At 38.4% G+C, this 275,617-nt stretch overlaps 2 protein-coding genes across 2 annotated transcripts; one reads left to right on the top strand and one right to left on the bottom strand.

The window, feature by feature from the left end:
* Positions 1–115,295: 115,295 nt before the first annotated feature.
* EIF3M (eukaryotic translation initiation factor 3 subunit M) lies at positions 115,296–132,561 on the top strand. The gene is made up of 11 exons (XM_052652754.1): positions 115,296–115,394; positions 117,896–118,028; positions 118,755–118,893; positions 119,184–119,307; positions 119,405–119,499; positions 125,100–125,183; positions 126,156–126,255; positions 126,827–126,908; positions 130,327–130,470; positions 131,640–131,700; positions 132,371–132,561. Exons 1-11 carry the CDS (start codon positions 115,353–115,355, stop codon positions 132,489–132,491), a joined length of 1,125 nt encoding a protein of 374 aa, XP_052508714.1. The 5' UTR covers positions 115,296–115,352; the 3' UTR covers positions 132,492–132,561.
* A 420-nt stretch (positions 132,562–132,981) lies between these two features.
* On the bottom strand, positions 132,982–243,560 carry CCDC73 (coiled-coil domain containing 73). The gene is made up of 17 exons (XM_052653054.1): positions 243,423–243,560; positions 229,929–230,000; positions 215,320–215,391; positions 213,268–213,303; positions 212,328–212,402; positions 195,500–195,538; positions 188,007–188,142; positions 187,689–187,768; positions 172,680–172,808; positions 171,685–171,744; positions 170,132–170,233; positions 159,548–159,661; positions 154,691–154,825; positions 143,423–143,600; positions 140,852–142,354; positions 137,855–137,988; positions 132,982–133,194 (listed from the first exon to the last, which is right to left on the bottom strand). Exons 1-17 carry the CDS (start codon positions 243,558–243,560, stop codon positions 132,982–132,984), a joined length of 3,216 nt encoding a protein of 1,071 aa, XP_052509014.1.
* Between the last annotated feature and the right edge of the window lie 32,057 nt (positions 243,561–275,617).

Raw genomic sequence — 275,617 nt, forward strand, 5'->3', positions numbered from 1 at the left:
CCTCTCAGATAGGCTACATGCATGGAGAACTCCGTAGAGACTTCAGTTACCTTGTAGAGTCTATCAACAGAACCGTTTTCAAAAGATGAGAATATTTGAGACAGCTGGACTTTTTCATGTTGCACGTGCTTTAAGTAATCGTTTGGGGCAAGAGGAATCTAAATATCACCTACTAAGGAGTTTTTCACCATGTCCTTTTCCTAACTCAATATGGTGCCTTACCAGGTACCACTCATTGCATACAGGATATGGAAGATAAATTCTCTCTGTGGTAAAGCAGCAGTTTGCGGCAGGTTCCAGCTGTGAGGAACTTTAAAAAGCTTCTAGCCCTACCCCTTATTTTTCAGATAAGACATTACATAATTAACCCAAGATTACACAGCTAGGTAGTGATAGAGCTGTCCCCAAGGCCAAGCTGGTGGTAGATGAGAACCATCTTTGTATAATAGCATCCACTCATCCAGGGCTTCCCAGGTGTTGCAGTGGTAAAGAATCTGTCTGCCAATGCAGGAGACACAAGAGACGGGTTCAATCCCTGGGTCGGGAAGATCCCTCACAGTAGGAAATGACAATCCACTCCAGCATGCTTGCCTGGAAAATTCCATGGACAGACGGGACTGGCAGGCTACAGTCCATAGGGTCACAAGGAGTTGGCTGCAAGTGAGCAACTAACATGTATTATTTATTATTCACTCATCCACACTTACTGTGTCCCTCTTATGGGCCCAGCAGCTGGACTGGCGAGACACAGTTCTTGCTCTCAACTTGCTCACTGTCTGGCTATGCTGTAGGACTCAATTACAGTGGAAGGAGGATGTGGAATCGGTACTATAAGAAGTCTCCTTGTAACAGGTCTCACTTAGATCAAGTCCAAGAATTCTCTTAAACTCCTCAGTATGGTGATCAGGGAGACTAAAGGGCACTTCGTTAGGTTTTAGAGAGAGGGCCTCTAGTAGCCTGTGACATAATTAGCTAACCACAATATTATTAAAATTAGGAAAGCATCATTGTACTTTAAGGAGGACTTGACAAGATATCTAATATGCTGACAGCATCTTTTCACTTAAAAGTAGTCAATGATGCCTCATACAGGTTTAGCAACAAAGATACCCCAAGGGGGAGCTCTTCTGGTTTGGAACTGAATTGAAGTGAGTGGCTGATCAAACGCCAAAGCACAACAAGCCTGTTTCAGAGTTGCATTTGGTAGCATAGTCAAAGGAAGATAACCAGGAAGCCACGAAGAAACCATTAATTCTCTCCACCGTGTATTTTGATATTGTTGCCTATTCAAAACTGATGAAATCCTGATAGCATTTGGAAGCAAGGAGTGGCAGTGGGAAGGTTGATTGTTACACAATATGCAAACATCACAGACATTTACCGATGATCAAGTTCCAAGATACACAACAAAATAAAACAAACAAGATTTTCTTCTAATTTGATTCCCAAAGGACCTGAAAAGCATTGCAAACGTGTTTAGTAAGGCATTAAAAATAATTATCCTGAAGAGTAATCACTCCCTTGGTTGTTTTAATGTATTTTTGTCCACAAGCAAGAGTTTTCTAAATTGTTGCATTGGCTTACTTTGCAAGGTCTCTGGAACAAAAGTACTTTGGGTGACCCCAGGATACCTGGCAACAGTCACTAAGGATGTGGATGAGGCTGAGAAAGATAAAAACAGATGATGCACTTTTTGATGTCAGACCTGAAATATTGTATAATTACGACAGAATAAAATGCTGAAGCTTAGAAACAAAGAAATAGCCCCATCAGGGAAATTAGCAAGCTTATTTAAGAGAATGTGGAACACGATTTCTTTAAAGGGTACTATAAAATGACTCTTATGCTCCCCAGATGGCCCTCTGGGTGATTTTTTTATTTAATTACTTCCCCCCCTTCTTCCCCTCTCCATCCCTCCTCCTTCCCTCCTCCTCTCCTTTGCGTAATAGTTATTATCTGCCATCATTTATGAAGTGCATAGGCTCTCATGCATTCTCTGTATTTTCTCATAACAACGATTTTAATTAGCAGTTATTATCACCATGCCCAAGATGAGGAAAAAGACACCAGGAGGTTTGGGTTGTCCACTGTTGCCCGTCTAGAAGGTTGTATAACCAGAGCAACGGTCATCATTCTGTACAGTCTAACTTCTGAATACTGGAAGGAAGTAAAGTGGTTAAACCTCAGGGATCCACTTCAGCACCAGCCCTTGGCACAGAGTTTATCCTCAGAATCAGACTTAATGTCCTAACCAATCATGACAAGCAAGATCCATGGGCCAATGTAAAAATAAATATTTTTGCCACAGAATCTGTTTCCACTACGCAGTGTCAACTAAAGTCTGACCCACCCACTTCCTGTTTATGTCAGATTCTGGCATACCCTGCTTCATACAATGGCTGTGTCCCTGAAATTAATTTTTTTGTTAAATACGTGAATTAGTGTCCGTGTACTGTGAGGGCTGTGCTATTTCAAGGAGCCTCAAGCTGATTTTTTTTTCTCTCCTGAATCACTCCTCTCTTCCTCTTTGTCTCTCCTCCCTCTCTCCAGACTTGACTTTTCGTATGCCAGGATGGATGGGGAGCAGAGGCGAAATGTGGGCGCACACCAATACTGTGTCTAAATAACGCAGGCGACAGCTCTACTGAAGAATCTACCTAGGTTTTTAGCAAGAAGACTTTCAACAGATCTCAGAGCGAGGCTATTTCTGGTGATCACAGGAAGAAGAAAATACACCTATGTAAACCCAGAACCTCATATGTACGTTTAGCTATTCACATGAGCATGCATACACACAGGCACACAAACATATGCACGTTTCTGACATTTACAGACCTGGGCTTTCTCATTTTTACCTCCCCTGAAAAAGCAACTTCTGTTTATACCTCATCTCCATTCCACGCTCCCCTTCACACAAACAATCCTCAAGTCTTGAACTAAAGGAATATTGCAAATTTAAAAAAGGAAGATGGCTTCATAGGGGCAAATTGGGAACTTTCAATTACACTAAAAGATAGAACTCCATCAAAGCTGACTTTCTGGAGGTTATCATACGTTGGTAGAAGAGAGGGGTTAAGTATCCCAGGGAGGGAGTCAAGCCCTCAAAAGGAAGATAACAAGAACCCTCATCCAGGTATTCGGGATCACAGTTCTGCTGAGAAATACATCGTGATTTCAGTTTCCCCTTTCCCTCTGGCAAAGAACACTGTGATCATGAACTGGGGACAGTGGGCAGAACTTGGAACCGGTTGCCAGAGGATGCCCCACCCTGCCCGTCAGAGTTCACCCCCCACCAAAAGCAAGAGCAGCCCCCTCAACCCAAACCACACTTGAGGGTTGGGTATGTGGGTCCCTGTGTGGTTCCATTTTCTTGGGCGTCCCTTCAGGATTCACAAGGGAAGTTTTGAGGCTTATGAGGGTGGCATCTCTGCCCTTTGGGTCACTTGGCCCTTCAAAGTATGGGCAACTCTTGGCAGGCTAGACATGGCACATGGCCAATAATAATAATAACTACCTTCTACTGTGCCTGCATGCGTGCCAAGTCACTTCCGTTGTCTCTGACTCTGCGACCCCATGGGCTGTAGCCCACTAGGCTCCTCTGTCCACAGCATTCTCCAGGCAAGCATCCTGGAGTGGGGGGCCATACCCTCCTCTGGACAATCTTCCCATCCCAGGGATCAAACCCACTTCTCTTATGTCTCCTGCATTGGCAGGTGGGTTCCTTACACTAGTGCCACCTGGGAAATCCTCACTAAATGACTGGCACTTCAATGCATTTTTCCTAGGTTGTTTCATTCGATCCTCATAGAAACTGGGAGGAAAGTCACATAAACATCCCCATTTTATCTAGGAGGCGTGGAGAGATTGTCATGTGTCCAAAGTCCCACAGGTACAAGATGGCAGAGCTGGAATATCCAGGTTGACATAATGCTGAAGCCTTTCATTGTAAATATACTGCCTTCAAGCAGTGAGGGAAACCATCTACTGTCATCCAGGCAACTGCATAAGTTGGGGTCCTTCAGGAAACAGGGCACACACCCATGGGGTAATTGAGGAATGTCTAATGAAGAGTCTATTTAAGAAGGTATGGGCAGGGTTAAAGGCAAACCAACAGGGGCAGTGAAATATCCTAACCATAGTCACTGCAGGGATCCTGTCCCCACCCCCACCCCCCACCCCCGGGGCTGAGGATGGGGGCAAGCAAAGAGAGTGGTTCCTGGAACCCAGAGAAACTGAAGTTGTTGGAAAGAGTGGAGAGGCCCACCTTTCATGAACCCTGGCCTTGGGTAAGGAGCCAACCTGAGCTGACTTGGCAGGGAAGGAGCTGGGGACAAATAACCTGATCTCATCTTTCTCCCTCCAAGCTCTGCCAGGACTTTCCATTGACCAAATCCTATGAGAAATGGAAGGTAAGAGAGCCTGTTCAGTTCAGTCGCTCAGTCGTGTCTGACTCTTTGCGACCCCATGAATCAGAGCACGCCAGGCCTCCCTGTCCATCACCAACTCCTGGAGTTCACTCAAACTCATGTCCATCAAGTCGGTGATGCCATCCAACCATCTCATCCTCTGTCATCCCCTTCTCCTCCTGCCCTCAATCCCTCCCAGCATCAGGGTCTTTTCCAATGAGTCATCTCTTCACATGAGGTGTACAAAGTACTGGAGCTTCAGCTTTAGCATCATTCCTTCCAAAGAACACCCAGGACTGATCTCCTTTAGGATGGACTGGTTGGATCTCCTTGCAGTCCAAGGGACTCTCAAGAGTTTTATCCAACACCACAGTTCAAAAGCATCAATTCTTCAGCGCTCAGCTTTCTTCACAGTCCAACTCTCACATCCATACATGACCACCGGAAAAACCATAGCCTTGACTAGACGGACCTTTGTTGACAAAGTAATGTCTCTGCTTTTGAATATGCTATCTAGGTTGGTCATAATTTGCCTTCCAAGGAGTAAGAATCTTTTAATGTCATGGCTGCAGTCAACACCTGCAGTGATTTTGGAGTCCAGAAAAATAGTCTGACACTGTTTCCACTGTTTCCCCATCTATTTCCCATGAAGTGATGGGACCAGATGCCATAATCTTCGTTTTCTGAATGTTGAGCTTTAAGCCAACTTTTTCACTCTCCTCTTTCACTTTCATCAAGAGGCTTTTTAGTTCCTCTTCACTTTCTGCCCTAAGGGTGGTGTCATCTGCATATCTGAGGTTATTGATATTTCTCCTGGCAATCTTGATTCCAGCTTGTGCTTCTCCTAGCCCAGTGTTTCTCATGATGTACTCTGCATAGAAGTTAAATAAGCAGGGTGACAATATACAGCCTTTACGTACTCCTTTTCCTATTTGGAACCAGTCTGTTGTTCCATGTCCAGTTCTAACTGTTGCTTCCTGACCTGCATATAGGTTTCTCAAGAGTCAGGTGAGGTGGTCTGGTATTCCCATCTCTTTCAGAACTTTCCCCCCGTGGATGCAGTCAATTCAGGTTAGCCTCCAAGGGCCCAGGGTAGGGGGAAGAAAGGTGGAGATGGACTGAAGGGGGCTTGAATTTCTGCAAATAATTTAATCTTGCTTTTTCTTGACTGATATTTGGCTAGGTAAATAATGATAGGTTGGAAATCATTTTCCCTTGGGATTTTGAAGGCATTGCTCTTTGCTTTTTAGCTTCTAGAAGTTGTCTTTGGGGAATGCAAAGTCATCTGATTCTTGAGCCCATGCATGAAATACTCTTTTTCTCTCTGGTGGTTGGTAGGATCTTCTCTTCAGAAATCCCCCAAACTGCCTGGTTCAATTCCTAATAATCTTTGTTTAAAAGAATCTCTTAAATAAATTGTCCCAACAATTATTTTAGAATGACAATTTACAGAGAATTTATAAAGACAGAAGAACTGTCTTACCCATTTTCATAGAAGTCCCTTTCCCCTTAAGTAGCATCTAAAACCCAGTCTAACATAGATGATGAATTATAAATTCTGTTTTAAAATACATATTCTGGGCAAATAATGATCAGAGAGGAGGAGAAAAAAATCATGGTGGTGGGAACATCCAAAATCATGGTATTTCTATTCAGCATCTAAAAAGGCCTCAGTCTCCCTAGCTTCACATGAGAACTGCTGTTGAATAAGACAGGCTGAGGCTAGCACTGAATTGTGTGTGTTTCTTCAGTAATAACCTGAGGCCACCTACTCTCCAAAATGCAGATTTATCAGGCATTTCTCTTAGAAAAATGATCTGTTTTATTCTTAAGGATCTTATTGCTTCACATGAGGATATTATAGCTGGAAAAAGAGATTGCCCTGTTGTAGAAAGCACCACCTAATAAATCGTGACCCCCCCCCAGCACAGAACAGTTGGTGGCAGAAATTCTTTTGTGGGTTGTAGTCTCCTGATGGAGCCAGAGTTGGTTAGCCTGAGATGGTTTCCACGGTCAGTTGAGCACCAAAGATGAGACTGGCTCCTGGCCACAAATCAGACTGCACAGCCAACAAGACCTGTGTCTGTCAACCCAAGGCTGCTCTGACTTCTGATATTTTCTTAACAATAGAAATGAAACTGCCACAGGGAGGAGAAAGAACAATGGTGTTTTGACAAATGGAACAAAGATAGGGCTTGGCTGACCATTCAGGTCAGAAAGAAAATGAAGGCACAGGAAGACTGATGTTGGTTGGCCTCCTTGCCAAGAAGCAAACATGCTGGGGGAGGTTTCCACCAACTTGACGAACAGGCTCAGCGGTGGCCATTTGGATTTGGCGATTTTGTTGGCTATTTTCTGGCAAAAGAGCACTTTTTTAGGACTTCAAACAGAATGAGAGTAAGAAGTGCACAGTTAACACAATAGATGTAGCATCCATGAGACTTAAGGAAGGGGGATATGGCGAGAGCTTAGAATCACTGGAAAATGTTGTCCTGTTTCCTTAGAGAGCCTCTAGAATGGTTCGGATGGAATTCTGGCCTGTGGAAGGGTGAAGCTAAGAAACCTCTAGTTGTCCTTGAAAGATTTGTAGTCCTCAAAAAAATGGAAATTAGGAAGCATTCATTCATGACCTTGAAAACTTGTTTATAAAAGCATATTATAATGTATCAGTAAAATGAGCTGAGAAGAGGGTTTATGAGAAAGTTCACGTGAGAAATGCAGCTATTAGCACGCATGCCATTCCCCACCTTGACCCCTGCAGGAATGTGTAAATGGTGACATATGGAATGTAAGCGTCGGTTGAGATGTTTCATAAATCTGCCCAGCAATGGGCATCACAAGGCCCTGGGTGAGAGCAGGCCCCAGAAAGGGAGAGACAGTAAATGTTTCATCTAACTTTAGGCTACTAATCAGCCTGGAATCTGACAATCAAAAATTTCCAGATAATGCTCTTTAATTATATTGATTACTTTCTGACAAAGTGATACTTTTTCATGGGACCTACTCCAGAAATAGGTAATATGTTCATCCATCCATCCATCTACCCATCCATCCATCTACCCATCCATGCATCTACCCATTCATCCAGGAAATACCTGTTGAGAGCCTTCAGCATGGAAGACAGCATGCTAGATACTGCCAGTACAGTGGAGGACAAGAAAGACGCTACCTTGCCACTGCAGAACCTGCTACATGTTGGAAAGTAGATATAAAACAAATAATAACAAGAAATTTTAAAATTACAATTTGGATAACTGCTATAAAGGAAGACAATAGCTTATAGTACACTCTTCCAAACTTTCTACATGGATTATCTCATTTAATCCTCATGGTGATATGCTGCAGTAGAAGCTGTCAGAGGTATGGAGGTCTGCATATGCTGCCCAAGCTAATGAGAGATGGGCCTAGGATAGCAGGTCAAGCAGTTAAGTCCAGGCCCCGAGTTTCTGACACTACCCCATGTTTTAGGACCTGAGTGGGGGAGGGGTGCTGATTTATATTTGTGGGTTAAAGAAAGTTTCTTCCAGGATATAATTTTAGGCTGAGCCTAAGGATATGTAGGAATTAATTGGACACAAGGAGGTAACAAGAGTATTCCAGAATTGGGGAATGGCACGTCAAAAGGCCTTGAAGCAGAAGGAGTTGGACTTGGAGGCTGGATTGCTGGTAGGGGAAGTGGGAAAGAGGCAAGACTGGAGAAGAGGGCAGGGCTTAGAGCACAGGGCACCTTTGCTGAGAATCTAGAGCTATATCCCGAGCAGAGTGAGAGCTCCTGAAAGACCTGACTTTATCTGGGACTCAGACTGGTGTTGTTCTAATCCCAGCTGCTACAGCTGGGAAAGGAGAGGTATTCTCCCCGTGGAAGAAAGAAGCTGTTGCAAGGCTAGCAGCTCACCCCTCCTTCCCACTGTCTTCTGTAGGAGTAAACGGATGCAACACACTTGTGTTCTTATCAGACCTCTGTCCCCTGGTGCAGTTAAAAGATAGCGATGTCAAGAAAAGACTCACGCTATGGACTTAATGTTTGTGCTTCCACCCCGACTCCCAAACTTCCTTTGTTGAAATCTTAATCCCCAATGTGATGGTATTCAGAGGTGGACCCTTTGGGAGGTAAGTAGGTCATGAGGGCAGAGCCCTCACAGATGTGATTAGTGAGAGGCCAGAGAGCTAGCTTGCTGTCTTTTCATTATGTGAGGACACAATGAGAAGTCAGCATCCTGGAAGAAGGCTCTCACCAGAACCGGGCCCTGATCTCACTCTTCCAGCCTCCAACACTGTGAGCCGTGCGTTTCTGTTGTTTGTAAGCCGCAGTCCCTGGTAACTTGTTATAGCAGCCCAAACTGGAGAAGACTCTTGCGAGTCCCTTGGACTGCAAGGAGGTCAAACCAGTCAATCCTAAAGGAAATCAGCCCTGAGTATTCTTTGGAAGGACTGATGCTGAAGTTGAAGCTCTAATACTTTGGCCACCTAATGCGTAGAGCTGACTCATTGGAATAGACTCTGGTTCTGGGAAAGACCGAAGGCAAAAGAAGAAGGGGGAGGCAGAGGATGAGATGATTGGATGTTATCATCGACTCAATGGACATGAGTTTGAGCAAACTCTGGGAGAAAAGTGAAGGACAGGGATGCATGGTATGCTGCAGTCCATGGAGTCTCAAAGAGTCGGGACATGATTTAGTGACTGAACAACAACAAGCCCAACTAGTTAAGACAACTGGTAAATCCAAAAATTCATTCAGCACTGAGGTCTGCTTCATATTAACCTCAGTTTACCACCATTAATTTTGGCATTGCCCAAAGTGTGGGACCCCACTAAAAGTTTTTTAAAGGTTCCCTCCAAATTTCCATGTTAACAACAGAATTTCCTTACACACTTAAGACAGATACTCTATTATTCTATGTATTTTTTTAATCAGCTCATTCATCTATTCATCAAAGATTTGCATATTTGTGACAGAAGTGAAAGATATAAAAGCAAATAAGACTGAAGTTCCTGTGCCCACTCTGCTAGAGTTTGGTTTCAGGGGAGCATTCACACCACAAGATGCCATCATTCCCCATGGCAGGCAAAATAATGGCATCCCAAAGAGGGCCACTGCTTAATGCCTGGCACCTGTGACTATTACCTTATATGGCAAGAGAGACTTGGAGAATGATGAAATTAAAGATCTTAATATGAGGAGATTATCTTGGATCATCCAGATCAGCCCTATGTAATCACGGTTCAGTTCAGTCGCTCAGTTGTGTCCGACTCTCTGCGACCCCATGAATCGCAGCACGCCAGGCCTCCCTGTTCATCACCAACTCCCGGAGTTCACTCAGACTCACGTCCATCGAGTCCGTGATGCCATCCAGCCATCTCATCCTCTGTTGTCCCCTTCTCCTCCTGCCTCCAATCCCTCCCAGCATCAGAGTCTTTTCCAATGAGTCAACTCTTTGCATGAGGTGGGCAAAGTACTGGAGTTTCAGCTTTAGCATCAGTCCTTCCAAAGAAATCCCAGGGCTGATCTCCTTTAGAATGGACTGGTTGGATCTCCTTGCAGTCCAAGGGACTCTCAAGAGTCTTCTCCAACACCACAGTTCAAAAGCATCAATTCTTCGGCACTCAGCCTTCTTCACAGTCCAACTCTCACATCCATACATGACCACTGGAAAAACCATAGCCTTGACTAGACAGACCTTAGTCGGCAAAGTAATGTCTCTGCTTTTGAATATGCTGTCTAGGTTGGTCATAACTTTTCTTCCAAGGAGTAAGCGTCTTTTAATTTCATGGCTGCAGTCACCATCTGCAGTGATTTTGGAGCCCCAAAAAATAAAGTCTGACACTGTTTCCACTGTTTCCCCATCTATTTCCCATGAAGTGATGGGACAAGGGTAATCACAAGGGTCCTTTTAAAAGGGAAAGAAGGGGACTTCCCTAGTGGTCCAGTGGCTAAGAATCCATGCTCTCAATTCAGGGGGCCTGGGTTTGATCCCAGGTCAGGGAACTAGATCCTCTTTGCCACAAGGAAGATTGAACATCCCGATGTGTTAGAACCAAGACTTCACGCAGCCAAATAAATTAATTAAAAAAAATTTTTTAAGCGACAGAGGCAGGCGAGAGGAGCAGAGTCACAGAGAAGTAAGGATAGAAGCAGAGTGAGAATGATGCAATTCTTGGATTTGGACCACAAACCAGGAAATGTAGGCAGCCTCTGGAAGCTGAAAAAGGCAAGGAACAGATTCTCGATTAGGAAGAACCCCCAGAAGGGAGTGCAGCCCAGCCCATGCCTTGAGTTTAGCCTAAGGAAACACACTTGGGATTTCTGATCTCTGTGACTATTAGATAATAAATTTGTGTTGTTTTAGGGGACTAAATTTGTCGTAATTTCTTGCACAAGGAAACAAACGCACTCCCCACTCCAGCCACGACTTGGCCCAGGACAGACATCTCTAATCCCTCATAGTTTCCCACTGGGTCCAGATGTAGCCCTGTGATCTTTCTCAACCCAGCGGCCCAGGCAGTTCCTCCCAATCAATCAGTGAGATGCAACTCACTTGCTATCCTGTGGGGTCTGTATGAAAATTTACACCTGTCTGGGACCCTTCTGTCATTGACACATATGTAAATATTAATCACTCAGGTATTTCTTTTTGGGGGGGGAAATATATATATATATATTTTTTAATTTAATTATTTTAATTGGAGGCTAATTACTTTACAATATTGTAGTGGTTTTGCCATACATTGACATGAATCAGCCATTGGTGTACATGTGTTCCCCATCCTGAATGCCCCTCCCACCTCCCTCCCTCTCCCCTCCCTCTGGGTCATCCCAGTGCACCAGCCCCGAGCACCCTGTCTCATGCATCGAACCTGGACTGGCGATCTATTTCACATATGATAATATACATGTTTCAATGCTATTCTCTCAAATCATCCCTCCCTTGCCTTCTCCCACAGAGTCCAAAAGACTGTTCTATACATCTGCGTCTCTTTTTCAGGTATTTCTTGATAATTCTTTCAGATTGGATTCCTAAACTAGTTCCACCACTTAACTGTTTTGTTCTTGGGCAAATTACATACGTCTCTGTGCTTCAATTTCTTTATCTGTAAAATGAGAATAATCATATTTACCTCTAAGGTTATGAAGATTAAATGACTCAGATATTTAAGCATAAAAAAAAAAGTACCTGAAATAGATAACTAATAAGGAACTTCTGGATAGCAGAGAACTCTATTCTGTAATGACCTATATGGGAAAAGAATCTAAAATAGAGAGTGTGTGTGTATGTGTGTGTGTGTGTATGTGTAAATAGATTGATTTGCTGTATACCTGAAACACAACATCGTAAACCAACTATACCCCAATAAAATTTTTTTTTAAATTGTGCCTGGCACAAAGGAAGTGTTCAACAAATTTTAACAATGCTGCTCATGATTGTTATCGTTATTCCCTACAGGGGTTAACATGAGGCTTAAAAGTCCTTTGCGGTCATTCTGCCTTACAGTGTGAGACATAACACTTAACAGCCCAGAGTGGGTACAATATCATAGGAGCTAACTGAGGGAAGGCTGAATTAGAGTGAAGATGGTCAAAAGGAATAGAAATGTGTAGACTTGGAGATATTGCAGGGGTCAGGATATCATAGCAGCAAGGTCTGTGGATGAACTGCATTTAGGGGCTAAGGCTATGCCAACCATGACAAGGTTAGAAGCCTTACAATGGCCTGCTAAAACAGCACGAGATAAATCCTTATTTTGCTTTCTGCTCTCCCCACCCTCCATCTTTTCCTACTGTGATGCCTCTTTCCTTTCTTCCAATAAAGAAACATCAGAAAAAGAAAAACTAGGACCAAAAGGCATCTCCAAGTTTAGCAGGAGTATGAACTATTTGGTCCGTATATAATAAAAGTAGGAGCATTCAATCTGGATTTTGGCTCTTTGGTGCCCATATGTCCAAAAAGCATCATATTTGGGTAGGAAGTGGGGGTGTAAGACAGGAAAGAAAGAAAAATTAAGTAGAATTAAGATGTCTGAGTTGATTTTTAAATAAATGAGTTAGCATACGCAAATAGGTTTTTTATTTTTAATGTCTGTAATGAAGTTGAGCTGAGGGTGTAGGCAACAGACAGAGGAGAGAGGGGGCCTGGTGGCTGAGCAGGGTGTAGGATGGGGCTGGGGGCTGAATGATGAGGAAGAGGGAGGTGTCCTGGAGATGGAGTCAAGAGAGATCGTTTCTAGCCCTTTGCCACCAATGCACATTCGAGCATGGAGCCTACTCTGCAAGAATTCTATGGGCCAGCACTTGTGTAAAGTTGTAGGGAACTGTAGGGTAGGGGTCCCCGGCAGAAGCCCATCTTACTGACATGTAAGATGCCTCAGGCATCTCAAGGGCCCCACCAGCTTAAGGGTGGCTAGAGGGAAACACCTTCCCCTGCAAAAGACCTTCACACCCTTCTGCCTTGGCCTCTCAAAGTGATTCCTATTAAAGACAGTGTTTCTGAGCTGGCCAGCCAGGAACTGCTGACCAGTGGAGTTTATTTCTGCATGAAACGAAACACGCCCCACCCCCACCCCCACCCCCACCCATCACTTTCTTTCCTTCTGCCTGAGTCCATTACTTGGCTGTGCTTAGCAGAAGGGAGGCAGGAAAGGCACACTTGAAACTGTAGCGAGCATTTGAGCAGACTGAATTCAATTTTGGATACAAATGTCAAGGAAAGGCTCCTTTGACTCCTGCTCCTTGTTTACTGAGGCGGGATGCGATTCTCCACTGAAAGGCCTGCTGAGCTAGCTGGCCAGGGTGGGTTTGATGATGATACAGCACTGGGAGCCGGAGAAAGATGACCTTCCTGAGGGTGCCTAGAAAGGTGCTGTCGGGCTTCTCCGTGCTCCCCGGGACCAGGACAGAAAGCAAGAACCCGGGAGCTTCTCAGGTCCCAGCCTGGCCACAAATAAGCTACATGGCCTCTTCCCGTAGCTTTGGCTTGATCTTCTTGGTACATAAAATAAGGGGACTGGAATAGATGATCCCTAAGATCTTTTTCATGTTTTATGATTCTGGCATTTCAAGTATTTACAGGTGCTGGCAAGAAATGGCAGCCGAAAGTGTAGGATAAAATTTGGCGTAACCATTTGGGAGGATAATTTGGCTTTAGCGTTCAGATTTTTTGATGTATATACCCTTTGGCTCAGAAGAGTCAACTCTTGGGATGTATCCTATGGAAATACTAGCATAATAGGCAAGCACAGATATTTATAAATGTAAAAAACATCAGAAACAACTTATGTGCCCATTAGTAGGGAAGTGATTCAATAAACCTACTACACAAGCATTATTTAAAAAATACAGATCCTCATGTAATGAAAAGGGAAAATATCCAAAATACAACTTTAATTGAAAAAATAGATTGAATAAAATATATAGCACAATTTTCTGAAATTAAATACAGATATGTGTAACATACATATATTTGTTAAATTATACATTTGTGTATATGTGAATGGAGAAAAAGTGAAGAAGGTTCCACACCAAACTCACAACAATGTTTCCTGCTGGACTATGTGCTACAATATGGTAGTTACAAACACAAATGGCTACTGAGTACTTGAAATGTGGCTAGTGAAATAGAGGGATCACATTTTTAAAATTTATTTCATTTTAATTACTTCAGATTTAACTTAAAAACTGGTACTTCAGTTATTGGAAAACTTTGTAGTGTTTGCAATAACTTGGATATGTGAATCTTTTTCAACTGTATGTTTTAAGACATCTCAATCATAGGTCAAGTTTTTCAATGAAAATTTAGTATCCAAATTGAGTCATGTTATAAGTATAAAACACATACCAGATTTGTACCAAGAAAACTTGGTACAAAAAAATAACAGAAAATATCTCAATCATTTTTAGCTCATGAATAATTTGATATTGCTGATTACATGTTGAAGCAATAATATTTGGATACATTAGGTTAAATAAAATATATAAAACTAATTTCACCTGTTCCTTTTTACTTTTTCAATGTGACTGCTACAAAATTTTAAATTACGTATGTGGCTCACATTACATTTCTATGGGACAGGGCTGCTTTGAGTAGTGGGAGAGAGGGGAGGGCTAGACTTTAACTTTTTACTTGATATACTTTTGAATTGTTTGATTTTGCTATATTAAGCCTGGGTAACTTTCATGATTTACAAAGAACGATAGTTTTAAAGTATTAAAGTAAAAAGATAATTTCGAGGATCTATTTTGATATGTAAAGAACATTCTTGAGAAAATACTCTTAATTTGTTTCTTTGGGGATGGAGTGTCAAGGTCTCAAATAAATATTTTGCCATCAAGTTATTAGAAAATGGAACTTTCACTTCAGTGTCTCCGTGATTTACCAGCATCTTCTAATTTTTGGATGACTGCTCTCCTCAGCCAGGATACCTCTGCCTGACAACCATCCCAGCTGTGCTGGCAAAGGATTGTTTCTTGAGAGTAGGAGTTAAGCCCAGGAGGGTTAGAAAAAAAGAGAAATAACCCTTGAAATAATCTCCCTTCTTCTCTCCTGCTCCCTCCTCCCGTATCAAGATTTCCCAAGGCTTTGGGGATCTCGAGTTCTAGGCTGAACTTCCTACCTCTCTAAATGACAAGGCCAGGATGTTAATGTTCCCCGCGCAGACACGTCTGCATTATATATAAAGATGTCTGTGTTACACATAAACACGTTATGGCTGTAGCAATATCACTTTCAAAGGAGCGTTAATCCGCTGAAGTCATTGAGTCAGAAAACATTTGCTTCTCCATGTCTTGTGTCTGAACTGTGTGTGAGAGAGAAGGTAGGAGGGAGCGAGGAAAGGACGGAGGAAAGAGAGAGAATGCATTTTATAGAGCCCTACTTTGCAGAGGTCGTTTTTAAAACTATTTGGCTGCTTTCTCACTCGTGTGCTATGGTGTCACTCTCTTACACTATTTAGTCTCTGTTAAAAAAATTGATTATCTTTTCTGTACAAACTTACAGATACACAAATAACCCCAATCAACGTTTTGGGTATGAAGTTGTTGAGTTTAAATGGATGCCACAGGGTGACTTGGGTGAAGAAAAAAATCAGCTGTGGTTCTCATAAAGCTCAGGCGATTGCTAACTCAGTGCTTCCCTAAAACCTGTATTACAGCTCGAGTCTCCCTAGAACGTACTTGCCTGTTTTGATTTGTCTTCCTTGCTGGGCACCTCTATCTCCAGCACCTGGCACAAGGCCTGGCAAATACCAGGCTCTTAACAGAAATCTGTTGGTTGACTGAAGGAAGAAATGAATGGACCTACCATTTAAGGGTCAGCCATTATCTAAAACATTTATAAAATTAGAATATCAGCTCGAAAATGGACTTGTAAAAATTTTCCATCTTTTTGACATTGTTTTGTTAGCTGACTAAACAAAGTCAGCTATTAAACACACATAAACACACACACAGGGTCCCTGCTTTTGTGACGTTTACAACCTGGGGAGAGGGGAGAGTTAGGGGTCAAGCATAAGTACATAAAGTCAAAAAGTACAAATGGTGACAGGTGTTCCCAAGGATACTATCAGGAATGGTGAGAGGATAAACGGTATAGGGGGAGTTACACCAGTTTAGCCAAGTCCATTTGTCTCTTCTCTGAGGAAGTGACATTTAAGCTAAAGCATGAGGAATGAGAGTGGGGCTTCCCAGGTGGTAAAAAATCTGTCTGCCAAGTGCAGGAGACTTGAGTTTAGTCCCTGAATCTAAAGATGTTCTGGAGGAGGAAATGGCAACCCACGGTAAAGCATCTGTCTGTAATGCAGGAGACCAAGGTTCGATCCCTGGGTTGGGAAGATCCCCTGGAGAAGGAAATGGCACCCCACTCCAGTACTTTTGCCTGGAAAATCCCATGGATGGAGGAGCCTGGTAGGCTACAGCCCATGGGGTCGAAAAGAGCTGGACACGACTGAGTGACTTCACTTTCACTTTTCAGTATTGCCAGGATAATCCCATGGACAGAATACCCTGGTCAGCTACAGTCCACGGGGTGGCAAAGAGTTGGACACGACTGAGCACACACACACACACGGGGATGAGAAAGTGTCAAATATTAAGCTAGTCAATAAGCACGTTTGGGCAAGGCGGGGGATGGGGTGGGTGGTGGGTATGGGAGAGAAGGAAGAGCCTTCCCCACACCCAGGGGCAGGGTCTGCTGTTTCTGTGACTCTCTACCCAATGTGCTAAAAGTTCAAACTTGATTTGATTCATTTGGAATTTAGAGTCCATGCTAATTTGCATGCTTGGCTAGGTATCAGTGTCTATAGGTACCCATGCGTTCAAAGTGTAAAGAGGGTGATTTCCTTTATGTGAAGTGGCATATGATTATGAAGGAATGTCCTGAGGGTGGGCTAGGTGGTGGATGGTGAGTTTTATTCACTTCTCTTCAAGATTTGTCTGGGGCCTCTTCACATTAGCTTCCATATTTCAGATCTGCTCTGTCTATTCAATTTCTCCTTTAAACATATATTTTTGCTGACAGTAGTTACATGTGGAGGGAGGTCTGAGGATTTGCAAGGAGAAGAGTCTCATTTTTCATCTTATTCTCCCCTTTGAATATTTTAACTACGAATTTTTTATAACTTACAAAACTATTAAAATTGTAAACTACAGATACAGTTCTGTTTAACATGCCACCTTATGACCATTGCTGGGAATTTGTTTTCTTTCTTGTTTCCTGATTATTAAGGCAGTACAAGCTCAATGCAATTCGTTTGGGAAAACTCAGAAGAAAATAAAAAATTTTCATAACTGAATGACCCAGAGATTACTACTAATATTCTCTTGGTATACAGAAGTCCCCCCTTAGTCAAGATTTCACTTCCCACAATTTATGTTACTCATAGTCAACCACATCCCAAAAATATTAGTGGAAAATTCCAGAAATAAACAATTTATAAGTCTTAAACTCTGTGTAGCCTGATAAAATTGGGCCCAGATCTCAGACACGCCCTGGATGTGAATTATCTCTTTGTCCGTGAAGTCTTGCTCTTTAGTCACATAGTAGCCGTCTTGGTTATCAGTCCAACAGTCAGGTATCACAGTGCTTGTGTTCAAGGAACTCTTACTTTAGTTAATAATGACCCCAAAGCTCATTAGTGTCGTGATGCTGGCAATCTGGACATGCCAGAGGAAAGTGATAAAGTGCTTCCTTCAAAGTGAAAAGGTGCAAGTTCTCGATTTAATAAGTAATGAGAAAAATCTTTACTGTGCCGAAGCTGCTAAGATCTATGGTAAGAACAAGTTTTCTATCCATGGAATTGTGATGAAGGAAAAAGAAATTTGTGTTAGTTTTGCTGTTGCACCTCTAACTGAAAAACTTAGGGCCATAGTGAGTGAGAGTGCTAGGATTGAAAAAGCATTAAGTTTGTACACTATGATATTTTGAGAAAGAGAGAGACCATTGACGTATTTTGTTTTTTACAGTATGTTCTTATAATTGGGGCTTCCCAGATGGCTCTAGTGGTAAAGAACCCTCTTGTCAATGCAGGAGATGTAACAGACATGAGCTCGATCCCTGGGTTGGGAAGGGATCCCTCCTGAAGGAGGGCACGGCTATCCACTCCAGTATTCCTGCCTGGAGAATCCCATGGACAGAGAAAACTGGCGGGTTATGGTCCATAGTGTGGCAAAGAGTTGGACACGATTGAAGTGACTTAGCATGCACGCATTGTTATAATTATTGTATTTTATTATTGTCCTTAATGTATTACTGTACCTTACATATTTATAAATTGAACTTTACCACTGGTTTGTATGTACAGGAAAAAAAAACAGTATATCTGGGATCGAGGACTATCCACAGTTTCAGGCATCCAATTGGGAGTTCTGAACTGTAACCACCTTGGATAAAGGGAGACAACTGTATGTCTTTCCCAATGCCTCTTTAAAAATAGGATCCAATTCTACTTGTACATTTATAACCAATTTTTTAAAACTTGGAATATGTAGGCACCTTTCTATGGCAATAAATGTCAAGCTTCTGAATGGATATATAATAATTTATAATTATATATATTTGGATGAGCATTTAGATTTCAATTTTCAGCATATAATTAACTTTTAATCTGAGTTTTCAAGAAATTTTTTGTTATCAGTCACCATCCTAGGATTATACTTGATTCCTCAAAATTCAACCAACAACAGTGATACTTACTTGGTAATCTAGAAACAGAATTTTCTTTGCAGGTATATAGTTAAGTACTTCACGCGATGTTCCACTGGGTGCAAACTTAATACATGAAAGTCTAAACTTCAAAATTATTCCTTAACTTCACTAGACAATTTAAATAGCAAATCTCACCTCTTTCACTCAAAATGCCCTTTCGAAATGTATCAGCTTTTCAAAAGGTTGGCAGTGAAGGTAGGGAGGGATGTCTCTTGAAATGTCTAATGGTGTATTTTAAGACCACCTCAGGTATTCTGTGCAGAGGTGGGATGGGAGGGGGAGGGGGTGAAAGTGTACTAATAAAGGCCAGTGCTCTGATCACAGGTGTTACCAACTGACTCGACAAGTCAGACAGGTGATGGGGGTGGGACAAGAGGCAAAATTCCGGGTATCAGAATCAGACGTGGGTAAGCTGGAGGGATTCTAGCTGTGGAAGCCCTCACATACCTGGACTTGAAAAAAGGATCCTCAGCTGACTATGTGTATGTGCGTGTGTCTGCTCAGTCATATCTTCTGGGACTCTATGGACTGTAGCCTGCCAGGCTCCTCTGTCCACGGGATCTCCCAAGTAAGAATACTAGAGTGGGTAGCCATTTCTTTCGCCAGGGGATCTTGCCGTCCCAGGGATCGAACCTGCATCAAATGCACAGGCAGGCGAATTCTTGACCGCTGAGCCATCAGGGAAGCCTTCCTCAATCTATTACTCTCCAGCAAAACAGAACAGCAGCCAGGGCTGGACCGTCTTCATGCCAGATCAGCCTGTCCGTCTCCAAGTCAGCAAATACACAAAGATCCATTCCACCCTCAAACCTGACATTCCCCTTAGTTACAATCCTGTGATTTCCAAAAAGATTATTTTCTGTTTCTTTTCAGCTATAGCAACCTGCTCTCTTAAATAGCTTCTTTATCTGGTGGGGCAATTACAGCTTGTGACTAACAGCTGCGGTTCATAAACATGAGTTTCACTGTTTGGGTCAGTAGTTCTTAGTGTTTTCTGAATGGCAACTCCCCCAGCTGATCTTGGCATTAAGAGAAGTACCTACCATCAGCACTCCGGTTGGTACTCAATAATGCAGTTTACTGTTGGAGGATTCTGTTTCCCCATTATAAAAGACGTGACATTTTTATTAAAGTTGCAAGACCTTAAATCTAATACCAAATGTATTTCTGTATGTTGGTTTTACTGGTGATTTTAGCTTTCCTCATTGAGTTTTTCTTTATATTCCAAATGGTCTACAATAGGCATGTCTTCCTTTTTTATTTTGGAAAAAAATGCCCTTTCAAAAAGTCATTCACAACTATAAAAATTTTAAGAGAAAATCTGCAGGACCTAGGACTTGATAAAGAGTTCTTAGATATGACACCAAAGGCACAATTGATAAAAGGAAAGAAATCTATAAATTAGACTTCACCAAAATTAAAAGCTTTTGCTCTGTGAAAGATATTGTTAAGAGGATGAAAAGACAGGCTCCAAACTGGGAGAAACTATTATTTGCAACAACTGCACGTTAGCGTCTCAGAGGATGGGAAGCCCATTTATTGAACCCTTATGATGCGGCAGGCCCTGGACAAAACCCTTTACATTTATCAACCCATTTCAATCTTGCAGCATTTCTATCAGGCAGGAGCTGTTACTATTCCTGTGTTAAAATTCAGAGGCAGAGGCTGGAAGAGTTTCAGGGTCTTCTCTAAGACCTTATCCCCAGGGCCAGGATTCAGTCCAAACCTGTTCATCACCCAAGTGTGCTAAGAGCCTGGATTCTGGAGCCAGACTTCCTGGGTTCAAATCCTACATACCTTCTTGGTAGCTATTTGACTTTGCCTCCATTTCCCCAACTGTATAATGGGATTAATAATACCTACCTTATAAGGTTGTTGTAAAAATTTAAAACATGAATCTCTCTGTGGCTAAGAGCTATGTGCTTGGCACATAGCAAGGGCCATGTGAGTGATCACTATTGTTATGATGGTGTTATTATTTTACTGACTCTTATAAAAGTAAATGACCCAAAGAGACATAATTTCATGTTGCCTCAAGAGATTTCTCCTGGCCAAGCAACATAAGACAGGCTACCTCCAGGCTGCTGCTCCCAGCCCCAGGGCTTTCAGCAAAGTGAAACTGGCCATTTCCAAAGTCAAATTCTTCAGGGCAGCATTAAGTCTTTGTCTTATCGGGAAAGGGGTGAGGGTAGGAGAGGACAACCCTTTCATGTAAGAGCCAGCAATGGATTTCCTTTGAAGAACCTTGCCTTTTACAAGTATTTGTTTCGGAGTATTCAGTGATCTTATTTTGTATATCTCTGTTGCTGCAGCATACCATGGACTGTCAGTATCCTCTTTGCTGCTGCTAGTGCTGCTAAGTAGCTTCAGTCGTGTCCGACTCTGTGCGACCCCATAGACGGCAGCCCATCAGGCTCCCCCGTCCCTGGGATTCTCCAGGCAAGAATAGTGGAGTGGGTTGCCATTCCCAATGCATGAAAGTGAAAAGTGAAAGTGAAGTCGCTCGGTTGTGTTCAACTTTTCGTGACTCCATGGACTGCAGTCCACCAGGCTCCTCCGTCCATGGGATTTTCCACCCCACTGGAGTGGGGTACTATTGCCTTCTCCGAGTATCATCTTTACTACAGAAAATAGGGTCCGTAGTGCCTTTAAATCTAATCAGATTAGAGAAACAATTCAGAAAACTCACCTTTATGATTCTCTTCTTCTAGAACAACTCTAGGTACCTAAAATTACCCAAAGATAACAAGAGGCATCACCTGCCTGACAGTGGTTACAGGAGTAAAGAGCCCCAGAGCTGAGGCTTTCTTAACTCCTCCAAATGGATCACAATTATGAGACAAATGATGTCTTCAGTCAGGGCCAGGGGGTTCAGTTTCAACCCCAATCAACAGTCCTATGAAAGGCTTCTCTTTGAGAGACGCTGAGGTTTCCTTTTGCGATGGGAGCTGAGGGAAGATGGAGCCCAGCTTAAATGCCCTGGCTGGGTCTCATAGAGCTCAGGAGGATACCAGTAGAGACCTTCCTGGGCAGAACACTGGAAATGGAACTGCTGGCATAGCACCCTATGCCAGATATATACCTTAATGCAAACTCCAGGTTATCTTGGCCTTCAGGAAGAACAGGGCTTACAGCTGATCTAGTTCAGGAAGGAGCCCTCTCACCAGGATCCCTGAGTACAAAGAACACCTGATTTGGGGTGAAAAACCCACCCCAGGGCTGGTGTCCTTGAAGAGTCCCCTTAGAATCTCTAGAGTTTTGTTTTCATTTCTATAAAGACTCTTAAGTCTTTAGGATTTGGAAACTTGCCTTGATATGATTTTACCAGCATCCTTTATCCTATCGGTGGTGGTACCGTGGTAAAGAATCTGCCTGCCGATGCAGGAGATACAAGAAACATGGATTTGATTGGAGATATGGATTGGGAAGATTCCCCTGGAGAAGGAAATGGCAACCCACTCCAATATTCTTGCCTGGAAAATTCCACAGACAGAAGAGCCTGCTGGGCTACAGTCCCTGGGTTTGGAAAGAGTCAGACATGACTTCGCGACTGAAAAACAACAGTATACTAATAGAAGGCACTAAACTGCATGCCCCAGTCACCTTGTTGAACTCTTCATTTTATGAGGAAGAAACTGAAGCCCAGCATCACACAGCGCTATAATAATAAGAGCCTGGAACCCAAGACTTCTGACCCCAGCCTAGTTCTCTACCCTCAGAGCCACCCCGCCAAAATGACAATTTTAAGGATAACTTCCTAAACTGATCACTCCTTCTCTCTTTTACAAGGCCGTTGGGTCACCACACTGCAGATAATTCGCTCCATAAACCAACTCAGAGCTGTAGGGAAAGAGCAAATTAGCCAAGATGGCAGTAGTCAGGCTCTCCCCCACGGCCTCTCACTCTTGCCCCATGTTTTTCAAATAATGATTATGTAAGAGCTGAGATCATTTGTATAGCACTGCGCAGTCTCATAACCTATATAAGCACCACCTGAAATGCTCTTGTAGTCAAGTTGTGTTGAGTCAAGTCTCACAGTGGTTGTTGCTGCTGTTGTGTCAGCCATTAGAGAGTAAAGCATCTCTGCTTTGCCAAGGCGACTAAAGAATGTCTGCAGCTCCTACGACTCCTCACATCCTCTTCCAGCTCCGCCCTGCCTGCCCTGCCAGCAAGACAAGAGCACTCTGAAACATGTCTCATCATGAACCAGGACTTTGGCTCAAATGGAGAAAGGATTCAGCGAGTTTTGGGGGTGAGGGGTTGAGGGGGTACTGAACTCATTAAAAGACTCTGCAGAACAATCCTGCTGATTCAGAATGACTAAAGAATTGTCTTTCTGATTATCTAGTGGTTTTGCTCATATTTATGGAATGAATGAATATATGGAGCTTTGAAATGTAATACCAGCGATTCTACTGAATTTAATTCAATCTTTCTTCCCCCGGTATGTCAAGGTCATAATAAGTATGGATTACCACTCTGGAGAATTCAACTGATAAAGAACAGGGGTTGGCAATCTTCCCTTTGGTGTATTTTTGGTAAATTGCTGACTCTGATGCAGAAGGTGAGGATGATCAAGCTGACTCTTCTCTCTCTCTGTCCTTTAAAAGTAAATCCCTCACATCAGTTTGCTTATCTTTCACTTATCCTTTTCTTATAAAAATATCTTCAGGAATGTACACACACACCCAAGTCATCTGATCTCTGGTTGACTGGAACATAGTTACCTAATCAATAGGACCATCACACACAGGATTATGTCTTAAACTTTTCTCTTGAATTCCTGGTTACAAGACTGAAGACGTGCCATGGGGCACTTGATTCTTTTTACTTCATTTAGGAGCATGGATGCTGAACCCAAGAAGCAGAAATCAGCCAACTGACAGAAGTGGCAACTAGACACAAAACAACTTAGTGATGGGTTCAAGAATATGGGGTCAATTTAAAATTTTTTTAATTTATTGTCCAGTTACAGTTTAATATATTTTTGAGCAGGCAATGAATTAAAACACAAAGAACAGTAAGCAGAGAAACATGTCAGGTAAATTACAAACAGGCTTTTTAGTGAAACTATTTTTTAACTTACTCCATTTCAACTCAAGATAATATTTTTATATTTTCAAGTTAGTTTTTACATCACAAATCAAGATTTATCTACATTCAGATAGGTTCTGCTGGCTTATGTCCAAAAGGCTTTGCTCTCTGGAGAGAAGTATTCCTTGCTTTTAAAGTACTTATTAACACCTTTTACTTGTCAGGAATTATGCCCAGTATCAAGGCTATGAAGGACTAAGACACAGCCCCTATCCTGGTGGGGGTGGGGAGGGATTGGCATGGAGACTATGCTCAAACATTATCTCACCTCGCCATCATTTTCCATCTTACAATGCCACCAATCTGAGCTTTATAGATAGTTGCTCTGTAGTTTCTGTACACGTGATAATAATCCTTAATTCAATTCACCTGACCTCTCAAAAATCTTGCCATGCTTTTTTTTCCTTTCTTTAACTTCTTTTTTTTTTCCCCTGGGTTCTTTCTTCCATGCCAGCTGTCACTGTGACACAATGAAGAGCTAAACTGAGAAGGTTCTGCTCACCTCTGATTTCCCACACTGGGCTCAAACAGTAACAGTTTTGTTATGAACTATCTTCCCAAATTTGCCCTAGCCCATTTATCCCTAGATTGTTTTCTTTTATGTTAATAAACCATCATTTTATGTGTGCATGCCAAGTTGCTTCAGTTGTGTCTGACTCTTTGTGACCTGACTGTAATCTGCCAGGCTCCTCTGTCCATGGGATTCTCCATGCAGGAATATTGGAATAAGTTGCCATGCCCTCCTCCAGGGGATCTTCCTGACCCAGTGATCAAACCCCTGGCTCCTGCGGCTCCTGCATTGCAGGCAGATCCTTTACCCCTGAGCCACCGGGAAACCCCTCATTATTACATGCTGAAGCATTATTTGTAATAGTTAAGGGGAAAAAAACACAGCAGTTACCTATATCTCCATCCATGGAAAGGGGGTTAAGTAAACTATGGTATAGCCATACGATGGAACCCTCTCCATGCTTTAAAAAGAATAGAGGGAGGCCTCTAAAAAAGCTGAACTCGTACAAGCAGAAATTTTAAAGTGGTGGTTGCCTAAGGTTGGAGTTTGAAGGAAATGGGGAGATATTCATCAAAATGTACAAAGATTCAGTCCCACATGAAGCATAAGTTCTGGAGAGCTAACAGACAGCATGGTGACTCCAGTTACGGTACTGTATTCTTGAAGTTTGCTGAGAGAGCAGAGCTTTCCACCACATAGAAACATATCCTAACTATGTAAGGTAATGGACATGTTAACTAGCTCAGTTATAACCATTTCGCAATGTATATATAAACACCAAATCATCGTATGGAGCACCACAGATATATACCACTCTGATTTGTCAAGTGTATTCCAGTAAAGCTGGGGGGAGGGAATGAGAGGTCTGTTTGACCAAGCATCTGTGATACATTGTAAAGTTAGAAAAAGGCAAGTTGCAAAACTAGGTGCTGTGAGACCTCATTTGAAAACATATACGTGAATCTGTATAACATGCACCTGAATACACACACACAGTATTAAATGGAAAAACTATAGGAGACACAGAGTACGTGATTGGGAGCTAGTGAAGTTTAGTAGGTGAGTTAGGGGAGGAGCAGATGATGTCACTTTCTCATGCTACACTTCTCTATCAATTATGTTGACAATAAATATACTTTTGAAAGAACTGAATAAATAGAAATATCTTATTTTCCTAGACATTTTAAAACCGTACATTCTTCTAGGATAGCATAGCTGTTGAGTTTCCACTCCTTTTGATAATACACTTATCTCTTTTATGGCTTCAGGGAATTAAGGCCCCAGAGGAACAAGTATGTGTCCTCACTTTCCTATTTGCCCCTTCTGCGGGTTCTCCAGCCCCTGGGATCATGAGCGATTCACAATTACTCACAGCTTCCAGGTCCCCTACCAGTTTTGTAACCATTCTGTGCTTGTCCTTTGCAACCAATGTCATTTTAAAGGTTCAGAGTATATCTTCTGCAGAGCTCTGGACCATTCCTGGGGTAACAGGGTGTTAGCAATATTTCTCTGGGCTCAGCAGTCTGCCCTTCATGTCTGTGAATGGGAAACCTCTCAATACCTCCGGCTGAGTCTTTACCGTCATACACTGTTTTATATAAGGGGTTTGAGCATCCGCTGATTTTGGCTTCTGCAGAGACTCCTGGCACCAGATCCCCACGGACAATGAAGGCCAATTGTATTTCATTCAGGTGTATCATTCACTGTTTCTTGGTCACATCATAGGTAGACTTGGCCCTGGAAAATCTATCCACCAGTCCCTGAAAGCAAGCTAAAGAGGTATTCTCATCTCACAGACCAGGAAACTGAGGCATCCAAGGTTGACTGGGGCTGCCTAGGCCACATGGCAGGGTGCTGGAAAAAATACTGGGATTAAAACCTAGAGTCCCAAGTTCAAGTTCTCGGCATACTATTAATATATTGGGTTGGCCAAAAAATTCATTCGGATTCTGTAACAACTTAGGAAAAACCTGAATGAACTTACTGGCCAACCCAATATTTTTTTTAAGCAAAATCTGAACTCCCTGAGCCCCAGTTTCCTTGTCAATAAAATAAAAATTGTAAAACCTGCCTCCTATAGCACTGCTATTACATGAGTGTGTATACAATGTTCTGCATTTTGTAAAGTATATATCATTTATTATATAATTACATAAGAGGACCAACAACCAGGAAATTCTATATGAATAGTTATATCTTCATGGGTGCATATCCAGCTAGGTTTCTGTTGGATTTTCTTTTGCCCAAAATAGAAATTTAAAATTTTCTTTGAAGCATCTTAGAAGCCATTCCTTTACCTTGAATAGTCTTGTTCTTTAAATTCAAGTGTTTTTTTATACCCTAAATATGTCTCCAAATGGGTTTTAAAAGGGGCACAAAAGTATCAGTTCCAGGAAGAACGCAACAACACTCTCCCAGAATGCCATGCCAAATTGCATAGCACTCTGAAAGCAGATTAAAGTTGTTTCAAATGCTTCAAAGTGAAGGAAAAAATCTAATCCCCCAAGGTTCCCTTTAAATCCATATTCCTTAATTTCAGTAAATTTCCCAAGTCTTTTAAAAGACCCAAATATCATTTTACAGTTTGGAAGTAGTAATGGAGAACAGTTCCTAATTTTTTAGAATGTTCTTCCCCCCCACCCCGTTTAAAAAGGGCTCAGTAAAGCTGGTCTTTCTCATAAAGGAGCCGGCCCAAGTTGAAGACAGCCCGCCTGGCTTGGGGGGAGTGGGCGCAGCCATCTCCAGGGCCCTGAGCCTAGAGTTTATGGCTAATGGCTACCTGGAGAATTCCTTCAAGAAGCAGAGTCAGGCATTTTCCCTGTTATTTCTGGGCGAGATTTGCACGTCTGTCATTGTGGGAAGAACGCCCAGTCTCCTCACTGTGTAACACTGAAGGAAAGAAAGTTTCCAAATGAGAAGAAAAACAAGCCCGGCTGCAACAGAGGCTAGCAGGACCATTTTCACTGCTTTGGAAAAACTGCTCTTCTTAAGCCATCTTCACCTGCCAGAAGAGGCAAACTGTTTTCCTGAAACAGTTTTTGTAATTCTTCCCTTTCTGACCTATGAAAACAGTCATAAAAGCCCCAATTACCACGATGAGTATTCATTGAGATTAACACATACCAAGCACTGTGCCAAAGGTCCCACATGCTGTATTTCATGAGATCTGCTCAGCAGCCTTGAGGCCGATACTATTATTAGCCCCATTATACAGATGAGAAAGTTGAAGTCTAAAGAGATAACTAAGCACTCAAGTGACACACAGCTACTTAAGAGGTTGAGCAAGGACAGCAAACCAGATCTTCCTGACTCCAAAGTCCAGGTTTAACCAAAATAACGCACTGCCTAAATACAGTCCCAAGCCAGTGCAGCCCCAAGTCCGTGTTGAACACATCTGTTCTACCTCAAATCTGAAATGTTATTTTAATTAACAATAGCTGCCTGTGTCCAGCTAAGTGGTTTACATGCCTGGTCTCATTTAAGGCTTCCCAGCAGATTCAAATGGTATTAACTACCCTGGAAATACTTTCTGCCTCTTCTGTCACTCTCTTCTTTTTCTCCTGTTTCTTTCTCTCTCCCTCTTCATCTCAGAGACGGCGAGTGCCTTGGGTTGTATTTTCACCTTGCCTTCAGCCTGGCTTAAAATGCAGACACTGTGCAGTGAAGGAGATAGGTGCATCTTTTCAGGTGCCTTACGCTTTTGTTTGAGGGGAAGTTACAAGTACCGGTTGCTGCTCTCCGACTTCAGGACACCTCCCCGTGTATGGTGCCAGAGTGGTGACCTCAGACCATAGCTTGAATGCCCGATTACAAGTAATCCAGCTCCAGAGGTGATAGCATGACCTCTCTTTAAAAAGGAGATAAAAATAGCCAAGAAACAACACTTTGCTCAGTTCTCTGAAAGGTTGGCATCCTTCCAGGATAGACTTATGTACTTTTTGTACTTGGAGGAAAAAAAGAGATGGGATTTGATCCAAGAATGGGCCTACAAACGAGAGAAATATGGAGCAAGCAGCTGGAGCAGAGCAGCCAAGTGGTACCACCAGCTGCAGGCCCATTAATTAACATTCCCTGGTATGTAGCAGCTCCAGTGACCTTGATTCTTGTTGAATTCACCGAGATAACTTTCACAGAGTCTCTGCTTTTCTCACTGTGGTGTATTTATCCAAGGAGTACCTTGCATATTTCCCCCCATCTCTACAAGCAGTAAATTTATTCTAATTGCAGAGAGATACAGTAAAAGCCTGATTGAACGCTTGGCAGTTTATAGAGATTTATTTCTGGGGCTTAAGGGGGTTTTTAGAGTGTGTGACTAGAGCAGGGTTGAGGGGAGCTGAGGAAAGAAGCCCAAGAGAAAATGTAGATTTAATGGATCTATAAAATGACCCCGCAGTAGATAAATGCTTGTTCCAAAGAAGCTTAAACAGCCTGACCCAAACCAGGGTCTGTGACAGCCAGTCCGACACGAGGTGTCTGAAGCATTGCATATTTCTCTTCGGGTTTTCAGGTTTCCATATGAAATTTGTTATTCCCCAGGCAGAGGTGAGAGAGAGGGGAAATCTGTTTTCCAGAGGGAAGAAAGCATATTTAACTGCAAATTTCTAAGTACTCAAAGCTATGAAGAAAGTAAACCTCCAGCACCTGCCCTTAAAATCACTTTGCCTTTTCTCTAACTTTCTATAAGCTCAACTCTGAATTTTTAGCCTAGGATCCTAGAAGGCGGATCATGAGAACCTGTCCTTTGTAGCAGAATTTCTGCATAGGAACCAGCAGTTTTCCAAAGGCCAGTTATCCCAGGCACTTTCAGCTCATAGTGAGACAGAGGGTCACTATCCTTTGACAGAGCCTTCAGCTTAGAATAGGCCGTGCATGCACATATTGCTGAACTTTTCCACGAAATCCTTCTAGGCTTTTGATCCCATGAGTGACATTCATCTTTTTTGCAGCTGCTTTGCAAGTTTCACTGAGGATGAATTTTAGGACTTTCAACTGTTGAATTTGTTATATTGTAAATCTAATCACTACTAAAATGGAGACATTTGTTCTGGGGAAAGAAGCAAAACAGAAAAAGCTCCAAAGTAGACACCAGTGGGGAAATAGTTTGGAGAGTAAATGCCCTGGTCTCTTTGGGCAGGGGCTAAACAGGGATTGGGTCAGCTTCTTGGGTCCCTGTGTCCCCTTTAATAATATAATACCACCAATTATTTTGGGCTTCCCTGGTGGCTCAGCTGGTAGAGAATCCTCCTGCAATGCGGAAGACCTGGGTTCGATCCCTGGGTTGAGAAGATACCCTGGAGAAGGGAAAGGCTACCCACTCCAGTATTCTGGCCTGGAGAATTCCAAGGACTGTATAGTCCATGGGTCACAAAGAGTCGGACATGACTGAGCGACTTTCACTTTTCACCAGTGATTTTATCAGCAAAAGTGAGTTTTTTCGGTAATAGCCAGAGGAATTGCAACTCAGAGTATCAAATTATGGAAGACCATAGGCAAGCCCAAGGAACAAAGAAGGGAAACTAGCTTTTAAAGGGGAAAGCGGAGACTTGGGAGGGAGGAAGCTGGGAGTCAAAGTATGGAAGCTTCTCATTGGTTGAACTGCTCCAGTCTGGGATTGGCTGCACAATCCTTCAGGGAGTGAAGTTTTTTCCCTCCAGTTGGACGGTGAAGTAGGCAACACTTGCCTGTGAGAGATGCAGGAGAGCTATAAGGGTAGTCTCTTCCCGTTTGAGGTAATTGAGGATGCCTGGAGGGCATGAGAGCGCCCCCTATAGGCCTGAATTGCCGCTTATTGTAGCTGAGTTTTCTTTTAATTCTACACCAGCCTGTTTCTTTCTTCCTTTTTTTTAGGAATTGGCATAAGGGAACCCTTGGGGGGAAATTAAACTTTTTGATTGTTTAACACTCATACAAAAAAGCATTTTAACATGTTGTTTTAAAGTTAAAACCCAAATCAAGAAGTGTAATATTGTGAATTCTCCCCTCATAGCATCTCTCATGCTCCTAGAGATAACCACTATCAGACATTTTATGGGAATCATAGCTTTGTTTTTTTAAACAATTATTTAGCACCTAAGTCGGAGAAGGCAATGGCACCCCGCTCCAGTACTCTTACCTGGCAAATCCCATGGACAGAGGAGCCTGGTAGGCTGCAGTCCATGGGGTCGCTAAGAGTCGGACAGGACTGAGCGACTTCACTTTCACTTTTCACTTTCATGCATTGGAGAAGGAAATGGCAACCCACTCCAGTGTTCTTGCCTGGAGAATCTCAGGGACCGGGGAGCCTGGTGGGCTGCCGTCTCTGGGGTCGCACAGAGTCGGACACGACTTAAGCGATTTAGCAGCAGCAGCAGCACCGAAGTATGCATCTACATAGAACAGAGTTTAATTTTATGTGTTGGAACTTGATAAATGGAGTTAATGCCTTGTTCTTTTTGTTCCTTTGCTCAACCTCATGTTTGTAAGAGTCATCCAGGTTGTATGTAGTTATAGTTCGTATTTATTATAGCACAATATTTTTTCATTTACCCATTGATGAACATTCCAGGTTATATCTAGTTTGGAGATGTTGATAATGAAGCTGCTGGGAGCATTCTTGTGCATATACACAGGGAGCATGAGAATTTGGTCAGCTTGCCTGATTGATGTCAAGCAATTCAATTTGAACACATCTTGAATCAAGGCTTGTCCAAGGTTGAATGGCAAAATGGACAAGATTTGTCACTTGCTCATTCAGTAAATACAAACCAAACTTCTATTGTAGGAATAGGAAATATATGACCCAGGCTGCCACTCTTCCCTTCTGTGCTCAGAGCAGACATCACTAGTTTATAAGAGTGTGCTTTCCTGTTAAGCCTGGATGTGGCTTCAGTCATAGGCAATGTGGTCCTCGGGGTACATTGCTAACGATTGAATATGAGGGGGTGTGATGGTTAATTTTCTGTGTCAACATGGTTAGGCCACAGTACCTAGATAGTTGATCAACATCATTCTAGATGTTTCTGTGAAAATATTGTTTTCATTGAGATTAATATTTAAATCTTTGCATAAAGCAGCTAATCCTTTATAATGTGGGTGGGTCTCAAAAAAGATAACATGGGTCTCTACCACTGAGTTGAAGGTCTCAATAGATAAAAGACTGACCTTGCCCAAAGAAGATGGATTTCTGCTACCAGACTGCCTCTGGACTCAAACTACACTTCTTGCCTGGGTCTCCATCCTATGGCCTACCACCCCTGCAGACTTTGGACTTGGACGGAGGAACTTGGTGGGCTGCAGTCCATGGGGTCGCTAAGAGTCGGACACGACTGAGCAACTTCACCTTCACTTCTCACTTTCATGCATTGGAGAAGGAAACGACAACCCACTCCAGTGTTCTTGCCTGGAGAATCCCAGGGATGGGGGAGCCTGGTGGGCTACCGTCTGTGGGGTCGCACAGAGTCGGACACGACTGAAGTCACTTAGCAGCAGAAGTCTCCATAATCATGTGAGCTTATTCATTACAATCTCTTTCTGTGTATACACAGACATCTTTTTGGTCCTCTCTAGAGAACACCAATACAGGTGGCATACTGTTTGCACAGGACTGCCTGGTGGCACAGGAACAGAAAGCCTGTCAAGGTAATTTAAATAAAGGAGATTTACTGTTGACAGATATAGAACCTCTGAGAATCAAATACCAGGAAATAATTTTAATATTCAGTAGTACCCTCTTCAAAACCAATTCATTATAACACTACTTATATCTGAGACATTTTCCAAAATAAAATTGCAGTGGGTGTCCCAGTTTTTGAGGGTCATCTGTTGCTGTCAGCCAATGAAATCTAGAGCAAAGGAGCTATTCTGAGTGTTCTTAACACAGTACTGCGGCTGCTTCCAGCTGGTGAGCTGAGTTGAATGGGTCCTGCAATGTATGTTGTTTATTCTGTTCTGGGCTCCCTTTCTGCCATTGCTTTTGTGTTCTGGCAATGCTATGATCCAGACTGGCTGACAAAAGGAGCATTGGTGATAAGACTGTATCTACTGTAAAGAAATCAAAGGGAGAGTGTCATGCTAGATATTAGAACACAGATTTTCACATGTACCCCAATGTTCATTACAGCACTCTTTATAATAGCCAGGACATGAAAACAAACTAGATGTCCATCGACAGATGAATGGATAGAGAAGTTGTGCTACATGTATAGAACAGAATATTATTCAATCATAAAAAGGAACAAATATAAGTGAGCTGAACTTAGGTGGATGAACCTGGAGCCTGTTATACAGAATGAAGTCAGAAAGAGAAAAGTAAATACTGCATATTAATGCACATATATGGAATCTAGAAAAATGGTACCAGTGAACCTATCTGCAGGGCAGGAATAAAGATGCAGATGTAGAGAACGAACTTGTGAACACAGAGGGGGAAGGAGAGGGTGGGACAAATTGAGAGAGCAGCGTTGACATATATACACCGCCATGTGTGAAACAGAGAGCAGGAGCTTCCCTGGGGGCTCAGCGGGAAAGAACCTGCTTGCCGACGCAGGAGACTCGGGTTTCATCACTGATCTAGGAAGACCTCACCTGCTGCTGAGCACTAGGCCTGAGCACCACAACTATTGAGCCTGTGTGCTAGAGCCCGGGAGCCACAGGTACCGAGGCCACATGCTGCAACTGAAGCTCGCATACCCTAGAGCCCATGCTCCACAGCAAGAGCGGTCACCTCAATGAGAAGACCACGCACTGCAGCTAGAGAGTAACTCTCACCATGGCTACAGAAAGGCCCATGCAGCAGTGAGGACCCAGCACAGCCAAAAATATATACAATAAGGAAATTTAAAAAAATAGATAGCTGCTATACAACACAGGGAGCCCAGCCCAGAGCTCTGTGAAGAAGAGAGGGGTTGGGCAGGGGGGTGGAGGCTCAAGAGGGAGGAGATATATAGAGAGAGATAGATAGATAGAGATACACACACACACATATATTTATGGCTGATTCACAGTTTTGTATGGCAGAAAGCAACAAAATTTGTAAAGTAATTATCCTCCAATTGAAAAAGAAAAAGAAAATTGAACACAGGTTTTCCAGACAGTGTAGATTCTCCAAGTCGGGAAGTTGATTTACAAATAGTACTTACACTACAGAGTGCTAAGTTCTGTAACAGCAAGGTGTGCAGATGTTATGGAAATAAAATAATCATAGACTGAGGACATTGAGGAGTGGATAGAAACTTACCCGAAGAAAGTGCAGAGAGGACTTTTCAGGTAGAGGAAACAATACTGGCAAAGGTGCAGGGAAATGAAAGAATACAAACTACTCTTTGGCTGTCTGGCTACAGCAGCACCTCCTTTTTGTGTTTTGATTTCTCCCAAGGAGCAACAGTGAGGCTCCATGAGAGAACCTCAGATGCTCTGGGCTCAAGCCTCCCATTATTTCCACAACTATGGGGAAGGTGTCCACATGTTTTGAAGCCAAGGAAAATATTACTTTACAGTAAAAGGAGAAAGAAAAAAATTTAGAGGAGGTTAGAAAATGGAAAATTGAAGCACAGAGTCAGTGATAAGAAGTCAGTTTTATATGACATGTAGCAATTGCTCCTGGAATCATCAGGAGTAATATTTATAATCAGGATAAGCTAACGATTTGGATGGGTTCCTGTGATTCTTCTGTTTCTGAGAAGCCAGGTTACCTCTGTCTGCTACAAACCTGCAAGAAACTTGTCCTCACATAGCAAAGACTTGAGAGTAGGGATGATATTCAAAACATTTAAGCAGTGGATAGTAGATATCTGAACCAGTTGGGGATGATTGGAATGGCCAGACCCAGTGTCTTATGGACCATTGAACCCAACGCTTGTTTTACAGAAGAGATTGAAGGGTTTACCTGAGACAGTATAGTGTCAGGGCTAAAAGCAGAACCCAAGTCTGCTGTATTCATCCCCTAATCCTCTCTACTGTGACCTGAGGCCTCAGAGCCTGGGTAAGACCAGTGGGGCGCCTGTTGGTTTACCGCAGACTAGACTCACACCCCAGGCTGCCTGTGGGGAGCATGTCTGAAGCTTTGTACCTGCATTTTGAGAATTACAGCTCTTACCCTGTTCATGAGTGGGGCTTCCCTGGTGGCTCAACTGGTACAGAATCCACCTGCAATGTGAGAGACCTGGGTTCGATTCCTAGGTTGGGAATATTCCCTGGAGAAGGGAATGGCTACCCACTCCGGTATTCTGGCCTGGAGAATTCCATGGACTGTATAGTCCATGGGGTCGCAAAGAGTCGGACATGACTGAGAGACTTTCACTTCACTTCAATTCACTTCACCTTGTTCATGAGTAATGTGCTGAAAATTCTTTATCCACTAGTCAATAAATATCTATTGTTTATTTGCAAATAAGTTACATTTACAAATATGATATATTATATAACACATTACAAAGGATGCAGGGAAATAGTTTTAAAAATGCCTAACAAGTGTGCAAGATGTTGCTATTATTTTCCTTCATGCTTGTGGTCAGTCTTTCAGTCGTGTCCAACTCTTTGCAACCCCATGGACTGTAGCCCTCCAGGCTCTGCTGTCCATGGAACTTTTCAGGCAAGAATACTGGAGTAGGTTGCTATTTCCTCCTCCAGGGGATCTTCCCAACCCAGGGATCAAACCCACATCTGCTACATCTCCTGCATTGCAGGCAGATTCTTTAGGGCTAACCCATTGGGGAAGCCAAATCACCCTAATTCTGACTCTAAGTCCCCATCCTGCCTAGCATATGAGAAAAGTTGCCACCTCCCTCTCTGCAATCCACAGGCTCATGAAGAAGTCCAGGTTCTTATGCAACACCAAGGCCTGACCTTATCATCATCATTCACTTACTTAACAAATATTTATTGAACACCTAACCACATGCTAAGTCCTGCTCTAATTGCTGATAAGTCAAATCCCTGCTCTCTGATCCAGGCTGACCAGGTACTTCTGTACCTCCCCTGGGGCTCAGGAGGGACTCCAGGGAGACTGGGATCCAGCCTCCCTGGGAACATGTGCAGCCCCTCCCCACCAGATGCTGGCCTTCCAGACCCTGCCAGGAGGCAGAGGATGAATCCCCTCTAGATGATTCTGCACTTTTTCCTGACAGGGAATTTCTTCTCGCAGACTCATCAGTTCTCAAAGACATCCTCCCTCTGCCCTCTCTCTCCAGAACATCCTTCATCATCTCTTTAAAAGAAAATAAATGTTATGTTTGGGGCTTCACCTGTGGGTCAGTGGTAAAGAATCTGCCTGCCAATGCAGAAGACGTGGGTTCGATCTTTGGGTCGGGAAGATGCCCTGGAAGAGGGCATGGCAACCCGCTTCAGTATTCTTGCCTGGGAAATCCCATGGACAGAGTAGCCTGGCGGGCTACAATCCATGGGGCTGCAAAGAATTGGACAGGACTGAGTGACTGAGCACACACACATTATAACACATTATAATATTTTTACATTCTTTATATTGGAGAGCTTCATAATAATATTTTTAAAGACTAGTTACCAGATCCATATAAGAACTCTTGTTGTTGGTCGCTCAGTTGTGTCCTGACTCTTTTGTGACCCTATGCACTGTAGCCCCCCAGGCTTCTCTTCCACAGGATTTTCCAGGCAAGAATACTGGAGTGGGTTGCCATTTCCTTCTCCAAGGGATCTTCCTGACCCAGGGATCGAACCAACATCTCCTGCGTTGCAGGTGGATTCTTTACTGCTAAGCCACCAGGGCAACCCGTATTAGAACATAAGGATGTTTATAGTATTAGGTGTCAAAAGCGTGTAGTAATTGTGAGTGATGTTCACTGATATTTCCAGTTCTCCTTCCTAAGCACCTCCGTGGAGTTCAGTGTGGCCCGGGCACTTGCCTTGACTAATTAAAAGTGAATGATCTAGGTCACTTCCAGATGGAATTAACAACCAGAGTATGAGTCACCATATTTTCTCACTCCCATTATAGGATTGATGTTCTTCCAGAGAATCAGAGCCCCGTCAGCCTGAATCCCTGAGTACGGATCACATGGAGCAGAGACCCGACTGACTTGGGATGGATGTGTAGTATAAAAGGAAACAAACCTTTGTTTTTCTAAGCCACTGGAGATTGTTTTTTGCTGCAGTGTATTCAAAAGCAGAGACATTACTTTGCCGACTAAGGTCCGTCTAGTCAAGGCTATGGTTTTTCCTGTGGTCATGTATGGATGTGAGAGTTGGACTGTGAAGAAGGCTGAGCGCCAAAGAATTGATGCTTTTGAACTGTGGTGTTGGAGAAGACTCTTGAGAGTCCCTTGGACTGCAAGGAGATCCAACCAGTCCATTCTGAAGGAGATCAGCCCTGGGATTTCTTTGGAAGAAATGATGCTGAAGCTGAAACTCCAGTACTTTGGCCACCGCATGCAAAGAGTTGACTCATTGGAAAAGACTCTGATGCTGGGAGGGACTGGGGGCAGGAGGAGAAGGGGACGACAGAGGATGAGATGGCTGGATGGCATCACTGACTCGATGGACGTGAGTCTGAGTGAAGTCCGGGAGTTGGTGATGGACAGGGAAGCCTGGCGTGGTGCGATTCATGGGGTCGCAAAGAGTCAGACACGACTGAGGGACTGAACTGAACTGAAGGTAACCCATGCTGACTGATTCGAAGCAGGAGGTAACTTCTGGCAGTATAGATAACTAGATACTCAGAAGCCCTTCCAAATGCAAAAGAACTGGATTTTTTGTTTGTTTCTTTGTTGTTCTTGTTGTTCTTTGCTGCATGGCTTGCAGGATCTGTTTCCCAACCAGAGACTGAACTCAGGCCACAGCAGTGAAAGTGCAGTGCTAATTATTGGGCCACCAGGGAATTTCCTGGATCACTTTTTAAATGGACTGTTGGGCTTGTAAGTAGTAAAGTCATTGTCCAGGGACAGTTCTTATCCTCAAATATGAGCTGAAACCAGAACTGGGAACCAAGAGTGCTAAGAAAATAAGAATACTGGGTTGTCCTAAGGGCCAGAACCATTGTAGCACAGCATGAACCCTAAAGCATCAGAAGACGGGGAAGCCAAGAGTCTGACACTTCCTCCTTAGGCCAGGACCCTCCAAAAAGGGTGAAGTATGTTCTCAGGTTGGCATTTTCCTTCTGTTCCCAACAGAATCAAATACTCAGTAGGAAAGCCAAGAGTCACCAAGTATGAGTTTGAATCCAAGATCACCAAGCACAGAAGGAGGCAGACCACCAAGAGTGAGTGAGTCACTGGAAAAACAAGCATCCAGTTTAGACTCCAAGAAATCTGGATGTATATTTTCATTTATGAACGTATTTAGGGCAATTATTAGGTGCTGGCTTCCCTGGTGGCTCAGACGGTAAAAGCGTCTGCCTACAATGCAGGAGACCTGGGTTCAATCCCTGGGTTGGGAAGATCCCTGGAGAAGGAAATGGCAACCCACTCCAGTATTCTTGCCTGGAAAATCCCGTAGACAGAGGAGCCTGATAGGCTTACTGTCCATGGGGCCACAAAGTCAGACACGACTGAGCAACTTCACTTCACTTCTTCACTTAAGTGCTAGCTCTGTTGTAAAGTTTTTTTTTCCAATTTTAACTTATTTAATTCCCATAACAACACTATGAAGCAAGGACTACTGTTATGAAATTTATTCCAGGGCAACATTTCTTAAGTGGTGTGTTTATGCTAAGTTGCGACCCCATAGACTGCGGCCCACCCATCTGTCCATGGGATTCTCTAGGCAAGAATATTGAAGTGGGTTGCCATGCCCTGCTCCAGGTGATCGTTCTGACCCAGAGATTGAACTCTCGTCTCATGTCTCCTGCACTGGCAGGCAGGTTCTTTACCACTAGCACCACCTGGGTAGCTTTAGTGGTAGAGCTACTATCTGGATTCAGACAGTTGGTTCTAGAGTCTGCACTCTTCATCACTACATTCTGTTGACTATCTAACATAGAATGTCTACATTTGACAAATTTAAAGAAATAAGGACTGGAAAACCAAAGATAAGAAAACAAAAAAAGATGATTTGGAAAAGAATAAAAAAGAGACAAAAATAAAACGGTTGAAAGTAAAACATTTAATGAACATGTTAAATATCTGAAGAGATAATTAGTGGATTCAAGAAATATTTGAAGAAAACATTCAAAATGTAGCACAGGAAGAAAGGAAATGGAAAATAAAAAGAGAAATTTAAAGATATGGAAGATAGAATGAGATGTTCTAATAATTTAATAACCTAATAATTAAAATTTTAATTGCAGGTTTGAAAGTAGAGCGTAGAGAGAATGGATAATATAATAATATCTGAAGCAAAGATAACTGAGAATTTTTTAGAACCAGTAGAAAGCCATAGGCTTTAGGAAATACACTACATCCCTAGAAAGAGAAATTAAAAAGGAAATTTATGTCTTAGATGTGTTATAGGGCAACTGGGGAACTCCAAAGACACTGAGAAAATCTTAAAAGCAACCTGCAGAGAAAAGGACTATAAAGGACTAACAATTAGACTGTCAGGCTTATCAAGAGTTATAGCAGACGAAGGGAGTCTGTGGAATAATTATTCAAAGTGTTGAAGAGAAATAACTATCCATTGCACATCCAGAAAACCCACATTTCATAAATGAGAGTAAAACATAATTTAGTTTCAGATAAACAAAAACTAGCAGACATTTACTGAAGAAATTCACATCCATCTTTCAAGATTCATCTCAAATGCTGTTCCTTCCACGGAACACTCAACTTTGAATCCCTGTAACATTTTTGTTTGATCCTTTCTCATGATTGTTCCCAAATTCAGACATAGACTGAAATTATACATGCCTTTTCATAATTCTCTCTTGCCCTTGCCACTTCACTTACCCTGCTCCACTCCCAGAAATGCCCCAGGACCTCGTTGGTGTCTAACTCACCTTAACTTTCTGTATAGTTTCTATCATGATGCATGTAGTCAGGGCGTGGTTAGTATTTATTGAAAGCGACTGGTCAGTCTTCTCCCATGTGTTTCATGGACCATCAATTCCAAAAGATCCTCATTTCTAAAGGGGTTTTATAGCCAAACCTTCTCCAGAATGCTGAAATTCACAATTTAATTAATTTAACCCCAAATTTCCCCAAAGTTTTGCCCATAGAACAACTCCTTCCACTCTTGACTCCATGATTATCCCAAGAGACTGGTGTTTCTAGGAATACATTTAGCAAAAATCTGCAGAAGGCAATCACTTGTTTGACTGTCCAAGGCCTGGAGTCAACATCTTGGATCGTGCTTCTACACAGTTAATCGTTTAATTAGTTCTAAGTCATTTATCCTCAGGTTCCTTATTTATGACACCATTAGCAGGTTATCCCCTCTAACTCTAAAACTCTATGAATTAAAGGGCATTGCCTTTTACAGTCAATTGGTCAGTCATTCTACACATACTAAATTCATACTAATGCCAGTATGTAAAAGGCTGGGCACGCACTGGTGAACAAGGTTGGCATAGTCACTGCTTTCATGGAGTTACATTGAGAATGATTTTAAGAGCTCACTATTAGAACATGATTTTTGGATTCCAGAATCAACTGTCTTATAGTTAAAAGCTGGGAATTTACTGCTTCATATATTATGTACATCAGGCCGTGGAATAAATCTTTAGAATCTGAACTTACGGCCTAACGAGGCTTATGATTGTTTCACCTAAGAGCTCCACTGTAAGCATCAAAAACTGAATAGGATCACTTAGATGTATCTAGTCTTCAAATCTGCATTTTTAACTGTCCTTGTAAAAGGCTTAATCCTCTATAGTTTAAAAAGAAAATTCTAAATGACAGAGCATCAACTAAGCACTGTTGTGTATAGGCACCATTCTAGGCCCTTTACATGTATTATCTCATATAATCCTTACAAGAAACAAAAAAAAACAAGTATAAATATTATTCCCATTTTATAGAGGTTAAATAACCTGCCCAAAGTTACCAGCTGGTAGAACTAGGCTTTGACCTCAGGCAGTATGGGTTGTCAGTCTGTGCTCTGAACCTCAACTCTAAACTCTTACTATTCCTAGTCATCAAATACTGTTCAGTAGGTTTTCTGCTGAAAATTTAAGGGTTAACATTGCTTAAGAGCTGAACAATCATATGGGATTTTTAAACGTCTAACTCCAACCAGGCAGTGTACTGAGGAGGTAATGAAAACTTAATTTTTTTTTTTTTGCTAAGCACTAATCTTTGTGATTATAAGTGTATCCATGTGCCAGAGAATATTGAGATAATAAGTTAACATAAAATTGGTGGTACAGATTTAAACCTGACAGCTCTGTGTGTCTCATATGTTTTCTGAAAGTAATTTTAAGATAAGACTCCACTCTCAAACTTAAAATCCATTCTTCAAAAATTGCTAATACCACACAGTATTTATGGTATTGTATCAATTACATAGAGAAAAACTATAGTGCTAGGAATAGAGGATGGTTTTAATTGTAAAATAGTAAAATAACAAAATATAATCAACAAAATGTGAACCAAACAGTGTCAGTGAGAATTCTTGGCATTTAGTTTTAGAAGCCATTTTGCATGGAAATGAGTAAAATATAAACACAGTGCTTTATCTAGGATATGACAAGAAACTTCAAGATTGTAATGTGCATTAAGATAACATTCCAAACCTATCCTTTCAAGTTTTCAGCCAAGAATTTGTTTTATAATTTCTTTGGCAAACAGCTAACCTCTACTTGAGAATATCAATTTTCATGCTTATGGTCCCAATCCCATTGTGTGTAACTGTTAACTTGCTGTGTGACCTTGACTAAATCACTCCCTGCCAACCCAACCCAAACTGGGGAATGGGATCTCTCAGGCCCCTTCTGGTTTTAAAATTCTCTAGTTCTAGCCTATGGATCATGACATAAACACCATAAAAAGTGTGTGCTCGAAGATTGGATTTTTTAAAATTTGTTCTATTTAAGCATTTTTAAATGAGCAGTCCTATAGCCAGCTGTAAGAAGACTATAAACTTGGGCAGCCAGGGCCTATGGGTGATTTATTTACTCAGGTCTGATGCTGGTTGGCAGCAGCTGTGCTATCTCAAGTCACCAAGCACCTTGTGTAGTTCACAGAAACAGTCCATCCACATGCTTCCTAGACTCCCCCAACACGAATAGGGTCTGAGAGATTCTGGGCCAAAGAACCGCCATGGGCCATGGGACGACCTTGGGCACCCTCCAAAGACGGAAGAGGTGTGGCCCTCCTGACCCCCTGCTCAGATCCCCGCCCTGGAGACCGAAGTGCTTACGCCCCCAGCTGCTGCAAGTGTTGGCTGCTGCTTGCCCCTTCAACTGAGACCCTCTCTGGAGATAGCCCGTGGCTGAAGAGAGCTGCTCTGCCCAAACCCACACCCCTCTTCGGGGCAGCCTCAAGGACGGCAGATTCCGCCGAACAGCCAACCTCTTGCCCCACTGAGGTTTAACACTGGAGGGCCAGGCCTGTGCTGGAGCTCCTGTAGGGTGGCCTTGGCTGCGGCCACAGGTGCTGCATAATCGTGCAACTGCTCCCTCGGCCAACAGATGTCGCCCCCGAGCACGCCCCTTATACTTCCGGTTACTAAGACCTCTGTCTCAGAATCGGCTCCAGAAATCAGAACCTGCCACAGGGACTTAAAGACGTGAGTTTGAATTGGATGTGCTTTAAAATCCCATGGACGGAGGAGCCTGGTGGTCTGCGGTCCATGGGGTTGCGAAGAGTCGGACACGACTGAGTGACTTTACTTTCACTTTTCACTTTCATGCATTGGAGAAGGAAATGGCAACCCACTCCAGTGTTCTTGCCTGGAGAATCCCAGGGACCGGGGAGCCTGGTGGGCTGCCGTCTATGGGGTCGCACAGAGTCAGACATGACTGAAGTGACTTAGCAGCAGCAGCAGCAACTGTGGGTCCAGAAGGAAATGTCTTTTCCAGTAAAACGTAATAATAACTACCTCATAGAATTGCTTATTGTATGAATATGAAGAAATGAATCCAAAGCACGATAGTGAATGACTAATAGCAGCAATTTAGCATTTATTAAATGTGAGGTGCTGTTTTATGTGCTTTACTACATAAGAACTCTATGAGAAAGATAATATCCCTAATTTACAGATTAGGCAACGGAGACATAGAGAAGTTAAATAATTTCTCCAGTGTCACGTCTAATAAAGTGAAGAATTCAGACTCAGGCTACTGCAGAAACCACATTCTTATCTAAAAACTCTGCTGCTTCCTACTGAAAAAGGAAAATTGTTTAAATATTTGAATGATGGGAAACAAAAGCCCAGTAATACCACCTGATTCAAGATGTAACTTGAAAACAAAGCAATAATAAAAGGAAAATTTTACAAAGAATTTCTGTACTCCCATTGTTTATTATTACTATATTGTTTAGTATTATATTATTAATTGTAATTATTTATTATTGTATTGTTTATATTTCTGTGTTGCTGTAGATAATTTATTTTTGCTTCAGATCAATCATTTTTCATCAAGAGAATGCATAAAACAGGGTCTTGGACCTATCTGATGTGACAAGGAATGCTCTATAAGATAATATCTTTGTGCTATCTGTTTCTATTTTAATGAAACATGTACTGAGTTTCTAATTTAATGAAATGTGCTAGGTGCAAAGTCAAAGAATAAATTAAACAACAGTATGTTTCACTGTTAGATTGTAATTTTGTATACTAATAGGGTTTAAGTTATATCATATTTCCAACAATTTAAAATATCCCCCTCCCTTGGGTCCTTATAATGGATATACATTATCACAGAGGAGATGGGCACTGTGACAAAGGACCCTGCTGTGCCCCTCCTGATCCCTCCTTGGCAGTTTACACTTAAATTCACTTCAGACTGGTTGTCTGTTAGCATCTGATGGAAGGCATTTGTTTCACATTTCACTTCTAATCCAGAGGAATTTATACCATAATTTTTATCTTAGAGGATAATGTGTTAACAATGCTTTTTGGATCCCTGTTACACTTCTCAGGTCAGGAAAGTCTCTGTTAGTCTTTAAGACACAAGTCTGTTAAAGCTTTTATGATTTGCAAACAAAGTGTTTTTTCATCTGCTATTAGATAACTAAGGTATAAGAGAGTTCCTTCTACACCAAATAAATTAAACATCTAAATAATTTATAGCTCCAGGTATGTTTGCCAGACTAGCATAACTGAATAAAGCCAACAGATTAAATGTTCCCTTGGCAATCGGCAAGGGTATGAGATACAGCACCTGGGCTGCCCCATTGGGTCTCATTATTAAATCACAGGCAAGAGCTCAGGATCCCAGGGTCCCGAGTGACGGGTAGGAGCAGACTGAAGGACAGAGCTTTTGCTCCCCCCAGGTATCATAGCAGTCATTACTTCTGATCCTTGGAAGTGAAACACTCTTAATACAATGGAGATAAAGGAAGGGTAGGGCAGAAGGAGGGAGGAAGACAGAGAGACAGACTGACTTCATGTTTCAACGAAGAAAGACTAGTTACTTACATAACGCCAAGTTGTAAACTCATCAACTTAACAGCATTTATTTGCACCATCTCAGAGCAAAAGTTAAAAAGCGGGAATATTTTGTATACAGGACCACTGTATATCACTCTCAAGGGTCAGAACAAGAAGTACTTTCAAAAATAGACTGTATATCCCTTATTCTTCTTTCCAGGTTTTGACCAGCACCCGCCTTTGTATAGAGAAGGAAGGTTTGGTTTCCAGAACTGATGGCAACAGCAGAGAAACATTAGAGCTCAGGATTTAGGAAGTTATGTGTAATATCCAGTCTACTTCTTGGGAAAGTTTTATATGCCAGAAACCAGTCATCTCATCTTTAACAAAGGGAATTTATTAATCAGAATATGGTTTTAAATTTGTACATTGAATGATGGGAGGGTTCAGATGATCGGTGGAAAGATTAGGTGGGAGGCAGTAAATGTATATTTAGTGAAAATCCCACTTCTAGATCCCGTTTATTGCACCTGGTAGACAAACAGGGTTCCATTAAAAATAAATAAATACATCACTTTTCTCTTGAAAGGTCTCGTGGAAATCTAAATGCTTTAAGAAAAATATAGAAGGTAGAACTATGCTGATACTTCTTAAATATTGTTTGCACAGCTTCTCTGAAGATGAATGAGATAGAGAAAAAGAAAAGACCAAAACATTCCAGATATATTGTATACTGACACCTCTAGTTATTGCTTGACTTCTGGTCCTGTGATAGTCCCTTTGTGAGGGGTGAGAATCAGAGGGAGGGAGGATAAAGATGGTGCGTGCGATGATTTAGAGTGCCTGGCTTCCCTAGTGGCTCAGACGGTAAAGAATCTGCTTGCAATGCAGGAGACATGGGTCCAACCCTTGGGTCAGGAAGATCCCCTGGAGAAGGAAATGACAACCCACTCCAGTATTCTTGCCTAGAGAATCCCACGAACAGAGGAACCTGGCAGGCTACAGTCCATGGGGTCACAGAGAGTCAGACATGACATAGCAACTAAACAGCTACAACAACCTCCAAAGTATCTAAATTTAAGGTAAAACTATTCTGTTGTGTTCATTGCTGAATTCTCACGGAGTACACTAACCTTTTCCTTTCCATTTAGGAAGAAAGGGTGGGAAAGCAGCTTTGCCTAGTGCATGAATATGGCCTTGAAAATGTCCTATTGTTGAACTATTGTTGTCTTGTTGAGTCTGCAGCCAGGAAGGCAGAAATCACTGCGGCAAAGCAGGTGTGAACGTCCCCCCACTTCAGAGGCAGCGCTCTTTGAAGCTGGAAAATCAAGGACACTGGTACCTTCAAGGAAACAAGGATATAATTATCACAACACCCAATTGGCCAGTGGCCTTCCATTCCTCAGGCCTGCCCTACTCCCTTCGCTGGCATCCGCCCAGGTCCTCACAGACTGAGCTCTGTGTCCCAGATCGCTCAGCCGGAGGAGCAGCCCACTCCCGCACCCTTTGAAAGTGTTCTTAATCTCTTTCTACTGCGCTGCGCTTGCTGACATAAATCCGCCAGCCCAGGGCGCCTCCGAGCCCCCCACAGAGGGAGGCCCTTCAGGCCAAGTGGAGTCTGAGCAGCAAAGGCGCAGAATTTATGCTTCCTCTCACCTGTGCGGTCTGTCTGCGGCCCCGACTCCAGGCGGTTTTTGAAGGTTTGATTAGAACCTTCCAGCTCCTCGCCAAGCCTGCCATCATCACCTTAGTCACAGAAGCAGACTTCTCAAGGCCGTTGGAAGTGAATAACAGGGACTGTCAGCTTCATTATTATATTTGAAATGTTGAAAGCAGAAGCCTAATAAAATAAGTTCAGAAAAACAGAAAGACCAATAAATTATCATTTGAATGGAGTGGCTAAAGAACTCCTTTACTCAAAATACCTGGGGGCTATTTCTCAGTTATAGCAATAATCCAGTATTTGGTTTCCTTCCCTTCACTGTGCAAGAGCCTTTTCTTAGCGCTGATTATTTTCTGCTTTTGTGATCAAGTGTCTAGAATCAAGAGTTACACAACAAACACTCCCTATCCAACTCCTTCACACACACACACACACACACACACACACTCATACACTCATACTCCCCACCCAGCCTTGGTCCTAAAATGTGAAGTTGCTCAGTTGTGTCCAACTCTTTGCAATCCCATGGACTATAGCCCACCAGTCTCCTCTGTCCATGGAATTCTCCAGGCAAGAATACTGGAGTGAGCAGTCATTCCCTTCTCCAGAGGCTCTTTCCGAACCAGGGATTGAACCCAGGTTTCCTGCATTGCAGGCAGATTCTTTACCATCTGAGCTGACAGGATCCTTAGGGGTCTACTGAAGTGTACTAAATCTTTTTGATTGCAAGGAATTTATCCTACATTATTAACAATCAATACTCATTGCAAATTTACATTTTATTTAAGAGTAAAATTTTATTTCCTTCACAAAGACTACCTATGTTAAACTGATATATTTAGTGGAAAAACATTATAATGGAAGCATTATTTTCTGTAAAATCAGAAGCAAACTAGGGATGCCCATATCACTGTTATCTTTACAAAATGTTTTGGATATTCTAGACCAGTGGGTCTCCACTGGTGGTAATTTTGCTTCCCAGGGGACATTTGACAATGTCTGGAGTCATTTTTGGTTGTCACAACTTTGGGGAAACTATTGGTGTCTAGTGGGTAGAGGCCAGGGATGCTGGTAAACATTCTACAATGCACAGGGCAGCCCCCACAACAGGGAACTACCCAGCCTAAAATATCAATAGTGCTGAGGTTGCAAACCCTTGTTCTGTACAATGCAGCAAAACATGAAACACAAATAAGAGAAATAAAGTTTAGAAAACAACTAATTTTTATTAATTGCAAATTATGTGTATCACCTAGAAAAGCAATTAAAATCAATAAGCACACAGTATTAAAATTCATAAAATAATAACATAGCTGGATAAAATATTTTCCATTATGTGAGAGACTAAGAGTCTTTAAGTTTTCCTATGAGTCTATTTATCTATTCTATAAACATTTCCCAAGAACAAAAGGATTAGTTTATAAAAGAATACTCATAAGGTATAAGAAGACTTTTGCATTTCAAAACTATGGAAACAACTAAGAAATTTTAAATAATCTAGCCTATAATACTGCAATACAAAACATTATAGGAAACCCAAGTTGACATATCTTCCCAAACCTTAAGTTGGACTTCAGGACTTTTTTAAAAGGTTCTTTAGAACACAAAAAAATGATTTGAGGGCAGTGAATACACACACGCACACATGCTCCTTTGGTAGATAAAAAGTTTCCCAGTGTTCTTAAATGAGGACAGTATTCAAATACATCACAAAAATCAAGATAATCTATAACAATAGATTATGATGATTCAGCAGATCATATTGTAGGTAGATGAACGTTTCTTGAGGGGTGGGCCTATATTTTATTGATTTTTCCATCTCCATAATTGACACATATCAAGAACCCAATAAATGTTTGTGAATTAATGAAATAAAAAAATAAAAGCAGTGAGAGATGATCTTTGAACTTGCTAGTAAAAAGTCAACTTACAACTCTAGCAGTTGTAATTCAGCATCTAAGAACCCACATCTGAAAGGCTGAATGAATAGTCAGCATTTTAATAGAAGGTTTTGTCTCATGTTCCAACTGTAATATATATATGTATATATATATGTATATATGTATATGGTGAGCCAACAGGAATCAGCTAGGGATGTTTTACTAATAAGAGTAAACTCAAGTTTTAAATGTTGAAGACTTGAAAGAATCTGTAAACACTACATGATATATCTAAGTCTATCAAATATTTTCCTTGATCTTTCAGCTCATTTTCATAGGCCTTCAAATTTTGAGGAGTAGGGAAGGGAGGACACAAACAAAGGAAGGCCAGATGAAAAGTAACAATCGGGAAATAATCAGAACCCTTCACTTTATCCCTTCCATTCAATCTCATAGCCTCTCCCTAGAATCCTTGGTCCTGAATATATTTAATAATGTGTATTCCATAGTTCCAAGAGGACAAAAGTCTCATAATCCAGCTTCATATAAATCTCACAATCCAGCTTCATTTGACATGATGTAGTGGGACAGGTTCATGGTCCAGGAAGTCCCAGACAAACTCATAAGGGAACATATTTCAAAAGGTCATTGTCCTTTTTGATATAAATTTCCAAGCTTAGGGACAAGAAAAATAATAGTTACTGTTCACTGAAAACTTTCTCTGTGCTAGACATCTTCTTAAAGATGTTTTAAATTTTTCTGGGCTAACCCTTTTTACAGCCCTCATCTTCTGATGAGGAGACAGATGTTGTGGAGGGAACATGGGCAGGCCAGCCATGCCTGAACTGGCAGAGCCAGGATGGGAATCCACACCTAAATCAAGTCTAAGTTCTCTCCAGAGGGTGGAGGTGGGCTCAGTAGTTGCTGCACTGAGGCTTAGTTGCCCCAAGACATGTGTGATCTTTGTCCTCCAACCAGTCCCTCAGAACCAGATCCCTGCATCACATGACAGATTCCTAACCACTGGACCACTAGGGAAGTCCCCTGGAGGTTTCTGACATTTTCTGACTTGGACAGGTAAACAGGTTCATCTTCCTGATGTGTGGAAAATAGACTGAAATAATCAGGATGAAACAAGGGCGAACAATGATGGGAATACTGTAATAATCAGGAAACAGATGGTTATAGCCAAGGGGTAGCAATGAGAATAATTCATTTAAAAGGGTCTTATTGGCTTGGATATATTTTCACGGTATAGCAAATAGGATTTCCAAGCAGACTGAGCAGGGATATAAGAAAAACAATATAAGACAAAAAGCCAGGAGACAAGAGGAACCCTGAAGTTTTCTGCTCCAGCAAGTACAAGAATGGAATTGTCACTAATAGAGTTGGAGAGAGAGGTTCAAAATGATTGTTACACTTCAAGAAAAGGTAGGGCAATCTGGGCTGCAGGTATAAATTGGTCTCAAAGCCCATGCGCTAGCCAATAGTTTAAGAACTTGGAATTTGAGAATTTCTACCTGTTTATGGGTGTTGGGGGGGAGAGCTTTCTAGAAGTTACAAGAATGAAAAACCTAATTAGAAAAATCTCCGAAAAAAGTCATAGTTTGAGTTATGATTTTTAAAGTCCTGATCCAAGCTTTTTCTTATATTCTCTTTCCTAGCCTGCCACCTCAAATTAACTCTGTATGTGCCCAAGTTGGTTCTAGCCATCACTCCCAGTTGGAATGGAGGTTTCCACAGTAAACTTTAGAGAAACAGTGGTTCTTTGTTGACACTCTTTCAGGACCACCATGAACTCAGGCACTCTTTCCACTCTCCATTTCACTGGGCTACTGGCTGCCTTGGACCTCTTGGCCATTTCAGAGTTTTTCTATGTTGACAAAAGAGGAAGATGGCAGGTCAACCCAATCATTCAAATAACTCTGCAGTGTGTCAGGAGATTCATCAGTGTCCTTATCACTTGTGTTTTCTTATCTTGGTTATAAGTCAGGCTATGAAAAGGAAGAAGCAATTGATCATCGTAGGAATAAAAGACTGAGCTAGACTCAAGAGCAGATGTCTTTTCTCATGAATATAGGAAGTTTCCCCTAACATCTTCACTATTTGTTGCTTGGGAGCTAAATATGAGATTTGGATTCAACATTTATTGATCTCATACACAGCATAGATTAGGAGGCCTTTTTAGTGTTACTCTGATTTAGTCCTCATAATGCTGAGAGGTGGCATTACCTATATTACAGTGGGAAGAAATGAGGCTCAGAGAGGGTGAGCAACCAGCCCAAGGCCACGCTTGGGCCTGGAAGTGACAAGAACTAGCCTTCCCACCCAGGTCTTTAGAGGCTTTTAACTCTGTGCCACATATTTTGCCTTATAACGTGAGCAAAATAGTGAAAGGTTCAAACGCAAAACAGATAGTCTCTAAGCACAGTGGTAGGCAAAGATGATTTGCCTTCTCTTTAGAAAGGAAACATCCATGTGGGAGAAATTTCACCTTTGAATATGGAAATTACACTCTTGTTTGCAAGAGAAAGTAGAAAAACCCTTTATTCATGCCTAATAACATGTCATCCCATGTTATTCATGGGATAACAAAGACTGGAATTGCCTTTTTACTATTTGCTCAAAAGAGTATCCAAATTCACAACATAACATAAGATTGTGTGTGTGTGTGTGTGTGTGAGAAAGAGAGAGAGGGAGGGAGAAAGGAAGGGAGAGATTAATAAATGCTTACTCTGGGTAGGTACTTTGTTAAGCATTTTCCGAACTTGATTTCTCTTAAACTTTGCATCAATCCTATGAAGCAAATACTATTATCTCCCCTGTTTTACTGATGAAGAAAATGTCTTTCAGGGTAAGGTTTGTATACCTACCTGTACTACACGAAGCTTATGAGACCCAAGATTCCAACCCCAGTGAACATGAGTAACTCCTCATTTTCTCTACAGCCCAATACACACCGTTTGAACACTGTTGAAATGGCTACTCTCAAGTTTCTCTCATGAGCATGGAAATTGGTATTTTTCAGGCTGGCGCTTTTGATTCAATCATAAAAGTAAACATATTCTTTTGGCCCAAAAATTTCATTCCTAGGAATTTTCCCCAAGAAAATAATCAGGTGTCTGTGTGCCAATATTAATGTGTAAGTTCTGTATGTTTTTATATATTTACCATTAAATTATTCATATTGTTACTATGTTATTTGATTCAAATGTCTAATAGGAACCAGGCCAGATCCATTATGGCACATCCAAATTAAAATAATATGAAGTCATTAAAAATCAAGATACATTGTGAACACAAGCGAGTACTATCTAAATTGTGTAATATATATATATGGTATATAATAGGCATCAAACACATACCAAAAGAGATACAGTAAACTTTCTGAAAAGACATGACCTCATTTAATTTGGCTCAAGGCTGGCAAGAGGCCTATTTTAGCCAGAAATTCAATGCAGTGTCTTTGTGAGGTTCTGTAAGGATGACTATATCTTCCCACTGCTCAGGGAACAAAGTCCAGACTTCTTAACTTTTAGGCTGTATAGCCCTTAAGTGACTGGTCTTCTGATCGTTCGTCATCCATCTTTCTGCATTTCTCACTATGCTCCATGCACACAGGTCCTTTTTAGTTCTTTGGTTGTACCTGCTCAGTCCTACTCTGAGGCAGGGCCTTCGCACATGCTGTCCCTTCTGCTTGGAATGATTTTCCCCTTCTCACGGCTGGCTTTTTTCTTCAGGTCTCAGCTTAAACGTCACCTCTTCAGGGAGTCTTTCTTTGACTATGAAAGGTAGAGTCAGCATCTTCTGCTCTCTCTTGTTCCCCACAGCCTCCTGCTCTTTTTCTTTTTTAGCATGTGTAATAATCTGTCATGATGTGTTTCTGTGTTTCCCTTGTTCCATGTCTGCCTTCCCAAAGAAGCTATGCCCCGTGAAGTTAAGAGCCACCTCTGTTTTGTTCATCACTGTATACTAGATGCCTGCTCAGAGGTTGTTCGTGGTAGGCACTCAAAGACTTGCTGAATGAATGAATAAATGAACAAAGTTAACAGTAAGTTATTAGACACTGATTCTGTATCTAGCAAAGTGCTGGGAACATTTAGAAACTTGTTGGCTAAAGAAGATAGGGACAAGGTAACAGGTGGCTGATAATCAATGTGAATCAGTGTAATACACAGGCTATAGGAATTCATGTAAGGAAATGCTTTACTTATTTCTAAACCATTTTCTAAGAATGGCTCGTTGGATCTGAACTGTGTCCTGCATCCTAGAAGGAATGTGAACTGGAGATCAATATCACTGAACACAGATCTCCTGTTTTCTAAAAGGATCTAGGGCACATAGATTGATGCAGAATCATTGCACCACTTTGCATGGACTCAGCCTCTTTTGCCTCACACAGTCCCTCAAAATCTGACTTCCTCCTCTATACAAAGAAAGAGGACTTGCTGTCCTGCAGTCTGAAGGACCATGTCTAAATCTGTCCAAATCCTGAGAGAGTGATTCACAAGTAGAAGTCACGTCTCCTAAAGAACCACACGAAATATACTAAAAATGGGGGGGGGGGGGGGGCGGCGGAGAGCAATCACTTTGTGTCGAAAGAGAAACTTTTATATGTAAAATTGTGTGAGGAGGCTTAAAAACAGCTATAGGAAAAGCAAAACAGATAATTCTACATATTAACTGAATATTTTCCTCCCTACAGATTCGAAAATAGCAACACGTATCTGATTTTATAAACAGAACACAAAGGGCTAGCTTAGGGTCCATCAGTTTCCTAGGGAGTGCTGTCTTCAGATATGAAAGTGGGTGTTTGTGGTGGGGGCTGAGATGGCATAAATATTTTCCAAGCCCTATTCAAATAGCAACTTCTGTCTGTTACCAAGCTATCAATTTTTCCAACAGTTGATTGCAAATTCACCTCATAAATCAGTCTGTACAAGAGGTCAGAAGCCAACCACAGCCAATTAAAACCTCTCAGCAATAATTCATCCAAGATCTGAGTAAGGATTTTTTTACAAGTCCTAGGAGGCTCCTGTTTATTCTAATCAGATCAGTAGAGGAAGAACTAAATTGGGTAGGACCCACATTTTTCTCTTATCCTGGGACACAAACTCAGATGTTTTTATAAGGAAAGGAAGAGGAAGAGGAGAATGATATGAGGAAAGAGTGGGCTGAAGAATTTAGAACACTTTCTCCACATAAAGTAGCGTTCCCAGGGCTCTCCCCAAGGCTTGATCTGCTTCTGGTTTCCCCTATTTGACCTGGGGAGCTTCTATTGCAACCTCTTTGGGGTCTGAGTCCTGTCAGTAACATGTCCGACAAATAAATACAGCTAACTACATTTAGTGAGAGGCTGTGATACATCAGACCCTGTGGAGGACTGAAGGAAATGCAGTATGCTTGCTGGTTTTTAGGAAACTTCAGACCAAAGAGGATTAACCAGGTGTGAGAAAGTGCTGGAAAAACCAGGAGGCTATATGTGCTTGTGCGTGTGTGCTAAGTCGCTTCCGCTGTCTCTGACTCTGCGACCCCATGGACTGTAGCCCACAAGGCTCCTCTGTCCATGGGTTCTCCAGGCAAGAATACTGGAGTGGGTAGCCATTCCCTTCTTCAGGGCATCTTCCCCACCCAGGGATCAAACACAGGTCTCCTGCATTGCAGGCAGATTCTTTACCATCTGACCCGACAAGGAAACCCAGATGAAAGGAGAGCTTTGCCAAGCAGTAGCATGCTCTCTGGCCCCTGATGCCTGCTCAGTGTTGGCTATAACTAAGAACAATATTGGACTCTAGGCCCTGCCAAAGTGCTCCCTGCTTATCAGCTCACTTTGGTTTCAAGATGCTCCCTCCAGTTCCAGGTCTAACCAGACTCTTGATTGATCACCTGGGCGGTCTGCAATGACATCTACTGGAGGTTAGGCCGGAGGAAGTGCAGGCTCCCACAGTCCTGTTGCTCACAGCCTTCTTGGCCTCCTCCCCGGGGTAGCACAGCCCATGGGGCAGCCCCTGCTCTGTCCGAGGGGCTCAGTGAGGCTCCAAACTCTCCCGCCTGATTGGCAAGCCTCTCATTTAATCCCCACCTCAGCCAGCCTCAGATGCACAAGCAAACCTTCCAGCTCCTTTTTATAATAGAATGCTTTATTTTCTAATTCATAAAAGCTTATTATAACAATTTGAACAGATGTGAAGGGTATAAGAGAAAAATTAATAGTCTCCCTACCTCCACCCCCTTATCTCTCTCCTTGCTACCCGCATCCTAAGGTAACAAGTGGAAATTATTCTATGAATATCCTCCCATGACTTGTAACTATCATAAAAATACTTTTGAAGTGTTTATACAAACACATGCAATCATATAGATGTATGATTAAGTATTACATCTGCAATATCGCTTTCTTTTCCCATACTGTCCAAAATATGTTGGACATCTTTACTACCCTGGTAGCTCAAACGGTAAAGAATCTGCCTGCAACGCAGGATCCCTGGGTCTGGAAGATCCCCTGGAGGAAGGCATGGCTACCCACTCCAATATTCTTGCCTAGAGAATTCCATGGACAGAGGAGCCTGGCAGGCCACAATCCATGGGGTCACAAAGAGTCGGACATGACTGAGTGACTAATACCTAGAAACTCTAGACAGTGCTGTCAGTTCTTTACCCACAAGTTCTGTAGGACATTCAAAAAGTAAATAGAAATATCAGCTTTGTCTTCCTGGTGACTACCTTTTAGGTTTCAACCTCTTCGGTCCAAGGCTTTAGGTTCCAAAAACCTGTGAGATAGGGGAAGTAAATCAAAGAGTCATAACTTTTATTTCTCTGTAAAACCAGAGTATTTGTGGCTATTTATGGTCTGTTTCCCTGTCCTCGATTTTCCCTTGTGGCTCAGCTGGTAAAGAACCTGCCTGCAATGTGGGAGACCTGGGTTCAGTCCCTGGGTTGGGAAGATCCCTTGGAGAAGGGAAAGGCTACCCACTCCAGTATTCTGTCCTGGAGGATTCCATGGACTATCTCTAAAAGTCACTCTAGCAGCAAGTTTCAAAGTCATTTCTGGACTTCCCTGGTGGCTCAGACAGTAAAGTATCTGTCTACAATGCCGGAGACCCAGGTTCAATCCCTGGGTTGGGAAGATCCCCTGGAGAAGGAAATGGCAACCCACTCTAGTATTCTGGCCTGGAGAATCCCATGGACAGAGGAGCCTGGTAGGCTACCGTCCATGGGGTTGCAAAGAGTCAGACACGACTGAGCGACTTCACTATATCCCTGTCCTCAGAAATTCCCTTTGTCTTCAACTTTTTTGTAGATTTGGAGACATGTGCAAAGAAAAGCTAGCAGCAAAAGACACTATCGCCCTCTCAGAGATCTCTGCATCTACCAGCTACCAACACATGGTCCTACCTGAGAATGAGGAAACAAGTGTGCAGACAAGTTTTGCCCACTCTGTGGTTACCCTGATCCAGACCTCAGGCTCATCAGCCAGGAGCACAGGGCCCTTCAGAAAAACACATCACAACAAACAGGGTGTAACCGAGACATTTAGCTGTTGAAACAGCTGGCATTTTAATGAAACTGGCTGGGGCAAGTCCAAGAGTAGTTAGGAGTCACCTTTCTCATCAAGTCCTAGGCAGTTTCTGAGAAAATGAACATGAAGCCAATTCCCTCCCTATACCCAGGACTTCAGAGAGACACAGAAGGGAAGAATAGATGTTCACGGTGGTCCTCTTCCCTTCCTCTGAATTCATCCCCAGCAATCCTTGCAGGAAAAAAACCATCTAAAGGGATGAGACTGCTCTTAGGATGACTGACTCAAGTTCTCTCTCTCAGCTCTTAAGGACAAGAGACCAACACGTGTCATATCCACCCTGCGTTGGGGCAAGAGCATAGTTAAAGAGACAGTTGAGTGAATCAAGATAAGAGCTGAGAAAAAAGTAATGTATCTTGGGAGTGAAAAAGGTGCTCTGACACCAAGCTTAAGCCCCTAAATCCTGCCCAGCACTAACAAGGATAAGGAAGCTTCCTCTAGCTAGAAAGAGAGTAGCCCTCGAAGAGTTACTTATCACTGGCTCACCGCATTTATTATTGTCTGAGAGATAAAGTGACCATGTTTATGGCAGGTTAAAGGAAACTTGGAACATGGGGTTTGTGAGACTCCTGGAGCTGATGGAGACTAGAAAGTAAACATCACACAGCATGGGCCCACTCGGGTAGACATACATACACACTCCCCAAGCATGCTCTGAATATGTTTACCACTGGACTGTGAGCTTCCTGAAAATAGGGCTGATGGTTTATTCCATGTTCATCTTCTCCCATGTACCCTTTCATAGGAAACGAGCCTCATGAAGCAGGAGCTCAATAAATATTTGTGAAATGAACTCTATCAGAGAATGGAATCTTCTCTGATTGTCAGTGAAAACAACCTAATCTTCAGCTAACACTGTTCAGAGTCTGAATGACACTATTCAGGGACAAGACCAGCCAGGACACAAGAAAGAATAAAGCAGAAGTTAAAGAAGATGCTGTTTCCAACCTTGACAATAGATTGAGTAGATCAGTTTTCGCACACACACACGCACACACACTATATATATATATATTTTTAATATATATATATTTTTTTACTTTCCCACTTACACTCTTTTAACGTGATGATCAAATCCCTACTCTTTTTTCATTTTTGACATGAGGCTTAAGATATAAGTAAATATACCCCAGCACAGTGCCTGGTATATAAAAATACCCCCACCCATCCCCCACCCCCAGGGCTGGTTTCCTTCTTCTTTTCCCTACCCTGTGGACTTTAATTCATGGAAGCTGGAGTAAACTGATGCAGATTCTTTTCCTGAGAGCTCAATTTCGCAGGAGGAGGAGGGATGAGGGCCCAGGAAGAGCATTAGGGAGGAGCTGGGGAAATGGTTCTGTTTTGGTGAATTTCCCTGCAAAAAAGTACACATATGAATGGCTGCAACTTCAAAGCCACTTGATGCTTTTAAGCCAGGATGAACATATTCAAGAAAAGTCTAGCTGATAGTGATCTAATTTGACTATCCTCAGAAAACCCTTTCTACCGTATGTATTGTAATTTATTATATCTAGTTCCTCATCTCCCCACTCTAAAAAAAGAAAACACACTTATAGACTTTATGAAGAACCCTATGTTGATTTTCTTTGAACATGACCTAGAAAAACAAATGACAATAGAAAATGTCCCACAAATGCTGATAACAAAAAGAAATAAAACCTTTGCCCAGTCCTCCAACCCCCCACTTTTTGAATAATGAAATTTAAATTATTTGGTAATTTAAATTATTTGTGGCCTGTTATGACATTTACTTAGAGGAAGCATGCAGATTCATAATGTTAAATAATTAAATGTGTTCTTTTGTTTGAAAGATTTTTACATTCTGCAATGAGACAAAAAAACAGAAAGAAGACATCTGAGATTCTGTAGAAATTTAATCTATCTATATATATGGATTAAAAAATGGTATTGTAGGTAACTCTGCTTTCTGGCTAACTTAAACTCTGATGTGAGATTTACTCAGTTTTTGAGACGTCTTTGACAAATTTGGCACTTCTCAAATTTGTGCATGACTCCTTAGAAGTGTTTGATTGAAAAGCTACAGAATTAAATCAGAAAAGCCAAAGTGAGACTCTTAAGCCATTTTCCCCTCTGATTTAGCTTGATTCTGTTAATATTTTTTTCTTCTAAATTTTTCTTTCCCAGCCATGTTTTTCCAATACCATCATTTTAGTTTCAAATACTATCATAACTGTGCTTTCAGAACATCAACATTTTGCACTGACATTATAAATTAATTCTTTTATTCAGCAAATATTGATTGAACTGCCAATATGGTAACAAGAAATGAGTTTTAAAAGATGAATAGCATCTTTGAGTCTACCTTTTCCTATAGCCGTGTTTTTAAAATCATAGTAATATTTCAGATATCTTTTTTTATATGCCCTAAAAAATAAAACAAAAACTAACCAGGATATAGAGGGAAAAGTAGATTGCAAATACTACAGATGAGTTGTGTAACTACACTATAGGAAGGAGGATGGAAAGAGCTGAGTTAAGGTGCTCTCTGCCTACATGGAAAACAGTATCTTGACTGAATATTGTCAGGCCAAAGACAAAGAGAACTACCTGTAAATATTGTTTACTATTTAGTAAAGATGCTTATTAAAAGTTTACTGAGACAAATAAATAAATAGGTTAAGATAATCACAGCCTGATTTCTCACTGTTAGTGAAAGCCATTGCAAACAGAAAAAAGGAAAAGGTTAACATGAACCCCATGGTGTTGAACTGAAATCCAAGCTACCAGTATAAACTGATAATTTTATATCAATGTTGGTGGCTCAGTCGGTCAAGAATCTCCCTGCAGTGCAAGAGACTGGGGTTTGATCCCTGGGTGGGAAAGATCTCCTGGAGAAGGGAATGGCTACTAACTCCAGTATTCTTGTCTGGAGAATTCCATGGACAGAAGAGTCTAGCAGGCTACAGTCCATGGGGTAACAAAGAGTCAGACACCACTGAGCTACTAACATTTACTTTTTTTCATATATGTATATGTATATACACAACACATACACCAATCAAAACATGATGAAAGATACATACAGAAATATAGGTGGGTATAAATGGTACTGATGAGTGTATATGAATGGTTTATAGTTACATAATTTCCTAGTTGTCTGTGAGAGGACCAAGAGACAATGGTACCCAGTCTCAACATTCACATCCAGTACCTAGATCTTGGTTTCTAAACATCATCCTCCAGTAAAAGGAACCAAGGCTCCTTGAAGAAGTGGCCGGGCAAGGGCAGGGAAAATACTAATGGAAAAAAAATGCAAAGTCCCAAAACATGTCCCTCAAGATATTCATTAACTTCAAAGGGAAAGGCAGTAACTCTTCAGTGGAGAAACTCTTCAGATATTACCTTAACCAAATGATCAAAGTTAAAATCACCAGTTATAAAAATATACTGACATCATGGTCCCCATGATTTGAGAAGGACATCACATAATTTCTAGTGTTCTGGTCAAAAATTCATAACCTTGCTCTCATCATGAGAAAACATCAGACATCCAAATTTAGAGATATTCTAAAAAACTATGGTTATCCTTCAAAAGTGTTAAGGTCATAAAAGATTTAGAAAGTTTATCATACTCTCTTACAGACTTAAGGAAGCTAAGAATTAACAACCAGGTGCAATGTAATGCTGGAAGAGATGCTGAAACTGAAAAAGAACACTGGGGCGGGAAACTGGTGAAATTCAAATTATATCAATGTTAATTTCCTGGGTTTGATGATTCTGCTGTGGGTCTGTAAGATGTTAACATTTGAGGAAACTGGGTATAGGGTATCTAGGCACACACTGCACTCTGCATGCAACTTGTTGGATAAGCTTAAAACTAGTCAAAAACAGAAGATTTAAAAAGATGTAAGAATATTTTTGCCCTCAAAGAGAACTTAGTGGAAAATAATAGTGGAGAAGACTAGGGGTTAGGACTCTGCCTACATAGTGCAAAGCTGCTTCTGACAGCTCCAAGCTCTGTTTACCCATATACTTACCATCTTCTAACATATTATGCAGCTTACTTATTTGTTACATTTTGTGTTTATTGTATGCTCCCTTTCTAGAAGACAGATTCTCTGAGGGAGGGTCTTTGTTTACTGGTTTATCTTGAGATCCCAGAAGAGTGTCTGGCACAATGGAAGCAATCGACATATATGTGTTTGATAAATAAATGATACATATTTGCAAAAAATAAATGCAAGACAGCCTAATGTATAAAACATGTAGCAAACTCAGATGCTTCAAGGCTTGGCCCAGTAACTTAAATACATGAAGGGGTAACTTTTGTTTACTGGTGTATCTCATATGACCCACATAGTTCCTGGAACACTGCTGCTGCTAAGTCGCTTCAGTCGTGTCTGACTCTGTGCGACCCCATGGACTGCAGCCCACCAGGCTCCCCCGTCCCTGGGATTCTCCAGGCAAGAACACTGGAGTGGGTTGCCATTTCCTTCTCCAATGCATGAAAGTGAAAAGTGAAAGTGAAGTCGCTCAGTCGTGCCCGACTCTTAGTGATCCCATGGACTGCAGCCCACCAGGCTCCTCTGTCCATGGATTTTCCAGGCAAGAGTCCTGGAACACAGAAGACAATAAATATTTGCTAAAAGAATTAATATGAGACATTTTTTATTAGTTGGATGCAAACTATACATCTGAAATTTTAGTAGTATTTTGATTATGTGCTGTGCTTAGTCGCTTAGTTATGTACGACTCTGCGACCCCATGGACTGTATCCCACCAGGCACCTCTGTACATGGGGATTATCCAGGCAAGAATACTAGAGTGGGTTGCTATGTCCTCCAGGGAATCTTCCCAACCCAGGGATGGAACCTAGGTCTCCCCCACTGCAGGTGAATTTTTTACCAGCTGAGCCACCAGGGAAGCCCAGGAATACTAGAGTGGGTAACCTATCCTTTCTCCAGGGGATCTTTCTGACCCAGGAATCAAACTGGGGTCTTCTGAATTGCAGGCGGATTCTTTACCAGCTGAGTTACCAGGAAGCCCTTTGATTATGTAAACATCGCTATAATGACTTATACAAAATTTAAGGAAGATAAAACTAAATTTACTGGTCAATGCAAAGATATTCTGAATAATACTTTTTTATCTGCTCCATGCTAAGAATTTCACTTCCTCTATGATCTAAAAAAGAAAAGTTTGTTGAAGGGAAAAGATATTTCTCAAAAATGCTGTAGTGATAGCATCATATGTTGTTGGTGGCAATGTTAATGGCTGTAACTTTTCTAGAAAGCATTCAGAACTATAAATCAGGAGTCTTAAAAAATGTGCTTAAGTTTTCACATAGCAGTTCCTCTTCTGGAACCCCTCTTCCAAATTGAACCATGTAGACATAGTCATCACAGAGTTGATTATACAATTGAAAGAGTAACCAAAAAAAGAGTAACCAAAAGGTCAAGGGTGGTGGCCGAGAGGAGCTACCCCATGTCCGAGGTAAGGAGCAGTGGCTGTGCTTTGCTGGAGCAGCTGTGAAGAGATACCCCACATCCAAGGTAAGAGAAACCCAAGTAAGACGGTAGGCACTGAGAGAGGAGATCAGAGGGCAGACACACTGAAACCACAATCACAGACAACAGGCCAATCTGATCACACGGACCACAGCCTTGTCTAACTCAGTGAAACTAAGCCATGCCGTGTGGGGCCACCCAAGATGGACGGGTCATGATGGAGAGGTCTGACAGAATGTGGTCCACTGAAGAAGTGAATGGCAAACCACTTCAGTATTCTTGCCTTGAGAGCCCCGTGAACAGTATGAAAAGGCAAAAAGATAGGATACTGAAAGGGGAACTCTCCAGGTAGGTAGGTGCCCAATATGCTGTTGGAGATCAGTGGAGAAATAACACCAGAAAGAATGAAGGGATGGAACCAAAGCAAAAACAACATTCAATTGTGGATGGGACTGGTTATAGAAGCAAGGTTCGATGCTATAAAGAGCAATATTGCATAGGAACCTGGAATGTTAGGTCCATGAATCAAGGCAAATTGGAAGTGGTTAAACAAGAGATGACAAGAGTGACCACTGACATTCTAGGAATCAGCAAACTAAAATGGACTGGAATGGGTGAATGTAACTCAGATGACCATTATATCTACTACTGCGGGCAGGAATCCCTTAGAAGAAATGGGGTAGCCATCGTAGTCAACAAAAGAGTCCGAAATGCAGTCCTTGGATGCAATCTCAAAAACGACATAATAATCTCTGTTTGTTTCCAAGGCAAACCATTCAATATCATGGTAATCCAAGTCTATGCCCCAACCAGTAACTCTGAAGAAGCTGAAGTTGAACAGTTCTGTGAAGACCTACAAGACCTTCTAAAACTAAACACCCAAAAAAGATGTGCTTTTCATTACTGGGGACTGGAATGCAAAAGTAGGAAGTCAAGAAACACCTGGGGTAACAGGCAGATTTGGCCTTCAAGTACAGAATGAAGCAGGGCAAAAGCTAATAGAGTTCTGCCAAGAGAATGCACTGGTCACAGCAAACACCCTTTTCCAACAACACAAGAGAAAACTCTACACATGGACATCACCAGATGGTCAACACCAAAATCAGATTGATTATATTCTTTTCAGCCAAAGATGGAGAAGCTCTATACATTCAGCAAAAACAAGACTGGGAGCTGACTGTGGCTCAGATCATGAACTCCTTATTGCCAAATTCAGAATGAAACTGAAGAAAGTGGAGAAAACCACTAGACCATTCAGGTATGACCTAAATCAAATCCCTTATGACTATACAGTGGAAGTGAGAAACAGATTTAAGGGACTAGATCTGATAGACAGAGTGCCTGATGAACTATGGACAGAGGTTCATGACATTGTACAGGAGACAAGAATCAAGACCATCCCCCAAAATAAGAAATGCAAGAAAGCAAAATGGCCATCTGAGGAGGCCTTACAAATAGCTGTGAAAAGAAGGGAAGTAAAAAGCAAAGGAGAAAAGGAAAGATATATCCAATTAAATGCAGAGTTCCGAAGAACAGCAAGGAGAGATTAGAAAGCCTTCCTCAGCAATCAATGCAAAGAAATAGAGGAAAACAATAGAATGGGAAAGACTAGAGGTCTCTTCAAGAAAATCAGAGATATCAAGGGAACATTCATGCAAAGATGGGCTCAATAAAGGACAGAAATGGTAGGAACCTAACAAAAGAAGAAGATATTAAGAAGATGTGGCAAGAATACACAGAAGAACTGTACAAAAAAGATCTTCATGACCCAGATAATCGTGATGGTGTGATCACTCACCTAGAGCTAGACATCCTGGAATGTGAAGTCAAGTGGGCCATAGGAAGCATCACTATGAACAAAGCTAGTGGCGGTGATGGAATTCCAGTTGAGCCATTTCAAATCCTGAAAGATGCTGCTGTGAAAGGGCTGCACTCAATATGCCAGCAAATTTGGAAAACAGCAGTGGCCACAGGACTGGAAAAGGTCAGTTTTCCATGTACACCCGTAGCAGATTCATGTTGATGTATGGCAAAACCAATACAATATTGTAAAGTAATTAGCCTCCAATTAAAATAAATAAATTTATATTTTTTTAAAAGAAAAAAAGGTCAGTTTTCATCCCAATCCCAAAGAAAGGCAATGCCAGAGAATGCTCAAACTACTGCACGATTGCACTCATCTCACACGCTAGTAAAGTGATGCTTAAAATTCTCCAAGCCAGTCTTCACCAATACGTGAACCGTGAACTTCCTGATGTTCAAGCTGGTTTTAGAAAAGGCAGAGGAACCAGAGATCAAATTGCCAACATCTGCTGGATCATAGAAAAAGCAAGAGAGTTCCAGAAAAACATCTACTTCTGCTTTATTGACTATGCCAAGGCCTTTGACTGTGTGGATCACAATAAACTGTGGAAAATTCTGAAAGAGATGCGGATACCATACCACCTGACCTGCCTCTTGAGAAACCTGTATGCAGGTCAGGAAGCAACAGTTAGAACTGGACATGGAACAACAGACTTGTTCCAAATAGGAAAAGGTCATTCTGACCACAGTTAATGCATACTAAAGACAAAACCTTTTGGCAACCAGAAATTTGGACAGCCCTTGCTGCTACTGCCCCTATTACTTTAACCCGGCCAAAAAGTAATTCTACTTACTCTGTTTTGGCTTGTCTACCCTCCGTCTATGTTTTTCTTTTCACTAATGATTCTGAAAAGCTTACTATACAAATGAACTATTCAGGTGGACCTAATGTAGTGTCTTGTGAACAAGGTATGCTCTCATCTTGTTTGACCCCTCAATATAAAATTTGTTCCTTTGTGGTGTTGCAACGACCACCCTATCTTATGGTGCCTGTAACTATAACTACTTATTGGTATGATAATCATGGTCTTGCTGTGCTACAACAGCTACAAGATTTAATGCAATCATGATGACTTGTGGGCTTACTTATTTTGGGAATATCAGCCTTAATAACCGCAATTGCTTCTGTTACTGTGGCGGCAAATATCATTGACTCAACAAGTGCATACTGCTCAATATGCTAATACTATGTCCAAGAATGTCTCTTTAATGCTGGCAACACAGGAAGTTATAGACAGGAAACTAGAAATGAGGGTAGATGCTTTAGAAGAAGCAATAGTACATATTGGGACTGAATTAGAGGCTTTAAAAGTGAAATTGACACTGTTCTGCCATGCCGACTACCGGTGGATATGTGTAACACCTCTGAAAGTGAATGAGACAGATTATAGTTGGGAAAAGGTTAAAAACCATATCTCAGGTATCTGGAACAGCTCCAACATCAGTTTAGATTTAGGAAAACTTCATAATCAGATAAAGACCATGGAGCACTCCCAATTAGATTTTACTGCCATAGGAATAGCAAGTGACCTTTTCCATACATTCTCTAACTTTATTTCAGGAAAAAACATTCTGTCTACTATTCTTAGCTATGCTGCTGTGGCCGCTCTAATTCTGCTTCTCATAATTATTCTTCCTTGTATTGTTAGAATTCTTCCACAGAGCACTCAGAAGCTTGCGACTGAATTACATCTGGCTGTCTTAAAAAATAAAAAAGGGGGAGATGCCAGGAGCCAGCATGGGAGATCCCACCCATGACAAGGTCATGCAGGACTTGAGGGAATCCCTGGGCCATCCGACCCATGACAAGGTCATGCAGAAGAGTCCTGATGAGCAAGGCCTCAGGACTCGATGGACCCCCTGGACCTGCTCGAGCATCTACCCCCCGAACCAGAATGTGTCTAACTATTTTATGTCTTTCACCAGCTCTTCTGACATTAGCAGGGGGCTGTCTCTGACTAAAAGAGTTAACTTAGGGCTCTAGTTGATAAATCTCCTGGGCATGAAAGGAGTGTTTCAAACCCTCTGTTAGCATTCTAGCTTACTTGGCAGATTTATCCAGACTCTTGCAACATTGTTGGGCTTATGGTTGCTGCCAAGTTCTCACATCCCTTATCCATTGTGTTCCTGGGAGTGCATATAGTTAAGATATAGAAATAGCAAGCAGTTGCTTTAACATTAGCAACATTAGACGCTGAGTTGGTAAGTTCTTTCTTTGCTGTAACCCACTGAATCTTTGCTCCATAAAAAAGTAACTCTGTACTTTAAGGCTGACGCAGGCTAAGAATTTAGGAAGAAACACTTTAAAGGAAGATTATTGTTCTGGCTGACCAACATTTATCAAAAAGAGTACATGGAATATCAACAGGCCTCCGCGACAGAAGATGATGTACAAAAAATAAGACTTTTGCAGAAAAGAACCTGGTATTGATAAAAGTTAATACTGATGGAATGTTGAGTTGACTCTGTATTTTTCACCTTGCTGTATGTACAACTCAGGGTATAAAAGCCCCAAGGAAAATAAAATAAAAAGGGGCCTCGCTCACCAAAGAAGCTTGGTCACCCCGTGTCGTTCTTTATCTCTATCTCTATCTTTCTTCATTCGCCGAAGTCATCCATCCTGAGGATATCCCTGGACTTTGCTGAGGCTGGACCCTGGCAGATGCCAATGATAAAATATAAAAACATTTGATTGATTACTCTTAAAAATGCTATGAAATAGAGAAAAAATCAAATGCCAAAATGAAATTTGTATAAAAACTTACAGTGTTACCAGAATAAATGCTAAATGGACCCAAGATCTACATGTATCAATGAAAAATAAAGCCAGAGCATTACCAAAAAGAGATTCCTTTATAATCCACAGTGAAGAAAGCCTAACTATGACTCACAGGCTGAAAGTAATAAAAGGAAAAATAATAAATTTAAATGCATTAAAAACTTTTTATTGAGTAACAAAATAACACCGTAGGCAAACTACATCAGTAATAACAACAAAAGACAAAGATGGCAGTGAGGATATTTGCAACTTTCATTTATATCAAGGACTAATTCTCTAATATATAAAGGGCTCTTAAGAAAAAGAGAAAAACTTAATTAAAAAAATGGGCATAAAACATGACCATACTATTTATAGGAAAAGATATACAGATAAGTCTTTAAGTACACAATAAAATGCTCAACTTCTTTCATAATAAGAGAACTGTGAACTAACACTGCCCTGAGACACCATTTCTTACCTATTAGCTGGCAGAAACCCTAAAGCTTGATAACACTGTGAGGCTGTGTGGGAACAGGTTTCTCACACAGGTTTGGTAGGATGCAAAATGCTATGTTCCTGTGGAGGAGAATTTGGCCATATCCATTAAAATTATATATGCATTTACCCTTGGCAAGCAATACTGTAAGGGTCTGCTCTGAAAAAAAGCCTCCACAAATCTGAAACAACATATGCGTGAAAGAATATAGTTATTCACTGTAGCATTATCTCATGGCAAAAGATCGAAGCTGGCCCACATGTCCATTAAAAGGGAGCTGTCGGGATCATCCACATAATGGAAAGTTTTGCAGCCATAAAAGAGAATAATGAACCAATACAGAGATCTCTCCAGGAGATATTGTTAAATGAAACACAATGAAGATGCAGAACTGCATTATAGTAATAGTAATTTCTACCTTTTATGTAAGAAAGAAGGAAGACTATTAAGAGATATGTATTTGCTTATTTTTCTAAAATGGAACTACAGGAAGGACAAACTGCAGTAGGATTAAAATATTTATTTATGAAGGACAGGGGCTGGGGAGGGGAGTGAGGCTTCTATAAGGATATAAAATGGAAAGGACATTTTTTATATCACTTGGACTTTTGAACACTGTAAATGCTTATATTCTAAAAAATTCTTATATCAAATGGAAAGAAACAAGCCCTCAAATGTAATCAAAATAGGAATAAATGATCTTAACTGTGCCTCAAATTGATATCATAGCCATACAGAGAAAAGAATTTGTAAGGTAACTTTTGAGTACAGTATTCTTTGATGGGCTTCCCTGGTGGCTCAGCAGTAGAGAATCCACCTGCAGTGAGGAGACCACCTACAATACAGGAAACGCAGGTTCCATCCCTGGGTCAGGAAGATCCCCTGGAGAAGGAAATGGGAACCCACTCCAGTATTCTTGCCTGGAGAATCCCACGGACAGAGGAGCCTGGTGGGCTACAGTCCATGGGGTCGCAAGAGTTGGACATGACCTAGCAACTAAACCACCATCCACCATTCTTTAATGGGATATATTGTAAGGACAAAAAGAATTGTATGTAAGTCTTACACTTTACTCAGGTGTACAGACAGAAATTTGTTGAATGTATACGGAGTGTGTATTGTTCATTGTACTACTTTTTTCTGCTTTCCTATGTTTAAAACTTTTTGAAATGAAAGGTGTATAGCATTTGTTAACGCTGGCATGACTATTAGAAGATCTGGGCTTCTGGACTTAACCAGTGCCACTTATTTGCTTTGTGAACTAAAGGAGTCATTTCACTTTCTTTTTTTTATTGAAATATAATTGACTTACAATATTGTATTAGCTTCAGGAGTACCACATCGAGATTAGATATTTTTATACATTATGAAATGATCACCATAATAAGTCTATTTACCATCTGTCACTATACAAAGTTATTGCAATACTGTTGACTATATTCCCTCTGCTGCATTTTATATTCCTGTGACTTATTTATAACTACAAGTTTGGACCTCTTAATTCCCTTACAGATTTCACTCATCTCCCTATTCTGCCTCCCCTTTGACAATCACCAGTTTGTTCTCTATGAGTCTGCTTCTGTTTTGTGTTCATTCAGTTGTTTTGTTTTTTAGATTCCATATTTCACTTTCTTTTTCAGGAAAGTGAAGCTTTGGAACTCAGTGCTGCCTTGAGTCTCTTTCAGCTCTCTAGGTGTGACTGTATTACCCACAAGTCAATATCTTACAACACTGAAAAACCTAGCCCCAGCATGATATGAAGGGACAACAGAAAGAAGTTACCGGTTTCTAAGAATGTTTCTTCAAAAATTGTTCTACTGAGCACTTCACCAAATGCCTGGTAATTTAAGATCTTTGGTCTATTTCTTGTAATAGGTCCTCTCCTGCCAAACACAGCCTGGAGTTGAAAATTTGGGGACTGTTTTATATCCACCATTAATGTAGGAAGAAAAACCTCCCAGAAATGTGTTCTTTGTAGGAATTGCTCCCAAATTTTCATAAGCAAATGAAAACCAAAAAATATTAGAGTTAAAAGTTATCTCATTAGAATGAAAATGTTTAGTAGAAAGATATTCCTTAATATCCTAATTAAATATAATCTTTTTATTACTTGAACTTTTATTCTCTGGTAAGTTAGCTCACACACATGCACGTGTGTTTATGTGTGTATGTGTACACATATAAAATATATAAAATTTAAAGCAAATGACTATAACCTTTAAAATTTTCAATAGAGACAGTATAAGCCCCAAAGCAACACCACATCTATAGAAATAATCTGCCTAATTGTCCTTTTACTGGGATATAATTACATTTTATTGCAATCATTCATGGGTTCAAGCTGTGTGTGTGTGCGCGCACACACGTGCAAATGCACACACACAGGCAGTAGGAAGAATGTTCTCGTTGGGAGCAGCTATGTTGTTCCCAGAATGCTCCTTCCTCCTTTCTTGCTTCCTTCAATGCACATAGACCTAGGTCCTACCACATGCCAGGCACTGAACCAGGTCCTGGGAAAACAGCAGAGAGCAGCGCTTGAGTGGAAAGCCCAGTTCAGGTTAGCCTGAGAGCTGCTCTTAGGAAAGTTCTGCCTCCAGTTGCTCCTGAGAACATCGGACATATGGGCTGTGGACAGTGGCAGAGGCTGCAGTGATGGGGGAAAGGTGAGACTCACTGCAAATGTTTGAGGGCAGACATCTAGGGTCTCAAAAAGTGTCAGGCCAGGCCTTGTGCTTTCGGGAGGCATCACAAAGTCCAGCTAGAGGTGGTGGTTCTCCTCCTCCACTCTCATCATTGGACTCATTGCACTCTCATCACTCCGAGACTCGTTTCCTATTTAATAAAATAGAAGGAGGATTTAATAACATAAGATGGAGTAATGTGTCTGAGACTGGCATGCAACTTACGCCAAAATGAGGGAGAGAATCAGTGCTTTTCTGGAAATGTTTAGACTAACCTCAATAAGCCTTTATTTCGTTTATTCTTTATCACCCTCTATGAGATAGCTGTTATCAAATCATCCCCATTTTACAAATAAGGAAAGTAAGATTCAGAGAGTTGGGAGGCTTGTTCAGGATCATATAGATAGCTGGTGGGTGTGGATCAGGAATTCAAACCCAAGACTATCAAGCCCAAATTTTATGTTCTTGATTCTTAATGCCATGATGCTTGTGGGAATGGGAAAGTCTGGAAAAGGTGCTTTGTTCCTTGACCCAAAGGAATGAGTTGATCTGTAAAGCTCTTACTTTTGATCCATTACTGTTTCATATTTCTTAACATGATTTCTACAAACCAGGAGTTGAAAACTAATCCTATGGTAAATTTTTGGAGTCCCCACCACCCCTTTTGGCTTATACTTACCCTGCCTTCCTTATCTACATCACCCACCTCACCCCTTTGACAACTGAACTTATGGGCTCTACACAAACCTTTTATATGTCTTACATTTATTCTTGCAAAAAGACTTGATGTGTCCACACAAAGACTTATACACAGATGTTCATATTAAAATAGAAAAAAACTGGGGAAAAAAACAAATTTTGGTACATGCATACAATAAAATACTGTTCAGCAATAAAAAGAGCAAGCTATGGACATACATAGAAATATGGACAGATTTTTTTTTTAATGTTTTGATGAATGAAAGAAGCTAGGCACAAAAGAGTACATACTCTATGATTCCATTTATATGAGATCCTAATCTATCGTGGCAGAAAATAAATCAGTGGCTGCCTGGGCCTGAAAAGTGGAATGGATGAGGGGTATGGGCTATGAGGGACACAGGGAGATTTGGAGGGTGATGGAAACGTGCTTTATCTTGATTGCACTGGTGGTTACACAGCTGTGTACATTTGTCAAAACTCATTAAGTTACACACTTAAAATAGACCTACTTAATAATATGTAAATTATACTTTTAAAAGTTGAATTTTTTTAAAGCACCCTTGTGTCTATTTTTAAAAAAATTCTCCTTGCTCCATAACTCTGTCTGCAATTTGTGGCTGTGGTGCTGTAAAGATGTCCTAAGGAGCCTGAGTCTTTGACTTGCCACTTCCTACAAACAGATCTTTCTGGGAAAGATCAGTTGGGTCTGTTTGGAAGTCAGCACTGTTTTTTCATCACCAAGGGGATTGCTGCGGAACGCTGCCCCCAAAGTTCATTATCTCAGCATTTAATGTTTTGTTTTTGTTTTTTCAAAATACAGAAAAGTAATTAGAAGACATGATGGGCAATAACCTCTGTGCCAAATTACCTTGTTTTAATTTGATGATGCTTTTGAATTGTTCAAGCTCAAACAATTAATTTAAAAACTGCCAGTCTTGTGATAGAATTTTTTTTTTTTTTTTGGAATGTGCATGCCAAGTATTATAAGGAATGTTTTTCAGGGTAAAATCTTAACCCTCTAAGACACACAGTGATCACCGGACCACTGATCTGCTTCAAATATTCGAAAGCTAATAAGCCCCAAGTTCACAGGGGGGATTATTGCCTCGCCAACCACTAGCAGTCTAGGTTTGACTGTTTCTTTAGTGACATTTATAAAACCCCATTCCTTTCATCAGATCATAAGAAGATGGAATCAGGTTTCAGATTCACTCGGGGTTGATAATTGAGCTCATTCCTGAAAGGCCTGAGAGCACCAACGCACTGAGGTGAAACCATGGAAATTGGTGATTTGAATAGGAGAATCGTGCACTTCAGTAAAGAAAACATTCCCCATCAGGGCGTTCAGGGAACAAGCTTTGCCGACGCCTAGTAAGATTAATGAAGGCAAAATGAGGGGAAACACTGTGAATCTTGTTTTCTATGGGAGATAAGAAGGGGAAGGGGAAGAGAACAGAAAACCATCCACCTCATTTGCACCCTGAGCTCTGTCATGAGGGGCCCACATGGAGGGGCCTTCTCGCTGAGGAAAAGTTGGCCCGCAGCCTTGGGAACAGTTGGCCTCCCTAAATGACACCGGAGCAGAATTCCAGGCCATCTTTTGTAAATGTTTGTTCTCCACAAGGGCAAAGCGAACTTCCTAAGTGGGTAAGCTGGCTGAAGATCTGAGCAAGCTTAGAAAAGAAAGCCAGGCCTGCCCTTGAACTCCGGGAGCCTCGCACAGCAGCTCACATATGCTCCACCCTGGCGTGGGGCCCGGAAGTAGAGCTCCAGAGCTCCAGAGAGTTCGGGGGCATCCAAAGCGAGGCCTCGCATCTCCTTCCAAGGAGGCGTTGCATTGAGGGCAAGTAGGGAGTGATCTTGTTTAAATCGGTTTTTTGCTGATACGCCTTATACCATGGCCTCCCGGCCCCCTGAAAGGGTGGCTTGAGTTTTAGTTGTATCTATAAGATGGTTGACAACCATCTTATATTTAGTGGAAGATGGATCTGTGAGCCACACAGAACCCGTTAGACATCCAGAGTAGTCATTTATCTTTTACACCTGGCACCTGCAGGCTGTGGAGTAAATGTGGGATATGCACACTGTTGCTCAGTCCTGTCTGACTCTTTGTGACATCATGGTGTGTAGGCTTCTCTGTCCATGGGAATTTTCAGGCAAGAATCTTGGTGTGCATTGCCATTTCCTCCTCCAGGGGATCTTCCCGACCCCGGGATCAAACCCACATCTCTTGTGTCTCTTGCACTGGCAGGCGGGTTCCTTACCACTAGTGCCACCTGGGAAGCCCATGAATCTGTAGATTTGACTTGAGATCTAGCCTATGAGCAAAGCCTGTCATCTAATTTTAGCTTTTACTTTTCTCCCACCATCACGTTTTCCTCTAGAAGGTGTTCCCTGAACCTTCAGTTTTACCGTTCCTGCTCTTCAGTTGACTTTGTCTCTTCCTACTCTCCCCTCGTTCACATCACCTGGGCCACCCTGGCCTTCAGGGAGTCCATAAACCCAGTAGGCACACCCTGCCTGAGGAACAGCCTTCTGCCAGATATGGGTGCATTCTCTTGACAAAACTCTGTTAACCTTTGCCCTGCTTCGTTTTGTACTCCAAGGCCAAATTCGCCTGTTACTCCAAGTATTTCTTAACTTCCTCCTTCTGCATTCCAGTCCCCAGTAATGAAAAGGATATCTTTTGGGGGTGTTAGTTCTAGAAGGTCTTGTAGGTCTTCATAGAACTGTTCAACTTCAGCTTCTTCAGCATTACTGGTTGGGGCATAGACTTGGATTACCATGATATTGAATGGTTTGTCTTGGAAACGAACAGAGATCATTCTGTCATTTTTGAGACTGCATCCAAGTACTGCATTTCAGACTCTTTTGTTGACTATGATGGCTACTCCATTTCTTCTAAGGGATTCTTGCCCACAGTAGCAGATACGATGGTCATCTGAGTTAAATTCACCCATTCCAGTCCATTTTAGTTCACTGATTCCTAAAATCACTCTTGCCATTTCCTGTCTGACCACTTCCAATTTGCCTTGATTCATGGACCTAACATTCCAGGTTTCTATAAAATATCGTTCTTTACAGCATCAGACTTTACTTCCATCACTGGTCACAGCCACAATTGGATGTTGTTTTTGCTTTGACTCTATCTCTTCATTCTTTCTGGAGTTATTTCTCCACTCTTCTCCAGAAGCATAGTGGGCACCTACCGACCTGGGGAGTTCATCTTTCAGTGCCCTATCTTTCTGCCATTTCATACTGTTAATGGGGTTCTCAAGGCAAGAATACTGAAGTGGTTTGCCATTCCCTTCTCCAGTGGACCACGTTTTGTCAGAACTCTCCACCATGACCCATCCGTTTTGGGTGGCCCTACATGGCATGGCTCATAGTTTCATGAACAAAGCTAGTGGAGGTGATGGAATTCCAGCTGAGCTATTTCAAATCCTAAAAGATGATGCTGTGAAAGTGCTGCACTCAATATGCCAACAAATTGGAAAACTCAGCAGCGGCCACAGGACCGGAAAAGGTCCGTTTTCATTCCAGTCCCAAAGAAAGACAATGCCAAAGAATGTTCAAACTACTGCACAATTGCACTCATCTCACATTCTAGCAAAGTAATGTTTAAAATTTTCTAAGCCAGGCTTCAACAGTATGTGAACCATGAACTTCCAGATGTTCAAGCTGGATTTAGAAAAGGCAGAAGAACCAGAGATCAAACTGCCAACATCCATTGGATCATCAAAAAAGCAAGAGAGTTCCAGAAAAACATCTACTTCTGCTTTATTGACTACACCAGCTTTTGTGTGGATCACAACAAACTGGAAAATTCTTCCAGAGATGGAAATACCAAACCACCTTACTTGCCTTCAGAGAAATCTGTTTTCAGGTCAAGAAGCAACAGTTAGACTTGGACATGGAAGAACGGACTGGTTCCAAATTGGGAAAGGAGTACATCAAGGCTGAATATTGTCACCCTGCTTATTTAACTTATATGCAGAGTACATCATGAGAAATGCCAGGCTGGATGAAGCACAAGCTGGAATCAAGATCGCTGGGAGAAATATCAATAACCTCAGATATGCAGATGACACCACCCTTATGGCAGAAAGTGAAGAAGAATTAAAGAGCCTCTTGATGAAACTGAAAGAGGAGAGTGAAAAAGTTGACTTAAAACTGAACATTCAGAAAACTAAGATCATGGCATCTGGTCCCCTCACTTCATGGCAAATAGATGGGGAAACAATGGAAACAATGAGAGACTTTATTTGGGGGGGCTCCAAAATCATTGGAGACAGTGATTGCAGCCATGAAATTAAAAGACACTTGCTCCTTGGAAGAAAAGCTATGACCAACCTAGACTGCATATAAAAAAGCAGAGACATTACTTTGCCGACAAAGGTCCGTCTGGTCAAAGTATGGTTTTTCCAGTAGTCATGTATGGACATGAGGGTTGGACTATAAAGAAAGTTGAGCGCCAAAGAATCGATGCTTTTGAACTGTGGTGTTGGAGAAGACTCTTGAGAGTCCCTGGGACTGCATGGAGATCCAACCAGTCCATCCTAAAGGAAATCAGTCCTGAATATTCATTGGAAGGATTGATGCTGAAGCTGAAACTCCAATACTTTGGCCACCTAATACTAAGAACTGACTCATTGGAAAAGACCCTGATGATGTGAAAGATTATAGAAGGGGACAATAGAGAATGAGATGGTTAGATGGCATCACCGACTCGATGGACATGAGTTTGAGTAAACTCCTGGAGTTGGTGATGGATGGGGAAGCCTGACATACTGCAGTCCATGGGGTTGCAAAGAGTCGAACACGACTGAGCGAATGAACTGAAGTGACTGAGACTTGGGTGGCTGCACTTCGTGACAAGAATCATAAAGTTAAATGTCTTTTATGGAGTCAGTGAGAACTGATTAAGGGATCTCTCTTCATTTATTCAGAGCCTTTTCAAGAGTTATCCCTTTGTCCTAAATTCCAGATCTCTTGTCTTGGTTTCTCATGTCGAATGCCCATGTGATTTATCAATACACTGACCTTTTGTCAGTTCTCATGGTGGATGTAAGAATGGCTTTCTTAATAAGGCATCTGGGGAGATGCTTTAGTATCACTATCCTTAGTTAATACTTTCATGTTCTCACTGTTTTAAGAACTCATTGCATATATTTGACTTTTATTACTCCATACTTCCAAACCTGCCAGTGTTTCTGATATGCTAAGAATGCCCCTGATTCTTTGAAAATAGAGGAAAGGAAGCCATAGGCCAAATCATGTGGCTATGCAGGCAGACTCCAGAAGCTGGGACCAGCCTTCAGATGACACCCAGCAAGAAAATGGAGATCCCCAGCAAGGATTCTATTCTACCAACAACCTAAATAAGCAAGGACCTGGTGGCTCAGAAGTAGACTCGGCCTGCCATGCAGGAGACACAGGTTTGATCCTTGGGTCGGGAAGATCCCTTGGAGGAGGGAATGGCAACCCATTCCAGTGTTCTTGCCTGGGAAATCCCATGAACAGAGCCTGGTGGGCCACAGTCCATGCAGTCACAAAGAGTCAGACAGGACTCAAGTGACTGGGCACACAGTACTCCAGAGGGGAACCCAGTCCTGCCACAATTTGATGTTAGCCCAGTGAGATACACATCAGACTTCTGACATGTATTACATGTACATAAGCTTGTGTAGAACTTCAGAACTCTTAAGTTAATACATTTGCATCATTTGAGCTGCTAAGAAAAAAAGCCCATGATTTTATTGATTCAACATCCTCAACAGATAAAGAGACATTAAAATATTCCAAGGTTTACCACATTCTGTTTTATAGTACATTATTATAATTATTCAGTTTTATTATTGTTATTAATCTCTTACTATGTTAAAATCATAAATTAAAATTTATCATAAATAGATATACATAGGAAAAAATGGTATATATAGTATTCAGTACTATCTGCAGTTTCTGACATCTAGTGGGTTGTTGGAATGTATTCCTTTTGGACAAGGAGAGACCACCATATTATTGGGCTTCCCAGATGATGCAGGTGGTAAAGAACCTGCCTGCCAATGCCGGTAGACTTAAGAGATGCTGGTTTGATCCCTGAGTCAGGAAGATCCCCTGGAGGAGGGCAAGGAACCCACTCCAGTAGTCATGCCTGGAGAATCCAATGGGCAGAGGAGCCTGATAGGCTAGGGTTTCAGAGTCAGACATGACTGAAGCAACTTAGCAGCAGCAGCATATTATTATTTTTTGAACCACAAACATGTATTATGTGTGAGGCAATATGCTAAGCATTATGGCTGCTGCTGCTGCTGCTGCTGTTAAGCTGCTTCAGCTGTGTCCGACTGTGTGCGACCCCATAGACGGCAGCCCACCAGGCTCCCCCATCCCTGGGATTCTCCAGGCAAGAACACTGGAGTGGGTTGCCATTTCCTTCTCCAATGCATGAAAGTGGAAAGTGAAAGTGAATTCACTCAGTTGTGTCCGACTCTTAGCGACCCCATGGACTGCAGCCCACCAGGCTCCTCCATCCATGGGATTTTCCAGGCAAGAGTACTGGAGTGGGGTGCCATTGCCTTCTCCGAGCAGGCATACTCAAAAATTCTGAAACATGATGTCCATGTGCCTTTATAGATCAGCCTGAATTATGATCAGATAAAATCCTGGCTCTTCCACATGGAAGAAGCTTGGGGGCAGAATCTTCAAACAATGGGCATCACACTGTCAATATCTGAGCTGTTGGCTGGAGTCCTGATTCTGCTGGAACAGGCTGTCCTGGGGACAGGCAAACCATGGATCAAGACCTTTTGAGTAGAACTTCCACATTTCAGAATTTCCCTCTTCTTTTTGTAGCAGGATGTCAAAAGCATTCTGATAAATCTCAAGATATCACAAGTGTGAGAAAGAAAGATTTTCAACTACTCTGTGTCCACAGACCTTATCCTAAAATGGATTTGTCAATTTTACCAATGATCACAAATTCAATGAAAAAAAAAGCCTTATAAGTCTGTTTCAGTATACCACGCATGCTGATATCATGCTCAGCATCTGTGCTAAACAAAGCATTCATTCACTGGTTTGTTTATTTTTTCACATACTCATTTATTTAACAAATGTTTACTGAGTACATACACTGTACTAGGGACTATGGGTGATATAAAGATGAATAAGATACTACCTCTGACCTTACAGCACTTGGAGGTAAGAAGAGGAGGTGAAACATGCATTTAAAGAACTACAGATGTAAAATGTGATAAATCATCCAAACTCCATGCATGCACAGTCACTCAGTCATGTCTGACTCTCTGTGACCCCATGGACTGTAGCCCGCCAGGCTCCTTCATCCATAGAATTTCCCAGGCAGGAATGCTGGAGTGCCTTGTCATTTCCTCCTCCAGGGGATCTTCCCAACCCAGAGATCGAACCTGTGTCTCTTGCATCTCCTGCACTGGCAAGCGGATTCTTTACTACTGAGCCACCTGGGAAGCCCAAAACTACCACACAACCCAGCAGTTCCGTTCTTGGGGATATATCTGAAAAAAAAAACAACTCACTAATTCTAAAGGCTATATACACTCCATGTTTATAGCAGCGTTATTTACAGTTGCCAAGATACAGAAGCAAACTAAGTTTCCATCAACAGATGAATGGATGAAGAAGTGGTGTAAATATATGCATTAATATATACAATGGAATACTACTCAGTCATAAAAAAGAATGAAACCTTGCTATTAACAGCAACATTGCTGGACTTCGAGGCCATTATGTTAAGTGAAATAAATTAGAGAAAGACAAAGACTGCATGGTATTACTGATCCATGGAATTTTAAAACTAAAATACACTGCTGCTGCTGCTGCTAAGTCGCTTCAGTCGTGTCCGACCCTGTGCGACCCCATAGATGGCAGCCCACCAGGCTCCCCTGTCCCTAGGACTCTCCAGGCAAGAACACTGGAGTGGGTTGTCATTTCCTTCTCCAATGCATGAAAGTGAAAAGTGAAAGTGAAGTCTCTCAGTCGTGTCTGACTCTGTGTGACCCCATGGACTGTAGCCTACCAGGTTCCTCCGTCCATGGGATTTTCCAGGCCAGAGTACTGGAGTGGGTTGCCATTTCCTTCCCTTGGTGAATAAACAAAAAAGAAACAGGCTCACATATATACAGAACAAACTAGTTGTTATCAATGGGGAAAGAAAAGAGGGAGAAACAAGACAGAGATAGAAGATTAAAAGATACAAACTATTATGTATAAAATAAGCTAGAGGGATATATTACACAGCACACAGAATACAGTCGATATTTTATAATAACTGTAAATGGCGCATAACCTTTAAAGATTGTGAACCACTATGTGGTACACCTGTTAACTTATATAATATTGTACAGCAACTATATTTTGATAAAACAAGAGAAGGGAATGGAGACTCATGATACCCAACTAGGGAAGTCGGAGTTACATTCACAGGTGAGGTGACCACATAATTTATCATCTAGATCATTATTTGAGAGTAAAAATATGCATAAAAATAAAGTTTTATATATATACATACATATATATTTAAACATATTTCTTTGTTGATCAATACATTTCTTATTAATAAAGTATAATCAGATATTCATTTCCACTTTATTCTTTTGAACACCCACTCTGCTCCTGTGGGTGTTCAAAATATGTCAGATGAAACTATTTTTTCACATGCTTGCTGGCCATTCGTATGTTTCCTTTAGTTAAATTTCTGTTCAAATCTTTTGCACGTTTTAAACTGGGCTTTTGTCTAATTATTGAGTTGTAAGCACTCATTCTATATGTTAGATACAAGTTTCTGGCAAGGTATATGTATTGTGACTATTGTCTGCTAGTCGGTGGCTTACCTTTACTTTAACGGTGGCTTAAGAAGAAGAGACGGAGAAGGCGATGGCACCCCACTCCAGTACTCTTGCCTGGAGAATCCCAGGGACGGGGGAGCCTGGTGGGCTGCCATCTCTGGGGTCCCATAGAGTCAGACACGACTGAAGTGACTTAGCAGCAGCAGCAAGAAGAAGAGAAGTTTTTAATTTTAGCAAAATCAAATTTATCAAATTTTCATATGATTTGTTCTTTGCATGTGTGTCCTCTCTAAGAAATCTTTACTTTCCCCCAGTCACAAAGAATTTCTTTTGTATTTTCTTCTAAAGATTTTATGGCTTAACTTTGACATTTGGGTTATGATGTTTCCTGGTTCCCCTGATAGCTCAGCCTGTAAAGAATCTGCCTGCAATGTGGGAGACCTGGGTTCAATCCCTGGCTTGGGAATATCCCCTGGAGAAGGGAATGGCAATCCAATTCGGTATTCTTGCCTGGAGAATTCCATGGAACAGAGGAAACTGGCAGGCTACAGTCTGTGGGGTCTCAAAGAATCAGAAACAACTGAGAGACTTTCACCTCACTATGTTGTTTCTGCTATGATGATGAATAACTTTTTACATATGGTTTGAGGTAAGGGATGAGGTTCATTTTTTCCATAAGAATATTTAGCTCAAACACTTCCATTTGCCATGAGTGTGGGGATGACCTAATCTCTTTTAGATTAGGTCAACAGCTCTGGTGATCAACTTTATTGAAATATGAAAACTCAGTAATTTTTATAAAACTAACCCACCTCCCTCCTTCCTTCCTTCTCATTGGTGCTGTCATGAATGCCGCATACTGTACCACCCAGATTCCCCCTGCAGGACCATGGCAAGGTTCCCCTGGCTGCTGGGAATGTTGGCTGTTGACAGCTCACAGTTGGTTCCAGCTCCAGGAATTGCGCTTCACTGAAACATGCTGCCTGTCCCATGTCATGTTCTTGCCCCAGGGGCAGTTTCCATCCTATAATTTGTCACTGGTAAGAGGAGTGGGAGATGTTGGTGAAAAATAAAAGACCTGGCCTCATTTCAAGCAACCCTGACAGGCTTTCCCAGCTCCAGCACTCTCATGGGATCAGCTTGGGCCAATATATTCAGTGGAATATTACTAGGCCATAAATTATGAAATCTTGCCATTTGTGATCTAGAAACTACTATGCTAAGTGAAATGTCAGAAAGAGAAAGACAATTACCACATGATCTCACTTAAGTGTGAAATCTAAAACAAACCAACAAAACAAAAACAGATTCATAGATACAGAGAACAAACAGGGGGTTTTCAGAATGGAGGAGAGGTGGGGGGAAATAGATAAACCAGATTAAGAGGTGCAAGCCTCCAGTTATATAATAAATAAATGACAGAGATGTAACGTACAGTGTAAGGAATAGGTCGATAGTATTATAATAACTTTGTATGGAGACAGCGTGTTACTAGACTCAGCGTGGTGATCATTTCATAATACATACAGATGTTAAATTACTGTGTAGAACACCTGAAACTACAAAATATACATCAACTATATTTCAATTAGAAAAAAGTGGAAGTCTGTCAGAAACATCCCAGCTTTTCATTCCACTGTTAGTAAAAGTATGCCATCAGAAAGTGAAATACCTGGTACAAATACTAGGCGGCAGGCGCAAAAACAGACATAAACTCAGAGTGCTCAAGGCAAACCAACACTATCGGTCACCCTAATTTATAAGTAATGGAATGCTACTGAAGCTGTGTACCCAAGAATGTTATTTCACACCCCGTAACCTTGAATGGATGCAGGATTGCCCTTTGGCAATGCCAGTAGAACCAAAAAAAAGCTAAGACGAGAAACTAAAATCCTCTACTCTGTTAAACACCCTTAGGAGATGTCATGGAATTTAGTAATTACCCGATAGCCTGGCCTTGATAAATATTCTGTGGGTAGAGCTGTCCCTCAATACAGGATGTAAGATAACTAAGGTTTTAAAGATGAATAGCAATAAATGCAAACTGAAGAGTCAACGGCCAACTTCCAGAGTTTCCATAGTTTGCAAATGTGTACATTTTCTCTAGGCAAGTTGAGGACGATGGCACCCATGGCCACTGTGAGCAGATTCAGAGGGTCCGATGTCTAAAACGACTATTTCACACACAGGAGATTTAATTGGACAGTTCAAATGTGCCTGGTTGAATCCTATTTATGTAGAAAAAAAGTGAATACTTCAAAATGCCACACAAACAGAGTTTGGCTTATCAACACAGGTTCTGGAAGGATTTGAATTGGTTATTTAAAAAATCAGAGGCTTCTGGGAGTTTCCTGGTGGTCCAGTGGTCAGGATTTGGCACTTTCACTGCCAGAGCCTGGGTTCAATCCCTGCTCAGGCAGGGAACTAAGATCCTGAAAGCCCCAAGGTGTGACTCAAAAAAAAAGAAAAAAAGTTAAAAATTAAAAAATAAAATAAAATGAGAGGCTTTTGTAACAACTGCAGATGTATGTAACTTGTACTCTTAGAGGATTGGGAAATAATGTCATTTCCCAGTTAAATAAAATTTAGAAAGATATCAACTAAATCTCTTAATATTAGATACAGATTTCTATGTTTGTATAAGAACTTTATACACTTTTAATTTTTATAGCAACCCCATAGCAGTGTGACAATTAAATTAATACAGGCAAAACACTTAAAACAGTGCCTGACACCTAGTAGAAACTTATTAAATTTGAGTTGCTGATATTAATTTTCTTTTTAAGAGAATTAGAAACAGGAGAAATTTCAGAAGTAGACATAGTTTACTGAAAAATTTCAAGCAACTATTAACATTTGTTTGGGACTTCTTTCTCCATTCATTATTGATTTCCTCAGCAAAGCATTTATTGAGTACCTAGCAATTGTAAGTATGCTGATTATTTGAAGCTGGTTGTCATGCTATCAGTATAACTTATCCATCAACATACGATCAATACAATTCTATTCTTGCATCTAATTTAATTTCTTTAACCAGTCTTAGCTGAAAGAAATAAACCATATAATAAACATTTACAAAGAAAATAGCTTTAAAAATAGTCTGCAGATTGAATGAATTCATTCTTCTGTTCAATTTTCAGATGATAATTGCCCTTCAGAAATACCAGCAGGACACAAGATGCTGCAAAGTCAGGGAAATGTGGGCATTAACAGAATGCTTTAGCCGGGTCAGTTATGATGTTACTTAAAAAAAAAAAAAAAAAGAAAACACACTCACATAACCCAAAGCCAAGTAGACCATAAAACAATTAATTTCTTTCCACATAGAAAGACCAAATGCATCTCCTTTAAGAGTGAGGATTGTTTATGCCAGTTCAGTCCCTCAGTCATGTCCGACTCTTTGCGACCCCATGGACTGCGGCACACCAGGCCTCCCTGTCCATCATCAACTCCTGGAGCTTGCTCAAACTCATGTCTATCGAGTCGGTGATGCCATCCAACCATCTCATCTTCTGTCGTCCCTTCTCCTCTTGCCTTCAGTCTTTCCCAGCTTCGGGGTCTTTTCCAATGGGTCAGTTCTTCGCATTAGGTGGCCAAAGTATTTATGCCAGACAGGTTGTATTTTATATATTTTCCATAAGTTGAATGATTATATTTGGAAGCTCCTAGGAGAGGAGAGTGAAAAAGTTGGCTTAAAGCTCAACTCAGAAAACGAAGATCATGGCATCCAGTCCCATCACTCCATGGGAAATAGATGGGGAAACAGTGGAAACAGTGTCAGACTATATTTTGGGGGGCTCCAAAATCACTGCAGATGGTGATTGCAGCCATGAAATTAAAAGACGCTTACTCCTTGGCAGAAAAGTTATGACCAACCTAGATAGCATATTCAAAAGCAGAGATATTACTTTGCCGACTAAGGTCTGTCTAGTCAAGGCTATGGTTTTTCCAGTAGTCATGTATGGATGTGAGAGTTGGACTGTGAAGAAGGCTGAGCACTGAAGAATTGATGCATTTGACCTGCGGTGTTGGAGAAGACTCTTGAGAGTCCCTTGGACTACAAGGAGATCCAAACAGTCCATCCTAAAGGAGATCAGCCCTGGGATTTCTTTGGAAGGAATGATGCTAAAGCTGAAACTCCAGTACTTTGGCCACCTCATGGGAAGAGTTGACTCATCAGAAAAGACTCTGATGCTGGGAGGGATTGGGGGCAGGAGGAGAAGGGGACAACAGAGGATGAGATGGCTGGATGGCATCACTGACTCGATGGATGTGAGTCTGAGTGAAGTCCGGGAGTTGGTGATGGACAGGGAGGCCTGGCATGCTGTGATTCATGGGGTCGCAAAGAGTCGGACATGACTGAGTGACTGAACTGAACTGAGGATTTGATAAAAATGTATTTTTAGCATGTGACACTATTTAGCAAAGAAAAAAATTATCAACAAAGGAATTTTGAAATCATATTTTAAAATATATATTCCCCAAATCTTTCTGAACATAGAGGGTTAAATAAGATACAGCTTGGTGAAAAAGTAACTGATATAATTAATTAATAGTCATTCAGTAAGTTTTGCTAAAAAACTTTGGGTTTATGCCCTAGGAATTGAGAAGACAAATTACTCCACTAACTGAGAAGACAAATTACTCCCATTAATCCTTTTACAAAATTAAGGGAGCATATAATATAGTTGTTAAACAAAAGAAAATTTTAAATAATTTTTATGCTAGATAATTGTTATTTTAAACAGTCATTTTGGAGGGCTCAAAGAATCAATATGACATTGCCTTAATAACACTTTGATTCTGTTTGTGATTGAGGTTTTGCAATGCTTATATGTAAAAGAAAAACTGGAATAGAATTGATGAAGAAATGTTATCTCATTTGGGCAATAAGTAACAACTATCTGTGGATATATAAATCCATTTTATGAAGGCCTGTCTCATTAATCATTTACTTCGGGGGTTAATAATTATTTATCAAAATTTGTAATATATTTTATAATCTCTTGCTTTATTGTGTGCTGCCATGTGCTATGTAATTGTAACGAAACCTCAATCCAGAAGCAAAAATATAACAAAATTTTGTGATCATGGGACTTTTAAAATTTCAATTTATTTACATATTTATGTGGCAAAGAGCTATGAGAGACTGATCGGAAAGATATTCAAGATTAAAATAATTTACATGAAGGTGAGACGTAGAATGAAAATATAAATACAAAGGGAAAGAAAAATGATACAAAATTTCAAGCTATTAAAGATTGGTTCCATGCATTCTTTAAGAGGGTGATGAAAAGCATCAGATCACTGAAGTATTTAAAATATTTAAAGTCCAGTTTTGTTTTAAAGTGTCAGTGTTTCCAGTAAAATAGAAATTAACTCATTTGCAACTTTCTAAACTTATGATAACACTTTCTGATAGTCAACATAAATTGTGCAAGGGCATGCATAGTTGTTTAAGTGAATTTGGTACCTATTGAGAGCAAAAGAATCGCAAGATCCCTGGTGTGGGAAATAATATCCACGCTGAATCCAAAAGGATGCAAAAGAGCCATCCAGAGGAAATGGACTGGGAGCTGGTGGCAGCCTCTGTAGGGCATGAGCCAAGGCTGGGAGACTAGAGAGGGAAGATGACTTATTTAAGGAAAAATATTTTAGGACAGCTAGAGTGGAGCCCCATGCAGGCAGCTGAAGCCATGGGAATAGTCAGACCACCCAGATTAAAATTTAGGATAAGCAGAGCATCAGAATCTAAGGATGGAGCCTCAGGAGCAGAGAAGGTGGAGAGGTCCCCCTGAAGATAGCAAGGAGGTGTCATCCAGGAAGAGGGAAGAGGATGCAGAGGGGATGTCCTGAAGACCAACAGGGAGCTTCAGGAAAGGAAATTAACAACAGTGTCCATTGAATTTAAAAGGAAGAAGGATGACTGATGAATGTGTTGATCAAGAGTCTCTGGGTGGGAAGCCTAGGTAAGCAATTTAAGCAATGAAAGCAGTCTTGTAAAAAGTCAGCGTGCAAAGTCAGTTCAGTCATGTCTGACTCTTTGCGACCCTACGGACTGTAGCCCACCAGGCTCCCCTGTCCATAAGGTTCTCCAAGAAAGAATACTAGAGTGAGTTGCCATGCCCTCCTCCTGGGGATCTTCCCAACCCAGGGATGGAACTGATGTCTCTTACGTCTCCTACATTGGCAGGAGTATTCTTTACCACTGAGCCACCTGGGAAGCCGGTTAAATGTCAGAGGAAGAGTTGAATCAAGGCAACTGCAGGAATTTGTGCTGGAGCATCTGGTGTCCTCCGTCCCCAGCACGCTTCCATTTACCAGCTCAGCTCCAATTACTCCAGTCTCTGGATTTCTTTTCAAGTTTCAAAGTTCTGGGAGACCGGCCCAGGTCAGGTCCTGTGTATCTGTGCTCAGTCACTCAGTTGTGTCCAGCTCTTTTCAAACCCCATCAACTGTAGCCTGCCAGGCTCCTCTGTCCATGGGATATTCTCAGCAAGAATATTGAAATCAGTTGCCCCTCCTCCAGGGGATCTTCCCAACCCAGGGATTGAACCCACGAATCCTTCACTGTCAGCTGGATTCTTTATCACTGAGGCTCCTGAGAAGCCCATCAGGTCATGAATCTATTCTTAAATGATCAGCTGTTGTTGGGTTTAATAACCTCGTGTCGAATGGCAGTGTAGACCTGTTTCCGAGTACTGGGGCTGAGTTAGAGAAGGGGGCACCACTGTTGGCTGGGACCCCTCCTGCCAAACTGCCACAGACCACCTTACCAAGAGAAGTGATGGGAGCAGAAGTGACAATGCAGTGCCCAAGGAATGATGCTTAGTTTCTCTAAAGTAAAAAGAACTGAGAAGTGATCAAATCACAGAATGTATACAACTATTTTATAAACTGTAAAAAATGAACAAATCCTACTGTGTAACATCCACAGCAAACACACTAATTAGAATTGGTCATGTACATCACCATCATTCAGTCTTCAGAAATTTACCTGCACTTGTTAGTCTAATAATATTTTTGTTTTGGAAAGCATAGAGCTTTGGAGGTAGAAAAGTCTATAGCAATCATCGAATCAAACTCTTGCATTTTGTTAAAAAGAAGATGCTCAGAGAAGTTTAGTGATTCATCCAAAGTCGCATAGCTGGTAAGAGACAGGGTGAGGACTTCACGCAAGTTTTTCTGACTCCTAATCCCGTACTCACTTCACGTTAATATGCTACTGATTGGATTTGATTTATATGTTGAAGTGTAACATACTATTTCTGCTGTCTCTATGTGCCTTTTTTCAAAGTCTTTCCACCATAGTAAAGTCTACTTCTTTGGAAAAAGAGAGAGGTCTATACTGCATAGTCTCAAACGGGAAGAGAAATTTCCATTAAGTCACGGAATCCTTGCCTTCCAGCCTTGAGGATAAAGAAATCACGCTGCTATAGCTGAAGGGAATGGCTACTCAGGGCCTACAGCAGTCTCAGAACATGTAGCCTTCTTGGGAGCATAGGTCTGAATCTTGGCAGGGTCAACATGAGAGCTTAACCTTTTAAGACAGATAAATTGAGTTCTTGGAATGCCCCTGTTTAGTGGGCTCATAGGGGTCTTTCGGATGAGCCCCTTGCTAAGTGAAGCTCTGTCTGCTTTGCATCAACTTCACACAATCTCGAGATAATCTCAGACTGGATCTCCATGAAGCCAAAGCCAGCAATGGGAATTTCAGTCTATCAGCTCTTTATTTGGCATGAGAGAAATTGCTGTATTATCCATCGCAGCATTATTTATCTTAGTGAAGTTTGGAGATTGCCTACACATCCCAAAATTAGGAAAGTGTAAATGAATTATGATCCAGTTTTATGAAGGAAGATCCAATGAAAATTATGCTTTCTTAGAACCTAAGCATCTTATTTAGCTAAATTTTTTAGTGATTTAATTTATATTTTTGACGAAATGTTGACACACTATTGACTCAGCCTGGTTGACAGCATGTATGAAGCACTTCGTAATGTTTCCATTTACCAATCATATATCTGGCCCATCCTGCAACCTCTTTCCTGTGACTACTACAGAAAACTTTGGGGCTCATGAGGATGGGGTGTAGTTACATAACTTTAGAAGTGGGGTTTTAATCCTTTATAGTATACTGAAAGATAGGAAAACTCAAAAATGTAAAAGTAGTGTATAAATTGAATCGCTCTATCTCTGTTAAATACTTTTTTTGTCTAATTATTTCATTAAATATTTTTTCTACTAATCAAATACTTTTTTAATATAATACTTTTTTCAGTGTCTAATTCTGACATTTGTAATGTCATTATTAATTTGTAACAGTGGTACAAATTAAACTCAGGGAGGCTAAAATGAAAAGACTGTAATAATGAGTTTTAGAAAGTATGTGGAGATATTGGAACCCTCATACCTTGCTTAGAGGAATGCAGAAATGGTGTGACCATTTTGGAAAACAGTTTGGCAGCTCCTCACAATGTTAAACATTGAGTTATCATATGACCCAGAAATCCCGTTTCCGGTTATATACCTAAAAGAAATTAAAACACATGTTCACACAGAAACTTGCATACGAAGGCTAACGGCAGTATAGCCAAAAAAAAGCCAAAATAGCCACTATAGCCACCATAGCCAAAAAAAGTGGAAATAACCCAAATTTCTGTCAACTGATGATATAGTGAAGTCACTCAGTCATATCCGACTCTTTGCGACCCCATGGACTGTAGCCTACCAGGCTCCTCTGTCTATGGGATTCTCCAGGCAATAGTCCTGGAGTGGATTGCCATTTCCTTTTCCAAGGGGTCTTCCCAATCCAGGGATCAAACCCGGGTCTCCCGCATTGTAGACAGACGCTTTACCATCTGAGCTACCAGTCAACCGATGAATGGGTAGACAAAATGTAGCATATCCATAAAATGAAATATTATTTGCCCACAAAAAGGAATGAAATACTAACACATGCTACAATGCAAATGAAACTTGAAGATGTTATACTATATGAAAGAAATCACAATATTGATTCCATTTATATGAAACATCCACAATAGGCAAATTTATAGAAACAAAAAGTAGAATAGTGGTTGCCTAAGGCCAGGGATGTTTGGAAGAAAACAGGGATTGACTGCTAGTGGGTACAGGTTCCCTTTGGAAAGGTAAACTCTTGTAAACTGATTGCTGTGAGGGTTACACAACCTTGTGACCATACAAAAACCACGGAACGGCACATCTTACATGGATGAATTGTATGGCATGTGAGTTACATCTCAATAAAGCTGCTAAAAAATTACTCGGACACCGAAGGACTTGTCTCCATTTAAGTTCAAAGCTTCTTATATTAGGAAAAGAAGAATTTGTTTCTTCTCTGAACTTGAAAGATTTGAAGTCCCTAAAATCAACATTTCAGATAAATATGAAAAAGCCAATAACAAATAGGGAAAATACACAGACTAAGTGCAACACGTCCACATCCACTTTTAAGACACCGTCAAATGGTAAAATACACGCCGAAGCTAAACACGAACCAAAGCATTCTGCTTTATACCTCTCCCATAAAAAATAATCTAAAGTATCACAAAAGTCAGTGGAAAACAATAATTTTCACGGTATTTAGTGGTACCAGCTCTGTGATTTCCTTAACCAATTGACCCTAATCTGCCTATCAGAAGTGGAGGCAAGTTTGATCTATCTTTTGCTTTTGCCAAAGGGAGGAAGCCATTCCCACATCATAATCACATCCTTCTAGAAATCAAAAACGTGTGTTCAAGCCACGGTGGTCTTGCAGAAAACATAAACTCATAAAGGGGTTCTTGATTCATTGTCATCATTCATTTTGTTCACTGGAATAATCAGAGTTTTGCCAAGCTATACCATGACTGATAGCTTTTTCATAAAAAGGTATTTTACAAAATATTGAAATGTAGCCTATTTCTACCTGATAAATGCCTGGACCTGTAAACTTTGAACCCTCTTTGGCCTTTGTTGCTTCTGACCTTGTTTAAATGATTAATGTTCTTTTAACAACTGCAGGATGCAGAAGGCAGCATGCACTTACTATGTGCAGATTTTTTATTCGAGGCAAAATGAGGTTGTTCAAATATAAAACTGATGATAATATTTACTCTACTACCCAGGGAGTTGTATCATTTTTAATTTCAGGTACTCTACGAAAGGGCAAGTATGTGCTTTTGAGACACATATTTTTTTCTCTTTCTTCTTTGTTTTTATATTATGGAAGTATAATAACACATTTATAGGAGACTTGGAAAATGCAAAACAAAATTATATATAGTTCCACTACATATTACAACTATTCTTTAAGTAGATAAATTAAGATTTTAGTTGGCTTTTTAATATCAAACTCTCAAAAATTAATAAAATGAATATACAGAAAAGTAGAAGGATATAGCAGACCTGAAAATCACCATGCATCAATTCAACATAATTAAGAAGTATACGATTTTCATGCAATAGTAGGATGAAAATTCTATTCAAGTTCCCATAGAACATAAACTAGGAGACACTGAAACATATCTGGGACAAAACAAGGTACAAAAATTTCATAGACTGAAGGTACTGAAATCATACAGAGTTGAGACACATAGTTTCCTATTTTAAAAGTTACAAAGGAGCCCTCAGTTTTTTAATTTCAAAAAAGTACATTAACACAATTTATTTATCATCTCTAAACTAAAAGTGAATGAATAATAGGATTATTTTATCACACATTTAAAGTTATTGTTTTATCAGTGTTTAGTAGCATTTTGTACCACTTTGCTGTGATCATTACAGTCAGTGAGTTATATCATTATTGAGTTATGTGAAGTCTCAAACCTCCCAACTCTATCTACTGTTAATATCCATCACTTAAATATTAAAGATCTGCATTTGCCAGAAGTCAGCAGAATTGCTTTCGGGGTCTAGATGAAAAATGGATTGCAAATTTCTTAATTAACATCACTCTGGAAATAGTGAAGACATACCAAATTTTCCTCATTGATTTTACATCAGAGTTTAAAACAAAATGTTCTGCTGGCCCACAGAGTGTTTTATGAGCCCAGGAAATAAACAAAATTAGAAATCTTTAGCAACTTGCTCAATGTACACCATTACTTCCAGTAATGATGCAACTCTGAAAACAAATGTCTTTGACAAAATATTGATACATTTCCTTACGACTATGTAAAGGAATATTCTCCTTGTTTAGGGATGGGGGAAGAAGCTGACAGAGGGTGAACCAAAAGAATTAGGGAGAACAGCTTTGTTTTAAAGAGTTCATCTACAACGAAATCAATGGATTATTACATCAGCACTACAAACAAGGCATTTCCTATCTCATTTAGGATCCACATCGCCATAGGCAAGGTTTTTGTTTAACAATTTACATAAAATATTACTAGAGGCGAGTTTTTTGGTTTTTTTTTTCTTAATGGCTTCAAGGTTAAAGTTGAAAATACCAACTTGAGGTTGTGCAGAGATGTGGCTATATTGAATGTCATTCCAAATATTCCAGTAAATCATTTCATTATCCATAATAATAATCTTCACTGGCTTTAGAAATAATTGCTTTGCTAAACTTAAAGGAAGTCTGATTTTAATTTGCTATCTACATCTACATTCTCATATTCTTTTTATAGATTTTTTAACAAGTTATCAGTAGGATCTTCCTTCACTCAAACATAAGTGAAAGTTTTATCTATCTTGAGATATCACTAAAATAATTTATTGCTGGGGAAACAAAACCTTTTGTCTCAAAATATATTTCTTCCCGACAGCTGTGGTATTTCAGGAAAAGCACCAAAGCTATGATGATCTGGACTGCAATCAACCATTCTTAATAGGATATTTTACAGACTTTTAATAAGATATCCTCAAATAATTTATGAGGAGAGGTTTTGAAGTGAAGAGGCATTGTTTGGCAATATGTTCTTCCTCTAATCTCAGGAAATTTAAATAAAAGAGTACTCATTTCCTCTGAACTCAGCAGTTCTCCTTAAAAAAAAAAAAAGATTAAGAAAAACACCTGCTACAACAGTCCAAAACAAAGCTTACTTGCTTCAAACAAAACTGTGCTAAAACAAACAAACAAACACTTCAGTATTATTACAGACTTCTCTTGTAGACTCCCAGGTTAGGAATTTCCACCAACGAAACCACAAGCCCAGGACTGTTTGAAAATGATTGGAGAACTGTCCCCTGTCTACTGAACGTATAGAATCATGCCTAGGTCACTCTGCTCCCTGGGAGCAGTGATTCCCAATCTGGCCTGTATCTTGACCCCCACCTCCAGCTGTTTATTGGTTTTGATGTTATCTTGATGCTACTCTGAATTCTTCCTGTTAAAGTTTCTACATTCGTCTTCTTTGATTTCCCCCCATTTTGTTGTGGGTTTTGTTCGGTTGATTGGTGTTGGTTTATAATGTTATCTTCCCACTTAAAATAGAAATTTTAAACCTTTCTTTACCCATCATCATAGTCATAATTTCATCATCTTCAGATATACTGACATTCATTCCATTTCATTCCTACATGGGGAAAGAAATGGATGACATCCGAGTCTCTCATGCTTTAATGGATGTCCATGTAAATTACCTGGGTGTCTCATTTAAAAGGTAGCTTTGACTTAGTGGTTCAGATGTGAGGCTAGAAATTCCCAGGTGATATTCTATGCTACTAGCCTTTGAACCACATTGAGTAGCAAGGAGTAGATCTCTTCCAAGTTTAAATGCCATATCCTAGGAGTTTCAATGAGGTTCCTTTGGGGTCTCTTAAAACTCCATGAAATGACCCAAAATCCTTTTCAGAAAACTTTTAAAAATTTGACAGCCACATATACTGCCCTTCTTCCAGAAATGCAACCAGGAGAATTAAAAAAAAACAACAAACATTAGCTGATTAAAACATGCATGATGTTGAACACAATCTTTGTCTTGGGTCAAGAGAAAATTATTTTATTCATTTTCACACTAGCTCTTTCTCTCTCTTTTTTTCTACCAATAACCTTGACCCCTCTCCCACACACAGATTCAGTTGAGTAGCTTCTGTACTTACATAAATTGTGCTTTCATTCATCAACCATCATCCAGAAACCCACAGCTGTACTGTTAAACGAGAAGAAAAAAATGATACTCAGCTATGCCTCTGATAAGATGTACACAAATTTACTCAAAGCACAGTTGTGTTCTCAGAGAAGAATGGGAGGAAATGTGGATTCATTGTGTATGTTCTCAAGATATCTTGAGGCCTTAGCCACTAATCCAGGAGAGTTCTTTCTCCAATACCAACTCATTCCTTTATCATTCAGACTGAATATACAGCTAGAGATGGATAATTCTTAAACCTTCAGTCAAGATATAAACTGAAAATTTCTCCAAACTTAAATAATAATCATATAACTTATAATCTACTATTGTGGGCTCCATTTTATGAATTCTTTCTTCTTTAAAAAGATATACTAATTTAGAAATGTGGAAAACTGATATCCCAGTTTTCTCTTCCTGTTTTCTGTATTTTCACGAGTAGAGATAAAAAGTGATGACCTCAGTTTTCCACTTCACTTCATAGATGAATACCTAGCTTAATGGAAGAAAAAATTTCAAGAACATTTATGTTACACTGGAAAAACATAAGTAGAAAGAATGTTTAAATCTTTCAAGAAATTAACTTTTTGTAAGATTTCTAAATGCATTTGGATACTATGAACCTTAGATCATATTGTTTGAACTAATCACAGACCAAGACAACCAAGGTCAGACATAAATTCAAAGGCCTTCAGCAACAAGAGCAAAGAAAACAAACAAAAAATGGAGAATGGGGCAGGGCAAGGGAAGGAAGAGCAAGTTAGAACTGAAATAGTTGTCTCTTTCTGGGAGAGCTGCTCTTTGGAGAAGATTTAGAGTCATGAGGAAAGAGTATCTGTTTAGCTAGTGTAGTCAATCCAAGGGATCAACAGTATAGCTGATAGGTGTGTGTGTGTGTTCACTTGCTCAGTCATGTCCAACCCTTTGCAACATTTAGTCCGCCAGTCTTCCCTGTCCATGGGATTCTCCGGCAAGAATATTGAAGTGGGTTGCCATATCCTCCTCCAGGGGATCTTCCTGACCTAGGGATCATACCCAGGTCTCATGTCTCCTGAAACTGCACAGCAGATTCTTTACCACTGGGCCACATCCACTGTGACAATAGATTGTGGCTTGCACTATTGCTAACAGTGATATACTGTTAGCATATTGTAAGGTTCTCTGCTCAGTGGGAAAAGGATCCACCTGCAATGCAGGAGACATGGGAGATATAGGTTCAATCCCTGGGTCGGGAAGATCCCTTGGAGAAGGAAATGTCAACCCACTCCAGTATTCTTGCCGGAAAAGCCCATGGACAGAGGAGCCTGGCAGGCTACAGTTCACGGGGTCGCAGAGTTGGACACGAGTGAGCAACTAAGCAAACAATAACACAAAGTTTTTTAGAGTTTTACTGACTTACTTAAAAGCTTGGTCATGTTTGACTCTTTGCGACCCCCTGGACTGTAGCCTGCCAGAGAGTTTTACTGAATTCCCCTGAAAATAGATAATGAATGGTTTACAAAGCCCTTTGATAACTATGAATTAAACATTACATGGGGGCACAAATCATCGTTAGTAACAGTAGTCGTGGTTTGTTTAGTGGTTTTGGGCCAGATATTATTTTAGATTCTTTACTCACTGTTTCTAAACTGCTATCCATGGCTTTGTAAGTAGGTTATTAAAGTTTTATTATTATTAACTAGTAAAATAAATCAAAATCCAAGGAAGTTTTTTTGAACGAGAGTGATGTAAAATGATATATAAAACTTTGTACACCACCGCGTATCTCACACTTTTAGTTGCTCACTGTCCAGATTGCTCTTCTCTGCTCTGACAGCAGCTGAGATTTGCATGCAGTTAAAAAAAACTGGGCCAGAATCAAAAAAATCAAGGGCAAGCTGGCTCATCAGAGAGTGGAATCCTCACACATCTGAAGGGTCCATCTTAAGTCCCTGATTCTCATGGGTGATATATTCCTGAACAACCTCTTCTACTCTTTTATTTTTAGGTCAACTAAATACTGTAAAAACATTTGGGGAGTGACTGCTAATGGGGAACAGGTATTCTTTTTGGGAGTGATGAAATTGTCCTGGAATTATATAAAGGTAATGGTTGCACAGGTCTTTGGAAAAAATATCTACTGAATTGCACATTTTAAAAGGATAAATTTCATAGTAGGTACATTATAGTTCTACAGAAATACAAATATACTGTTAACCATACATGAGCCTTATAGAAAAATTTGGGAAAGGACTATTATTAACAATTGAAACCCTTAAAAAACACTTTAATCAGTAAGTGAAGTTGTTACATACAAGATATTATAGAGCATCATCTAATTTATACTTTCTACCATTGTGTTGACAGTACCAGCCACAGTGAGGTATCAAATTCTGTACTCGGGCAAATGAATAGTGAGTTAATCTTTGCCACTTCTCCCCACTTACTATCACCACACCAGCCACACTCCCTAAACCGCTCGTTAAAATGTCATGGAAGGAATGTGACCCAACCCCTTCAGTCTGGCTCTAACAAGACTATCATCGCTACCAAATCAATACTTAAACTCACACACTCCATTTGGTCAACTGTGCAAAGTCATCTTTACTTTGAAATTCATTTGAAGCCACAGCACCAAAAAATCCACCAAACCAAAAATTGCTGCTCATGGTTATTACAGTTTTCTTCTTTGTCTTTTCTCCAGTTAAATGGTTTATCCATTATTAAGGCTCACATTATGTTTTTTAAAAATAGAGTTTTTATTTGACTCTTTATTGCAAAAAGCGCCCCCCACAAATGCCTGCCAATATCTAGAATTTAGAGAGTATGTCAGTGGTACTAAAGTAAGGAGATAATACATACAAGCTATCATTTAAATTCACAGCATATATTGCCAAAGAAAAGTTCTTGAATTAAGTCACTAAATCTCAAGATTGTAGCTATCATCCTGTAACTCCTCACCATATCCTTCCAAAACAACAAAAAATGTTCCAAGATTTTTGTCACTGGAAATCAGTATATGAAGCTTTTGCCTGCAGAAATAGCAGGGCTGTGGGGATGCTAAACTCACTAAGAGAGTAGATCAAAGTCATACAGCCGCGAATGTCAGCAAGCACCTTGCAGAACTAGGTGTAAAGATGCTGACATAGTGACGTCATCTGGCAGTGGTCCCTCTCCTGGCCAGCCCAGGCCCCTGCTGGTCCCAAGTGCCCTCTCGATGCCTGGAGACCTCTGATGTGTCTCTCCACTCTAGCTGTCACCTCTGGCCTCTGCTCCCAAATTAATCCTCCCTTATCTCTCCATCAAAACTCCCATTTCCTCCCTGATCTCTGGGAGATGTTAAATGTTAAAAAGTGATATGGAATATTTACAAGATGATACTTTGAAAACTGCACAGCTCTGTAGATATGGCCTTTGTAACTAATATATTAATACTCAACGTGGTTTATTTACATATGTAAAGAGGTTGTTTGTGGTGATATGTTGGCCAAGGAAGGAATCTGTAATGGAAGAATGGCAAATGGGAGGAAAGTTTTGGGAGTTAGAGATTTTCCATGCATTCATCCATCCATCCAACACATCACATCATGAAGCTGCCTATCTACTCTGTGATATTGTTAAACACACACGGCTTTGGAATTTCCTTAGTTTATAGTTAGAGGCTGAACTTTGCATCTTTAATGCTAAATTGCTGGTGGCTCAGTGATAAAGAATTCTCCTGCCAATGCAGGAGACACGAGTTCGGTCCCTGATCCTGGAAGATCCTACATGCTGCTGAGTAACTTAGCCTGTGAGCCACAGCTACTGAACATGTGCCCTAGAGCCTGGGAGCTGCAAATACTGAAGCCAAGTGCCCTAAAACCAGTGCTCCACAACAACAAAGCCACCGCAGTGAGAAGCCTGTGCACCACAACTAGAAAGTAGCCCCCACTTGCCACAGCTAGGGAAAACCTGTGAGCAGCAATGAAAACCCAGCACAGCCAAAAATAAAATTAGTTTTGAAAATGCTTAATTGCTTATTATTCTATGTATACTATTCATATGGCTAAGAATATGTGGATCACTTCACTTCAGTGAGTTTCTATGTTTATCAAATGCTTACTATCACACTGGGGTGTTCATTGTCCCACGGTCCTTTCCAGTCTGGCTTTTTAAGTTACCTAACCCACTACACATCACACCTCCAGCTCTTCCTGTAAGGAAGACACGAACAGCAGAAGCCACCACACCCCTGCTTCAGTATACACCACTCCCCAGCCGAAGCTCCAATACTCTGGCCACTTGATGCAAAGAGCCGACTCATTGGAAAAGACCTTGATGCTGGGAAAGATTGAGGGCAAGAGGAGAACGGGCAGGCAGAGGGTGAGATGGCTATATAGCACCACCGACTCAATGGCCATGAGTCTGAGCAAACTCCAGGAGATAGTGAAGGACAGGGAGACCTGGTATGCTGCAGTCCATGGGATCGCAGAGTCGGACATGACTTAATGACTGAAAAACAGCAACTTCTGTTTGCATATCCCACTACTGGCTTTTCGAACTTAGGATTTTCACAAGATTCTAAACTCCACTCTCTCACCTAGTTCTGGTCTCCCCGCTAGCTTCAAATGAGAAGTTCCACTCACACAGATCGGAACAACCCACCCAGTCTCCCCGCAAAGAGGTGGTAGAATTCACATAGGAAGAACCTTACCTTCAACACTATTCATTGTCATATGAGATAAAAATTTATTTAATGGCTTACTTAGATTCAATTTTGCTGGGACAACCGAAGAAATAATTCTTTTGTTCTGTGAGACTATTAACCCATTTAACCAGCCTCACATGATACCAGTAATGTGACATATTCTTGCATGTCTCTTAAAAGGAAGGCATATTCCATCGTGTGGTATTTTATGCTTCAAGGTGCAATAGTTAAGATGCTCCATAGATACATGAGTTTGCAACCCCTGAGATAGTGGGAAGATTCCGAGCATCCTATGAAAGACCTGAGGAGGATGCAGCTTATCCCTTCAGCTGCTGCGCTCTTTCCCAATCTTTCAAACTCACTTTACCCCTATTTCTTTCAAAGCTTGCAAACAGCCTTCCCATTTTCCCAGAGAAAAGTACTCGGATAATGTGTAACTTTACATAGGATCCTTTGCATGTGCAGAGCAGAGAGTCTAGAAAAGACTTCAGCGGAAAGCAATGGGTCTTTAATGACAACATCCTAGGCGCTGTGAGGCATACTCTTGGCCACAAGCCTTTACATCACTAGTCTACCTATTCGTAAGACAGGTCATGGGCATATTCTCTGGATTAAAGCTTGAGAGGCGTCTCCACAAGAGATTATTTTTGTCTTAACATGGACATAGTAATAGTGAAACATACTGGCTAGTGAGCCTTTAGTGTTGAAAACTACTCATTAAATTTATTGGTTCTTTGATGTCCAATTCATAGCAAACTCTCACGGTTATTTTGCCAAAGGAAGTCAAAGTCATCAAGTTGTGTTTTTTAATGGGGATTGATACACTTTTATGAAAGGGACTTTGCGGAATTTTAAAAGAACATTCGTTTCCCTTCTTCCTAAGTACAGTAACCTTGCCATGGCCCCTTGAGGCTGCTCAACACCAGTGTGAATTTGCTGCTCCCTCATGAATTTTACAACCCATCCAACAAAGCATTCTGACTTTTTCACCTAAATATCAAAAACTTTCAGTTAGCCAAGAGAAGAAAACATCATTATCTAAAGCCTTTCTCACACTCGGTTCTATGGAAACCACTGACCATATATAGGAAAAATAGCAAGCAGCCGAGACTTAGATGGGAGCATTCATCTTTCCTTTGTGATAAAAAGTTCGGCTGCTGACTCGGGACCTCACTCCACGCTTCATTGGCAGAAATGCTCTCTTTCTGCTTGAAAGCGTGGACACTTCAGAAGTGCCTCCCCTTGCAGGATGAGTAAAAACAATATCATTTTCCCTGATAGCTGCGGAATTGAAGTGAAGGATTATTTATTTAAACTTTTGAAGCATGAAGCCAAATGCAGCCAGTACGTACTGCGTCTGTCTTAGAAACCATAAGTCAGGGGGAGAGTTTACGAAGCATTCGATCAGCGGGCTGGTTCCCACTTTCTCTTGTAAACCACACAGACTGCAAGGTCGAAGCGCCAGTCTCTAAACTCCTATTAAAGAAGCAATAGTTTTCAGCTCCTTGTTTCCTTCGACGACAGCACAATCCCATTACCTCTTCTTTCCTCACAAAAAAATATGTTTCCAATTATTCCATGGTTGATGGTTGATGAAAAGCTCTTTTATTACTTGCTAACAGCCATTGTTATGACTAAGAGCAGTGGGTCTGAGAGCCTTGGCTGTCCCTCCTTCCATCCTGCTGCCGGCCCCAGGTAACCCGTCAAATCAGCATCTGACAGCTGCTGTGAGTTTCACACAGTCCTTACAACCTGGCTACCTGCAGTCAGACCTCCTGCAGATCACCTCCACTGCTGCTTGAGCCCACGTTCAAGTTGTTAAGACAAAGGTGGAAAGTGAAGTTTAATAACCACCTTGTTAACTATTGCTTTTACTTTCTTTCATCTTAGCATGAGCCCTTCACCAGACCCCTGAGGCCCTCCAAGGTAGCAGCTGCCAAACTTTTTGGCACCAGGGACCAGTTTCATGGAAGACTGCTTTTCCATGGGAGTGGGGGGTTGGTTTGGGGGTGATTCAAGCACATTACATTTATTGTGCACTCTGTTTGGATTATTATTACATCAGCTCCATCTCAGATCATCAGGCATTATTAGATCCCAGAGGGTGGGGATCCCTGCTCTAAGGCACAACTTTTCTGCTTTCTGCTTTGTTTTTACAATATCATTAGTCATACCTGAGAGTGAAAGAGTTTATCAGATTGTTCCTGAGAACAGGGGGAGGGGAGCATAGGAAGCCTTGACCAGAGCAGAAGGTCAGGGACACGAAGGAGAACAAAGCAGGGAACAAGCCTGAGAAAGACAGAGCGACTCCTCCAGCCTGGCCAAACAGACCTGGGGATAAGTGAGGCAGACTGGCCTTTGAAAGATCCACAGAGACACCTACTGGGTGCAGACCAGACAGGTGACCCTGAGGTTCTTGAGGGACAGCATTGCCCTGACCCTGGAAGGGATCTAAGAACAATAGTCTTTTCCAGACAAGACTTTGAGGCCCAAGGTGCAGACAAGAGCAGAAAAGCAGAAAAATTCCAAAGTATATTGCCCAAGTAAGTGTTAGTCAAACAGTTGTGCCCGACTCTTTGCAACCCCATGGACTGTAGCCTACCAGGCTCCTATGTCCATGGAATTCTCCAGGCAAGAATACTGGTGGTGTGGGTAGCCATTTCCTTCTCCAGAGGATCTTCCCAACCCTAGGACTGAACCCAGGTCTCCTGCATTGCAGGCAGATTCTTTACTGTCTGAGCCACTGCTGCTAAGTCGCTTCAGTAATGTCCGACTCTGTGTGCTAGACAGCAGTCCACCAGGCTCCCCCGTCCCTGGGATTCTCCAGGCAAGAACACTGGAGTGGGTTGCCATTTCCTTCTCCAATGCATGAAAGTGAAAGGTGAAAGTAAAGTCGCTCAGTCGTGCCCGACTCTTCGCGACCCCATGGACTGCAGCCTACCAGGCTCCTCCGTCCATGGGATTTTCCAGCCAAGAGTACTGGAGTGGGGTGCCATTGCCTTCTCCAGTCTGAGCCACTAGGGAAGCCCATATATTGCCCAGGTACCTCTCATTTTAGGGTAAGTGTTTACATTGGTTTTCTATTGTTGCTTTTAATTTATGTTTTTATGTGTGTGTGCTCAGTTGTGTCTGACTCTTTGTGATCCCATGGATTGTAGGCCACCAGGCTCTTCTGTCCTAAATTACCACAAATTTAAAGGCTTAACACACAGAAATTTATTCTCTTACAATTCTGGAAGACATAAGTCCAAAATAAGTTTTGTGGGGTTAAAATCAGTGTTGGCAGGGCCAATTCTTTCTGGAGGCTCCATTAGAGAGTCTGTTAGCTGCCTCTTCCAGCTTTTGATGGCTGCTGGCATTACGGGGCTTAGGTTCGCATCACTTCTGTCTCTGCTTCTCTTGCCGCATCACCTCCTCTTCTGCCTCCCTCTTTTAAGGACACTTGGGATTACATTTAGGGCCCACTTGATGAAAGTGAAAGAGGAGAGTGAAAAAGTTGGCTTAAAGCTCAACATTCAGAAAATGAAGATCATGGCATCTGGTCCCATCACTTCATGGGAAATAGATGGGGAAACAGTGGAAACAGTGTCAGACTTTATTTTGGGGGGCTCCAAAATCACTGCAGATGGTGACTGCAGCCATGAAATTAAAAGACACTTACTCCTTGGAAGGAAAGTTATGACCAACCTAGATAGCATATTAAAAAGCAGAGACATTACTTTGCCAACAAAGGTCCATCTAGTCAAGGCTATGGTTTTTCTAGTAGTCATGTATGGATGTGAGATTTGGACTGTGAAGAAAGCTGAGCACCGAAGAATTGATGCTTTTGGACTGTGGTGTTGGAGAAGACTCTTGAGAGTCCCTTGGACTGCAAGGAGATCCAACCAGTCCATTCTAAAGGAGATCAGTCCTGGGTGTTCTTTGGAAGAACTGATGCTAAAGCTGAAACTCCAATACTTTGGCCACTTCATGCGAAGAGTTGACTCATTGGAAAAGACTCTGACGCTGGGAAGGATTGTGGGCAGGAGAAGGGGACGACAGAGGATGAGATTGCTGGATGGCATCACTGACTTGATGGACATGAGTTTGAGTGAACTTCGGGACTTGGTGATGGACAGGGAGGCCTGGCGTGCTGCAATTCATGGGGTTGCAAAGAGTTGGACAAGACTGAGCGACTGAATTGAACTGAACTGAACTGAACTGAACTAGGTAATCTAGGATAAGTTCTGCATCTCAAGATCTTTAATAATCACAGTTTCTTTTGTCATATCAGGTAATATCTTCGGGTGGGGCAGTAATACACATTCAGCCTGTCATAGGCACCAAGTGTGAGTTAATTATATTATTACTTCCTTCTAGATAGTATGCTTTCTTTCTAAACTTGGATGCTCAAAGAACAGTGCTTTATCTAAGTAGTAATTCTCTGTCGGGGAAAAACATTCTTATGAGCCCCTCTAAATGACTGGTGCTCTAAATATTGAAAAGTTTTGGCATTTGGATCTAGAATTTTTAAAATTCAAACAAGTCTTAGGACCCCTAGTCCTCAGACTGTGCTTTCTTAATACCATTTCCCTCTAAATGACCCATAACCCCTTGGATAAATAGCTGATTCCAGGTTTAAGGTAGGAAATCTACAATATGAGCCTGAAACATCTCTCTGTGAAAGTTAGAAAGTCTTTAAAGGCTCCTGAGGGCTCTTAAAAGCAGTCAAGAGACAACTTGCAAAAGACCCCACTGGCCAATAATAATAATGGCTTGAAATACATAAAGTATATATAAGTCCATGAGTTTGAAATGCTTCCTTGACAGTTTTAAAGGATGGTGGGGCATCAACTTATTATTTTAAAATGTGATAAATAAAGAGAAAGACTCAAACAAATATTTGTCCCCCTTTTTTTTTATATGAACTATATCCCAGGGTAATCAAAGAGTTGATCAGAGGAATTTTCTCTTTACAGAATTATTTCAGCTGATAAACATTGAAGGAATTAGAAAAATCAAGATAATCCCTAATGAATCAGTGAACTGTGCAACCCCTAATGAATTAATGAATCTAGGCAATGATGATCCATGGCTGCTAATATCACAGAAATGAAATAACCAGGTTTACATACCTGTTGATAGAAGTACACATCTATAAACCACTACTTCTAAAACATCCTGTTAAGATGAAACTAATCAGAACCTTAGAGTTTAATAATAATCAAGTCACAGGAAATACAGGGAAAAACGGAACATGCTAAAAAATACTTGCTTAGACCCAATTTATAAAATCCACAAGCAAGGTACCCTTCAGAACCAAAATCATAAGGAAAAAAAAAAAAGACATGCAGGGGGGCCTGTAAATTAAAAGAGATTTAATTGACATAACAATCAGTCACAAGGTATAGAATCTAATTGCACCTTTACTCAAGCAAAGTACAAAAATCTAACAAAACAATCAGGGAAACTTGAACTTGTCTAGATAGGTGGTGATGTTACAGAAGTGTGGTTAATTTTTAAGGTGTGGTAGGTTTAAAAAAGGAGTTTTTATCATTTAGAGCTACAATGGTGTGGTGTTTGGATAGTTAGAATTTGCTTTGTATTAGTCTGAAATGGAGTATGGACGAGTGGATGAAACAAGATTGGCCACAAACGACTAACTTTTGAAACTGGATGGGAAGCCATTATACTATTCTCTCCATTTTTGCCTATGTTTGAATTTTTCATATTTGTCTTTTGGTTTTAAGGTAAAATCTTGCTTTTGCTCTTGGCTTATACCTAACAACAACAACAATAGCAATACTGCTAAACACAGATTATTCAGGGTGTTTTATTTTAAGCTAAACGCAGTGAAAGGTCTTTAGCTGCAGTATATTAGTAGTCTAAAATTCCCCATGGACTTGTTAGTAAGGAACAGAAGTTTCAAGTTCAGGCACTGGGGCACTGGCTAGCTATTTTGTGCACCTTGTATTCTACATGAATTTTACTTGAATGTCCCACTGTGTTTTGTTATATATTAGGGCTAGACAGAAGACTTAAACATGCTATAAATCCTACTAAGTTCATAGATTGCTCTTATTAACTGTTCTCAAATATCTTGATAATATTTGAGGCAGTAAATCTCAGACTGGTTCCTGTCCTATTGTACCCTGGCATTGGAGAGAAAATTACAAGTGAAATTCAGCCCATCTCCTAATGTAGACTTTTCTAGGAAGAAAAGCTATGTATATACAAAGTCGCTTCAGTCATGTCTGACTGTGACCCTATGGACCATAACCCACCAAGTTCCTCTGTCCATGGGATTCTCCAGGCAAGAATACTGGAGTGGGTTGCCATGCCCTCCTCCAGGGGATCTTCCTGACCCAGGGATCAAACCTGGGTCTCCAGCATTGCAGGCAGACGCTTTTACTGTCTGAGCCACCAGGGAAGCCCTACTAGGCTGTAAGGATCTTTCAAGTAAAGAATTAGCTCTCTCTCAGTAGCAACATCCTTGTCTTAGCTAACAAGACTCAATACTTCGGAGTTATTATTGATGCGTCCCGTGTGCTCTTTGAAGTAAATATTTCTGAGTGTTGCTGCACGCCTATGTGCCAGGCACTGTGCTTGGCACTGAGGATACAGAGGAAACACAACACAATCTCGTCCACAAGGAAATCAGCCTGGTGGACAGGAGAGGTGCATGAATGAAAATATCTAGCAAATTCTCTGATGGAAGTTCCTAAGTTCTCCAGTTTTTGTATGTTCCCTCTCCCTCTGATTCTCCATGGACATTGCCTGCACTACCATCCTGTGAGTCTACAGATGGTATGATCCCTTTCCAACAGACTAGCATTCAGTGCTTAAGAGCAGACTTGAGTCTCCACTAATTCCCAGATATCTTTGATATCTTTGAGGTGTTTAACTTCTCTGTGCCTCTGTTTCCTCATCTATAAACTGAGAATAATAAGGTTGTTGCTGGAATTAAAGGAATTAATATCTGTGGAGGTCTCAGGATAGTATGTACCTGATGTATTAAGGATCTTATCCATGCAAGTGTCTTAAGGGTCTTACTCATTTCTTCAGGCTGCTATGTTCCCATAAGTCTATGACACTTCTAGCTGTTATAGTTGCTTCCTTTAATTCTTCAAGTCACTTCTGATGAATACTCTAGTGTTTACTAAAGCATCGCTAGAACCTAGAGTTCATTAATGACACTCCTTTTCAGGAAGTCACTTACAGGACATCTCTTTGCTCAGGCCTCAGCCTACTACTGTTGGCTTACAAGAGTCAGCTCATAAACCTTAAGACAGAAGTTCTCAATGGCTTGTCCTCAGGCTTCACCCAAGTCAAGCATCCGCAAATCTCTCCCTTGTCCCTGAAAGCAAAAGCCCTGTTTAAATAATAACTTTTACAGAAACACTCCTTGATTGTAGCCAAACTGTCTTTTATGCTGCTATGAAAAAAACAATTTAGCAACTAATCCTGAACTGCTCTATCCCAAAGCAGGATTTGCTTTTTTTTTTAAATAACTCAAAAGGCACATTATAAGTTGCTTTTGTTACAAATAAAAGAGCCATCCTCCCTTAAAGAAGAATTCTAAAGTCACTTCTAAAATAACTGACATTAGTTACATTAATTTCATTTGGTTTAAAGTTATTTGGGGGCTCCTGCTACATATGCATAAAATATTATAAGCACAAAGAATAAATCCTGCATGAAAATCCAAGAAGGCATCCCAGAAGCATGACATATAAGCTTTACATCATCTTTATTCAATATTCTCCCCAAATATCTATTAGGGGTAATGACTGTAGAGACTCAGAAGAAATATGACAAAACATAAGCAACAAGTATCTCAGGGTGAAGGACTTTTGGTAATTATTTCCTTCTTTATATTTTGGGTACTTCCTGACCTGCTGTGAGGCTTCCTAGGTGCTGCTAGTGGTAAAGAATCTGCCTGCTAATACAAGAGAGGCAAGAGACAAGGATTCGACCCCTGAGTCAGGAAAATCCCCTGGAGAAGGAAATGGCAACCCACTCCAGTATTCTTGCCCAGAAAATCTCACGGACAGAGGAGCCTGGTGGGCTATAACTTCGCTCAATGCACATATTACATTTAGAATAAGAGGACAAAATGGTATTTTAAAATATCTCATATCTAATTTTCTTTCCATGCTCACTTCCCCACTTTCTCCATGTTCCATCACTTTTATCCTGACACCTCCCTGCTTGATACCGACCAGTAAACTCCTATTATTCTTCCCCTGGAGCCTTAATAACTCTGCCTGACTTTCAGGCATCTTCATAATTCATCCTACCCCACCTATCAAACCATACTTTCACTACATACTCTCAGTGCCTAAGGGCAATTATCCTAAATTTCAAGGAAAGTAGCTGCCTTTTCCTAGTTTTGGAGAGCTCTCAGGAAAATACCTAACAATGGCTGCCTTGGGGGGTAGCTGGTAAGAGGCAAAGCTAAATACAAAGATGCTGATATCCTGCACTTCCTTCTAGGAATTGCCATTATCTATCTACAAAAGTCATGATTGTTACTATTAATAGCTGCATTTCATTGGTGAGGTTAAATAATTTGCCACACACCATACAGCTCAAAGAAATCAGAGCCTAGATTAGGACCCAGATCAACTGGATGCTAAAGCCATAATCTTTCCATTTTAGCAGACTCTTGGCAAGGGAAATAGTCACATTTTATATTCACTATAAGTTGCATTCATTGATAGATCAACACTGAAATTAAAAAATTGTAACTAAAGAAAAAAAATTGTAACTAAACTAATTCACTTCCATAGCTCTTTTAGCTTACGCCTCATAATTTAGTACAATTTATACTATAATGTGGGCTTCCCAGGTGGCACTAGTGGTAAAGAACCCACCTGCCAATGCATAAAAAATGTAAGAAACGTGGGTTCAATCCCTGAGTTGGGAAGATTCCTTGGAGGCAGTCCACTCCAGTATTCTTACTTGGAGGATCCCATGGACAGAGGAGCCTGGTACGCTATGGTTCATAGGGTCACAAAGAGCTGGACACAACTGAAGCGACTTAGTATCCATGCACATACTACAGTGTATTTTTACCAACTGCTTCTTGTGTGTAAATCTTGTCTCCTTTGTCAGGTTATTGGTTTAATAAGGTAATGACCACATGCTAAGCACATACTTGGAACTATCTATAGCACATTCTAAGTATGCACCAAAAACTCACATAAGAAGAACTCCATTTCAGTTGAATGCTTGCTTTATCAAAGTAGTATCTTAAAGGTATAATTCCTAACCAAAACCCTTGAGTAAAAGGATAATTAACCAATTCAGAGAAGTTAATATATCTCTTATTAAGCTCAATTCTTACATCATTCTTTATCAATATCCTCAAAACATCATGGATTCTGCCTCTTACAAAACTACACACCTTATCATGTCTATAAAAGAAAATACAGATGGACATAAAATTGTCAGTGTAATATATTTGTGAACAGCATGTGCTAGCAGGAGATAGAAAGGTATAATTCAAAGGAGGAGATTTACATTCGCGAAGGAGCCTAGAGAAACAATTTCGTATGCCAAGAATCTGTTTTTATCCCAAACATACCTGAGAATGGAAAACCACTAGGAAGATGGACCCAAGATATTTCCATAATGAGGCTTATTTGTGTTTGTTACCAAGTAACTCATAATTTTGAAAATGTCATAATTTGTTTGCATTGCTTTTAGAAAGATGCAACCGATTATGAAATGCAATTTTCTACCTGGTGGAACATTCCCCTAGTTTTTCTGACCATTCTGCCTCATAAGAGAGAGGGGACTAACGGCGATTTTGTTATTTATCAAATCACCATCTTCATTAGAGTAAATTCATGACTTTCTTTTCTCAGAGGAAGTCTCTCTTGACTCCTTCCATCTCTGCCCTCCTCCAGCATTTTCCTTTTGCATTGGATCATATTTTCACATACTTGTTCTCATTTCCTAGAGGTACCAACACTCTCCAGTTAGACTATAAACTCCCCAGGGTTGGTTTAGTTTATTTTCTATAAAACCCCCTTAGCTCTTTGTACAGCAGAGAGCCAAAATAGGCATTTAATAAATTAAAGTATTATTGGATTTTATTTCAGGAACTCAGAAATGGGGTCGTCCCTCTGCTTCGCTCGTTGATTCTTTGGGACTCTCTGAAACCACATTCCCAAACACAGCACAGCTGAAATAACAATAGCACCAGCTTGCATTTTTACAGTACCATCTACTTTTCAAAGCGTTTTTACATCTCTTATCTCATTTATTTCTCACCAGAATCCTGTGAGGTAAGTAGAACAGATATGCCTCGTCTCACTTGATAGATGGTAACATAGAGGAAGGGAAAGGTTAAGTGACTTGCCCAGTCTCTCACCACTCTGGTCCATCTGCCAGAATTATCTTCCTAAAAATAAATATAAACATGACATTCCCCTGCATAAAATCATCAACAGGACTCCGGCTGTCTACAGGGTAAAGTGCAAACTCCTTAGCAGGGCATGCAAGTCCCTTCACATCCTGGCCCCATGCTCCTCACCAACTTCATCTTCCACTGCTTCAGCCCAGCATTGCACCCTCCCCCAGCCACGCTGAACTTCCGCCATCACATCAGCAATTCTCAAGGCCGTGTGCCTTTGGACACACGGGTTCCTCTGCCTGGACTGCCCTTTGGGGTTTAAACCTCTCATTACCACCTTCCAGCCTGAGAAATTCCCGTTCAGTCCCCTATATGTAGGTCGAATGAAACCTTTACATTCTTGCTCCTAGATTCCCCTCTGCTGGGTTGGGGGCTTCCCTGGTGGCTTAGACAGTAAGAACTGGCCTGCAGTGCAGGAGATCTGGGTTCGATCCCTGGGTTTGGAAGGTCCCTTGGAGAAGGGACCGGCTACCCACTCCAGGGTTCTTGCCAGGAGAATTCCATGGACAGAGGAGACTGGTGGGTTACAGTCCATGGGGTCACAAAGAGTCGGACACGACTGAGCAACTAATACCTCCACTTTACACTGCTGGGAGAGCTGGCCACTCCTTTACCAACCAGCCCCTGCCAGTTGCTCCCTCTTACCCTGATCAATATTTTTCTCTTTTTTTCTGTGGAACTTATTACCTTCCGACATAATATATGATTTGCTTATTTATTAACTCTTCCCACCTGTCTCTCTCTGACGGAATGTAAGCCCCCCAAGGGCATGGACCTTTGCTGGTTTGGTTCACTGCTGTGTCTCAGCCCAGAATGGAGTCTGATACATAATCAATGCACAGGAAATTCAGAAAGCATTAATTAAGCAAATGCGATTCTGGCACTGAGACTGCAGAGGTGAGATACAGTCCCTCCGGTCTAGAGGAGGGGGGGCGGGAACTAAAGCGCGGTGATGGGAGCAGCATGCCGCTTGCGCAGATAGCGGTCTGTGCTGGCGGAGATGAGAGCACAGATAAGGAGCAGCCAGTGAGGCGGGGCCGGCTGAGTGTAGATGGAAACAGCAGACAGGAAAGGCTTAGTCTTCATCCAGAGGGCAATATGTAAAGAGAGCCTTGACAGCCGTGCACAAGTTCACTGAGTTCAGACAGAGGTGGGGAGAATCTTTGCATCTGAGAAATTACAAGGAATTTTTATAGCTTAATCTTAGGGTATATATATAGGGATGGAATATAAGGCCAGAGAAGTAAAATCTGTTTATATCCATACAGAAGATGGAAATGGAGCTCCTGAGTATAAAGGAGCATGGCTGTAATTGGGTTGTTTTTACCTCTCAAACCACTATGCTTCAGAACACCCTTTCCCTGTCATGAAAAACTACCAGAAATAATTAATTCTGATGTTAATAGTTTAGAGAGGAAAACAGTCTGGAGTCAGGGCATTAGACCTTGATCTCCTGAGACTTTAGAAGAAAATCCTAGAGAATCTGTCTTGAAATATTAATCCTGCTCATTCATGGAGCTTCTGGATCAGCAGAAATTTGATATGTTTCCCTTCATTAAGCTCTTTATTTTGTCCTTTTATAGTTTGAAAAGAACTTTCATAGCTACAGATATATCTAGTTAGAGATGGATTGTGGTACTTGGCTTCATTTCAAGAGACTATTATTTTTATTCTTTGAGCAGCTCAATGTTGTTAAGTCATCTGATGAGTATCAAGCACTGCGCTAGGCTCCAAAGACTAGTTAGGAACCCAGGGCAATGACTGTTGAGGCTCACAGACTATTGGGATAGACAGACATATGAATACAGTGTAATGTTGCAGGGATCGAATATAGATGTACTCACAGGAGACAAAAGGCAGACAAAGAAGGGAGTGATTCATTCCTCCCCGGAGACGGAAAGAGGGAAGTGTGCATACCACATGAGGTTTCTCAGGAGACGTGATGCTTGATCAGAGTCTTGAAAGTTAGTGTGTGGTCACCAGTGGACAGTGAACTTTCAAGGTAAAGCGAGAAGCACAAGCACAGGCTTGAGGCTATGAAACAGGCTGGTGAGTAAGAAAGTACAACTAGCTCAACCTGACTGGACCTGGGGTATGCATGTGGGCATGCTCTGTGTGTGTGTGTGTGTGTGTGTGTGTGTGTAAGGGTTGGGATTTAATCCAATCAGCCATTGTGATTTAAAGAGCACTTGTCTCAGACTGCTTTAGAAGGTCCTCATTAAAATTCCTTGGTGATCCTGTGGTTAGGACCTTTTACTCTGTCAGGATCTGGGGACCTTCCCCGGTCGGTGAACCAAGATCCAGCAGGCTGTGTGTTGCAGAAAAAAAAAAGAAAAAGAAAAAGTTGCAGATCCCTGGGCAGGAATGAATTCAGAATCGAAAGAAGAATGGTGAGTGAGCTCAGAAAGATCAACAGTCTGCAACGCTCTCTAGGTGATTTATAAGTTTGAGGACTTCAATTATAGGCAATGGGGAACCATTCAAAGTTTTAAATAGGGGACGACAATCAGATTTGCTTTTACAAAGACTTTTATTTATTTTTTAAATTTTATTTTTTTACTTTACAATACTGTATTGGTTTTGCTATACATTGACATGAATCCACCACAGGTGTACATGAGTTCCCAACCCTGAACCCCCCTCCCACCACCCTCCCCATATCATCTCTCTGGGTCATCCCAGTGCACCAGCCCCAAGCATCCTGTATCCTGTATCGAACCTAGACTAGCGATTCGTTTCTTACATGATAGTATACATGTTTCAATGCCATTCTCCCAAATCATCCCACCCTCTCCCTCTCCCAGAGTCCAAAAGTCTGTTCTTTACATCTGTGTCTCTTTTGCTGTCTCGCATATAGGGTTATCATTACCATCTTTCTAAATTCCATATATATGTGTTAGTATACTGTATTGGTGTTTTTCTTTCTGGCTTACTTCACTCTGTATAATCAGTTCCAGTTTCATCCACCTCATTAGAACGATTCAAATGTATTCTTTTTAATAGCTGAGTAATACTCCATAGTGTATATGTACCACAGCTTTCTTATCCATTCGTCTGCTGATGGACATCTAGGTTGCTTCCATGTCCTGGCTATTATGAACAGTGCTGCGATGAACATTGGGGCACACGTGTCTCTTTCAATTCTGGTTTCCTCGGTTTGTATGCCCAGCAGTGGGATAAATTTTTCATCTATATTTTACTGTAAAAGCTCCCAGTATTTAAATAGTGGTTATATTAAGAAGGTTCTTGATTACAAAGAACAGAAGCAGATTCTGGATGATAAAGCAGAAAATACATTTATTAAAAAGATGTTTAACATAGTAAAGCCACTCTAGAAATTATTTGGCAAACATATGTATACCTTGTGTTCCAACAACCTCATCCCTAGACACACACCTAACTGAAAGGTATGTTCCCCAAAAGACATATAATAGGATATTTACAGGAGCACTATGAATCTTACAAGAGATGAAAACATCCCAAATGCCTATTCACAATAGAAAGGATAATATAGGGTAATACATTTACACTATGGAATACTGTGTACAGTGAGAAGGAACCATTTACCGCTACATGCAGCAAATGGATACGTCTCACAAACATAGTTGAGCAAAAGAAGTCAGAAACCAAAGAGTTCATATTATGTGATTCTATTTATAATTAACACAAAGAGGCAAAACTAATCCACGCTATTTGAAATCTGAATAGTATTTACCACTATTGTGTTGTGATTGTTAGGAACGTTGTGATTGGAGGGGCACACAATAGGGTATTTTGAGGTTCTCATTTTATTCTCTCTTAATTTGGTTCTGGTATTTTTGTATGTGAAGATTTATTGAGCGATACATTTATGACATGTGCAGAAGTGTCCCTAGCATGTTTATTTTTAAACACCTACTCAACTACATGACAAAATCATTTTCAATGATAGTTATGAAATAAAACTATATAACTGGGACCATAAAAAATGTAGACAGTGAAATCATTTTTTAGTTAAATTTTATGAACATGTATATACCTATATACACAAATATATATACCTATATACACACATACATATGTATATAAGTTTTTAAATAATTAACAATCTAAAAAGAATAAATTCTGATTTTAAAGATATCATTCAAATTCAGGAACATATATTATGTATGAAGTAAAATTCACACTTACCATACAAAATATTACATCTTTCAGTTTTCTCTGTGTTTCACTGTTTTATGTATTGAACACAGATAAAAACTTCAAGCACTCACATAGATTGATATACTTGAAGTGATTCAAGTTCTATTTCTTTGTCTTTAAAACCACTGTACCAAAGCATATTATCTATCTCTATCCATAATGAAGATGCTATTTCTTTCCCCATCTGCCTCTTCTGTACATTATTTTTTAAAAAAACAAAACAGCTCTGTTGACATAATTCCCATACCACACACTTCACCCATTTAAAACCTATAATTCTATGGTTTTTATTATATTCACAGAGTTGTGCAACCAGTACCTAAATCAATTTGGGAACATTTTCATCTCACTCCATAACAAACCTCTTACCCTTTAGTTACCATTCTTCATTCTTCCTTTTCATTCTTCCTGCTCCCGCAACACACACACACACACCACCAATGGAATCATATAACATGTGTTGTTTCTGGCCTCTTTCACTTAGCATAATATTTTCAAGTTTCTTTCATGTGGTATCATTCCTTTTTATTGCCACATGATATACCATTGTATAAATATACCGTATTTTGTTTTTCCATTCATCAACTGATAGATATTTGCTTATTATGAACATTTTTGGCTATTATGAATAATGCTGCTATGAACATTTGTGTATATGTTTTTGCATGGACATACATTTTCAATTCTCTTGGATATATGCCTAGGAGAGGAAATTCTGCATCATATGATCACTCTATGTTTAGCCTTTTAAGAAATTGCCAGACTTTCCCAGAGTGGCTGTACCATTTTACATTCTCATCATCAGTGTATGAGGGTTCCAAATTCTCCACATCCTCATCAGCACTTGTTATTGTCCGTCTTTTTTATCGTAGCTATTCTATGGATCTGAAAGCATATCTTATTTTGGTTTCAATTTGCATTTCCCCAATGGCTCATGAATGCTCTTTATCTGACCTGGATAATGGTTGCATGTGTATGCTCACTGTGATAATTCAGCAAAGTATCCAGCTATGATTGGCACATTTTTCTGAACATGTTACACTTCAATACAAATGTTTATTTTGAAAGTACATATTCCATACCAGGTGAAGACCTCTTACATTCTATTTTGGAAATAAAATCATCACGAATCCACAAAAAAAGAGGCAAGAGCAACAACTTTCAAGTGAGACAGACTTGAATAGAAATCCATATTGACTGATGCTCTATGTCTCATGCTGGCAAAGCTGCCTAACTCCTCCGAGCCTCTGTTCAATAAAACTTTAAAAATAATACCTCACAGGATTGTGGTTAGTGTGGCTTATATAGAAGCTAAAAATAATTTTTTCCAAAAATGTAAAAATTATCAGCTCATAAAACTACCCTTGCATTCTCATGGTTTGCGGATGATATGCCTCTTGATGACTGTGTTAAGATTTTCCCTCTAGTATAAACATGTCTTTCTGAAATTATTTTAAAAACATAAATCACGAATGTGTCTTCTTTGGCTTAAACAGACTTATGAATGCTTCAGTTATTGACTATGTCATGTGAAATGAAGAAGTTGTCCTTATGAATTTGGGAAAGTTAATTGAGAAGATTAATGTTTTCTAATGGTCTCTGGGACTGTATTAGTTCCACTGCTGAATCTACAGCTCAGATACAATACATTTCAGTAAGCAGCCAGTTAACTGGCTTAAACATTAGTTGTTTCACCTACAAAGTCACTCTAATCACATGTTGCATCACTAGCATAAAATTTAATTATTAGTTATAAATCTCCGAGATCTTAAGATGATAGTTGGTTTGTAAATTCAGTGCTATACCACAATAGCCCTAAGAGAGATTCCCACCATAAATACACATTACAAAAAATGTGCTAACCTACACTTAAATAAACTTTTTATTTTATTTTAAATTCGCATAGAGTCGGACACGACTAAAGTGACTTAGCAGCAGCAGCAGCATAACTTTAGATTTCAAACTTTTTTCTCTGTGTCAATCAGGATTAGACTTAGTTGAATATGAGAGAAATCCAATATAATGGTAGATTAAACAAGATGGATTATTTTTCTCTTATGTAAGACAAGTCTAGATGGCTCATCTAGACTTGTAAAGACTCTGCCTGCCATGCAGGAGACTCGGGTTTGATCCCTGTCAGGATGATCCCCTAGAGAAGGGAAGGGCAACCCACTCCAGTATTCTTCCTGGAGACTCCTATGGACAGAGGAGCCTGGAGGGCTACAGTCCATGGTGTTGCAGAGTCAGAGATGACTGACCAACACACACTTTCACTTTCAAGACAAGGCTTTTCCAGCTTTCCTGTCTATTATCACAGCTTCTACCTTTAAGTTCACATCTTGGTTTTAGTTTGGTTACTCAAACTCCCCCCATCAAGTACATGTGTTTTTAGGCTGCAAGAAGCAGAAAAGGCCAAGGACAGAAGAGTCAGCTTCCAGACTGTCTGCTCCCTTTATAGCATTTTTCCAGAAGCTCCTCCCCAAATTTTTGTTTACATCTCATTGGCTATCCCAGCCATAAGGCTGATAAATTTAGTTGCAAGAAAGGATGCATTGCCACACCTACATTACAGGGAGGATTTGCAACTAACGAATAAGAGAATGGATACCAGGCTGACAAATAGCAGTCTCTGTCACACCATTTTCCCTCACTCTTTTCCATCTCTTTCTAGAATGCTGTAGTCATCTGTTTTTCATATAAAATTAAAATTTAAAGAAAAGACCAGAGATTCATTATATGCTAATTTAGTTAACTTTTATGATATCATTCACTAATAGAACACATATTTATTACACTTTCTTTGTATCAGCCACTTCCATAAGTGAAGGAATGGAATAATGAGAACATTTCCACCTTCTCAGTGTTCAGAGAATATTGATTCAGTATAAGAATGATGATTAATTATTATATATAGTGCTCATTTCAAATAAGTTATCCTTTAAAATATAGCATTACTATTTAGATAATCAACTACAATCAACTATTTTAGCATAAAAATATACTTTTATTTATCAGATGAATCATTCCATAGTTTTGAGATACTTGATACAAACTTGAAGACAAATTTTGGGTATCAATATCACACAAAGCATTCTTCTTACAAAATACGTAATTTTGTTCCAATGATAAAATTTCATGTGAATATATTAATATGGTCCTTTCAAATAAGATAATTAAAAATATAGTTAAACCTAGATTTTCCAGAATTTTTAATTAGAAAAAACAAGGAGATATTACTAGAGCAAAAGCAGACAAATTAAGAAACAAAGAAAAACTATAAATATTTGGTTGTATTTTTCAGATAAAAAAATCAGCTAGATAATATTCCTTTTTAGAAGATAGGAGATCTGTTCAATTCACTTTTTGAAAATTTCGAGGTATACTTTCAAGAAACTCTATTAAAGAATGTGACACAATAATAATAGGTTGTTATTGTGGCAGCATAAATGACAACTCATTTTATTGCCTTTAACACACTAGTTGACCTGTTTTAGTTTTGGGCATAGGATCAAGCTGAAATTGGTCTGCTCAAATTTCAGCTGGCTCTAAATTTCTTCAGTTGGCGCTAAACTTTATTATCTGAAACTTTGGAATATATGAAACATGCCTTTTATAGAAAAATAGACACTATTTCTTGTACCACTTGTCTAAGTTAAAGAGACTTGTCTCCCTTAAAAAGGGGGGAAAAAAGCCCACATAACATTTTTGTTTAACAAAATAAAGCTAAATTTTTTGATGCATTTAAAAACCAATTCGATCTGAGATACTATTTTTAAGTATTAGTTCTCCTAATTTAGGCAACAACAATCTACAGTGCTGCTACTTTAGTTTGCATTTTCTAGAGGTTATGTAAATGGAATCATACAGTATGTCTGGCTTCTTTCACACAACAAATTATTTTGATTCATCTGTATTGTTGCATGTATTGATATTTCATCATTTTTTACTGCAGAGCAGTATTCCATGAATATACAACAACTTGTTTATACACTCACCTGTGTTTTGGAGGTCTTTTTGGCCATGCTATGCTACCTGTGGGATCTCAGTTCCCCCACCAGGGGTTGAACTCAAGCCATGGCAGTTTAAGTGCTGAATCCTAACCACTGGACTGCCAGAAAAGTCCATCCATTCACCTGTTGATTAACTTTGGGTTGTTTCTTATTTGGGACTATTAAAAATAAAGCTGCTGCCTTTTTGGAAAATAGCTCCTCAAAAAAATTAACATAAAGTTACCCTATAACCTAGCAATTCTACTCCCAGGAAAAAGAAATATAAACACATGTTCCTGCAAAATCTTGTGCATGGATGTTGCTAAAAACATTGTTCATAGTAGCTAAAAAATGGAAGCAACCTAAATGCACTCCCACTGAAGAATGGATAAACAAAATATGGTATATGCATAACAATGAATATTATTAAGCAATAAAAAGGAATGAAGGATTAATACATGCTACAACCTTGAAACGGAAAACATGCTAAATGAAACAAGACACAGGCCACATATTGTTATGCTTTCACTTATATGGAATGTCCAAAATAGACACATTCCTTGCACCTGCTTCAAGTCCCTTCCTTGCTGTCTTCTGCATGAAAAGGTTTCCGGCAGATTTATTCATTGGTACTTTCCTCGTTTCCTTCAGTTCTCATTAATACTTGATCCATTTTCTTTGCTCACTCTATCTTAAAAGGCATGCACACACAGTCATACACACACCACTCCTTTCTCTGCTTTTCTCTTAGTAGTGCCAGTTAACAGTTACGTGACTACTGAATAACAGCTAAGACATCCAAAGTTCACCGTGTTTTAATTGCTTTATTAATTTACTTAGTCCTCACAATTCCACCGTAAGTTAAGTACTTGATTTTATTTTTCCAACAGGAAGATGAAACGCTGCGGTTAAGCAATTACCCCAAATCACAAATCCATCAGACGGTACAGCAGGGATTCCACCCCAAAGAACTCGATTCGGCAGCCTGTGCTGTTAAACAGGATGCCATCCAGGAGAGCCCTTCTAATATACTTCGTACTGTTGTCTTCTGTGTGCCTCCACTCCCGGTGCGGGAGTTTACCTTGAAAACTTCTGCTATCCCCAGGGCAGAGTGCGCTGCCTGCTAGTTAGTCCCTCAATAAAGGTTTAAAAGTGGGTTAAATTATAAGTTGAAAAAAATTTGCCGTAAAACTTCAAAACGCTAGGTAGGTTCCGCGAGCCACAAACGCAGCAGCAACTCTACTACCGAAGTTAGACTGGGCTGGAGGCATCCTGGAAGGAGACCCCTTGCGCGCGCCCCGGCTCCCCTCTGCCCCGCCCCCAGCCAGAATACGTGCTGGGATTGGTCTCCGTGGTTCCGCCCCTGTCGATGACCCCGCCCCGCAAGACCCGCGGTGGGTGACCCGGAAGCGGTTGTGAGGCGCCGCCGCGCGGCCCAGCTCCCTTTTCCGGTCGGCGTGGTTTGGGAGCGCAACGTCCACGGTGCCCGGGCCTTCACCATGAGTGTCCCGGCGTTCATCGACATCAGCGAGGAAGACCAGGTGTGCTCCCGGGCCGCGGATGCCGCCAGGGTGGGAGGTGGGGGGAGACTCGGATGTGAGGGGGCGAGTCGGGGTTGAGCCCGGGCCAGGCGGGTGGAACGCTGCCCCGCGGAGCCAACCCCAGAGTCGAGAGCCGCGATTGTGTCCTCCGCATCCGGGAGTGGGCAGGCCGAGAGGCAGGGGCGCACGTTCCGGGCCTGGAGTTGCACCAGCCCGCCCGCCGGCCCTCCCAGCGCTGGTTCCCAGGCTCGACAGCCTACTTCCTGGTTGGCGTCGGGACTCTTGTAGTCACTTCTGTCTGTCGATACAGTACTTTCGACTCATGAGACGGGGATCTGCTTCCGTCCTCGAAATGCAGCCACATCCAGAGTGGGAGGTGGCGAATCTTCAGAAGGCATAAGCAGTTCAGGGAAAAATAATTTGGTACTAAAGATCAGGATGGCTTTACTACTATGTGACCGTAGGTAGACTGTATTTTATACTCTTACTTGAGCAAGAGTGAGAGTTCTGAAAGCATAACATCAGTTCCACCCCCAGACTTTTGAGGCATACACCTGGTGAACGGTCTTAATATTTTTAAGTTTCTGTTTGCTTTTTGGTATGTATGCGTGGGTAATGCTTCTCATTTTAAACGGAGAAGTCTCAAGTTCAAGTTTAACTAAGCTCGAAGGGAGTTTCTCGTTAATTTTGCAGAACTGAAAACTCTTCTCCGAAGTTTTAAGTGTTGTCATTCTGTAGTTTTCTGCTACTCTACTAACATGGAAATTTTGGTTTCAATAGAAGAGAAAACATTACTAGTCTAAGATAACTTTCAGACCTGAAGAGCAGAGTAAGGGAAAGAAAAATGGGGGGAAAAAGCTAGGGAAGGAGTTGAGCATTATTAGAAAAGATGTGGAAGGAAAAAAAGCCTATGATGAGGAATGGAATCAGGTTATCAACAATAGGCTATTAGATTACTGGGGGAAAAAAAGTTTGTTTTTGTTGTAAATGGAAAAGGGTTGTTGATGCAGGAAGTTTTGCCATTCTGTAAAGTAATTAGCCTCCAATTAAATCAATTTTTTAAAAAAGAAGTTTTGCCATTGATTATATTAAAGTGTCTTTTCTAGTTAGATTATGCTGCTGTTCTTGTTTCACCCTGTCCATTCCTTTTGGGTAAATAGATGATTGCCTCAGGAATTTAACTTCCATCAAGCTCTCGATTAGAGTAACCACCTGTGGCCAGTAGGGATGCCAGATGAAAACAGCAAAGTGTTGACTGAATAGTCTGCTTTGTGCATGCAAAGCAGAAAGTAAATAAATGCCTTTGGTGGGGGGGAGGGGAGCACCGTAGTATGTCTCCTTCATAGAGAAATATACAGTGATAGTTTAGTGCTATCTGAAATGGTGAGATTTGTTTTATGAAATCTTGTTTATAATACTAACTCATGTGAAGTTTCTGTGTTACCTGAAAAGATTGTGCCATCCGATCTGCAGGTTTCATATACTTAGGTAGCCAGACATAGCTGTGGGATTAGAAATGTGATGCCCGTATATGTGCTAATGGTGTCCCTACATCTCCATTTCAGTTCTTTATTATCTTAAACACTGTTTACATTCATGAATAGCTGCCATAAATCCAAGTCCTGAAAAGAATAAGTTATTAAATATTATGTGTGTGTTAGAGTAGGAAATGCCTAAATACTTGGATGTGGTACTATAGTTATGTGTTTATAGGTCCAGCAGTGCTTTCTGATCCAGGTATGCATAGATGCAATTTGATAGAAACATTATATTAAGGGCAACATTCAAAGGCATCTTCTTATTTTTGTATCTCTTACAGTGCTTATCTCAGATAGGTCCTCAAACATTTACTTAACAAATGATTACTCCCTTACCAGGGTAATGTCTGTAACTTTTAAAATTATCCGTGTTGCATAGACCTGAGAGCAGTAAAACTTCATTTCTTTAAAACAGATCGCTTATTCCCTTTCCCCACTTGCCCCCTCAAAAAGCTTGGGCTATGTTAGAAAGGCTTTTGCTGTATACTGAGAATCCAGCAGGATATATAGGTGATGTGAGAGACATTCTGGAGGTGATCAGTGTGGGGGTCATAATGGGTTTGTGTAGCTACTTGTTTGAAGTGAAGTGAAGTTGCTCAGTCGTGCCCGACTCTACGATCCCATGGACTATAGCCTACCAGCCTCCTCCGTCCATGGGATTCTCTAGGCAAGAATACTGGAGTGGGTTGCCATTGCCTTCTCCAGGAGATCTTCCCAACCCAGGGATTGAACCCAGGTCTCCCGCATTGTAGGCAGACGCTTTACCGTCTGAGCCCTTTGAGACTGATGGTGGATGAGCTAGCGGGGAGAAACTTTAACATAATTTAAAGTCATCATTAAACGTGATATTCACATTTTATTTATTAATTTTTTTAAGAAACAGGACAGAATGCTTTTAGAGCTTGCCTTTTGTAATTTATAGTTCATCTAATAGATATAGAGCAATCTTATTTGATTCAACAGGCTGCTGAGCTTCGTGCTTATTTGAAATCTAAAGGAGCTGAAATTTCAGAAGAGAACTCAGAAGGTGGCCTTCATGTAGATTTAGCTCAGATTATTGAAGCCTGTGATGTATGTCTGAAGGAAGATGATAAAGGTTTGTTTTTAAATTTTTTGTATTATTACTAATCATAGACGTACTTTTAAAACTTTGTTGTGAATTACATTTGTTTTGTTTTAGACCTTAGAACTTTAAAAGCGCCATTGTTTTTAATCTTTGCACACACTTTCAATTTATTCTCATCTGTTAAACCTGTGAAGTAAGCCTGTTTTGAGAAAACATTCACATCTGTTTTTTGAGTGTTATTGCACACAGTAAATACTGCTAATTTCAGAATGAACTAAAAAAATACGAATCTCTTCATAAGGTTTACATTATCAAATGGGATGCAGTTTCAGGTAATTGAAAAGTTAATTATTTGACTAATCCTCTATTTATTGAGATAAAATGGGAAATTTTGAAAATTAGGAGTCCTAAAATCTCAGGTTAAGGTTTGAGATTAAACTTGGCATATAATTAGTATCTTGGCAGTAAAGCTGAAACTGTATACTGTATGGAGGTGTGAATCAGTCTTCTGCTTTACTGGTTAAAAACCAGATCCTGGGTAGTAACTTCTTCCTCATTTAACAAAGTGTGGAAGTTGTTTTCTGAATGATAATGGTACAGCAGAGCTGGTTATTTTAAATTCATGTCTTCTCTGTTTTTTAGTTTTTTAAGTTTTATGTTCAGTGGTCTTTGGTATATTAAAATTCTGGAAATACATATTTAACTCGATATATTAAATATTATAGTATCACTGTTATGTCATCCATACACGTGTAGATGTTGAAAGTGTGATGAATAGCGTGGTATCCCTCCTGTTGATCCTGGAACCAGATAAGCAAGAAGGTCTGATTGAAAGCCTGTGTGAGAAACTGGTCAAATTTCGGGAAGGTGAACGTCCATCTCTGAGACTGCAGTTGTAAGTTAAGAACTGAAGGAGGCTCAGTTTTCCTATGGGATTTTCATGTTCCTGTCATTTATTGGTAAAAAGCAAGGAGTTTGTCATGTTACTATCGTTTATTTGTAAAAACAATTCTAGAACTTGACTCTCAGCTGTGGCTTATTGGTGGTGTGTCTTTGGGCTCCATTTCCCTCCTTGCAGTGTGATGTTCATAACAGTATCTGTGAAGTTTGTTGTCAGAGCGGATGGCCTCAATGCACTCACCACAGTCACTGATCTCAAGCACTGCTTTATTATTTGTTTACCAGGCTAAGCAACCTTTTCCATGGGATGGATAAGAATACTCCTGTAAGATATACAGTGTATTGCAGCCTCATTAAAGTGGCAGCATCTTGTGGGGCCATCCAGTATATTCCAACTGAGCTGGATCAAGTGAGTTATGATGTGGAATACTTGTTCTGCTTATAAGATATAAGCAAATATGTTCACCATGTCACTAAATTTTCTCCTTTTATCAATCTCGTTTTAGGTTAGAAAATGGATTTCTGACTGGAACCTCACCACTGAAAAAAAACACACCCTTTTAAGACTACTTTATGAGGCACTTGTGGATTGTAAGAAAAGGTATTCAGAATTAATGTACTGACTTAACAGGCAATATAAGTAGTTGGGACTGTTTTTTTAAAGACAAGTAGGATAAGTGCTTTTGGTCTTACTTTGTTCTCTAAGGAGTTGCTATAAATCTCTTTGTGTAAATTTCACCTACTAAATTAAAGATAACTGCCAAGTTTGAAATAGTTTTTCCCATCTTTAAACTTTCTAAAAAGCAAAACTTGCTTTCCTAAAACTGGTACAACTGTTAATCCCAAAGCTGTGTAACATTAGACTGAGTTATTTAATTAGACTAAGCTTTGATGTCTTAGTACAGGTAGTGCTATCACTTTTGTTTAATGGTGGTGAGGGTCTATCAGTCAGTTCCCCTTAGTCAGTTTCTCTTACATAACAGTGTCCCTGAGATGAAACTTTGCAATGAAAGTGAAAGAAAAGTGTTAGGCATTCAGTCGTGTCCGACTCTTGGCGAATCCGTTGACTGTAGCCTGCCAGGCTCCTCTGTCCATGGGATTTTCCAGGCAAGAATACTGGAGTGGGTTGCCACTTCCTTCTCCAGAGGATCTTCCCGACCCAGGGATCGAGCCCGGGTCTCCCACATTGCAGGCAGACGCTTCACCATCTGAGCTACCAAGGAAGCCCAGCTTTGCAATAGACTATACTAAATCTTATTGTGCTTTTGCAAGGTCTTGAGTTTCTAGGGCTTGTATTTAGCCCAGCAAACTGCATGACCCAAAGATTTATTCCTCAGCCAGTTATGGATGCAGCCAAATGATAGATTTGGCCCAGTTTTTAGAATCAGTATTGAAGGATAATCCTGCCATTTTGACCTAGCTTTTCAATTTCTCTTTTCACATAGTGGTTAAAAACTTTTAGAAGAAGTAATCAGTCTTCAGTTTAGTTTTATTGCACAATTTTTAGTGGCTTTCAGTGCTAGGGTGTTTCATATATTAGAGAAGAATAATAATAGTGATTATGTTAATGTAAGTTTTTACAGACCATTTACATTTAATAATACAAGAGAAAATTATATTTTTGTTGTGAAAGTTGCAGTGTTTTATTATAAAAGAAGTAAGCAGGGGATTTTGCATTAATACCCTATTTCATTCTGTATCAGTGGCTACTGTCTGTTACATGCTTGCACACTTGTGGCAGCATTCCAGCCAGTTGTCAGTAAGTTTTAAATAGTTTTATGTCAGACCATTTCAAAAGGGAGGGCATGAAAGCTACTGGAGAAGGAATCCGTATTTTAATATACACTATACAACCAGTCCATTCTAAAGGAGATCAGCCCTGGGTGTTCTTTGGAAGGACTGATGCTAAAGCTGAAACTCCAGTATTTTGGCCACCTTATGCGAAGAGTTGACTCATTGGAAAAGACTCTGATGCTGGGAGGGATTGGGGGCAGGAGGAGAAGGGGACGACAGGGGATGAGATGACTGGATAGCATCACCGACTCGATGGACTTGAGTTTGAATGAACTCCGGGAGTTGGTGATGGACAGGGAGGCCTGGCGTGCTGCAATTCATGGGGTTGCAAAGAGTCGGACATGACTGAGTGACTGAACTGAACTGATAAATGTGTAGGCAGTGGAATAAAACTCCTGGGATTTGAACCTTGGCCTTCCTACTGCTAGCTATGTGTTAGTTGCTCAGTCATGTCCAACTCTGCAGTCCCATGGATTGTAGCCTGCCAGGATCCTGTCCATGGAATTCTCTAGGCAAGAATAATAGAGTAAGTTGTCATTCCCTTCTCCAGGGGATCTTCCCAACCCGGGGAGCAAAGCCGGCTCTCCTGCATTACAGGCAGATTCTGTACCTTTAGGCTAGCTCTATGACCCTAAATAAATCTCTGTACCTCAATTTCCAGCTTCAAGGTGGAAATAATAGTAGTATGTACCTAATAGCATTATTGGAAAGATTAAATAAGATATACACGAAGCTCTTAAAACAGTGGTTTTATTATTAAGAAAGTTCTCAGTGAATATTAGATATTTTATTTCTGTCATTATTCTTTTCACTTTTTTCAAGCTCATCTTAAAAAATTAGTCTTTTTTTTTTTTCTGGTATAGTCATTTAAAATGATGTGTGTCATCGATGACTACTCATTGGGTGGTGTCTCTGATTGCTATTTAGTAGATCCTCAGTCTTTTATGCATAAAAAGGAAGTAACTAAGGTCACCTAATAAAGAATCCCAAAGCTAGTTCTCAGAGAAATTGAGATAGGACATCAGTACCCATCTGTCCTCTCCTAGACACACCCTAATGTTAACGTATTAAGAAATACCTGCAGCATTTGTCACAGGCCAGCATTCTTTCCCTGTTGAAACGCTTCCTTCAGTTGACTTCTGGGGCTTCTGTCTAGAGTCTTTGCTTCATTCACAACTCATTTGTGGCTCCCTCCCTCCCTCAGTTGTTGCCTCATTGGAAAGGCCTTCTTTGGCTTCTTTCTGTGAAAATAACAGCATTCCTCTACCCTTGCATTGCTTCCCCCCACCTTCCCTCTTTTATTATTGCTTCCATTGCACTTAATATTAACTGACCTACTATGTTTTAATGTTTATTATCTGTCAGTCCCCACCAGAATGTAAGTTTCACAAGGGCCTTAACTTGCTGTTCATTGCTAGGACAGTGTCTGACAAGAGTAGGCACTCAGTATATATGTGCCATGTGAAAGACTATTTCTGAAAAACGGACATGTTGCAAAAGCAGTAGACGTAAGCAGCAGTGACATAAGGCAGTATGAAGTGGTGCTTTATGGAACTACAGCGTGTATGCCCTTCCCAGGCTTTCAACCCAGCTTCTCTTCTGAACTTTAGGTCTTTAGGTTCAGCTGCTTTCCACCTGTTTCTAGTTGCGGCCTTGCCATGGTGGATCAGACAGTAAAGAATCCGCCTGCTATGTGGGAGACCTGGGTTCAGTCCCTGGATTGGGAGGAGTCCCTTGAGGGAGGGCATGGCAACACACTCCAGTTTTCTTGCCTGGAAAATCCCCATGGACAGAGGAGCCTGGTGGGCCACAGTCCGTGGGGTCACAAACAGTCAAACATGATTGCGTAGCACACATGGTTGCCTCAAACTCAGTATGACCAAAATGAATTTCCGTTTTCTCCCTCTGAATTAGTCTGTTTTCCTAGCTAGACATCTCAAAGTCATCTTCTGTTTATTCTATTTGCAGTGATTTTGTGAAACAAAAATTTCAGCATGTCATTCTTCAGGTTTACATTTTCTTTAGGGCACAGTACAAAATTCTTAGGATGATATAGAAGTTCTTTCTGACGTGGGCTTCCATTTATTGCTGTAGTGTGACTTGGCGAATGTGACAATAATCTCGCCATTTTTATATGGTGCAGTGAAAAGCTGCAAAAAACTTTGCTTTCTCTATATAGACACTCCCTCGGTCCATTTCTCTCCTCCTTTCTTTTATGCACACCCACCCACATACTCTTCCTCTTGGTTATCATACTCTATAGACAGTGAACTGTGTCAGATACAAAAGCCCCATGCTCTTTCCCAGTCTGGACCAGAGAGGCTGGTACTTGTTCTTGTATGGTCTACAAGCTGAGAATGGTTTTTACATTTTTAACTGATTGATTGGGGTCAGGGTGGGGCGTCAAAAAAAGGCTATTTCTTGAAATGTGGCCATATGAAATGCAAATTTCAGTATCCATAAAATTTTATTGGAACATGCCCATATTTACATTTTTATGTATTATCTATGTCTGCTTTCGCCAAGATTTGAATAGTTGAGGTAGAGACTGTGACCTCTAAAGCCTAAAACATTTATTGCCTGGTGCTTCGTGGAAAGGTGCCCTCTGTTTGGTCTAGACCCACACTCAGCTCCTTCACTCTGCCTGAACTGCTCCTCCCGTACTTACAGTGCCCTCCACTTATCATGGCACTTCACACCCTCAGCTAAGAGGCTTACGAGGATGTGGGCTCAGTGAGGGCTCCCCAGGTGGTGCAGTGGTAAAGAGTCCACCTACCAGTGCAGGAGACACAAGAGACGTGGGTTTGATCCCTGAGTTGGGAAGATCCCTTAGAGAAGGGAATGGCAGCCCACTCCAGAATCTTTGCCTGGGAAATCCCATGGACAGAGGAGCCTGGCGGGCTACAGTCCATGGGGTTGCAATAGAGTTGGACACGCCTTGGTGACTATACCACAAAGCAGTAAAGGCTCAGGCAAGGTTAGGACCTTGTCTGTCCACCATTGCATTCCCACGGTGTTGGGCAGTGATGGGCCCTCAGTCGGTGAATGCTCCCCATGCTTAGGGAACTAGGAGAGGATAGTTATTTAAACTCTATAGATTTCTGTCATGCTGCTGCTTTAAGATTTGGTTTTTGCCTAGTACACAGAAAATGGTCATTTTGTTGTTGTTCTTGCCTCTTGGGAGTTACCTCGCCCTCTTAGTAAGAAATGCTTACACTTATTGATGTCTCCTTCATGATTTTATTCATATTGGTGGTTGATGAGTGCAAACTGTGTGACACCTTCTGAGGCCTTATTATATGTCAGATACTCTGCTCTTTAAATGGACTATTTGATCTTTGTGAATTCAGATTTTCTTTAATAAGATGTATTCAACTGAAGTATACTATGGCTGTTAAAACTGGAAAGTGTGCCCATGCTTGCAGTGTATCACCGGATAGTAATTTGTTTAAATTGGAGGGTAATTGTTTTACAGTGTTGTCTCTGCTGTGCAACATGAATTCAGCCATAAGTATATATATATGTCCCCTCCCTTGTGAGCCTTCCTCCCACTCCCCCCCCCACAAGGTAATATATTTGAACCTTAGTTTCGTGGGAAGTTTTAGAATGTCATTTAACTTTTAAAAAATAAATAGTATAGCTCTTACTGATTTTATCCAGGTTGAATCCAGACATAGGGAGAAGAGAAAGGTTTTTAGCAAATGAAAAGGGTGTTTCTCCTACTTAGCAAACTGAAGCTTTCTATAACTGGCTGAAGATTTCATCAGTTTAAAAGAAGAAATAAAGGGTGAAGATAAACATTTTCTAAGTTCAGATTGAGTTGATGCTTTTAATTATTTTGTGCTTTTCACTGCAGTCAAAATTGATCATATAATTCTGGGGGTGATTTAATTGGAAGGGTGTCATTGGTGGAGTTATTTAAATATCTGGTGTTGGCTCAGGTTCAGCTGTACTATTCTCAGACAAAAAACTTTTTTCTCCTCTAGGGCTTTTTATAGGTTGTCTTCTCTACCTGGAGTCACCCAGCCCCAGCCTTCCACCTCCAACCAATACTCTTCATAGCCAATTATTTTAGATCCTTCAGATCTCAGCTTATGTGTCATTTCCTCAGAGAGAGCCTTTCCCTGCTCATTCTGTATGAAATAGCCTCCTCTTTGCTCTCTCAACTCTTATTACTGTATAACATCACCATTTTCCTTTTATGGCACGTTAATTGTTATTTTTCCTTAGTTGTTTCTCTTTCCTACTAAAAGGAAAGTTCCATGATTTTCCATAGAGAAGAACTGTGTCTCTGAGTCACCAATGTATATGTATCATCAGCCCGGTATTGGCACTTAGTAAATATTTTTGAATGAATGAATGGCAGTAATGATACTCTGAAGTTCCTAAAGTTGTATTTCTTTTTAGTGATGCCGCATCAAAAGTTATGGTGGAATTGTTAGGCAGTTACACGGAGGACAATGCTTCCCAGGCTCGAGTTGATGCCCACAGGTAATGTTTAACATGGTGTTCCAGTGATGGCTGTCGTCGTTGGGGCAGAGGGAAGCTACAGTATTCGGTCATATAGTGGAGGTTATGCTTGCATCCACCTGTGATCCAAAGCCATTTGATAGCACGTGCTCCATGATGATTCTAATGTAGCTACCAAAATTCAAGATTTGGTATTGAAAGAACCATAGAATGCATGTGAAATAGCCATATAGTGTTTGCTATTTGGGGTATTCCTGCAGTTGGGGTTCCCAACCTGAATAGTAGAACCTGATCTTGGTTTGATTTTACCTTAATATTACGGAATGTTGATGGGGAAAGGTTGGATTTTTATAAAAATTAACTTATTGCTAATGAGAACTGTTTCAAGCAGTTTTAGGTCTATTTAGTAGCGGTAAGAGTAGGATCAGTTTTTTAGCTCTATGGAATGGAAATTGGTAATTTCTTCATAGGGTTATTGCTTCCCAAGAACTTGTATATAATGGATGTTGGTAGAAAGGGTAGTTAGTGGAAAAGATCGTCGTTGACTCAGGTTAGAATGCCTGCATACAAATACTGGACCACTTAATTAGCCCTTAAAACCAGGCAAGTTCTTTTCTGAGCTTGTTTCATCTTTGGTAAAGTGGGCTTGATAATACTCTTTAAGTGTCTCGAGGTGCTGTGAGGATGAAATGAGATAATACATGTCAAAGCACTTAATGTCTGACATAAATGGTAAAATACTGCTATTTTATTCTTTGGTTATTTTGGTGGTGCTTTCTCTTCAACTATGTTTTTGTCTGAATAATTTTGTTATAACAGGCATCACTGATCAATTTATTGGCCTGTTTTAACCCCAGTTTTGTAAATTTTTTTATGCCATGTATATTGAACTCTTAGATATTTCACTTAATTGAATATATTTTGCAATCTGCAAAGGTAGTGAAATGTACCTGAATTTCAAGACTCTGAGCTTTATTTTGTTTTCTAATTAAGGTGTATTGTGCGAGCATTGAAAGATCCAAATGCATTCCTTTTTGACCATCTTCTTACTTTAAAACCAGTCAAGTTTTTGGAAGGCGAGCTTATTCATGATGTAAGTAGTTTATCCTTATTGTGAAAAGTGTTTTCTCCTAAATCTAACACACCGAACCCAGAACTCTTTGTATTAATGGACACAACTCAGAGAAATCTAGAAAGAGAACTGTTTATTCATTTTTTATCAGGAACAGACTAAAATTTAGGACTAACATTTAGCTTTTCTCCACTGTTGAACACTCCTGTTCTTCTTTTCTTTCCTTCATTTTCTCCATTATGAACCTAGAGAATACAGATTTCTTCATATTATATAGTGTCAGCTAGCCCCCAATTAGGAAAGTAAGTCTGATACTTAAAAACACGTGAATGTACTTTTCTAGTTATAAATACATTACAGATTATTTTCTATTAGTACTACGTCATTACTGCCATCTTTTGGGGTAAATCGTTTAAAGCTCATTGTATTTACTGATTCTTTCATCTTAAGTGAATTTGATGAAAGCAGATTTACATAGTAATTTGATCAAACAGATTGAATATAGAGTCTCCTTGCTGGGAGTCAGTGTCTTAAATAGCTAGTATAAATCTTGATTCTATATTGAATACTGTCTTTTTTTTTTTTTTTATAGCTTTTAACCATTTTTGTGAGTGCTAAATTGGCATCATATGTCAAGTTTTATCAGAATAATAAAGACTTCATTGATTCACTTGGTAAGTTTTGGGGATTATTCTTTGGAGGGATAGGGAGAGATAGGAATGTATGATCCAGAAAAATAGGATCATGGCCTTATGTGTAGATTACCCTAACCAGTGGTGTATCTTATTCCTTAGATGCATGGTGATTTAAATTTTTGGTACTTCTTTTAAAAAGCCACAGTCACATAATTGTAGCAGTAGCTTTTTTCCTTCTGATACAGTCTTTTACACTTGGTTCTCCATCACTGCCCCAATGAACAAAGTATACTGTATTCCTAAGCAGATCTAAGTGAAGCTATAGATGAAGTTAGAAGTGGAGTTATGGTGATTTTTGTGTGACAGTTTGTTGAAGACAGCATAGTAAGTTTAAGCTTTGTGATTTTTATCTTGAAGTTTTCTTTCTAGACCAGCAGAGTTCAGTAAATGTTGCTGAATTCTTACTCATCCTCATTGAGCAGATTGCACATATGTTCAGTGTTTTCTTTCTGGAGCATGTTTTTAACATGGCTAAAATTAAAAAGAGAAACCTTAGGAAATCTGTAAACAGGTTTAATTGTTCTAAAACTCCGTTTTTTAGAGAGTGAAGACAAATGAAGCTAAGGTGCTCAGTTTTTTTACTGGACGATGATCAGAACACAAAGGCCAGTTGTAATTTTCCATATTAAAATTGAATTTAGTCTTCCTGGTTGGTTGAAGTGTAGATAAAGAATACATTTATAATCTACTTTGATTATACTATTAGTCCTCAATTTGGTAATCATTAATTCCTGTCACCTATAACTTTTGTGCAGCCATTGGAATTAGGGAAGATTGAATTATTCTGAACATAATAAGGCGTTTGAAATACACCAAGATAAAGTAGATGCAAGTGTGTTTGTGTTCAGTGCTTTGCCAGGTGCACTAGACCCAGAAAACCACATTCTGTCCCAGTTAATTTGTTTTGTGGCATGAAGCTATGTGATGGAATGTTAATGTCAGCAACCTCTTTATTTACGCACCAAAGAAAAAGGAGTAGTAATTAACACTTTGACACTCCCCCATTGATGTGTAATTGACTGTTTCAAAGGAGCACTGGTTCATAAGCTATTGCATGCATTAAAATTACGTTTTCTATATTGCAGCATTTTAAGACAGGGGTCAGTGACAATGCAGAAATTGCTCAATGATGCACATTTTTTTATTACTGCATTAAGGTTTTGACATATTAGTAATGAATAAATGTTTCCATAAAATTAGATTTTTTTATAACTTTAAAATTGAAATATGACACACAACACTGTGACTTCCTCGTTGAAGGTAATCTACTTTCATGAAACAAAGCACAGCTTTCTACAAGTCTTTAACTCATACTTTACTGGCTTAATAATTTGATTTTGAGAACAAGAATCCTAAAGGCTTTAAATTTGGTTCTTTGTTTTAAACATCAATTTGAAGTGTTTTTAAATGCAGATTTCCATGAGTTAGATCACGGTTTTACATAATTCACTTGAGAAATAATCTTCCCTCTGATAAGTTTTTTGATTTATGGTAATCTTGTAACTGCACAAGGAGTAGCAGTAAAATACATGAGTATTTTAAATTATATCTTAGAAATTTTAGGAATTTCTATCATTTTATCATAGTAAAAGAGGCCAATATGTATGTCCATAGAACTGGTAATGTTAAGGAATTTTCTTGTATTGACAGATATTGTATACAAATAAACTTTGTATTAGTTCTCTGTGATAGGAAAAACATAACAATTTCTGTGTAAACCACAAATCAGATTCCCTGTTTGGCCTTTTGTTTGTCACAATCTATGCAGATTAGCAATCATTTATTAGTAATTTGTTTGTCCACAACATCTTATTAAATGTTTATTTTTGGGTTTTAAATGTATTAAGATGTTATTACAGCTGAAAGTCTGGTTATAAATGTGTAGATTCCACAGGTGGCATCAGTTATTCTCAAAACACTTCGTTTTATTAACACTGACAACTTGGGCCAACAGTAGCACTATCTTGTGTCAACTGAATTGCCCTAACATGTCCACATGTAATCTAGTGTTGTCCAGTTGCTACCTTCTTGCTTCGGAAAGTTAATCAGCATCTAGTTTGCATTTGTTAATTAGGGTTAATGTGCACTAATTGATTTTTTGATGCTTGTAGATTTCCATTAAACCTGCTTAGCAATACTTACTTGGGTACCTCATTCATTTGAGTTATGATGATCATGTTTTTGTTGAATCAGTGCCAAATAGAAAGTCTGCATCATAATTACAGCTAATTAACAATTATGTCCTATATTAATGGGCTTCCCTAGTCTTCTGCTAATATTATGTTATAAATTTCAAATTTATTTATGGAGTACTTAGAACTTTTTTACCAGTACAAACTTGAGGCTCTTAATCACTAGAGAGTACCATTCGCTGAGTTTACATAATTTGAAAGTTCAGAGAAAAGGACTGTGTAAGTATTTCTAAATTAACTTTAGAAATGTTTTAAGAAATTAACATGAAATAGAGTAATCTGTGTTATAATTCAGCTTCTATTTAGGAATAGATAATTTGGGTATTCTGGATTTGTATATATTTGTATTTCTAGTTATTTTGTAAATGAACTTATTTTTTAGGCCTAGTACTGCCACTTTGTAACCAATAAGTAAGTCATTTAATCTCTTTACTCCTCAATTTTAATTTTTTTACAGAGAAAGGATGGGGACTAGGTAGTTTGCTCTTAGGTCTGACAATTGTTTGCGATCCGAATAATTATAATAATATTTCATTAGAAATTATAAGGCAAAATTTGAATTATTTGTAGTTTTCTACTTTTGCCTTAAAAAGAACAGGTATCACTATTACTTTATCTAGTACTAATCATTTTCAACCTGTAAATGTTAAATATACTTTTGCAGTTTGACTTTTAAGTATTAAATCCAAAGTGGCCTAAAGGGAAATTTAATGTTTTCATAACTGAATGTATGTTAACATATTTTAAAATTCCAAGCTTACCAGTATCACAGAAAACAGTAAGTATCAATGGATACAGAATCCTGTGTTTAAATGAAGAGCTTATTAGTAAAAATAAGTTTTAAGTAATTTAGTTAAATTAGAATGTTCTTTATGAAATGTATTTTGTATACTTTATCTCTTAAAATATATAAAATAAATATTAAAAATAGAAAATATACAAAATGTTTAGGGCCTAAAAATATCATTTTATAGCCTGATCTTAACATTGAATGTGTCACCTGTGGCACTGAAGCAGTAGGGAAACATAGTAATAGAAAAATAAGTTTAAATTCTCCACAATATGATTATAGGGTCAGTTTATGGTGTGCAAATACAAGAAGCTTTGTGAAAATTAACACTGTGACACAATTTTACACAGGAGTTATCATGCAGGGCTGTAATTAGTATGGATGCTTATCTGGCTTCACTACTGTTGTTTCTCAGGCCTACTACATGAACAGAATATGGCAAAAATGAGACTGCTTACTTTTATGGGAATGGCAGTGGAAAATAAAGAAATTTCTTTTGACACAATGCAACAAGAACTTCAGATTGGAGCTGATGATGTTGAAGCATTTGTTATTGATGGTAAGGCAATTGGAACATTTTCTTTTCTAGAATTTCTTTCTACCCTATGAAACATAAGATTTCTAATCTTGAAACTGAGTTTAGTAGTTGAGCAGATTATATTTGTAGTACTGTGAAAATTGAGTGGGATTATTCAGTAAGTTGCTATGTGGTTTTTTTTGGATAAGGAAATGGCAACCCACTGTAGTATTCTTGCCTGGAGAATTCCGTGGACGGAGAAACCTGTCAGGCTACCATCCATAGGGTCACAAAGGGTTGGACACAACTGAATGAGCACATGTGGTTTTTGGTGTGTATCTATTTCTTGAAGTCACGTAGAACAAAAGGCCTTTCGGGCAGAATATTGTAGTGGTTAAGAGCCTAGATTTTAGTATTAAACCTGTGTTTCAGACTGGGTCTTCGGCTGTGAAACTTGAATGTAGGAGTTAATTTGTGGTTGTGAAGATTAAATAAATTAATGCATGTGCCAGCTCGGTGCCTGGCACATAGTAAATGATCTGAAAATACTAACCATTATCACATTTTTGTGATTGGCCTAGGAATAGGACCTTCTTCAATAATTATATTGTGTGCTGTGCTTAGTCACATCCGACTCTTTGCAACCCCGTGGACTGAAGCCCAGCAAGCTCCTCTGTCCCATGAAATTTTCCAGGCAAGAAACTGGATTAGGTTGCCATTTCCTTCTCCAGAGGATATTCCCAACCCAGGGATCAAACCCATGTCTCTTGGGTCTCCTGTGTTGGCTGGGAAGCCTTAATAATTGCCTTATAAAGTGCAATGTAATTAGGATATTTTAAGATTAATAAAATGCACAGAACTATTGACATTGTTTCATTGGAATGCTCTTAAGTCTCAAACACTCCTATAATACCTTATTAAGAAACTTTCCCACCTCCTGTTTTGTGATTTCAGGAAGAACACTAGAATTCTTTCTGGAAATTTTTATGTGGTATTTAATACAGATTGGTGCAGCAAACCAGAGGACAAATATATGTGGCCTTCCTTTTGGTTGTATCATACTGCTGTGCTTCAAAGAGCCAGTTTGTAAAACAGTGTTGGGAAACTGTAAAGTTTTATTATGGCTTACTTGGTCACAGTTTCGTGCTTTTGGCTGTTTTTCCTTGGGAATTTTTCCATATAATAAGTCACGTAAAACATCTTTTTTCCAGCGGTAAGAACTAAAATGGTCTACTGCAAAATTGATCAAACCCAGAGAAAAGTTGTTGTCAGGTAAGACACTAATACTTTGCAGCATTTTGTAGAACAATTTATTCTATTTCACTTAAATGTTTATAGAGAACCAAGGTGGTGTTCTTATCAGTTGACTGTAGTTAAATAGTTCCTATTTATCATAATTTTATTAAAGTTCAGACTGAATGTGATTAGCTTATTTAATGAAAGAGTCCTATTTTCCAGCACATTTCATTTAATGGCTCAGCACTGGCTAGAATACTAATGACTTCTGTGTCTGGTTTATGTAGTTCAGGAAAATAGATGGTTTAGGATTAGTGTGAATAGTGAAAGTCACTCAGTTGTGTCCAACTCTTTGCGACCCCATGAACTATACAGTCCATGGAACTCTCCAGGCCAGAATACTGGAGTGGGTAGCCTTTCCCTTCTCCAGGGGATCTTCCCAACCCAGGAATTGAACCCAGGTCTCTGATATTGCAGGCAGATTCTTTACCAGCTGAGCCACAAGGGAAGCCCAGTTTAGGATTAGTATGGCAAATAAAGGTTTTTTTGTTTTGTTTTAAAAAAGCTTCTAATCGTTTTTACAACTCTATATTGTCTCCTATATATATTTAGCCTTGCTGTTTTAACTAGATACAAGTGTATTATATTATAAAAGAATACCAAAGGACCAAAGGTTGACTAATAACTTTGTTTTTAATTTTTCCAGTCATAGCACACATCGGACATTTGGAAAACAGCAGTGGCAACAACTCTATGACACACTGAATGCCTGGAAACAAAATTTGAACAAAGTGAAAAACAGCCTTTTGAGTCTTTCTGACACCTGAATTTTTATGCTGTATAATTTTGTTCTTTTTGGAAAATCGAAATCATAGTAAAACATAGGCTAAAATCTGACTACAGTCTGGACATTTATTGTCTCATATTTAAAAGAAATCACCATCTTCAGAGCATACAAAGTAATAAATGACAAAGGGTCACTGTCTATTTTGTATAATACATGTGTTGTGTTCCGTAAGGAAGGGTTTTGAGATGCACCAAGAGCTTTGATGAAAGAGTATATGGAAGAAAGACAAATTTAACTAAAAGGAATTAAATGTTAACATTCATTCAGTGCTAATATCATCCTTGGAATCTTAGCTATCTTAAATGAAGCATTTATTGAGCGAAAACACAACATTAATATAATTTCATCAAAGAAAAAAGTTGGTAAAGTGAGTACAACTACAAAGCTTTAGCTATAAGTTATATTCCAATTGAAACCACATTGATATTTCAATTAAATAGTTCACTCTGAAAGCATTTATCAACATTATTTTAATCTGTTTTTTCTGCCATCTCTTCTGCTTTTCTTTTTTTAGGTTGGTTGTCATTTTCTAAGCTTAGAAACTTTTCAGTTTCATTTATTTCATCTGTTACCAAGTGCTGCCAGTCATCTTCACCAGAAGATGCATCTAAATCAGTATTTTTAATCTTGATTGCCTGAAAATGGCTTTGTAGCGGAGTTGATTTCAGAGGCTTTGTTTTCACCTAGGAAATACCAAACTTGTTTTACCACTGAAATTATTATTCATTTTCTAACCAGTCATCGATAAGCATTTAAAGAAAATCCTTCAGCCTTTGCAATTAGGGGTATGTGATAAAAACCCACTGTTGTCTTGGCTATTTTCCATCTACCACCCTAGTACTTTTGGCACCGAAAACTATAAAATGTGAGTTTGTAAGCTTATGTAGTAGCTCCTCAAGATCTTCAGGTAGCTCTTCAAGATATACTCCAGAGATACCACAAATGTTTTCTTAAATGTCTTAAGCTTTCTTTGAAAGAAAAGATACTTAAAACAATGCAGATAAAAATCTCTTTTGTCCGCTACTCCCCTTCCCTTCCCAAACAAGTCTATGTTTTGTATCTTCTATCAAGGCTGCGGAAAATTTAAAATGCTAACGGAAGTAAACTGCCATATAGAAACTGCCTTTTACTTCAGGTTTCCTCTTAGGCTTCAGAGCACCATTGTTGGAGAAACAGGAAAGCGCAATGAGGTGTTAAATTGGCATGTTTCCAAGGCACCACATTGGGTCATATTTCTAATACTGTGTTAAGTATTTTAAAGGTTTTTTCTAAATATAATTAACTACAAGTTTAGAAAAGAGAAAAGTGTAAAGAAACTAAAAATCACTAGTAATCCGCTATCCAGAGAGACCTGTCAACATTTTGGTACTGTTTGCTATTAGTCTATTTTTGACATCTGTATTTTAGTGCTGACTGTTCTATAGAATTTTATATCAGTTTTTCCTTCTGAATTGTTTCCTGTACAATACAAACTTCTCATAAGCAAATGTCAGTGGCTGCAAAATACTTCTTATGGATGTGTGATAATTCAGCTAGGACCTATTGTTGACATGTTTCCAATTTATCCCTCTCAGAAATAAATTTGAGGGCTTCCCTGGTGGTGCAATGGTTAAGACTTTGCATTTACACTGCAGGGAGCACGGGTTCAGTTTTTGGTCAGGGAATTCCCCACATGCTGCAGGGTGTGGCAAAATTGAGTTAATTCTTGAAAAAAATCTTTTGTGGTCTTCTTAGATTCTCAGAATCTTCTTGAATGGGAATATATTTTTGAAGTACAGAACAGAGTAAGAATTTGATTAAAATTACCCAGCATTGCAACCACCATTAAACATTTTAATATAAATACCCTAGACTCCTCTCTATATACAGTTCTTAAAAATCGGGGTCATTTATATGGTTGTCTATGCTGGGTTAAAAACATTTTTAACACTTCCCTCTAGAAAGACCATGGCTCCATCATATTCCATGTTCCATAATATTGTTGGACAATTGAGTTGTTGGAAAATGTTTACTGTTACTAAGCTATAATGAATGTCATTTGTTCATAAATCTTTGTGAAGATCTTTGAATACTGCCTTACATTAAAGTATTTTCCAATCTGATAAAAGTGGCATATTTTTGTAATGTATTTTCAAAGTGAGATTATACAGTAACAATTTTTTAAACTGAACTTAAATATTTACATTTATCTCAGTTCCCTAAAGGATATGTCTTTTTGGACTGCTCTGTTTGGTTCCTGAGAATTCTAGTCAACCACCAACCTCCTCAGAGTCTTAGCCTCTGATCCTTAGTGACGCTGGGTTCATGTTTGTCTCATTGCCTATGTTTTTATGAAGCAATTCATTTAACTTCTGTGGACCTCAGTTTTCTCATCAGATTCTTTTGGTTACAAAATGCTATTACTGTAAAGAATAACTGGATAAAATGCACATAAGTATATATTTTTTATAATGTCTGGCTTGTAAGTGTTCAACATACCTTGTGTAGCTCACAGGGCCAAAATGAATTAAAGTCATCCATGCGTGGGCAGTGTGTCAGCCTCATGCAATACTGAGAATAGTTAACAGAGAAGTAGACCAAGTCCAAAGCTAGGTTGCTACTAATTTTGGAGTAAAATGATTTGATGACCTGTATGATAACAATGGTCCTGTTTTGCCAATAAAATGCTAGAAACATCTTGGTGCATTTGACATCAAGTACAAACTACCCAAAATCCGTATCTTTTGACTTGATGGAAAAAGGAAGGAGACATTCATACATTACACTTACCTTTTTCCTACTTAGTGAGAGGGGCAGAAGCAAGGATTGGCCATAGAGAGAAGCAGGATGTAATTTTAAAGTTTACACTGAACAAAACTTGTCCTATTTATCTTAACTTAGGTTTTGCAGCCTAGAGCAGTAATTCTAGTTATACATATGTTGCCACATACCTTTGCTCCTTCCTTTCCTTCTTAAAAAATCACCTCTTCACCGCTTTCTGCCTGACTCAAAAGATCTACTTTTGGCCTGAAAATTTCCCCAGCCTAGTAGTAGTAGTCCTCTCTTTAAGCCTGTGGTTACATTTTAAAATTCTGAATGAACCTAATACTGAATGTGTAAACAAGTGACTGCTTACTCTGGCCCCTCTCTCCCATCCTCATTCCTGGGTGTAATCAAGATTGCAGCCAACCTAACCCCCTCTAAGAATAAAAAACACATTACTCTGGATCTACAGGAGAAAATGAATTAACTCATAATAACTACCCAGAATTTTATAAGACTTGATGTGGACAGTATACATAAAAATATGTTGAAAAATTTAAAGAACTTCTATTCCCTTTCTGGCCATAAGTCTTCATAAAATTCACTTTTCATTTAGAACAAGAGTTGGCAAACTTGTGCTGTAAAAGAGCCAGAGTAAATAAACATTTTTGGCTTTGTGGGCCAAGTGGCCTCCCTCACATCTGTGTGACTTACTGTTAACACAAAAGCAGCCATAGAACTACAGGTAAAGGAGTGGGTGTGGCTGTTCTAATAAGCTTTTATTGTTAATAAAAACAAGGCAATAGGCTGCAAATGGCCCATGAGCTGTCATTCAACAGCCTGTGACGTAGAAAAACCTAAGTAAAAGAGGTAGGATTGGTTTTGTTTAGTCCAGGGATCACAGCCTTTGCAGTAGACTAAGCAAAAGAGTTCACCTGCTTTTAAATTTGTCCCATATTAAATGTTAACTGGTAACCAAGCATCAGCTGGGACAATGATACAGAGCACACTGCTTGACACCAAGTGATGATCACTTTGCTAAACAGACATTTAGTGTGTTTTCCACGCACCAGTATTTTTAGAAGAAACTTTTCTATTAACAAAAATTGAGAAGGTGATGTAGCACGTAACAGCCAAGATACCTAGTCCAAGTCCACTGCAAACTGTTCTTAATGCTCTGGAAAATTATTTCGTATTTGTATCACTGCCTCAATATGGTTTTAAAGCTGTTGTGGGAATATTTCTTCAAAATTTTAAATTTTATAAATTCTTAATTACAGAAAAAGCATTAGGGATGCGCTACAAAGAACTTAACTATTGGTGTTTTTTTTTTTTAATGGGCTTGAAAGGGAGATGTGAAATTTCCATCATACCCTTAACCTGTTTGAAAATAGAACAATTATGTTAGAAGTGTTAAGTATTCAACCCAATCAGAATGGATGTTTACCTTTGATCCTCAAGCTTCTTTTTGCTTTTGATTTGATTCTATGACTTACCCAATTAGCTAAAGGTCAGACTTAAGATTTCCCAGTGCCCAGTCTACTGTGCATTAGTTACCACAGTTTAAAGATTGAACATTTGCACATCAAGCTGAAATGATTTGGTTTTGAGCTCAATTATGCAAAGGTGAAAAACTCAGATCCTGATTGTAGTTTCAACTTTCCCAAAGGGACAGTTAGGCTACCTTGAGGTTTCTCAAATTTAAAAATGGAAGTAAAATGTACTATTAGAAACTTATTCATAAGGCTGTGTTACTGCTATAATTTTCACTTTATAATAGTGCTCAAAAAAGTTGTTTAATGTGCATCTTTAAATTTTAAAATATACAGTGACTATGCAGTTGCTTTTTTGTCATTTTTCCTAACCTTTTTGGGTTCCTTATAGCAGCTGTATTTGTTTTTTAGACTTTGAACAATACAGTCATTTTTGCACTGAAATTTTGCACACTTTAGTTTAAAAACTTACAAATTTTCCAAAAAAAAAAAAAAACCAACAAAAACCTGTCAGTTGTAGTTAGTTGCTTTTCATACGACAAATGGATTCTTGGAGCCATATAATGTCTACAAATACTTTGCTTAATATTTATATCCATACTTGATATCATATACTTATGAATATTTGATCCTTTCACATACTGTGTTTTAACTGAAATACTTTAAAATAGACAATTTCTTCCTTTGGAATAGTCAATTTCTGAAAATAATATAAATTACCTTTAAGCACTGTTAAAAACAACTTATTTAAGGCAGCTTTTATTATAATTTAAAATGCTCAAATGAGTGAACTATTTTTTAATAGTTAAGTAAATGCTCAAATGCCACTATTCCTAAATTTAGGTGACTAAAAAATAGAAGTACATGATACACTACCTCACACTCTCCTTCCCAAAACAGGCTGGATTGTATCTATTTGATTTATACACTGTGACTTTTTCCTGCTGTTTTCCATCAACCTTAATTGTGAAAAATGGTGCCATGTTGCCCTCTTGATATTATTTTGGAGATCAGTTAGGTCTTAAACCATCCAGATGCATACAGTTCTACACATATCTGTAGAATTAGCTCACTAAGGTCTGCTCAGCAATATTTTTAATTGACTTACATGTTCTGTGGGAAAAGAAGAATCATAAAAAGTCTTTGCAATTGCATTCCTCTCTTCACTGGGCTCTCCCCTGGGATCTGGATGGATACTTGAGTTATTCAAAGTGTCAGCAACTCTGTTAATACTGGTAGTATCTGGTTGACAAAGAGGAAATGACAACTGAATTTTATTCTCCAGGGACTCATTTTAGTGACTAAACTTGTTTTTCTCTGATCCCATGCTTTTGTATTTAAAAAGTAACAATTTCTATATTCTTCTTATGTTGAATACTGGTTTTCATAGACTTTGCTCTTACATTAGGTACTTCATTTCAGAAAACATTTTATTGCTACTTTCAAAAACCTGCTGATTTCACATTACAACCAGTGACACAGTGTTAGGATCTTCTCAAACAATATAACATACATTAAAATGTTATCCTTATTCCCCTGGTTACTGGACTGCCTATGCATATAAACATTTATATAGTAAACATCTTACTAATACAAAGGGAAAAGTCTGAACCAACTGAAAGATTTCTAAATTATATTTTAAAAGAAATTGGCTATAAGAAGTCCAACAAAGCGCTGTCTAGTGGGGGGTCACTGTTTTAATAAATAGATAACAATTTAGAGAAACATGTCTTTGAAGGCTAAAAGATATTTAGGAGTATCTTTTATGAGTCTGAGTATTTTACAAGTTGAATTACTATAGAATTTTAGTCATCTCTCCTTGCATCCTAATTCTATCACTGAAATTTAATTTAGAAGGAAAGACTTGTAAGAAAATGGTAAATGGTAGACCTGTCTATTGACTAACAGCATTAACTGCTGCATTTGATGGACAAAATTAATGGAATCGGAAGTTAATGCATTTTATTATATCAGGAAAATGATAGTTTGTGAAATGAGATTTTACAGTGTTTTTGTGTTTTGTATTTTTCCCTAATTACTTCTCCATTCAAATAAGATAATACTTGCTTTGCTTTTAATCCCCACTTCTTTTTAAAATTTTCTCAATTTCCTTTTTAAAAGAAGCCTGTTAAAGTCAGAGGGGCCATGCAAAGCTTTCCTAATAAGCCATATTTCTGTAATGGGTAAATAAGCCATATTTCTGTAAATGCATATTGTTAAACAGGCAAAGAAGAGAGAAGTTGCTCAGTCGTGTCTGACTCTTTGTGACCCCATGGACTGTAGCCCATGCTCCTCACTCCATGGGATTTTCCAGGCATGAATACTGGAGTGGGTTGCCATTTTCTTCTCCAGGGGATCTTCCAGACCCAGGGATCGAACCCAGGTCTCCCTCATTGTAGGCAGATGCTTTACTGTCCAAGCTACCGGGGAAGCCCAAAATATTTCTTTGAGCTCCCCTTTTTTGGGGGGGAGGCAAGAATACTGGAGTGGGTTGCCATTCTCTTCTCCAGGAGATCTTCCCGACCTAGGGATTGAACCCAGGTCTCCCGCTTTGTAGGTAGATGCTTTACTGTCTGAGCCACCAGGGAAGTCAAGGCAAATTTCCCTAAAAATCTAAGGCTGTCTAAAAGCCCCAACAACTTAAACATGTTGAGATTGGTATTAGCAAATAAACATTTTTATTATGATCATACTTCTTAAACAGTAATTATCTTTGTTACATTTATGCAGTACCTATACATGAGATATACTGCATTTCTATTTTAAAATGTCTTTAATATGAAAATTTTATAGTACACAAAAGTAGAGAGAATGAACTTTAATGTACTCATCACCTAGCTTCAGTACCTTCACTATTAAGTCATGTGTATGTCATCCATTTACCTCCCCCTCCCTCTTTTTTTATTCTGGAGGATGTTTTTATTTCATGTGGTAGTTTTTACTACACTCTAAAGAATAAAACAGTCCCTACTATCTGAAATATTTACTATTTGAATGTATCAATATTGATCTATAACTATTAAGGGATTCAATTTAAAGTGTTTCAAACAATAAATATCAAGGATATGAAAGGTAATGTTACACCTCACTATTACCTGGGGATTTCCTGGTGACTCATGGTAAAGAACCTGCCTGCAATGTGGGAGACCCAGGTTTGATCCTTGGGTTGAAAAGATTCCCTGGAGAAGGGTAAGGCTACCCACTCCACTGTTCTTGCCTGGAGAATCCACGAACAGAGAAGCCTGGTGGACTGTAATCCATGGGGTCACAAAGAATCCGACACAAATAAGCAACTAACACTTTCACTTGGCTTCCCTGGGTGGCTCAGGTGGTAAAGAATCTGCCTGCAATGCAAGAAATCCATGTTTGATCCATGGGTCAGGAAGATCCCCTGGGGAGGGGAATGGCTACCCATTCCAGTATTCTTGCCTGGAGATGCCATGGACAGAGGAGCCTGGTAGGCTACATGGTCCATGGGGTCGCAAAGAGTGAGTGACTTTCACTTCACTATTACTTGCCAAACAAAAAAAGCAAAGAACTGGATTTGTGGTGCTAGTGGAGGGACAGACAAAACAGGAAAATTAAGGAAGGAGGGGAAAATTAGAAGAAAGCGAGAGAAACTAAAACAGTTCTGAGAGAAGGAAGCTTGTTTTGTGTGTGTTTTTAGTATAGAAAGAAAAAGAGTAAATATGAATGCAGGCAGAAGCCTTATCAAGAACTTTACTGCATTTGCTCTACAAAGTTAAAAAAAAAAAAGAGAGACTCGGATTAGGTAGATGTTCCTAATTTAAAATTAATGATACAAATGTGATTGGTTTTGCTAGTTTCAGTTCTTTGATAATGCAAAGGATTTTTTAATCTCCAAAATGCAGTTGACCTCTGTACGTGTTATGTTGATAATACTGGTTCAGATTTAAGTGAAAAGAAATCTGCTTCCGTTTAAGTAAAACCTTTCCTACTTTTATATATATATACATACACAGAGTCTTTAGGTTTAGGCAAAACAATATATATAGTAATATAAATTTTCATATTAAACCATCTGGAAAATTTTTACCAAGAATAATAAGTAGAAAAACAAATTTTTAAATAATTATTTTCTTACCTGGTCCAACATCCTTCCTGGCCTCATCCACACTAACATTTTTACAAAGTGTCATCGAAACAATCTTTTTCTTTCCTAACAGACCTACTGGTCTCTCGTTCAGCAGCAAAGGAATGCTAGATGTTGAAGTGCTCACTGTTTGACTTTCAATTTGATTTACTTTTGACCAAGAACTAGGGCCTAAAAAATTCACATACACTAGAGTTTTCTCAGTTTTTTTATCTGAAGTTGAAAGATCAAAGGCTGACCTTCCACTTATGTTTACTAAATCTCCAGATGGCTTTATGTGAAATGAACATGATTCTTCCAGCTGTCCTTCACTGTAAATTTTTCCTGAAACAATGTCATTTAATGACTCCGTTTTCTCTGTACTATTTAACAATGTATGCTGTCTTTCATTAGGGAAGCAGTCTTTTTTTTTAACTTCAGTTATCTGATTCTCATCAATCTGACTTTCTTTATTGGAAAACTGCATTTCTGTGGACGTCTTCACATGAATAGCAGTTTTCATATCTTTGGCTTGTGAAGCATCTATATTCTCACTGTTAATTTGAAGATGGGAAAGAGTCACATTGTTTTCTAGATACCCCAAACAGTTCTCAACTTGACTGTTTTGCATATCATTCAGATTTTTCCATATAGTTCTTTTCCTAGGGCTTGAGTTGGGTGTCACCAACACAGGTATGGTATTAACAATTTTATCTGAATTCTTTAAAAGTACATTCAAATTGTCACTGAAAACAGCAGAAGAAATGGGGTGGTTGATTGCTATATCACAAGGAATAGCTGGTTCAGGTTGCTCTGAAGGATCGTCACCAACTTGCTGAACATCTGAAGTTTCTTTAAACGGCAATAGGCTACATTCACTTTTTTTATTTACCAGTTGTGTCTGTCTTATTTTACATTGTTTATCATCTAACATAACATTATTTGAATCCTGTAAACTATATTTCTGAGACTGGACAAGATTCCTTTTTACATCTACAGAAGAATCCAGATCTGTGTTGATTTGGTGGCTACTTGTAATTACCTTCTCTGTGGTATTTTCTTGAGTCCCTGGAAACAATCTGAACTGTTGTTTGAATGGCTCATCTTCAGAAACATCTTCTTTATGATTTGTATGGCAAGCCATCTCATTTAAAATACTGTTAAATGATGTGCTATTATTTTCAACCCCCAAATGTATATTTGCATGGTGAAGATCTAATCCTTCAGCTCTTTCTAGATGGATCTTTTCTGTTTCCATTGATGAATCTGCCACTACAAAGGGAATACTTGGTGATTTAAGTTCTGTACACTCATTATCTTTTTCCAAGTCCACCTTGTTTTTTATTTCTGTAGTAACCACTTTCGTAAAGTCGGTAATATCCAAGGTTTGTCCTTCACTAATTAATTCTTTTTCTATGCCGAGGGTTTTGCCTAGGGATATTTCACTTTGGTTTTCATCCTGTAGCGGAACAATATCAATTTTATTCTTGGAGCTTTTTTCAAAAAGCTGTAAGTCTGTTATAAAGAGAACACAGTAAAATTTTGGGTTATATACTAAACCCTGTTTTTATAACACATATTAACTGTTTTTAAAAAATATATTTAATTTAAAATATTTCATTGGCAAGCTATTACACAAACATAATGACATCAGTTTTATATAAATAGTTAGCTCCCTTTAATAAGCATGGTAAAATATTTGGTTCTACTCATATTAAATTTGTATTTCATAACAGAGAAAGTAATTTTGGTTTAAAAAAGTAAGTTGAGGACATTACAAACTGGTTATTTCTCTAGTCTGTTACTTCCTTTTGCACATACAGTACAATCTCATACAAACACACAGGTGATTAGATAAAAATTAATTTACACTAACAGTCATATTGTAATTTCTCTTATTACCTAGATCTAGAAGTTGCCAGCTGGTTTCTTTTCTTTACTTTTTTGCTCACTACCTTGTAGATATTTTTAAAATCTGGAATACTTTTGGGCAAAGTGTACAGAATATCTACTTAAGATATTAATTTTATTCATCTGGGTTTTAACCATAAATTTCAAAATTTCAGTATAGTTACAATAATCTGTAGGCCAGGAAAGGTCTTTTTAATCCAATCATTCTCTCTACAACATCCCCACCAAGTGGTTGTTCAGCCTAGGTTTGAACACCTTCAGATTACCTTCTTTAAACAACTCTTTTTCAATATGGATGAATTAGTCAATTATTTCAATGATTATAGAAAGGTAATTTGAACTAAGAAAAGTGCTCTAGAATTTGGTCATCAAAAGGTTACTGGTAGCTCAGAGAACAGTCTCAGCAAAGAAATGAAAGCAGAAACCAGAATGCAAAAAGCCAACAAGTAAGTGATGAGAAAGGAAAGCAAAAATGTATTTTTTCCCCTGAATACTGACTTTATTAAAGAACAGCTCAAAAAACATACAAGTCCTTTTGTTAAGACATACACATGAAAAAGTATTTCTCCAATTATACTACTAGGTCCTCAAGCAAAGACTGAAATTGATATCCCCCTAAAAGACCAATATAAAAATTAGAAAACATCAATATAACTGGGTTACCTTTATTACCTATAATGATTTCCTCTAAAAATGGGCCTTCTTTTGTTTCCCCTTTTTCTTTGTATTCAGTGTCTAAACAACAAATCTTAGTATTTTCTTCCCTTATTTCTTGCCTGGAATTATATTTCTGTGTGATGGTGTTTTCTGATTTTTCCACTGACATTTCAGTGTTTACTTCTGGAAGATTCTAGTGTAAAATGGAAAAGATTCCTTTAATGTAAAAACATACTGTTAAAAAGTATAAAATATCTGAACAAATTTTGCTAATGAAAGTGGAATCTATATTTCAGTTAATCATCCAGCAATTTGTATTTGAAATCCAAATGACTTTTTTTTACTACATTTAATATATTCCTCTTTATAACAAGATCACTCTAAGTTCATTTTGTATTGTCTATCATATTTAAATAAAATGGAGAGCCTTAGATGTTTTTAAACAAGCATTCCACATTATTACAAATACCACATATTAAGAATCACTCCTTTATTAAAAGCAAAGTAGTCATGGCAGGCAAATTGTTTTGAGTGCTTGGTGTTTCTATGTATCTTTAAAATAGTGACGCAATTCAACATCTTTTTATTCCCCCCAAATATTGAACATATATTACATGGAAGCACTGCACTAGGTTTTGGGATACAAAGATGAACAAAATATAGTCACTATCCTCAAAAAATTTATGGTCAACTGGGAAAGATAGGAAAAGAAATAACAGACAATTTTAATATAGATGGGGATAAGAAAGCACTCCAGGGAGAAGAAATGGCATTTACAGATGTTAAAAACAAACAAAACTATAGTCATTTCATGTAGTTCTACTTCATGGAACTACCTGTGATTTACTTCAGCATGAGCTTAGATGCTGTGAGAAGAATGCAGAGAAATGAGTCTTGAGCTAGTAGCCCCCAAAAAGCATGCTAAGGAGTTTAGACTCTACCAGGTAGTCAATGAGAAGTCACTGAAGGATTTTAGATAAGGTTATTAATATGAGCTAATTGGAAAGACCATTCTGGCTACAGTGTAAAGAATGGATTGTTTTCCAAACTTCACTAATTAAAAACTGCAATAAGAAATAAGTATGTCTCATAACACAATGAGCATACCAAACAACACCCACTCAGTGAGATACATTGTAATGTTTTCTATACTACATTAGCTTATTTCATTTTTAAAAGAATGCCAGTCATAAACTACCAGACTGATTTCTATGAATCACTAATAAGTTGCATTTGGTATCTGACAAACACTGAATTAAGGGGAAACAACACATGAGGCAGAGAGATGCATCAGAAGAGTGCCACAGTAGTCCAGGTGATATCAGTAAAGTTGAAAGGCCTGAATAGCTTGAAAAGCATGAATTATGTGCTGCTGCTGCTAAGTCGCTTCAGTCGTGTCCGACTCTGTGCAACCCCATAGACGGCAGCCCACCAGGCTCCCCTGTCCCTGGGATTCTCCAGGCAAGAACACTGGAGTGGGTTAATTACGTACTGAGCTACTATCAATTGTTGAGCAACTGGATATAAAAACTGAGGGGAAAGTCAAGACTGACTTGCAGAGGTCAGATTGGGTACCTAAGAGACTGGTGAGTGTTATTTACTGAGCTAGAAAACAGGAATAGGAGGTTTAGAGAAAAATATCATGAGTTCATTTTGAATCTCTCGAGTTTGAAGAGTAAAGACAAAAAGGTGGAGATGTCTAGTGAACATTTAGATGTACTGATTGGGAGCTTTTAAGAGAAAAATTGACTTGGAAAAATAGGTTTGAAGATCACTGGCAGATAGCAGGCAACTGCAGACATACTGGTTGATGAGACTGATTGAGAGTATACTTTAAGAAGAAAGAGAATAAAGAATAAAATGCTAATGAAAATCCCCAAAGGAGAGGCAGGGAAAGAGAAACTTGCAAAAGAGGTTTCCAAAGGAGAGTGAGAAAAATAGTATGATAGTTGCCAGGAGCTTTGGAGTTGGATGAATATAGGTTCAAATCCTGTTTCAATACCTGCTGTGAAATCCTAGAAGATACTTATAGAGTTGACATGTCAACATCATGGGTTTGAACAGCACTGGTCCAATTATATACAGATTTTCTTCAACAGTAAATACTATAGTACTATACATCTGCAGTTGGATGAATCTGTGGATGCTGAACCATTAATATGGAGGAACCATTTTTATGAAAGACTGATTATAAGTTATATACAGATTTTTTACTGTTCTGAGGGTTGGTGCCCCAACCCGAGTTGTTCCAGGGTCAGCCATATTAAGAGTTAACGGAGGTTTAAAATAGCAAACATTCACTATCTCATCTTTTAGATGGATGAGGAATGGCTTGGCTTGATGGTTCTGACCCCAGTCTCTCACGAGTGTCTAGTCAAGCTATCATCTGAAACTTGGGGCTGGAACTTCTGCCTCTAGAAGGCTCACTTACATGGGTAACAGTTGTGCTGGCTGTTGGCTGGAGGGCCCAGTTCTCTTTTATGTGGCTTTTTATCCTCTAGGGTGTCTCCACTATGTAGGCTCTCTGGTAGGATAGCTGGGACTTTTTTATATGTCTCAGAGAGAAAGAGACTGAGAGACAGAGACAGACTGAAAGACAGGGTGTTAACCCAAGACAGAAACCACAGTCTTCATATAACCTAATCTAAGAAGTAACATTGCATCACTTCTGCTGTACTCTATTAACTAGAAGCAAGTTTCTAAATCCAACTCAAACTCCATGGAGGGTATTACAACAGAACATGCATACCAGGAAGTAGAAATCACTCGGTGCCACTCCTCAGTATATACCTTCCAAAAATTAAAACCAGAGATTCAAACAGCTAGTTGCATGTCAATGTTCAAAACAGGACAACAGCCAAAAGGTAAAAGCCCAAGTGTCCATCAACAGAAGACACAAAATGTGGTATATTCATACCATGGAATACTATTCCACCATAAAAAGGAATGAAGTGCTACAATATGCATGAACTCTGAAAACATCATCTAAATAAAAGAAACCAGACAGGACAAATATTGCATAATCCCACTTATATAAAATATATAGACAAATTCAGTGTCAGGAAGTCGATGAGAGGCTACCAGGACCTGAGGAGAGGGGGAAATCAGAAGTTATTGTTTAATGGTTACACAGTTTCTGTCTGGGATGATGAAATTTTGGAAATAGATAGTGGTGATGACTGTACAACATTGTAGCTGTAATTAAAGCCATTGAGTTATAATTGTAATTTTAAACTTAACACTTTAAAATGGCATATTTTTTGTTATATATTTTGCCACAATAAAATAAATTTTGAAATAAAAATCATACATACATACATCAGAGAAAGTATGATTTTATTTTAGTTTTTAAAAAGTACATGTATACGAATGTCTATTTGTTCCTATACAAACTGATGTACAGGAAAACTCTGGAAGTCATATACCATAATAATCACTATTTCTGGGTGGCTGGGGTTATGCATGATCTTCACTTTCTTATTTTAAAGTGTCTATACTGTCTACATTTCTTAAAAACATGATTTATAGTCTGATTAAATAAAATAATGCTGATCAACTTATGAAGGAAGTCTACATTCATTTTATAATCAATCAGATGTTGTAGGAATTACTTGCCACTTACAACTCTCAAGCTATATTACATTTATGAATATTAAAAAGCAATAAATATCTCCTGCCTGGACTACTTCATTATTCTCCAAGCTGGAACCTGTGCCCTTAGCTTTGTCTCACTGTCTAAACATATCATCACCAAAATGATATTTTTTAAAAAGTAATCTAATCACTTTATTCCCTTGTTTAAAAGCCCCCAAATGACATGGTCAAGAACAAAGTTCCATGAACAGTTTATACAGCCGTTTATAGTCTGTCTTCTGCCTATCTTTTCAACCTCTTCTCCTGATACTTACTGCACTGCTAGCAACCTCTACAGTAGCCTCGCTAACAGACATCTAGTTTACATATTGAATTACAATATTTCACATTTCTGATTCTTTGCTCATGCTATTTCATCTATTTTAAATCTCTATCTGGAAATTCTTAGTTATTTTTAACAACTCGGTTCAAAATTCTCTTGCCATGAGATCTACTCCTTACACACAAGTAAGGTGAAAAAAATACATAATGCAAACACTAATCATAAAAGATGGACAAGCTTACTAATGCCAGATAAAATAATATTACTAGCATAAGGATGGACATGTTAAATGATAAAAAGGTTAATTAATCAGAAAGTAATAATTATAACTGTGTATACATCTAATAACAGGGCTTAAGCACACATGAACAAAAACTGACAGAACTGAAAAGAGAAATATAAATCCACAATTATAATCAATGATTTCTCACCGACTGATAATACAAGTACACAAAAAATCAGTACGGATAAGGAAGATCTGAACAACATTATCAACCAAACTGACCTGACATTTGTAAAACATTTCACCAACCAACAACAGAATATACATTCTTTTCAAGAATATACGAAGTATTTGCCAAGATAGACAACATACTTGACCAAAAAACAAGTCTTGATATAGTAAAACAATAAATAAATAGAAGTCTTACTTAAGTTTGAAATCATTAACAGAAAGATACTTGGAAAATTCTTAAATATTTGGAAATTAAACAGCAAGGTTATAGATCAAACTCATATTCATGGGTCAAAGAGCTCACAAGAGAAATTTTAAAATATGTTCAACTGAGTAAGAATGAAAACACTATACATCAGAATTTGTAGAGTGAAGCTAAAGCAGTACTTAGAGGAAAATTAATAGCTTTAAATGTTTATGTTAGAGAAGGAAAAAGGCCAATAACCAATAAATTGACAACTCAGATGAAAATGACAAGTTCCTTGAAAGAGAAAAGTCAGCAAAATGGACAGTGCTGGAGGTCTCCAAGTTCACCCCCAGGTCTGGTGATTTGATGTAAGGACTCACAGAACTCAATATAGAGCTGTACTCCTAAGATTTATAACAGTAAAGGGTGTAAAGCAAAATCAGCAAAGGGAAAAGGCACAAGAGATGAAGTCTGGAAGAAACCAGGTACAAACTTCTTTCAAGAGTCCTCTCCTATGGCATGTAGGTATAATCTGAATTTGAAATCAGCTGACTTGTATCTCCTGTTTGTGTCATTTCCTCTCTCTCCCTTCACTCTCACATGAATTTTGGAACTAAGTTCTATAAGTTCTTCCTCACATAAAAGGTTACATAATGATGACAGAGGATGAGATGGTTGGATGGCATCACCAACTTGATGGATATGAGTTTAAGCAAGCTCCGGGAGTTGGCGATAGACAGGGAAGCCTGGAGTGCTGCAGTCCATGGGGTCACAAAGAGTCGGACATGACTGAGCAACTGAACTGAATAAATTCATTCAATTTCCAAAAAATAAAGAGTCTTCTCCTAGTGAAGTCACATAGGACATGCTTAATTCCTGCAGCAATAATTGTAACCACAAATGTGAACTCTTGTCTACTAGGAGGCTCATTAGAGACTTGGTGCTCAAAGCTTAATTGGTTGCTGGTCACTCTCTGCCTTGCACGTACCAAAACTACTGACTTCCAGAAAGAAAGCAGACGTTCAAAGTAAACTACTTAATAGTTTAAGCACAGTGAATCACTCCTGTCTGTGAGGAAATGGTGGGAACCCTCCCCAAATCCAATTTCCAGTTATCAGTCAACAGCCAAACTGACCAGCAGGTCTTCCAGAGGCCTTTTACAAACCTGCTATGTCAACTGTTTTCTGCACACTGGCATATGAAGAAATTGAAAAGCTGAATAATCTGATAATTTAAAAGCTAAATTTGTTTCTAAAAATATTCCCACAAAGAAAAAGCCTCAATAGTTTCACCAATGAATTGTATCTAATATTTAGTAAACAACAGCAGTTCAACACAATACTCTTTAAGGAGGAAGGAACACATTCCAATTCAATTTATGTGGCTAGTATTCAGTTCAGTTCAGTTGCTCAGTCATGTCTGACTCTTTGAGACCCCATGAACTGAAGCATGCCAGGCCACCCTGTCCAACATCAACTACCGGAGTTTACTCAAACTCATGCCCATTGAGTCGGTAATGCCATCCAACCATCTCATCCTCTGTTGTCCCCTTCTCCTCCAGCCCTCAATCTTTCCCAGCATCAGGGTCTTTTCAAATTAGTCAGCTCTTCTCATCAGGTGGCCAAAGTACTGGAGTTTCAGCTTCAACATCAGTCCTTCCAATGAACCAGGACTGATCTCCTTTAGGATGGACTGGTTGGATCTCCTGGCAATCCAAGGGACTCTCAAGAGTCTTCTCCAACACCACAGTTCAAACCATCAATTCTTTGGCATTCAGCTTTCTTTATAGTCCAACTCTCATGTCCATACATGACTGCTGGAAAAACCATAGCCTTGACTAGATAGACCTTTGTTGGCAAAGTAATGTCTCTGCTTTTTGATATGCTATCTAGGTTGGTCATAACTTTTCTGCTGAGGAGTAAGTGTCTTTTAATTTCATGGCTGCAGTCACCAACTGGAGTGATTTTGGAGCCCAAGAAAATGAAGTCTGACACTGTTTCCACTGCTTCCCCATCTATTTGCCATGAAGTGATGGGGCTGGATGCCATGATCTTAGTTTTCTGAATGTTGAGTTTTAAGCTAACTTTTTCACTCTCCTTTTTCACTTTCATCATGAGGCTCTTTAGTTCTTTGCTTTCTGCCATAAGGGTGGTGTCATCTGCATATCTGAGGTTATTGATATTTCTCCCAGCAATCTTGATTCCAGCATTTCTTCTGGGCTTCCTGTAGCCCAGCATTTCTCATGATGTACTCTGCATAGAAGTTAAATAAGCAGGGTGACAATATACAGCCTTGACGTACTCCTTTTCCTATTTGGTCTATTGTTCCACGTTCAGTTCTAATTGTTGCTTCCTGACCTGCATACATATTTCTCAACAGGCAGGTCAGGTGGTCTGGTATCTCCTTCAGAATTTTCCAGTTTATTATGATCCACACAGCCAAAAGCTTTGGCATAGTCAATAAAACAGAAATAGATGTTTTTCTGGAACTCTCTTGCTTTTTGGATTTTCCAATGGATGTTAGCAATTTGATCTCTGGTTCCTCTGCCTTTTCTAAAAACAGCTTGACTATCTGGAAGTTCATGGTTCACATATTACTGAATCCTGGTTTGGAGAATTTTGAGCATTACTTTACTAGCATGAGATGAGTGCAATTGTTTGGTAGTTTGAGCATTCTTTGGCATTGCCTTTCTTTGGGATTGGAATGGAAACTGACCTTTTCCAGTCCTGTGGCCACTGCTGAGTTTTCCAAATTTGCTGGCATATTGAGTGCAGCCCTTTCACAGCAGCATCTTTCAGGTGGAATCAACTGGAATTCCATCACCTCCACTAGCTTTGTTCGTAGTCATGCTCCCTAAGGCCCACTTGACTTCACATTCCAGGATGTCTGGTTCTAGGTGAGTGATCACACCAGTGATTATCTGGGTCGTGAAGATCTTTTTTGTACAGTTCTGTATATTCTTGCCACCTCGTTTTTAATATCTTCTGCTTCTGTTAGGTCCCTACCATTTCTGTCCTTTATTGAGCCCATCTCTGCATGAAATGTTCCCTTGGTATCTCTAATTTTCTTGAAAAGATCTTTAATCTTTCCCATTCTACTGTTTTCCTGTATTTTGCATTGATCACTGAGGAAGGCTTTCTTATCTCTCCTTGCTATTCTTTGGAACTCTGCATTCAAATGGGTATATCTTTCCTTTTCTCCTTTGCTTTTCATTTCTCCTCTTTTCACAGTTATTTGTAAAGCCTCCTTAGGCAGCCACTTTGCTTTTTTGCATTTCTTTTTCTTGGGGATGGTCTTGATCCCTATCTCCTATACAATGTCATGAACTTCCATCCATAGTTCATCAGGCACTCTGTCTATCAGATCTAGGCCCTTAAATCTATTTCTCACTTCCACTGTATAATCATAAGGGATTTGATTTAGGTCATACCTGAATGGTCTAGTGGTTTTCCCCACTTTCTTCAATTTAAATCTGAATTTGGCAATAAGGAGTTTATGATCTGAACCACAGTCAGCTCCTGGTCTTGTTTTTGTTGACTGTATAGAGCTTCTCCATCTTTGGCTGCAAAGAATATAATCAATCTGTTTTCGGTGTTGACCATCTGGTGATGTCCATGTGTAGAGTCTTCTCTTGTGTTGTTGGAAGAGGGTGTTTGCTATGACCAGTGCATTTTCTTGGCAAAACTCTATTAGCCTTTGCCCTGCTTCATTCTGTATTCCAAGGCCAAATTTGCCTGTTACTCCAGGTGTTTCTTGACTTCCTACTTTTGCATTCCAGTCCCTAATAATGAAAAGGACATCTTTTGGGGGGGTGTTAGTTCTAAAAGGTCTTGTTGGTCTTCACAGAACCGTTCAACTTCAGCTTCTTCAGCAATACTGGTTGGGGCATAGACTTGGACCATGATATTGGATGGTTTGCCTTGAAAACGAACAGAGATCATTCTGTCGTTTTTGAGACTCCATCCAAGTACTGAATTTCGGACTCTTTTGTTGACTATGATGGCTATTCCATTTCTTCTAAGGAATTCTTGCTCACAGTAGCAGATATAATGGTCAACTGAGTTAAATTCACCCATTCCAGTCCATTTTAGTTCACTGATTCCTAAAATGTTGACATTCACTCTTGCTATTTCCTGTTTGACCACTTCCAATTTGTCTTGATTCATGGACCTAACATTCCAGGTTTCTGTGCAATACTGCTCTTTACAGCATCAGACCTTGTTTCCATCACCAGTCATATCCACAACTGGATGATATTTTTTCTTTTGCTCTGTCTATTCATTCTTTCTGGAGTTATTTCTCCACTCATCTCTAGTTGCATATTGGGCACCTACTGACCTGGGGAGTTCATCTTTCAGTGTCCTATCTTTTTGCCTTTTCATACTGTTCATGGGGTTCTCAAGGCAAGAATACTAAAGTGGCTTGCCATTCCCTTCTCCAGTGGACCACATTTTGTCAGAACTCTCCACCATGACCCGTCCATCTTGGGTGGCCTTACATGGCATGGCTCATAGTTTCACTGAGTTAGACAAGGCTGTGGTCCATGTGATGAGACTGGTTAGTTTTCTGTGATTGTGGTTTTCATTCTGTCTGTCCTCTGATGGTGAACGATAAGAGGTTTATGGAAGCTTCCTGATGGGAGTGAATGACTGAGGGGGAAACTGAGTCTTGTTCTGATGGGCGGGGCCATGCTCAGTAAATCTTTAATCCAATTTTCTGTTGATGGGTGGAACTGTTCCCTCCCTGCTATTTACCTGGGGCCAAACTGTGGTGGAGGTAATGAAGATAATGGATACCTCCTTCAAAAGATCCCATGTATGTACTGCTACACTCAGTGTCCCCAACCCTGCAGTAACCCTGCTACAGGGTTGGTGGCTACTATTACTCTGATACAAAAACTAGACCAAAAGCATGAAAAGAAAAAAATGAACAAAAACTATAGATCAATAGTCCTCATCAATTCAAAACCCCTGACACAGCATTAGCAAATCTACCCATATATTACTGAGAAGGCAATGGCAGCCAACTCCAGTACTCTTGCCTAGAAAATCCCATGGACGGAGGAGCCTGGTGGGCTGCAATCTATGGGGTTGCTAAGAGTCGGACATGACTGAATGACTTCACTTTCACTTTTCACTTTCATGCATTGAAGAAGGAAATGGCAACTCACTCCAGTATTCTTGCCTGGAGAATCCCAGGGACGGGGGAGCCTGGTGGGCTGCCATCTGTGGGGTCGCACAGAGTTGGACACGATTGAAGTGACTTACCAGCAGCAGCCATATATTAAAAAGACAATAGATATCTCAAGAATGTAAGGTATATTTGAAAATCAATCAATGTAATTAATTGTTAACGTTGACAGAAAAACAGAATAAAGAAAACAGAATGATCTTATCAACAGACACAGAAAAAGCATTTGACAAAATTTAATACCTATTCATGATAAAAACTCAGCAAACTAGGAACAGATAGAAATTTCAATCTGATAAAGAGCACATATTAAAAAAATCTATGACTAATACTGGGTCACGAAAATCTGCTGGAGAAGGGATAGGCTGCCCACTCCAGTATTCTCGGGCTTCTCTTGTGGCTCAGCTGGTAAAGAATCTGCTTGCAATGCTGGAGACCTAGGTTCAATCCCTGGGTTGGGAAGATAACCCTGGAGAAGGGAAAGGCTACCCACTCCAGTATTCTGGCCTGGAAAACTCCATGTACTATATAGTCCATGGGGTCGCAAAGAGTCAGACATGACTGAGCAACTGTCACTTTCACATTCAATAGAATATGAAATGATGAAAGACATCTAAGATGAAAAGTTAAGCAATCATGTCCACTCTTACAACTTTATTTAACACTGTACTGAAGAGTCTTAGCTAGTGTAGTGCAATAAGTTGAGGAAAAAATAAAATGCATAGAGACGAAAAAGATGTAAAATTAATCTGCCTTAAATTCTCAGACAACATACTATGTACAAAGAAAACTCCAAAGTTCAACCAAGAAAAACATACTACAATAATAAATTAATTAAAATGATAAAAGAATACGAAGTCAATGTACAAAAATCAATTTTAACTCTATCTAATAGCAAGAAACAATTAGAAAAATTCATATTAAAAATACTGCTTATACTAAGAGCTCAAAACATGAAATATTCAGGGGTAAATTTAACAAAATACTTGCAAGACCTATACAATGAAAACTACAAAACATTTCTGAGTGGTATTAAAGAAAATCTAAATAAATGCAAAGATATACCATGTCATGAATTATAGGTTAAGATATAAATTCTTTGTATATTAATCTATATATTCAACACAAGCCAAATTCAAATACCATAGACTTTTTCTTTTAGAAACTGATAAAACTGATTCTAAAAGTTATATGGAAATGCAAAGGACTCACAATAGCCAAAACAATTTTGGAAAAGAACAACAAAACTGAAGGAATTATACTGCCACATTTTAAGACTTTTTATAATGCTACATTAATAAAGTGTTAAATTGTCTGTCCACAAATGTATATGCTGAAATTGAAGATTCATGTCCAAGAAATGATTCTTAATCCTATGTCATATTGTATAGAAAATTAATTTAAAATGTACTACAGACTATACGCTTACACTCATTTTTAAAAGTTGAGAAAGTAAAAATATAAACCATGGAGAAAATAATCAGTGATGGTCCTAATTTCTTTTAAGAGCTTATACCCCACATACTTGAATTTTACCTCAAACTTCTTGTCTTCCTCAAACTTTTTCTGATCACATAATTCATCATAATCTTCTTGTAACTTAGTATGAGTTTCTTTAAGTGATGATAATTCATTTTTAATCTCATTAATTTCTCCATTAAGTTCTTCAACCTAATATATAACATTTAACCAAAATGAACATGTATATAAATTAGTTGTGTACACAAATACTTCATTAACACAAGTGTTTAGAAATTGTAAACAATGAAAACATTCCCAAAGTAATTACTAATATTAAAAGCTACCATTTGTTGAGTTGTGCTGAGTACTTCATAAACATAATTTCATACTCTTAAAAATCCTATGAGGTATTTTCAGCCCCCAATTTACAGGTGAGAAATGTGAGGCTCATAGACGTTAAGTAACTTGCCCAAGATCAGGTAGAAATAAAGTGATAGTCAAGATTCAAATGCAAGGCCAAGCCTAGGAGTTGTGCTCTTAAGTACATTAAATCACTTCTTGTTACAAATGAAAAATTAATTAACTTTTAATCATAAAAATTCTATAAAGGTTACTATTTCATTGCTTTCTTAAAGTTTTATTTTCTTGTTGCAAATTAGATACACAGATTTCAACTCAACTAGATGAAGAATATTGAGTACTAAGTACTACAAATAGAAACTGACCCTTCAGCCTAATACTTATATCTACAAATTAGTTTCTACTGGCTATAAAATTTTATAATCTTTTTCTTAGTGGGATTCTCCTTCATAGGAACCTCAAATGTGAGACAAAATAAGTTCCAGGAAAAAGAAAAATACCATTTTGTCATAAAATATTACAAAAGTTTCTCTCGAATAATTTTAAACTACCAAAAATCCTACTAATGCATGTAATTTTCCTTGTAGGGGTTAACAGACATGAGCTCACCAACTACTTTCCCTTCACCTTACCTATTTTAACCATCTTTTAACCTATCTCTGCAAGGTTCTTCTTCTCCAGGGCTCAACTCTTCATGTGTTCTCTATCCTGTCCTCTCTTATCTCCCTTAGAGACTAACTCAAGCAAAGATTGTTCTCCTGCTGCTGGTGCTGCTGCTGCTGAGTCGCTTTAGTCGTGTCCAACACTGTGTGACCCCATATACGGCAGCCCGGGCTTCCTCGTCCCTGGGATTCTCCAGGCAAGAACACTGGAATGGGTTGCCATTTCCTTCTCCAATGCATGAAAGTGAAAAGTGAAAGTGAAGTCACTCAGTCGTGTCCAACTCTTAGCGACCCTATGGACTGCCGCCTACCAAGCTCCTCCATCCATGGGATTCTCCAGGCAAGAGTACTGGAGTGGGTTGCCATTGCCTTCTCCCTCTTCTCTCCTAGATATTCTCAATTTCCCCCACCATACCAACATGTTTTCAGCCCACAAATACGCTCTTGTAATGACTGTAACTTTTTTCTTCTTGACTCAATTACTCTCTCACTTCTTAAAGTTCACTCTTGGTACTTTCAAATTCTAACCTCTCTTCACTCCTTAAGGGATTCCCTGGTGGCTCGGATGGTGAAGCGTCTGCACGCAATGCGGAAGACCTGGGTTCCATCCCTGGGTTAGGAAGATCCCCTGGAGAAGGAAATGGCAACCCACTCCAGTACTCTTGCCTAGAAAATTCTATGAATGGAAAAGCCTGGTGGGCTACAGTCCATGTGGTTGCAAAGAGTTGGATACAACTGAGCGACACCACTTTCTTTCTTTACTTTCACTCCTTAACAACCAGACTTCTGCCCTCATGTTCTACTGACTTTTTTTCTATTATTACCTGCAAATTAGCAAAAGGACTTGTTCCAAGTTTCATACCATTTAACAGCATTGTAGTACAACTGTGTAGACTACTTATTTTCAAACAGCCTCTTTTCTTCATTTCATGGTACCATTCCCTCTTCATCCTCCTACCTTTCTCACTGTTCTCATCAGGCTCCCTCTCCCACACTAACCACTCACAAAATTCTGGCATTCCCCAAAGCTCTTTCTTCCTTAGCCTTCCATAGATGATCTTATTATACCTTCAAATTTCATCTCTATGCTAAAAAGTCTTTAATCTCTATCTCATCTTCCAACCTCTTGCATAAGATTAGATTCATGTTTCCAAATACATGATATGAATTTCAAGTCAGATATCCTGCAGTCATCATAAGTTAAGCAATTTCCAAACTAAACTCATTTTCATCCACCAAATCTGCTTCTTCTTTCACATTCCTTATGTCATTTAGTGATATTATTCTGCTAATCTGTATAATTATACTAATCTCAGACTCATAGTTGACTCCTTTCCCTTTTAAAATCCATTATATATAAAATGTGGTTAATCCTGCTATTCTACCTCCAGTCCTTCTTGCATCTATCTCTTTTCTCTGTATTCACTGTTGTTGTTGTTCAGGCGCCCAGCTGTGTCCGACTCTGTGCAACCCCATGGACTGCAATCCTCACTACTGTTGCCCTAATTCACATCCTCATGGGCTCATGGTTAGAATATTCTTCTTATTGATCTCTTCCCATAATGCCATTCTCCATACTACTGCAAGAGTTATTTTTCTAAGCTGCAGATCTAAGTCACTTTTCTGCTTTAAAAATCTCAATGGCTTCCCATTACTTTTAAAATAAAGTTCAATTTCCTTAGGGAAAAACTCTTCAGAAGATGATTTCAACCTCATTTGCAATGTCACATTCTAGATCAGACCATTCATCGTTGAGAAAGCAATTTCATGCCTCCATCATTATCCCCTTTCTTAAATGGAACGCCAACAGAGTGGAACGAGAAGTATAGGAAGCAGGCACCTTCTGTCTGGTGAAACTCTATTCATCTTTCAAGTCCAAATTCTAGGGTCATCTTTTCTCTAAAACTTTCTCCAACCTAGTTAAACAATATGATTTATTTTGTGCTTTCACAGTAATTTGTTAATACTACTATTAATACTACTAAAAACACTCCATACTATTGTAGTTAATAATTACCTGTCTTTTGAGAGTGTGAGCTCTTTAATATATTAATCTTTGTATTTTAGGCACCTTTGAAAATCCAGCACCTAGAACAGTGTCTAACACATAATAGATGCTCAACAAATGTTGTGAATTGAATTTCTTTTGTGACACCCCCTTTCTCTAAATAATTTCCGAACATCTCCACTTATTACTGTTTTACCTATAAATATCTATTGGCTATATAACTGGCCAAATAAAAGCAGGTACACATACCACATTCTTTATGACATTTCTATGAATTTTAAAATATATTGTCTAGTAATATTGTTTAATTTGTACAGTATCCTTTCACTATTTTAAAAAAAGAACAGCAGTATATATGATTTCATCTTATATTTGTTACTGTCTTTTAGTTTTTTAAAAACCTATCTTGAGCTGACCTCAGTAGCAATACAACAATTACCCTTCACTCGAGAGTGGTGAAATGCTTACAAAGAGACAGAAATACAATTAAAGAGTAGATCTGACCTTCCACTCAAGAAAACTCCTATAGAACCAAAGCAGCTTTTAAAAAATTAAACTATGTTCTGTTTAGTACTGAAGGATAAAGTGAAATGAATGCAGGTGTTAAAACTCCTAAGACAAAACCAATTTCATCCAAATTATAAACAGGTCTCACCAGGAAAGCTGAATGCTTATTTCTCTTAATTCAATTGACTCCTGCCCTCCCCCCAACTGCCCCAGGGGAAGAACATAGTTGAAATATCACTGGGAAAAATAAATGTTTACTTTTCTTATCTCAACTAATTTTGGGGGGCATGATTGACATATTCAAGTTTATAGTCTCGTTTTACATCATAGTTTTCCTTACCCTGACAGTACTATTTCCATGGTCTTTTAAACATTAGACATGAGACTGAAGTGTTGGGATGCAAGGCAGATTAGCTGAAGCTAAAATGAAAATTACTATGTTTGTTGCTTAATGATGAACTTTACCTATATAGGGATCATTAAGCATTTTATAGTATTCTGATCTAACGAATTACAAAATACTTTTTGAGAATTTGGAAAAGCTCATCAAATTAATCAGTGAAAATCTGATCTCTCCAAAATACAAATTAAGAGAACATGTTAGCTGCAAATGGATCAAAAAATCAATAATTACTTTTATAACAATTTATATCAAACAAACTCAACCACAGAATAGTACACAGATATATATTATTACAAATTATATTAATACAGTGTTAGAATTTTATAGTATAACTAGTATAATAGTTTAAAATATCTCACTTTCCCAAAATAAAATAGATAATAAATAGAACAACTGATTTTGGGTTCACCAGACTTTAAAGTGAACCTTGTATTTCACAACTTCATATCACTTTACACGTTTTATTATCTACTTCACTGAAATTAAAATTTAATGTAAAATAAAATAGTTGTGCTTTAAGGAAATAATCATGTTAATAACATAACAATTCTCTTGATAATATGTTAATACTAGAGAACCCAACTACTGTATACATGTTCTAAACATGGCTTTAATATGACTCAATGAAACTGCTGAGGAAAGCTGAAGAGATCAGCTAACAATAATACTGATATAATTCTTTATTATAACTATTTATTAAAACACTATCAATGGTTTTATGAAAAGGAAAATTTTTGTCACCTATGAAAAGTCATACAAAATATAAATACACACATGTATATGTGTGGTTTTTCATGTATAAAGCATTAAAGAAAATTTTATTAAATTTAGCTTTAAAAACAGTCACCTTTTAGAAATACAAGTGCAAGAAGAAAATGGGTCTGACTTTATTCCTATAATATTTTTGCAATATTTTCTTAGCATTTAATAGTTATTTTAAATGTCTACAACTACTTAAAATATTTTAAAATTTTACTATTAAATAAACCTACATGCTTCTTCCAGGTTCCTAGTGCCTTCTTATGCTCATTTTGAAGATTAAGGAACTTTTCTTCATTTTCTTTTACCTTCTCCCTTTGCAGCTCATTATCTCTTTCAAGGGTCTGCAATAAAATTAATTATCCAAAAAATAATCAATACCACATTAATGAATTTTGATGTGTTTTATGTTGCTTGGACCTTTGCTTCTAACATGCTGAAAGTGCCATACAGATCAGTGATAATGTGCTATCTCAACAATAATTTTCATAAATTAACAGAAAGGTGCTTATAGTTTAGTTAACAGGAAATAGGGGGAGGTTATGAAAAAGAAATGGCTATAAAAAGGGTATAAAAACATTGCCATTATTCAGTTTCACTGCATAAGTTTTAATGTACTGAAAAAAGTAATATAAAGTACAGCACTGAAAAATATGAAATGTAGCATAATCCAGCCTAACCCTACTAAAATTTTTTAACTACCACAGAATATATTTTCCCTATCTGTTTATTTCAGAAATTAATTGGCTGGAAAACTCTTAAATACAATTAAAATTTTAAATTTCAAATTAATACTTTTTTAGTAGAACTTCAGTATTCACTAATTAACTTATTACTTCATAAATTAACATTATATAATCACTACCACACTCTCCTCTTCCCTTCCCAAAAAAACCTTTAAAGAGTAAAATTATCACTGTTTTCTAAGACAAAGGTTTAAAAGATATTAAACCAGTATCACCAATATTATTAGGTTTCTTCAGTGTCTGCTGATAATCCAAGTAAACTTCTGTAAAAAGACAAATAGTAAGAACTCTACCTGCATGTCTAATATATCTGGAATTTTTTATGTTAATCTGTTTATCATTACTAAAGCCAAGTACATTCAGGGTCAACATGCAAGCCATACAAAGGATACAGAAAGAAAAGGCAAAGTTTTCCTTTACTGGTTTTCCAGCTCTCCCCACCAGAGGTAAAGTAGTTTCTTGTGTATCCTTTCAAAAATTGTCTATAAGCATACAAGTATATATCTTTCAAAGCGTACTATACATACTCTGTTGTGCTGCCATTGGCTTTTCTAAAAATGTGAGTAATATGTCTTGCTTAACTTCCATATCACTATTAAAGATCTCATTTTAGAGGCTTCACAGTATTTCAACTATTTAAAGAGTCCTCAATTACTACATAGAATATCAATATGCGATGACATAATTATGCAAAATTTTGAAAACATTTGATAAAACAATTTTAACACAAAGATTCTCCTCTGGCTCATAAAGAACTATGCACTTTGAGAGCACTCAATGAATACCTATTTTGACTGTCTCTACTTTAGGACAATGTAAATATTTTTAAAGAAGTCATGATTTAACCTTGATTTATAGGTAACATATGATAAAAAGTTTCTAAATATTTACAAGGGTATTATTTAATAGGTGTTTAGTACTTTAACATTCTAACAAATATTTACAGTATCTATTTATATTAGTAACACTATTTTAGAAGACAGACAAATCAAAAAATTCAGAGAAGATATGGGAGAGTATACCAGACAGTATCCTAGTAAAAATAAATGACCAAAAGTATTATGTTCTTAAAAAGCACATTAGATATATCAGTCATTTCCGGTCTGTAACTATATCCCCCATCTAAAAGAAAGTGCCTGTATCTGGTATTCTCTCAGTTTCCATGTTTTGGAGACATTCCATCCTTATCCTACAATGTGAACTGACTGTTCTTTCATCCTGCTACACTGATCTGGCAATCTTTGAGAATTTCCTTTTTTCTTCTGTGGTGGGTCTCCTGTCTTCTATATCCCATGATTTCCTCCTGGTTTATTCCCTTGTCTTGGTAAAGCAAGCTATTACTTTTTGATAAAGCAGACAAATATCATATTTTTTGAAACTTTACATGTCTGAAAGTTATGTTTATTCTACCAATACTTCATTTGTTTGGCTAAATACAGTACAATTCTGTTTTGGAACCTCTGAAAGCATGGTTATATTGTCTTCTACCTTCCAGGGTTGCCAATGAGAAGTTTGAAGCCATTATATTCCCATTCTCATTTTGGATCCTTCATAGGTGACCTACTTTTTTTGCCTCCCCCACCAAGAGAGTTTTATAATCGTCTCTTTTAGTATGAAATTTCATAATGATATGCATTGGTGTTAAGTAAAACAAACTCAGATCCGTCAATTCTGGGTTACTTTCCTGCATTATCTCTTGGATCATTTGCTCTCCTTCCACTATCTCTGTTCTCTCTGAAACTCACCAGACCTCTTGAACAACCCCCTCATTTTCTTCCTTTCCTATTTTCCATCTTCTTGTCTTTTGGTTCTACTTTCTTAGATTATTTTGATGTTATCTTCTAAACTTTTCATTGTACTTTTTATGTATGCTAATATATTTAAGGGTTGTATTTTATTCTATGAATGTTTTTTAGATTCTAAATTACTGTTTTTGGACTAACAAATATATTTCTCTAAACTGAGTATATTTTCTTAGCTTCTCCAAGTTTTTTTTCATTACCCTATTTGTTTTGTCTGTTTTTCACACTGGAGATTTTCAAATATCCAGTGATCCTTAACTGTTTGTTCATATTTAAGAATGAAGTATTAAATAGCCAGCTAAAAGGTTTATCAACTACAAAGTTTTGTCACTAAAATGGTGGCTTCACTGTGTATTGATCTGGCTGAACTGTTTCATCAGGAGAGCTTAATTGCAGGTTAGTTGCCACCGAATCTTCCATTCTGCTGCCTGGAATTTACAAGGCTAACTGTCCTCCAAATGAGGAGACTGCTTGGAGGCTTCAGAATTCTCAGTGTATAGACTTTCCAAATTATTTTTAAAATAATATTCTCTGTACTGTGCTAGTAAACTAGGTCTCAATAAAGCCTGATTTGTAGCATTTGCCAATCTCTTTAAAGTTAAAAAAAACAACCAACCAACCAACCCACCATGGTTAATTCAAGCTACCACTTATTTAAACCAGCTTACAAAATGACAACAGCTCTAATAACCAGCTCTCCCTGGTACAAACTGCCTCGAGCACACCACTGAATCTTTCCAGTGTCAGTTGCTCCTCAAACTCTCCAACTAGTTCTCTATCTTTTGCCCAATAGAAGATAGGGAGTGACTGTGCAGATTAGGGAGAAGAATCTGAATGTGCAATAGCTTTCCACGCAGACCTTCTAGTTACTGGCTCCAGTTATGCATCTTACTTTAGAGGCACATGATGCTTGCAATTTCTGCTCATTTCTGTTGCTTTAACTTGGGTTTCTACTTTCTCTCATTTGCTGAGTAAATGACTAATTTTCCATTTGGTTCCTATTTTTAAAACTTTATTTTTATTGTTTCTTCTTCCCATTTCTGCATTCTTGTGGTTTTTATGTCATTTTATTGCAGCTTCAGAAGGAAATATAAGGGAATGTATAGGTTCAATCCAATATGTTTAACCAGAAGCCCTGACCTGGCAATATTTGAACTTGCAGAGTCCGAATTTACTCACTGTTAATCACCCATTAATTTAATAAGATTTAATGAGCTCCTATTATGTATCAGAAACTTTTTGGGGCTCTTATACTATATTAGTAAAAATGTTAGTATTTTTATGGAATTTATATTCTACCAGGGAATTATTTGGTATTATCTGCAGGCAATGGCAACCCACTCCAGTACTCTTGCCTGGCAAATCTCATGGACAGAAGAGCCTGGTGGGCTGCAGTCCATGGGGTCGCAAGAGTCGGACACGACTGAGCGAATTCACTTTCACTTTTCACTTTCATTCATTGGAGAAGGAAATGGCAATCCACTCCAGTGTTCTTGCCTGAAGAATCCCAGGGACGGGGAGCGTGGTGGGCTGCCATCTCTGGGGTCGCACAGAGTCGGACACGACTGAAGCGACTTAGCAGCAGCAACAGCAGCACCTGGATTAACAAGTTTGAAAACCTTCTCTGACAAAATATATATTGTGGAAAATCAAAATAAAACCACTAGTTAATGCTTTAATATACCAAAAACTAAGTAAATTATTCTGGTTAATACTATGTTAACACTATGATTATAGCAGCAAACTAAATAAATAATCTTCCTAACACTATGATTACAGCAGCATAACTATACTTTTATCTGGACTAAACTATAATTAAATCACAGCAAAAAATATTCTCCATCATGAGAATTTAGGTCTTCTATGCTCCAAACTGTACTTTAAAAAAAATAAGAGATGACAGCATGACTGCAGAGCACTGAAAAACAGTAGGCCATTATGAAGAGTAATGATCCCTTTTAGTACAGGTGGAATTAGAATGCTCCTCAGGAAAACACTTAAGATATCTATGCAGCATAATCCTCAGCAACAGTTCAACATTAATATTTTGTTATACTATATATCAGTGGTTCTCCAACACCAGTCTGTAAACAAGAACTGATCCATGACAAAAATCTCACTAGTCCATGGCAAAAAATGTCAATGTAAGGTCATTGAATGTTTTCTTATACAGGACTGTCCTTTATCTGATATTACATCCTTAATATACTTTTGGTGTTAAAATGTTATCTTTTATAAAATGAAAGTGATGATAGATGGTACTATTTTTTAATGCCCTTAACTGTTAAAAAGCAGACAATTCTATCTTGTTCTTGCCAATACTTTGTTTGAAATTTCACTATATGAAATCTAGCTTCTCTATGTACTATCAAGGCTTAGGCAATAACTGGTTTAGTAAAAAAGAGAGGCATTTGGATTATCTAAAATATTTCCATTTATAGCTAAAAATCCTGTAAACAGTTATTGTCATCATTAACTCAAACTATTAGGTTGGTGCAAAAATAAGTATGGTTTTGCACTGTTGAACTTTGCCATTTGCTATTGGAATACATTCTTAAATAAATGTGGTTGTTATACATTATTTTGATGTGCATTTCTTGCTTTATGTTTTTTGCTAATGAATTATTTGCTGTTTAGTTTATATGTACTTTAGTCTACAGAAATATGGAAATGATGTTAGACAAAAAGCAAATTCAAGAAATTTTTCTTATTTGAGTTCAAAACAGGTCACAAAGCAGTGGAGACAATCACAACATCAACACATTTGGCCAAGGAACTGCTAATGAACATACAACGCAGTGGTGGTTTAAGAAGTTTTGCAAAGGAGACGAGAGCCTTGAAGATGAACATAGTGGCCGGCCACTGGAAGCTGACAGCAATCAACTGAGAGGATCACTGAAGCTACTACATGAGAAGGACAAAGAACTCAATGTCGACATTCTATGGTCACGTGCCATTTGAAGCAAATTGGAAAGGTGAAAAAACTCGGTAAGTGGGGGCCTCATGAGCTGACTGAAAATCAGAAGCATTGTTGTTTTGAAGTGTCCTCTTCTCTTATCTACACAACAACAACAAACCATTTCTCAATTTGGATTGTGATGTGCAAAGAAAAGTGGATATTATACAACAATCAGTGACAACCAGCTCAGCGGTTGGACCAAGAAGAGGCTCCAAAGCACTTTCCAAAGCCAAACAAGAATGAAAAAAAAAGTCACGGTCACGTTTGGTGATCTGCTGCTGGTCTGATCCACTACAGCTTTCTGAATTCTGGTGAAACCATTACATCTGAGAAGTATGCTCAGCAAATTGATGAGAAGCACCGAAAATGACAATTCCTGCAGCCAGCATTGGCCAACAGAAAGGGCCCAACTCTTCTCTGTGATAATGCCCAGCTGCATGTGGTACAACCAACATTTCAAAAGTTGAACCAATGAGGCTACAAAGTTTTACCTCATCTGCCATATTCACCTGATCTCTCACTAACTGACTACTACTACTTCAAGCATGTCTACAACTTTTTGCAGGGAAAAATGCTGCCACAACCAGCAAGAGGCTGCTTTCCAAGAGTTTGCTGAATCCCAAAGCACTGATTTTTATGCTACAGGAATATACAAACATCTCTTGTTGGCAAAAAATGTGTTGACTGTAATGGTTCCTATTTTGATTAACAAAGATGTGTTTCAGCCTGGTTACAATGATTTAAAATTCAGAGTCCAAAACCATAATTACTTTTGCACTGACCTAATATATACATTTATGACTACCATAGGCCCTGTAGAATTCAATAATACATAAACATTGGATTTAGAGCTGGTGAAGGACAATTTTTAAGTTGTGGTCTTTGTATAAGTGATTCAGCAAGAGTGGCATTTCCAACAGATCTAGGAAATATATCTTAACAGTGTAATGTTGTAGAAATAGTGCTGGAGCAGAATCGAGACAAAGATTTAATTCTGGTTTTGCCACTAATTTGGGGCCTTGAACTATTCTGCTTGACTTGTGGATCTCTATTTCATCACAAAATGAAATGGTTGGATTGGCTAATCTCTAACATTTTGTTCATCCTAAAAATCTGTTTCATCTCCTTTAAATGGATTAGGGGACAATCCTGGTAACTGCTTTCATCAAGAATTTGAATAAATTACTTCATATGTTTCTTGGAAGGTTTAACACCTTAGGGAAATAATCCCCATTAAGCACCTATAGGGTGGGTAGAAGAGGTCAGTTCAATTCAGTCACTCAGTTGTGTCCGACTCTTTGCAACCCCATGGACTGCAGCACGCCAGGCCTCCCTGTAGATCACCAACTCCTGGAGCTTACTCAAACTAACGTCCATCAGGTCGGTGATCGCATTTAACCATCTCATCCTCTGTTATCCTTTTCTCCTCCTGCCTTCAATCTTTCCCAGCATCAGGGTCTTTCCAATGAGTCAGTTCTTTGCATCAGGTGGCCAAAGTATTGGAATTTCAGCTTCAGCATCAGTCCTTCCAATGAATATTCAGGACTGGATTTCCTTTAGGATGGATTGGTTGGATTTCACTGCAGTCTAAGACACTCTCAAGAGTCTTCTCCAATACCACAGTTCAAAAGCATCAATTCTTCAGTGCTCAGCTTTCTTTATAGTCCAACTCTCACATCCATACATGACTACTGGAAAAACCATAGCTTTGACTAGATGGACCTTTGTTGGCAAAGTAATGTCTCTGCTTTTGAATATGCTGTATAGGTTGGTCACAGCTTTTCTTCCAAGGAGCAGCGTCTTTTAATTTCATGGCTGCAGTCACCAACTGAAGTGATTTTGGAGCCGAAGAAAAAGTCTGTCACTGTTTCCATTGTTTCCCCATCTATTTTCCATGAAGTGATGGGACCAGATGCCATGATCTTAGTTTTCTGAATGTTGAGTTTTAAGCTAACTTTTTCACTTGGAGACTCTTTCACTTTCATCAAGAGGCTCTTTAGTTCTTCACTTTCTGCCATAAGGGTGGTGTCATCTGCATATCTGAGGTTATTGATATTTCTCCTGGCAATCTTGATTCCAGCTTGTGCTTCATCCAGCCCGGCATTTCTCATGATGTACTCTGCATATAAGTTAAATAAGCACAGTGACAATATACAGCCTTGATGTACCCCTTTCCCAACCTGGAACCAGTCTGCTGTTCCATGTCTGATACTAAATGTTGCATCTTGACCTACATACAGATTTCTCAGGAGGCAGTTCAGGAGGTCTGGTATTCCCATCTCTTTAAGAACTTTCCACAGTTTGTTGTGATCCACACAGTCAAAGCCTTTGGCGTAGTTAATAAAGCAAAAGTAGATGTTTTTCTGGAACTCTTGCCTTTTTCAATGATCCAGCAGATGTTGGCAATTTCATCTCTGGTTCCTCTGCCTTTTCTAAATCCTGCTTGAACATCTGGAAGTTCATGGTTCACGTACTGTTGAAGCCTGGCTTGGAGAATTTTGAGCATTACTTTGCTAGCATATGTTATGAGTTTAATTGTGTTGTAGTTTGAACATTCCTTGGCATTGCCTTTCTTAAGGATTGGAATGAAAACTGACCTTTTCCAATCCTGTGGCCAATGCTGAGTTTTCCAGATTTGCTGGCATACTGAGTGCAGCACTTACACAGCACCATCTTTTAGGATTTGAAATAGCTCAACTGGAATTCCATCACCTCCACAAGCTTTATTCATATTTGCAGATAACTGGACTTTATGAAACTTTTAAAAATCTTTTATTGGAGTAGGTGAAAGGGTTAAAAGAAGGGGGAGATTTGGCTCTAGCATAAGTTTTCCCTCTCTGCCTTCCGGGTGAAATCTGTACAGTATTGGGGGGGGCAGGCAAGAGAAATGAGTGAGGCAAACCTCTTTACATAACTAATCATAGAACATCAATGGTGAAAAGATAATGTTTCACTGTTCAGGTTAAGTTTGGCTTTGTTCAGTGAGGATGGATTCAGCATAATTTCTGGGGCCAAATGCAAAATTTAAAAAAAGAAGAGAAAAAAAAAAAGCTAGTAAAGATACTGATACTAAACCTTTTCTTTTCTCTATGGTTCCTCCATCTCTCTTTGTCTCTCTACCCCTCCATTTTTCTTCGTATCCACCTATCAAGGTGCTTTTTATTTTCTCTTTAATGTCCCCTGGGATAGTCACAGGCCAAACACAGATCCTCACAGATGCCTAAGGGCCTCACCACACAACTTAGCTTTGAGTTCTACCTCCTGCAAGCTACAAGACCCATGTATTATGTTCTTTCTGAAGTTGGGGAAGTTAGTCTCTCCATCCCATGGGCCCTCTGGCGTTCTGGCTGAAGTTGGGAAAGTCAGTCTCTCCATCCCATGGGCCCTCTGGTAGATGGGTAACCCCCAAAGGATTGCAACTGCCAGGCAGGGATGCAGCTCACTACCTGGATTGAGGACTCACTTCCTGCCAAGGCACCTACCTAATGTGCTAGGCATGGCCAACCTAGGGAAAAAGATGCTGAAGGGCACATGTACTCAACTCAGATGACCCTGCTACATCTAGGCCTCCACCAGTGTGGGGTGTGCATGCTAAGTTGCTCCAGTTGTGTCCCTCTCTTTGTGACCCTATGGACTGTAGCCTGCCATGCTCCTCTGTCCATGGAATTCTCCAGGCAAGAATACTGGTTGCCATGCCCTCCTCCAGGGGAGGATCAAACCCACCTTTCTTATGTCTCCTGCACTGGCAGGCAGGTTCTTTACCACTAGCACCAGCTGGGAAGCCCAAACATTGGTAAATGACAACAATAGAACACACAGGCCTCTACCCACCAATGTGACCCAGTCAACATAGAGTGATGGCAAGATAGGAGCAGGGAGGATAAGGCTGTGCAGGGCCCAGGGCACAAAAGGGCAGAAGAGACAGCAGCCAAGAATGGTCCCTTGGATGCAATGGGAGGCTGGAGAATGCCAAAGCTGGGGCTTCAAGCCCTGGTGCAAGCTCCATTTTACCATCAGACTTAATTTACAAAGCATACATTTAAATATAAAAGTTAATAAGAATGTCAAGGAAGTGACCACAGAATATTAAACCTGAAACTCGAGGCTCCTCTGGCTATCAGCCTTATGCAACTGCACCGGTTACATTCTCATGAAGCTGGTCCAGGCCTCTGCTGATGGTGGTCTTTTCATGGGAGGTGAATATACTTTTTTGGGAAATGTTGAGCTTCATGTTTCATTATTAAGAATCCCTTCAGAGGGGCACAAATATCTTCCACTGGCCACCACAGTGGAACATGTCCCCACCTCCTCTTGAGTGGGACATCCCATCACTTGGCAGTTTCTGCTCTTCCACTAACCACTACGTTCCTTCATGTGAAGCCAAGGAACCACCATGTTCTTGCTTATGACCCTTCTAGGGCCATACCGCATTAGAACAAGCATAATACACACTTCAAGTCCCCCTGGAACAGATTCCTCCAAAAACTTTACTCCTTGAATTTTCTAGACTAAAACTGGGCATCAGTCTAGACGTTCTTGGTACACAACTTCCAAACTTCAAGAAATATACACCGAATTCTCCCACAAAATGAATCTGTCACAATTTACTGGCAACACCACAGTGAACCTTTAGATTTAATAGCATCACAAGCATCTATCTAAAAAACTAAGATGGCAGTCTCCCCTTCTTGTACCCCAATTTTTACATGATTTTCCTATAGACTCCTTCATTTTGATTCATGAGGGGAAGACATCTCTCTCAACTAGGGATGTAAGAGAAAAGTATCACTTAATCCTCATTCCCAAAACACTTCCATAACTTCTTCCTCTCCTCAATCACTTTCTTATACATACTGGGAAGAAGATGATGGGGTGATTGTTGTGGCAACAGGACCAGTTCTATCATGTTGTGAAAGGGGATCTGCCTCCCACCCCACTTCTGAAAGCTCACTGACTCCTCTCCTAGAACGTGGTATCATTTGTCACCTTTTATTTTCAGTTTTGAATCTTGGCCAAAATCCTAAGACACAGAGAAAAAATACCCAATCTGTTACAAAATTAAATCAATTACTTGATAAAATGGAACGTTTAACTAGTGACTTAAATGCTAAAAAGAAAAAATGCTCATTTCTTTGAACACTGATACCAAGTTGATGAAGGAGGTCAATACTTTACCCCTAAAATTAAAAATGATCTCAGATAAAGCTGGACATATGAAAGCAACTAAACAGGTAAAAGTTCATTAGATGAAAATATGCATATATATATATATATATAAAATCAGGATATGTTTTATATATATATATCCTAATTATTTTCTTTTATCACCTTCACTTTTTCTTCCATTTCAGTATTAGCTTGAGTCTGTTGCTGAAGTAACTGCTGCAATTGTTGGAAAGAAATGATGATACCCTTTAAAAAAGTATAAATATGATATATTAATTGAAAAAGTTTTAAGGCAGTAGGTATGTTTCTAAACTCACATTCTTAAAATATTTCTTCTAGTTTCTTATTCCAGTTTAATTTCAATGCCATAATAAGCAACATACTGAAATAAACTAATGGCACATTTATTAATATTTAATGCTTTGTATTATATGAGCTCTTACAAAGTACTATTTCTAAGAGTTCCTCAAATAATTAACAAAGTTTTTGAAATGGGCCATGGATTCTGAGACACTACTGAAAAATGCAAAGTATTCAAAACAAAACTATTGTTGGCTTTCTCCTCAAATAGTAAATATATTGCTACTAAAATGGCATAGTGCTAATGGGCGAGAATGGCCTGGTACGCATTCAGGATCAAACAGAGGAAAATCAGAAGAGAAAAAAAAAGAAACAGGAGAAATTTTATTTGTATATCTTTTTTTAAGAATATATTAATTATAAATATCAAATTCAAATGAGAATATAATGTCCTATTAAAGCATGCTATAAGCATAAATACATTTCAATAATTATCTGCTAAAGTACCAGCAGTCTAAACTAAGGAAAACAGTGATTTATATTTATATACTTTATTTATAAATTATTTTAGTGTAATCTTTTTCCAGCTTTATTGAGATATAATTGACATATGTGTAAGCTTAAAGTATAAAATATGATGATTTGATACACATATTTATTGTGATATAATTATCAAAATAAGGTTAACATCTCTATTACCACACATAATCCCCAACTTTTTTGTATGCGGGAGAACATTTAAGATCTACTTTCTGTAAAAAAATAAATAAGCTACAAGGATATATTGTACAGCACAAGGAATACAGTCAATATTTTATAACTTTAAATGTAGCATAATCTATAAAAATTTTGAATCACTGTTGCATAGTTAAAACTAATATAACGTTGTAAATCAACTAGACCTCAACTAAATAAATACTTTTAATATAAGAATATGTCTTCAAAGTCTCATTTAAAAAAAACTCCACTCTCAGCAACTTTAAAATATGACATCATGCTGCACATTACATACCTAGAACTAACTCATTTTACAACTGGAAGTTTGTACCTTTAGATGACCATCTCCTCATTTCTCCTCTGATTTGTTTTTTTGGCAGTACTTTACAGCATGTAGGATCTTAGGTTCCCAAACAGGGATCGAACCTTTACCCTTTGCATTAGAAGCATGGAGTCTTAACCACTGGAACATCAAGGAAGTCCCTGATTTATTTTTTAATGTGAATACAGGTTAGACTTGGTTTAAAAGGTACATATGTAATCCATTCAATATACACCAACTGAGTGTTTACTGAGTGCTAGGAATTGACCTAGGCATGATTCCATTTGTCGTTTATTTTCCACACTGTATTTGGTTTTCAGAATATTTACTGACTTCCAAAATATCTTAGGTTGCTTGCCTGTTTTTCTTCTTGAATACAGGTAATCTCTTCATTGATCTTCTTATTTAATTCCAATTCCTAAAAATTTGAATAATTTTAAAGTTAAGATACAAAATTCAGCAAATTATACATTCAATTCAGGACTTAACAAATTCAGGAGTATCATGACCTATTTTTACTCCAGAGTAGCAATGTTTGTCTACTGTTGAATTAATGATTCTAGTGAACTGAAGATGGTGTTAGATATTCAATACAGGCTGGTGCAAACTTATAAGTAGTGATAATGTTGAAGACAATAAAATTTCTCATCTCCAAAAGGTTTCCTGAAGATATCATTATGCCAGACGATTACCTGAAAGTGAAAGTGAAGCCACTCAGTCATGTCCAACTTTTTGCGACCCCATGGACTGTAACACTCCAGGCTCCTCCATCCAAGGGATTTTCCAGGCAAGAATACTGGAGTGGGTTGCCATTTCCTTCTCCAGGGGATCTTCTTGACCCAGGGATTAAATCTGGGTCTCCCACATTGCAGGCAGACTCTACTGCTGAGCCACCAGGGAGTATCACCTCTAAAAGGAATTGTAAAGTGAAAGTTGCTCAGTCGTATCCGACTCTTTGAGACCTCATGGACTATCCAATCCATGGAATTCTCCGGCCAAAATACGTGAGTGGGTAGCCTTTCCCTTCTCGAGGGGACCTTCCCAACCCAGGGATTGAACCCAGGTCTCCCAAATTGCAGGCGGATTCTTTACCAGCTGAGCCACAAGGGAAGCCCTGATTACCTGATACCATAGTAAAGTGAAAATAAAGTGGTTATAGATAAATTTTGTTGACAATGCCAAAAGGTATCTACCAATTTTTCAAAAATTCATGAAATCTTTCTTTACTATGTATATTAACTTTACAAAGAAGGAAAAATTTTGTATTATACTCCTCTTATTCAATTGTTTATATAATCTCACAAATTTTACAAAAGTTTTAATTTTATAAACAGGATATATTTAAATAAATACCTTTTTGAGTCTTTCTTCAAGTTCTTGAAATTTTTGTTCTTTAATTGTTAAATTGTTTTCTGCTCCCATCTTCTGTTGTTGACATGTGACTTTGGTCTTTATCAAGTCTGAGGTTACTTTTTTAAGTTCCTTAACATAAAAAACATCAAACAGAGAATTCAGTATAGATATTTCATTAAAGCAAGGCACTTTTCTGACAGTTTTAAAGTTCATTTTAAACCTATTCTACTACAGTCCATGGGGTTGCAAAGAGTCGGACACGATTGAGTGACTAAGACTGGCCCATTAAGGTCTATTTTCCCTACTTTCCTTGCAAGATAATTAGCCAACGTGGTAATGCTGTCTGTGGTTACAGAATAGGCAAACACAATGACACAAAGCTAGAATGCATGATCTTTGTTCTTAAAAAGAATACACTAACTAAATGAACTAATCAAACAGAAGTAGGGTGTTTTCCCTGATGACTTATTCAACAAAAATCTCCTAAGATAAAAGATTATCAATTCGCAAGTTATTAGCAGCTAATAAGAAAAAATTATTTAAGAAATAATTATAATATAATGCGATGAGTGTTTTAACAGGAAAAGTTTAGGAAAGTACAGAAGTTTAAAGGATGAAACAGTTTGGATGAGGGCATCAAGAAGGCATTACACAGGACAGTGGTATTTAAACTGAGTCTGTAAAGATAAATTTTTGAAGAGGACAAAAAATGAGTAGATATTCCAGGCAAAAACATTCAGAAAAGTACAGAAACATGAAAGGGCATGGTATTTTTCAAGGAAACAGAACTAATATGATATGACCAGAACTAGTATGTCATGGGTAAGAGGGAGGAATTTAAGACACTTGCTCCTTGGAAAGAAAGCTTTGACAAACCTACACAGTGTATTAAAAAGCAGAAACATTACTTTGTCGACAAAGGTCCATATAGTCAAAACAATGGTTTTTTTTCCAGTAGTCATGTATGTGAGAGCTGGACCATAAAGAAGGCGGAGTGCTGAAGAATTAATGCTTCTGAATTGTGGTGCTGGAAAAGAGTCCCTTGGACAGCAAGGAGATCAAATCAGTCAATTCTAAAGGAAATCAACACTAAATATTCAGTGGAAAGACTGCTGCTGATGCTCCAATACTTTGGCCATATGATGCAAAGAGCTGATTCACTGGAAAAGACCCTGATGCTGGGAAAGATTGAGGGCGAGAGGAAAAGGGGGCAACAGAGGATGAGATGGTTAGATAGCATCACCAACTCAATGGACATGAATTTGAGCAAACTCTGGGAAATAGTGAAGGACAAGGGAAACTGGTGAGCTACAGGCCATGGGATAGCAAGAAGTCGGACATGAACTAGTATCTGAACAGAAAGTTTTGACTAGAAATTTGGCAAAATTCAAGTATCAAAAGATTTGTAGGCCAAGCTAAAGAGTTCTAATTTTATCTTACAGACAATGAGGAATTAACCACTGGAGGATTTTGGTTAAGAGAATGACATAATAAGATGTGCCTTTTAGAAAAATAACTCTGGCATCATTACAGAGGACAGAATTTATGGGGATGTAAAAGAAGTCTACATTGTGCATGTTCATGGAGTTTAACAGACACATCTGAATACATTTAAATCCAGAAATACCAACTTCTGAGGGGGTATGTATTCTATAGTACTGCTGTTTTGTTCAAGGATCTGATTTTCTTGATTACACAGCATCATAACCAGAGATCAAATTGCCAACATCTGTTGGATCATAGAAAAAGCAAAAGAATTCCAGAAAAACATCAACTCCTGCTTCATTGACTACACTAAAGCCTTTGACCGTGTGAATCACAACAAACTGGAAAATTCTGAAAGAGATGGGAATACCAAACCACCTGACCTGCCTCCTGAGAAACCTGTATGCAGGTCAAGAAGCAACAGTTAAAACCAGACATGGAACAATGAACTCGTTCCAAATTGGGAAAGGAGTATGTCAAGGCTGTATACTGTCACCCTGATTATTTAACTTCTATGCAGAGTACATCATATGAAATGCTGGGCTGGATGAAACACAAGCTGGAATGAAGATTACCAGGAGAAATATCAATAACCTCAGATATGCAGATGACACAACCCTTATGGCAGAAAGTGAAGAGAAACCAAAGAATCTCTTGATGAAAGTGAGAGAGGAGAGTGAAAAAGTTGGCTTAAAACTCAACATTCAAAAAACTAAGATCATGGTATCTGGTCCCATCACTTCATGGCAAATAGATGGGGAAATAATGGAAACAGTGACAGACTTTATTTTCTTGGGCTCCAAAATCACTGCGGATAGTGACAGCAGCCATAAAATTAAAAGATGCTTGCTCCTTGGAAGAAAAGCTGTGACAAACCTAGACAGCATATTATAAAGCAGAGGCATTATTTTGCCAACAAAGGTCTGTCTACTCAAAGCTATGGTTTTTCCAGTAATCATGTATGGATGTAAGAGTTGGACTATAAGGAAAGCTGAACACAGAAGAACTGATGCTTTTGATCTGTGGTGTTGGAGAAGACTCTTGAGAGTCCCTTGGACTACAAGGAGATCAAACCAGTCAATCCTCAAAGAAATCAACCCTGAATATTCATTAGAAGGACTAATGCTGAAGCTCCAGCACTTTGGCATCTGATGCAAAGAACTGACTCATTAGAAAAGACCCTGATGGTAGGAAAGACTGAAGGCAGGAGGAGAAGGGGATGACAGAGAATGAGATGGTTGGATGGCATCACCAACTCAATGGACATGAGTTTAAGCAAGCTCCAGGAGTTGGTGATGGACAGGGAAGCCTGGTGTGCTACAGTCCATGGGGTCACAAAGAGTTGGACACAGCTGAGTGACTGAACTCCCTTTGAGCTTTGAAAGCCCCCAACAGAAGCCAGAAATGCCAGATACTAGCTTCAGAAACATGAGATCAGGTGCTGCTAATCAGAAACACCTATCTTGGATACTGGATCAGGAACTAGTTGGTAGATAGCAGAGGCCATGCTAGTCATGTCAAGCCTCCATGAACAACAGTGATACTCCTGTAGCAGTAGCAGTATCCACTATGGTCAACAGTGATGGTATAAGCAGTGTAAAACAGCTTAGTGGCAGAAGTTGGTTTCATGCTATGGTTCTGGATATACATTCCCTGGCTGTCGACGGTTTTCCAAGTCTGAGATGAACAACATCCAAATTTCTTTGCTGAAAAAAATCATCTTACATTTAAAAATCTTGATTAGTACATTTCAATTTTTAAAAACTGAAATTGGTTCATTAGGGTGATGAAATTATAGGAAATTTTTATTTTCTTCATTTTGTTTTTTAAGCATTTTCTCTTTTTTTCTAAAATAAACACATTTCTCACGTATCAGTTTTTGAATAGTATGTAAAGCTATTGAAACAGGTGCAATCACTTCACTTTTAGTAAGAGGAAAGATGACAAATGACTGAGTTCTAAAAAAGTCCAAGATTCATGGATTAAATAAGCTGCTAATATAGAAACCTGAAGTCAACTGTGGGAAGAGTGAAACCAAGAAAGTGTGGTATCAAGGAAGCTGAAAAAGGAGTTAGCAGAAAACTGGGCTCTCAATACCTCCAGAATTCTGTAAGTTACCGCCTTAGCCACCTAGACAGAAACTCACCTGATTAAACCTCTTTGGGTTTAGTCCAAAATCCAGGAGAAAAAATTCATTGTTCTCAGTTCACATTTCCCCTTTAGATATGTATACTGCATAAAATGACTGCTAAAGTAACCACATGGGTCAAGAGATAGGGCTTTATTCTCCTATCTCCAAGAAGCAGGCAGACAAAATTATGCACTAAGAGAACAATCAGCATGTACTGAATAAGGAAAGAAGTTTAAATGAAGCTGGTGAGCCTAGAAGAGTAAGTAGTATACTGGATATCCTGCATTTGTGCCTGCTGATTCATTTTCCACTCTTTATGACCTGTGCGGCTGCCATCTGTAGATACCGCAAGCAAGTTCCCTTCCCTCTGCCTTTGTTGGGTTCAAACTCTGGGAGGCACCAGTAATCAGTATGCTAGGAAGACAGAGTGATGAGGTATTTTTCCCAGCTCCCTCCCTACATGACCACAAACTGGCAACAGCTCTGTACCTTTACCAAAGGCCACAGCTTCTGATTTGCAGCTTTCTTCGATAGCTTTACCTATAGCTCTCTCCAGGTTCCAGGATCTGCTTCCCTCCCTGTAACCACCAGGTCTAGGTGGTGTAATCATTCCCCAACTGCTTCTATCCCTTGTGGGCTTCCCTTAACCCCACCTACAATTTTGTAAATGGCTCTTCCATCAGACTTCTCTCAATTTCCCATTCCAGTGTGCCATGTTTCCTGACTCAATCCCATTTAATACAAGTAAATTGAAAGAAGGCACTTCAAGTTGCTGTAGGGAACATGAAGAAGAAAAAGGCAAAAAGACAGGGAAAATTAAGAATTATGATAATGGCAACAAAGATTTTTAGATTACAAAGAATGAAAATGCTTATTAGGAAGTAGTAGGAAACAGTGTTGGGACCAGATCATGGAAGTTCTGGAAAGCTAATTTTAAGAAGTTTAAGACTAAATCAACACATTGTATACCATAAGCTTAAATAATGTTGTATGTCAATTGTATCTCAATAGGCTGGAAAAAAGTTTGGGACTTGATTTGAAAGACAAAGGAGAACTATTCAATTTAAAACTCTTTCCACATGTGCTAAGTAGATGTGTCAGGCATATACAGGCAATGAATTAAAAGAATAACAGTAAAATTAGTCTGGCAGAAAGAGTGAACAAAAACTGAAGGAAAGAACACTGGCTAAGAGGTATTTTATTAATCCAGGAATGAGATGATGGCTGTCTATACTACTAGAAAATGGATAATGAAAATATGAGACATTCTGAAGGAAGATATAATCAAGCAGACAGAGGAAATGAAGGAAAAAGATTATTTCAAACTTTCTAAATGAACCGAGAATAGGAAACTATGAAATGTGAAAAAGAGAAGCATGAAAATGAAAAGAAAATGAAAAAGGTGCTTCACTGATGAAACATGAAAAATCTATTAAAGATAAGGAAGAGATGGATGATATTCTGAGATTGACTCTTCAGTTCAGTTCAGTCGCTTAGTTGTGTCCGACTCTTTGCGACCCCATGGACTGGAGCACGCCAGGCCTCCCTGTCCATCACCAACTCCCAGAGTTCACTCAAACTCATGTCCATGGAGTAGGTGATGCCATCCAGCGATTTCATGCTCTGTTGTCCCCTTCTCCTCCCACCTTCAATCTTTCCCAGCATCAGGGTCTTTTCAGATGAGTCTGTTCTTCACATCAGATGGCCAAAGTATTGGAATCTTATCTTCAGCATCAGTTCTTCCAATGAATATTCAGGACTGATTTCCTTTAGGATTGACTGGTTTGATCGCCCTGTAATCCAGGGGACTTTCAAGTGTCTTCTCCAATACCATAGTTCACAAGCATCAATTTTGAACTTTCTTAAGAGACTGACTCTTAAGAAAGCCAAAAGGCACAAATCACTAAAATCACAGGATGTTATCATTCTAAAAGAAAATTAATTCATTATTTTTCAAATTATAAAAGGTCATAGCCGGGAGAAATATCAATAATCTCAGATATGCAGATGATACCATCCTTATGGCAGAAAATGAAGAGGAGCTAAAAAGCCTCTTGATGAAAGTGAAAGAGGAGAGTGAAAAAGTTGGCTTAAAGCTCAACATTCAGAAAACGAAGATCATGGCATCTGGTCCCATCACTTCATGGCAAATAGATGGGGAAACAGTGGAAACAGTGTCAGACTTTATTTTTGGGGGCTCCAAAATCACTGCAGATGGTGACTGCAGCCATGAAATTAAAAGACGCTTACTCCTTGGAAGAAAAGTTATGACCAACCTAGATAGTATATTCAAAAGCAGAGACATTACTTTGCCGACTAAGGTCCGTCTAGTCAAGGCTATGGTTTTTCCTGTGGTCATGTATGGATGTGAGAGTTGGACTGTGAAGAAGGCTGAGCGCCAAAGAATTGATGCGTTTGAACTGTGGTGTTGGAGAAGACTCTTGAGGGTCCCCTGGACTGCAAGGAGATCCAACCAGTCCATTCTGAAGGAGATCAACCCTGGGATTTCTTTGGAAGGAATGATGCTAAAGCTGAAGCTCCAGTACTTTGGACACCTCATGCGAAGAGCTGACTCATTGGAAAAGACTCTGATGCTGGGAGAGATTGAGGGCAGGAGGAGAAGGGGACGACCCAGGATGAGATGGCTGGATGGCATCACAGACTCGATGGAAGTGAGTCTGAGTGAACTCCTGGAGATGGTGATGGACAGGGAGGCCTGGCGTGCTGCGATTCATGGGGTCGCAAAGAGTCGGACACGACTGAGTGACTGAACTGAACTGAACTGATGATAAATTCCCTAAAAAAAAAGTTTCAATGTATCAGTGATGAGTTACCTTTATAAGCAGCAAGATGGTTTCCTTTGAAAGGAGAGTTGTATAAATTTTTTTTAGCGGGGATAAATTTTTTTTAGCGGGGGTGGGGGGGCAGGGTCAGAGGAGGAAGGATGGGAAGAATGAAGAATCAAAGGCTGGGTGACCCTGAAACTACAGTAAGTCATAAAAGGAGATGACCTGCAGGCAGCTGAAAATATAGAACTGCAGATTAAAAGAAATGTGGGCTGGAAATATAGATATGAAGTCATCTACATAAAGTGAATGATTGGATTAAGGAGGATGAGCTAATTGAAAAAAAGAAAGATGTTATGACAGAGCTTTGGATGAACTGGGGAGAAAAATAGGACAATTAGGGAGCCAGAAGAATTTACTTGTACCCAAAGACCCTTAATGTATCACAAATAATTAAAATCAATAGATTTTGTATTTTAAATATCATTTTGTATAAAATACAATATTCTCTAATGAAAAACATGAATTAGTATCAGGATGCTTGGGTTATACCTATCAGAAAACCATACTTAAACCATTAAATGATAAGAAAATTTATTCTGTAGCAAGAGGTAATTTAGGAATTGCACAGCAACTCACTGCATAGTCTCTTCGTGGAGCGCCTGCTAAAGAGTAAGGATATTTTTTCTTTGAACCACCTCCCCCAGGCCAGAATTAGATCACATGCTCATTCCTGAACCAAATACTGGCAGGAAGATTAGAGATGATATTAATTAGCTTAAAGACAGACTGATCATATGAGACACACTGGACAGTGAGGAATTATCACAACATCTACTACGTGAAGAATTTCAACTAACTAACATTATAAAATTCATAGGTTGTTTAGAATATTATTGACTACAAACAGTATATGGTACAAAGTGAGGATAAACAGAGACACTTTTTTACATGCTATTTGTAACTGAGTAATTCACCTAACTGTTGGATCCAGTTAGTGGTTTTTAAATTGTGCTCCAAGAAGTCCTAGAGGTTTCATGGCCCCCCTCCATAGCTGCTGATAGAGAAGAAAGAGTCAACATGCATGGCTCCAGTGTTCTTTTAATTCTGCCTTCAAGCACAAATAGTTCTACTTTGTTTTAATACTGAGCCTCCAAATCTTTAATGGAAGGTTCTACAATTCAAAGAAAGATTAAAAACCAATAAATCAGATGATCTCTATGATTCCATGAAATTTAGACATGATATGAAGAAGACAAATAGAAGATATGAAGAAGAGAATTAGTCATTGAAGAAACAGAATATAATTCAAGCATGAAGGGAGAAAAAGCAATTAATAAGTTGGAAGAAATTTCACACTTTCCTATCCAGAAAAAAGTTTATCAGATGAAGCTATGTTTCAGTTGTCTTGAAAGTCAACACAAATAACCCTTTATAGTTTTGGTGCAGAAAAACCAAATCCATCAAAATTTGCCTTAATTTTAACCTAATTTCACTTGCATGTAACAATAATCCCATAAACTTCTACAGCATGATAAACTTTCTGAAGTGCCTTTCCATATATTATTTTATATTTGTTATAAGGGACTTCCCAGGTAGCTCAGTGGTAAAGGATCTGCCTGCCAGTGCAGGAGACATAAGAGACACAGGTTCAATCCCTGGGTTGGGAAGATCCCCTGGAGAAGGAAATGGAAACCCACTCCAGTTTTCTTGCCCAGGAAATCCCATGGACAGAGGAGCTTGGCAGGTTACAGTGCTTGGGGTCCCAAGAGTCAGACACAATTTAGAGACTAAACCACCACCAAGGTGAATTCAAGGGGTTCTATGATTATTTTCTCTACTTTTAAAATAAAGTGGTCTGAAATCCTAATGGTAGTAGGAATGAACTACCTCGAGGAAAGGTACCACGTTTCATACTTATCCCATAGCACCTTAATACATTCAGGGATCTAAGAGGTACTAAAAACTTTTAATGAACATAAGAAGAAAAGAATGATGAACATGATATGAAATAAATGTGACTCATCTTTGCCTAAAATAAGATTTGATGAAATCAAAGGTGATTTATTCAGGATAAAGCAAATGGCAATAAAAAATAAATAAAATACTTGGTGAGAACAGTCAATGCCAGCCAAACAGATAGTAGTTAGTGGCACGATAGTAGTTCATAGCCAATTTGTAAAACTGCATAGAAAGTGGTATGTATAGTATAGTGCTAATTATATAGTATACAGGAAAGTACAATGCTAAGGGTTTAATCACTGAACCAGATGGCTTATTCTAATCAAGGAAATAACCACAACCCTGTAGACAACCATGTGACAGACAGATGCTCCTCATTTTAATGTGAGCAGATTACTACAGATTACTACAAGTTCCTTACCAATAATAAAAAATAAAGCTTAGTAGTTGGTGAGTCACTGGCATTATGTTAACTTTAGAAGAACAACATATTTGGGGCCAGAACCTTAACTGACTTAATTAACAACTGTAAACTTGTGAGACTAATATGGGTTAATTCTACATTATAAATTCAGATCCAAGTATATTCTAGAAAACAATTAAGACAATATAAAAAAACATTATTCTAGTTCATAAGCTAAATGGTCTTTGACTCAACCAACTTATTGAATAAAAGAATTTATTGCTTTTAATATATCCATCCTGGATAAATATTCAAAAACATGAGTTAACAGTTAAATTGACTCTAGGTACTAAAGAATACAAAAATAAAGACAGTCAATTCAGCAATTAATTAAACTTTTTAAAACTTTTGGAGACTAAGGGAAAGCATCTGTTAGAAGACCTCAAAATTTTAATCTAAATTTGACTAATATTTGTGTTGTTACTTGGAATTTAGTCAAACACCACCCAATTAATAAAAAAAAGTCTTATATGCTAAATTGATTTTTTTAAAGACACAGTGATATTAGGTTTAAAATAATGTACATTTTTATTTACACATGATGTTCTAAATCTTTGCTTTCAAGCTGCTTTTTTTGTGCACTAAAATGATTTTTAAAAGAAAACTTGCAACCATTTTTCTTTAATTTTTTATATTGGGTTTTCTTAGAGCAAGATACACCTATATGAAGTAAACAACTTAGAAATTAATTAGATGGCTTGTTTTATACTAATGTTCTGTTCTAAAGACTCATTCCTAACATACAAAGCCTTATTGACAAAAATATAATTAAACTAAGATATATGGCTAAAACTTATATTCAGATATAGTATCTTACAATTCTGGAAATTAAATTGGTTGGTTTTCTAGAAGTTTTTCTTCTGTCAAGGTTACAAAGTGGAACAAACTTCTATGTCTTTCTACATTTTTCAACAACTGAAATCATTAACTGTTGTAATCAGCGAAGTTCTATAGAAGATACTCTGAAATATATCAATTCTTTTATAATAATTATTATGAAACAATAGGGAAGTGGGAAGGGAGAGGGAAGGAGAAAAAAATCCAGTATGCAACTGACGAAAGTAGAAACTCATCATTTCTTATGTCTTTGTTTTTTTCTTATAATTACTTAATCTTAAGAGCATATTAAATTAAAATCAGAAATCTTTCAGAAATGATTTTCCACTGAAAATATGCTTTTGATTTTATAGCCCTTATAGCTTTTAAATGTCCTGAACTTTTAGTACATTGTCTGTTTTCTACCCATTTTATTCAAAGCTGTTAGTGCAGCAAATAAACAGCACATGCTTTGATCTTATTAAATTACAACTTATAGTTCCTAGAGTCATAAATATCATGCCCTTTTCTCCTTTACCCCTCCTCTTCTGGTATGAGGTAGTCTGTTAAATATCACTATCTCCTTGAGTGCTCTGACGTTTACTCAGACAAACAGCAGAGGTTATGAATGCAGCACACAGATAGTATCAGGAATCCTTCATGACTGCCATAACGGTGAACCCAGCATTCGGAACTGTAATACTTAGTTTTATCTAACAACTAAGTTTGGTCTGTTTAACTTTGCTCCACACACAAAAAAAGAATTCCACCTTATCACAAACCAATAACTGTCCTGGACAAAATCAAACAACAGCATAAAAGAAAAATAAAAATTAACTCTGGAAAAATTAATGATTAAAAGTTTTAAATGAGTAATCTAAAAAAATGTTTTTAATACTAGGCTTGATTAGCCTCTAAAGAAGAAAAACAGAAAAAAAGTTTTATTAAAGTTAAAAATCAAGACTACACTAAGAAACACAAAATTCTTATACCGAGGATGTCTGAAATATTAAAAACTATCTGTTAAAATACATTAATAAATTCTTATCCTTTCAGCTATTTGAATATGGAACTCTCAAAGGTAATAACATTCCCACTTTACCCTTCTATCAAATCTCTCTTTCAAGAACTATTTAGCAGCATGATTACCGACTTAATGCTTTCTACAGTGACACAGGCCACCGTCACATGACACATCAGTATACTTAGGCAGCCCTGAACAAGGTGGCAAGATCTGGGAAAAGGGGGCAAGTGTGCTCAGGAGCAGCACTATTCTACTCATGTATACAGACATTCTTTACTCTTTTCACATAAATCCAGCAAGGGAAACTCTCCATGGATTTACATAGACCTCCACTCCTTTTATAGGTCGGTCTTAAACTATTCATTAGAAATACAATAGTCTAGAAGGAAATGGCAACCCACTCCAGTACTCTTGCCTGGAGAATCCCACGGACAGAGGAGCCTGGTGGGCTACAGTCCATAGGGTCGCAAAGAGTTGGACACAACTGAGTGACTAAATAACAAACAATAACATTACAACGAAATATTTGTTCTCATTTAACGAAAAATACATAAATTAGTAGAGAACTTTATGAGGTATAATATTTTCATATAATGCAAATACTAATTGAATAGAGGCACATATGACTCTTTTAATATAATTACCAAATTAATGATTTAATCATTTAGGACAACAGTAACAGTGTCAAACAAAAAAATAAACTAAAGCAATATCACTAAAAATGTGTTTATTCACAACTATTCAGTCAGTATTGTTTATATTTCCATTCAAAGTTTGTATTGATAAAAATGAACGGCCCAGGGAGGAAGGTTCAAAAGGGAGGGGATATATGTATACCTGTGGCAGATTCATGCTGAGGTTTGACAGAAAACAACAACATTCTGTAAAGCAATTATCCTTCAATTAAAAAATAAATTAATTTAAAAAAGGAAAAAAAAGAATCAGAGTATTTTAGCATATAAAAAAATGAACGGTCCATTTAACAATTCTGATTTGAAATGACAAGACAAAATTTTCAAATTACAGCTTTTTCTCCCTATATTAAAAGAGCCATCTTTAGTATTCTTAAATGTGACTGAAAAGAAATATTCTTTACATATAAATTGTCCTCTTAGGTAGTTTGTTGGATAGACATAAGACTTTTAAGGGCTAGAGACACATGCTTATTACCATTCTAACATTCTGTACTGGGCTACTTCTATGATCTTACTTCTGGTCCCTGGATAAAAGTCCAGGGAATATGAAACCAACTTATGGGCAGTTATACAATCAAGTCAGGAAGATCTTCTAGAGAAGGGAATGGCTACCCACTCCAGTAGTCTTGCCTGGAGAATTCCATGGAAGAGGAGCCTGGCAGGCTATAATCCATGGGATGGCAAAGAATCGGACACGACTGAGAGACTAACACTTTCACTTTTTTTATATATAAGAACAAGACTAGATACACTAGTGTTACAAATATTAACGGTCTTTGTAATATTTGCTTAGCATTTAGAAGTCACATTAATCTTTAGGCCAAGTGGTCCTGCTTTCTTTGAAATGATACTAAAAGATAAAGCAGTAAAATTTCCTGATTTCTTGAATTATGCACTAAAGTATATGTCATTCATCTGGTAGCACAAACATTCTCAAAACTTAAGCCTGTGTCTCTATAAAAAAAATTATCTTTATATTTTTAATTTTGGTAAAATTACAGTTTAAAAGTTTTCCAGTTTCTCTCCAGCATGTAAGAAGCTTAGTTACAAGTTTCCACTTGATTCTACCACACGTAAAAAGCTGAGCAAACTGAAAATCAACAACTCCTCTTACATCTGCTAAAGAAATGAGGTCATAAGACAAACTGCTGCCTCAAAAATCAGAGGAACGGAGGGGTGATTATAGAAAATCATAAACAGAAACCTTCACAGGCACCAATGCCAAGGTAGGAAAAACTGAACTGTAATTGACTAATTCCTGGAGGCTTAGACAATTCTGGGAGTTAAAAAATTCAGCAGGACACACTCATGGGGGCCCTCAAACTTTTGTGACATTTTATCTCAAGGTCCTCTCACAGTGAATATCAGTGAAAAACTCATCCTGCTAGAAGCAGGAGGAAAAGGAACCATTCTGAAATATACCAACTCATTCTGTTCTTATCAACAAGTCCTGCCTTTATGAGAAACTATTTGACCTGAATATAAACTACCTGAGGGAAGAGTAATATCCAACTCTCCAACCATCCTGTACAATATGAGGTGGGTGGGCAGGGACTGAGAAGCACTGGTGAAATTCACAATCCAAGGGCAACAGGGCCATCTGATCATAAGACACCTGTCTCCCCACCTTTATATTACTACAGGCCTATTAACTGCAATTCCTTTCACCCAGTATATCATGTCTGTCTTCCAACAAAGAAGACATGCCTTTTAATAAAGGCAAAAAACAAAGTTTGCAGAGACTAAACAAGCTTCAAATCCAGAGTCAGATACTGCAGGAATTTAAAACTATTAGACTTGGAATTTTTTAAAAACTATGATTAATATGCTAAAAGCTTCAATAGAAAAAACAGACAGAACATGAGAAAATAGATGGTTAATGTAAAGAGAGGATGTAAATTCTAAAGAATCAAAAAGAAGTGCTTCAGATCAAAAACACTGCAATAGAAATGAAGAATGCCTTTGTTGGTCTCAATAGTAGATTGGACATGGCTGAGTAAATAACCTCTCAGCTTGAGGATATGACAACAGAAATCCCCAAACTGAAAAATAAAAATAAAAAGACTGAAAAAGGCGTAAGAGAACATCCATCAGTTGAGGGTCACATAGGCAAATGATAACACATGCATAATGGGAATACCAGAAGGAGAAGAAGACAAGGAAAAGAAGCAATATTTGAAATACTGATGATTGACTTTCCCCAAATTAATGTCACACACCAAACCACAATGCAAGAAACTCAGAGAACACCAAGAAGAAAATGTGACCAAAAAATTAAAGCCAGGTACATCATATTCAAACTTCAGAAAATCACAGACATTTAAATGTCACTTAGTGATTGCGCCAAAGGATTTTCTGAGTGTCAGTAAAGACAGGTACTTAATTCTCTCAGGGATAAGGAGGTGGTCCAAAGTGGTATTATTCCATTTAGGGCTTTGAAAAGATTAGGAGAAGGAAATAAGAGGTCATGCTCAGTAAAAAGAAAAAGGCCTTGCCTAACTTCTCTTTCCTCTCATACCATTCTCCCCTTGTATCAGAGGAGATATTTTTAGTTGCAAATAATGGAAAATTAAACTAGTCCTAATGAAACTGGTTTAAAAAAATAACAGGGATTCATTGGCTCACAAAACTGAAAGTCTAGAGGCAGGGCAAATATAGGGTTGATCCATTCAGGAACTCATAAATGTCATCAAAGAACAAGTTTCTTTACATCACAGAAATCTGGCATCCATATCTTCAGGTTGCTCCTTTTTAGCTTCTCATGATTCTATGACTGCTGGCCCCAGTAGGGGTTATATTCTTCCTGGTTTATAACCACTGGCTAAGGTCATTTATCTATTCCTGAACCAATGATTGTGGCTAGAGTAATGAAATATGTTTATGGCTTTCTGCCAATTTAGGGTTCCTCTCTCAAGTTGGAGGCATCAAAACAAGAATCTGTGTAAGTTTAGGAAGGACAAACGGGATATTGATGCTCAGTAAGCAACCAATAAATATCCAGTGCACTCCTTCACTCAAAGTGCTCCAGCCATATCAGACTTTTTCTAGTTCCTTAAATATACTAAACTCTTCCCCTTATCAAGGCTTTTGCCGTTCCTTTGCCTGAACTATTAATCTCTTCCCCTCCCCACCACTTTACCTCCAGTGTAATAAAGTCACCTATGAAAATATCATCACATCCTTTATTTTTCTTCATATCAGTTACAACAATTTTATATTATTTTATCTGTGTGACTGTTTTATATATAACTCCTCCATTGGACTATAACTCAACAAAGCAGGAACATGTTTATTTTCTTCATATCTGTATCCTCAGTGCCATATAGTACCTGGCACATAGAGCTACTCAAATATTGAATGAATGACTGGTGCTAATGAGATTAACATATAGCAAATGCTTATTGATAATACATGTCACCATAAAAATGTTTGCCACTAGTCATGAGTCAAAGAAACAATATTTTGAGTGGGTTAGAACAAATTCATTCATTACACTTATTGAAATCTTAACTCAAAGTTTATAAATCTGTATTTAAAACATTTTATCTTTCTACAAATGAAACTATCCAACTTTTCTGATATTATTTTATAAAACTAATTATGTTAGGTCAATTTTTATATAATACAAAAAATTATATCAATCATACCTTCTTTAAACTGTGTATCTCAGATTCTTGCTTTTTATTTAAAGCCAAAAGTCTTTTGTTTAACTGTATTGCTTCCTGTACTGTAACATGAAAGACACTTAGGAAAACGTTATTTCAATGTACATTTTAAGGAAATACTATTAACATGGACAAGGAAAATGACCTCAATGAAATATATAGTTATTGCTGAATTTAATAATGTTAATTAAACTGCCATTTACTATTATCAGTATCAAATAAATTCAATTTATTCATTATAAATAAGTCCATTTAAACATTTTCTATCAAATACGTAAGTTTAAGTAAGATGGAACCTACCATTTTGTTCTAACTTTTCATGATTCTCTTTTACCAATCCAAATTGACCTGTTATTATAGTATAGTATTTCTCAATTTCATTCAGTTGCTTCTGATGATCTTCTTTAGCCAGAAGATGTAACTGGACTTTCTGTTCCTATTTTGAAGAGTTATTTTAAATGTTCTACATATATACGACATACATACATATATACACACATTTATTAGACATATATAGAAATTAATCATTTTTAATAACTATTGTTATTAACATAAATATGTCATGAAAAAGTCCCTGAGTATACCTTAGAGAGAAAATGTTAGTTAACAGATATTTCTAAATCTAGGTAAAATTAAAGCATTTTTTTTCTATAACAAAAGTCACTTAAAATTTTATTTATTTCCCTTGTTTATAATATTTTTAAAAAATCAGTTGGTTGTTTATAGAAAAGTTTATTAGTCCAGTACAGCACTAAGCAAAGTGAGGCGAATATTATTAAAGCAATACGTTTGACAATTTAGGAAATAAATTTTTCTCTAAATTTGCTGGCATAATCATAATATGCATTATCAAAACTCAGATAATTTTTTTGAAATTAATTTTAAATACAGCACCTTCTCACTGTGTTAAAAATGGAATCATAAAAACAATATCTATTAGTGACAGGGAGACAATATAATATAGCAGAAAGTTAACTTAAGCTGGGAGACATAGTTGGTAAAAACTGGACTCTATGTATCAATATAATATAACGTGGGCCTTCACGGCTTTCAACTAAAGGAGCCTGTCTTTCCATACTTAGAAAAATGACTTAAAGTTTTTAAAAGAAATATTATGTTAACAGAATCAGTAACACTCTTTAAAAGTTTTTTATTTTGGCATTAGCAGAATCATTGATTGGCTTCGTAACTTTCATTCATTTCTGCCACATGCTTTCCTTTCTATTGAGAGATGAAAAACAAAGAACAATGTAGGCCCATCAACAAGTACTCAGTAATTACTTTCTGAGTGAACTGTTATCTCATACAGTTCCAACAATGACAATTTGTTAGATTTACCTAGCCAGTGTTTATTTCCTTTACACAAAAGTAACACAATTTGAAGTATTTATTTGAAATACTTCTTCATTACAATCTGGTAGGACTAAAATTCACAGGGTCCTATACCTCCCTAGTAAAGTGTAGGGCATATTACCCCAAATAAACCAACTGATTTCTACTTTATTGGAATTTCAATTGTGAGCAAAAGAGACCTTAAAACTAAAGAAGTTCACTGGTGACCCTATCCAGACTGATATGAGACCTCTGTTCTGGGTTCCTACATCCTGCTTCACAAACTCTGGTATTAAGCTAGTCCCTGTTCATTTTCAAAACTATTCCTGACTCTCTGATTGTGTCTCTGCTAAATTTCCTTTTGCATAAGTTAAACAGAGCCATTTTATACTGCTTAACACCAAAAAACAGGCAGTATAGTAAAGTGGTCAAAAGATAGTCTGCCTATGTTTAAATCTTGCCTTTGTAATTTAGTTGCTATGTGACTTGGGAAAATAATCTACCCTGTCTTTAAAATAGATTATAACAGCATCTCCCTCATAGAGTTGTGAAGATAACACAAATTATTAATAATACATACAGAACACTAAAACAAGAGCCTGTTACATAACACGTACAGTATAATGTTTTGCTATTATTATTCCTTAAATGATAAAGGCTCCTTCAATAGAATAATTAGTTTTTATTTGGAATAAGAATAACCCTCTTAATATTAAAGGAATATAGTTATAATTTAAGTTGTACCTAACTATATTAACTTGGCAAATCTGGTGAACATCTTTACAAAGTTTTTTTTTTTAATGATTTTAAGCAAAATGATAAGCTGGCAATGTTTCTAAAAGATCAGTTAAATTTTTTTCATGTACTTCTATGGGCTTTTCAAATTCACTACTTAAGTCATTTGAATTAAGCATGCAGGGTCATAAATTCAAACAAATTGACAAGTACACTTACTCCTGAGATCCTATGCTTACCTGTTCAGTCACTTCAGTCGTGTCTGACTCTTTGCGATCCCATGGACTGTAGCCTGCCAGGCTCCTCTGTCCATAGGATTTCCCAGGCAAGAATACTGGAATGGGTTGCTATGCCCTTTTCCACTTATGCTTACCTAGGTAGTCACTATTATCAATAACTAAACAATGAAAAATGATGACCCATATTCTGTTCCTCTAAAATTCCACTTAATTCTCTAAGAGGTCCATCTAGTCAAAGTTATGATTGTTCCAGTAGTCATATATGGATGTGAGAGTTGGATTATAAAGAAAGCTGAGTGCTAAAGAATTGATGCCTTTGAACTGTGGTGTTGGAGAAGACTCTTGAGAGTCCCTTGGACTACAAGGAGATCCAACCAGTCCATCCTAAAGGAAATCAGTCCTGAATATTCACTGGAAGGACTGATGCTGAAGCTGAAACTCCACTACTCTGGCCACTTAATGTGGAGGACCAACTCACTGGAAAAGACCCTGATGCTGGGAAAGATTGAAGGTGGGAGAAGAAGGGGACAACAGAGGATAAGATGGTTGGATGGCATAACGGATGTGAGTTTGTGGCATCGCGAATATGAGTTTGAGTAAGCTCCAGGAGTTGGTGATGGACAGGGAGGTCTAGCGTGCTGCAGTCCATGGGGTCGCAAAGAGTCAGACATGACTGATCGACTGAACTGAACTGAGAGAATTACACTCCTTTCAGGAAATGTATAGCAACCCAATATAATTTCACTAAAGACTGGTCTAAAAACATTTTTTCAATTTAAGGAATTCTCTCAATCTATAAGTCAGATCAATTTTCATACAGTCTTTATGAGAATACTGTCCACTACATATAATCAGACATTAATACTGTCAATGCCTGCAAAGGTTAACTAATCCTGATAATTAAGAATGCAGCAAAGGGTAATTCCCTGGTAGTCCGGGGTTAGGACTCTGCACTTCCACTGTAGGGGGCACAAGTTTGATCCCTGGTTGGGGAACTACGATCCTGCATGCCGCATAGTGCAGCCAAAAGAAAAAAAAATGCAGCAAAGATTAAAGTGAGTTCAACTACATACATAGAGCTGTATACACATTAGTTTGTGATATACCCTATTCCAACATTCTTTGCTTGAAGCCAAAGTTGAATTAAAACGCAGTTTCATTTGTTCTGCATGACACAACTTCTGATTTTCAAATACAATTAGTTTATTCAATGACCATGATAAATGCTATAAAGTCTTTCAAATCACAGTAGGCATCTATAGCTCACTGGCTCATATAGGACCCTGTAGGACTGTTCACATATGAACCTAGTTGGCTACCTTGATTTAGTTTTGAGATGAAGAGGGCAGTTTGCCACTAACTGCATGACTGTCAACAGTTTAAATCCTTTGGGAAGCAACAACAAAAAGCAGATTGGTAACACCTGCCTCAGAAACTTAAGATCATTATAAAGAATAATACAACTATAGTGATGGTGCTGTTATAACATTACATACGTGTGTGTGTTAGTTGCTCAGTTGTGTTCAACTCTTTGTGACCCCATGACTGTAGCCCACCAGGTTCCTCTGTCCATGGAATTCTCCAGGCAAGAATACTGAAGTGGGTTTCCATTCTCTTCTCCAGGGGATCTTCCCAACCCAGATCGAACCCAGGTCTCCAACAATGCAGGCAGATTCTTTACCATCTGAGCCACCAGATGGTACCATAATAAAGATTATGACTAAGAAATCACTGAGTATATAGTGTTTTTGTTCTTTTTAACTCTGTGAATTGTGTCAACTTGTTTTCTCTTTCACACAATTTTAATAATAAATGCAAAGACTGTTCACAAGAAAATGATGTCAGGATTCACTGCTTTCTAAATACATACATATTTTAAACAAATTTAATCTTTGAAAATCAAGATTAGAGGAAAACAGCACATACATAATTATGAGCATGTGTGTGTATTGTGTGTGTGTCTATATGTGTGTGGTCTAAAAGTTTACTTAAAAGACCCTTAAGGCACTTAAAATAGAAATAACTTTAAAATAACATTGACACTCAACTTTCTACAACTATACTTACTAATAAAGCAAAGCTGCTCATTTTTTCCTTTCTTGTTTCCTTAGAGAGACTGATTTGAAAAGTCTCTATAAGGAAATAAATGAACAATTAGTTCATATAAGTAAATTCTGAAGAAAAAGATTCAAAACTCAAAACCAAACTTTATATATTCCTCATTCTATTTATATACTTATAAATAAACTTTATATATTTCCTCATTTTGCAAATTACCTTTCAATTTCTTCAATATAAACCCAAAATAACTCAATGGGCTATAAAATTCACTTTTAAAAAACTCATGGTAACCTTAAGATATTTTCACCTTTTCGGTCACAACTTAAAAACACTCAAGTTACATATTTTACGTGTACAGATATATATAATATTATAATCACAAAGATTATTTCCAGACAAATCTTTAGTCTAAAAATATTCTACTCTGAATGAAAATATGTGGTAATTCCAAATCTCATCAAAACCTTCAATGCTGAAATTTTGTTATAACTTAATAAAGAAAACTCAATCCTTCTTAAAAGTCTTTTCTTTAGAGGAAAAGTAATATACAAAAAAGAAATAAACTGTAACTAAGAGATGGTTAGATAAGTTTTTATTTTGTTCATTAGTTCTATTGGTTACTCAGTTACACAACGTAGTCACCTATATCAAACAGGAAAGATTTTCATCAATGACCAATCAATTAATTTGATGTTCCATAGCTTATTTTTTACCATATTTTGTTGTATTTGTCTTATTGGTAATGATCGATATGATCATTTGTTCAAGAGAAAGTTTTGGTACTTTTAGAGACAGATGAATCTTTCCATTCATAATTGAGTTAATTTATCTAGAGATATGCCACCACTACATGAAAATCACCTTACTGAATTCCCACAAGACAGAATTTTACTAACAGTTAAGAGCCTGCCTATAGGAAATCATGAACTTCTTTATAACATTAGATTAGTACTATTTTTAGATGATTTCTTTTGGGACACAACTTTATCAACTGCTTCCCCAAGTCCTGCCTTGACACAAATGACTATCTTTTTCCTGTCTTGCACAGTCAAGTAATATAAAAAGATAATGTGCTAATCTGAATAAAATAAATTGGATTTTTGAACACTGTTTACTGCTTCCCTGGTGGCTCAGTGAGAAAGAATCCGCCTGCCAATGCAGGAAACAAGGTTCAGAATCTGATCTGGGAAGATCCCACATGTTGCAGAGCAAATTAAACCCATGCACAACGACTGAGCCTGTGCTCTGGAGCCCTCAAGCCTCAACTACTGAGCTTATGTGCCACAGTGTGTACTGAAGACCACACACCCCAGAGCAAATGCTCCATAAGAGAAGCCACTGCAATGAGAAAGCTGCACACTGCAACTAGAAACTAGCCCCTGCTCACCACAACTGGAGAAAATTCTGCTCAGCAATGAAGACTCAGCACAGCCAAAAATAAATAAACAAATTTTTTTTTAAGTCACCTGAACTATATAAGAATAATGTAAAATGAAAAATAAAAGAATGTTTTTAAAAAAGATTATTTTTAACTTTTAAGTCAATCATCTAAAATACAGAGTCTGCCAGAATTGGCATAAAATATTGTGTACCTATCAATATATAAAATAATTTTAATGCAAAGTGATTCATTTAATGCCTTGAAATGTCAGAAAAAATTATAACTATAATTCAAATATCATTTCAGTAGGTTCTTAAGAATCTTAATTCACAATAATACAATGCTTAAAATTGATCAAAAACTATCACAAGTATACTGCATGTTTCTATTTGTTCTTAAGATTACAAGTATCTGTCTGATGAAATTTTAAAGTGGAATAAAACAAAACACATTTTATGTTGCCGTTGATCTTTAACTTGTAGCCTTATCTCCCAGGTCAGAGGGTACATTATTCAATTTCACTATATTTTGTGTAAAACCACTGTAGCGTTGAAGATGACTTTCAGTACAAATGTCATGGTACTTAAAGCTAAACCGGAATCTAGTTTTTCAGCTCCTTAATTAAAATCATAGTTTAAAAGAGTCTGACAATATTATCTTTAGTCTTTCCAGTTGAACAGTGACAGAATTTTCAGATCTTTTATTCAATCAAGCTTAGCAATCTCTCTGAGGCTTTTATTTTCTAACCCATCAAAACATTTCAATAAGCAAAATATTTACTTTATATTTTTGTATTCAATGTCATAAGGAGTGATTTCTCATTTCTTACTTCTCATAGATATAAGACAAACCTTACTCAAAAATTAGTTTCCCTTGCCTTATAGTCTGCTTCAAAGAGAATGAAATAGCATAAAGACACCCAAAAAGTCCTCTTAAGATATAAGTGGATATGGGAGGATTTTCCTTAGTCAAAAATATAGAGAAAAAATTCTTTTGTATCAAACAGGGATAGAGAGAATATCAAAGTAAATATTCCTAAAATATTGTTGTAAAAATGCAAATATTAATTTTAATATATTACGTAAGAGGAATGTGCAACAAACAAACACTTGTTGAATGATAAAGGATGAGTACCATATCTGAAGTGCAGTATTCAAATGTTACTTCATATTATTTCAATTTTTCAGGCTAAAAGTAATTACACGTTTACACAAATACCTATAAAAGACATCATTAAAGTAAGGGATTTCACAGTTCTGATTTCACTTCTTTGTTGTTTAATTTGGATACAGACCTCTACCAATAATTCAGGAACTATGTTAAACTTACTTCATCGTATGTAAACACTGAGCCCTGGTGACTCAGATGGTAAAGAATCTGCCTGCAATGCAGGAGACACAGATTTGATCCCTGGGTTGAGAAGATCCCCTGGAGAAAGGAATGGCAACCCACTCCAGTACTCCTACCTGGGAAATCCCATGGACAGAAGAGCCTGGCAGGCTACAGGCCATGGGGTCACAAAGAGTCAGACAAGACTGAGTGACTAACACACACACACTAAACACTGTGTAAACTGGAAATAAACTTGTGAAATAATTCATTTAAGCTACATCTGAAATTATAATTCAGTCCTTTAAAATGGATATCAATATCCAGTTCAACTCCTTTTTACTATAAGTATCACATTAACTTGACAAAATATTGTATACATTATGTACTAATTTGGGGTGCTGCTACTGCTACTGCTAAGTCACTTCAGTCATGTCCGACTCTGTGCGACCTCAGAGACAGCAGCCCACCAGGCTCCCCCATCCCTGGGATTCTCCAGGCAAGAACACTGGAGTGGGTTGCCATTTCCTTCTCCAATGCATGAAAGTGAAAAGGGAAAGTGAAGTCACTCAGTTGACCGACCCTCAGCGACCCCATGGACTGCAGCCTACCAGGCTCCTCCATCCATGGGATTTTCCAGGCAAAAGTACTGAAGTGGGATGCTGTTGCCTTCTCCAATTTGGGGTGAGTGGGTAAATATTTTGAAATTTCCTTACCATTTCACTCACTTTCTTCTGTAAAGAATATTTAGAAACCTTGAATAAAATAAGAAGAAAAAACTTTGTTAAAACTTTTTAGCTATTTTCTATAAATTCCTTCTGAAACTAAAATTGTATGCTATATAATATGACATTTACCTTCTATGCACTTATTTCCAATGACATTTTTTCAAAGTGTTATTTACCATAACTTTATTTCTCATAACAAAATACATTTATTTATTCAACACGTATTTATAGAGCAAGTACTATATGCCAGCCATTTTCCTAGGATCCTGGGATACAACAGCAAACCAAGTCCCTGTTCTTAACAAGCTTTCTGTCTAGTGGGGGTGGTGGCAGACAGACAATAAAATGTAAGCAAAAGGAATGGAAATTAGAGAGTGACAACTACTATGAAGAAAAAGTAAGAAGAACAGCAAAGAACTGTAGGCAGGTTTGCTGCATATTAGCTGTTTTGTTGAAAAAATTTTTATAAAATAGACAACCACAAGGAAAAATGTTGTCTTAAAAAAACCATCTCACAACACAGAAATAACAATCATTAATACCATGGTGTTTCCAGGTATTTTTCTATGTATTTTAAAAAAGAGTCAGTGGTGGGTAGAATCATAATATATGTACCATTTTGTAACGTTATTTTTACTTAATATATAGCAAACACTTTTATATCACAAATTAATCTACAATACAAGTTTTTAATGGCTACATAGTATTCCACTGTTTAACCTGCTACCATAGTTTTATCAAACTGCTATTTTTGTAGACTTACATCTGGTCCCATCACTTCATGGGAAATAGATGGGGAAACAGTGGAAACAGTGTCAGATTTTATTTTGGGGGGCTTCAAAATCACTGCAGATGGTGATTGCAGCCATGAAATTAAAAGATGCTTACTCCTTGGGAGAAAAGTTATGACCAACCTAGATAGCATATTCAAAAGCAGAGACATTACTTTGCCAACAAAGGTCCGTCTAGTCAAGGCTATGGTTTTTCCAGTAGTCATGTATGGATGTGAGAGTTGGACTGGGAGGAAAGCTGAGCACCGAAGAATTGATGCTTTTGAAATGTCGTGCTGGAGAAGACTCTTGAGACTCCCTTGGACTGCAAGGAGATCCAACCAGTCCATTCTGAAGGAGATTGGTCCTGGGTGTTCTTTGGAAGGAATGATGTTAAAGCTGAAACTCCAGTACTCTGGCCACCTCATGCGAAGAATTGACTCATTGGAAAAGACTGATGCTAGGAGGGATTGGGGGCAGGAGGAGAAGGGGACGACAGAGGATGAGATGGCTGGACGGCATCACTGACTTGATGGATGTGAGTTTGAGTGAACTCTGGGAGTTGGTGATGGATAGAGAGGCCTGGCATGCTGCAATTCATGGGGTCGTGAAGAGTCGGACACGACTGAGCGATTGAACTGAACTGAACCCAGTTTTCAGTTCTATGAAAGAATTCTTCTTTCATATAAACATACTGTACCAAAAGTAAACATGCTGCACCAAAAAAACTCTGAGGTTATACATTTTAGCAGAATGAATCCCATGAAGCAGAACTCCTAAGATGTGTTCATTTTTATAGACTTAACAATTGTCATTACACATAATAGTCCTCCAGAGTGGTAGGCCGTTAAGCTCCAACTAGCCACGTATGAGTGTTTCTCTGCTGGCTCAGCAGTAAAGAATCTGCCTGCCAATACAGGAGATGTGGGTTTTATCCCTGGGTCAGGAAGATCCCCTGGAGAGGGAAATAACAACCCAAGTCCAGTATTCTTGCCCAGGAAATTCCAGGACAGAGGAGCCAGGTGGGCTACAGCGCATGAGGTCACAGAGTCAGACATGACTGAGCGACTTAACAACAACAACAAAGCCATGTATGAGTGCTTATTTACTTGAACTCACCTAGTATTTGTTAAAATTTACACGAGATCATTCCTTCACATTTCCTATTAAAAAAACTGTTCAGCATGCTGCCTTGAGTAAGTTAATAATTTCATTTCATTTTGGTGGAATCAGTTATGTGTGATTCATTTCTTCAACAAACAATGAATGTTTACTGTAATAAAGCACTCATGTAGACATTCAAGGTACAGTATTGGACAAAAAAATCCTGTCCAGTATAAATTCTGGGGAATGTAGATAATGAGCAGTATAAATAAGTTAAAATATATGGCTCTACTAGATACTGATTAAGTGCTTAAGAAAAATAATAAATCAGGGAAGAGGATTACATAGATGGCCAGGAAAGTCCTTTTGAAAGGGCAACTTGTGAGTAAAGACTCAACAGAAAGTAAGGAAGATTATTTCAGCAACTGCAAAGGCCCTAAGGCGAGAAAATGTCTTGTGTAGTCATAGAATAGCAAGGACGCCAATATGGCTGGAAGGTTTAGTAAGCAAGCGGGAAGAAACAGGGAACAATGAGTTCAGAGGAGAGTAGGAGAGGGGGTAGGACCAAACCACTGTAGGTCTTGTTGCACATGATAATGATTTGCACTGAATGAGACAGGAAGCCCCTGAGGAGTAGTAGCAAGCACAAATGTGACATAGGCTAACTTATTCTTTAAAAGGATCACTCTGTTTTGTTAAAACTGAAGGAGAACAGAAGCGGCAGCAGGAAAAACACTTAATAAATGACTGCAATTGAGATGAAAGAGGATGATAAAAGAGGACCAGAGTGTTAGTAAAAGACAGTGAAAAGTGGTTGGATTCTTGATATACTCTGAGAGAAAAGCTAAAAAAAAAATCTGCAGCAGGAAGAAAGAAGTTTTAATTAACAACAACAACAACAAAAAGACAAATAAGTTATTTAGTTTTCAGGGGAATGAGATTTTAGGAACTTAGTTTTGAATATGTCAAGTTTCAGATGTCTTATAGACATCCAATAGTCAATCCAGGCTGCATCTGGAGCTGGAGATAAACATTTGGAAGCCCTTTGCATGTAGATCCCATTTTAAAGAAAAGACACTGGATGAGATCACAGTATTTTTTAGGGGAAACAGACAAAAGAAAAGTAAAAGGGTAGAAGTTAAGTGAAGTGAAAGTCTCTCAGTTGTGTCTGACTCTTTGAGACCCTATGGCCTATATATTCCATGGAATTCTCCAGGCCAGAATACTGGAGTGGGTAGCCATTCCCTTCTCCAGGGTATCTTCCCAACCTGGGGATCAAACCCAGATCTCCCACATTACAGGTTGATTCTTTACCAGCTGAGCCACCAGGGAAGCCCATCTAGAAAAATAAGAGGGAAAAAAGAGACAATCCTTGGAACTCAGACTAGAATTACACCTTCAGTTTTCACAGCACTTTTCTGCCTCCAAATTGTGTGAATGTGTGAATATGTGAGTCAATTCCACATATCATCTCTACAGATATAGATATATGCGGGCTAAGTCACTTCAGTCATGTCCAACTCTTTGCAACCGTATAGACTGTAGCCTGCCAGGCTCCTTTGTCTGTGGGGTTCTCCAGGCAAGAATACTAGAGTGGGTTGGCATTTCTTCCTCCAGGGTATCTTTCTGACCCAAGGATGGAACCTGCATCTCTTACTTCTCTCCTGCATTGGCAGATGGGTTCTTTACCAGTAGTACCACCTGGGAAGCCCCTATATTTGTGTGTGTGTGTGTGTGTGTGTGTGTGTGTGTGTAATATTGATTCCAAAATCACTTCAGATGGTGATTGCAGCCATGAAATTAAAAGACGCTTACTCCTTGGAAGGAAAGTTATGACCAACCTAGATAGCATATTCAAAAGCAGAGACATTACTTTGCCAACAAAGGTCCGTCTAGTCAAGGCTATGGTTTTTCCAGTGGTCATGTATGGATGTGACAATTGGACTGTGAAGAAAGCTGAGCGCTGAAGAATTGATGCTTTTCAACTGTGGTGTTGGAGAAGACTCTTGAGAGTCTCTTGGATTGCAAGGAGATCCAACCAGTCCATTCTAAAGGAGATTGGTCCTGGGTGTTCTTTCGAAGGAATGATGCTAAAGCTCAAGCTCCAGTACTTTGGCCACCTCATGCAAAGAGCTGACTCACTGGAAAAGACCCTGATGCTGGGAGGGTTTGGGGGCAGGAGGAAAAGGGGATGACAGAGGATGAGATGGCTGGATGGCATCACGGACTCAATGGACGTGAGTCTGAGTGAACTCTGGGAGTTGGTGATGGACAGGGAGGCCTGGTGTGCTGCAATTCATGGGGTCGCAAAGAGTCAGACACGACTGAGCAACTGAACTGAACTGAACCGATTGGTTCTGTTTCCCAGGTGAACCCTCACTAATACAGCTACCATTCGCCAAAGAAAAAACTGATAAACAGAGCAAATTTACCAAATTTCTTCAGGTCACTGTCCTTGAAACATTAATATCCTGCATTAATATCCCTTTTATTCTTTCTGAATCTTGACTCACAGCTCTATTTTATTAACACCTCCAGGGCACTTCCCAACTTAAAAAACTACTGTGTAGCTGCATCCCTATGACAAGTCAAATCTGAAAGTAACAACTAGACTGACATGAAATTTTTATGGATGTTCTATATAATGATTTTTCATTCTGAAATCACATAAAATGGGCTTACAATATTAGATATAGGCATCTTCCTAACACAGGATCAAAAAGATACTAAGACTAATTAATGTATTAACTATAGAAGGCAATTTCAAAGATAAAGTACAAATGTTTCCTTAGTTATCCCTCACTTTATGGAAAATTTTATGAAAAATTGACTGTAAAGTACACTTGTTTAGAGCAAATCTATTTTCCCATTAATTTTCCATTAACTAGATTTATGTTACTGGGGAATAAATTTTTTTAAATACTGTGATAAAAATATTTAACTTCTCACATTCCTGAACAAATCAGTCCCAAGTTCATTAGGTGGGGAAGAAGTGAAAGGGTCATGGCAGCAGCATTCCAGAACAGCGAATCAGGCCTGAATGGTGAGGCAATTTACTGCGGGGAGTCAAAAGCTGAGCAAGGTGGTTAGTAGGCAGTGTTGAAAAAGGGTGACCCAGGTGTCAGAGTTGAAGCAGGGAAAAGAGGGTATCCACATTAGGAAGGAAGGAGTAGCAGAATGGTACCCTGGTCACATATAGGGTAATTTATCAAATAAGTAAATCTATTGAGAATAAAGTCATATTTTTACTGTAAAAGAAAGGAAATATATAAATATGGAAGGGAAATAAATTAAAATTAACCTTGGGTTTTGGATTCGAATTGGAAGTAATGTGAATTCATGATTTTTGACATATAAAATTGATAAAGAAACAAACATAATTATAAATGCATGTTTATGTATTTGTGTGTATATAAATATAAACATCAATTCCCTAGCTCTGTCCGTTGATGGTCTGAGACCAGTGACACCCCAAAAGTAATGAGTGTAACAGTGCTGAGATCTGCATGTCTACATTCCATTTTACACTGAAAGGAACCAGGGCAACGTTGAGAAATGATTTATTCTAAGTCAAGGTTAGTTAAACTACAAAGTGATCCTGGTATATTTTGTTTTTATCTAAGAGCAAGAAAACACTGAAGAATGATAAAGACATGTCCATAAGGCTAAAAAATCAGCCTGAATGGATAGCTACTGGCCAAACTAATGACAATGTGAGCATCGAAATAAAATAACTGAAATAACCAAATATCTGACAGGATTAAATTATAGGAGCAAGGCCTTATTTCTGTAATATTCCTGCCAAAAGTGCATAAACTGATTCTATTCATGAAGAAATATCATACGAACAGAAACTGGAGGACATTCTACAAAATAACTGGTCTATGATCTTCAAGAGTTTCAAAGGCATAAAACTCATGCAAAGACTGGGGAACTGTTACAGACTGAAAGAGATCAAAGAGACATGACAGCTAAGAGTAATGTAAGATTTTAAACTGGATCCTTTTGCTAAGACAACTGGTAAAACCTGAACAGAACGTGAGAATTAGATTACAGCTATTGCCTGGAAAATCCCATGGGCAGAGGAGCCTGGTAGGCTGCAGTCTATGGGGTCGCGAAGAGTCAGACACGACTGAGTGACTTCATTTTGACTTTCATGCATTGGAGAAGGAAATGGCAACCCACTCCAGTGTTCTTGCCTGGAGAATCTCAGGGATGGGGAGCCTGGTGGGCTGCCGTCTATGGGGTCGCACAGAGTTGGACACGACTGAAGCAACTTAGCAGCAGCAGCACATATCAAAATTAACTTTAAGATATTATGGTTGTGTTATGGTTTTGCAGGAGAATGTCCTTGATTATAGGAGAGACAGTACAGTATTGGGGGAGATAGGGCATCAGATTGGCATATTACTTTTAAATCATTCAGGAAAATACATTCTGTAATGCAAAATTACTGGAGAATTAATATTTTTGAGCTGTGATGTTGGAGAAGACTCTCGAGAGTCCCTTGGACTGCAAGGAGATCAAACCAGTCCATCCTAAACGAAACCAACCCTGAATATTCATGGAATGACTGATGGCGAAGTGCCAATACTCTGGCCACCTGATGCAAAGAGTTAACTCATTGGAAAAGACCTTGATTCTGGGAAAGATTAAGGGCAGGAGAAGGGGGCGACAGAGGATGAGATGGTTGGATAGCATCACTGACTCAACAAACATGAGTTTGAGCAAACTCCTGGAAGTAGGGAAGGACAGGGAAGCCTGATGTGCTACAGTCCATGAGGTCACAAACAGTTGGATACAACTTAGCGAATGAACAAGAACAGTGTATTTCTAACATCTCTGTAAATTTATGATTCTCCAAACTACAAAATTATCCAAATATCTAGGAGTTCCTTATGGATAAATGTATACACTCAAAGCTCCAGGAATTTAGTTCCTTTTTATCACTGTTGTTAGGCAAGACCTAGTAAGATAAGAATTCAATAGTAGAAATAATACATTATGTGTTAAATATGCCTCCAGTTCTATGAGAAGAATTAACGTCTTAGTTTATAAACTCAGTAAGTTTAAAACTTAGTGAAGTAACAAAATATCAGAGCATTAGTGCTGAAAATCTTGTAAGTCATCTATCCCATTACTCCGTATTTACCAGCTTCTATATGTGCTCTTTTATTCGTGCCTCTTCTGGGAAGGAGAATAAAGACCTTTCCCAGATTTCCTTACTCATGGTATTCAGAGTAGAGAATGTAGATATGTTATTGCTTCACAAAATGGTCTTGTTTGGGAAATGCTGATGTATTTCAATTTCCTCATTTTTACCTAAGGAAAAATCAAGGCTCAGGAACCACGGGATCATGTGGTCAGTCTTTACTAGGCAGAAATAATTTACTTAAAATCTCCAGGACACCCAGCAAAATCTATTTAGCCTTAGGTATACTGTTTACATGAAGTTTACTTTGTCAGCTAATTTAGATATAAGCAGCTTGCCCTGCTCTACCTAATCTCTTTTAAAATCAAATAACAAGGTACCATTTTAAGTAGAAATTAAACACATTCAAAGAATCTATTAAAGCAAAAATAACTCAGCTTTTTGTTTTGTGGTTTTCTGTCTGTTCATTTTGTTTTAGAATTCAGTAGGCAGAGTTGCTTGGCTATGAGCTTTTCAAAAAAAGGTAATTTGATTTGTTTTTCCTGCCATCTAGCATATGGTGCATGCATGAACTCTCAGTTGCTAACGTGTGTCTGACTTTTGTAACCCCATGGACTGAGGCCCTCCAAGCTCCTCTGTCCATGGAATTTTCCAGGCAAGAATATTTGAGTGAGTCGCCATTTCCTTCTCCAGGGGATCTTCCCAAACCAGGGATCAAACCAGCCTTTGGATTGGCAGTTGCACTGGCAGCTGGGTTCTTTACCATGGAGTACATGGTAGGCATGACCTTCAAAAAGGGAAAAAGTAGCAATCTAAGTAAAGGAGGAAAGGAAGTTGCTACAAGATGGTTAGGAGGCTGTGAATTTCCTTTGCCTACACACTGAGTGACTTCACTTTCAATGGATTTATGTAAAATCCACAATTGAACAGGAACTTTTTTTAACTTGGAGGAGAAATACCAAAAGTATCTTCACTGTTGTACACTGTTCATATACCATGTTCAGCAGATCGTTAAGTAACATATACATCACCTGTACTATGTCTCAGATTGAACAAGGTAAAAGAAATCCTTACAGCTCTTGCACTGATTCAGGCCATCCATATGAAGAAATTTCTTTTGCTTTGAAAACACTCATTGTATTATCTGATAATTAAACATGCATAAGTGGTACCAAATGAAACAATTTAAGAAAAAGTACTAAAAGAACAAAGCCTTTATAACAAAATTGATATATTTCTTGATTGACAACATTTTAGTAGGGAAAAATGTACTACTTTTTCAGGATTTATCCAGAAAAAAAGAGATGTTATGCCTAGTTTAAGACTCTGTTAAAAAAAACACATTAGAGAGTCTTTTAAAATAGTTATAATAGGGCTGGGCTGGAAGAAGCACAAGCTGGAATCAAAATTGCCAGGAGAAATATCAATAACCTCAGATATGCAAAAGACACCATCCTTATGGCAGAAAGTGAAGAGGAACTAAAAAGCCTCTTGATCAAAGTGAAAGAGGAGAGTGAGAAAGTTGGCTTAAAGCTCAACATTCAGAAAATGAAGATCATGGCATCTGGTCCCATCACTTCATGGCAAATAGATGGGGAAACAGTGGAAACAGTGTCAGACTTTATTTTGGGGGGCTCCAAAATCACTGCAGATGGTGACTGCAGCCATGAAATTAAAAGACACTTACTCCTTGGAAAAAAAGTTATGACTAACCTAGATAGTATATTCAAAAGCAGATACATTACTTTGCCAACAAAGGTCCGTCTAGTCAAGGCTGTGGTTTTTCCAGTAGTCATGTATGGATGTGAGAGTTGGACTGTGAAGAAAGCTGAGCACTGAAGAACTGATGCTTTTGAACTGTGGTGCTGGAGAACACTCTTGAGAGTCCCTTGGACTGCAAGGAGATCCAACCAGTCCATTCTAAAGGAGATCAGTTCTGGGTGTTCATTGAAAGGACTGATGCTGAAGCTGAAACTCTAATACTTTGGCCACCTCATGCGAAGAATTGACTCACTGGAAAAGACCCTGATGCTAGGAGGGATTGGGGGCAGGAAGAAGGGGACAACAGAGGGTGAGATGGCTAGATGGCATCACTGACTCGATGGACATGAGTTTGAGCAAACTCCAGGAGTTGGTGATGGACAGGGAGGGCTGCCGTGCTGTGATTCATGGAGTCACAAAGAGTCAGACACGGCTGAGTGACTGAACTGAACTGAACTGAATAGTAATTTGTTTACTCAACTACAATAACAATTTTTAAAATTTCTCTACTGGGATCATTTTTAACTAAATATCTGAGGTATGAAAAGAATCACTAAACTGTGTAACTACATAAACTTTAAATAGTAGCCTTAAACTTCTATTTCTTTTCCATCTGTTTTAAAGAATATTTCTGGATATCACCATCAACTTCATTTCCCTACATTTTTAGTTTCTCATCAACAAGGTTAGTAACATTTAAATTTTATTATGTAACCATAATTAAGTCTTCCATGCTTTGCTTATAGGTTAATTCTAAAAAAAATGAGAATTCAACAGTGTGTATGTCATTAAAAACAATACAGATTTTTTAAATGCAAAACCTAACAAGATGTTAATACTACATTTTTTCTGGGACCAATATGCCATACGAAGGATGATTTTACTAGGGTCAGGACCTAAATATCTTCTATTTTAACCCATCAATTGCTCAAAACCACTCCAAACTGTAATTTACTTTATATCCTAGTTATAGAGTAATCTGTTTTCTCTGGAGTTTCTAATCACTTACTGCTTTGTTGCTGCATTGCTGTTGCTGAAATAAAATATAAGGACTTTTCACCATATCAGTATCTTCCAGCCTCTTATTCATCCAATCTGATGAACAGAATCCATGCCCTTCTTTTTACTGAAAACATTCTTCTTGGAACTCATTGACATTTTGTTTTACTTAATTTTTATTTACTTTGTTACATCAAAGTAACTAAGGAAATTCAAAACAAAAATTGCTTAGTATCTCAAATGAGGAGAATCTAAACAGTATTAAGACAACTTAATAACCTGAAAAAATATAGACTTAGATCCATATCTTATACTGTTACAAAGATAAACTTCAAATTGATCAAAGATATAATGTAAAATTTGAGTACATAGATGTAATAAAAGAAAACATGGGAAAATCCTTTTTATAACTTTGTAGTTGTGAATGCCTTTCTAACCATGACAAACTTCAAAAGCCATAAAAGGAAAATAATTTATAGCAAATGGTAAAAGTCAAACAAAATCAAAATACAAATGACGAACTGAAAAAAACATCTGAAGCCCAGAACACAAACAAAAAGGGCTTATTTCTGAGAAATAAAGAATTCACAGGCGTGATATCAGAAAGATGGTAGATCAGGAGGACCCAGTCCTTTTCCCCCAATTCCACATCCTCCACATGACTTAACAAGTACCTATGAATGAAATCATTTCTGGAAGACCTCTGGAGTACAATTAAGCAGCTGCAGGAACCCAGTAGAGCACCAAAAATTAAGGATGTCCAAACAGAAAAGTATAGGCAGCAATTCACCTGTGTCATTCCATTCTCTAGGCTCACACAGCTTGGTGCCAAAAGAAATGCCCTCAACCACAACTCTCCCCAAATGGGAGAGAAGGAGAGCAGGAAGACACCAGCAGCCTTCGCCACCAAAGACCTCAACAGCCCTTATCACTACCATGGACATGAGCGAACTTCACCTCCAAGGACCCTTACAGTCTTTGCTATGTCCATACCTACTTGAGTTGATGGAGCTCCCTGGAGCCCAAGCCACTGTGCTCTTTCTTGGAGCCAGAGGCACCACTGCTCCCAAACCAAGTCAGAGCTGCCTGACCCAGCACTACAGCTGGTACCACCACATACCCTACTCAACTAGCATTCTCACACCCACCAGTAGGTCAAGATTTATACTCACCAGAGCTAGTCCAAAAACACTGCTCCTTCAATGCACATATACCAACAAAGGACTACAGGAACACAAAAATCAAGGAACCATGAAACCACCAGAGGAACTTTGCAAATTTCTAGTAACTGACCCCAAAGAATTAGAGATCTATGAATTACTTGACAAAGAACTCAAAATAATTGTTTTAAAGAAGCTCAGCAAATTTTAAGACAACACAGATAGAAAATTCAACAAAATTAGGAAAAAAATTACATGAATAAAATGAGAAGTTCAATACAGATAAAAGTCACAAGGAAAGAACCAAAAAAAAAAAAAAAAAAACAACCTATAGAGCTGAAGAATACAATGAATGAAATTAAAAATGTAACAGAGAGTTCCAACCAGCACACTCAGTGAAACAGGAGGGAAAAAACCCAGTGAACTCAAAGACAGGTCATTTTAAATTGAGTAGTGAAAAGAAAAATGAATGAGAGTGAAACAAGCATGTAAGATTTATGGAACACCCATCAAAAGATAAGACTTTTAAAAATCACTACAAAAACTTCAAATAACAAAAGAGATGAAGAGATATATAAAACAACTAAAACAGAAACAGTCAACAGAATGACAACAGTAATTCCACACCAATTAATACTTATATTAAATGTAAATAGATTAAACTCTCCAATAAAAACTCATAGAGAGACTAAATGAATTTTTTAAAAATCCAGTGACATAGTATCTATAAGAGACTCAATGTAGATTTAAGAACACACATAGACTAAAAATAAAAAGATTTAAAGACATACCAAAGACATACCAAAAAAGTAACCAAAAGAAAGCAGGGTGGCTAAACTTAGACAAAATTGCCTGAAGTCACTCAGTTGTGTCTGACTTTTTGTGATCCCATGGACTGTAGTCTGCCAGGCTCCTCCGTCCATGGAATTTTCCAGGCAAGGATATTGGAGTGGTTTCCATTTCCTTCTCCAGGGGATCTTCCTGACCCAGGGATTGAACCCAGGTCTCCTGTACTGCTCCTGATGCTGCTGCTAAGTCACTTCAGTCGTGTCCAACTCTGTGTGACCCCGTAGACGGCAGCCCACCAGGCTCCCCCATCCCTGGGATTCTCCAAGCAAGAACACTGGAGTGGGCTGCCATTTCCTTCTCCAATGCATGAAAGGGAAAAGTGAAAGTGAAGTCACTCAGTCGTGTCCGCCTCTTAGCAACCCCATGGACCGCAGCCTACCAGGATCCTCCGTCTATGGGACCCTCCAGGCAAGAGTACCGGAGTGGGTTGCCATTGCCTTCTCCTGCACTGCAGGCAGACTCTTTACCATCTGAGCCACCAGGGAAGCCCCATCAGATAAAATAAACTAAGTCAAAACTGTCTCTAAAGATAAAGAAGGTCATTATATAGTGCTCAATAGTCAGTTTGGAAGATACAATAAATATATATGTATCCAACATCAGAGCACTTAAATATGCAAAGCAATTATCAATAGACTTGAAGGGAGAAATCAACAAAAACACAATAATGGTGGAGACGCGAATACCTGACTTTCCATATGGATAGAAAAAAGAAAATCAATAAAGAAACAGTTGACTTGAACATCACTATAGATCAAATGGACCTAACAGACATATACAGAAGTTTCACTCAAAGGAAGACGAATACACATTCTTCTCAAGCATACATGGAACATTCTCCAAGATAGATCATATGTCTATCATATAGTCTATCACAGAAAAATCAACTTTTATGTGATAGGCCACAAAAAAGTTACATTTAAGAAGATTGAAAGCATTCCAAGTATTTTTTCTGGTCACAATGGAATAAAATTAGAAATTATTAACAGTAAGAAAATAGAAAATTCACGAATACTTGGAAAATAAATAACAAATTCTTGAACATTCATTATTTTTTTAAAAAAGGATAATTTAAAAAATATCTCAAGACAAAATGAAAACAATAACACAACATACAAAAACTTATGGAATGCACCAAAAGCAATACAATAGAAGATTTCACAATGATAAATGCCTACATTAAAAAAAAAGAAAAACTGCACACAATCTAACTTTACATCTCAAAGAACTAGGAGAAAAAAAAAGAACTAGGCCAAAATCAACAGAAGGAAGAAAATAGTAGAATTTAAACAGAAATAAATCAAATAGCAAATAGAAAAACAATAGAAAAAAATCAACAGAACTAAGACTTAGTTTTTTGGAAAGAATAAGCAAAACTGACAAACCGTTAGCTAGACTAAGAAAAAGACAGAAGACTCAAGTAAACAAAATTAGAAATGAAAAGGAGACATTACAGTGGATGCCTCAGAAATAAAAAGTATCATAAGTGACTATAAACAACTATATGCCAATAAATTCTTCCATTAGAAGAAGTGGATAAGAATGAACTAAAAAGTTTGAACATACTGATAGCAAATGAGGACACTGAATCAGTAATTTAAAACCTCCCAACAAAGAAAACCCCAGGACTAGACAGCTTTGTGGAAGAATTCTACCAAACATTCCAAGAAGATTTAACAGAAATCCTTATATTCTTCCAAAATGCAGAGCAGGGAACACTTCCAAACTCATTTTATGAGGCCAGTATCATTCTGACAGCAAAACCAGACAAAGACACTATTAGAAAACTATAAGCCAGTAGCCCTGATGAACAAAGATGCAAAAATCTTTAATAAAATTCTAGAAACTCAAATTCAAGAGCATATTAAAAGGACCATACACCATTATCAAATGCACTTCAATCCCTGGGATAAAAGGATAGTCAACCATATGCAAATCAACCAATGTGATACACCACGCTGACAAAATGAAAGGAAAAAAAACACGTTCATCTCAATAAACACAGAAAAGCATTTGACGAAATTCAACACCCATTCACGTTAAAAAACTCTCAACAAAATAGGTATGTTAGAAACTTGTGTGTGTGCTCAGTTGCTAAGTCGTGTCGGACTCTTTGCAACCCCATGGGCTGCAGTCCATCAGGCTCCTCTGTCCATGGGATTTCCTAGGCAAGAATACTGAAGTGAGTTGCCATTTCCTTCTCCAGGGGATCTTCCTGATCCAGGGACTGAACCCATGTCTCCTCCATCGGCAGGCGTATTCTTTACCACTGGACACCAGGGAAGGCCATATAAGAAACTTACCTCAGCACAATAAAGGTCATATATAAAAAACCCACAGTGGTCATCATAATCAATCCTGTATAAGGCATGAGTGCCTATTCTCACCACTTCTATTCAACAGAATACTAGAAGTCCTAGCCAGAGCAATGAAGAAAGAAAAAAAAAAAGAAAGGCATCCAAAACACAAAGGAAGAAGTAAGATTATTGGTATTTGAGGTTAACATAATCATAAATATAGAAAACCTTAAAAGCTCAACAAAACCTGTTGGAACTAATCAGTGAATTCAGTAAAACTGAGGATACAAAATCAACATACAAAAATCAGCCACATTTCTGTAAGAAAAAAAAAACTATTTGAAAAGAAAATTAAGACAATCACAATAGCAACAAAATGAGTAAAATATTTAGGAACAGATTTAACCAAAGTGGTAAAGCTTGTACACTGAATACTATAAAACACTGATAAAAATAAATTTAAAAGACATATATAAATTTGATGATTGAATGGCATCACAACTCAACGGGCATGAGTTTGAGCAAACTCCAGGAGACAGTGAAAGACAGGGAAGCCTGGTATGCTGCAGTCCATGGGGTCGCAAAGAATCGGACACGACAGCAAATGACAACAACAAACATAAATGCAAAGGAATCTTGTGTTCATGGATGGAAAAATTAATATTGCTTAATGTCTATATTACCCAAAGTGGTCTACATATTCAGTGCAATCCTTATCTAAATCACTTTGCCAATCTCTACAGAAATAGAAAAAAAATCCTAAAATTTATGTAGAACCATCAAAGACCCTAAATGCCCAAAGCAATCTTAAGCAAGATGAATGAAACTGAAGACATCATACTTCCTGATCCCAAAATATATTTCAAAGCTATAGTAATCAAAGCAGCATGGTACTGACAAAAAAAAACAAAACAAAACAAAAACCAACAAGAGGCATATCAACCAACAGAACAGACTAGAAAGCCCAGAAATAAATCCACATGTCTGTAGCCAACTGATCTTTGACAAGAACACCAAGAACACATAATGGAGAAATGACAGTCTTCAATAAATGGTGTTGGAAAAACTGGATATCCACATACAGAACCAGGAAATTGGACCCATATCTCAAACAATGCACAAGATTTCATACCATAAACAAAAGTCAACACAAAACAGATTAAAGACTTAAATACTGAAGCCATAAAACTACTAAAAGGAAATACAGGAGCTTCTCTTAGTCTAAGCAATGATTTTTTTAAATATGACACCAAAAGACCAGGCAACAAAAACAAAAATAGAAAAGTGGGACTGCATGAAACTAAAAAGCTTCTGCACAGCAAAGGAACTAATCAACAGAGTGAAAAGGCAACCTACACAACGGGAGAAACATTTGCAAACCATGTATCTGATTAGGGATTAATATCCAAAATACAGGTGCTGCCCAGGTGGCACAGTGGTAAAGAATCTACCTGCCAATGCAGGAGACACAAGATATGTGGATTCAATCCCTGGGTCAGGAAGATCCCCTGGAGTAGGAAATGGCAAGCTGCTCCAGTATTCTTGTCTGAAAAATCCCGTGGACAGAGGAGCCTGGCAGACTACAGTCCATGGGACCACAAAGAGTCAGACACGACTGAGTGATTGAGCATGCACACACACACACAGACACACACACACATCCAAAACATAGAAGGAACTCATACATACATACTCAATATCAGAAACCCCAAATAACCCAATTAAAAAATGAGTTGAGGAACTAAATAGACATTTTCTCAAAGGAAGACATACAAATGACTAACAGGAATATGAAAACATGCTCATCATCACAATAATCAGGGCAATGAAAATCAAACTCATAAAGAGGTTATTAACTCACACCTAATAGAATGGCTGTGATCAAAAAGACGAGATAAGAATTGTTGGTGAACATATGGAAAAAAGGAGTGCTTGTCCTTACTGTTATCAGACTAAGGGAAGAAAGCTTGTCAACTGCTTAAACAAATGCATAGTATGGTATGAATTTTCTGATTAAGGTAGTAACCATCAGAATCCTTCCATTGTGAAAATATACTTTGCTCTTTATAATTATCTGTAAGTGGTACTCTGAAATCATATGAATATCTTTTTCCAAAAAAGTCTCTACTTAACTTTTTATTTAGTTTAGAATGTAAACTCCACAAGGGCAGAGGATAAAAGTCCCTTTTATTCACTGCTGTATTCCCAGTGCTTAGAGAAGCATTTAGCACATAGCAGACCTTAATAAATATGTATTGAATTAACCATCATTTGTTGTATACCTCTGTATTCTCTAAGAGACTGAACAACTTAAAGGCAAGGGCTATTTCTTTACCTTTGTATTTGCACAAAATAAACATAGTTTTGTACTTACAAATAATAATAACTAAATAAAGGCTATTTATGTTAATTTTTAAGGACCACAGATAAATCAGTTATAATATATAGGCCTAACGTGTTATCTATAAAGTGTTAAAATAACATACATCTAATTATAGTACTGTTAAAAATAATAAAAGCTATTTTAATATTTCCTTTTAAAACAAAAAGTAAAGCAAAAATCCTACTAATTTGAAATCAGAAGGTCTCAGAAAAAAAGCACCAAGTTATATATGACATGAATTTTTGTCAGCTTCACTTTGCTAGATTACATGTTTAATGGTGTTTTACTGATACAATGCTAAAACGCCAAGTTACTTACCAAGCAATACTAAATTACTTTACCTGTAATGTCTTTAATGTTTCCTTCAATCCTTCTATTTCTTTTTCCTTTATTTCCATAGCAAGTTGAAATTTTCCCTTTAAGCAAAAAACTATATTTCACTAATTTCCAATGTAAGTGACATTATTAACAGAGAAAACAAGAGTTCAAGAACCAAAATCTCTACTTGAAACTAAATACTTCACAGACTTTAAACTTGTAACTGTACTATAACCTATATTTCTAGTGATTACAAAATATCACAAAATTACAATAAGGCCTATACAAGATTATAAATATCATGAAATGGAAAACCTCTTCATAACAGTAAATCATTTTATCAGGAGAGCATTCCTGAGAACTTATGGACACTATATAATTATTTAATTCATATAGCTAGAATATATTCTAATTAATAAGACACAGTTACATTTGCTTTATAAATAGAGATATTTATAATTATTTTTAAAATTTTAAGATATTTATAATTATTTAAAAATTTTTAAGACAGGTCTTTTGCTAAAAATAGCTATAAGTTTTAATATTAAAAATGGGATATATTTTGATATAATAAAAACACGTATTAGCTATTTTACTGTGTTTTAAAGAATGTAATTTCATTGAAAAGGCATTAAAAATATATTATACTTAATAGAAACACAGCAGTATAGTGGAAAGAGCATCAATTTAAAGGCTGAAGAAATCTAGGTTCTAGTTTCAACTTTACCACTTCAAAATGGGAGCTTCAGCAATTCATTTAAATCTTACTAGGCCTCAATACTCTTAACTGTAAAATGATAAGAGCTGAAGTAACAGGATTCCATTAAATCCTTCCTGTTTCTAAAATTTTAGGAAATTAATAGTCTCCACTGTTTATTACCAATGCTCCTTTCCATTATAATGAACAATTGACCATTAAAAGCATTTAACTATGTTTCAAATTATTAAAAAATTAATAAATACCTTTTCTTCTTCCAAGGCACACATCTTCATTTGCAACTGATAAGAATTTTAAAAATCAAAATACAGGTAAATGAAATGTTACCAGTGATTTACACTGGTCAATGAGACTATCTGTGTGCTAAATCGCCTCAGTGGTATTCAACTCTTTGCAACCCTATGGTCTGCAGCTTGCCAGGCTCCTCTGTCCACGGGATTATCCAGGCAAGAATACTGGAGTGGGTTGCCATGCCCTCCTCCAGGGGATCTCTCTGACTCAAGAATTGAACCCGTGTCTCTTATGTCTCCTGCATCAGGAGGCAGGTTCTTCACCACTAGTGCCGCCTGGGAAGCCCAATGAGACTACAGAAATGTCTATATGGTTTGAACTAAGTACAACCTGATTATGTTTTTACACTGAGAAAATAAATAAAAATATATAATATGGGGAAAAGCCAGTCACCAAAGTAAATGAACAATTTAATCTTACGATCAGAGTATCAATCAACCTTGAACATTTTTTCCCCCAGTTTCTTAAATGTTTCAGTATGTTGCATCTACTCATAAACAATAACATATAACATTTTCTAAAAGCACACTTTTATGAAATTGACATAGTTTATATTTGCACTGACAGTATTTTCTGAAATTTTTTAAAAATGCATGTGTCAGTCTAATAAATAAATAATGACATTTTAAAACAGGAAAACTAAAGTGAACTTGCCAACGAAAACTTATATTCCAAACAACACAAGGATACTAGGCAAAGATGTTAAGAAATAAAACTTCTTTGGCATTTCTCCATCTCATTTTCCATATTCCTCACTTACATTCAAGAATCCCTTCTTAAAAAAAAAAAAAAGAAGAAACAAATATTTGTTAAAGGAAAAAAAATGGGGAACACGTGTATACCTGTGGCGGATTCATGATGATGTATGGCAAAACCAATACAATATTGTAAAGTAATTAACCTCCAATTAAAATAAATTTATATTTTAAAAAAAGGCACATGTCCACAAAAAAAAAAAAAAAAAAAAAAGAATGCAATAGCACTTTCTCCTCTAACCTTCAGATACCTGGATTTCTTTCTTGCTCAGAGTCCTTTGTGGTAACAGAGACTTATTAGACTTGCTCTCTCCTAAGGAATACTATGCTGTATCGTTGGTTTCTGCTTCCTTACCCTTCAATTAAAACTCCCATAACTTAAGTAAAGCCAATGTCAGGCTACAAGGAAAAAGTTTACCATCTGCTCAAACAAATCCACGCTACAGTGTAAATTATCCATAACCTTAACCAACTAGTAATTTAGGTTATATAGGTTTATTTCTTTTTAGGCATTTCTTTCTAAACATACACACTTGTATGGAAATAAGAAAAACAAAAAGAGGGAAGGAAAAAGGAAGAAAAAATGGTAATGTTGGCATGGCTATAGGAAAAGCACTTTCAGAGTGTATTTTTCTTAGGCACATTTCTTACACTTATATTTTATAACTAGGAACTGAAGAGAAATTTGAGGTACTAAAGAAGAGCTATAGAATTTAGAATTCAAAATAATGGAAGGAGTTGTTTTTCATTTCTTTGAAATATTTTTCCTTTATTTTTTCTATTTTTCTACTGATTTTTCTTTCATTTGCTGATACTTGAAATATATAGAGGTGAATAATAATCATATCTCCTCATCCTTTATATCTCCCTACTCACATCTCAGCTTTTCATCAGTGTTAAAATTCTTGCCTGGGTAAAGGAATAATGTGACAATGTAAGCTCCTGGATATGCTAATTAAAGAAAGAGTGGAGAAGGGAGAGAAAAAGCAAGAATACACATTCACTTACATAGTTTATTTAGGACAAATGAAAACACCTCTCCAAGAAAATAATTTTCTCCTTAATTAAGTCATTCTACTACATTACAGTATAATCAGTTGTGATTCAAAATAACCTTGTTTATTTCCTGCTTCCAATAACACATTTTCTGTCTTCAGTTGAGTATGAAGAACAACATGTCATAATATTCATGAGAAGTGGGAAAACAGCAATACTTAAAACCGTAGTGTTTTTCTATCCTTAAGAAATTACCTGCTTTTTAAAAACTGCCATGGCTTCTTTGTGTTGCTTTGCTAACGTTTCCTTTTGATTCTGAAGAGTTTCCTATTTTAAAAATTATGGAAAGTTAAAACATAAATTACAGCAACTCAATTTTAAATTTTTAATGGATTCACAAAATAAACATCTTCATTGTACATACTATTTTAGGCTCTTAAGATGCAACTTGCGACAATTTTTATAATTTTTTTTAACTGTCATGAACTCAGCATACAATAATTTTGCTTCCAGTTGCTTCTTCATGATAAAACATAATGCTTTTTAAAATTTTAAACTCTGAATATAGCTCACTCTAAAGTTTTCTTCAAGAAAATATCAAAATTATTAAAATTAACAGTCCAATACAAAGTAGACTAGTTTTAAGAGTTTCAAAAAACACCAATTTTATTGCCTAGGCACAAATGTTTTTACATGGTAACATATGATTCTTTAAACTTACTAAAATAATATTTTACAAAATCAGAAGTACCATAGGGTATCTTTAAAAAATTCATATACACGATTCTGTTTCTTTCCTGTCCACCTTTTTTTAGTTGAAGTTGTGTCCTGTCATTTAGATTCAAGATGAATTTTTCTTCTACCTTTATCAAATAATTCTTATAATTAAAAAAATTAGAGCTACAACTGACAACCACTTTCAAATGTTTCTTTTATTTTATTCCATAGTCCTACATATACATTGATTTATCAATTAAAAAAATTTTTTCATGATCTACTGATCTATTATGATAGCTGTGAATTTGTCTTTCTTGTACAACCATAATCCTACATGTCCTCCCTCTATTCTTTCAACAAAGTTATATAAAAAATGTGACAAATATTAATAGTATTTATACTCTTGTAACTATGCAATTTTTACTCAATGCTAAGCCACATGGCATATCATGATTACATTTCTATTCTCATACAACTTTTATTTTTTCTGAAGCTAGCAATTACTTTAAAATATTTTAATTCTCATAACTAATTTTAAAAAGTAATATGCCATTTCCAAGGTCTGTATCAATTGGTTGCACTGCAAAAAAGAATAGAAAAGGCAAAGTTAGAAGATCCCAAGAATGACTTAAGAAATCCCAAGTTCAGTTCAGTAGCTCAGTCGTGTCTGACTCTTTGCGACCCCATGAATCGCAGCACGCCAGGCCTCCCTGTCTATCACCATCTCCCGGAGTTCACTCAGACTCATGTCCATCGAGTCCGTGATTGCCATCCAGCCATCTCATCCTCGGTCGTCCCCTTCTCCTCCTGCCCCCAATCCCTCCCAGCATCAGAGTCTTTTCCAATGAGTCAACTCTTCGCATGAGGTGGCCAAAGTACTGGAGCTTCAGCTTTAGCATCATTCCTTCCAAAGAAATCCCAGGGTTGATCTCCTTCAGAATGGACTGGTTGGATCTCCTTGCAGTCCAAGGGACTCTCAAGAGTCTTCAAACTGCACAGGAAACCAGACATTAAAAATTTTTTTGGGCCAAACCATGTGGCTTGGAGGATCTTAATTCCCGGATCTTAATTCCCTGACCAGGGATTCAGCCTGGGCCCCAGCAGTGAAAGCACCAAGTCCTAACCATTGGACAACCAGCTGCTACTGCTAAGTCACTTCACTTGTGTCCGACTCTGTGCAACCCCATAGACGGCAGCCTACCAGGCTTCCCCGTCCCTGGGATTCTCCAGGCAAGAACACTGGAGTGGGCTGCCATTTCCTTCTCCAATGCATGAAAGTGAAAAGTAAAAGTGAAGTCGCTCAGTCGTGTCTGACTCTTCATGACCCCATGGACTGAAGCCTACCAGGCTCCTCTGTCCATGGGATTTTCCAGGCAAGAGTACTGCAGTGGGTTGCCATTGCCTTCTCCATCTGGACCACCAGGGAATTACTCCAAATTTAGGCATTTAGAAAACCTATAGATATCAAACAAAACTTTTCAGAGGCTACTACCCAGTTTATTAGACTCTAATCTACTGCTGCAACAAGGAAAGAATGAATTTATAGGAAACATCAGGGACAAGTACTTTGAGGAGAAGATTATGAAGTAGGTGTGAACTCCAGCTCTCTCCCCACTTTTTGTGAATAGCTGTAAATCTAGAAATAGGAGATTTCCATGTGCATGCTCAGTTGCTAAGTCATGCCTGACTCTGTGACCCCTTGGACTGTAGCCCAAAAAGCTCCTCTGTCTATGTGATTTCTCAAGCAAGAATACTGGAGTGGATTGCTATTTCCTTCTCCAGGATCTTTTTGACCCAGGGATTGAACCTGCATCTACTGTTAGGCAGGCAAATTCTTTATCACTAAACCACCTGAGAAGCCCAATCATACCCATGCTACTACTGCTAAATCACTTCAGTCATGTCCGACTCTGTGTGACCCCAGAGGTGGCAGCCCACCAGGCTCCCCCATCCCTGGGATTCTCCAGGCAAGAACACTGGAGTGGGCTGCCATTTCCTTCTCCAATGCATGAAAGCGAAAAGTGGAAGTGAAGTCGCTCAGTCATATATGACTCCTAGCCACCCCATGAACTGCAGCCCACCAGGCTCCTCTGTACATGGGATTTGCCAGGCAAGAATACTAGAGTGGGTTGCCATTGCCTTCTCCAAATCATACCCATACTGGTGTTAAAACATTACTGTTTCCCATTCAAGAACCCAAACGGTGAACCTTAAGGCCATAAATAAAATAACCACTTCCCCAACTCATGATAGTACTGAGCCCAAATACTATTTTATCTTCAGGGCCTCCTGAATCTATGTATTTTACTATTATATATTTGTGTGTTCTGCTTTCTATTGTGTACCTTTAGATCAAGACAGTTTCACCTGTTTGTTTTGTCCCAGAAGTCAACAATTTACCTGAACAGTTATGCCTCAGGGGTTTACTGAGGAATTTAGGAATCAGTAACTCTACACTTATTCAATATGTAGGCAAGTTTTTGCTACGATCTAAAGGCATCTGGTCCCATCACTTCATGGGAAATAGATGGGGAAACAGTGGAAACAGTGTCAGACTTTATTTTGGGGGGGCTCCAAAACCACTGCAGATGGTGACTGCAGCCATGAAATTAAAAGACGCTTACTCGTTGGAAGAAAAGTTACGACCAACCTAGATAGCATATTCAAAAGCAGAGACATTACTTTGCCAACAAAGGTCCATCTAGTCAAGGCTATGGTTTTTCCAGTGGTCATGTATGGATGTGAGAGTTGGACTGTGAAGAAAGCTGAGCGCCGAAGAATTGATGCTTTTGAACTGTGGTGTTGGAGAAGACTCTTCAGAGTCCCTTGGACTGCAAGGAGATCCAACCAGTCCATTCTGAAGGAGATCAGCCCTCAGATTTCTTCGGAAAGAATGATGCTAAAGCTGAAACTCCAGTACTTTGCCCACCTCATGCAAAGAGTTGACTCACTGGAAAAGACTCTGATGCTGGGAGGGATTGGGGGCAGGAGAAGGGGACGACAGAAGATGAGATGGCTGGATGGCATCACGGACTCGATGGACGTGAGTCTGAGTGAACTCCTGGAGTTGGTGATGGACAGGGAGGCCTGGCGTGCTGTGATTCATGGGGTCGCAAAGAGTCGGACACGACTAAGCGACTGAACTGAACTGAACTGAAAGATAAAAAGAGCTCTAAGACTAACTCCATTTATCTATTTACTGTTTAAACTCATAAAGGACATGAAAATTCCAAAAAAAACCACTTTAGTATTTTGTAAGAATAAAGTACATTATTTAGGGTATAATTTACCCCAAGAGGGGTAAATCTATCATTCCTGACAAATATGAGCCATTCAGTAATTTCTAAGACCGCTTACTAAGAGAAAATTAGGAAGTTGTCTAGATTTCACTGACTACTACAGATATTGGATAATTTAAGTTCTCAATAATGGAACTTTTCCTTTAGGAACTTGAGAACAAGAATATTGTCATTTAAAAATAACTTTTCAACACCCTCCCCCCACACACACACACCTGCAGTCAGAGCCCTCCAAATTGTCATAAAGCTTTCTTTCTATTTGTATCTGAGCAATGCAGACAAGTCCTTAATACTCTAACAGAACACCACAAGTATCGGCAGGACCCAACTGCTTACTACAATCTTCCCCTTGACCCACTGACAAAATCCTACTCGTTATTTAAGGATAGTATTAGCAGCAGCCAAACTAGCAGAAGCTTCTACTGACTTGGTTTAAGGATCTTGTTTAAATTTGATAGTTCTATATGCTGAACAAGCCTGGACACTTACTAAAAACACATTTCTCAGCAAGTAGGCTTACTTCCTATGAATTTTTTATTACTTTCTCCCTCATACATTTCAACTCAGTGCTATCCTCTAAAAATTGCTACCCTTTTCCTAATTACCCAAAGAAGAAGAATTTTACGAGATCTAGCCTCTGTTCAAACAATCACTATGCTTCAAATGGATTTATTAAAAACGCCTAGAAAATCTGGGTTTGATACTGCGTGCTTAGTCGTTCAGTCATGTCTGACTCTGCGACCCCATAGACTATAGCCCGCCAGGCTTCTCTGTTCATGGGGATTCTCCAGGCAAGAATACTGGAGTGGGTTGCCATGCCCTCCTCCAGGGGATCTTCCCAACCCAGGGATTGAACCCAGGTCTTATCTGTTGATATATCATTTTCTGAAACTAAAATGGCAACTACCAGGTAAGATGTACTATAAGAGTCTCAACTGATCCCTAAAACAAGACTCTTTACCAGAGGTAAAACCAGTCCAGATGACAGTACTGACCCACTCAGCAGAGTCTGCCAAGTGTCAAGAGATAACAGAGTTAATATAAAACTATCAATAACATCAAGGTTATTTGGAATAGTATCTGAAGTAGTCCATGATTTTGTAATACTGTAAAAACAATGAGAGTTTCTAACCTCAATAGGATTACCAATTAAAATGAACAACAGTTATTAAGTACTCTAAAGTACTTTAGGAAGTAAGCTTCTTAAACAGGTGGCTATCCTGAAACCACACTATACAGGATAATGAAGCGTAAAGGAAATATCCCAGTTTATCTTTATGACACACAGGCAGCCCTCAGTTAGCTTCTGGGTCAATGATACTCTAAAGAGCTAAATCTTCCTGGAGATAAAAAACAACAACAACAAACAACGCTATTCTGGAATGTCCACAACTGGCTCCAGAGTCTGAAAAGAATACACGGTTGTAAAATATAAGAGAATCCCTGACACTTTCAGGACAGACACTTGGTGGCACCAGAGAACCTCAATGGAACTCTGCACACATTTACAAGAAATTACCCATCGGAACAAGGACATATTAAAAACTATATTCAAGCAGCATTGGTGGGGTAATTTTAATAAGATTTTTGAGGATGTCTCTGGTGCAAATCCTATGTCTCCCACACAATCCTAGTAAAACTGTTATCCTTCTAAACCCAAGCTTCAGGACCCCTCACTGAACGTGTCCAAAACAATTTCCTAAAATTAACCCTTGCAAAGGCTTCTGAATGTGTTCTGATTATTGCTTACTACTTTTCTGGATGGATTGAAACTTTTTCTTGAGAGAGAGCTATAATTATGAGAGCAGGAAAAAAATTACTTGATTTTGTGCTCCCAGCATGAGTATTTCCCGTAACAGAGGCACTTTCTACTGGACCTGTTATTAGAGAATTTTGCAAAGTCTTGTCATTTATTTGGATATTTCATTGTCCCAATCATTTCCAATCTTGAAGGAAAGTAGAAAGTTAATGGCATCTTAAATCTGACATTCTTGAACTGCCATGACCAAGAAGATTATGTCTAATGCTCAAGACTATAAAAGTCCACACTCCTACACTCATTGGCTTTCACCACATACATCTGTTAGAGCTTACCACATGAAACTGGCTACTGATATCCCGATCTTGGACATTTTCTTACTTTGGATAAATGAGCAAACTATTATACTCCAAGGACTCAGGAAATATACTGCATAGTCTTATCACCATCTCATGTAAATTGCCTTTCCTCTACATGATCTAAAATTCGGATCAAAGCTGAGAGAATTCATTACCCATTAGACCTGCCCTGCAAGAAATGATAAAAGGAGACCTGCAGGTTGAAATGAAAGGACCCAAAAGAGTCCATATGAAGAAATAAAAATCTTTATTTCCATATGAAGAAAAAAAAGTCGTTATTCCCATATGAAAAAATAAAAATCTCAATAAACGTAAATACATGAGAAATTTATAAAAGCTTGTATTACTCTAACAATTTTTGTTTGTTTGTTTCTATGTGATTTAAGAAACTAATACTTAAAAAATTATTAGACTAAAAGCTAGTATTACTGTAACTTTGATTTGTAACTCCACATTTGTTTTCTATGTAATTCTAGGGAATTCCCTGGTGGTCCAGTGGTTAAGACTCCATGCTCCCGATGCAAGGGGCCTATGTTCAATCTCTAGTCAGGGAACTAGATCCTGCCTGCTGCAACTAAAGATCCTGCAAGCCATAATGAAGATCCCACATGTGGCAACAAAGATCTTATGTGTCTCATCTAAGACCCAGTGCAGCCAAATAAATAAATATTGTTAAAAATCTATGAAGTTGCTATCATTATAAAAAAATTCAGAGATTAATACATTTTAAAACTACTAGTTTATTTTCCTGAGCATACAATATATAAAGTTGTAATTCTGTAATATCAACAACTGAAACAGGTGTAGATAGAACTATAAAGGAATAGAGTACTTATATGTTATTGATGTTAACCTGATACATATTCAAATTAGAGTGCTATAATGATAGATGCTAACTGTAATCCCTATGGTAACCAAAAAGGAAATAGCTAGAGAATATACACAAAAGGAAATGAGAAAGGAATTCAAACATCTCACTGTAAAAAATCAACTAAACACAAAAAATGATGGTAATCAGGAAATGAGGGACAAAAATCTATCAGCTACATGTAACACAGACAACAAAATGATAGAAGTTAGTCATTCCTTATCAGTAATTAAAGTCTCTCATCAAAAGACAAACACTGGAAGAATGCATAGAAAATGTGATCCAACTTTATGCTATCTACAAGAGACTAACTTTAGATCTAAAGACACAAATATGTTAAAATTAAAAAGTGGAAAAATATATTCCATCAAAATAACAACCAACCAACCAAACAAAAAAGTGGACTTTAAATTATAAAAAGTTACAATAGACATAGAAAGACATTATATATTCATAAAACATTCAATAAGGAAAAAGGCAACAATCATAAATATTTATGAACCAAATGACAGACCATCAAAATATATGAAGCAAAAATAGACAGAATTGAAGTGATAAATAGTTCTACAATAACAGCTGAAGACTTCAACAGCTCATTCTCAAAACCAGAATAGCGAGACAGAAGATAATCAAGGAAATAGGGGAGACTGGAATAACACAGTAAACAACTTAGATCTAACAGACATAAATAGAACACTCTATCCCAAAACAAGAAATACATTCTTCTCAAGTGCACACTGGACATTTTTCCAGGACAGACCATATGCTAGGCCACAAATTAAGTTGCAATAGATTTTGATTGCATTCAAAGTATCCTCTCTGATCACAATGCGAAGAAGTTAGAAATCAGTAACAGGCGGAAAACTAGAAAACCCATATATTTGTGAAAATTAAACAACAAACTCTTAAACAACTGTAATTAAAGAAATCACAAGGAAAATTAGAAAATAAAGAAGGACAAATGAAAACAAAAATACAACATACCAAAACTGATGGGATGCAGCAAAAGACACGCTAATGGGAACATTTATAACTATAAATACTTACATTAAAAAACAAGAAAGCACCAGTCTATGTCTGACGCAGGATACAGCATGCTTGGGGCTGGTGCATGGGGATGACCCACAGAGATGTTATGGGGAGGGAGGTGGGAGGGGGGTTCATGTTTGGGAACACATGTAAGAATTAAAGATTTTAAAATTAAAAAAATAAAAAACTATTAAAAAAAAAAAAAAGAAAAGAAATTTACCCAAACTTTCAAAGGTACTTAGAAGCAAGCCTAAAACTAGAGTCTTGATTCCTAATCCAGCATTCTAATATTCAAAGTTGGGGTCTTCTAAATGTATAAAGCAAATTTAACAATGTAACCCTGAATTATGAACATACAATTATGTTGGGTATGTAAAAAAAATAAAAAAAATTAAATTAAATTAAAAAAAATAAAATAAAATTGACAACTAAGCTTTGTCAATGAGATTAAATGGCAATCATTTTCCCTAAAAAAAAAAAAAAAAAAGAAAGAAAGATCTCAAATTAACAACCAACAATCTAACTTTACACCTGATAAAGAGAAGAACAAACTAAACTCAAAGTTAGCCAGAGAAAGAAAATAACGAAGATCAGAGCAGAGATAAATAAAACAGAGAATAGAAAAATAAGAGAGGCCTTCCCTGGTGGCTCAGTGGTAAAGAAACAGCCTGCCAATGCAGGAGACACAGGTTTGAGACACGGGTTTAATCCCTAATCTGGGAAAATTCCACATGGCGTGGAGCAACTAACCACATGCACCACAACTACTGAGCCTGTGCACTAGAGTCTGTGAGCTGCAACTATTGAAGCCTGCACGCCCTAGACCCCACGCTCCACAGCAGAATTCACTGCAGTGAGATACTTGTGCACCACAACTAGAGGGTAGCCCCTGCTCTCCACAACTTGACAAAAGCCCACGCAGAAACGAAGACCCAATACAGCCAAAAATAAATTTTAGAGAAGAAAAATAGAGAAAATCAGTGAAATTAAAAATTGGTTCTTTGAAAAGTTTACAAAACTGACAAACCTTTACCTAGATGGGCTGGGCTTCCCTGGTGACTCATATGGTAAAGAATCTCCCTGCAATGAGGCAGACGTGGATTTGATCCCTGGGATGGGAAGATTCCCTGGAGGAGGGCATGGCAACTTACTCCAGTATTCTTGCCTGGTGAATCCCCATGGACAGAGGAGCCTGGAGGGCCTCAGTCCATTGGGTTGCAAAGAGTTCGACATGACTGAGAGACTAAACACAGGACAGATGGACTAAGAAAAAAAGAAAAGGCTCAAATTTTGAAACTGCTAAAATTTCAAAAATGAAAATGGGGACATTACTACTGATTCTGCAGAAATAATAAGTATTATAAGAGTACTTTGGACTGCAAGGAGATCCAACCAGTCCATCTTAAAGGAGATCAGTCCTGGGTGTTCATTGGGAGGACTGATGTTGAAGCTGAAACTCCAATACTGTGGCCACCTGATGCAAAGAGCTGACTCATTTGAAAAGACCCTGATGCTGGGAAAGATTGAAGGCAGGAGGAGAAGGGGACAACAGAGGATGAGATGGTTGGAGGCATCACTGACTCAATGGACACGAGTTTGGGTAAACTGCAGGAGTTGATGATGGACAGGGAGGCCTGGCGTACTGCAGTTCATGGGGTCACAAAGAGTCAGACAAGACTGAGCAACTGAACTGAACTGAACTGATAAGAGTAGTATGAACAACTGTATGCCAACAAACTGGGTGACCTAGATGAAATGGAGAATTCCTAGAAATACAAAACCTACCAAATAACAAAGAAACAGAAAAATTTAATAGACCTATTAACTATTAGGACTTCCCTGATGGCTCAGACAACAAAGTGTCTGCCTACAATGTGGGAGTCGCGGGTTCAATCCTGGGTCAGGAAGATCTCCTGGAGAAGGAAATGGCAACCCAATCCAGTATTCTTTCCTAGAAAATCTCATGGACGGAGGAGCCTGGGAGGTTACAGTCCACGGGGTCGCAAAAAGTCAGACATGACTGAGCGACTTCACTTTAGCTTTAGCTTATAACTATTAAGAAGATTGAATCTGTAGTAAAAAATAAACACCCTAAACAGAAAAGCCCTGAGCCTGATCAAACATTTAAAGAAGAATTAACAGCAATCCTCCACAAACTTTTCCAGAGTTAAAAAGGAAGGAATACTTCCTGACTCATGCTTTCAAGCCAGTGTTACCTTGATACCAAAGCCAGATGAAAAAACATGTCAGAAAAAGAATACTATAGACCATTACCCCTAAAGAACGGTGATGCAACATTTCTCAAAAAAAAAAAAAAAAACACTAGCAAACTGAATTCAGAAGTATATTAAAAGGATCATACACCATGACCAAGCAGGACTTATCCTTGGGATAAGAGAAGAGTTCAACATACAAAAAGTCAATCAATGCAATTAACCACATTAACACATTGAAGGGGGAAAAAAGCACACAATCATCTCAACTTATGAAATAAAAAGGAAATGACAAAATTCACTACTCTTTCATGATTTAAAAAAAAAAACTCAACAAACTAGGAAAAGAAGGAAACTATTTCAACCTAATAGCCATATTTGAAAACACCACATGAACATAATACTCAATGGTAAAGGACTGAAAGCTTTTCCTCTAAGGTTAGGAAGAAAGCAAGGATGCCCACTTTTACAGCTTCTCCTCAACATAGTATTGGAAGCCTTAGTCAAAGCAATGAGGCAAGAAAAAGAAATCCAGTTTGAAAATGAAAAAGTAGAATTATCTGTCTGCAGGTCTTATATGTACAAAACCCTAAAGATTCCTCTAAAAAATTGAATTTAGCAAAGTAATAAGATACAGTCACACCAAAATCAGTTGCATGTTCAATACAAACAACAACCCAAAAATGAAATTAAGAAAAGTTATATTTACAATAGCACTAACAAGAATAAAATACATAGAAATTAACTCAACCAAGGAGATAAAAGACCTGTATAATGAAAACTATAAAACAGTGCCCAAAGAAATTAAATTAAACATAAAAAGTGTAAACACATCCTTTGTGCTGCGATTAGAAAGCTTCATGTTAGTAAGATGTCAATACTATCCAAAGTTTTCCATAGATTCAATGTAATCTCTCTGAGAATTCCAATGATATTTTTGCAGAAATAGAAAAACTCATCCTAAAATTCAAATGCAATCTCAAGGAACCCCAAACAGTCAAACAATCTTGAAAAAGAAGAACAAAGCTTGGGGATTCACATGTCCTGATTTCAAAACTTAATGGAAAGCTCTAGGAATCAAAACAGTGAAGTACTGGCATAAAGACAGACACATGGAGCAATGGAACAAAATAAAGAGCCGGAAATAAGCCCTCTTACACAGTCAAATATTTTTGACAAGGGTGCCAAGATCATTCAATGGGGCAAGAAGAGTCTTTCCAACCAAAGGTTCTAGAAAAACTGGATACACACATGCAAAAGAATGAAGCTGAACCCTTACCTAACACCATATACAAAAATGAACTCAACCAAAACACCCAACCAACCCGTTAATAAAGCAAAACCATGTTTATTAGAATTCATTGCAGTAACTGAGGACACTACCTTGACAGAGTCTTCAGTTCAGTTCAGTTCAGTTCAGTTGCTCAGTCATGTCCGACTCTTTCCAACACCATGGATCGCAGCATGCTAGGCCTCCATGTCCATCACCAACTCCCAGAATGTCCATTGAGTCGGTGATGACATTCAACCATCTCATCCTCTGTCATTCCCTTCTCCTCCCACCTTCAATCTTTCCCAGCATCAGGGTCTTTTCAAATGAGTCAGCTCTTCACATCAGGTGGCCAAAGCACTGGAGTTTCAGCTTCAGCATCAGTCCTACCCATGAATAGTCAGGACTGATTTCCTTTAGGATGGACTGGTTGGATCTCCTTGCAGTACAAGGGACTCTGAAGACTCTTCTCCAACACCACAGTTCAAAAGCATCAGTTCTTTGGCGCTCAGTTTTCTTTATAGTACAACTCTCACATCCATACATGACTAGTGGAAAAACCATAGCTTTGACTAGATGTACCCTTGTCAGCAAAGTAATGTCTCTGCTTTTTAATATGCTGTCTAGGTTGGTCATAACTTTTCTTCCAAGAAGCAAGTGTCTTTTAATGTCATGGCTGCAGTCACCATCTGCAGTGATTTTGGAGCTGAAGAAAATAAAGTCTGTCACTGTTTCCCCATCTATTTGCCATGAAGTAATGGGACCAGATGCCATGATCTTAGTTTTCTGAATGTTGAGCTTTAAGCCAACTTTTTTACTCTTCTCTTTCACTTTCATCAAGAGGCTTTTTAGTTCTTTTTTGCTTTATGCCATAAGGGTGGTGTCATCTACATATCTGAGGTTACCGATATTTCTCCTAACAATCTTCATTCCAGCTTGTGCTTCATCCAGTACAGCAATTCTCATGATGTACTCTGCATGTAAGTTAAATAAGCAGGGTGACAATATACAGCCTTGATGTACTCCTTTCCCAATTTGGAACCAGTCTGTTGTTCCATGTTCAGTTCTAACTGTTGCTTCTTGACCTGCATACAGATTTCTCAGGAGGCAGATCAGGTGGTCTGGTATTACCATTCACTAAATTATCTCATGAACTTGGATCTATTTCTGGACTCTGTTATATTCTATCTGTTTATGTTTCAGTTCAGTTCAGTTCAGTCACTCAGTCGTGTCTGACTCTTTGCGACCCCATGAATTGCAGCATGCCAGGCCTCCCTGTCCATCACCAACTCCCGGAGTTCACTCAGACTCACGTCCATCGAGTCAGTGATGCCATCCAGCCATCTCATCCTCTGTTGTCCCCTTCTCCTCCTGCCCCCAATCTCTCCCAGCATTAGAGTCTTTTCCAATGAGTCAACTCTTCGCATGAGGTGGCCAAAATATTGGAGTTTCAGCTTTAGCCATTCCTTCCAAAGAACACCCAGGACCAATCTCCTTTAGAATGGATTGGTTGGATCCTCTTGCAGTCCAAGGGACTCTCAAGAGTCTTCTCCAACACCACAGTTCAAAAGCATCAATTCTTCGGCGCTCAGCTTTCTTCACAGTCCAACTCTCACATCCATACATGACCACTGGAAAAACCACAGCCTTGACTAGACGGACCTTTGTTGGCAAAGTAATGTCTCTGCTTTTGAATATGCTATCTAGGTTGGTTATAACTTTCCTTCCAAGGAGTAAGCGTCTTTTAATTTCATGGCTGCAGTCACCATCTGCAGTGATTTTGGAGCCCAAAAAAATAAAGTCTGACACTGTTTCCACTGTTTCCCCATCTATTTCCCATGAAGTGATGGGACCAGATGCCTATTCATGTATGCTGCTGCTGCTGCTGCTGCTAAGTCGCTTCAGTTTTGTCCGACTCTGTGCAACCCCATAGACGGCAGCCCACTAGGCTCCTCTGTCCCTGGGATTCTCCAGGCAACAATACTGGAGTGGGTTGCCATTTCCTTCTCCAATGCATGAAAGTGAAAAGTGAAGGTGAAGTCGCTCAGTCGTGCCTGACTCTTAACGACCCCATGGACTGCGGCCTACCAGGCTCCTCCATCCATGGGATTTTCCAGGCAAGAGTACTGGAGTGGGTTGCCATTGCCTTCTCCACTGTTCATGTATCAGTTCAATTCAGTTCAGTCGCTCAGTCATGTCCGACTCTTTGTGACCCCATGGATCGCAGCACGCCAGGCCTCCCTGTCCATCACCAACTCCCAGAGTTCACTCAAACTCACGTCCATCGAGTCAGTGATGCCATCCAGCCATCTCATCCTCTGTCGTCCCCTTTTCCTCCTGCCCCTAATCCCTCCCAGGATCAGAGTCTTATTGCAGCTTTAAAATACATTTAAGATTCTAGTGGGACTCTTTCATCCTCTTTCTTTTCAAAACTTTCCCAGCCACTTTTTTCAAGTTTATTTCCACATAAACCTTAGAATCACCTTAAGTATTCCCATATACACGGGTGGTATTTTAAACCGGACTATATAAAACTTACTGATTAACTTAAAGATTCCAATAACTTTTGACTGTTGATGCTCTCTATTCAAAATAAGATAATGACTTTACGTTCTGAAATATGCTTGGAAGTTTAAATTGTATTTGGAATTACCTGTTTTTTCCTCTCCACAGACAGGTTTCTTTATTTCAGACCTGTCCCTCATGTAACCCAACTCTGGTTTTGCTCCCATTTCTACACAACCTTGTCGATCTGTCTGGCCTCAAAATTCCGATTGTAGGCCTGTCCTCTCTATCACGTGAATTCTGATTCTGACATGTTGTCTCTAAGCTCCTGTTTCAAAACTGCCTAACACTGAAAAGAACGGCATCTTGATTAAGGTTTAAGTTTTTAGTCGTTAAAATTACTTTGCTGGAAAGGCAAGAGAAGCACTATCAAAAATGCTTCTGTATGGATAAGGATCAAAAGAGAATCAGATTTTTTAAACATCTGGTTATAATATGTAATAATAGTCTAGGAAAATATGGTACTATTCTGAGGTTTCATTTCTTAAAAAATACTTTGACTCTTCTATAATATACAATATGTTTTTCAGATATGAAATAATTCACAATAGTTTCCAGAGTTATCCTTTGCTATTTTCTTATTAGAAAGCACACAAAAAAATGGTTATTCTGTGTTTTGGAAGCCTAAATGTTATTAACAGTTTTAGCTGTAATTTTTTGGAGACTCTCTAAAGTGATGTACAATTCTCCAAATATTATATTTTGGAAATTTAAAGATTATCTTTGCAAGTAAGGATTAAAATACATTTTTAAATAAAATGATAATCAGAGGAGGAAATACTCACCTTTTGCCATTTAAGTTCTTGTGTCTCCATGATAATTTTAGCAATCTGCTCTTCATACTGAGTTTCTGCTTCCTAAGTCAAAAAGAAGAAAAATGCTAGTAAATGAGGACTTGAAAATTTCTAGTTTTGGATCATTCTAAAGAGAAAGAGATCAGAAGAGATAAAAAAAAACAACAACCTCCCACCCTTACAACAAGAAAAAAAAGTTGGAAATTTTGCAAGTTAAATAGTTAAATCCATCAGAGAACTGAGGTCCCATATCAACCAAGTAATCCAAAATCTGGACTGAGACAGGTGCCTGCAGGGAGAAAAGAACCACAGCATTTGCTTACCTGGGACATAAGCCACTGAGTACTGATAAGAAAACTCAGCTACAAGTCCTTAATACATTTCTAAAGGCAGAGCATGGGCTGGTGTAAGAAGATGAATCTCCTGACGGCTAGAGAAATAAGGAGGTTAATGCTTTCTGACAGGTTTTTCTTCCATGAAACCCACCAGGTGCTTACAGAGAAGGAAAGAAAGAATCTGAGAGAACTTTCCCCCTGTGGTACTGGTTGGAGAGGAGAAAAGCAGTCACAAGCCATCTTCCCTAAATCTACTACAGACCAAAAACTTAATCTGAGGGGGAAAGGACAACCAAAAGTACATCTAAGGACACTAGTGGAAAACCTCTGTAGCTAGGAAAAGGAATCAACCGACAACACTAAAAACTTACTTAGACAAGACTATCTTTTTTATCTCCTCGAAAGAACAAAACCCTTAATCTACAGGGGGTAGGGCAATAAAAACTGTAGCATGAGAGCACTTGTGGAAACCCAATGAAGCTGAGAGAAGGCTACAAAAATAAAACAACAGTTCTATCACTGGGGCAGGGGAGGGAATACATGCTAGACCTACCATTAAATACTGAAAAGGGATCAGAATTCTAGTGAAGGCTTCACCTTGAGAATCAGGTTCACCGAAGACTGAGGGCTTAATAGAAACATCAGAAAATGCTCCTATTCCCTACCTGACACCACCACCCAACTAATTAGGGTCAAGTTAAAAACAGTGAGATATAGCTGGAAGAGCTGCAAAAACAGACCCTCTCTGGGAAGCAGCACAAAGAGACCTAAAATCCAGGGAGGAAGGCTAAAGTCAACCAGGAAGCAGTTATTTAGAAAAGCTCTGATTTTGTTTAAAATATTGTAATATTCTTGAATTTGTCCACATGATAAACACAAGTATCACTAGAGAAATCTGAAGCCCCTAATGGAAACTTTGACAGGTAGACTTGAAAGGGGACTGGTTGAGTGTTAAAGGACTGTCACCACACACACACATTCATCACACACACATACACACTCACACACAGCTCTTCTGCATTGCTTCCAGGTATTTTAGGCTACCTCTGTCAGTCAAAGCACTCGCTGATCACTAAGCTAAGAACATGACACACGTGACAAAAACTGAAGACTTAAAATTATTTCAGAAAAGTCATTACACAGAGACAAAAATCAGCAGCAACCCTGTAGAGAAGAAGGAATCTTATTTCCAGAGCTGTCACATACTCAAAATGCCCATTTCTCAACAAAAAATTATAAGGCATCCAGGTAAACAGAAGAGTGATTCATACACAGGAAAAAAAAAAAATTTAAAAGTAACTATTCCTGAGCAAATGCAGACAAAGGACCTAGACAGACTTTAAATCAATAATTTTAAATATGTGCAAAATGCTAAAAGAAACCATGTACAGAAGTTCTATAGCCATTAAAAAGTTAAGGGAATGCTACAAACAAGTTTATGCTCATAAATGTGACAACTTACAGAGACAGACCAATTATTCCAAAACAACAAACTACCAAACCTCAACTAAGGAGATAAACAAAATCTTCAACAGCTCGATAACCATAAATTCAAAAGCTCCTAAAAAAGAAATTTCTTTCTTAGGAAACAGCTTTTCTTTAAGTGTGAACATTTAGGCTATTCCATGCATATTATTTATTTTTGATACTTGGTACTTAATCAAACCAAGAAACCCTCTGAAAGAGTGATTAATACTGTACTAGACAATATGAAAAACTGAATTGGGCCATTTCGTAGGAGGTGGATATGAGTTTGAATGGAGAATAAAAGTACCCAGTTACAGTTTTGGCTACTTGGACAAGAGCCTGCTATATATACTATGTCCCTAAATCTGTTCAGGGTCAAGAATTGAAGAGGCCTGACCAATACACAGTCCATTGTGTAAAACTACAGCCTGAAGCAAGTACTTTAAAAAAAGCATGTCACTTTCTAAAGGTTATAAAGAGTAAATAAACCAGCAAATTACTCCTCTTTTATTGTTTTTGTAAAAACAATAAAATCCTTGTAGTCCTAAGGCAGCTAATAAAAAATAAACACTTAAAGGTTTAGTTTTTAAAACCTTTTTTAAGGTTATATATTCTTGGATATTTTATTGAAGTTTCATATGGGATTTCCTTACCAAATTTATCATATTTTTTTCTCACTGACAATTTAATAAGAATTTTTATTAATGATTTTTGAAAACTTCATTCATTTTGAAGAATGAATAAAAGTGAAAAGTTCAAATAAAATGTAAATAATAATTTTTAATAAAAAGCAAGAAGTTATATCGAAATCCTAACATAGTAGAAGTATATTATAATGTTATCTTTCAGCATAGTGGATAACACTCATTTTCCCAGTTTTCCATGTAGTTCAAGATACAGATTATACAAATCATTATAACTGCAAAAGGGTTATGACAGCACAACTAATTTTATGGGGAACTGGAATGCTGCTTAATGTTATTTACCACATTGCATGCATGTTCAGTTGGTCAGTTATGTATGACTTTTTTGACCCCAAGGACTGTAGCCCACCAGGCTCCTCTGTCCATGGGATTATCCCAGCAAGAATTACACCATTAATTACCCAGTTTCCTTTCTACTAATACCTTATCAAATCATTGCTTTTTTTTGGCTGCGCCCCACCAAAACATCAAATGGCCCAAAAATGAAAAAAGAGACAACAGAAACAGATCTACGGGTCCATATATTTGAGTTTATAGGTATTGTTGTTATTCAATCACTAAGTTGTGTCTAATTCTTTGCAACCCCATATACTGCATCATGCCAGGCTTCCCAGTCCTTCACTATCTCCCAGAGTTTGCTCAAACTCACAACTATTGAGTCAGTGACGCTATCCAACCATCTCCTCCTTTGTTGCTGCCTTCTCCTGCCCTCAATCTTTCCCAGAATTAGGGTCTTTTTCCAATGAGTCAGGTCTTCCCATCAGGTGGTATTGAAGCTTCAGTCCAATGAATATTCAGAGGATATATTATTCTTTAGGACTGACTGATTTGATCTCCTTGCTGTCCAAGTAACTCTCAAGAGTCTTCTCCAGTACCACAGTTTGAAAGCATCAATTCTTGCCTTCTTTACGGTCGAATTCGCACATCGATACATTACTACTGGAAAAACCATAGCTTTAGCTATACGAACCTTTGTTGGCAAAGTGATGTCTCTGCTTTTTAATATGTTGTCTAGATTTGTCTGTCACAGCTTTTCTTCCAAGGAGCATGCGTCTTTTAATTTCATGGCTGCAGTCACCGTCTACAGTGATTTGATTTTGGAGCCCAAGAAGATAAAATTTGTTACTGTTTCCACTTTTTCCCCATCTATTTTCCATGAAGTGGTGGGACTGGATGCCATCATCTTAGTTCTTTGAACGTTGAGTTTTAAGCCAGATTTTTCACTCGCTTCTTTCACTCTTATCAGGAGCTCTTTAGTTCCTCTTTGCTTTATTCCGTTAGAGTGATATCATCTGCATATCCGAGGCTGTTGATATTTCTCCCAATAATCTTGATTCCAGCTTTTGAGTCAGCCTGGCATTTTGCATGATGTACCTTGCATATAAGTTAAATATGCAGGGTGACAATACACAGCCTTGATGTACTCCTTTCCCAATTCTGAACCAATCCATTGTTCCATGTCTGATTCTAACTATTCCTTCTTGACCTGCATACAGGTTTCTCAGGAGACAGGTAAGGTGGTATGGTATTCCCATTTCTTTAAGATTTTTCCACAGTTTGTTGTTGATTCACACAGTCAAAGGCTTTAGCATAGTCAATGAAACAGAAGATGTTTTTCTGGAATTCACTTGCTTTTTCTGTGATCCAACGGATGTCAGCAACTTGATCTCTTTTTCCTCACCTTTTCTAAATCCAGCTTGCACATCTAGACGTGCTCAGTTCACGTACTGCTGAAGCCTACCTTGAAGGATTTTGAGCATTACCTTGCTAGCACATGAAATGAGCACAACCGTGTAGTAGTTTGAACATTCTTTGGCACTGTCTGTCTTTGGGATTGGAATGAAAACTGACCTTTTCCAGTCCTGTGGCCGCTGCTAAGTTTTCCAAATTTGCTGGCATATTGAGTGTAGCACTTTCACAGCATCATCTTTTAGGATTTGAAATAGCTCAGCTGGAATTCAATCACTAACACTAGCTTTGTTCATAACAATGCTTCCTGAGGCCCACTTGACTTCACATTCCAGGATGTTTGGCTCTAGATGAGTGACCACACCATCAGAGTTTGTTGTTTAGTTGCTAAGTCATATCTGACTCTTTGTGACCCCATGGATTGTAACCCACCAGGCTCCTCTGTCCATGGGATCCCCCAGGCAAGAATAGTGGAGTGGATTGCCATTTCCTTCTCCAGGGAATCTTCCTGACCCAGGGACTGAACCCATGTCTCCTGCATGCAGGGAGATTCTTTACCACCTGAGCCACCAGTAAAGCTTATCTGGGTCATTAAGACCTTTTTTGTATAGCTCTTCTGTGTATTCTGCCACCATTTCTTAATATCTTCTGCTTCTCTTAGGTCCTTGATGTTTCTGTCCTTTACTGTGCCTATCTTTGTATGAAATGTTCCCTGGGTATCTCCAATTTTCTTGCAGAAATCTCTAGTCTTTCCCATTCTATTGTTTTTCCCCATTACTTTGCATTGTTCACTTAAGGTTTTCTTATCCCTCTTTGCTATTCTTTGCAACTCTGCATTCAGTTGGGTATATCTTTCCCTTTCTCCCCTGCCTTTCGTTTCTCTTCTATTTTCAGCTATTCGTAAGGCCTCCTCAGACAACCATTTTGCCTTCTCACATTTCTTTTTCTTGGGGGTGGTTCTTGTCACTGCTTCCTACACAATGTTACAAACCTTCATTCATAGTTCTTCAGGCATTCTGTCTACCAGATCTAATCCCTTGAATCTATTCATCACCTCTACTGTATAATCATAGGGGATTTTATTTAAGTCATACCTGAATGGCCTAGTGGTTTTCCCTACTGTCTTCAATTTAAGTGTGAATTTTGAAATAAGAAACTCATGATCTGAGCCACAGTCAGCGCCTGATCTTGTTTTTGCTGACTCTGCAGAGTTTCTCCATCTTCGGCTGCAAAGAATATAATCAATCAGATTTAAATACTGACCCTCTGGTGATGTCCATGTGTAGAGTCGTCTCTTGTGTTGTTGGAAGATGGTGTTTGCTATAACCAATGTGTTCTCTTGGCAAAACTCTGTTAGCCTTTGTGCTGGTTCATTTTGTATTCCAAGGCCAAACTTGCCTGTTATTCCAGATATCTTTTGACTTCCTACTTGTGCATTCCAATCCCTTATGATGAAAAGGGTATCTTTTTTAGTGTTAGTTCTAGAAAGTCTTATAGGTCTTCACAGAACCGTTAACTTCAGCTTCTTTGGCATTAGTGGTTGGGGCATAGACTTGGATTACTGTGATGTTGAATGGTTTGCCTTGGAAATGAACAGAGATCATTCTGTTGGTTTTGAGACTGCACCCAAGCACTGCATTTCAGACTCTTTTGTTGACTATAAGGGCTACTCCAATCCTTCTAAGGGATTCTTGCCCACATTAGTAGATATAATGGTCATCTGAATTAAAATCACCCATTCCTATCCATTTTAGTTCACTGATTCCTAAAATGTCAATGTTCACTCACGCCATCTCCTGCTTGACCATGTCCAATTTATCTTGATTCATGAACCTAACATTCTAGGTTCCTATGCAATACTGTTCTTTATAGCCTCAGATTTTACTTTCACCACCAGACACATCCACAGCTGAATGTCATTTCCACTTTGGCCTGGACTCTTCATTCTTTCTGGAGCTGTTTCTCTGCTCTTCCCCAGTGGCATATTGGACACCCACCAATCTGGGGGCTCATATTCTCGAGTCATATCTTTTTGCTTTTTCATACTGTTCATAGATATATATACTATATATAGATATAGACTTTAAATACATGAAACTATATGCAAGAAACTATATGACAATATCAATTTCAGCAGAGGAATGAAAGTTATAAAAGAAGAACCAAATGAAAATATTAGGACTGAAAATACAAGAAGGAAAATTAAGAACTCAATAGATTGACCTAATCAGCAAACTATACAAACTAAAAATTCATTAACTGAAAGGAAGGGGAAAAAATAACCAGACTGAAATATGTACAGAAAAAGAAAAAAAGAGAAGGAAAATGCAGACAAAAAATAATAATAATTATACAGAAGATTTGAACAAGATTGACAAAGTTGACCAAATTCACAGTCATTCTATATTGCACCCAAGAAACACAGAATACATATTATATTTTTTTCAAGTTCATCTCTGTTGGCCTATTCACCAAACTTGATCATATGCCTGACTAGAGAACAAAGTTCCACAAATATCAAGTGACTGAAATTATGTAAAGCTTATAATCTGACGCAAAATTATCCAAAAAATCTTTTTTTTAAGTTAATAAAAAGTAAAATGAAACTCTCAAATATTTGTAGAAGTAGTAGTACACATCTAAATAATGCATGGGGCACAGAATAAATTACAATCTGAACTGAATGATAATAAAGATATAGATAATACAGTGGATGAATCTACATAAATTTGTGGGACCCAACTAAAGGCATGCTAAGAGAAAAATTTAGTCTTAAATGCTGTACATTAGAAAAGGAAAAAAGGTGAAAACTAATCAACTAAATACCATCTTTAGAAGTTCAAGACAGAAAGAACAAATTAAACAAAGGAAATAATGAAGATAAGAGTGAATAGTAATAAAACACAAAACAAACATGCAACAGAGAGAATCAAAGGGGAAAATGAATTCCTTGAAAAGAACAATGTAACTGATAAACCCTGAAAAGACTGATCCGAAATTCCTACTCATTCACAACATCTCTGCATCAGTTATTTCTTCTATGAAGCTTTCCTCATTCCCCTTAGTAAAATTAGACATTTCCTTGTCCAGACTCACAGTATATTCTGCAATCCTTTATTATTACATGGTATTATATTCTCTAAAACCTGGCATAAGTATTCAGGAAATATTAAATGAATGATAAAATATACTTTTGCTTATTATCTCTTTAAAATTAAAAAGAAAAGAATCATACTGATTTGTACTATAGTATTTCTTGAACTTTCAGTTTCAAAGTCTAAATTTCCTTTTACAAACTTTTTATTTTGAAATTATTTTAGACTTACAGAAGACTTATAAAGATAGTAGGGTTCATACATACCCTTTACCCAGCTTCCCTAACTTTAAATTTTACATAAGTAGGGTACATTTACCAAAGTTAAGAAAATAACATTGTTACAATATTATTGATTAAACTACAAGGTTTCTTCACATTTCACTAGTTTTTCCACCAATATCTGTTTCAGGATATGATACGGGACATCATGTTATGGTTAATCATGTCTCCTTAGACTCCTCCAATCTGTAATAATTTCTCTCTTGTTTTTTATGACCTTGATCTGACAAACATTGATGAGATATCTTATAGAATGTTCCACATATGGTGTTTGTCTGCTATTTTTTCATGATTAAACTAGGTTTCAAGAAGAATACCACAGCAGTAAAGTTCCCTTCTCATCACATCATATCTTGAGTATCTGATGTTCACATGAATTACTGAACCACACCAATTCTTTCTGGGGATCTTAATCACTTAGTTAAGGTGGTATTTGCCAAGTTTCTCCACAATAAACTATTTTTCCCTTTATATTTCCTATCTGTTAAAACTTAGTCCACAATCAAGGTGAGGGAAATTAAGCTCCAATTCCTAGAGAAAAGAATATTAAGCAATTTGTGAACATGTATAAAACCACCACAGTAACTTACGAAACAATTTGGGAAAGGTACTACAACTATTCTATTTCTCCTTAAAGTTTCATCCACTAATTTTAGCATTCATCTGTGGACCTTGCCTGCAGTAATTATTACTGTGATGCTTTAAGGGTGGTTTCTGTTTCTCTCCTTCCTCCTACATTTATTAATTGGGATAAAAGATTTGTCCCATCTCTCTCATTTATTTAATCATTCACTTACGTTAGTAGAGTATAATGGATATTTATTTTATTCTTTGGGTTACAATCCAATACTATCATCATTTATTTTGTTGCTCAAATTCTTCCAGCTATGTTCATGGGAATTCTTTCAGGCTGGTTTCTGTACCCTTTCAACATGCTATTTTTAAGTACCTTCTTAAAGTACCTTCCAGCACTACAAGATATCGAACTCTAGAATAAACCACTTCTCCAAGGGGTCCTGGTTCCTTTTATTAGATAATGACATTTAGAACCAAAAAGTGAGTACTATAGATGGTTCCTGCTATGGGAGTGTTGCTACCTACCTCTATGCCCTTTCAGCAGAGCCGGAAAATCTATGTATATAGTCTAACCAATGTGTATACATGTCTGTATTTCTGTATCTGTTTATACTAAATGAGTTCATACTGATAGCTTCAACTTTAATCCCACACCACAGAATTCATTTTAGCCTCCCCCAACACATACTTATTTGTAATTTTTTCCTTCAACAGAGAAAAAAATTCTACCCAAGCTCTATAACTTGCTTAATTTGTTCAACCTTAGCATAGCTATAAGTAGTCTCAGTATTACTCCCATGAAAAATAAATCTGCCAATCAAAGAGTGTTTAATGCAAACATTTAAGCATTTTTGTCTTTAGCCTTACAGTATCAACTCAACATGACAGAGGATGAGATGGTTGGATGGCATCACCGACTTGATGGACATGAGTATGAGCAAGGTCCAGGAGCTGGTGATGAACAGGGAAGCCTGGCGTGCTGCAGTCCTTGGGGTCGCAAAGAGTCGGACACGACTGAGCAACTGAACTGATCAACTCAACGTACATTCTCTAAAGTTCTTAAATCAGCTTCTTTTCCCATGCATGTCTTTCACTGAAGTAATGGTGAAACAGTTATATATATTTTCAGTCTGCATTCCATCCTGAAATTCTCCCCACACTCTGGTTGAACTTTTATAAAGGTTGCATATAGTATAGTTCACTGTGGTGTACAATTTTATGGATTTTGACAGAAGCATGGAGAAATGTTTCTACCATCACTGTACCATACAGAAGAGTCCATCACTCCTCAAAATTCTCTTATGCATTCCATTTATAGATAATCCCTATCCCACTCTTCAACACCTGGCAACTATTGATTTGTTTCCCATCCCCATAGTCTTGCCTCTTCCAGAATGCCATACAAATGCACTGTCTAGTATGAAGACTTACATAATTACTTCTTCCACTTAGAAAAACTCATTCAATACTCATGATATCATTTTTGAGGCTGTTTTGGGGGGAACAGAATTCTTTTAAGCACTTTAAAGTATCATGCCACTGTCTCCTGGACTGAACAATTATTATCAAGAAGTCCACTATTAATAGTGTTATTGTTCTTTTGAAAATAATGAATCTTTTCCCACTTCTGACTGCTTTTCAGATTTCCCATTTGTGCTTTTTATTATTATTACTGAACGAAAGATTCTTCAAATTCTACAATGCTTCCCGATTCTCAGAAGTTTCACATACATGATTTTGCACTGTTTTTGTTCAGTTGGTAAGTCGTGTCCAACTCTGTCACCCCCACGGATTGCAGCATTCCAGGCTTCCCTGTCCTTCACTATCTCCCGGAGTTTGCTCAAATTCATGCCCATCTGGTTGGTGATGCTACCTAACCAAATCATCCTCTGCCGCCCCTTCTCCTTTTACCTTCAATCCTTCCCGGCATCAGGGTCTTTCCAGTGAATTGGCTCTTCGCATCAGATGGCCAAAGTATAAGAGTTTCAGCTTCAGCATCAGTCCTTCCATTGAATATTCAGGGTTGATTTCCCTTAGAATTGACTGATCTGATCTCCTTGCAGTCCAGGAGACTCTCAAGAGTCTTCTCCAGCACCACAGTTCAAAAGCACCGATTCTTCAGCACTCAGCTTACTTTATGATCCAACTCTCACATCTGTACATTACTAGAAAAACCATAGCTTTGACTACATGGACCTTTGTTGGCAAAGTGATAGCTCTGCTTTTTTAATACACTGTCTAGGTTTGTCATGGCTTTCCTTCCAAGGAGCAAGTGTCTTTTTCACATAACCTCATAATAATCCTTTTTTTTCACCTACCCCGTATGTCCCTCCTCCTCCCTTTCCTATCCCTACTAGTAACCACTAGTTTGTTCTCTTTATCTATGAGTCAACTTTTCTGTTTTATTCACTAGTCTGTTGGGCTTCCCTCATAGTTCAGTTGGTAAAGAATCCGCCTACAATGAAGGAGACCCCAGTTCAATTCCTAGGCCAGGAAGATCCGCTGGAGAAGGGATAGGCTACCCACTCCGGTATTCTTGGGCTTCCCTTGAGGCTCAGCTGGTAAAGAATCCACCTGCAATGCTGGGTTCAGTCCCTGGGTTGGGAAGATCCCCTGGGGAGGGAAAAGCTACCCACTCCAGTATTCTGGCCTGGAGAATTCCATGGACTATACAGTCCATGGGGTCACAAAGAGTCAGATACGACTGAGCGACTTTCACACACACAGTAATCTGTTGTAATTTTTAGATTCCACATTTAAGTGGCATCATATGGTATTTGACTTTCTCTAACTTATTTCATTTTGCATAATACCTTCCATCTACGTTGCTGCAAACAGCAAAATTTCATTTTTCGTGGATTAGTAGTATTCCATTGTAGTATTGTAGTAGTATTCCAATGCAGGAGACCTGGGTTCGATCCCTTCGTTGGGAAGATACCCTGGAGAAGGAAATGGCTACCCACTCCAGTATTCTTGCCTGGAGAATTACATGAACAAAGGAGCCTGATGGGCTACAGTCGATGGGGTCGCAGAGTCGGACCCAACTGAGCAACTAACATTTTCACTTTTAGTATTCCATTGTACATCCATTGTGGCTACGTCAATTTACATTCCCACCAACAGTGCATGAGGATTCCCTTTTTTCCACATCCTTGCCAGCATTTGTTATTTGTGTTCTATTTGATGACAGCCATTCTGATGGGTATGAATCAGTGTGGTTTTGATTTGCATTTCCCTAATGATTAGCAATGTTGAGCATCTTTTCATGTGCCTGTTGGCCATCTGCATATCCTCCTTAGAAAAATATCTACTCAGTTCTCCTGACTATTTTTAAACAGGTTGTTTGTTTTACTGATGTTGAGTTATATGACCTGTTTATATATTTTAGATATTAACCCCTTATTGGTCATATCACTTGCAAATATCTTCTCCTTTACAGCAATGGTTAGAGGAGCTTCTCTAGGAGAAAACAGAAGAGGCCACAACTGGAAACAAGAAAATTAGGAAATGAAAAAGCTCATCAGTAAAGGGAAAGAAACAGTAAAGGTAGAAAATCATCCACATACAAAGGTAGTAGGGTGTTGAAAGACAAAAGTAGCAAAATTATTTATATCCACAATAAGCAATTGAGGGATACACAAAACAATTAGATGCAAAATATGCTATCAACAACAGCAATAATTAGGGGAGTAGAGTATAAATGTAGGGTTTTAAAAATGCATTTGAAATTAAAAGATGAGTAAATTAAAACAATCATGAATACATATAAATTGCTATACAAAAACTTCATAGTAAACCACAAACCAAAAATCTGTGATAGATATACACCAGAAAAAGAAATGCAAACATAACGCTAAAGATAGTCATCAAATCACAAAAGAATAAAGAGGGAAAAAGGCTTATAAACGAAATCCAAAACAATTAACAAAATGTCAGTAAGAACATATATAATGATAATTACCTTAAATGTAATGAACTAAATGTTCCAACCAAAAGATACAGAGTGGCTGAATGGATACAGAAACATGACCCATATATACATCATCTATAAAAGACTCGCTTCATATCTTAAGACACAAATATAAACTCAAAGTGAGGGGACGGAAAAAGCTATCACATGCAAACAGAAACCTAAAGAAGGCCAGAGCAGCAATACTTATATCAGACAAAATAGACTTTAAAATGAAGAGACAAAGAATGACACTACACAGATCAAGAGATCAATCAAAGATGTAACAAGTATAAATATATATGCACCTAATATAGGAACACCTCAATATATAAGAAATATTAACAGACATAAAAAAGAAATCAACAGCAACACAATAATAGTAGGGGACTTTATTCAGAAAATATACTATTTTAAGCTAGTTTTATAAAAAGTTGTTTTCAATACTTATCCAAGATGTCTATTTTTTAAAGCATAATTTCTTCTTTGTTTAATAGACTTTTGTTATATTGGTTGAAAGTAGCTTTATATATAGGATGAACACTGGGTAATTAAATTTTCTTATTATGACAACAAATTTCAATATTTCAAAATCTTAAAACAGGGTTCAAAAAATTAAACTGTTTCAGATTATTTTTTTACTCCTACTTATACTTTATTTCCAGGAAGTCACCAAATTTTACTGATTCTCTCTACAGTAGAGAGAATCTACCCTCAGTTACATGTAAGTCCTAATTACTTCATCCCTATATCATTATTACAATGATTAAGAATTTATCTTTTTCATCTTAGAATCTTACCAACTCAAATCTAACACAGAGCTGATAACTTGTTCTGCAAATTCAGAGTCTCAGAAATGAAATGCTTTTAAGGGCTTTTGTCCAATACAAATCTCCTGCTAAAACCAAACATCTTTTACAATTTAATACTAGATATCCCCTTAGTAAAAATCTCAGGGTTATAATTTTTAAAAACAGGGATATTTTATTATTTGAAGTCAAAATACTACATATATTTATTCTGTCACTTAATCATGTTATTTGTTTATTTCATCATTTAATCATTTCATTAGTACCTATCAAAACTGTAATCTGAAGCAGCAGTTCTTTTTTTTAATCACAGTATCCAACTGTAATGCTATCTATGCATTCCAAGGCACTCAATGCTAGCTAGCTTAAGAAATCTCTTTTATTTTTTACCTTGGTTTATAACTTCTTTTCCACCTCCAGATGTTGACTAAATCTGACCTTTTCTCTTTTACTCCCTTAGTGAGGCTAGATTTCTTTTTTCTAAATAAGAAGCTATTTTGTTGTCTTTTTCTCTCCTTAAGACAAAAAAGTAATGAACAAAATCAAGTTCTCTGACTTAACATTTTAAAAAGAAACTTACCCTTCTCATACGTAATTCTTCTAATGCTTCCAGGAAACTTGTTTTGAAATCTAATAGCTGGATAGAAAACAATGTCTCTGAAGAACTTTGAAGAGAAAAGGCAGATGACGCTGACTCGGTCTTAAAATTGTTCTCCATATTAACATTTATTTCCTGTAATATAAAAAAGTTTTAACTGAAAAAAATTTATTTAGGCTTTTCAAGTAAAAGCACAGTTATCGTAAAAATAAAACAACTTGTATCCCATAACCCTCCAGGTTTAACACTGAATAACAGTTTTGTCATCACTGTTATTCTGATTTTGATACACAAAACACTCAGCAACAATGATCCTATTCTATTTCTCAGTGGCTGAGGCTTTTTCTGTTACCTTAGTACCCTTGAGAACAAATTTTCTGCTCCTAAACACCCGAACACTGGGTTCCTAATGTTACAGACAAGGCTTGGCTCAATACTAACCTCATCATACCAAGTCTGAGATAGATACTGTGCTTCCTAACTTTGTTTTGATATAAAGCATTTTGTAAGGACAGTGAATACTAATGAACAAAAATGCAATCTTTAAACCCAACAAAATTGGGAAAGGAGGAATGTGATAACTGCCTTTTGCTAAAAACCAAGGCATTTAAAAGTTTTTCTCAACCCAGAAAAAAGTATGAATCAGGCTGCAAGAAGCTTTTTTTAACTTTTCATTCTAATAATTGATTCACAAGTAGTTGCAAAGAAATGTACAATGAGTCCTATGCACCATTCGCTCAGCCTCTCCTAATGTTCACATTTTGTATAGTAACAGGACAATAATAAAACTGTGTATCTGACACTGGTACAACTCAGAGAGCTTATGATTAGTTTACTGATTATACATACACTAGTTTGTGTATGTGTCTGTGTTTATAATTCTGTGAAAGTTTATTATACATACAGCTTCATTCAACTACCACTACAATCACGATATAGAACTGTACCATCAACATAGGCTCCCTCGTGCAGCTTGTTTCCATAACCACTACACTGATCTTTTCTCTAATTTTATTATTTCCAGAATATTACATAAATGGAATCATATATCATGCAACCCATTGAGACTGGATTTTTTTCACTCATAATAATTATACTGAGATTCATCCACATTGTTGTGCATATCAATAGTTCATTCCTGTCTACTGCTGAGCAATATTCCATGGTATAGACATATTATGGTTTAACCATGCACTCACTGAAAGACATCTGAGTTGTTCTCAGTTTTGGCTCTTATGAATAAAGCTGCTATGAATATTCATGTACAAGTTTCTACATGAACAAATGTCTTCATTTCTTAGGGATAAGTGTCCAAGAGTGTAACTGCTGGGCTGAATAAATATTGAGTCAATTTTCAGTTTTGAAAGAAACCGTCAAACTATTTTCCAGCGTGGTTATGCCATTTTACACCCCATTTGGCAATGTACAAGTGTTCAGTTTCTCCAAAGCCCCACCACTATTTGGTATTATTACTACTTTTTATTTTGGCCATCCTGATAGGTATTATATTAGTAAATGTTCTTCAGAGAAAAGAGAACTAACAGAGTATATATATAGAAAGGTTTACTTCAAGGAATTGCTTTATGTGATTGTGGGGTCTGACAAACTGAAAATCTTTAGGACAGGCCAAAAGGCTGGAGACCCAGGAAAGAGGTAATATTGCAACCCAAGTCCAAAGGCAATCTGGAAGCAGAATTCCTTCTTCCTTAGGGAACTTCAATCTTTTTTTCTTACAACCTTCAACTGATTAGATGAGGCCCATCCACATTATAAAGAGTAATTTCCTTTAGTCGAAGTCTACTGATTTAAATGTTCAATTCAGTTCAGTCGCTCAGTCGTGTCTCTTTGCGACCCCATGAATCGCAGCACGCCAGGCCTCCCTGTCCATCACCAACTCCCGGAGTTAACTCAGATTCATGTCCATCGAGTCAGTGATGCCATCCAGCCATCTCATCCTCTGTTGTCCCCTTCTCCTCCTGCCCCCAATCCCTCCCAGCATCAAAGTCTTTTCCAGTGAGTCAACTCTTCGCATGAGGTGGCCAAAGTATTGGAGTTTCAGCTTTCGCATCAGTCCTTCCAAAGAAATCCCAGGGCTGATCTCCTTCAGAATGGACTGGTTGGATCTCCCTGCAGTCCAGGGGACTCTCAAGAGTCTTCTCCAACACCACAGTTCAAAAGCATCAATTCTTCGGTGCTCAGCCTTCTTCACAGTCCAACTCTCACATCCATACATGACTATTGGAAAAACCATAGCCTTGACTAGACGGACCTTAGTCGGCAAAGTAATGTCTCTGCTTTTGAATATGCTATCTAGGTTGGTCATAACTTTTCTTCCAAGGAACAAGCATCTTCCAATTTAAATGTTGATCTCATCTAAAAACTATCTTCACAGATACAGATGTCTGACCAAGTATCTGGGTACTGTGACACAGCCAACTTGACGAAAAAATTAACCATCACAATTGTGTATGTAAGAAACTTTCTAAAAGGCAAACTTCCATTCCTAAAAATAATAGGCTATGTTATTTGGATTAACAGTCCAACTAAAAACCATTAACAATTCCAAATAAAACATTTTTAAAATCTTAAAAGTATCGAAGACCTAGCCAGTGGGATTGACTGATGGACTGCATGTAAGGTGAGACAGAGAGGAGTCAAGGATAATTTTGAAGTTTTTGGCCTAAGCACCACCTGCGTAGACTGAGCAGTGGAGGGAAGACTGCAGGCTGGAGCATTTGGGGAGGCAGGGCTGTCAAGTTCAGGAGCTCAGTTTTGCACATGGGTTTTGGATGTCCAAATGGAGCGGAGAGCAAGGTAAGCAGATATGTGCTCTGGAGATGAGGAGGTGGTTCCACAACTTGTGGTGATGTGTCAAGAGATATCAGTAGGAAGAGGGCAATGTGAACTTCTTTTATCTTCAAGTTTCCCATTATTCCCTCTTAACAGATATGCAGTATTCCATTCCATTTCAGTATTCCATTCCATTTCAGTATTCCATACCATTTCAGTATTCCATTCCATTTCAGTATTCCATTCCATTTCAGTTTTCCATTCTATTGCTAATTCTTGTGTTCAGGTGAAGGCTTTTAGACAAATGGTTGCTCAGAAATAAAAGTTAACACTTAAAGGACACATACTACCTGCCAGGAGGGGGTCTCAGCTCATAATATGCATTATTATAACTCAATCCTCAAACGGAGAAGGCAATGGCACCCCACTCCAGTACTCTTGCCTGGAAAATCCCATGGATGGAGGAGCCTGGTAGGCTGCAGTCCATGGGGTCGCTAAGAGTCGGGCACGACTGAGCGACTTCACTTTCGCTTTTCACTTTCATGCATTGGAGAAGGAAATGGCAACCCACTCCAGTGTTCTTGCCTGGAGAATCCCAGGGACGGGGGAGCCTAGTAGGCTGCCGTCTGTGGGGTCGCACAGAGTCGGACACGACTGAACAGACTCAGCAGCAGCAGCAATCCTCAAAACAAATCTTTCTTGGATAGGTAAAATCATCATCCCCATTTTGGCAGGTGAAGAAACAAAGGAACAGAGAGGTTAGTAAACTTCCAGAGGTTTCGCAGCTAGTAAGTGGCTAAAGTAGAATTTGAAAACAGACTCTTTGACTCCGGAGTCCCTGCTCCAAACACTATATTGTATTGTCTTTGCAGTGCTTGGGAACCTAATGTTCCTCCATGTTAATGAAATCAAGATACTGTTGCCCTTTCAAGTTTTCAGAGTTGACTAAGATAGAGTTCTGCATTACTAAATGATGTATGATGCTGTTCATGTTTTTAAATGCCCTTTATTTTAATAAAATATCAACTTTTTTTTTTTTTTTTTACTTTATTTTACTTTACAGTACTGTATTGGTTTTGCCATACATTGACATGAATCCACCACGGGTGTACATGCGATCCCAAACATGAACCCCACTTCCACCTCCCTCCCCATAACATCTCTCTGGGTCATCCCCATGCACCAGCCCCAAGCATGCTGTATCCTGCGTCAGACATAGACTGGCGATTCGATTCTTACATGATAGTATACATGTTAGAATGCCATTCTCCCCAATCATCCCACCCTCTCCCTCTCCCTCTGAGTCCAAAAGTCCGCTATACACATCTGTGTCTTTTTTGCTGTCTTGCATACAGGGTCATCATTGCCATCTTTCTAAATTCCATATATATGTGTTAGTATACTGTATTGGTGTTTTTCTTTCTGGCTTACTTCACTCTGTATAATCGGTTCCAGTTTCATCCATCTCAACAGAACTGATTCAAATGTATTCTTTTTAACGGCTGAGTAATACTCCATTGTGTATATGTACCACAGCTTTCTTATCCATTCATCTGCTAACAAACACATGAGAAGATGCTCAACATCACTTATTATTAGAGAAATGCAAATCAAAACCACAATGAGGTACCACTTCACACCAGTCAGAATGTCTGCGATCAACACTTTCATAGTGTCAAATTCCTATTAGTCTCTATAAATCAAGATATTTTGACTATTAATTTTATGTTGTTATAGCTTTGTGATGCTTACTAATTAGGTCAATAGATTTTTTTTTCTTGACTGTACCGCCCAGCATGCAGGATCTTAAGTTCCCCAACCAGGAATCAAACCTGCACCCCCTGCAGTGGAAACACAGAATCTTAAACACTTGATCTCCAGGGAAGTCCCAGGTCAATAGAATTTTAAAGTTTGCCAAACCCAACACTGTGGTTATGAAGTTATTGGCAGGAGAATACAAAAAAGGAATCTAAGTTTCTTCCTGAATTTGACTTATCTGCTCACAAATATTTTTCTGTTGTGAAACTTGTTTGAGAGAGACTGAAAAGGTAAGCAAAGGGGTGGAATCTGCTTTCAGAGTGAAATGGATTTCTTGGACAATGGCCCGTTACAAGGAATACTTTTCATTTGACAGCCTTACATGACACATGAATGAAAACTGCTATTTTTAAGTGGTTTATTATGTTCAATGAATTAAACTGTCTTATTGAATTTGCTGATGAATGTTACATGGTTATAAAATTTAGTAACAGCTTTGGTGGCCTCTGGCTTAAGAGATATGGAATTCAAACTTAGCGCCTGCCAAAGCAGGGAGTCTAATAAAAACCAACTATATTTAGTAGATCAGAAGAGTTAACTCTCAGATAAAATTGAAGCAAAAATAACCATCTTCAATAGGAGAGTTACTTTGCTGTCAAGCAAATAAAGCATAGAGGAGAAAAGGGAGGGGGAGAGGAAGAAAGAGAAGATTAAACAAAAAGTATCATCACAAGAAGTTTTTAAAAACTTAACTTCAGATAAATTTGTTAAGAAAAGTTACTTCACAGGATAGTGAAAGATACATCAATCTGTGAATATGATTTTAAATGTTGCCATACTGGAAGAGCCAATTAAGCAAATAAAATGTCTCTCTCTTTATTGTAAGGAATAATCTGGATATCTTCTGTAAGGAATCTTCTGGATAATTTTTCAGGGAGAGTGAGTAGCACATCAAGATAATTAGGCATGCAAAGAAGCATTGCATTATGAGAACAAGTTTAAAAAAAACAGATAACAAAACAGACACACACATACCGTAGATTTCTGGCATTATCACAAACAGACTTTAAAAACAAATACGCTTACTATGTTTAAAGAAATAAAGTCAAGGTTGAAACTATTATATCTGCAAAGAATACCAGATTTTTTTTTAAGATCCCAGTATAATCTCTAGGTATGAAAAATATATAATCAACAATTGATAACTCAATCCATATGTTCGGTAGAAGACTGGACACAGTTAAAAAGAGAATCAGTGTACTAGAAAATAGACCAGGTACAGTATGGAGGATGCAGTAAGGAAATTAAAAAATGGAAAGTACAGAAGAAAGTTAAGAAAGATGAAGTATAAAGTGAGAGGCTATAAAACCATTCCCAAAAGAAGAGAGAAATAGGCTATATTCTGAAAACCTAATAACTGAGAATTATCCAAAACTGAAGAAAACATCAAGCTTCAGATCAAGAATCCCAATGAATCAAAAAATGCTGCATTTGATTTAATTCTGACTGAGAAACTGAAGAGAAAAGGACCCCTTTGTTTTAATCTCATGTTAAATTAACTGTACTTAGTTCACGGCTCACCTCTTCAGTCCACGCAGAATTCTGTACTTGACTACTCTGTGCTTGTTTTCTAATTCCATTCCTTTTCCAAACCTTTACAGACCTCTAATACTTTTGATATGCATCCTTAAAGGTATAGTTATCCTTTTTAATGTACAGAGTGTATGTATATTTAATTGACATAAATTCTATTATTGAGGAAAAAATTGTAGGTAGTCCACAATGGATTTTTAAAAATCCGTATCTACAGATAGCACAGTAAAGTATCAGAAAAAATTTCAAAGGACTTAAACCATACAGATAATACCAAAACAAGGAATCAAAATATGGAAATGAAATATTATAGGCCAGTATAGTTCATGAAAGTAGATCCAAATTCTAAACAAAATAAGCACAGACTGAAGCTAACAATGGATAAAAATGATGTATGATAATAAAGTAAATTTACCACAGAAACGTAAGATTTAACAATAGAAAATCAGTTAATGGAATTCTATATATTAAGATGTTAAAAGAAAGAAACTACATGATCACAGATTTTTTTAAAAGCATCTGAAAATATGCAACAATTGTTTATGATACTTTTTAAAGCTCTCAGAAAACAATAAGCAAATGAGAATTTCCTTAATCAGCAGAATATACAAAAAGGCTTCAGCAACATCATGCTTAATAGTAAAAAATTGAAAGCATTTTCTTTGAGATCATGAATAAGGCAAGAATTTCAATTACCACTACATTTTATTAAAGGTAGTATGAGAAAGCAAGAAATAAAAGCTATATAGACTGAAAAGCAATTCACTGATGAAACAACTGCGAATAAAAATTACTTTTAAAAACTACAAATGACATACTAGAATAAATAAGAGAATTAGCAAACTAGAGGGAAATTAAAATAATACACAATAACCAACTGTATTTCTGTATACTAAGAAAAAAATCTTGGGAATAAAACTTAAAATAACATTTGCATTAGCTAGAATAAATCTAACAAAACATGTTTAAGATTTTTAGGCAGAAAAATATAAAACTTGATTAAATAATATCTAAATAAATGAAGAAATATCCCATGTTCATATACCAGACGTCTCAAAAGTGAAAAGAAACCAATTATCCCCAAATTGAAAAACTCAATTCAATGCAATCTCAGACAAATCCTAATAGTTCTTGCAAAACTTAGTAATGTAATTTTTAAATTAATACAGAAACAGAAACGCAAATGACGAAGAATAGCCAAGACACTCTTTTAAAAAGTAGGAAGACTTGTTCCATCAATTATGTAGTTTTATTATAGCACTAGAGGAATTAAGACAACGTGACAATGTTGCGGGAAAATAAAAAAGACCTATGAAATAAAACCGGGAATCCAGACCAATGATATTCTTATGAGTGTACACATATTTATAGATCATATACAAAAGGAAGGACTGCTTATTTTGAATAAATAGTTCTGGGATGACTACACATCTATTTCAGAAAAAAGTGAAATCTGACCCCTGTTTCACATAATATGCAAAGATAATCCCAAATGGATCAGAGAACCAATTTGCGATAATCCTGTTGTGAGATACTACAGAATATACTAGTTGCTCTTGAACTGAGGAAGGATTTTTTTTAAACAAGACACCAAAAGCACTAGTAATGAAGCAAAAGACTAATCTCTTTACTACTGAAATTAAAAACTTCTGTTCTCCAAAAAATATCAAAGAGAATAAACAGATAAGTCACAAACTGGAAAAAAGTTATTTTTAACACATATAACCCAAAAAAGACTAACACCAAGAATATATTTTAAATGTAGTAAGAAAAAAATGACAGATATAACAGAAAATAACAGGAAAGTATACAAAGTACTTAAACAGGTACTTCATAAAAGAGAATATTCAAATAGCCAATACACACAGGAAAATGTGCTCAGTTTCATTGGTAATTAGGAAAACGAAAATTAAAACTCCAAGATTCCACAAACATACTCATCAGATTAACAAAAATTTTAAAATTGGACATTACCAAATACTAGTGAAGAAGTGAAACAATGGAAACTCCCAGACACTGTCAGTGTATACACTGGGAAAACCACTTTGGAAAACAGTTTGGAACTATAAAGTTAAATATATAAATCCTTTATTGGTTGTAAAAGCCCCCTTAAAACTTAATGGCTTAAAATAACAATGATTAAAAAACAAAACAAGTACATTTGAGGTACATTTGTTGTTTTTCAGTCCCTTAGTCGTGTTCGACTCTTTACGACCCCATGGGCTGAAGCATGCCAGGCTTCCCTGTTCATCATGAACTCCCAGAGCTTGCTCAAACTTATGTCAATCAAGTCAGTGATGCCATCCAACCATCTCATCCTCTGTCGTCCCCTTCTCCTCCTGCTCTCAATTTTTCCCAGCATCAGGGTCTTTCCAATGAGTTGGTTCTTCGCGTTAGGTGGCCAAAGTATTGGAGTTTCAGCTTCAGCATCAGTCCTTCTAATGAATATTCAGGACTGTTTTCCTTTAGGATGGACTGGTTGCATCTCCTTCAAGTCTAAGGGAGTCTCAAGAGTCTTCTCCAACACCACAGTCCAAAACCATCATTTCTTCAGCGCTCAGCTTTCTTTATGGTCCAGCTCTCACATCCATACATGACCACTGGAAAAACCACAGCTGTGACTAGACGGACCTTTGTCGGCAAAGTAATGTCTCTATTTTTTAATATGCTGTCTAGATTGGACATAGCTTTTCTTCCAAGGAGCAAGCGTCTTTTAATTTCATGGCTGCAGTCACCATCTGCAGTGATTTTGGAGCCCCCAAAAATAAAGCCTGTCACTGTTTCCATTGTTACCCCATCTATTTGCCATGAAGTGATGAGACTAGATACCATGATCTTAGGTTTTTGAATGCTGAGTTTTAAGCCAGCTTTTTCACTCTCCTTTTTCACCTTCATCAAGAGGCCCTTTAATTCCTCTTCACTTTCTGCCATAAGGGTGGTGTCATCTGCATATCTGAGGTTATTGATATTTCTCCTGGCAATCTTGATTCCAGCTTGTGCTTCATCCAGTCCAGCATTTCACATGATGTACTCTGCATATAAGCTAAATAAGCAGGGTGACAATATTCAGCCTTGATGTACTCCTTTCCCAATTTGGAACCAGTCAGTTGTTCTATGTCCAGTTCTAACTGTTGCTTCTTGACCTGCATACTGGTTTAGCAGGAGGCAGGGAAGCTTGTCTGGTATTCCCATCTCTTTAAGGATGTTCCACAGTTTGTTGTGATCCACACAGTCAAAGGCTTCAGCGTAGTCAATGAAGCAGAAGTAGATGTTTTCCTGGAATCCTCTTGCCTTTTCTATGATCCAATGGATGATGGTAATTTGATCTCTGGTTCCTCTATCTTTTCTAAATCCACCTTGAACATCTGGAAGTTCTTAGTTCACCTACCATTGAAGCCTAGCTTGGAGAATTTTGAGTATTACTTTGCTAATGCGAGTGTTAACGCTAGTGTGTGAGATGAGTGCAATTGTGTGATAGTTTGAACTGTCTTTGGCACTGCCCTTCTTTATTACCTCAACGTAACAAAGGCCATATATGACAAGCCCACAACTAACATCATAATGGCAAAAAGCTGAAAGATCTTCCTCCAAGATCAGAAACAAGACAAGGATGTCCAGTCTCTCCTTCCTTTTGCTGAGCAGTTTTAATAATATGTAACTATCTTAAAATACATCTTATATCTGGAGTCACAGTGGTTAATTCCCAAAAATTTTCTTCACCATAGAAGATTAAATTAAACCAGTTACCTAATTCCATTACCGTAGCCACTGACTGATTTATAAATAGGCAAGCAACTCAATCCTGGTCAAAGAGTTCAGAAGGAAAGTGTATTCTGAAGGGAGGCTTCTAAGAAGTTCTTTTTGCTCCTAGGAGTCACAGAAAGAAATGAGTCTTTTCTTTTGCTGGATATTATTCTGTCTCATCTTAACACCTGGAATTGCTGAAGCCCTATTTGACCACAAGGGGAGTCAGTTTGAGGGCAGTGAGGATGGCAGAGTGGTGAAAAAGAAGGAACTTTGGTCCCTGACAACATTGCTCAGGCACCAACTATACCATATCAGGAATCTACTCAACCTCTATACTTGTATAATGTAAGATAATAAATGTCCTTCTTGTTTAAGGCAGTTTTAGTAAAATTTTGTTATCTGTTGCCAAGGAATTACAATCTATCATGCTGCCATGTAACTGAGAATCTATTATATGTTTAACAGTAACTGGAAGGACTGATGGTGAAGCTCCAATACTTTGACCACCTGATGTGAAAAGCTGACTTATTGGAAAAGACCCTGATGCTTGGAAAGATTGAGGGCAGGAAGAGAAGCGGGTGACAGGGGATGAGATGGTTGGATGGCATCATCAATCCAATGGACATGAGTCTGAGCAAACTTCAGGAGACAATGAAGGACAGGGAATCCTGGCCTGCTGCAGTCCATGGGGTCACAAAAAGTGGGTCACAACTTAGTGATTGAATAACAACAACAACAACTGGTATATAAGATCACTCTTACATTAGATAACCCCCTGGCAATTCATAGGGTCGCAAAGAGTTGGACACGACTGAGCAACTGAACTGAACTGAAGGGCAGGGTTATGCCTCATTTAATTTTCTTTCTTTCCTGTGTTTTGTTAATTTTTAATTTTACCCAAAGTAATATTTGCATTTGTGAAAAAAAAAAAAAAAGAGCCAGAAAGCAAACATTGGAAAACAGTTATCAGCTGGCCTACATTTCGCCATTCCCACTTCCCAGAGTCACTTTCAATTATTTTGACTGTTTCTTCTGATATATACCTAAATATTTCTAAATGCTTTAACTCTATTTTTTTAATGTATCCATTTTTACTGTATTTTTTTTACATCCTGTTATATTAATTTAGCTCACTTCTTCCATCTTCTCAACAAATTCACAGCACAATTTTAGGTTGACTCAAAGGTCAGTTTACATCAATAGTTAGAAAAATGTGAGAAGATCTTTAAGGGGATCTGCAACTTAAAAAGTATTTTCATTATAATACTACAGTGTTATATGCCTTTATTTTTATATTCTCACTAGTGTACAGTAGAATTTTCCATAAGCTACATAATATGATACTGCAACAGAAAAATGTAAAAGCAGATACAATAAGCTGGTTGTGTCCTTTTAAGCCAGATATGAAGGAGAGTCACAAATAGAAAACAATGCCATTTTTATTACTAAGTTTTTTGTTTAGGAAAATATGTTCTTTTTTATAAAAATGTCATTTCACATTACAATTTATGATTTATTTTCATTTGAATAAACATCAAAAAATTTTCTCAGTTTTAATTTTTCATCTCATAGAGAAAACAGCAAAAGATATATCCCATATAAACAAAAATTTTCTAAGATCTTTAATAACCTTTAAAAGTATCTTTAAATCTTTGAGAACTACTGGCTTAAATTACTGTAACTATGTAAATTCAATCCCTGGGTCAGGAAGATCACCTGGGGTAGGAAATGGCAACCCACTCCAGTATTCTTGCTTGGAAATTTTCATTGACAGCAAAGCCTGGTGGGCTACAGTCCACGGGGTCACAAAAAGAGTCAGATACAGCTGAGCAAATGTTGGTTACTGCCAAGCCAAGCAGAGTATCATTCGTTATATGTCCTTTTGAGTTGTCCTCAAGTTTAGTAACTGTTAAGAGTTTTTTTTTCCATTTCTTACTTTGCTTTGTACCTGCTATTTACTTTTTCCAAATGCTCCAAAGAAACGTCAGTCAACAATTTTTCTGTTTTCAAAAACATCAAATTATTTCAGTCATGACTCCCCCACATCCTTCCTTTCTGTTGCCCCAACCTGGCCTGGTCTGGATGCACAGCCATTGTTTTCCAGTTTTCCACTGACATCTTCTTATATAGAACTGCTGTTTCCTGTCTCCTATGGCTTCTTTTTTTGGCTTTTTTCCTGGTCTTGATAAAAAGTAACCCCCCAGTAGCTTCCTATGGGTGGGTGAATGGAAACTAAGTTCTTTTAACATAAAAATGTCTCAAAATTACACTATTCCAACCTCATACTTAATATGACAGTTTGGCCTCAGTTACAGAAAAGGAGGCCTATACTATTTACTTCATAATATCCTCCCCTCATTCTCTGTTCTCTCTGGAACTCCTTCTAGTAGGATGCTGAATCACATATATTGATCATCTCATTTTCTTATCTCTCCTATTTTCTTTCTTTTGTTCCACTTTCTGAGAGATCTCCTCCCTTTTATCTCCCAATCATTCTGTTAAAATTTATCTTTTTAATGTCCAAAAGTTCTTTTCTGTTACAGAACTGCATTTTTTTCATAGCATCCTATTTCTGTTTTATGAACATAAAAAACTCTTATCTGGTAGTTTTTTATATACTGTGTATATATTCTTACATACATGTTTAACAGCCACAAATTCCTCCCATTCAGCACTCATACCTCTTTGCAATATGACTTTCTTGCTTCTCCCATCCAGAAATGGAATGCATTCTCTTTTGAATCTAGGTTAGCTGTGTAACATTCTTTGATCAATAGAATGTGCAAGAATTGACACCAGAGTTTAGAGTACCAGAGTTTAGGCTTTAAGAAGTCTTGTAGTTTCTGCCTTTGAACTCTTGGAAAGATCCCCAGAGAAAACCCTGCTTTATGAAATCTGGGATTAAAAAATACATATTAAAAACCCAAGCATTCTAATTTTTCTATCTGAACTCAGCCCTGAGCAAACCCATCAATTAAATAATACTTGTATGAAATAGCATAATAAAATAACAGATTAACATCCCAATCTACAAAATTATGAGAAATAATAAATTATTGTTGTTTTAGCCACCTAGTTTGGGTGGTTTGTTATTCAGCAACAAGTAAATGATACAGAAAAGAATATTAGAAATGGAATGATACCACACAAAAACCCAAAATATGTAGTGCTGACTTGGGGACTGCATGGTAAGCAGAGGCAAAACTGGAAGAGCAATGAGGAAGTGTTACTAGAGTCTGTAAATCTAGTAACTGGCCAGAGGACTAAGGCAACTTGGAAGATAAGAAAAACAAAAATGTACCTAATTAAAATGTGAATATGTCTAAGGAGATTTCCAGGTAGAATGTTGCAAGTGTCAACTGATCTTTTTTCCTAGTGGAATATTAAAGGTATGTAAAGACAGATAAATTAAAGAAGAAATTATTTAGGTTCATTCATTCAATTTGCAGGAAATATAAAGGGTCCAATATGTGCTAGGTTGGAAAATTAAAATCATTTCACACTTCCAGTCTTCAATCAACAAAAATTCTCATAGTAAGAAAGAGTTCAAAATAAATATCAAACCAAGACCCTTTAATGTCTCAGAAAATGCAAGGCAATATTACTATATAAGAATCTCAAGAGCATTATCTGAGAGCAGCCTGATATGTCCAAAGTAGACAGAGGTCCATCTTAGAATTATGGGTGTGGCTTTGGAGAAGAAATTCATAGGAAATCCAGAAAGTGTTATGCTTTTGTTCTGAGTTAGTTTATGCGTTTTGGGTTTTGGTGAGTTGTTTTGTTTTTGTCTTTTCATAGTATTAGTAGGAGCACTACCAGCTTGGACTGAGTCAGCTCAAAGTGAAGGATCCTCTGGGCCACAAAGTTCTACAGGTAGAAAACATGACTGAAACAGCTACTCAGTTGCAAAAAGAGACTATTTCTCATAGAAAATGAAAAGCCTTTCAAAGAACTGAGCCAAGAATCCAGAGGTAGAGCCAAGACGAAAACAAAGGACTGGAGAACACATCCAGGGAGCAGAATGGATACTGTAAAGAACAACCCTATTGTTTTCCTTTATACACAATATTTCACTTCCAATCATTCTAGTCACCAAATGTGTAGAGGTTTTCCACACACCAAGCATTTCTGCCAACACTAGCTGGGTGCAATTTATCTTAATTCTGACATTTTCTACCTAGAGACAGAATCAGATCCACAGGTTAAGGACTCAGTCCTACAAGACTATCCCCACCACCACTTCAGATGCCAATCACAAGTCCAGGTTGTCACCTATATGTCTGAACAACTGGCTGTAAACCAGAAGTTTCCATGACTCCCCCTCTGCAGGTTTGATCAGTTTGCTAGAGCAGCTCACAGAACTAAGGAAAAAGTTTATTCACTAGATTATCAGTTTATAAAGGAAATTAAAAGATGTGAATAAACAGCCAAATGAAGAGATATACAGAGAGAGACCTAAAAGGGTCCCAAGCAAAGGAGCCTCTGTCTCTATAGAGTCTTGAATGTGTCGCCTTCTCAGCACATAGAAGCATCCTTGTTCATCAGTTTCTCCAAATGTCTGTAGTTCAGGGATCTTTATGGAGGCTTTATTAAATAAACATGATTGATTGATCATCAGTGACCAAGTCATTCTCCAGCTCTTCACCCCTACCAGGAGGTCTAGCTGAGGGTTGAGAGGCTGAAAGTTCCTATCCTTTTAATCACAGGGTTGCTTCTTCTGGCAACCAGTTCCCATGCTTAGGGGCTTTCCAAAAACCACCTCCTTATGGCCAATTGGCACATGAAAAGATGTTCAACATCACTAATTACCAGAGAAATGCAAATCAAAACCATAATGAGGTATCACCTTACATCAGTCAGAATGGCCATCATCAAAAAGTCTACAAATAACAAATGCTAAAGAGGGTGTGGAAAAAAGGGAACCCTTCTACCCTGTCGGTGGGAATGTAAGTTAGTACAGCCACTATGGAAAACAGTAAGAAGAGTCCTCAGAAAACTAAAACTAGAATTACCATACGACCGAGCAATCCCATTTCTGGACACATATCCAGACAAAAACATAATTCAAAAAGATACATGCACCCATAAGTTCATAGCAGCACTAATCACAATAGCCAAGATATGGAAACAACTAAAATGTCTACTGACAGATGAACAGTAAAGTAGATATGGTATATACACAATGAAATACTACTCAGCCACAAAAATGAACAAAGTAATGCCATTTGTAGCAACACAGATGCAACCAGAAATTATCATACTAGTGAAGTCAGATGGAGAAGGCAATGGCACCCACTCCAGTACTCTTGCCTGGAAAATCCCATGGACGGAGGAGCCTGGTGGGCTGCAGTCCATGGGGTCGCTGAGTGACTTCACTTTCAGTTTTCACTTTCATGCATTGGAGAAGGAAATAGCAACCCACTCCAGTGTTCTTGCCTGGAGAATCCCAGGGACAGGGAAGCCTGGTGGGCTGCTGTCCATGGGGTCGCACAGAGTCGGACACGACTGAAGCGACTTAGCAGCAACAGCAGCATTCGGACAAAAACATAATTCAAAAAGATACATGCACCTGTAAGTTCATAGCAGCACTAATCACAATAGCCAAGATATGGAAACAACTAAAATGTCTACTGACAGATGAACAGTGAAGCAGATATGGTATATACACAATGAAATACTATTCAGCCACAAAAATGAACAAAGTAATGCCATTTGTAGCAACATAGATGCAACCAGAAATTATCACACGAGTGAAGTCAGACGGAGAAGGCAATGGCACCCCACTCCAGTACTCTTGCCTGGAAAATCCCATGGACAGAGGAGCCTGGTAGACTGCAGTCCATGGTGTCTCGAAGTCGGACACGACTGAGTGACTTCACTTTCACTTTTCACTTTCATGCACTGGAGAAGGAAATGGCAACCCACTCCAGTATTCTTGCCTGGAGAGTCCCAGGGACGGGGAAGCCTGGTGGGCTGCCATCTATGGGGTCACACAGAGTCGGACAAAACTGAAGCGACTTAGCAGCACCAGCAGCAGTGAAGTCAGAAAGACAAATACTATATGATATCACTTATACGTGGAATCTAAAATATGACACAAATGAACCTATCTATGAAAAAAAAAAAATCACAGACAAAAGAGAAAAAACTGTTGATTGCCAAGAGGGAAAGGGCTGGGAGAGAGGTGGAGTGGGAGTTTGGGGTTAGCAGATGTAAGCTTTTATATATAAAATGGATAACAGTAAAATCCTACTGTATAGCACACAGAACTCTATTAATATATTATGATAAAGCCATTATGGAAAAGAAGCTTTTAAAAGATATGCAAAACTGAATCACTCTGCTGTATAGCAGTAATTAACATAACACTGTAAATCAACTATATTTCAATTTTTAAAAAGGATAAAATAAAAAAACAAAAAAACAAAATCACCTCCTTAACACAAACTCAGGTGTGCTTAAAAGAGGCTTGTTATAACAACAACAACAACAAAACACTTTACAGTTCCTTATGATTATACAGTGGAAGTGAGAAACAGATTTAAGGGACTAGATCTGATAGACAGAGGGCCTGATGAACTATGGACGGAGGTTTGCGACACTGTACAAGAGACAGGGATCACGACCATCCCCAAGAAAAAGAAACGCAAAAAACCAAAATGGCTGTCTGAGGAGGCCTTACAAATAGCTGTGAAAAGAAGAGAAGAGAAAAGCAAAGGAGAAAAGGAAAGATATACCCATTTGAATGCAGAGTTCCAAAGAATAGAAAGGAGAGGTAAGAAAGCCTTCCTCAGCAGTCAGTGCAAAGAAATAGAGGAAAAAAATAGAATACGAAAGACTAGAGATCTCTTCAAGAAAATTAGAGATACCAAGGGAACATTTCATGCAAAGATGGGCTCAATAAAGGACAGAAATGGTAGGGACCTAACAGAAGCAGAAGATAGTAAGAAGAGGTGGCAAGAATACACAGAAGAACTGTACAAAAAAGATCTTCACAACCCAGATAACCACGATGGTGTGATCACTCACCTAGAGCCAGACATCCTGCAATGTGAAGTCAAGCGGGCCTTAGGAAGCATCACTACGAACAAAGCTAGTGGAGATGGTGGAATTCCAGTTGAGCTCTTTCAAATCCTGAAAGATGATGCTGTGAAAGGGCTGTACTCAATATGCCAGCACATTTGGAAAACTCAGCAGTGGCCACAGAACTGGAAAAGGTGAGTTTTCATTCCAATTCCAAAGAAAGGCAATGCCAAAGAATGCTCAAACTACCGCACAATTGCACTCATCTCACACGCTAGTAAAGTAATGCTCAAAATTCTTCAAGCAAGGCTTCACCAATGCGTGAACCGTGAACTTCCAGATAGATGTTCAAGCTGGTTTTAGAAAAGGCAAGAGGAACCAGAAATCAAATTGCCAACATCCGCTAGATCATCAAAAAAGCAAGAGTTCCAGAAAAACATCTATTTCTGCTTTATTGACTAAGCCAAAGCCTTTGTCTGTGTGAATCACAATAAACTGTGGAAAATTCTGAAAGAAATGGGAATACCAGACCACCTCACCTGCCTCTTGAGAAACCTGTATGCAGGTCAGGAAGCAACAGTTAGAACTGGACATGGAACAACAGACTGGTTGCAAATAGGAAAAGGAGTACCTCAAGGCTGTATGTTGTCACCCTGCTTATTTAACTTATATGCAGAGTACATCAATGGGAAACACTGGGCTGGAAGAAGCACAAGCTGGAATCAAGATTGCCGGGAGAAATATCAATAACCTCAGATATGCAGGTGACACCACCCTTATAGCAGAAAGTGAAGAGGAACTAAAGAGCCTCTTGATGAAAGTGAAAGAGGAGAATGAAAAAGTTGGCTTAAAGCTCAACATTCAGAAAACGAAGATCATGGCATCTGGTCCCATCACTTCATGGCAAATAGATGGGGAAACAGTGGAAAACAGTGGCTGACTTTATTTTGGAGAGCCCCAAAATCACTGCAGATGGTGATTGCAGCCATGAAATTAAAAGATGCTTACTCCTTGGAAGGAAAGTTATGACCAACCTAGAGAGCATTTTAAAAAGCAGAGACATTACTTTGTCAACAATGGTCCATCTAGTCAAAGCTATGGTTTTTCCAGTGGTCATGTATGGATGTGAGAGTTGGACTATAAAGAAAGCTGAGCACCGAAGAATTGATGCATTTGAACTGTGGTGCTGGAGGACTCCTGAGAGTCCCTTGGACTGCAAGGAGATCCAACCAGTCCATCCTAAAGGAGATCAGTTCTGGGTGTTCATTGGAAGGACTGATGCTGAAGCTGAAACTCCAATACTTTGGCCACCTGATGCGAAGAGCTGTGTCATTTGAAAAGACCCTGATGCTGGAAAAGATTGAGGGCAGAAGAAGGGGACGACAGAGGATGAGATGGTTGGATGGCATCACCAACTCAATGGACATGAGTTTGGGTAAACTCCAGGAGCTGGTGATGGACAGGGAGGCCTGGCGTGCTGTAGTTCATGGGGTCACAAAGAATCAGACACGACTGAGCAACTGAACTGAACTAAAAGGTTTAAACATAGGTGTTACCACATGACCCAGCAACTACACCTCAAGAGAACATTATATGTGAATGTTCATAAGAGGATTAATCATAATATCCAAGAAAGTGGAAACAACCCAAATGTCTATCAACTGATGAATAGATAAAATGTGGCATATCCATAAAATGGAATGTCAGCATAGACAGAACAAAGTACTGATACATGCTACAGTATGGATGAACTTGAAAACATTATACTAAGGGAAAGAAGCCAGTCACAAAGGGCCACATCCATTTATGTGAAATGTCCAGAAAAGGTAAACCCACACTGGTTGTTACTTAGGGCTGGGGTTGGTAAAATTAAAGAGAAAAAGAGACTGCTAATGAGTTTGGGATTTCTTTTTCAGGTGATAAAAATGTTCTAAAATTGATTGTGGTAACAGTTGCACAACTCTGCATATACTAAAAAAACTACTGATTTGTACACTTTGAATGAATGAATTGTATGGTATGTAAACTATTTACATCAAACTTCTATTTTTTACAATGGAATAATATCCTAAAAAGCTGAATGGAAGTTCTGGGAAAGACTTAACGACCAACAGGCTTCAATACTACTTGACTGGGTGGCCAAACAGTCTTTTCCTTAGGGGACTACCTCCCCAGCATCAATATACAGACATTGTTTCTCTCAAGACTTTCATTTTCTCTGGAGAAAATCTCTCCATTCTTGTCTCAGAATGCAAGAAGAGAAGAAGAAGCTTTTATCTGGGCATTGTGATAGAAGTATGACAGACAGGATGTAAAGGGTTCCACACTGAACAGATTCTTACTCAATTTTCATTTTCAGTCCTATGCCTCATCCCTGTCCTGCACTGTGTCTTTTGCACTTCTGACTAGGACTGCATGGTTTAATTTTTTCAGAGCATAAATTTCCCATCTCCTGTGGGGAAAGAGACCAGGAAGATTCAAGTATTCTATACAAAGATTTTCAACAAATCACCCTTTTTATGCTGAGCGTTATTCTCTTCTTTGGTATTTGGTCCTTCCAAATGATAAGCATATTTCCAAACTTTTAAGTCAGTCACCACTCGTCTATCTGCTTTCTGAGACACACTGTTGAATTATCTTCTGCTCTCCGGTCTCTCTGAGTTAATATTCCTTTTATGTATTTTAATGATATTGAGGAAAATAAATATATGTGGTCAATCCAACATGTTTAACCAAAAGTCTCAAACAGGATTACAAAACCCGCTTCCTATTTAATTAGAGAAATGGCTGTGCATAAAACACCTTGAACAATGGTAGACCTCAAAAAAATACATGATGAATTACACAGAGCAGTTGATTAAGGAAACTTTAATTAGGTTAGCACACGCAGAGCACTATGCAAGTTTCCCAAGGTAGGAGCTCACAACCTGGCTGGAGAGAGAGACATGGAAGTCAACAGTGTGAAAAGCACTAAAATAGATGCAATACAAGTTGTCAATGAAAATACAAACAAGAAACTAACTCTGTCTGTCCACAGGGCTTAAAGAGAAGATTACAGAAAAAATAATAGCTGTGCTAGGCCTTAAATTTGTTTGGCAAAGACTATGTGGGAAGCATAACATAATCAAAATGATAATTATGTTTCTATTATTCATCATTTTACATAAAAAAAATATCAATTTACCAAAAGAAATATCTACCAGATAGTGCAAATCTACATGACTTTCCACTCAGTCTGGGGAGCCTGTGTTGTTGTCCTCTTCACTGCTGTATCTCCCAGAGCCTAACATTATATCTAGTACATAAGAGGAACTGTGCAAATCTCCTTTCAGTTCAAAACCAAACTTACTTCAGCCTTAACTTCTACATACTTGCTATTCCTCTATCGGAATGATCTGTCACCACACTTACACAGAATTTCTTTCCTGTTTTTCAAGTCTCAGATCAAATGTTACCTCTTCAGTATGGACCACACCTCATCACTCTTCAGTACATCATACTGTTTTATTTTCTTCACAGCATTTTCCATTACCCAAAATTATGTTAATTATCTTTTTACTTTGAATTATCTTTTACTAATTATCTTTTACTCTTTACTTCCTCCTTTTAAGAAAATGAGCTTTTAAAAATGAGCTTAAAGCACAAGCTCATCTGTCTTGGCCATGCTGTTGTCTTCAGCACCTAGGACAGGGCCTGATATAAAGTATAATAGTATCAGAGATTAAAAAATACTTATTAACTATTCAATGAATTGAACTGATTGCACCAGAGATCAAATTGCCAACATCCATTGGATCACTGAAAAAGCAAGAGACCTCCAGAAAAACATCTACTTCTACTTTACTGACTATGCCAAAGCCTTTAACTGTGTGGATCATAACAAATTGTGGAACATCCTTAAAGAGATGGGAATACCAGATCACCTTACCTGCTTCCTGAGAAATCTGTACGCAGGTAAAGAAGCAACAGTCAGAACTGGACATGGAACAATGGACTGGTTCCAAATCGAGAAAGGAGTACGTCAAGGCTGAATATTGTCACCCTGCTTATTTAACTTATATGCAGAGCACATCATGCGAAATGCTGGGCTGGATAGAGCACAAGTTGGATGAATCACAAGCTGGAATTAAGATTGCTGGGAGAAACATCAATAACCTTTGATACACAGATGACATCACCCTTATGGCAGAAAACAAAGAACTAAAGAGACTCTTGATGAAAGTGAAAGATGAGAGTGAAAAAGTTGGTTTAAAACGCAACATTCAGAAAACTAAGGTCATGGCATCTGGTCTTCTCATTTCATGGCAAACAGATGGGGTAACAATGGAAACAGTGACAGGCTTTATTTTCTTGGGCTCCAAAAATCACTGCAGATGGTGGCTGTAGCCATGAAATTAAAAGACGCTTGCTCCTTGGAAGAAAAGCTATGATCAACCTAGACAGCATATTAAAAAGCAGAGACATTACTTTGCCAACAAAGGTCCGTCTAGTCAAAGCTATGGTTTTTCCAGTAGTCATGTATGGATGTGAGAATTGGACTATAAAGAAAGCTGAGCACTGAAGAATTGATGGTTTTGGACTGTGGTGTTGGAGAAGACTCTTGAGAGTCCCTTGGATTTGAAGGAGATGCAACCAGTCCATCGTAAAGGAAATTAGTCCTGAATATTCATTAGAAGGACTGAGGCTGAAGCTGAAACTCCAATACTCTGGCCACCTGATGCAAAGAACTGACTCATTTGTAAAGACCCTGATGCTGGGAAAGATTGAAGGCAGGATGAGAAGGGGATGACAGAGGATGAGATGGTTGGATGGCACCACTGACTTGATGGACATGAGTTTGAGTAAGCTCAGGGAGTTGGTGATGGACAGGGAAGCCTGGCGTGCTACAGTCCATGGGGTCGCAAAGAGTTGGACATGACTGAGCGACTGAACTGATAATTGATTCAATGAATTTACCGCATCTTCCAGCTCCTTAAAGGTATTTAGTTAGTGACCCCTCCAACAGGCACATAATCATTCAAACAGCAACAGACCAGGAATCACTTGATTTTAACAAACCTGTTAGTAGGTAGTCATGTGATTTTGGACAAACTGCTTGACTTTTCTGGATCTACTTTCTTGCTTTATCTCTAAATTTACTTCCAGTTCTAAAGTTCTATCTTGTGACTACCGTGTGATTGATTCCCAATGTATCTTCAGTTATCTCAAAAGTTCTCACTGGCATTTTTCCACCTCAGATTTAACAAATGAAAACTCGCATTTCTCTCTCAAATCTTTCAAACTTTTTTTCTGTCAGCAGTAACACATTCTTTCTTTAAATCTCCAATGAACATTCACAGAATCTTTGATCTCTTTCTATCTTGCTCTCTTCTCTGTCCCCTCTCTCTCATTTTCACTCCCCTTCATCCCCGAAATCTAATCTCTAAATGGACCAGTTTGTTCTTCCTTCCAATTGGTCCTTAGATTCATTCTGCATCACTACTCCTACTGCTATCAATCTAGTCAAACCCTCATTACCTCAGACATGAATTATAATCACATTTTCCTATTATCCTTTTATTTAATTTTCTCCCCTTTCAGTTTATCCTGTATATTTTCTCCAGAATTATTTTTCAAAATGCCACTTAAATCTCCTCAATTTCCAAATTCAAGAGGGCTCCTCTTGTCTACAAATCAAGTCCAAATGCATCTGTCTCATTTTTAAAGCTTTCCCACTCTCTAGTTTCATCCTCCTATTCAACTTTAATCTTCTTCTACACCAAACAGGGGTTCCAAGAGAGAGCCAAGGTGTCTTCTATTATAGTTTCCTACTGTCTCACTAATCCACACTCATTCCCACTTGGTACCTAGAATAATTTTTCAGCTCCCCCTCCATTTAAATTCTACTCCTCTTATGCCCAATTCAAGGCCCCTTTTCTCCAGAAATCCTTCCCTGACCACTCTAAACCCTCCATTTTCTAAATTCCTGTTGAGTGGTTAAAGTCAACACTACAGTTTAATAATAACTTACCAGTTGTTCTATGTGTGTCCACCTGCCTCTCCAAATTAGATGTTTCTTAAAGGCAAGAACTGTTCTACATGCTTTCATTTACTCCCCCATAACATTTCTAGGCACAATGTAAGTATTCATTTAATTAACTGGCAATTAAAATAGCTTATTTTTATACAACTTCACATATTACAGAGCAATTTCACCTATATTTCTCTTTTGATCCTTAAATTGCTGCTGAGGTGTATAGGCATTACTTTCTATGGCATATTTTTTAAAAAATACCAAACTTAAAGTCAGAGTCCTAAAGGTGAAGATTAATTTTTCTGAGATAAAGTTCCCTAATCTGACAATAAATTTCAAGCTTAACCCAAAAAATGCTTCCTATTTTAAAAGATGAGCACTCTTAAAGTTCTGAAATAGATTTTTAGATGGATTAACAACACCAACCAGTTCAATTAATAAATAATTATGAAAAGAATACAGAAAAAATTGACAACTATGTCTGATTTTATTTTCTATACTATTGAGACTTTTAAAAATAGTACACAGAATAATGGCAATAAGCTTAAGTGTTATTAATATTTTATTAGAAAGCTTTATTTTTTTAAATAGATGTTATCTATTACTTATATACCAACATATCCCAAAAGAGATTGTACATAGTGATCTCTTTAAGAGGTTTGCTATATTTTTATCTGTGATTTTTATTACTAAAGAAGGCTCAATTATTTCCATCAGAAGGCTCCTTCTATTTTATATGGAAAGTCAACGTCAAAGCATTATTGACTTATCAGAAATATACTTTAAACTGCATTTATTTGGTGACCTGGTATTTGTTTCTTGCTATATAACACTGTGTGTGCCTGCTCAGTTGCTTCAGTCATGTCCAACTCTTTGTAACGCCATGGACCACAACCCGCCAGCTTCCTCTGTCCTTGGGATTTTTTTCCAGCAAGAATATTGGGCTGCCATGCCCTTCTCCGGGGGCTCTTCCCAGGGATCAAACCCGCATCTCCTGCATTGCAAGCGGATGCTTTACCACTGAGCCATCAGGAAAGCCCATGTAACAACAGTACTTGTCCTAAACACTCAAAGTTCAAAATATCTGCAAAATTTGAGAACAGTACCTTTATGTTAAGAGTAGAAATCATACTACCTACCTGTTAACTTTAATAAAAATCAATAGTGGTAAGCAAACAACAAAAGCATGAAATAAATCAGTGTTTCTCAAAGTATGGGCTTCCCTTGTGGCTCAGCTGGTAAAGAATCTGCCTGCAATGCAGGAGACCTGAGTTCGATTCCTGGGTTGGGAAGATCCCCTGGAAAAAGGAACGGTTACACAATCTAGTATTATGGCCTGGAGAATTCCATGGACTGTATAGTCAGTCCATGGGGTCGCAAAGAGTTGGACATGACTGAGCGACTTTCACTTTGCTTCACTTCTCAAAGTATAGTCCTTGGACCAACAATACCAGCATCACTTTGCTAGAAATGCAAATTCTAGGGCCTAACTCAGATCCACGGATTCAAGAACTGGGGGCGGGCTACTTCAATCTTGCTTTAACGAGCCCACTCAAGTGTAGAAAAATACTGATATAAATTAACCAAAGCATGGGATACTTACTTGGTCACTGAATTTTTTTAAATATATTTTTTAAATGTAGATTTTAGATCCCATCTAGGAAAGGATTTGTTTCCTTGTTCTAGTTTACCAAATAGTGATTTAAAGTACTAAACAAAACTATGAGACCTGTAATCAGGCTTAAACAATGGAAATGAGGAACTTGGTGACAACTCTATCTTTTGTATAAAGAATCAGAGAAAATTAATGCTAAGTACCCACAAATTTGCAAATATTCCCAAAATCTGAACCGGGGAAAATGATTAAGATTTGTTTCCCCACTTGGTACACTTTTAAAATTCATGATCAGTTAGGAATGTTAAAGAGTAAAGAGTAAAATAAGCAAAGTATATGGGAATTGTTAGGTAGTTAGAATAGGAAACAGAAGTCCAGAATGGCAGTGGCTAAAAGACAAGGAAGGGAAAAGTCTGCAAAAATAGAACAAAGGAAGGTCCGAGGACCCGAGTGAGGACCTCAGGTAGAACAAACAGCACTCCTGGCTAGCCCAATTTACACAGGGCAGGCCCAGGGGCAGGAAAAAAAAACATAAAAAGAGGAGCCAAAGGACCAGGGGTCGGTCTCTCTCTCTCCCGTGCAGGTGTGTGCTTGTGTTCTCTCTCTCTCTTCTCTTCGCGTCTTTTGGGTTGGCATGCCCTCACGCCCCGAGGATGTATTTTCCTTTATTTTCTAAATAAAACTGATCTATCTGAGAACTATAACATGGACTGTCCAACAGCTGTGACATGCTGAGGGCTTTAATGTCGGTCACTTCAAATCTTTGTTGTGATGAGACAGAATCGAGGAGATTATAATCCCCCAACAGAATCAATCCCATGATCTTAAGTTTGTAAATATGTTCTAGCCCAGAGATTTCCAACTGGTATGCTAAGACAGTATACTATGAGTAAGTTACAGGTTTGAGACTCATTACTCCTCTCAGTTATGCAAAGGCCAGGCATAGCCTGGGAAAGCCAAACACCCAGGGATGCATACAACTGGTCAAGAGTAACTTTGTCCACATGCCTTTCTGTACTGTACAAATACTGTGCTATCATCTTTCAATTCATCTTTCAATTGTGCAGTGATGTGGGGCATAAAAAATAGGAAGCACTCTTGCAACCATTACTGCTAACTCACATGAGTATAGGATACCTTCAGTTCCAAATACAGAAAAACCAACTCAAAAAAGAAAAGGAAATTTAGGAGAAGGAAATGGCAACCCACCCCAGTATTCCTGCCTGGGAAATCACATGGACAGAGGAGCCTGGTGTCCTACAGTCCATGGGGTTGCAGGAGTCTGGACAGGACTTAGCGACTAAACCATCATCATCAACCTGCATTTAAAAATCTTTAGAAAGCCAAACAAGGTGTTTTTGAAAAACTTAACGGAGTTATCTCTGTACTCTTTGTTGTTTCCATCAAAATGCAAAATACTAAAATGGTTTGTTTCAAATGTTAAATCTTGTAAAGAGATTCATTTCCATTTCAATGTAACCATAAAGAGAGAGACACTGGGAGAAACAAAGAGAATGTAGAAACTGTTTATGATTGCCCTCTTATGTCATCTTTTTAAATAAACTCCCAATTTCACTAGGGGGGAAAAAAAGCCAAACAATGATAATTTAAAATATTGGCCAAAAGAGCTTTCTTTAATGGAAACCATGTTATCCATCCCCTACCCTCCATTAAGAGGACACTTTCAATAAAAATTTTCCCTTAAGTAAACAAAAAAAGAAAGAAAAGAAAACTTATTGGCTTGTCTGATTTAAAAAGCAGAGACATCGCTTTGCCAATAAAGTTCCCGTCTAGTAAAGGTTTTTCCAGTGGTCATGTATGGATGTGAGAGTTGGACTATAAAGAAAGCTGAGTGCCAAAGAGTTGATGCTTTTGAACTGTGGTGTTGGAGAAGATCTTGAGAGTGCCTTGGACTGGAAGGAGATCCAACAAGTCCATCCTAAAGGAAAGCAGTCCTGATTATTCATTAGAAGGACTGATGCTGAAGCTGAAACTCCAATACTCTGGCCACCTGATGCGAAGTACTGACTCATTTGAAAAGACCCTGATGCTGGGAAAGATTGAAGGCAGGAGAAGGGGACAACAAAGGATGAGCTGGTTGGATGTATCGTCGACTTAATGGACATGAGTTTGAGTAAATTCTAGGAGCTGGTGATGGACAGGGAGGCCCGGTGTGCTGCAGTCTCTGGGGTTGCAAAGAGTCGGACACGACTGAGCAACTGAACTGACTGACTGATTTAAAGACTAGAATTAGATTTGGCTTAAGGTAATCAATGTGACCAGCACTTGTATTGTTATTCTTTTAATTTTTGCTATGTTCCCTTAATGCTGACTACATTTTCAACAGGCTATCATTTCATAATGTTAAAACTTCAGCAACCAGCTACCAAGGCTATACACTTTCTGATCCCTTCTTTCAACAAGAAAAAGGAAAGCCTGTGTCCCAATAAAAGTCCTAAAGTTACCACACGGGGGATGCGTGTGCTACCTTTCCATTCCTGAACCAATTACTGACCTCAGGGTTAACGTAGACACAAGTTCGACAAACTCAACCTTTGGAGCTGGAGATGAAGTCAATCCAGGTTAATCTCACAAACATCACATGCCTGATTTTGAAAGTGAAGAGGACTACTTCGGGAAATGTCAAGTACTGTCATCAAGAAAGAGGAAGAGGGAATTCCCTAGTCGTCCAGTGGTTAGGACTCCACGTTCTTCCTGCCGAGGACCTGAATTCAATCCCTGATCTGGGAAATAAGATCCCACAAGCCACAGAGCATGGCCAAAAAAAAGAAAAAAGGAAGAATGTATGTGGGTCAATAAAACAACTTTCCATGATAGTTTACCACACATCTCTAAATGAGCTAAAATACAAGATAAGCTAGCTGACTGCTTTTCTTCTTTAAAACTGTTGTACTAGTAAGCCAAAAAATGTATGTTAGAACGACGTTTTTACCTACCAAATTAGCAAAGGTTTTTTTGTTTTTTTTTTAATTAATATTTAGTACTGGTAAGAGAGAGGATTGGGGCTTCCCTGGTAGCTCAGATGGTAAAGCGTCTGCTTACAATGCGGGAGACCTGGGTTTGATCCCTGGGTCGGGAAGATCCCCTGGAGAAGGGAATGGCAACCCACTCCAGTATTCATGCCTGGAAAATCCCATGGACCAAGGAGCCTGGTGGACTACAGTCCACAGGGTCGCAAAGAGTCGGACACTGAGTGACTTCACTTCACTGGTAAAAGGATACTAAAACAGGCATTCAAATGGCTCTGGTTGAAATTAAGTGAAAATAATCCTTTGGAAAACAACTTATAATATCCCAAGAGTCATAAACTATACACATTCCATTTAGAAGAATCTATTCAAAACAAAAAATCCTAAATGCAGGAAAACTTTCATATTAATAGATGTCTACTACTAAATACTTAATAAAACCAAGAAATAAAAATTGGAAACAACTTAAGTGTCCAGTAATAAGAAAACAGTCAAGTTATCACTACCTGATGATATATATAGATATAAATGATAAAATGAAAATATAACAAATATTTATTGACCACTAACTATATGCAAGCACTTACTATATCTGACTTTAAATATTAAAAAAACTAAGATCATGGCATTCAGCCCCATTACCCCATGGCAAATAGAGGGGGGAAAAGTAGAAGTAGCAACAGATTTCCTCTTCTTGGGCTGTAAAATAACTGCAGATGGTGACCACAGCCATGAAATGAGAAGACAACTGCTTCTTGGCAGGAAAGCTATGACAAACCTAGACAGTGTGTTGAAAAGCAGAGACATTACTCTGCTGACAAAGATCCATATAGTCAAGGTTATGGTCTTCCCTGTGGTCACATACAGTTGTGAGAGCTGGACCATAAAGAAGGCAGAGCACCAAAGAATTGATGCCTTTGAACTATGATGCTGAAGAAGACTTTTGAAAGTCCCCTGGATGGCAAGGAGATCAACCCAGTCAATCTTAGGGGAAATCAACCCTGAATACTCACTGGAAGGACTAATGCTGAAGCTGAAACTCCAGTATTTTGGTCACCTGATGCGAACAGCTGACACACTGGAAAAGTCCGGGAAAGACTGAGGGCAGGAGGAGAAGAACGTGTCAGAGGATGGGATGGCTGGATGGGATCACCAATACAATGGACATGAACTTGGGCAAACTTCAGAAGATGGTGAGGGACAGGGAGACCTGGCGTGCTGCAGTCCATGTGGTCACAAGTCAGACACAACTAGGCAACTGAACAACAATACTACATGCAAGACTTAACACTATATTTAGTTCACCAAACTACATTATGAGATATTTACTATTAGTATTTCCATTTCTGAAATGCCTTTTTGAAGGCAAAAAGAGATGGAGCACCTTGCCCAAGGTTATACAGGAAGGGGTGGAACTAAGCTATGAATCCAGTAACCATATTCTAGGCTTCATTCCTAACCACTACATTACCTTTCAAAAATGTGTTTGTGTAGTTTATAATAGCAGAAAATATCTACATTTGTTAAAATATCATCAAAAACAACGGGACTCAGAGTCGTTCAGTTAGACATAGTGGGTTGAACACAGGCATTTAGTTCATCCCCCATAAAAGACAGTGACTGATTTAAGGCACAAACCCTTTGACCAAAAAGAATGAGAAATGAGACAAAACCAACAAAATTTGGTTTGGGGCAGGCAGAGAGGGGACCAGTAATATTTTTAAGACCTGAAAAAGTAAAGCCAGGAACAGGATAAACTAAGAAGCAGTTTGGTTTATATCATATGCCCCCTTTTCCAGCCCCTTCCTAGTCTGTCCTTTCCCACCTCTTGAAACAAACAGTCTAGTGAAACTAGGGCTCTCTAAAGTAACGATGAAGGTAACATAAGCCAAAAACAGAACAACTGCTTGAAAGTCTATTTAAGAAGAGTTTAGACCTGCAGATTCCCCTCTCCCTTCCCTTACCAGGATAGATTAGTAGTTGTTCTGAAGATGATAAAACAGTCTCTACAACAGGAGATAATAGGCTCAGCCAAAAAGGGTGAGGGTGGAGATGGGGGGGATGGCTATTATTTTGAAAAGTTCATTTACCAAATTTTGAGACACCCCTGGCTGACAAGCCTTCTTCCTCTACAGGGCTTGCACACCTGACGATAGGCAGCACTCAAAGGAGGCAGCACTCAAAGGAGTGTGTTTTCAAGGATTTGACTGGCCAAGAGAAAAGACAAAGGATTGTGACACTGGGAGAGTCCTCACAAAATGTTCTGGTCAGGTTACACTAAAATGAAGGCCATAGTCAATAAGCCCTCACCTATATCTAAGGGCTTCCCAGGTGGTGCAGTGGTAAAGAACCCACTTGCCAGTGCAAGAGATGCAGGTTTGATCCCTGGGTTGGGAAGATTCCCTGGAGTAGGAAATGGCAACCCATTCCAGTATTTTTGCCTGGAAAATTCCATGTCCATGGAGTTGCAAAGAGTTGGGCATGACTGAGTGACTGAGCATAGGTAGCCCATATCTAGAGCTTCCAATCCGCTTTTTTGGTACTCCAATCTTAAATACAGAGCAGAGAGCCAAAGATCAATAGACTTTCAGGGCAAGTGTCTAATTTCAAAGACAAGCAAAATCTAACAGTAAAATTTAAAAAGCAATTTAAAGGAAGCAAAGATTAAGCAGAGGGAATTCTTTCAAAAGAAACATAATTATAGTCTTATTAAAAGATAAGAGTATATACAGGAAGAAAAAAAAAGGAATATACTAAAGTAAAATTCACAGAAAGAACGATTCTTTTCAAAATTAAGATAGAGATGAAAAATTCAATAGAAGAATTGGAAGGCAAATTGAAGAAATCTTAGAAAAAAACAGAAAGTCAAAGAAATATAAAATTGAGGCAAAAAAAGGATAATTCAGAAGGTCCAATTAACTGTACCCCAGAAGTCCAAAATAAGCAAAGGGAGAAAATGGAGAACAAATCAAAAATTTTCAAAATCAATTTTCACAGAACTAAAAAACAGGAGTTCACAAAGAGTTCATTAAGAGCTGGGACCAAGACACAAAACATGGTGAAATAACAAAACGCTGGAGAAAATGGAAAGATCCTATACGCTTCCAGAAAAGGAAAACACTTTTTTCCATACAAAGGAAGAAGAATTACATCAGAATTTTTCAGTATCTACAATGAAAGCGAAAATAAAGAAGCTAAGCCTTCAAAATTAAGGGGAAATCATTACAAAACTGGAATTTCACCAGCCACACCAAGTGTGCAGGTAAAAGATCTTTTCTGACATGCAGTGTCCAAAACAACTTATCTTTCCTGCATCTTTTCTCAGGTAGCCACTTAAAAGATTTCTCTGAAGACAAAGGTATGGGATCCAGGAAACAGGGGACCCTATACAACAGAGAAAGAGGAAAGGAAATCCTGAAATGGTGAAGGGAGATAGCAAGATGACACTTGTACAGCAAACCTAGGAAGCAACCAGTCCAGACTGGAATTGTAGTAAGCTTTGGTAGAAAGTTCCTCAAAAGGATGAAATTAACAGATTATCAATTGTTTTTTAAGTCATTAACAGGAATTTTATATAAATGAGAAAAGTCTGAAGTTTTCTCAGAATTTTGACAAGAAAGTCTGATGAATATATTAAAAATTAAGGAATGGGGGTAAACAAAACAATGGAATTGAGGAGAATGTTACATAAGAAAGGAAAGATAATCATAGCATACTACAATGGTTCAGCTGTGAAGAGCATTTACAGTCATAATAATATAACTGTAAATAAGAAAATTATGGAAAGTCATTTAATAATGCCTAATGGGAAAATGTAGTAGTAGTGGTTAAGTATATTATTTAGAGCTGTGGAAGTAAATGTATAAAAAATCAGCTGAAACAGTTCATAGTAGTTGCTCTGGAAAGGAGGAAATGGCAAGGGAGATTACTGTTTTTCTGAACAAACCTTATAAAAAATGTTTAATTCTTTCCATTACATGCACACCTAACTTTGATAAAACACTGAATTTTTAAAATTTGGATCCAAAATAACATAACCATCATAGTTAAAACAACACTTATATAAATACCATCGGAAAAAATATTGAAAGAGAATACATCAAAATGTTATCTGCAGTTGTCTTTCAGTTATCAAGGTACGAGTGATGTTTCCCCTTCGTTCTGCTTTCTATGAAATGTACACATAAATTCTATAATGGAGGAAAAAACTTTATCATGTATGTTTTAAGTTGGTCCAGAATTACTTCAGTTGAGAATGCTTAAAGAGATATAAAATCAGTTTAGTTGCAAGTGGCAATTCTTACCATGAAAAAGAATAGAAAAGAACAGAACAGATTAGAATATACCAGCAATCACCACATGTGAGAAATTTCATAACTTTTGTCTTAATTATATGTAAATGCAAACACATGTCGGAGAAGGCAAGGGCAACCCACTCCAGTACTCTTGCCTGGAAAATACCATGGACGGAGGAGCCTGGTAGGCTGCAGTCCATGGGGTCACAAGGAGTTGGTTACGACTGAGCAACTTCACTTTCACTTTTCACTTTCATGCATCGGAGAAGGAAATAGCAACCCACTCCAGTGTTCTTGCCTGGAGAATCCCAGGGACGGGGGAGCCTGGTGGACTGCCGTCTATGAGGTCACAC

The sequence above is a fragment of the Budorcas taxicolor genome, chromosome 15 (genome assembly GCF_023091745.1).
Source record: "Budorcas taxicolor isolate Tak-1 chromosome 15, Takin1.1, whole genome shotgun sequence".
Lineage (NCBI taxonomy): Eukaryota > Metazoa > Chordata > Mammalia > Artiodactyla > Bovidae > Budorcas > Budorcas taxicolor.

Bases quoted from the DNA above. Each gene is read 5' to 3' on its own strand.
- EIF3M (XM_052652754.1), top strand. From the start codon at position 115,353: ATGAGTGTCCCGGCGTTCATCGACATCAGCGAGGAAGACCAG. The intron at 125,184-126,155 runs GTAATGTTTAAC...TTTCTAATTAAG, and splicing joins GCTCGAGTTGATGCCCACAG to GTGTATTGTGCGAGCATTGA. The intron at 126,909-130,326 runs GTAAGTTTTGGG...GTTGTTTCTCAG, and splicing joins AGACTTCATTGATTCACTTG to GCCTACTACATGAACAGAAT.
- CCDC73 (XM_052653054.1), bottom strand. From the start codon at position 243,560: ATGGAGAACAATTTTAAGACCGAGTCAGCGTCATCTGCCTTTTCTCTT. The intron at 212,403-213,267 runs GTATTTATTAAT...TTTTGCTTAAAG, and splicing joins GTGCCTTGGAAGAAGAAAAG to GGAAAATTTCAACTTGCTAT. The intron at 142,355-143,422 runs GTAATAAAGGTA...TCTTTATAACAG, and splicing joins TTTAGAGGAAATCATTATAG to ACTTACAGCTTTTTGAAAAA.